Below are 284,623 nucleotides of genomic sequence, written 5' to 3'. Positions count from 1 at the left end.
AACACTGCTCAGCAAAAGGAACAAACTATGATACAGGAAATGACATGGATGAATCTCAAAGGCCTTGTGCTGAGTGAAAGAAGCTAGCGTTGGAAGGTTACATATTGTTCAAGTCAATTTATATGGCATTGTGGAAAAGGCAAAACTATACGGATGGAGAACAGATCAGTGACTGCCAGGGGCTAGTGGTTGGATAGACAGTTCAACTACAAAGGGCGAGCATGAGGGAATCTTGCAGAGTGATGGAGCTGTTCTGTACCTTGATTGTGGTGATGGTTACATGAATCTATATATAAGTTAAAACTCAGAAGTGTACACACACACCCTGTGAAAAAGGTCAATTTTTACTGTATGTAAATTCAAAAAATAAAATTATGCTTTTCAACAAATGGTGCTGAAACAACAGGACATCCACATGCAAAAAAGTGAATGTGAGATGTGGCACGTATATACAATGGAATATTACTCAGCTATAAAAAGAAACGAAACTGAGTTATTTGTAGTAAGGTGGATGGACCTAGAGTCTGGCATACAGAGTGAAGTAAGTCAGAAAGAGAAAAACAAATACAGTATGCTAACACATATATATGGAATCTAAAAAAAAAAAATAATGGTACTGATGAACGTAGTTGCAGGGCAGGAATAAAGAGGTAGATGTAGATAAAGGACTTGATGACATGGGGTGGGAGGGAGAAGCTGGGGCGAAGTGAGAATAACATCGACATATATACACTACGGAATGTAAAATAGTTGGCTGGTGGGAAGCAGAAGCATAGCACAGGGAGATCAGCTCAGTGTTTGCGATAACCTAGGGGGTGGGATAGGGAGGGTGGGAGGGAGGTGCAAGAGGGAGGGGATATGGGGACATGTGTATGCATACGGCTGATCCACTTTGTTGTGCAACAGAAACTAACACAGTATTGTGAAGCAATTATACTCCAATAAAGATCTATTTTTTAAAAAAAGGGAATATGGATACAGACCTTATACCCTTCACAGAAACTACCTCTAACTGGATCACAGACCTAAGTATAAAAGGTAAAACTATAAAACTCCTAGAAGATAACATTGGAGAAAATCTAGGTGAACTTGGGTATGGTGATAGCTTTTCAGGTACAATACCCGACACTGGTTTGTCCCGTGGAATGGCACGTGAGAGGCTGGGCTCAAGCAGGTTCAGAAGACACAAGGAGGTTGTGTGTGCATGTGGCTCAGATGCCTGTAACAGAGACTCTTTCTTCATCGCCTGTCTTCCCTTAATCCCAGGACTTCATAGAAAGTTCCTTGTGATCAGTTGGCTGAGAAGTAAAAAATTCAGGTCTGGTTTACAGAAGGTTCTACACGATCTGCTGGCACCAACAGAAAGTGGACAGCCATAACCCTACAGTCCCACGCCAGGGTGGCTCTGAAGGACAATAAAAGAAAATCCTCCTAGTGGGCAGGACTTCAAGAGGCACTTTGCCCACTTTGTCTGGGCTGAGAGACGGCCAGAAGTATGGGTCTATATGGGTTCATTGGCAGGGATGTGGAAGGAATATGATTGGAAGGTTGGTGACAAGGAGGTCTGGGGAAGAAGTATGTGGATGTGTCTCTCCAAACGGGCATGGAATGCCAGGATATTTGTGTCCCATGTAACTGCTCACTAAAGGGTATTCACTGCAAAGCAGGCTCTTGCCAATCAGGTGAACAAAGCATGTTCTAAGGATGTCAGTCAGCCTCTTTGCACAGCTACCCCAGTGCTTGCTCAATGGGCCCATGGAACCAAGTGGCCATGGCGGCAGGGTTTGAGTCCAAGTCTATGCACAGGCTTCCCCTCACCAATGCTGACTTGGCCGACAACTGTCTCATCAGCTAGAAGCAGATACCGACACTGAGCCATACTGGGGGGCCCAGCCAGCCACCTAGTGGCAGGTTGATTACATTGGACCCTTTCCATAATGGAAGAGGCAGAGATTTGTGCCCAATGGACTATACACACATTCTGGATATGGACGTGCCTTTCCTGCTCATAGCGTTTCTGCAAGCAACCCATGCATGGATTTGCGGAGTGCCTCGCTCACGGCCCTGTTGCTTCACACAACACTGCTCTGGATCAAAGAAGTCACCTCATGTCAGAAGAAGAGCAGCAAAGGGCTGATGCCTGTGGAATTAACCAGTTTAATCACATACCCTATCACTCAGAAGCAACTGACCTAATAGAAAGGTGGGATGACCGACTGATGACCTAGTTATGGTGCCTGTTGGGAGTCACCACTCTGAAGGGATGGGGTTCTGTCTCACAGGTTACAGTGGATGCTTTGAGTCAGAGACCATCACGTGGCGCTGTTTGTCCCACAGCCATGACAGCTGGGCCTGGGAATCAGGGCGAGAGTGGCTCCTCTTGCTTTTTTTTTTTTTTTTTGCGGTACGCGGGCCTCTCACTGTTGTGACCTCTCCCGTTGCAGAGCACAGGCTCCGGACGCGCAGGCTCAGCGGCCATGGCTCACGGGCCCAGCCGCTCCGCGGCATGTGGGATCTTCCCGGACCGGGGCACGAACCCGCGTCCCATGCATCGGCAGGCAGACTCTCAACCACTGCGCCACCAGGGAAGCTCTCCTCTTGCTTTTATCACACCTAACACTCCACTCGTGGTCCCAATTTCTGTATCAGTCAAGGGCCAGTCAGGAGACGGAAGCCACAGTAGTTTTTTTTAACAGAGAAAATTTAATATAAAGAACTGTTCATTAACACGACATTGTAAATCAACTCTACTTCAACAAAATAAAATTTTAAAAAAGGAACTGTTAAGTAGGTAAACATTTAACTAGTAAGTGAAAGAGTAAAAAGAAAGCTTTAAGGTATCACAAAGGGAGTAACTGCAGGAAGCAGCCACCACTCTAGAGCTGGGAGAATCAAAGTGGTCAGAATGATGAAAACAGAAACTCACACGAGAGGCCCGGAGCTGAGACACGGACCTCAGAGAAGGGGGTACTGCTCAGCTGGTGCTAGCATCTCTGAGCTGGGAAGAAGGGCCCTGTGGGTCTGGAATCCAATCTTCTGAGGAGGGGGTGTTGTCCAAATAGTGCTGAGATCTCCGGTAGGTGAGGGGGGCAGGGGGTTGCGGTGGTACATGATGAGGAGAAACTCTGCAAACTGGGTTGAGCCGCTGCCACAGGAAAGAACTGCTATTGCTGGGCTGAAGAACTGAGACCGGGGTGATGCCCCCACAAACTGGAAGCAGATGGAAAGCCCACAGGAAGCCTCCGGGAAGAAGTCAGTCCCCTTTGCCCCCTCTAGGCTGGCAGTCTCCTGCCCTGCTCCCCGGTGCGGTCTACAGGCGAGCCAGTGGGAAAGCAGAGGTGCTGCCCCGCACTGCAAAATGGAAATGGCACAGGGCAACCCAAGGGGTTGGGGTGTGTTGGTCATTCCCGTTTGGAAGACCCTGCTTACTAAACCTGTGGCTGGGTCCATGTTTGTCCTTATATGCTTCCCAAAACCTAACAAAGGTTTCATCCATTTCTTAATTATCTAAATTTCTCCTACCAAGATTGAAGTCAAGACCTGTCTTATAATTCTGATTCTGCCCCTCAATAGCTGTGTGATTGATGCCCGTCATTTCATAACTCTGAGCTTCAGTTTCCATATCTCTAAAATAGGGAAAACAGGGCTTCCCTGGTGGCGCAGTGGTTGAGAGTCCGCCTGCCGATGCAGGGGACACGGGTTAGTGCCCCAGTCCGGGAAGATCCCACATGCCGCGGAGCGGCTGGGCCCGTGAGCCATGGCCGCTGAGCCTGCGCATCCGGAGCCTGCGCATCCGGAGCCTGTGCTCCGCAACGGGAGAGGCCACAATAGTGAGAAACCCGCGAACCGCAAAAAAAAAAAAAAAAAAAAAAGATTAAAATCGGGAAAACAATACTTATTCCTCAGGGTTGCTCTGACGACGTGAGAATGAAAGCTTAGCATGGTACTTGGCTCATGGTGAAGAAGATATTCAAGAACATCTCTTCATCCTGAATATGAAACCAAATATCTCCCTTTAAATTGTTTGTCAACCATTTTCAACATTAAGTTCCGGGGTCCTAGAACTCTTGGGTTAATCCATCGTTCTTTATCTCCCAAGAGCAGGCTACTGGGAGACTTCCACAGTGTCCCCACCACTCAACCAGCAGATGGAAGGGAGGGAGGCTCTGGGGAGATCCCAGGTGGCACCTACCTGAAATCCCCAGGAGTGGAGGTGGCATCCTCTCTCTGGGTGTGCCCTTTCCTTAGAAAATTATTCCCCTGCTGTGCTGAGGACTCTTTTATTTTATTTTTTATTTATTTATTTATTTTTGGCTGTGTTGGGTCTTCGTTTCTGTGCGAGGGCTTTCTCTAGTTGCGCCAAGCGGGGGCCACTCTTCATCGCGGTGCGCGGGTCTCTCACTGTCGCGGCCTCTCTTGTTGCGGAGCACGGGCTCCAGACGCGCAGGGCTCAGTAGTTGTGGCTCACGGACCTAGTTGCTCCGCGGCACGTGGGATCTTCCCAGACCAGGGCTCGAACCCGTGTCCCCTGCATTGGCAGGCAGATTCTCAACCACTGTGCCACCAGGGAAGCCCCTGAGGACTGTTTTGACTGCACTTTCTCTCAGACTCATTGCCAAGTGCTTGATTCTGTGAGGAGGGAGGAAATAGTCCTGTTAAAACCTCTGGGCAGGGGCTGGGGTGGTACAGAGGCAAAGCTCTGTTGAAGTGGTATTCGTGCTGGGGTCCCCTCCCCAGGTCGCCCCAGGCCTCCTCCCCAGCAAGTGGGAGAAGCTGAGCTGGGCCATTAAGGCACCCTTGGGAGACAGCCCCCATCCCAGGACCCTTCTACATTTGGTGTCCCCAAGATGACTCCTCCAGGACTTAGGATTCCCTCTCACCCAGGGGCAGCTCCTCAGGCCTTGCCCCGACTTCATAACTGATCACTTTGCGATAATCCCACATGACTGATTCCTAAGTAAAATCCCATCCTAAAGCCTCCCCGGTTGCCTCTCCTGACCTGTATAAATCTTGCTTATCCTCGAGGGCACGGGGAACGCTAACCTGGACGACCGCCGCCCCGCCGCTTCCCTCAGCACTGGCTCCCCTCTCCTGAGTGTCCCGTAAGGACTCGCTTTCTCCGGACTGGGAACCGCCTGGTCATCCTTTATCCTAGCTCCCAGCGGGGCGGCTGAATAAAAGACCGAAGCTCCGGGTAAAAAAAACTTAATCCGGAGCACTGGGAATCGGGCCGGTCCGGGCGAGCCAGGAAAGCGGCCTCCTCCTCCACAGGGGAGGCTGGGGCGCAGTGACTGCGCCTCGGAAGCCTGCGGCATCCTGGTGTTTTCTCCGACAGCCCTGCTTCCTGATCAGTTTCAGTCAGGTCCAGGTGGGTTAAAGGCTGAAGCCCACCTTCGAGGGGCAGAAGGAGGCGGCTGCCAGAGACAACCGCGGACGCGGCGGGATCAGCAACTCCTGCTCCCCGGGAGCCGCGGCAAGAATAAACGCAGTTTACATGCTCATGGCTTCTCCGTTCATAAATGTTACATTTTCATCCACAGTTTTCATCTGAGGCAGCTGAGCACTAACCAGCTTTGTTTTTCCAAAACTCCAAGTGTAACCCCTCGGCGGGACGCGCGGCGTCTTCGGGGCCGCAGCTGCAGCTCGCGGGCCTCCAGATGGCCACGGGGGCGGGCCGGGGGCGGGGAGGCCCTGAGCTCGGAGCCGTGCGGGCCGCCGGCCCCTCGTCGGGGGAAGGGGCCCCAAACCTGAGGGTCGGGAGAAGCTGCGGGGACAGCGAGCCCGGGCCCTGACCCCCGGGGAGGCTGAGGTCTGGGAAGTAGGCCTCATCGTGGGCGCGTGTGGCCCTCGCAGGGACGGCAGGGGGCGTCCAGGATCTTCCCTCCTGGGGGTGCGGGCGGGGAGTGCGCTGCAAAGCCGTGACTCCCAGCGCTAGCTCACCTTCCGGAGCTCCAGAAGAGCATCAGGGGCGGAGGGGCGCGGTCTAGGAGGGGCGTGGACTTGGCGGGGGCGTGTCGGGATTCCGAGGGGCGTGGTCTGGATGGGGCAGCCTCCAGTGACAGCGGACGAAGGCGGCGGTGCTGCCCGCCGGCCTGGCGTTAGTTTGGAAAGAGCTGGAAAGATCAGCTTGCGTCGTAGGAAGGTCCCTCAGGCGCTGGACAGTGGGTGGGGAGGGAGAGATCGCAGGGAGAGAGCCCAGGTCAGGAGGCGATTTCAGAAAAGTGCGGAAAAGGAAAAGCCCTCAGTAGGGCAGCAACAGGGCAAGGAGCGAAAGGGGTGGGCTCGAGAGGCGAAAGGCGTGGAGGACTGGCCTCCCAACCTGAGGTAGACGGGGTGTGGGCGGCGAGGGGCAGGGAGGAGTCTGAGCGCTCGATTCTCGAGGCCCCGTCCGTGCCCCGTCCCCCGCTGGCTGCTTCCGAGGGCGGGCTGGCAGCGGCAGCCTTTTCCGCACCCGATTCCCCGAGACTAGGCAGCGCTCCTTCGGAATCCGTCCTTGACAGCCGCCGCTTCGGGCGCTGAGAGCCGCGAGTCGCGCAGGAAGTGCAGGAAGGACCCCTATGCGCGGCCCTCTGCTGACCAGTCTGGAGCCAGCGCGGTCGCCTCGGCTCAGCTGGCCGTGAAGCCACCAACACGCTGTCGGACCCCACCGGGGCTAAGCCCGGGCCTGGGACGTCTTGAGGGTGCTCGAGGCTGGTGACAGGAGTCCTGGCCACCTCTCTCTCTCCCCACTCCGTCTCGCTCCCCTACACTTGGAATCAGAGCTGCTTATTTCAAGTCCAAATGTGATGATGATAACCAATTAAATCTGTGCATTGATCACTCACTGTGTGTGCGTTCTGGCTCTGTGCTAAGCATTTTTTCATGCTTTTTCTCATAAATTCCCCTCCTCTCCTACCCCTTTCGTCATTTTGGCCAGCACCACTTGTACTATTATTTACTTATTATAATTTTTTTTTTTTTTTTTTTTTTTGCGTTATGCGGGCCTCTCACTGTTGTGGCCTCTCCCATTGCGGAGCACAGGTTCCGGACGCGCAGGCTCAGCGGCCATGGCTCACGGACCTAGCCGCTCCGCGGCATGTGGGATCTTCCCGGACCGGGGCACGAACCCGTGTCCCCTGCATCGGCAGGCGGACTCTCAACAACTGCGCCACCAGGGAAGCCCACTTATTATAATTTTTAATCCACTCAAAATGTAAAGAGGTGCTATCTGAAATCCCAGGTTTGATGTACAATGTTTATTTTACTAGTTCATAAACTATATATATATATATATATATATATTTATTTATTTATTTATTTATTTAAAATGTTCACTCATGGGAGTTCCCCAGCGGTCCAGTGGTTAAGACTCTGCGCTAAGAACTGCACGGGGTGGAAGTTCGATCCCTGGTCTGGGAAATAAGACCCCACATGCCCCGCGGCACGGCCAAAAAAAAAAAAATCTCTCATAAGCCACATGAAATCACCTCATGTCCCACCAGTGGTCCCTGTTTTTTGGACTGGTAAACTGAGGCTCATAGAGGTTAAGTGCCCCGCCCACGGTTGTGGCATTGGCCAAGCTACTGCCCTACTTAACTCCTGAAACTGCCCTCAAACCAGATACAGGCGACTACAAAAGGATACAACCTGGAGCAGTCCAAACAGAAGGATTCTCGCAAAGGGGTACCACAAACACAGGGATGTGTCCAAGACACTAGGGCTGGGCAGGGATGGGAAGTTGGGGATACTCAGCCTCACTTCTCCCATCTCTGAAATGGAGGTAGTAACAGTCTCCTTCCTGAGGTTCTTGTGGGAACTGAGATAAAGCAGAGCGTTTAGTACAGTGCTTGGCTTGGCACATAGCAAGCCCTCAATAAATCCCTCCTGTTGCTATAAAAAGTTGGGTAAGGAGCTCTGAAGCCATGTTTGTGAGTGAGTGGCTCCTCTGCCAGAATATCTAAGATTCCACAAACTCTGCTCCCCTTAGGCTACCACTGTTAGCGGTTTGGTGCATATCTTTCCAGACCTTTCCTATGCATATGCATGTAGTCTCTGGTTATATATAATGTGTACATACACACACGATTTACAAGTGATTTGTGGTTTTGTTGCTGTTTTTGTTGTTAGACTCATAGAAAGAAAAATGCTATGCTTGTTGCCCAGCTTTCTTTTTTATTTAACAGTATAGCTTGGAAACCTTTCCACATCAGCATGTATAGGTCTCTCTGCCTCATTCTTTTCAATGGCCATATAGTATTTCTTTCTTTTTTTAAAATATGTGTTTATTTATGTGGTTGCATCAGGTCTTAGTTGCAGCAGGCGGGCTCCTTAGTTGTGGCATGTGAATTTTTTTAGTTGCGACATGCATGTGGGATCTAGTTCCCTGACCAGGGATCGAACCTGGGCCCCAATGCATTGGGAGCACAGAGTATTATCCACTGCACCACCAGGGAAGTCCCGGCTACATAGGATTTTTTTTTTTTTTTGCTATACGCAGGCCTCTCACTGTTGTGGCCTCCCCCGTTGCAGAGCACAGGCTCCGGACGTGCAGGCTCAGCGGCCATGGCTCATGGGCCCAGCCGCTCTGCAGCATGTGGGATCTTCCCAGACTGGGGCACGAACCCGTGTCCCCTGCATCAGCAGGTGGACTCTCAACCACTGCGCCACCAGGGAAGCCCTCATTATAAATTTTAACTAATTATTAATGTATAGAAATTATATTGACTTTTTAAAAATTGGAGTATAATTGACTTACCACATTACATTAGTTTCAGGTGTGCAACATAGTGACTCAATGTTTTTATACATTACAAAATGATCACCACTATCGACTTTTGTATATTTTATTACCTACCATCTTATTGAGATCTCATTAAAACCAATAATTTTGTAATTGAGACTCTTGGGCTTCCAAGATAAATATTATTTGTTAATAATAACAATTTTATAATAAACATATCAGTGAATATTTATTGAGCATTTACTATGTGCCAGGAACGTTCCAAGCAGTTGACTTGTTTTAATTCATATAATCCTCACAACCCCAATAGCACAAACATACAAAACACACAACAGCAAACAAATATTCTATCTCTCCCATCTTACAGGAAACAAAAACAAAAACACTGAGCTACACTTTCCTCTTCATTTACTTTCCATTTCTCTTTATTTTAAGCAAAATTCCTGTAGTTACCAATTCATTTCTCCTAATTCTTTTTAAAAACATTTCCAACTGATTGTTTTGAAAATTTTAAGCCTATAGAAAAGTTGAAAGAATGGCACAATGTAAATTTACCAATTGTTATTTTACCATATTTGTTTTATCTTTTTCTCTATATATGTTTTCTTCTTTTAATTGAAGTATAGCTGATTTACAATGCTGTGTTAATTTCTGCTGTACGGCAGACTCAGTTATACATATATATACTTTTTAAAAATTCTTTTCCATTATGGTTTATCCCACGACATTGAATATAGTTTCCTGTGCTATACAGTAGGACATCGTTGTCTATCCATTCTATATGTAATAGTTTGCATCTACTAACCCCAAACTCCCAGTCTATCCCTCCCCCACCTTCCCCTCTATATATTTTGGATTAAGCTGCAGCTGTTATGACTCTTCACTCCTTCAGCATGAGTGAAGAACAAGTACATTCTCCTCTATAACCTTAATACCATTATCATACACCAAAGAAATTTGAAATTGATGTATTATTTAACATATATTCCATACTGAAATTTGACCAACTGTCCCCAAAGTTTCTTTTTAACCTTTTTTTTTAATCCAGGATCCAATGAAGGATTGATTAACATGTAATTAATTGTCATGTCTCTTAAGTCACCTTTAACCTGAAACAGTTCCCCGGCCTTGTTTTGGTTTGTGAAATTGACATTTTTGAAGAGTCTAGGCCAGTTGTTTTGTAGTATGTCTCACGCTTTGGATTTAACTGGTTGTTTCCTCATGATTATATACAGATTAAACATTTGGGGTAAACGTTTGGGTAATGTTGTGTCCTTAGTGTTTTACATCAGGGGTTTATAATGTCAGTTTGTCTCATTATTGAAAATGTGAAGTGTGATTATTTTGCTTAAAGCCCCGGTCACTCTTGAATCCACTCTAATCAGGTTTTGTTCCCTCGATTTCGCCAACATGGTTCTTATCAAGATCACCAATTACCTCCACGTTGCCAAATCCAATGGTCAACTCTCAGACCTCCCTCTTCCTGACACGGCAGTAGTATTTGTCACAGAGACCACTCCTCTTCCTTGGAGTACTTGCTTCTTCGGGCTTACAGACATCACGGACGCCTTGCTTTCTCCTATCTGCCCGCTCGTCTCAGCCTCCTTCGGAGTGCTCCCTTGCTCCCTAAACTCTGAATGTTGAGTCCCTGAGTGCTTGGACCTCTTCTCTAATTTCTATCTACACCCACTCCCTTGGTGATCTCATCCAGCTTCTTGGCTTTTAGACCATACATTTACTGATGACTTCTGAATTTCTGTCTCCAGCCCAAACTTCTCTCTTAAACCACAGGCTCGTATCCAATAATCTACTTGAAATCTCCACTAAAGTCTAATAAGCGTCTCAATCTTAACATGTCCATAACTAAGGTCCTTATATTCCCCTCCAACCTGCCCCGACAGGTTCCCCTGTCTCAAGCAAGAGCAACTTCATTGGTGCAGTTGCTCAGGCCAAAAACCTTGGCACTGGACTTCACTCGTGGCGCAGTGGTTGAGAGTCCGCCTGCCGATGCAGGGGACGCGGGTTCGTGCCCCGGTCCGGGAAGATCCCACATGCCGCGGAGCGGCTGGGCCCGTGAGACATGGCCGCTGAGCCTGCGCGTCTGGAGCCTGTGCTCCACTACGGGAGAGGCCACAAAAGTGAAAGGCCCGCGTACCGCAAAAAACAAAAACAAAAAACCTTGGCACCATTAACTCCTCTCTTTCTCATGCCCACACCCATTAGCAAGTCCCAGCCATCCTACCTTTCAAAAATAGCCAGCATGCCACTTCTCACCACCTCCACTGCCATCACTCAAGTCCAAGCCACAGTATCATGATACATTTAGGTGCTGCCAGTAGCTTCCTAAGGGGTTTTCCTTCCTGCTCTACCTTTATTCTCCTCATTTTCCACACAGCAGTTGGAGTGATTTTGTTAAAACTTAAGTCACACCATATTAGTCTTCTGCTTAAAACTTTCCCGAGGCATCTCCTCTCACTCAGCGTCCTTATTAGGACCTCTAAGTCCTGCAGGATCTGGTCCCCATTGCATCTCTGATTTCTCTCCTACTCTGCTCACTTCTTCCACTGCACCCATTCCTGTCTCCCTGTGGTTCCTGAACACACCAGGCTTGCCCCCAGCAGGACCCCCAGTAGGGCCTGGAATATTCTTCTCTCACATCTGTGTGGCTTGCTCTCTTATTTTCTTTAGGGCTTTACTCCAAAGACACCTCAGTGATGCCTGCCTGGCCTAACTCCCAACACCCACTTCCCTTGTATCACAACACTTTTTACCCATGTTACTTTTTCTCTTTAGCACGTACCGCTATCTAATAAACGATGTACAGTCGTCCCTCCGTGTCTGTGGGGGATTGGTTCTGGGACCCGCCTCACATACCAAAATCTGCCAACGCTCAAGTCCCATAGTGGGCGCTCCGTATTTGCAGATGCGGAACCCGGGGAAATCGAGGGCTCACTGCATATTTATTGAAAAAAAATCCACCTATAAGTGGACCTGCACAGTTCAAGCCTGTGTTGTTGAAGGGCACGAGCTTGAACTCTGTGGGTCCAAGGCTACGCGCATTTTTTCCACTAAATACATCCTACAGTACCACACGATCAGTGGTGGTTGATTCCCTGGATGTGGAACCACGGCCGTGGAGGGACCAACTATGGGACTTGAGCATCCGAGATTTTGGTATCTGCGGTGGGTCCTGGATCCAATCCCAGGGGATTCGGGGGAACAACTGTATTTTACTTCTTTATCCTTTAAGGATTATCCTTGTCTATTTCCCTCACTAGAATGTAGCTCCATGAGGACAGAGAACGTTAACTTTGTTTTGTTCACTTCAGTATTCCTTCAACAGTGCCTGGCACGTGGAAGGTGCTCCATAAATACTGAATGAACAAGGCATCGGGTGGACCTGAACTACCCCGCGCACTGCTGGTCTTGCGGGGTCTTATTTCCCTGACCAAGGATCAAACCAAGGCCACGGCAGTGAAAGCCCGGAGTCCTAACCACTGGACAGCCAGGAAAGTCCCAGAGCTGGAACTCAGCTATGAAGCTATACTGCAAATAATTATTTCCTTTAAAAAAATACATTTTCTCGTTGACTAGAACTTTCCAAAAAATGTTTAGTGATAATGGTGAAAAAAGTACTCATAATGACTTTAAGAGAATGCCTCTTAACCTATGGTTTCACCACTAGTTATGTACTTACTGATTCAACTGACTTTGTCGTGATAAGGGTGTTACCTAAATCCTATTTCACTTAGACACCTATGCTTAATGGCATAAGAATGATAACTATTCAGCAGGGTTTTAATAGAAAATGCGTACTACTTAGAAAGATAGGAAGTTGGAGGCATTTTTCTCTACAGCTTTGCAAGAAACAATATGTATGCTGACTTGATTTACCGGAATTTAAAATTCTAGCCCAGCATTTATTGAATATTATGTGCCAAGCCTCACGTTTTCACGTTTTCACTTAATCTTCAAAACAATAAATCAGTTACTATATTTTAAGGTTATACAAGCTTAATGTTAAAATCTGAAGGACAGCAAGAACATTCATTCTAGCATGAATGCAACTGATTTTTATTTAGGTTTACTATGTACCAGCACTGGGGCTACAATGGAGGAGACAATGAACCCCTGTTTTGTAGCACATTCTAGTAGGGATAGAGTCAGGAAAAATGTAATGTAATTTCAGATTTTGATAAATAAGGAAATAAAGCCAAGGGATGTGACAAAGGGCATGTGGGCAGAGGGTTTGGCTACAGCTTAATAAGCAAGTGGTGGAAAGAGAAGATTGACAGGGCCAGATCACGCAGGGCCTGCCTCATGAGCCAGTTTAAATGTTACTCTGTGAGCAATGGGAAGTCACTAGATATTTTTAAGTGCGGAAATGATCTGAAATGATTTATGTTTTAGAAACATTCTCTGGGGGCTGTGTGAAGAGGCCGGAGGGAATGAGTGGATGAATGCAGACTGATTTAAGTTATGGCAATAGTCCATAACTTAGCTGCTGATAGCAGCTCGGACTAGGACGGTAGAAGGAGTAAGTAAGTGCAAAGTTTTGGATGCACTTTTGGAGAAACTCAACAGGATTTAATGGAGGTGAGGAAGAGGGAGGAATCAAGGAGGTAGCTCAAGACTGAGCAGGTGCTGAGCAGCATGTTTTCAAATGAAGAGTTCTCTTGTAATTTCTATAATCTGTCCCTCTCATTCCCAATTTTGTCTCCTCTGGCCCCCATTTGTTTCTACTGTCAAGACTTTCCTTAACTTCTAGTGCCCCCGACAAACTAACTGCTCTTATTTGTATGTCTCACACTTAGAGCATGGGAATTAGAGAGCAAGGCCTTGGATTTAGTCTATCGGGAAACAAATTCCATCCCCTCTATTTACGGTGTGATCTTGGGCAAGTTTAACCTGTAAAATAGGGTATATAATAGTACCCACCTTACAGAGTTGTTGAGAATTTAAATTGGAGCAGCTTTATACCTTTACATACTCAGCATCTAGCAGATCCTCGATATATTCAAATGTGCAAAGTTGATTTCCTCTCAGATTCTAGGCTGTCAAGATGAGAAGGGCAAGAGCTTGGACATTGTTCAAGCACTAACCCACCTGATGGTATTTAGCCAAGAGAATATTTCCTCCCCTCGTTTGCCTAAGAGAATGACATTTCCAAATTCCTTCCTAGAAGTTCTTCCAGCATTCCCTGATTTCCCTAAAACCTTATCTAAAGTTTTTTATCTTACCACATGAGTTCATAGGGTTTTTCATCTGTAAATTTGTCTTAGACTTTAGGAATATTTTCTGGAAACTTTTACGTATTAATCAGCTATTTTCATAAGATACTTCATATTCAAAAGCTGGTTACCACCTTGTTACAGATGTTAAAAACTGAACTTAATAACGAGTGGTGAGTTTAGCTATGGTTCCCACATATCACTTTGGGCCCAACTCTAATTCACTATAGATTTTTCCTAGGTAAATTCTCATGTAGCCAACTCCAAAGCATAGCAGGTAAGAGGATTTTCAGCCCAGGAGGTTAATAAGCATCAATGGGAGTGGCAGATCACACTCATATCTAAGTCAAAGAATAACCCTGACCTCAAAATTATGAATATTGTTTAGACCCTAGTCAAATAAGAATAATCCTCCCAAATTTCATTGCCTCTTTAGTTAAGTAGGAAAGATTTACCTACCTTATAGGAGCAAGAGAATACATGTCAAGTATTAACAGACCATGGTATACTGAGACAAGCTCAGTACATTGATCAGACATCTGTGTACCTGCTTTGAGTGCCAAGTTCATCTATTTTGTATCAAACATACTTCAATTGGCTCTTAGTAGCTTATACTGCAGTGAACATATGCTCCTGCCAATACTCCAAGTAATACTAGTGCCTGCCTGTAGAAGCCTATACAAACGATCACACTAAAACTAGGATACCATGTCAACAAATTAGAAACAGGCTCTCAAAAAATCTTATATTTCTCACAGTGATTTTATAATGACCTAAAATCTAAAAATGAAGTTACTGCTAAAAAGGAGCTTAACACCAATGTTTATGTTTATAAGCCCAATGTTATATCTTATTGACATGAATCTGTTCTTAGCCCATTGATTAATACATCTCAGTTCACTTCCAGAGCAGCTTCACTCATATGCTACAACTAATGTCAGAGTTCCCTGTGCTATACTGTAGGTTATTAGTTATCTATTTTATACAGAGTATCAATAGTGTATATATGTCAATCCCAATCTCCCAGTTCATCCCACCCCCCTCCCCCCTTGGTATCCATACATTTGTTCTCTACATCTGTGTCTCTATTTCTGCTTTGTAAATAAGATCGTCTATACCATTTTTTTCAGATTCCACAGATATGCATTAGTATACTTGTTTTTCTCTTTCTGACTTACTTCACTTTGTATGACGGCCTCTAGGTCCATCCACGTCTCTACAAATGCCCCAATTTCGTTCCTTTTTATGGCTAATATTCCACTGAATATATGTGCCACATCTGCTTTATCCATTCCTGTTAGTGGACATTTAGGTTGTTTCCATGTCCTGGCTGTTGTAAACGGTGCTGCAAGGAACACTGGGGGAGCATGTGTCTGTTTTTGTTTTGAATTTTTTTTTAATTAATAAATTTTCAGCTGCATTGGGTCTTTGTTGCTGCGCATGGGCTTTTCTCTAGTTGCAGCAAGCAGGGACTACTCTTTGTTGCGGTGCGCGGGCTTCTCATTGCAGCGGCTTCTCTTGTGGAGCACGGGCTCTAGGCACACAGGCTTCAGTAGTTGTAGCACACAGGCTCTAGAGCGCAGGCTTAGTAGTTGTGGCGCACGGGCTTCATTGCTCCGCGGCATGTGTGATCTTCCCCAACCAGGGCTCGAACCAATGTCCCAGTCAGGTGGATTCTTAGCCACTGCGCCACCAGGGAAGCCCCCTTGTTTTGAACTTTTTTACACAGCAAGTTCTTGATAGTTATCTGGTTTATACCTATTAGTGTATATATGTCAATCCCAATCTCCCATTCATCACACCACCACCCCCTCCCCGCCTGCTTTCCCCCCTTGGTGTCCATACTTGTTCTCTACATGTGTCTCTATTTCTACCTTGCAAACCAGTTCATCTGTACCATTTTTCTAGATTCCACATATATGTGTTAATATATGGTTTTCCTCTTTCTGACTTACTCTGTATGACAGTCTTTAGGTCTATCCATGTCTCTACAAATGACCCAATTTTGTTCCTTTTTGTGGCTGAGTAATATTCTGTTGTGCATATGTACATCTTATTTATCCATTTGTCTGTCCATGGGCATTTAGGTTGTTTCCATGACCCGGCTATTGTAAACAGTGCTGCAATGAACATTGTGGTACATGGCTTTGAATTACAGTTTTCTCAGGGTATGTGTCCAGTAGTGGGATTGCTGGGCCATATGGTAATTCTACTTTTAGTTTTTTTAAGGCACCTCCACAGTGTTCTCCATAGTGGCTGTATCAATTTACATTCCCACCAACAGTGCAAGAGGGTTCCCTTTTCTCCACACCCTCTCCAGCACTTATTGTTTGTAGACAATTTTTTAATGATGGCCATTCTGACTGGTGTGATACCTCATTGTAGTTTTGATTTGCATTTCTCTAATAAGAAATGTTGTAAGTCTTAAAAGGTTCACCATCCTCATTTCACATTAATCACCCCAATGCTAAATAAAACACAGTGCTAAGAATGAACTATAGGTGCTTGATTAATAACTTCAGGGTTAATATACAATATCTTAAAATAGCCAGCTCTCTGATGCACTAATTTTTGAACTGAAGACTGTTACATTTGCAGTTAAATTACCATTAAATATTCAAAGTTTAATAACAGAGATTATGTTTATAAATGTACTTTCACTACTTATACAGATTTAACTATTTTCATGTGATTCTGCTGGCCAGCTAGGTTTGGGAATTGCTGGTTAAAAGTACACATATCCATAGTCAAACTCTGGTTTTGGAAAACAGAAATACCATCTTTAAATTTTTAAAAATTTGAGGAAAGCCAGTAGCTCCAGTTTCCTTCCCATACAAAGCTTACACTTTCCTCCTCTCTCAACAGTTTCAGATAAAAAGTGACAAAACACCTGATACTAAAATTATTCTGAATATGGAAATTTCAAGTAAGTTAATTGTACAGATAAGGTTGATAGTAAAGACCAAAAGCAGGTATAGTTTAATGTATTTTAATAGCAAACTTACAGGAACAGCACAGAAGACAGACAACATTAAAAACATGTACTTGCATATAGGACAACTCAGTTAGAAAAGTATAGTGAATGGATGGAATCTACTGTATGATAAAAATGCTACAAACACCATTTAGTTGCAGTCAATAAGAAATTTACTTGTTTTAAAAAAATCCAAATGCTGGCATTGTCCAGAAAAATTTAACAGGTTTATTTATAATTGTTATAAAGTTGAACTGCTGAAACTTGTTCACTGAAACATTTTGACTTGCATTAATGCTTTATGTCCCCGCATTTATATTAAAAATTCACACACAAATGAAAATGGAAAAACTGCCAATACCTGATTTCTGTCCCCCATTTTTCCACCTGCAATCATATACTTAGGTACCTTTTGACCCCACGGGGAAAAAAAAAAAAAAAAATCTAACGTTCAGAACTACCAATAACAGGAAGAGATTTTTTTTTTTTTTTTTTTTTTTAAAGAATGAAATGTTTCCCATCATAGTGGATTCTTAAGCACGTTCTCCACGTATGCGGCGTGCTAGCTGGATGTCTTTTGGCATAATCGTTACACGTTTGGCATGGATAGCACACAGGTTGGTGTCTTCAAAAAGGCCAACCAGATAGGCCTCACTTGCCTCCTACAACAGGAATAAAGAAAAAAATATTAATATTATCAATAGTTAAGTTACATCTGTATCAGTTAAAAAGATGAGGTTTTTGAGGCCTTTAAAAACCTACTTCAGAAGATGTTGACTATTTTACCAAATGCTTACATTTTAAAATCTGTGCGACGAGGCTGAAAGGCAGCTTATGAAAGTGAAAACTCAAGTCTTTATCAAATAATACAAGTCAAATAATTTCACTACTAAAAAAGTTTAATTTTTTAATGTTATATGTGATTTGTAGTAAACTGAAATGTGTCTTGAGTAAAGCAAAAAATCCAACTTAAATTCTAACATTCATTCTCATCCTAAGATAAATGGAATCATGTATCTAATCCAAAGTAATACACTCTCCTACCCTGCTGTGTCCTCCTTTTTCTGAATCTTACTCACACTTCATTATATCTGTTTGACCACTGGTTTCCATCATATGGTCCTCATCCACCTTTCTTTTAACACCTCAGTTTTACCACTAGAGTGCTATTGGGTCCCAGAACACACCAGATTTGTGTCTTACTTACATACATTGACCTACTTTGCTGATATGCCCCCCACTAACTGTACCTTCCTCTATGCACCCTTATCTGTAATGGCATTTTTGCTACCTCCCAGCATTAACATTGATCCCTCTGGTTTTTCTCATTATATTCTTAAGACTTTTCTGAAGGCATCTTCTTATCCCTACTTTCACTCAAAAACTGGTAGCTACATGAATCATTCACCAACACTTGGCATGTAAAGAGGAAAAAACGGGAGCTTCTACTTATAATTAACTCTTAAATTGTGAGTACATCTTACAGCTGTCTGAAAAGCTGAAGAATCCTTTAGTCTAGGTTAAAACATCTGCTTACTCATTTTGAAATGAACCTACTGTTTTACCAGTCATCAGTCCAACTGTTTCAGCGGATTAGGAACACACTAAATGAAAGACGATATTTGGCTTCTCTATAAGCAAGTTATTTCTCTGTTTGAGATATATTTAGGGGAAAAAAACCAGATTTTTGTAATTGCTATTTTTGTCCTAATTAAAAAAATTATTTCCATTTTGGAAACTCTAGGTAATAAAACTAAAAGGGAAATACACAGAATACTTGAGCAATTCAAGCCCCACAATACTACATAACACACAAGATACAGAGATGGGAAGAACCAGTTTTGCTTTTTACAAACATTTTGACTTTGCCAATAAAACTTGAGATTCTGCTTTTAAAAGAACACGGCAACAATTAATTCAAATGGTTTACGTTATTACATCTTATGAAAAAAATTATTTCCTACATTTATATCTTCATTCTTTTTATCCTAATCTCTCTCTTCTATAAAAATCTCTTTTACCTAAAGTTTACTATCCCTACATGTCTTTCTGCAGCATTTGTTATCAAGAGCTAAGTCTTATTTACCTACCCTTTATGGACTACCTAAGATTATTCCATGAAGGAGAAAGCAAACACTCCTCCTGCCCCTGGTTCCCAGGTGCAGGTAACTTTGAACTCCTAATTCCTTGGCAATCATAATGGCCTTGTACACTAGCCATCTTTTAATGCCCTTAAATTACTTAACAGAGATCTCTAACCCTAAATGAAATTTGCATCTTTTCCTTTTTTCTTCTTGGCCAGGATATGTGGCTGCGGGACAGTTCCCTGACCAGGGATTGAATGCGGCTCCTCAGCTGTGAAAGCGTGGAATCCTAACCGCTGGACCACAAGGGAATTCCCGAAATTTGCATCTTTTCTATGCAATTAGTTCCGTGTATCTTACCTATTCCAAAGAATATATTAAAAGCAAAAGTCCTTAATGTTCGGGGATTAATTCTTGGGATACTCTAGAAATAGGTAAAAAATTTAGGAAACACAGCATACTGTAGCCTACCTAGTCTTACGGGTCTGCAACACACATCAGATACTAGGACTGAAGTTCCTCAAGAAAGAAACTAGTTTCTTTTTTGTTTCACCCAGCGTATCTCAGGATTATGCAAATCTAGAAGGCTTCTGCAAAACAACAGCACTATGAGCTGCTATATGGAAAAGCCAACAGGTCCTGCAATTCTGAGACCATTTAAGAGTGGAACAATGATCTACTGGCTCCCCTAGTACTACTCAAATGTGGCATGTAGCAGCTGGGCCTCTCACTGCCATCTTACAACCTGGCTATAGGTTTTATAGAGTTGTGTCTGGTCAGCTCTGGGAGAAGAGTCAATACTCATAGGGAATTTAACCATGACTCATATATTTCTAATTCTATTGCTAGTGTCCCAAAGTCTCCTAAACATTAAGGCTATGATAGGAATTAAAGACTGACACATTAATTTATAGCCCAGTGAACGTAATTTTGATAACAGCAAAAGAAAAAGTATCTTATAACTGGAAGAAAATGTTAATTTACAACATTTTGAGTATATTCAATATCTGACTCTTCCACCACTTCAAACCACCAATGTCCATTTTTAACATGATACCTTAGTTCAAACTCTCAGATATTAGGGGCAAAGGCTAAATTTCAAGTTAGCTAATTCTTGATTATCTATGGCAAACCTAGACTAAATTCTCTCCCATCCTCACTGGACTACCTCCCCTCCTCATTTAGTTGTATTAGAAAAGTTGTAAACTGTGTAATTCTAAAGGCAAAAATAGTGACTTTTGGAATTCTATTTCAACTGCTCTCTTCTATTGCCCTATTTCCATTAGCAAATTCTCCATCTCTGTATCTTTAAGAGAACTGATGTATAAAAAAAGCAACACAAAACAAAATAAACTTCTAACAAAGATTACTCTTCCAATAAAGAGCTACCTAATGCAAGAGTACTACAGGCAGAATTGAACATTTTGCTCAAAACCAATACAACCACATTTACTGACAAATATAAAACACACACCTTAATAACAGCAATGTGGAAGTTTAGACATGAATTTTAAAAACCAATAGTCTTTTACTCAGACTGTTTAGTAATCAATTTACAAAGCTCTATCATTGACACTTAAGCTCAACAATGTTGGACTTTCAAGTAGTGCGTTCTTCAAGCAGAGCCCTGCTAACTCTAACCACAAAACAAAATTGGCAGCTTTAGATCAATGCTTGAGAATATCAATAATATTTCTATATTTAAAATTAGTAGGGAAAATGTGATTAGCAATTATAGTAATAAACAAAATGGGATCTAAAGATAGTCAATGATTAAAACAGAAGATAAGGGTTTTAAATAACAGCACTGGAAGATTTCAGTAGTTTGAAATTTCAGTAATTTCAATTCATTGAGAATTTAATGGATGCCTACTCCTGGAATTTACCAATCAAATGAAGTTCAGACTAACCATAGAAACAGCTCAACCAATTACACTTCAGGGTAGAATCCACCTATCAAATCTTCCTCACACATAAAGGAAAAGCTTGGCAACAGCAGCCTTGAAAAATCCTCCAATGGAGTGTATGTAGATTCTGGACCCTCCCCCAAAAGAGATTCCGATTCAGGTCTGTGGAGGTGCCTAGCAATCTGCAATTTTAATCACCTCTAACCCCACGCTCTGAAGGAGGTGGCAGTCTTACCATACTTTGAGTTACAACGAATGCCAAACTCGTTAACATTATAGGTTACTTAAGTGATTGATGTTAATTATACCCACATACCTAATCAAATATCTTACTTGTGGGCATTTCAAGTTTTAATCTTGGCACAAACCACCAGTATTTCAAATAGACAACCACAGCTAAAACAGTACTTCTCAAAGTTCTGACACACTGGAGCTAAGAATAAATTCACTATGTTTCCCATTTAAGTGGAAATCCATATATAATCCCCTTTAGCAAACTACAAGTCTTCCAATTTCTCTTTACAAGCCTAGTATCTTTTTCTCCTTATCGTCAACCTAATCCTAACTACCACTCATGCTTCTTTTACCTCAATGCACAGTTCTTTTATGCTGCCTGTTCCCATCCCAGATATTATGTTCTCTCCACTTGCAACTGCCTCTTCAGGCCCAGGAAGCCATTTATTCTAACAGTCCTTTTATATCAGTCACTGTTTGAAACTAATTACCAATTACCTTTAGCCCCATGACTTCTTGATGTCCTGCAGCAACTGTAAGCCAAACCAGAAGGTTCTTTTTCCCTTTAAACACTGCAACGTCTAAAATTTTAAAATCCTATGTCTGCTTGTATGACCTTGAGCAACTTAACCTTTCTGACATCTTAACAGTGAAATAGATAAGACCTACCTCATCCGCTTGTGATGATTAAATTTAACAAGCATATGCAAAGATTTAGAATTGTTCTTGGTACAAAGCAGGAACGGCCAACTCTTAGAGCCTTTCCCACCCGCCATTTTACCTGCAAAGCACCAATAGCTGCACTCTGGAAGCGCAGATCTGTTTTGAAGTCCTGAGCAATTTCCCGCACCAGACGCTGGAAGGGAAGTTTGCGAATCAGAAGTTCAGTGGACTTCTGATAACGTCTAATTTCACGGAGTGCCACGGTACCAGGCCTTTAAAAACAAAACACAATAAAGACATGGTTACCAAATACATAAAAAACATAAAAGAGTGGTCATCAGCTTTAAAAAGACGCAGTCACTTTTCAAAAAATAAATCACCCAACTATTCTTCAGCTTCTGTATCTAATTTCACTTATTAATTTATGACCCGAATATTCAAGTCTGTTAAGAGTAACACAACAATCCTTTAAAGCAAAAAGCATGATATTAAAGTAGATTCCTGGCAGGGGGGTTTAATCGAAGTCCCCTTTATTTTCTTCCTCTTTAACATATATATCACTAACTTGTTATAATTACAACTTGGGAAAGTACTAGGCCACAAATAAAGAGGTCAAAATTGTTCAGACTCTTCTCAATTTGGCAGCACTCTCCTTCTTCCCACTGGCACCCCCAATTCTTCTAAAAGACCTACCAGCACAACCCAATGAGTTTCCTTTAAAAAATACACTTATGGCATTTAAGTTTGATTTCCCAGAATACCTTTGAACACTGCACATCCCTCATGAATGATTAAATGTGAATACTCTTTTATGGTGTATCTTCTATATGGAAGTTTTCTTTCTTTCTTTCTTTCTTTTTAAAACTAATTTTAAGCAAGAAATTTACCTCAATTCTGACTTATTTCTTCCACTTTTATTTTAGGCTAACTGTAAAATCATTTGCAGAAGGCACCTAAATACAGACAACTTCTGCCCTCTAATGGCAGATGCCCTTAACAACACTGCTCAGGGTAGTTCAAAACTGTGCTAACAGAAGGAAATAAACCAATTCAAGTAAATGAAGGACTTACCTAAAACAAAATGACCCCCAATCTTGATTAAATTACTTTACCAAGAGAAAGAGTATCCTCAAAAATGTATTTAAAAACAACACTTTACTATTTAAAAAATATACATTACACCTAACAGCTAAATAAAATGTTACCCTATCCCATTAACGTTATTAGTGATACAACCTCTCCTCTGGGCTATGGGCAGGATCATGGCTTCAAAATTAAACATGTTCCCAATAAAACCTAACACTAAATTATATATATATATATTTTAAAGTATTACTAAATATTCAAAAGGAAAAATTATTAGTTTCTCTAAAGCAAAAAGTATAATTATACATCTTTTTATTAAATTATATAGATACTGCTTCGGGAGATAGGCTTTGTCCCATTTTTTCCCTCCTCTTGTTTTAATACCTGTAACGATGAGGTTTCTTCACCCCTCCAGTAGAGGGCGCACTCTTGCGAGCGGCTTTCGTAGCCAGTTGCTTCCTCGGTGCTTTACCACCGGTCGATTTGCGGGCAGTCTGCTTTGTACGAGCCATGGTATAAAGACCTCCTTACTTACCTACCAGCATCAAAACACAAAAATCACCATATGCAACTAACAAACACACAAGTTTTCCTGCCATTACCACCGCCCCCCCCCCCAAAAAATCTGGAAATTATGATCAGTATAAAAAATAATGTCTGTAATGTTACATAATTTTAAAGTGTGCAGATTACGTCTACCACCCAAATATGACTTCCTGAAACAAACTGTAGTACTAGAAAATTGTTAGCGTTAACACCAATCATCTCTCAAAAATGCCAAATCTGAGCGATAAACGGCAAAACAAAAAGACCCCTGACAGCCTTCACTTCAGTTTCTTTAATTAAAGTAGAAATTAGAAATGTCTGTAAATATTCGATCCACTAACAAGTCAAAAGAACGAAGCCACAAACCACGGAAAGGTCGAGTCAAATTACAGCAAAAAAGGTTTTGGTCACCCCCCCGCCCCCCCCTTTACGTCTGGCAGTTGATAGACTGCTGTAAATATCTGAAAACATTCCTGCTTCTGCATCTCTACAGTTCTGTTGACAAAAAAGCGTCTCAAAAAACAAGAGAGGAACAACAGCTACCACCAGCGAGCATTCTACAAAGCACCGTCCTGGCGTCCAGTCCTCAGAAGCTTCGCAGTGAAATTAAAAAAAAAAAGTGCCCCGCACCCAGGCTTTAATTAACGCACGGGACCGGCCGACCAGTCCACCCCAAGCACCACATAAACTTTTGGTTTCGCCTCCTCCGGCCCCTCGGCACAGGGTCCCCCAGCCTGCCCGCCTCGCTCCCAGCGTCTCGCGCAGGCACAAACTCGGCTCCCAGACCAGAACAAAATGGAAACAATCGCAAAACGTATCCGATTCCCTACCAAAGAGACGAAACACCAAATCGCTCGAAAATAGCCCGATCCCCTGCCACGTGCCGCCCTCCAAAATGCAAAAGTTTTTTTTGTGCATTTCAAATGCATCAAGTTTCCGCTTCTCTAAAAAAGGAGAAAAAAATGTTTCTCTTTAAAAAATTTTCCTCCTTTTTCAAATGGGGAAGAGAGAAACGGGGGAAAAAATATGGTCGGTGACCAGAGAAGAGAGACAAGATGGTGAAGCTTAGCAACAACTGTGGGGAGGCAGCAAAAAGCGAGTTACCCCAGGGTGGGAAGCAGCGGCGATTTCCACCCTTTTCCCGCTCGAAAACTGGGGTCCGGGGTCCGGGGGCGGTAGTTAAGAGGCCCGCGCGGGTCGTGGTGAAGGTCTGGGGTCCCGGGAAGGGGCGGCGGGCGGGATTTCACCGAAGAAAGAGGAGCCAGGGGCGCGGGGAGGGAGAGCAGGCTCGGCGACGCGGCGGTTGCTGCTGTTGGGCTGAGGCGGCGAGAGACTGGGGAGCCGCCGTCGCCGCCGTCGCCTGAGGGGTGAGGGAAACTCGCTCCTCACCTCCATTTCTGGGCCAAAAAGTTTGTGGGCCAAGCCGGAGGGACCGTGGGTCCCCTCACCGCACCGCCGGGGCCCGGCCCGGGGTTGACGGCAAGCGGGGCTCGGTTCCGGGGAAGCGGGCAGACGGGGAAACTTACCCCCCTTCTCCTTCGGCTGGAGCTCAGCGAGCTAGAGGCGGCGCTGGCGTCGGAGAGCGACAGCGGCGCGGCGGCGGCAGCGAACACAATTGAAAGATGGCTGACACCGAGGCTATCCCCCAACACACGCCGCCCCGCCCCCGCGCCGCGCGCCAACCAATCACACACAATGGAGGGAAGGCTCGGCCCCGCCCCCGCCCCTCGCTCGCGCCCCGCCTCCGCCCCTCCCCCCGCGCGCCCGTTCGCTGGCGCGCGCTCGCCCCTCCCCCGCGCGCCGCCCGCTCCCTCCTCCCGGCCGCCTCGCGCAGTGTGTGTACAAACACAAAAGACACGCCGAAGGGCCGCCGGCTCCGGCCGAGACGGCCGCCCGCCGCCCCCGTTTTAACTCCGGCTCTCCGGCCCCGCACTCCCACCCTGCTCCGTGCGCACACGTCTTGGCACTCGGGAAGCCCGGGTTTGGGGCGCCGAGGGGGAAGTGAGGGGGGAGGGGCGGGCGGGAGGAGGCGCGGTCGGTGAACACCCGGCTTGCGGGCGTCTCAGGCCGCGGCGGGGAGGGCGAGGGAGGGGGCGCCCCGCTCCGGCGCGGGCCCAGGCGCGCGTCCCCGAGGCGCCCCGGGCGGCGTGGGGGCGGGGAGGAGGGCACCGCCGGTCGGGTCGGTGCACCCCAGTTGAAAACACTACCCAACCGGAAGCTTGCAAATAGCAGCCTAGCGTCCCGCGTCCACTTTCAGATGGGGCTGCTCTAGCCGCTGGCAGGGTTGCCGGACTGCAGTCTTCACGCTCTCTCTCCGGGCCAGGTGCGGCCGGCCCGCCCGTAGACAACTTTAGTCGCTCAACACACCGGCCCGGGCCGTGGCGGGCCCCGCGGTGCGGGCTGTAGGCAGTCCGCAAGGGCTCTGCCACCTAGGACGCCCGGCCCCGCGCAGGTGGCATCTCCAGGGCCGAGGGGCCGGGGCTCGCCTTCTTCCTGGGCCGGGATGCCTGATGCAAGATGGCTGTATTTTGTAAGCCTCTAAAACAATGTGTGGAATACACAGTTAACTGCACCAGAGCCTCACTACCAGTCCTGGCAGCTTGTCCTACTAGCAAGTTCGGCCTTTTAACCTTTTCAGTATTCGGTAGAATTGCCAAATACTGGATAGTCAAGTGTTGTCAGCAGCTTCTGCATAGTTTAGATGCGGCGGAAAACGGCAGAAATAAGGAAAACGTGGTTTGGGGATTATCACATTTATCCATTTTCCAATTCTCAGTAGCATAGGAAACAGACTTCAGGTTCAAGTCATCCACGTTGTCAGCTCTTTGGCCTTAGACTATCTGTACTGTCCCTAGATGGTTTTGACAGCACTCGCAACTATGTGTGAGGGTTTTCAATAGAAGTGTCATGAAGACATCCCATAGGATAGTGAAGGAGATAAATTTCATAGATGGAGGGCATAACTACTACTGGTAGTCTGAAGATCTTATAAAGCATCTTAGTCATAAACATTATCCTGAAACGGATATATGGAAATCAGATATGAGAGAGGGAGTAGATTTGTCCAAGGACACTTGAGTGATGAAGAGACCCAGGAGAAACCAAAAAAAAAATCCAGGCCTCCTGTTTCATTATTATTTAATGAATGTTAAGTGTGTGTGGTGGCTCTGCAGAATACATGCAATCTGCAAGCCTCTCCTAAAAGCACGTATGCAAAAGAGCTTAGGCTGAGCTGCCAGCGAAGACTTCCTATAATTCGGGGCAAGAAGAGGTTTCTTTGCTTGTTTTTTGTTTTGTTTTGAGGAAACCAAAATATTTGTTGGTTTTTTTTCCAGGAGTTTTCCAGGAAGGCTGTTGTACATCAATTAAACTCATCATATCTTCAAGAAATGTTAAATGACACTGGTAACGTTCTCTTTATATGCTAGATTTTTCCATAGCTTCTATTTTTTGTCTTCAAAATATTTTTAAGGACAGGAAAGACTATTTTAGGTGAAATAGTTCTGATCTTGGATTATCTGAACCTACTCAGCTGTCCATATGTAAAATAGGAGTGATATTTATCTGTGTGAAGATAGGCCACAAGTTTTTTCTAGTTGTAGGATCAAGTACGTTTAGCACCTAGGTAGGTGCCTGGTTACCTACCTAGTGGCTTCTGGAAGTTTTCTCACTGAGTGAATATTTATTGGGTGCCAGCTGTGCCTGGCACAGTTCTGGGTGCTGGAAGACAGCAGTGAACAACACAAGCCCTCATGGGGCTTATAATCTCTGGAAGCATTGCTTTGCACAGGGAAGTAGCACTTGGAAGAGGGAAGGAAAGATGTCCTTTGGAGTCCTAAGATTGGCAAAAACTGTAGCTGAGGGGAGAAGAGCACTTTAGAGTCAGATGATGGGGGAAGGAAAGCTGTCAGGGCAAAAAGGGATTCTAAAGGGGGTACCAGGGTCAGTCCTGAATTGGCTTTACTTCTAGAACTCTTGGGCTAATAATGGCTTCAAAATTTGGAGTTTAAAAAACAATGGAGGGACTTCCCTGGTGGTCCAGTGGTTAAGGCTCCATTCTCCCAATGCAGGGGGCCCGGGTTCGATCCCTGGTCAGGGAACTAGATCCTGCATGCTGCAACTAAAGATCCCGCATGCTGCAACTAAGACCCAGTGCAGCCAAATGAATTTAAAAAAAAAAAGAGAGGAAAAAAAAAAAAAAAAACAGTGGAGAGGAGGGGAGCAAAAGCTTTTAAGTTAAAACATTTTCCCTAGAGTAGAAATCCTATGGTCACTAATTCAGATTTGTTTATGAGTAAACGTTTAAAAAGTAGAATGGGAAGGACTTTAAAAACACCACTATTGATATCTGTTTAGCTTGTGAATCAGTCCAGTGCAAAGATTACTGCCTCAAGGAGCTGTTGCTTCTGGCCACTCAGTTGCTGTACCCATGCACACTTTATCACATCACCCTTCCTCTTTATCACGTTGATTTAAATCTGTCATATTTGTTTACTTGCTTGTTATGTCTCTTCCCCAGAGAATGTCAACTGTAGGACAGCAGTGGTCTTATCTCTTTCTTTCCACTGCACTAGCACTGCCACCTCTACTCCACTCCCCCCACCCCTGCCAGTGTGGGGCTGTCCCCGTTTGTTGAATATTAGGTGATCTCGTCCAGTCCCATGGAATTGTCAAACATACACAAAAGGAGAGTAATATGATGAACCTCTAGGTACCCATCAGCTAGCTTCAAAGATGATCTACTCGTGCCCAATCTTGTGTTTCATCTACGCCTGTACTCATTCTTCCTACCTCCCCCCACTCAAATGATTTTGAAGCAAATTGCAGGCTTTACATCATTTTACCTGTAGATATTTCAGTATGTATTGTAATCATTGATTAATGATTCATATGCCCATTAAATCTCTTATCGTCTATGATTCTATTTGCCCTTTGTTGAAAACTATGTCCTGAGACTTTGGATCCCAGTGTCCTCTTTCCATAACTGTCCCTCCTTCAGTGTTGCCCGGTAAATGGCATTATGATTTACTTAACTGCTTAAACCGAAAAGTGTAGGCATCCTACTTAAGCCTCCCTTTCTTTCATTCCCATAGTCCTATTGGTCCTACCTATGAAAAGCTTCTCAGAATGACCTACTCCTTTCCTCCTCTCCTCACCTCTCACCTGGCCCCCAGTTACTTCCTATATGACCTTTCTCTTTCCACTCTTGCACCTCTGTATTCCATTCTCTACACTTCATGCAGAGATTAGATTTATAGAATGTAAATCAGATTAAGTCATACCCTTGTGTAAATGCATTCAGAGGCCTCCCACTGCTTTTGGTTAAATGCAAGGCCTAGCATCACTTCTGCCCTCTCCAGTGGTATTCTGCTCCAGCCCTGCTACCTTACCTTTCAAGCTCTTCCCTCCTGAGGGTCATTTCACTGTGTTTCGCAGCTTGAATGCTCTCCCCAAGCTTTTCACAGGGCTGGCTCCCTCATCTTCTAAGGCAGCTTTTCCACTTTTCCATGTCTCTTAGAAAAAGATCCTCTTTGTACGGTACACTGAGGAAAAGTGAAGGGGATTTGGAGCGATTCAAATAGAACTTGATTAAAACTTTCGTTATACATTTTTATATTACATAATCACTATGAAAGAAAATAATTACATTTTAAAGAAGATAATACATATCAAACTTGTGTAAGACTCCCAAATAAAACGTTTTCAAAGTTTTTAATGGGAAATGTTGAGCTTACATCCATGAGCATAATTTTTTATATCAGGTTTTATACTTGAAATGGCCACGTGCCATTCCTGATCAAGATTTTAGGATGAAGAGCTCTTAAAACTCTTGATGATCTTACTGAAAAACTTCAAAATAATTGTTTTCAGTCATTCAAAAAAGTGTAACTGTTGAAGTTATATATTTAAAATTCTTGCCTTTCTTTCATTGACAAATGTAAACTTGGAATTTCTTGTGAATGGATTTTGAATCTAATTAAACTTTTTAAAGGTCAAGTATTTTAAAATTATGATACAGCTCAAATTTGCAAAATGCACATGTTGCTAAGCAGTCACCCTGTAGGTGCCTTGGTCACCACCAAAAAGAGTCTAAAATAGTGAGAAGTACCTGGTAGGAGAACAGAAGTTCAAATCTGCACCAGCAGCCCTGTTCAGCCTCCTTGTCCCCAGCCCCGACTGGCTGCATTTTGGGCTACAGCAACACTCCCTGGGCACCTGGCATGGTATTCCTCTGTCTCCTTGTCCATGATGGGCAGTGTTCCCTGCCACAGAACTAAAGCAAGCATGAGGGGCTAGAGCACCTCCTGGGCTGTGCTCAGCATATCACATGGAACAGTGGGTCGTGGGCACCACTTATCTGCTCAGCTCTGTGCCAACCATGGGGCACAGGTCAGACCCATGCCTCTTAGGCTGCCCTCCAAGGAGCCTCGGAAGGGGCTGCTCACAGCCAGGAGCCCTGGGCCATAGGGCTGAGAGGACCTATCTCCTGGTACCTACGTAGCCCAAAGTGAAGACCACTGCATGACTCTGAGGTCTCAGTTCAATGTCACCCCTCAGAGAGCCACCCTGTCTTCCTTGCCCCCCACCCCTCATGTTACACTCGGTCACATTTCCATGCTTATTTCCATCAGCAGTTCTCACAACCTGATGTTTTGATTCACTTGCTGATCAGTGGTCTCCCCAACTAGACTGTAAACTTGATGAGAGCAAGGACCTTGATATTTTATACACTGTTCTGTCCCTGTCAACTTGCATAGTACCCAGTCCATGCTGGACACTTAATAACTGTTTGATGGATAAATAAACAAAAAGTGACCATAGTTTATAGAGTTTTATAGCCAATTTTTAAATGTATTTTGTTTGCAGGATATTCACATCTGAGAAAATGAACCTCTTAGAGTTAATGAGCTATGATATCTTTCTCCGTATTCTCGTCAGTATAAGGAAGGTAAATCTTTTTCTCATGGTGAAGTTGTGAGGATGAATGTGCTTTTGACCAGGGCTAACCGTCACTATTAATGTTTTATAAATTTCGAACACTCATTAAGTGACTAATGGCATCTATTATCATTATTTTCTGCTCACCAAGCAGCCTTGGGATCGTAGTTGGGCTCCTTATGTAGATTGGAGGTGCCCTCCCCAGGATCCTGGAGATTGTCACATTTCTTTGTAAATGAATAAACGGGTGTCCCAGTTCTACATCAGTCTTGGTGAAGTGAGTTGGTGTAGGTCTGCCCTGAAGAAGGGCGGCCAAGAGGTTAAGTGGTTTCTAAGACCACAAGGCCCAGAGCCAGGCCTTTGAATCATTGTGAATTCATACATATAAATGGCACCTGGTGAAGCTTGTTGGACATTAGACAGCCTTTGAGACACTCCCCGACCCCTTCCTTCAAACTCCAACATTCTAATATAATGATCTTGACACTTGCTAAGTATTAATAAACAGGTGAGAAAATTCTATTTCATAAAAAAGCCTTTAGGGCTTCCCTGGTGGCGCAGTGGTTGAGAGTCCGCCTGCCGACGCAGGGGACACGGGTTCGTGCCCCGGTCCGGGAGGATCCCACATGCCGCGGAGCGGCTGGGCCCGTGAGCCATGGCCGCTGAGCCTGCGTGTCTGGAGCCTGTGCTCTGCAACGGGAGAGGCCACAGCAGTGAGAGGCCCGCGTACCACAAAAAAAAAAAAGCCTTTAAAAAAAGGAGGATTCTCTCTTTTTAAAAAAATACCCCCTTTTCCAAGAACTGGATTAATTGTCCAAGTTCAAAGAAAAGTAAGGTTCAAGAGGTATACTGCCTTTGGGACCTCCCCAGTGACGCAGTGGTTAAAAATCTGCCTGCTAATGCAGGGGACACAGGTTTGATCCCTGGTCCGGGAAGATCCCACATGCCACAGAGCAACTAAGCCCATGCGCCACAACTCCTGAAGCCCACGCGCCTAGAGCCCGTGCTCCTCAACAAGAGAAGCCACCGCAATGAGAAGCCCGTGCATCACAATGAAGAGTAGCCCCTGCTCGCTGCAACTAGAGAAAGCCCATGTGCAGCAACAAAGACCCAACGCAGCCAAAAAAAAAAAAAAAAAAGTACTACCTTCTCCTCTGGGAAAAAGAGGAGTTATGCTTCCTTTGACAGACAGAATATTCTACTCTGCAGAGCTTGCCTGTCAGAAGAACAAGGACTTGAATTACCAGGGAGCCCTGAACTGCCTGGTACCATTTTTTAATGGTTCAAGCAGTGGTGTTCCCCTTTTCTAGTATCAAAAAAAGAGTAAATTCTTTCTTCTATAATCCCCTTTCTCACTCCTAGCATTTATAAGAATACCTCAAATACCAGACAAGTTAACTTATCCCTAGTATATTAAGATTTTTTTTCTTTTTAATAGACTATTTTTCCCAATTATATTAAAATTTAAATTATGGAACACATGGGGACTTCCCTGGTGATCCAGTGGCTGAGACTTCATGCTCCCAATGCAGGGGGTTCGGCTCTATCCCTGGTCAGGAAACTAGATCCCATATGCCGCAACTAAGTGCACACTGCAACTAAAGATCCTGCGTACCACGACTAAAAAGATCCTACACGTGGCAACGAAGATCCCACATGGCACAACTAAGACCCAGCACAGCCAAATAAATAAAGAAATATTTTTTAAAAATTATGGAACATATGTTATCAAACCTTAAGTATGAAGTCTTTACCTGGAAAGGAAAATTTCTAAGTCACCTCAGCCTAGAAATCCATGCACCGCCGCTATATTCTTAGATGGCTTGTCCTACCCTAGGCTGGAATGAAAGAGCTTAGGGCTCATATGGCTCCCTGTTGAGACAGTAAGTTTCCCTAACACCACTTTCAACACTGACATCCACCAACAGCAAGACCCATCCTGGACACACTGTCCCCTTATAGAGGGAATTCTTTCTACTCAAGCTCAGCTCGGCTAGGGTTTCCAGATAAAATGGTGCCTGGGACATATTTATACTAAACAATATTTTGTTGTTTTTCTGAAATTCAAATTTAACTGGGCATCCTGTATTTTTATTTCCTAAGTCTAACAGCCCTTACGCATGCTAAGGGGATATTCCTCTCAACTTTCCATGACCCCAGCTCCCATTGCTCAAGCTTCCCTAAGCTTCTTTAGCAACTGAATCTGGCTTCCTTTCATGGGCTGGCAGGGCTGGTGTCTGCCGGCACTCTTGCCACACCCATCTTACCCTTTCTAGAAAGCAAAGTGTTCCATGTAAGATCTCCACACTCGAGGAGTTTCCAGGCCCTCTCAGGTCTCTTCTGGGGCCTTTAGAACCCTCCACCGTCATGGCGAAGTGCCGTAATAGCTGAGGTTATTACTCTGTTCTCCCTCCTAAATATTCTGCCGAGAAACTACCCCAGGAAGCAGTCTGGAGTCCTTGTCACATCCTGCCAGCGCTGTGAGGTTTGACAGTGCTATCTGAGTTCAATTCCTACTTAGTCCTTCCCCCAGCAGAACCTACCCAATGATGACTGACACCCATGGCACAGCCAGGATCAAAGGAGACCAAGTAGGAAGGGAGGGGACTTTGGAGGCAAACAGGACTGAGTTTGAATCCTAGCTCTGCCACTAATCAACGGAGCGTTAACCTTTCTGGGTCTTAGTTTCCTCGTCTGTAAAATGAGCAAAATTACCTTAAAGTGTAATAATAATCCTACTTTGCCAGGTCACTAAGGATCAGAAAGAATAAATACAGAGCACCTGACACAGAGTACGGGCTCCACAAATGACCATCATTGTGTCAAACCTGTCTTTACTGCTTTCAAAAGGTATGATCTACTATGTATCATTGCAATTTAAAGTAGCTGTGTTAATAGTTCCCAAACACGTGGGCAAACTGTAACCTTTTTTGAAGCATGAAGGTGCAGGTTAGCTTGAGAGAATTTGTCATGCTTTGTTTAGCTTCAGTCGCCTGCTAGGTAGCTAGTCAGCGCCCCCCCAGGACATAGTATGGGCCCAGTACTTCTACATAAGGTTTAGGAAGAAGCTTAATTAAACAATAACCACATTATTAGAAGCCCCACAATGTCCCCCAGTCTCTGAGGTGGAACAGTAATTGCAGAATCAGGAGGGAGGAAGATCTTTCTATGCTGGATCCATAGGAGTGTTAACATCTCAGAGAGAGAGACAGGGAGAGAGAGAGACTGACTCTGCCTAGGTGATGTTTTGGCCTGTGAGTAGTGTCCTTCCCTGGATATTCTCTCTGATGACCCTTGGGGGTCAAGAAGGACACCTTGCTGCTACTCCCCTTATTCTATGGAGGAGGCTCTCCCTCCATATGACTCAGTTATCTTGGAATGATATGTTTATGTTTCCTGCAAGAGTGATCAGGTTTTCCTTGCCTCTGGGTTATCTTGAACACCAAAAGTAGCTTCTTCACACCTAGTTACCAGGATTCACAGATGAGAGATCTGTTGTCATTTCAGAGGCAAAGTTTCTCTCCCTAGGTGCCTTAAACTTATTAGGAGATGAAGAAACCCCAACACATTAAACATGGTTTATACAAAGATTATTAAAAATCTTTTATATGCACTATTGCCCCCTACAAATTTTCATGCGTGGGCATAGACTCCCTCCATTTCCTAATCGGACCAGTGCTGGGAAAATTTAGAAGTTATATATGTGCCAGGAAATGGGAAAAGAAAATTGAAAAACATTGATTTAAATAATTCTGGTTAAAAAATAGTAGGTATTTGGACTGAATAGATGTTTTTTTTTCTTACTTTATTGCAGTATATGCTTTCCAAATTTTTATTTTTATAGTGAGACTGTATTACTTCTATAGTTAGAAAAAATGGAAGTGCAAAAACTGGGAAAAGGCACCCACGGCTCCTGACAGAGTGACTGGGAATGGCAGACACGGAAAAATGGCTCTGCTCCGGGGTTTGCCTCTTACAAATGTGTGGCCAGGCTCTGCCCACAGATCTGAACAGGATCTGCTAACTGCTCACTAGGTGTGAACAAGGGCAATTCGGGTCGGTTCAACAAGCATCTATGGAGTGCCCACCGTGTGCCTGGCACTATGCTAGGCACTTGCTACAAGGGCAAAAAGATAGCCCTCGTCCTATTGAGAAAGGGATCATCTCAACATGGTGTGATGTGTTCGCCATTCGAGGCATTTCAGGAGTTCTGTGGGAGCACCAAGGAAACCTCAGGGTCAGGGGACATTTGGGAAGTGGCGACACCTAAACTTTCTTTAAAATATTTTCAACATTTTAAAATATTTTCTTATAAGGAAGAAAATTATTACAGATAACTACTTCTAACAGTTTGTATTTTCAAATATTTTGACTTCTTTCTATACATCAACATGCATAAACATGATATTCATATGCAAACTTTTCTTTTGGCATTTTTTTTACAAAAAATAGGAATTAGCCCTGAAGGATGAGTAGGAATAGAGCAGGTGAAGAAGAGATGGAAGGGTGTTCCAAGCAGAGGGAATAGCATGAGTAAAGGTAGTGAGGCAAGCATTTTCATAAAACCAGGACACATATATCAAGACAGGAAGTCTCAGGAGAGGAGGCTGGAAAATGACCAGAGACTTGGTCCTAGATGGCCTTGTCTGTCAGCCCAAGACACTTGGGCTGTGGGGAGGGTTAGGGAAGAGACATGATCAGGTTTTCTTGTATGAATATCACGTTGGCAGCAGGGTGAGTGGTGAGTTTGAGAGGGTTAAGACTGAAGGCAAAGAATTTGCAACAATGTGGATGGACTTTGAGGGTGTTAGGCTAAGTGAGGTAAATCAGACAGAGGAAAACCAATACTGTATGATCTCACATATGTGGAATCTAAAAAGAAAACCCCCAAACCCCAAACCCCCAAACCAAGCTACTATGTACAGAGGACAGACTGGTGGTTGTCAGAGGTGAGGCATGGGTTGTTGGAGGCATGGTGTGTGTGTGGGGTGGGTGAAATGGGTGAAGGGGGTCACAGTTTCCAGTTATAAAGTAAATAAGTTATGGGGATATAATGTATAACATGGTGGCTGTAGTTAAACGTACTGTACTGCACATTTGAAGTTGCTAAGAGAGTACATCTTGAAAGCTCTCATCACAAGAAACAAAGTTTTGTAACTATGTGTGGTGACAGGTATTAAGTAGACTTATTGTGGTGATCAATTTGCACTATGCTGCTTCTCCTTGAATTACACGGGGTTGGACTGTGCGGGTCTACTTATAGGCGGAATTTTTCAATAGTAAATACTACAGTACTAAAACAACCTCAGTTGGTTGAATCCGCGAATGTGCAGTTGTGGATACGGAGGGCCGATTGTAAAGTTCTACACCGATCTTTGAATGCCGGGGTGTGTTACCCCTAACCCCTGAGTTGTTCAAGGATCGACAGGATATAAATATCGAATCATTATGTTATACACCTAAAAGTAATACAATGTAGTATGTCAATTATACCCCAATTAAAAAAATTTATCTCTATTCAACAAGTATAATTGAGCATCTACGAAGTAGGAGACACTTAAAAAAAAAAAAAAGACTGAAGGTAAAGAAACTCATGAGGAGACCTCAGGAATGCATATTTATTATTATTATCATCTTTGGCCGCGCCACATGGCTTGCAGGATCTTAGTTCCCCGACCCGGGATTGAACCCAAGCCCTTAGCAGTGAAAGTGTGGAGTCCTAACCACTGGACTGCCAGGAAATTCCCAGGAATGTATATTTTTTATACTTAAAGATATAGTCAGTTTCACCTCCCTAATCTAGAGGAATTTAGCTTTTTAGCAAAAATAGTTTAATGATTTGCTTGTATCAGAGTCTAAGGGATTAAACATCCCTGCTTCTCCTGTGCTTTCATCTGATGGGCTCCATCAACATCATCGTCATGTAAAACAATAATAATAAACATAGATAATATTTATTGAGCATTTATGGTATGTCAGGCACTGTGCTGAGTACATTAGGTATGTTTTCTTAAATAATAGTAAGTATATATTATTCTGCCCCATTTACAGATGAGGAAACAGGCTAAGGAAGGCAGGACTAGCAAGTTGCAGATCTGGGAGCCCAGGCTCTCCTGCCCACATGATTTGCAAACTTTTATTTGTCTAAGATTAGTCACAGTTATCAGAAATTTACCTTGAAAATCTTTCCAATGGCCACATTTCATAATATTTTTACCTACTAAGAACTGGTCAGTTTTTCTAGGGTGTCATGCAGATATACTAAGAACCTCACAATAAGTTGCTAAAATCCAGAATGTAAACCATAATGCTTACTATTAAAAGCTGCAGTAATTTTCAGAGAGATTAGCATCTAAGTGCAAGAGTCATCCAGTAAAGAGGGTGAACATCAACCATTGGCCATGTATCGGCAGTTAGCCTATTAGCCTAGTACTTAGTAAATACCCTTCTATCATTTTAGAGGTGCAGTGCCTGAGCCTGGGGAGCCCCAGCCAAGAAGCCCCAGCTCAGTCACTCTGCACCCCTGGAATATGGTTTTCAGAGCTGCCAAGTGAGGCTGAAGGGCCGGCACATTGGATCCAAGCCCATTAAATGGACAAAACCAATGTGAAGGGCCTGGCTCTTTGTAGGTACCCTGTAAATACTATTTTCCCCTTCCCTTTGTCAATGAATTGCTGTTTCGTTGTATCTAGCCACTATTTATTGTTGTATTAGAAAATAATAGAGTCGTTCCCATATGTTACATCCATAAGTAGCGTTGAAAAGACCAGTGTGTGGCAACAATGCTTTCCAAGGTATTTACATAGAAATCAGACCCTTCGTATGAGGCAGTGTGCCTGGAGCTGTTTGGAGTTTGGCTTCAGACTCAAATCCACCAAAAGACTTTTATTCTGAAAAAGCTCCCCTAATTGGGATTGCTGCATGCTGTTTATTTGCCTGCCATAGTTTTATTTCCTAGCAGTCCTCAGACACATCATTGGAAATTGTGGTTTAGAGCATCATTTAAGTGCTTTTTATTTTTTCCTGCTCATCTGGCTTAAAAGATAACCTTTGTCAGTTTACCATCGTCAGTATATCATCTGTTTATAATCCATTTTGTACCTGTACTTTCCCTTCTAAAACAGGGGGCCGTTACTCAATGAAACTATCATGAGAATCGTTCCAAAACTTCACCTCAACACATCGGTTTGTTGGTGGTGATGACATGGAACAGACACCCTCATGCATTGCTGATGGTTGTGTATGTTAGCTCAACTCTTTTGGGAAGCAATTTGCAGTATGTATTGAGAGTCATTAGCATATTCATACTCTGAGCCTGGAATTCAACTTGTAAAAACTAAACTAAAGAAAAATTAAAAATATAGAAAATGTATTACAATGGTATATATTGTGGATTTATTAACATTAGCGAAATTATAAACAAATATAAATATGATTAATGTATTTTAGTAACCTTCTGAATGAAATATTACCCTTTCATTAAAATACATGCTTTAAAAATGTTTATTAGCAATGTTTTTTTAAAAAATGTAATGTTGGTTGGAGAAATCAGAATATAAAATTGTGTATTTATTTTGGTAATATGCTGGGAAATTATACACTGGTATATATAACTATACAGCAGGATGGTGGTATTATGGGTGCTATGTTTTTCTTCCTAGTTTTGCAGAATTTTAATACTATGATTATATTATTTTTATAGTGGAAAGGTTTTTAATAAAAAACTCTTATAAGTACAATTAGAACCATATGACATTATGATGAGAATTTTTAGAACTAAAAGCCCCAGGATACATGGACTGACTTATGGTCTGGCAACAGGACACAGGATTTGAAATTGGAATATTCCTGCAGATCCAGGACACGTATGTACATGTAAACTGGCAGTGATGACTGTAAGCCAAAAGTGAATCAGGTGACAGGGCTTTTGGAGGGAAGCCCTCCAGGCACTATATTGTCAGTGACTCAAGGCCACCCATGGTGCCTTAGTCCCAGGGTGGTGCAAGCTGTCAGGGGACCAAATAAAATCCATACCCTCCTGTGGCTAAAACAATGAATCTTTTGAGCAATTGTCCTGTTCCAGAAACTTCTCTGTTGGTGGCGGCATCATTCTATACAAAGGCAAGTCCTAACTAACATAAACACTGGTACAGAAGCATTACAATGCCTTACCCATAATTTAGAAGCTTTTTGGCGGAATTCAGATAATGACGTTCTGCTACTTTTCCCCTCTCCCAGCGCATTCACCGAGTTTGTCCTGGACAAGAGCCTTCCTTCTAGCCCCTGCGTTAAGCAGCGCATCCAGGATGGTGCCTGGAGACTACACCAGATGCTCATTGCCATTGCTGCTCCCCCCCGCCCCACCCCTCTCTTTCTCTCTCTTTCTCTGTCTCTCTCTCGCTCTCTCTCTCTCACTACTGTTACATACACTCCAAATTAAGTTTTCATAAAAAGGGATTGCTGAATGTCCTGAAGACTGATTCAGTCATTTGTTCATTTATTAAGGGATTAATTTAAACGGGCATAATTTATTACATACTGGAATTAAAGACTACAGAAAAACATCCCTTCCCCTCCCCCTCAGTTTATAGGTTAAATCAGAGTCACAGAAACTGCTGGGGAAAGGGGGGCAGGGTAGGGGTGTCTGTGTGCTTAGGACCCTGATCCCACGAGCCCTGTAGGAAGGGCTCAGACGGGGAGCTGCCTGCAGAGAGTGGGCCTCAGGGTTGTGCCTGAGGAAGGCCTTCGGAGGGCTGGTGACTTACTCTTAGTGCTGAGATTAGCTGGAAATTTAGAGGGAGATTCAGAAAGGGGAAGGAGAAGACGCTGAGGACAAATGTCACATACTAGACAATATTGTTTGCTAAGTGAGGGAACGGTAGGACTTTTGCTTTTTCTTCCTTGATCCGCCTCTGGTTTTCTCCTTAGGGTGGTTCTGCTAATAGAAAAGTGTTCATGGCCACCTGCCTAGGAGGCTTTCTAGGAATTTATTGACCAGAGTTATTTGATGCCTGAGATTTGATGCTTACCAAGAGTCAGTCTGAACAAATTCCTAAATATTAGACCTGAAGACAACATTCACAGGGGCAGTAGATGATGCTAATCGCTTCTTTCCCTACCAGAGACTGGCAATAGCACAGGCTACCTCTAACTTGTGGGATCCTAGCTCCCCGACCAGCGATCAAACCCACCTCCCCTGCATTGGAAGGCAGATTCTTAACCACTGGACCACCAGGGAAGTCCCTAAAAAAAGCACTATGCTGAGTGCTTTCCATGTGTTAAGTCCTTTAATCCTCCTGAAACCTAGGAGGCAAATCCTGTTATTAGCATCCCCATTTTACAGATGAGAAAGCTAAGGCATGGAGACTAATTTACTTGTCCAATGTCACAGAACAGTGATAATGAGAATTCGAACTAGGCAGCCTGGTTCCAGAGTCGAGGTCCTTAACCCCTTATTAGTTTTGGGATAATAAAGCCCAGCTGTGCTCAGCAGCCTGAATAAAGAGCAGAGAAAATGCTTTATCCTTCAGAGAAGAACAAGACTAACTTTTTCTGGAAGCATGGCTGTGAAAAGGAGTGATCAGTCTCTAGCGCTAGTGCCTGCACAGTCACTGCCTCCTAGTTGACCAAGAAAACTGAGGGAATTGGGTGTGAATTCCCCTGGCTCCCACCTGCAGACATCTCCATTGGACCACCCTCACCTGCCTCCTCGGGCTCAGAGAGTTGGGTGTCCCCTCGCTTTAGCGGATCTGGGTCCCTCTGGCATGCTCCGGAGGCTGGCCTCATCGGATGCGTGAGCCAGGGTCCTGGCAGAGGGAGCTGACCCCTGAGCACCACTAGGGCTTGATGGAGAGACCGTCCCCAGGGATGTGGGCAGGGTAGGAGGGGGCACCTGGGCCCAAGCAACAGCAGGGAGCCGTGGCTTACTCTAGGCAGAGGGGTGAGGGGCGTGGGGAGAGGTGACACCGTGAGGAGAGGCTGCCTGAGAGAAGGGGGGCCTTAAAGTCAGGCGGAGCAGAGCTGTGTTTGGGGGCACAGAGGAGAGAGGAGGGAGGGTCTTGGATAAATGGAGGAGATATTCCTTCACTCCTGTATTATCAGCCTCTCCCCTTTCTTCTTCTTCTTCTTTTTTTTAAATTTATTTTTGGTTGTGTTGGGTCTTCGTTGCTGCGCTGGTGATTTTTCTAGTTGCAGCGAGCGGGGGCTACTCTTCGTGGCGGTGCACGGGCTTCTCATGGCGGTGGCTTCTCTTGTTGTGGAGCACGGGGCTCTAGGGTGGCACAGCCTCTCCCCTTTCCACTGGTTTCTTTCATCAACTATATTAAAGAGAAAGTTCCCTCAACACTATTTTCCCCTCTACTGCCCACCTGTCCGCTTCCTTGCATGGACAAACTCCTCTATAGAAGAGTTTATAATACTTGTCTTCATTGTCTTACTATCTGTTAACTCTTAAAAAAAAATCCCTATTGAGTTTTAGATTCCAAACACATATTACATTATGCAAAATTTGAACACTACAAAAATATGTAACATAGACAGTAAAAGTCCTCCTTAATATGAGCCCCCCTCCACCCCGCCCTGCACATACACACCAGAAATAACCATTGTTAAAAGTTTTGGTGCATATTTGTCTAACTTTTAAAAACTACATGCATAATCAGAATGGCTAAAATTAAAAATTGTGACAACACTAAATGCTGGCGAGGATACAGAGAAATTGGATCTTTAGACCTTGCTGGTGGGAATGTAAAATGGTACAGCCACTCTAGAAGAGAGTATGGCTGTTTCTTAAATCATTAAACATGCACGTACTGTATGACTCAGCAATTGCACTCCTGGACATCTAGCTTAGAGAAATGAAAACTTACGTTTACACAAAACCTGTGCATGAATGTTCATAATACCTCTATTTGTGGTTGCCAAAAACTGGAAACAACCCAAACATCCAGACAGCTGAAAGGTTAAATAAACTGTGGTACAATCCATACCATAGAATACTACTCAGCAACAAAAAGGAAGGAACTATTTATACACAAAACCTGGATGGATCTCCAGAGAATTCTGCTGAGTGAAAAAAAATCTCAAAAGGTTACATAGTGTGTGATTCCATTTATATAACATTCTTGAAATGACAAAATTATAGAGATGGAAAACAGATTAGCAGTTGCCAGGGGTCAGGTAGATGGGAGGAGGGGGGTATGACTGTGGCCATAACGGGGTGGCACAAGGCGTGTATGTGATGCAACTGTTCTTTTTTTTTTTCTCTCTTATTTATTTTATTTATTTACTTTTGGCTGTGTTGGGTCTTCGTTCCTGTGCGCGGGCTTTCTCTAGTTGCGGCGAGTGGGGGCTACACTTCGTTGCGGTGCGCGTGCTTCTCATTGCGGTGGCTTCTCTTGTTGCGGAGCACGGGCTCTAGGTGCGTGGGCTTCAGCAGTTGCAGCACACAGCCTCAGTAGTTGTGGCGCACGGACTTAGTTGTTTCGTGGCATGTGGGATCTTCCTGGACCAGGGATTGAACCCGTTTCCCCTGCATTGGCAGGCAGATTCTTAACTACTGCACCACCAGGGAGTTCCCTCATATGAGTTTTTGTGTTTGCAGTTCTTTTAGGTACATACCTAAGGAGTGGAATTGCTGAGTCATATGGTAACTCTATATTTGACTTTCTGAGGAACTGCCAAGCTGTTTTTCAAAGGGTCTGCTCCATTTTACATTCTCACCGCCATATGAAGCTTCTGATTTTGTCACATCCTTACCAACATTTGCCAGTGTCCATCTTTTTTATTATGACCATCCTGCGTGTGAAGTGGTATCTCATTGTGGTTCTGTATTATCTGGCCTTCTATCTTCCACTGTCATTCTTTTCCCCAACCCCTATCACCTGTCCTTTGGCCCCCACAGTCCCATGTGCATGTAGGCAGCTATTAGAGCGCTCAGGACACCGTGTGTCACCTGTGCACGCACTGGACTCCCCTACTAGGTCCACGCTCCTGGAGCATAGGCTGCCTCTTGCCCACGTGCTTGGTCATCCATCACATTGCTCAGCACACAGCAGTCACTTTAGGACAGTTTGTTGGATGAATGCATGGGCAAACCTCCCCAGAAAGGAACTCCAGTGGGGTAGGAAGATAAGGAGGCTCACCTAATGGCAGGTGGCCTCATGGAGGCTACATGGAGGTGGAATGGAAAGTGCTTTGTGAGCACCAGAAAGAGGGACAGTTGGAAAAGAAGAGGGAAGAGAGGAAATGCCTTGGGGCTACCACCTGGGGACTGAGAGCCTCAGAGCCTGCAGGAGAGTCTTCCTCCACTGCTGTCCCAGGTGAAGAAGGAAAAAAGTGGAAAAGTAAGGGAAGATACAGAGAGCTCAGTCTGCCTCTGCAGTTCCTCCTTTGCTAAACTCAGCACCTAATTTCTAAATTTGGAAGCCCTTTATTAACTGAAAAGATGTTCGGGAAGAACGGCCTCAAACACTTGGCACTTCTTTTCTCCTTGGATGGAAGGAGAATCCCTCTGAGCAAAGGTTGGACAATGGCTTTGCTGTGTCCATGGAAACCTTTCCCTCTGGGAATAATGCGTCTTCCCGATTACATGGGTATTTTGAGTGTTCTCCTTTTCAGAATAGTTTAAGAACAATTCATATAAATGCAGCCTTTTCTAATTATAAATTTATATTTGGGTAAAAGTTCATTCATAGTAGGGCTGAAAAAGAACAAACTATAGGACTCAAAGACAGAGAAAACTCCCTGCAAGAAAGTTTGAACTTACTTAAAAATAGTTGAGTGAAATTCATTAGTTTTCTTTTTTCTTATATCTATTTTATAAATGTTTTAGAATGAAAATGTCTTATTTTTGTAATAAGAAGAAAAAAAACCCAGTACTTCTTTTTAACTAAAAGAATTACTGATCAGTGAACAAGGAGTAAAGATTATAAGTAAAGCAGAGGAGCTGAGGCCACCTTACCCAGATTGGGGGCTTATAGGATAAGGGAGTGTGTGTTTTCTATGCTTCATAACAAATGACCACAAACTTATAGTGGCTTAAAACAACTCCCATTTATTATCTCACACCCTGTGGGTTAGGAGTCTGGGTGGGCACGATATAGACTTGACCCCCTGCAAGGCTGTCATCATGGTGCCAACCAGGTGTTGGTTCCTCTGGAGGATTAACTGGCAATGGATCTACTTTCAAGCTCACTCACCATTAGCAGAATTTAGCTCCTTGTCGCTGTAAGTCTGAGGACCCAGCTTTTTGCTGACTGTAGGCTGGAGGCCATGCTCATCTCCAAGAGGCTGCTCACAGCTCCTTGTCACGTGGGCCTCTCCACAGGGCCTCTTACAACATGGCAACTCACGTCTGCAAAGCCAGGAAGGGAAACAGCTAACAAGAATGGAATCTTACATAACATAACCTGATCACAGACTAACATCCCATCACCATCATATTCTAGTGGTTAGAAGCATCCCACTCAGGAAAGGGGATTGTACCAGGAAGTGGGAATCATGGGGATGATCTCAGAGTCTGTTACACAAAGCTCAAAAATTTTTGTGGGAAACACATCCCCTTGTCACTCAGCATTCTGGTACATTCCAAAGGCTGCTACTGCAAGCATCCATGATTCTCCGCCTGACAACTTTCCTTCCATACCACCGACAGACATCCTGGGGAATTAATGTCGCTAGAAGCCGGCCTCAGCCAATGACGGATGGTAAGTGGTGGCTCCCCCGCTTCTTAACCCCTTGGGTAGGAAAACTCAGAGGCGTGTTCAGTACTGTCTCCCAGAGTCCCCAGCAGGACTGAGCCCCAGTTCCAGTCACCACAGAGCTAACATGCTTGATAATGTTCTCTCCTTGGCTTCCCTCTCTTCCCTGCCTCCCTTCCCCACTCTCAGTCTTCCTCAGATCACCTCTTTTTTTTTTTTGAGGACGTGGGCCTCTCACTGTTGTGGCCTCTCCTGTTGCGGAGCACAGGCTCTGGACACGCGGGCTCAGCGGCCATGGCTCACGGGCCCAGCCGCTCCGCGGCATGTGGGATCTTCCCAGACCGGGGCACGAACCCGTGTCCCCTGCATCAGCAGGCGGACTCTCAACCACTGTGCCTCCAGGGAAGCCCCAGATCACCTCTTAAGTAAACGAGTTGCACTCAAATCCTGCGTCAGTGTCCCATTCTGGGACAACCCAACCCAAGACAGTGGGAGTCAATACTAGACTGGGTGGCAGAGGAAAAGAATCAGTTACAAGTTGAATTTAGTATTATACCTGGAGTGTGTCGTAGTTCATTTGGATGGCTGTAACAAAATACCACAGACAGGGTAGCTTATAAACAACAGAAATTTATCTCTCACAGTTCTGGAGGCCAGGAAGTCCAAGATCATGCTGTGCAGAGTTTTGGTATCTGGTGGAGACCCACTTCTGGGTTGCAGATTGCTGACTTCTTGCTGCGTCCTCACGTGGTGGAAGGGGTGAGCTGGCCCCCTGGAGTCTCTTTTATAAGAAAACTAATCCCATTCATGAGGACTCTATCTTCACAACCTAATGACCTCCCAAAGGTCCCACCTCCTAATACCATCACCTTGGGTATTGGGTGTGAACATGTGAATTTGGGGGGAGGGACACAAACATTCAGGCCATGGCAGAGTCCAACAAAAGGGACCTGAAATCAACAAGGACTTGGAATTGGAGAAAGAGCCTAGCGGGCCTGGGGGTAGAAAGGAGGAAACTGAAAAATTGGACACAATCCTCAATAAGTTAGTGCAAACGTAACTAAGCTGGGCATGGTTACCTTTCCCATCTAGAGACAGACAATATTCTAAGATTCATCACAGTGTAATAAAGCAGGTTTTTGCACCCTAAACCGCTGCCCCTGAATGGGGCAACTGGATACATCACAGAGGAAGCGCACGGAAGAGACAGCCAGGTTTTGGTCCTCTGACAATTAGCAAAGTATGGCCACTTCCTTGTTAACTGTACCCTGATTTTCCTTGCAAGTCTTAAAGATACCTCAAAATCAATATGTCACAAACCAAATCCATGATTCTCTTTGCTGCACTCCTGCTTTTTTTTTTTTTTTTTTGGCTTGTGGAATTCCAGTTCCCCGACCAGGGATCTAACCCCAGCCCTCGGCCCTGAGGGCTCAGAATCCTAACCACTGGAGCGCCAGGGAATTCTCACCTGCTTCTGTTAGTATTCCATATCACGACCCACCCTGTTGCGTGGGCTAAGCACTCAGGCGTTGGTCTGGTTTCCTCTTCTCAGAATCCATCACCAAATCCTGCCCTTCTACCTTCTCGATTTCTGTTGAGTCCGTCCATTTCTCTCCATGCCTACCACTCTGACTGCCTCAGTCCAGCCCTGCCATCTCTGGACTCCCAAATTGTGTCACTTGCTAATGGGCAATCCCTCTGGGAGGAAGGCCCCTCCTGCAGCCTCAGCTCCCTTCCTTAGGCCCCCATTCCACGCACCCAACCCCAAGATGCACACACTGTCAGTCCCACAGACCATGTTAACTTTCTGCCATGCTTATTTCAAATCTTTTCCTTCCCCTTTAAAATAAATCAAACAGAAAACAGATGTGGTTGAAATTCTTTTGAACTTTTCCCCTCCCCCTCCCCCCTATTCGCCTTCCCTTGTCAGAGGCACTACTATCAAGAATTTCATTGTGTTTCTTTCCCATTCATGATTTTATGCTTTTAATATATAATGTGTGTTAAAAAAAATCAGTGGTTATGTTCCTTTTGTTTTTTGAAATTATGTAAATGACACCGTATTGAGGCTAGAGGCAGGAGAACATGTGAAGCTTTGGGAGCAGAGGATCAACGTGTCCCTGAGTTGTTACCACAGAAGTAACTGGGTGCCCAAATGCCTGAGGCCTTCTCTGGGACATTTTCCCCCTGCTTCCACCTTCAGCCTGTTATAGAGGAGAGGATACGGCTAAATCAACCTCAGATTTGTTGCCTCCAGATACTGAGGGAGGGCATAAAAAGGACGCAAACTCTCTTCCAGGTTGTAATGCCAGCCAATCTATACATTCCAGGTTGAGGATTATACCTTGCCATGATAAAGGTTCCAAAGAACATTGTCAACTCAGTGTCTTTGGCCAGGAGTGAAGTTACTGAATCTTAAGGGGCAAGCGATCTTATGGCCTCATGTTGTCAACATACTTGTCACCTCTACCTAGAACTGATCTGGTTCAATGAGCTCCATCACAGTGAAATTTAGAACCTGCTAATACCACAGTGGGATGGACAACATAGAATTGTTGTTTGTTTATCTATAGAATCTATATTTTTTGGGGGTGAGGGAGGCGTGGAAAATGAGGAAGTGGAAAGGACGCGACCTTTGAAGTCAGACAGACCTGGGTTCCCTTCCTGGTGCTGCCTCTTCCTGTGTGTTGCTTAAGCTTTAGTTTTCTCTTCCGTAGCACAAGGAGGAAAATCCCATTATACGAAGCAGTAGAGAGAATTCAGTGAAAGCACTGAGCGCTCTGGGACATGATCGGATCTCCTTTATCTGAATTTGGGGAGAGTGAAAGTTCTGGCTCTGGGTTGTGCCTGCGAAAGGCAACATACAATGTGAAGATCAAATTTGGGCGACCGTTCATCAACATGGTCAGCTGGCCTCCGCCATCATCTCATGGCCTGCCAACGGAGGGAGCTGGCTTTGTTTTGATCCTATGGAGTAACCACAGTGATGGTTCAGCGTTTGCAAGTGGCCTCCTTTAGTCCTTCACTGTATCACCTTACCAATCCCAGACCCACAGGCTATCATTCACATGTGGAAGGAGAGCAGTTTTCTGTTTTCAGAGAACCATGAATGCCATAGCCTCCAGGTGACTATTCAGCTCTGAAGTGTCTAAGGTAGCCTGTTAAACCCTGTCCTGAGTGAAAGAGGCTTCAGACACTGCTATCAGACGTGTCAGGGATCTCTTTCTCCATTTGAACTAGATTTGAGAATCAGAATCTCTTCTCCTTCTCCACAGCTGAAAGAGCAGTTCTGTCTACTGGCCTTCAGAGCCTGTCATCAGGCTACAATTTGGCCTTTCATCTTAGGAAGGTCAGAATGGGTAGAACAGCTGGGTTCTGTAATTCCACCCCCTGCTCCATCTTCACTCATGTGTAACTTTAGGCTGGATAAACATTGCCAAAGGAAACATACATTATTCAGGGAATGTGAGCTTGTAGGTCTCACGCCCACAGCATGTATCTGTATCACACACTCACCGAAGAGGTGTGTTGCTGATGGTGAGTCGGCCATCTTGTTTCAAACAGTAAGTAGCTAACAATAATTGGAGGGAGATGCCCAAGTCAATTCTGTGGATTACTCTCCTCCTAGGAAAACACAAAGACATTCTGGTGGACAGAGTTCAAGGTGATCACTTCTCCACCTAACCTATTCTTTAAGTCCTTTCAAGCTGGTTTCAGAAGGCTTTCAGTAAGTCACCCAGTTGTGGGTGGGACCTTATCTCCTGGGAACTACTCCCAGGTACCTGAAATACCATTTGAGAGCAAGCAAGACATGTTCCCAAGCCCCAAGGGCTTCTTTGAGGCTACAGTTACACTTCACTATGTGCTGATCACACATGGATTTTGGGTTTGACATATAAACCTTAGCAGGTTGTTGGTTAGTGATTCAAAAATGTGAAATCCTAAACTGTGCGATATTTATCTTTTCCTTTTTGGTTATAGCACTGTTGCCCTGGAGCTAAGGTGGCAGATATCAGACATGTTTTACATATAGTCCATGTCTTGTATTGTTTGCTCATTCTCAGATTCAAGCTTTGGTACAGGTTTGCTAAACACGCAGATGCCAATTAGGAAACTAAAATCCAGTCATTACTCAGAGATTAAATATTTCAACAGTGCCTCGAACTATAATTAAAGGCAGTGAGCTTCGTTATTGGGAGAACAAAAAACACAGAGAGGCAGACAACTATTTTTGGAGTTGTTCTTATCTTCAATACAATTGACACTTTATCAACTTGTTTACAGTGTTTCCAACCTTACAAATGAGTCTGAATAAAGTGCAGTAAAATGACACATTTGTGAAATGGCCTAGAGAGAAGCAGGGAAGAAGCAGGCAGAAGAGGTGATGAGAACAAGACAGGGATAGAATTCTCCCCCAGAAGAAGGTTAAGAAAGAAAATGAAATAATTAAAATCTGTCATCTGTGTTGAATTTTAAGGGATGGTACAGTTCAATTTTGACCCAGATTTACTCTTTGTATTTTGTTGCATCATCCAGTTTATTATTTTTTATTTATTTTATTTTATTTTTTAAAAAACATTTTTTTGGAGTATAGTTGCTTTACAATGTTGTGTTAGTTTCTACTCTACAGCAAAGTGAGTCAGCTATATGTATACATATGTCCCCTCTTTTTTGGATTTCCTTCCCATTTAGGTCACCACAGGGCACTGAGTAGAGTTCCCTGTGCCATACAGTAGGTTCTCATTAGTTATCTATTTTATACAGAGTATCAATAGTTTTTATATGTCAATACCAATCTCCCAGTTCATTCTACCCCTCCCTTTCCCTCTTGGTATCCATATGTTTGTTCTCTACGTCTTTGTCTCTATTGCATCATCCAATTTAAATTATAGTTGCAAGGGTATAAAGTACACATACAGTATGTGCATGTCTTGAGCATATGCTAATTAAATTAATTACTTTATAAATATCAAGATTGTATAAATGATGGGCCATATATAACAGAATATATATATAATCAGAAAAAACTGACAAGAGAATTAAAGTTAAAAATTCCATTTCTCATTACCTAAACATTTGGTCAACTATCTTCTTATGATTTCATTTGTCTCCTTCGTATCCTGTTGTTTTGGCATCATTTGAGCACTTCCTTAATGGCTTTTTTAAAAAATTAAGAGTTAATATAGGTAAAGTGCTTAAAAGCACTGTGTAAGTGTGCACAATTATTATTACTTCTAACTCTAGAAATTAAGAGAACTAAGAATATTTTGAAGGTACTGAGAATATTTTACTATATATTTTAATACTCATACAGCACAGGTATTTCCAAAGCAGTGTCAGGAAACACCACACATTTCAATAACATTTCATACTTCTGACTCTACAGAGAGTGGAACAGATAGATGTATGGCAGGAAACTGTACTTAAGCTGACTGAGATTCATCTTGGTTAATTACATTTTCTGACAGCTAGTGTGATGTCACAGCATCCAAAGTCGAAACTCATTTCACAGGTACTGTAATAATATCCAATCCACAGATACTAAGGAACTCCCCTCTAGTACTTACAAACATCTGTATCTAAAAGAAATATGCATTCTTAGAGATATTTTACAAAGAAAGATGTCTAAAGTATTTTCCCTCTTAGTCAGTTTCCCTCTAAAATTTATTGTGGTAGGTGGGTATCATAATACAGAAGATAGCCAGTTACAACAGAATTAAATAGACTCTATTTCAACAACCAGAGAAATCTGATTATAGTCTAGGTATTAGGAGAAACCAAAGAAGTACTGTTCTTTCTGTTAGGTGTCATATTGACATTATGGTCATGTGAGAATATACATATATTTAAGAGAGGCACACTGAAATATGTAGCAGTGAGTTGAAATAATTTCTAGGATTAAAAAAATAATTCAGAGAAAAAGAAAGAAGGGATAGTACAGCAAAATCTTGCTGATTGTTGAATCTGAGTGATGGAAATATGAAGGTTTATTGTTCTACTCTGTCCACTTTTGTGTGAGTTAAAAAGTTTACATAATAAAACTTATTTTAAAGAACATTAAAATATTTGGTTTAACAGTTTATTTTTTGCATATGCAGAGCATGAATTAGATGGAGAGAGTTCTGCCATATTTGAGACTGTTAAAGGATTTTTTCTAGTTTACTAGCTCTCAAACGAGTATGCATCAGAGTCCCCTGGAAGGCTGGTTACAACTCACATTGCTGGGTCCCCCCGCCCCAGAGTTTCTGATTCAATAGGTCTTTGCAGGGGCCTAAGAATTTGCATTTCTAAAAAACTCCCATTTGATACTGATGCAGCTGGTCCACGGACCACACTTTGAGAACCACAACTCTAGCTAAACCATCTCTTCTAAACTAACTTGCTTCTTTTTATTTACTTATTTATTTATTTGGCTGCACCGAGTCTTCATTGCGACACGTGGGATCTTCATGTGGCATGTGGGATCTAGTTCTCTGCTCCGCGAGCGCAGAGCCTTAGCCACTAGACCGCCAGGGAAGTCCCCTGCTTCATTTTTTCTGTCACCAATTCCATTCCTTTTCTTTTTCATGTCAAGTATGAGCTTTAACTATTCACTTCGGCCAGTTTCTGATCCTATTTAATTTATTGTAGAATATGCTGAGTGTCAAAATCTGAAGAATTTAGTATTAAGATTTTCACTATTTGATCTCAATCTACTTAGCTTTCTAATCTTATCTTTCACTCTTCTCCCGATTCCAAAAATACCAGGCTACCTGACTTCTAAACAAATCAGTCATATTCCTACCTCAGTAGGAATTCTTACCTATCATCCCCTTCTGGGATGCACTTGTGCACTCACACACATACACTTACACACTGGGTTCTGTCCAAATACCTCCTCCTCCATGAAGCTCTCCTGGGCTACCAGCATCCATGTTGATCTCTCCTGCTGAAAACCTCTCATTTTAGTCTAATCATATCCTGTCTTGTAATAATTTTAAAATTATTATTGGTTATATGCATGCATCTTATCTCCAATAGACTGTAAACTCCACAAGGGCAGGGGCTGTGTTTTATACAGAACTTTTTTTTTTTTTTTTTTGGCTGTGTTGGGTCTTCCTCGCTGCGCAGGAGCTTTCTCTAGTTGTGGCGAGCAGGGGCTACTCTTCGTTGCGGTGCATGGGCTTCTCATTGTGGTGGCTTCTTTGTTGCAGAGCATGGGCTCTAGGCGTGCGGGCTTCGGTAGCTGCAGCACACGGGCTCGGTAGTTGTGGCGCACAGGCTTAGTTGCTCCGCGGCATGTAGGATCTTCCCGGAACAGGGCTCGAATCCGTGTCCACCGCATTTGCAGGTGGATTCTCAACCACTGCGCCACCAGGGAGGTCCCTATACAGAAATTCTTTGTACAGCTTACAGACTTTGGCAAGTTCATTTACCCTAAAAAATGGGGGAGGGGGATACTTACTTTTTGCTAAAGTAAATAATGGAATGGAACCTGAAGTCTACAGATGTAGAAGCATCAGTGAAAGGCAATTGAATTCTATTATCTGTTTACCTCCGAGCAGTGTTATGAGAATAATTAATGTTTACACAGGACTTTGAGATGTTCAGCTGAAAGGGGCTTTAAAAGAGCTGAAATGATGATGGTGACCCCTGGGACTCTTTCAAAGCCTCGTACCAAATTTCATAGCACCCCTCAGGTTTTCTCAGGCTGGGAAGAGGGTCGAGGGCTACTCCTCTGATAGCAGCTAAGAGGTGACTTCCCAACAGCGCTTGGGGTTTTCAAGGAACACAAACTTTAAGACTGGATGTGTTGAAAATCTCAACATAACAAACTCTTGGCTTCCTGAGCAAAACTGAAACTGGAATGCTCCTTTTCACACTCCCACAGGGATGTTGGACTCTAGAGCTTGTTCTATGCTTCACTTCTGATATCATCCCCTTTGTTGTTATCGCTCTGTGATGACAGGATTGTGCCTGCAGGTACCTGGATTAGAACCTCCATATTTGTGTTATTACAGTTCAAAGGCATTTTTGGTCTGAGTATATATATATATATATATATATATATATATATATATATATATATATGTCTGAGTTCTGCTCTTCCGCAAGCATCCTCTCTCTCTCTCTCTCTCTCATAGAATATCCCAAGAGGTCTCTTGTTTACCAACTGAAAATCTGTTTGTGACCCAAGCTAGAGAATGTTGCATCAACATCTCAACTCAGGTTTTCTCTAGCCCTCATTTTCCTTGATAAGAACTTTCCTCTCTCTTTTTTCTTTGCTTTATTCCTGCATCCTTGTTTAGGCTGACTTAGCTTGGTACCACTTCGGTTTATGGTTAATAATTCATTCACCATAAAAAAATATTTTCTCTGAATCCGTAACTATGACTGCCTATTATAGATGAAAAGAAAAGAGCTCCAGTTCTTTTACAGGCCCAGGCAGATGTGGATACAGTTATAATTAAACAGTAAATCAAAACAAGATACTGTCAGAGCATGCCTCAGATGTGTTGGGAGAAGTCAAATGTCCTCACCTGCCAGCAGGAAAGAAAGAAAGAAGGAAAAAAAAAAAAAAGAATAGCCCAGTCACGCTTGACCAGACAGGGTTTATACCTGGTATGATCATAAAGCCACTCCTGGCCTGTATTTCCAGGAATAAAAAATCCAGTGTACAAAGAGCCAGGGTCATGTCCCACACCAGATGCTTATTCCTTTCTTAGCAGCAAGATCAGGTCAAACCATTTCCTGGTTGGCAAGGGGCAACTTTGGTTAAATTAATGCATGAGATTAGAGGTCCTCAGACTGCTATGACTCGTGTGCCAAGAAAGTCTGCAATTTAATTAAAACAACAATAACAAAAATCACATAAAAAGACTCCACTCCAGACCCTAAATTAGAAGGTGTTGGTTCTGAACCTGGATCTGCCATCAGGTAACCAAGATCTCAGGGCTACTTCCTCTGGCCTCGAAGGCTCATTGTTGACATCTGCCCTTGCACAAGGACATCAATGTGGGTGGCCCTTGATTCCTGACTCAGACTTTAGGAAAACAAACAAATAAGCAGTGGAGGAGGGCTGGATTCTCAGTCTCTTAACTGCCCTTTGAGCCCAATTCAGGATATACTTCTGTGAAAGAAGCATCTCTCTCATGGTCTAATGTAAACGAATGATAACTTAATGATGCTTCCTCCCTACATTACTGTTATAGGAAAATGTTTCCTGAGGTGTACACAACCGACTTATTACCTTTGGTACACAAATCTCCCAGTAAGTTGATGACTGTCTGTCCTCATCATAGGATCTGATTCTGGAAGAAAACTTACAGGTAATATAGTCCAAACTCTAATTTTTCTATGCCTTCTTTTAGACTGCTCCAAGGTAAAGGGATCAAAGGATTTGCCACAGTTACAGAGCCACAGTCTGTAACGTGTCCTCTAAGTGTGGTTCCCAACAATCTGGCAGCCACAGCATCGCCTGGGAACTTACTAGAAATGCAAATTCTCAGGCCTCACCCCAGACCTACAGAATGGGAAACCCTAGGGATGGGGCCCAGCAATCTGTTTTAACAACCTGACCTGACGGTGCTGAAGTATGAGAACCACTGGTCTATAGGAAAAACATATATTTATAGAGGCAGAAAATTGGGGTGGGGAGGGACGCTTTATTGTCCGCCTTGAGAGTGCTTAATATTTGTATAAATAGCCATTTTTCTCCGTCCTTTGCAACTCAGTTTCTTCATGTGAAAATTTAAGATTACCTTATTTTGCTCTATTAACCAAGAGAGGGCTGACTACGTAGTGGAAGAGCATTCTCTTTCTACCCGTCTTTCATCTCATGATGGAGCCAAGATTCTGCTCAGAGAGAGGTGCTCCTGCCAGTACCAGCCCAGGAGGCTGCTAGGCAAAGAGCTTTCCTGTATGATTCAGAAGCAGCCTGGGAAAGTTGAGGGAAGAAATCTGCAGGAGGACCGCCTGGTTAGGAAACACCTGGTAGAGAATTCCACATATGACCAGAGGGGCTGAGGGCCTGGGGCCTCGCAAAGAAAGGACAAACGTCCCCAGTAACCTTCCATGGGCTGTTATCAGAATAAGTGATGGTAAGGTGGGGTGTGCCCAAAGGGCTCTGAGTTATCAAAGAAAGGCATAGTATAAGGACTATTCATAGCGACCTGTATTTATTACATGTGGGTGACATTTTCCTGTTTATCTTTCTGCCTTGACAAATCCATCTGAGAATTCTTTTTTTTTTGGCTGCGCCACGTGGCTTACAGGATCTTAGTTCCCCGACCAGGGATTGAACCCGGGCCCCCAGCAGTGGAAGCGGAGAGTCCTAACCACTGGACTACCAGCGAATTCCCCAACTGGGACTTCTTGAGGAAGTCCATTACTTGGACTTCATAACCCTGCCACCGGGTACCTAGTGAAGTCATTCAACACTGACCGTGTGTGGAGACAAGTTAATTGCTTATTGAAATTGCGGCAGTATAGGCTAATGGTTTGGCATGGGAATCAGACTGCTTGTCTTCTGCGTTAACTAGAGAGGTGGAGAGTTGTTTAACCTCTTTGTCGGGGGACTTCCCTGGTGGTCCAGTGGTTAAGAATCCGCCTTCCAATGAAGGGGACGCTGGTTCGATCCCTAGTCGGGGAACTAAGATCCCACATGCCTCGGGACAACTAAGCCCGCGTGCTGCAACTACTGAGCTCACGTGTCACAACTAGGGAGAAGCCCGTGTGCCGCAACGAAGAGCCTGCGCGCTGCAACAAAAGATCCCGCATGCCGCATGGAAGATCCCGCGTGCCACACCTAAGACCGGATGCAGCCAAATAAATAAATATTAAACAAAACAAAACACTTCTTTGTGCCCCAGGATTTCTGCTGAAAAAAAGAAATCAGTAACAATAGCATCTACCTAGTGAAACTTAAAAGAGATAATCCATATTAGTGCCTGGTATGAAAGCATGAGTAAAATCAAAGTCCTCTGCTTGCGCCTGCGTCTTTGGTTCTGCCATTCTGCTCTTCGGAGCCTCCCTGGGCCTCGCCCCCATCCGTCGCAGAGGTTGCCTGCTCCTCCTCCTTCTCCAGAGTGCGCCTCAAACGCCGCTCCTCCCAGAGCCCCTCTCGATCCCCCATCAGGCACACAGCACTGCGTTTTTATACTTTTATTGTATTCATCACATTTTCCCTCAGATTTTATAATGTACCAGGGACCTCAGCTTACTTGTTCTGTTTCATTTTCTATATCCCTCTGACGTGCCGAGTGAGAGGTGTCCTAGACTGAGCATATTGGTGTTACGAGGTTTTCCTGTCACAAGGACTCAAAACCCCAGTTCAGGTTGGCTTACAAAGTAGGACTTTCTTGCTCATGAAACTGCAGATTCCTAAGGAAATACATTCAGGCTTCATGGGTGGTTCCATCAGGGCTCGGGCTCTGTGTCCTGGGATTCCCTCAGCTCTGGTTTCTGAGGTGTCATCTCTGTTCTCAGTACAGCCAGTAGCAACAGGTTGGGCTACAGACTTCTCAGTTCAAGTCTAGAGGGGAGAATGCATTTCCCTAAACAGCAGATGGAAGTCTTTAACTTCATTCTGGCGAGGCCAGTTTACATCAGATACTCATCCCTCAACCCGTAAGGGATAACTGAGGTAAGGGGGTGGGATCACCCTGGTTAGTCAGAGCCTGGCCGGGAATGAGGGGGTGTCCAACTCCTCCCAAACTCCCGCAGCTCCACAGTGGGGATGCTGAAGACAAGTTTGGGGCTGTTGATGAAGGGAAGGATGCTGGGAAGGAAACCCTTTATTACCCACTGGAGTACACAATCCATAGAGATTAAATAAAAGAGCGTGGAATAAATAGCAGTGTAATTTTTTATGACACTCATCTGCTAGTCTTTACAACATTTTTGTCAGGCAGTTTCTGAGTAGCTCTTTTTTTTTAAAATAAATTTTAATTAATTAATTAATTTATTTATTTATGGCTGTGTTGGGTCTTTGTTGCTGTGCACGGGCTTTCTCTAGTTGCGGTGAGCGGGGGCTACTCTTCATTGCAGTGTGCCGGCTTCTCACTGTGGTGGCTTCTCTTGTTGCGGAGCACAAGCTCTAGGCGTGTGGGCTTCAGTAGCTGCGGCACACAGGCTCAGTAGTTGTGGCTCATGGGCTCTAGAGCGCAGGCTCAGTAGTTGTGGCGCACGGGCTTAGTTGCTCCGTGGCATGTGGGATCTTCCCGGACCAGGGCTCGAACCCGTGTCCCCTGCATTGGCAGGCGGATTCTTAACCACTGTGCCATCAGGGAAGCCCCTGAGTAGCTCTTTAGATTTACATTGAAGTGCAGCAACAAAAATCTTTGGCCTTGGAACATTTAGAACTCAACATACCTTCTCAAAGCCCATTTCTATATCTTTTATTTATTCAACTTATTTATTTATTTTTGGCTACTTTGGGTCTTCGTTGCTGTGCGCGGGCTTTCTCTAGTTGCGGGGCTGCTCTTCGTTGCGGTGCACGGGCTTCTCCTTCCAGTGGCTTCTCTTGTTGCGGAGCACGGGCTCTAGGAACTTGGGCTTCAGTAGTTGCAGCACGTGGGCTCAGGAGTTGTGGCACATGGGCTCAGTAGTTGTGGCTCCTGGGCTCTAGAGCGCAGGTCCAGTAGTTGTGGTGCACAGGCTTAGTTGCTCCACGGCATGTGGGATCTTCCCAGACCAGGGCTCGAACCTGTGTCCCCTGCATTGGCAGGCAGATTCTTAACCACTGCACCACCAGGGAAGCTCCTATATCTTTTATTTCATTTCATCTTTTAAACCTCAGAATTGGATTAAACATATCCTCATTATTCAAGCAAGTCTCTCTTTTATTTAGTTATGTTTATTCATGTAACACGTACCCATAAACCCACCCCCAAGAGACACATGCCTTCCTGTACCTCAAGGAACCTGTCATCCTGAATCCTGTGTTCTCATTTATTTGCTTGTCTTTTCATATCATTTTATTTCATCTCTATGTATTCCTACAAAGTACATTTTTATTCTGGTCTTTTCTGGCTATATAAAAAGGGTCATAATAAATGTAATTTTTTGGAATTTACTTTTTTCACTTCATATATTGCTGAGATTCAACCATATTGTTACATGAAGCTGTAGTTCATTTGTTGTAACTGCTGAATCACATTCCACTGTGGGAATAAAATAGAGCTTATCCATCTATTCTCCTTTTGATTGGCATTTGAGTTGCTATGGAGTTTTTTGTTACTGAAGAGCAGATAGGATACTTGTGAAAGAAGATCAGCAAGGAGAAACTTATGCTGTAGATAGCAAAAACTATTGTGAAGCTATAGTAATGAAAGCAGTGTAGTGCTGGCCCAGGGATAGAAAAATTGACCAACGGAATAGAATGGGATGGTATGAAATTCTTCTGTGTCAGAGGTGGCATTTAAGACTAGTGGCGAAAGGAGAGACTACTCAATAAATGGAGTTGGATAAAATTATTATCCATATGAAAAAGGATGAAGTCGAATCCCTACCTCAGACTATAAGTAAAAATTAACATTAAATGGATTAAAATCCTACGTATAAAAAAACACATAAAAACTCTAATTAGAAAATGCAGGTGAATCTTTTAGAACTTGGAGTTGGAAAAGACTTCTTAAGACACAAAAAGCATTTAACGAAAAAGGAAAAACTGATAAATTTGACTACATTCAAAGTAAGAACATTTGTTTGCCTATAGATTTTAGGCAAACAATCTCCAGGACTAAAGATTATTCTGCTGTTTTAAACCCCACCCCCATGATAAACATTTTATAATTTGAGATTAGATGTGAATATAAATAAAATTGCAGCTGACTTCACAATCTTAAAGAGACCCATTGTTTCCTCCAAATTGCAATAGTCTTACTGTAGCCAAATCACCCTCTTCACTGGATGTGGCTCTACTTAACCAGGTGTTCGCCTCTTGCTTCCTGATCGCTCTCTCACTCCCACTTGGAATATAAACATCAGAGTCTTTACAGGCTGGAAATAGTGTTGGGAGAAAAAGGTTAAAATCTTCTGTATTAAAACAAATGGGAGGGCTTCCCTGGTGGTGCAGTGGTTGAGAGTCTGCCTGCCGATGCAGGGGACATAGGTTCGTGCCCTGGTCTGGGAAGGTCCCACATGCTGCGGAGTGGCTGGGCCCGTGAGCCATGGCCACTGAGCCTGCACATCCGGAGCCTGTGCTCCGCAACGGGAGAGGCCACAACAGTGAGAGGCCCGCATGCTGCAAAAACAAAACAAAACAAAACAAAACAAAGAAACAAATGGGATATTATGCCTACCCCAATGTAAAAATTTGAAATTCCTAAAAATAAAGTTTCCAAAGAAGGTAATAAAAATTAATAAACATTCCTTCCTCAAGAAATTAAAGATGATACAAACAGATGGAGAGATATACCATGTTCTTGGATTGGAAGAATCAGCACTGTGAAAATGACTATACTACCCAAAGCAATCTACAGATTCAATGCAATCCCTATCAAACTACCACTGGCATTTTTCACAGAACTAGAACAAAAAATTTCACAATTTGTATAGAAACAAAAAAGACCCCGAGTAGCCAAAGGAATCTTGCGAAAGAAAAACAGAACTGGAGGAATCAGGCTCCCTGACTTCAGACTATACTACAAAGCTACAGTAATCAAGACAGTATGATACTGGCACAAAAACAGAAATATAGATCAATGGAACAGGATAGAAAGCCCAGAGATAAACCCACGCACATATGGTCACCTTATCTTTGATAAAGGAGGCAAGAATATACAGTGGAGAAAAGACAGCCTCTTCAATAAGTGGTGCTGGGAAAACTGGACAGCTACATGTAAAAGAATGAAATTAGAACACTCCCTAACACCATACACAAAAATAAACTCAAAATGGGTTACAGACCTAAATGTAAGGCCAGACACTTTTAAACTCTTAGAGGAAAACATAGGCAGAACACTGACATAAATCACAGCAAGATCCTTTTTGACCCACCTCCTAGAGCAATGGAAATAAAAACAAAAATAAACAAATGGGACCTAATGAAACTTAAAAGCTTTTGCACAGCAAAGGAAACCATAAACAAGACTAAAAGACAACCCTCAGACTGGGAGAAAATATTTGCAAATGAAGCAACTGACAAAGGATTAATCTCCAAAATTTACAAGCAGCTTATGCAGCTCAATATCAAAAAAACAAACAACCCAATTCAGAAATGTGCAGAAGACCTAAATAGACATTTCTCCAAAGAAGATATACAGATTGCCAACAAACACATGAAAGAATGCTCAACATCATTAATCATTAGAGAAATGCAAATCAAAACTACAATGTGATATCATCTCACACCGGTCAGAATGGCCATCATCGAAAAATCTACAAACAATAAATGCTGGAGAGGGTGTGGAGAAAAGGGAACCCTCTTGCACTGTTGGTGGGAATGTAAATTGATACAGCCACTATGGAGAACAGTATGGAGGTTCCTTAAAAAACTAAAAATAGAACTACCATATGACCCAGCAATCCCACTACTGGGCATATACCCTGAGAAAACCATAATTCAAAAAGAGTCATGTACCACAATGTTCATTGCAGCTGTATTTACAATAGCCAGGACATGGAAGCAACCTAAGTGTCCATCAACAGATGAATGGATAAAGAAGATGTGGTACATATATACAATGGAATATTTTTCAGCCATAAAAAGAAACGAAACTGAGTTATTTGTGGTGAGGTGGATGGACCTAGAGTCTGTCATACAGAGTGAAGTAAGTCAGAAAGAGAAAAACAAATACCATATGCTAACACTTACATATGGAATCTAAAAAACAAACAAAATAAATGGTCATGAAGAACCTAGGGGTGAGACAGGAATAAAGACGCAGACCTACTAGAGAATGGGCTTGAGGATACGGGGAGGGGAAAGGGTAAGCTGGGACAAAGTGAGAGAGTGGCATGGACATATATGCACTACCAAACGTAAAATAGCTAGCTAGTGGGAAGCAACCTAGCACAGTGAGATCAGCTCGGTGCTTTGTGACCGCCTGGAGGGGTGGGATAGGAAGTGCGGGAGGGAGGGAGACGCAGGGTGGAGGAGACATGGGGATGTATGTATATGTATGGCTGATTCACTTTGTTATAAAGCAGAAACTAACACACCATTGTAAAGCAATTATACTCCAATAAAGATGTTACAACAAAAACAAAAACATTCCTTCCTCAAATATTTGTTGAGCACCAACTATCTTTCAGACACTGTGCTAGAAGCTACAAGTACAAAAGTAAATAAGATGCAGCCCTGTTCTTAGGGAGACTACAGTGTGTCAGGGAAGACAAGGAGTTGATAGGGCAACAAGAGTCCTTGGCGCTGTTAGAATTGTCGTAGGGTCCAGTAGGGCACCAGGGAAGAGATGGTCCATCCCACCAGAAAAGGCAGGGAATGTTGAGGAAAGGTAGGCATAGGAGAAGCTTGAAAGATGCAATTGAACAAAAACGTGTAGGTGTGAATAATAAGGTAAATATAGAGAAACATAAGTAGCCAGCATGGCTGAAGCATAGAGTCCAGTGGGGAAGGTTAGATGAGATCGTGATGCAGCATTAGGCAGAGGCCAGTGGGTGCTTGAAATTTTGCCTAGAAGCCCCAGGGTGCCACTGAAGAGTTTTGAACAGGGAGTGACATCATTAAATTTGGTTTCAGGGAGATCACTCTGGAGTGTGGGTGGAGGGGCTGAGGATGGTGGCTGAGAGCCCACCCAGGCCAGAGACCATGACAGCTGAAACAAGGTGTTAGCATCAGGGGAAGAGGGGCTGGGAGAGGTGTGAAGGATTTGGACATTGATTTGATTTCAAAGAAAAGGTAGTGGTATTTCCAGGAAGCCACTTTTACCCTGAAATAAGTCCCAGATAGTGTCAAAATTATAGCACCTCTTGCCTCACGGACAGCAAACAACAATTTCAATGCACAGACAAGGTATATATCCAACATTAGAACAATCACACAAAGGAATGTAACTCAGGGTAACAGGTTCAGGCCTGACGTCTTTATGTATATCTGTATTCCATGAATATGCTAGGCATCCAGCCCTTTTCATTGGGGTTTTCTATTTACGCAGATGTATTCAGTTGGCCAAAACTTTCCTTCGTTTTTTGTTTATTTATTTATTTATTTTTGGCTGCGTTGCGTTCTCGTTGCTGCGTGCGGGATTTCTCTAGTTGTGGCTAGTGAGGGCTACTCTTCGTTGCAGTGCGCGGGCTTCTCATTGCAGTGGCTTCTCTTGTTGCGGAGCACGGGCTCAGTAGTTGTGGTGCACGGGCTTAGTTGCTCTGCGGCATGTGGGATCTTCCTGGACCAAGGCTTGAACCCGTGTGCCCTGCATTGGCAGGCAGATTCTTAACCACTGCGCAACCAGGGAAGTCCCTCCTTCAGTTTTTAAGTAAAAATAAAAGACATATTTTTCATTTCACCAACAACTTTATTGAACAACGTATTCACCCTTTTGTTCCACTACCTCTGCCATTTTTCAGGCAACTTCATAATTCCATCTTCCCAAAACTTTTTATCTTTTTGAGCAAAGAACTGTTCCAGGTGCCTTTTCAATATTCCAGGGAATTGAAATTTTTTCCATTAAGTGAATTCTGTAAAGACTGAAATAAATGGAAATCCGAAGGTGCAATGTCTGGTGAATACAGTGGATGAATCAGAACTTCCCAGCCAAGCTGTAACAGTTTTTTCGTGGTCAGCAAAAAAACATGCGGTCTTGCGTTATCCTGATGGAAGATTATGTTTTCTGTTGAGTAATTCTGGACGCTTTTTGTCGAGTGCTGCTTTCAGTTGGTCTAATTGGGAGCAGTACTTGTTGGAATTAATAGATTGGTTTTCCAGAAGGAGCTCATAGTAGAGGACTCCCTTCCAATCCCACCATATATACAACATCACTTTCTTTAGATGAAGACCGGCCTTTGGTGTGATTGGTGGTGGTTCATTTCACTTGCCCCACTATCTCTTCCGTTCCGCATTATTGTACAGTATCCACTTTTCATCCCCCATCACAATTTGTTTTAAAAATGGAACGTTTTCATTATGTTTCAGTAGAGAATTGCATGCGGAAATATGGTCAAGAAGGTTTTTTTTCCTCTTAACTTATGTGGAACCCAAACATCAAAGCAATAAACATAGCCAAGTGCGTGCAAATGTTTTTCAACGGTTGATTTGGATATTTTACGTATGTCGGCTATCTCCCATGTGGTATAACATTGATTGTTCTCAATTTGATCGCTATCAACTTCAACTGGTCTACCTGACCGTGGAACATTGTCCAGCCAGAAATCTCTAGCACGAAACTTCACACACCGCTTTTGACACGTTCAATCAGTCACAGCACCTTCTCTGTACACTGCACAAATCTTTTTTTGCGTTTCGGTTGCATTTTTGTTCTTGAAATAATAAAGCATAATCCAAAAATGTTGCTTTTTTCCTTCCACCTTCAATATTAAAATGGCTACACAAAAATTCACCAATTTTGATTTTTTTTTTAAATGCAAAAATTGTCTTGAATGAAGACAACTAACTGCTACTAGAGCCATCTTACGGAGAAAAAAACAAACGAAATTTTTGGTCAACACAATATGATGCAAACACACAAGCATTTTCCAGATTCATGCAGATACTAACAGAATATCATTATGAATTCATAACACAGACATTGACAGGCTGCACACGGAGCCCAGATATGTAAAACGAAAGGCAAAGAAAAGGGATCTGGCAAGAAGTGCATTGAAGATAAAGACACAACAGAAACGAGTCCCTGAGTTTCCCTGCTCAGCACTCAACAACCATCTTGAGGCAGGAAGAAGGCGCTCAAGATTCACCAAATGTCCTCCTGTTTCTTCCCCCATGATCGTCTCTCTTCTAGACGGTGGTTTCTCTATGACTTCTCTGTGAGGATGCCACGTCATAGTGAATAGGCAGGGAACAAGCTAGCCATTCTGCTTCCTCAGTGTCTCCCACCTGTTCTCTTCTTTTCGCTGTCACTGCCTGCAGGCCTCTTTGACCTTGGCAACAGCCTAATGTAGGACCTGCTAGTAGGTCTTGATGCTGTGGAATCAGCTATCAGTAGGGAGAGCTACTCAATAAAGTGTGATTGCTTATGCCTCTGATCTCTCCCCAGATTTATTTTTCTGAAATATAGATCTGATCATGTTTCTTCTGTTCGAAACCTGCTGTGGTCTCTCCCTTCCTTGAAGATTGAGGTCTGGATGTCTCAGCCTGGAGTTAAAAGCCCTATCCACCCCTCCAGCCATTCTCTTCTATGGTTTCCACCCTCTTCCCACACTTTGCATGCTCTTGCGGTAACTCAGACTTCTTGCACTCCTGAACCCTGTGCTCTCTTCTTCTGTGCCTTTCTATCGTGTGCATGTGCGTGTGTGTGTGTGTGTGTGTGTGTGTGTGTTTACCTAACCAGCCTATACAATGCATAGCCATTCAAAACTCAAATTCTTTGCCTTTCTCTCTCTCTTCCCTATATGCCTATAGGATGTAGTTCGTGTTTGTCTGTTAGAATGCCTATTATAGCATCTATTGGTCTGAGCTGTTTTAAGAACGTTTTTTCATTTATTACGGTTTTAGAGCGTCAGGAGAGTGGGCCCTTAACTTTCTTATTTTGGTATCTCTCTGTCCAGTCCCCTCTCTCTCCCTTCTCTTCTCCTGCACTTAGGTAAGAAATAAGCGTTTGTTAAATTGACTTGAACAATTCACTCACACTGCAGGTCTCTAAATCTCCAGTATGAACTATGAAGGTAATGGAGGTTCATCTTGACACAGTAAATTCCTTTGTGTTTATTGACTCTGCATGTGGGCATGAAGAGGACAAGGAATGTCATTGTGTTCACTTATTACCTTATCCCCCAAGAGGCAGAAAGAAGCCTTAGCTCACCAGCATAGGTCCTAACAATTTAGAAAAAATATATATGGTAAAGTGGATTTTGACAGTGTGTGGAGGGAAAAAATGTGTTTGTTTTTATGAATTAAAATGAACTGAGCTCTATAATACCCTGAGGAATTGCCTTTGTGGTCAGCGTCTCTGTTTTTTTTTGTTTGTTTTTTTTTGCAGTATGCCGGCCTCTCACTGCTGTGGTCTCTCCCGTTGCGGAACACAGGCTCTGGACACGCAGGCTCAGTGGCCATGGCTCACGGGCCCAGCCACTCCGCGGCATGTGGGATCTTCCCGGACCGGGGCATGAACCCGTGTCTCCCGCATCGGCAGACGGACTCTCAACCACTGCGCCACTAGGGAAGCCCCTCTGGCTTTTTAAATTTAGAATCCCCATAAGTTAATATCTAAGAACTCATACAGCTCAATAGCAAAAAAAAAAAAATCCCAAATAATCTAATTCAGAAATGGGCAAAGGATGTGAACAGACATTTTTCCAAAGAAGATATATGAATGGCCAACAGGTACATGAGAAGGGCTCAACATCACTAATCATAAGGGAAATGCAAATCAAAACCACAATGAGATATCACCTCACACCTATTATAAAGGCTATAATCAAAAAGACAAGGGAAAACAAATGCGGGTGAGGATGTGGGGAAAAGGGAAATTTTGTGCACTGTTGGTGGGATTGTAAATTGGTACAGCCAACATGGAAAACAGTATGGAGGTTCCTCAAAAAATTAAAAATAGAAGTACCACATGATCCAGCAATTCCACTCCTGGGAATATATCTGAAGGAAATGGAAACACTATGTTGAAGAGTAACTGCACCCCCATGTTCATAGCAGCATTATTTACAACAGCCAAGACATGGGAACAACCTAAATGTCCATCAGCGGATAAATGGATAAAGAAGTTGTGGAATACATACAATGGAATATCATTCAGCCATGAAAGAGAAGGAAATCACGCCATTTGCAACAACATGGATGGATCTTGAGGGAATTATGCTAAGTGAAATAAGTCAGACAGAGAAAGATAAATACTGTATGATCTCACTTACATGTGGAATCTAAAAAACAAAACAAAAAAAGTACTCACGGCAAAAGAGATCAGATTTGTGGTCAGCAGAGGTCAGGGGGGTGGGGTGGAAGAATTAGATGAAGGTGGTCAACTGTACAAATTTCTACTTATAAGGTAAATAAGCACTAGGGATGTAATTTACAGCCTGATAGCTGTAGTTAGCACTGCTGTGTGGTATATCTGAAAGTTGTTAAGAGAGTAGATCCTAACTAAGAGTTCTCATCACAAGGGAAAAAACTTTTTTTTGGTACCTCTAGGAGTTGATGCATGGTAACTAAACTTATTGTGGTAATTGTTTCACAATATATGTGAGACAAAACATCCTGTACACCTTAAGCTTATACAGTGCTGTAGGTCAATTATATCTTAATAAAACTGGGGGGGGAACCCACAGTTAACCATACTTCAGCCTCACCTTTCTAAAATACTAATCCTAGGGCAAACTAATAGGTGTATCTAGAAAAGAAGTTCCATAGTCAAATATGTTTGTGAAATATTGGATTAAACAAAGATAACAGAATTTCTCAGGGCTTTTATCATGTTAATGAACTTTGTGAATCTCTAGGGGCCAGCATACGGTATGTGAGTGTTCCCAAATTTATTTGAAAATGGAATTCTTTCATAATAGTGCATTGTAAGAACCTAGCGCTTCATGGAACACACTTTGGGAAACACTGCTCTAATTTAACACTAATACCTGAAGACTGTATATGAGTTGTTTGCATCTCCTAACAGCAGCACATAATATGCATTACTCCTCTCCTTCTTCCAAGGTCCAGAGGATTTCAACAGTGATTACAGGAGAAATATGCATTTCATATCCTTTATGAATCCTTTAGCCCAGATACCTGGGTTGTAGATTTTTAGCAAATATTCAAAAGAAAGCCCTCTACTAATGTATGGAAAATGAGAGAATTTTTGTGTCATTTCCAACCTTATCTTCTTACCCAGAGTGGCACAGATTGTCTTTCAAGGCACTGGGTAATTAAAAGAGAAGTTATGTGTTGAAATCACCATCATATTATAGTAACAAGGAGAAAGTTGTTTATTTGTACACAAAGCAGTCTGTCTTACCCTCTATTTGAAATATGTTAGAAGACGAAAGTTATTTGTGGGGAGAGCCTAAACAGCTAAGACTTTCACATCTGGAGCTTTCGGGAAACATGCTGTTCTGGAGAGCTGAGTTTTCTTTATTGCTAGAGTTTAACCTATATTCTCATGAGTTTTCAAAATTATACCTTTTGGGTAGATCTTTTCTAAAATGTGTATCATGCCCCCTTGTCATCTTAACTAGGGTACACTCCACATAACTGAGTCTTTCCTTCAAGGCTTTCACTCTGCTGTGATATAGGAAGATCTCCAGGGTCTATAGTGGTGTGTCACGCTGTTTGACCCATCACAAAATCTTCTCCAAATCTTCCCTGGCATTAGTTTTGTCTTTTATATCACTCTGGCCAGCAACTATTACTTCTCATTCTTGTTCCCACACCAGACTCTTGCAGCCCCCATTTTGCTCTTCATTCTTGCCTCCCCATTTCATAGAATTTACTTCATATTAATTTACTAATTTTCTGTAGCAGACCACCACCCTTCTTAGAATCCTTTTTATTTTTATTTTTTTTAATTTTTGGTCACGCCACGTGGCTCGCTGGATCTTAATTCCCTGACCAGGGATTGAACCCAGGCCCACAGCAGTGAAAGTGCCGAGCCCTAACCACTGGACAGTCAGGGAATTCCCTTAGAATCCTTTTTAAAACAAAAAGAGTCTAGGGTTCTGTTGTTATAAATTATGCTGAAAATCTCTTCATGTTTATTGACTATTTGGCTTTCTTTTTCTATATCATTTGCTTATTCTTCTATTGGGTTGTCTGTCTTTTTCTTTTTGATTAGGAAGTGTTTCTATATATTCCAGATACTAATCCTTTTTGGTTATGTGCATTGCGAGTATCTTCTCCTAGCGTTGTCATTTTGCTGGTGACATCTTTTGTCCTTTAGAAGCATTTCCATTTTCATGTAATTAAATGTATTATTCTCTGCCTCTATGGTCCCACTAGAATCTAAGTTCTCTGGGATGAAGAATTGTCTATCTTATCCTCTTCTTGTTCTCAGTGCCTGGCATCTAGTAGATTCTCAGTAAATTTCTGTTAAATGAATGAATAAATTAATTAATGGATAAAAAAAGGAGTCTAGGATTTTATGAGATAAATTCACAGATGTTAGCTGTGTAGAGACTTTTGGGCTTATTTTATTTTTTACTTTTAAAAAATGTGTTCTTAGGTAGGTGAGTTAGGCAGACAGCTGAGTTATTAAAATAAATTTAGTTAATTTATTTAACCTAGAATCCTAATTCAGTTGCCCAATGACCCCTGACATTTTAATTAATAAGGTACAACACCTTTCATTCAAAAAATCTCAAAGGATTTCGCCACTTGAAGTTTGACCACACCCTGCGGTACAAAGATAAATTCTAACAACAGCTGTAGTGTAGTTCTTCAGCTATTCAGAAGCAGGTACACAGAGCAGTCAGATGAGTTTCCTGAGTTCATACAGTGAAACCTCTGGGGAGTAAGAAACATCTAATTTTTTCTCAGTCTCTCTATTCACCACATAACATTTCCTCTTCAGGTGCAAAGTAAAATTAAATAGTTAAGGTTATTTCTTTACTAAAGATAACTCCAGTTAGTGGACATGATGGTTAATTTTTTTTTTTTTTTTTTTTTTTTGCGGTACGCGGGCCTCTCACTGTTGTGGCCTCTCCCGTTGTGGAGCACAGGCTTCGGACGTGCAGGCTCAGCGGCCATGGCTCACGGGCCCAGCCGCTCCACGGCATTTGGGATCCTCCCGGATCGGGGCACGAACTCGCGTCCCCCGCATCGGCAGGCGGACTCTCAACCACTGCACCACCAGGGAAGCCCCTTATTTTTACTTTTTATTTTTTTAACATCTTTAAAAAATTTTTTAAATTTATTTTATTTTTTGCTGTGTTGGGTCTTTGTTGCTGCGTGTGGGCTTTTCTCTGGTTGCGGCGAGCAGGGGCTACTCTTCATTGTGGTGTGCAGGCTTCTCATTGCGGTGGCTTCTCTTGTTGCAGAGCATGGGCTCTTAGGCGCGCGGGCTTCAGTAGTTGTGGCATGTGGGCTCAGTAGTTGTGGCTCACAGGCTCTAGAGTGCAGGCTTAGTAGTTGTGGCACATGGGCTTAGTTGCTCCTCGGAATGTGGGACCCTCCCAGACCAGGGCTCAAACCTGTGTCCCGTGCATTGGCAGGCGGATTCCTAACCACTGTGCCACCAGGGAAGCCCCATTTTTTTAACATCTTTATTGGAGTATAATTGCTTTACAATGGTGTGTTCGTTTCTGCTGTATAACAAAGTGAATCAGCTATACATAAACATATAGCCCCATATCTCCTCCCTCTTGCGTCTCCCTCCCAGATGGTTAATTTTATATGTCAACTTGACTGGGTCACGAGGTGCCCAAATATTTGGTCTAACGTTATTCTGGGTGTTTCTGGATGAGATATTAACATTTGAACCAGTAGACCGAGCAAAGCAGATTGCCCTCCCTAATGTGGGTGGGTCCCGTCCAATCAGTTGAAGGCCTGGATAGAGCAAAAAGCCCAACCCTCCTCCCAGTCAGGGAGAATTCCTTCTACCTGACTGCTTTCAAACTGGAACATCAGCTTTTTCCTGCCTTCAAACTCAAACTGAAACATTGGCTCTTTCTGAGTCTTGAGCCTGCTGACCTTCAGACTAGAACTACACAATCAGCTTTCCTGGGTCTCCAACTTGCCCACTTGCCCTGCAGGTCTTGTGACTTGTCAGCCTTCATAATTGCATGAGGTGTGAGCCAATTCTTTATAATAAGTGTCTCTCTCTCTCTCTCTGTATACACACACACACACGCACACACACATATCTCCTATTGACTCTGTTTCTCTGGAGAACACTGACTAATGTAGTGGACATACTCTAATGTCAAATAATTAAAGGAAAAAATACTCCCAAAGACTTATCACTTCTCCAGCAGGAAAATCCCCTTTTGAAAGGCTTAGCTATGCAGAACTCATAAAGGATTGTGGATATCTATTGACTAGAGAGAAATTAAATTTCAGTGTTGAAAAAATTCCAGTGCTGAGATAGTAAATTTCTGAAAGATAGGTGCTTTGCCAGTTTTGTTTTATAGTTCTAGTACACTGAACAGCACGGCAGAAATTTTTAATGTAATGACATTATTTGATGGTGATGTAAGAATGATGATACCAAATAAGCCTTTGGAAACTACTATTGGCATGATGATGCAAACAAGGTAATATCTAGGGCAATCAGGAGTGACAGAATGTATTGATGTAAGTCTACCCTAAGTGAAGATGCTTTCTTCTTGCTGATACTACAAAGAGGTGGGCTTCTACATTCAGCACTGACTGTGGGTCCAGCTTTTTATCTCTGCTCTGCGCTTCTACCCTACTCTCCTCTTCTGCCGTCTCCAGATCCTTTCCAGCATCAGAGCTAAACACAAACCTCTTCTACCTCTCAACTCCATCTCACCCTTGACGGGTCCTGTTTTCTTCCATCCAGTAAAGGAAGGAGGGTGGAGCTGTGCCTTCATTGGCAGCCAAACATCTTGGGTGCTTGCTTCAGGCTCCACCTCCTACACCAACCACCACCCAGTGTGGATTACACAGCTCTTACCCAGAAGCTGTTTTTCCATCCTAGGAGCTGACCTCATTGTTCCTGGGTCGGGAGCCATCTACAAGGTGACACTTACCAATTGGGGAGTCTAGAGCAGTTTTGCGTTTGTGGCACTGGAGGAGTCATCCTGTCCCATTGTCTTTTGTCGTAAAGACGGCATTGACAACCTCCTTTCGTCTTCTCTGAGCACGAACATGGCTGAAAACGCGGAAGTGCGACTTGCATGTCACACATGGATATAGTCTGTGAATTCAGTAGTTCAGGAGCCTTGCTGTCATTTATGAAAACTGCCAGAGCTGTACGGCTCTGCCTCCTGTTCTTACAGACCAGCAGGACATTCTGGCTCAGTTGAGCCCCTGTCATGGGCTGCCACACAAACGTTGTCTGGTGCTGTCATTTACTGGCAATGAACAATATTCCCCATTGCCTCGGGATGCTCTCACAGTGTCCTTCTTGTGGCGGTTGAACCAGTCTTCAAAAAGCAACTGTATAGCTAGAGTCAATCTTTTGGAGAAGATGGGCAGAAACAAGGTCAGTGTGGTTTATTGGAAAGAACACCAAATACAGCTCTAAGAGCACAGCTACACTCTTTTGATAGTAGAGGAACTAGGCCCCCACCCCCTCACCACTTAGTGTCACAACCCTACATGTGTCTTCCTGTCCCTTCCCTACCTAACTAACACCGTGAGGTGGGAGACGTGGCAGCAGTTATCTCTGTTTTATCATAACCACTGACCAGTCTGGCCACACAACACCGTCTACTGGACACCACCACACACTCTCAGCCATCCAGCCAGTCAGCTGTGTTTCTAGGTTTTTTTCCACTGATGTGCACTGTTTTCTTGGCCACAGCCCTAACTTTAGGTACATCAATTTCCTCATTATTTAAATGTATTCAGTAATGATAACCCAAGTTGAATCTGCATCCTTAGGAGAGAAAGCGTTCTGTTGGTGCAAGTTATGTCTCTTCAGATGTGTATTGGGAATAATTAGACTTAATACCTTAGTAATTCATCAAATATCCAGCTAATATGGATTTAATGTCTACTTTGTGTGTGTCATAGTGCTAAGTGCTTATTGTGAAGATTTAACAACCTTATATACTGCTCAGGAGATTTTTGTCTTTGAAAAGTTAATAATAGTTATTTCATATATTATATGACAAACGCCTTTTCAATACTTGGGATTTTTTTTAACAATAGGAATTTAAATGCAACAAAGGGATAAAGAGTGAACAATTTCATTCAGACTTCAGGTTTTGGAAGGACTAGATATGATGCTAGTTAGTAATAAACAATGTGGACTTCCCTTATTAGAAAGATACATACTTAGTGAGACATTTACTGACTCCAGGGTCACCATGTCACCCTCTTTGCAAAACACTGGTCTCTAGCACCGCACCTTTGTTATTTTGTGTAATTTTTATTTCCTGGCACCCCCATGGAGGCACTTTCTCATTTTTCCTCCTGTGTAAGTGAAATAAAGGTAACAGAGTCTATAACTTCAGAGGCCTTGAAATTTTACTGTTGTTCATACCGCCACAGTTAAAATGATTTCTGAATTTTTTGTTGCTTTCCCTTCAGCAGAGTTTCATTTGCCAAGTACCTGAGCGTCAGAGAATTCGATTCTGCGGGCGGATATATTTGTGTTTAACAGGCGCAGATATCTCCTAAGAACCCTCCTATCTTCACACTCGTCGCCTTTATATTTTTCAGGATTTTAGAAACACCATAATCTCAGCATATTAAATATGAAGGGACTCCTTCGGATTCCCAGAGCCTTAAAGTTAGGCTATGCAAATGTGTGCGAGTGTGTTTCCATGGTGCGGAATGAAAGTTACGGCAGGGTTTTTCGAAGCAGCATTTCTATAAGCGTCACTCCTGCCACTGCCTTTCACAAGGGCCCACTTGCTATGAAATATTTTGAAAACAGAGCTGAAGTGAAGCTAACGCAGAGCGCAAACAGGCGGAAGTACGAATAAACTAAGCGTGGCAGGCAGAAACCGAGAGGTTGGCAGTTTCCGCAAAGGAAGAGAATGCTTGGTAAACCGGGAGGAAAAAAACGCCCAGGGGTGTTGTTTAGAAACCTCCTGACCTCCATTTCCCTTGCCCCTAGGGTTGGGGGAGCTCCCCAGAGCCGAGGAAGCAGCCCCCCAAAACCGCTTCCGGGACTGAAGCTTCCCTCCTCACGCCCCCAGGGAGCAGCTCCTTCTCAGGCCACGATTCCCTGCGACCCAAAAATAACTACACAGACGTGAGGAAAAGGGCCAAAGCCTGCGGCACAGGGAGGTGCTTAGTTACCAACTTATCGCTTACAGCCAGAACGCTCGAAACCTAACCCAGCGCTAGCCTTTTATAGAGAGTCCCTGGAGCCCCGCCCTAGCAACTTCTCCTAGCAACGCCTCGCCCGGGTGCTCCGCGGTCTTATCTGCCTCTGCCAGGCTCTTCCTGTTCCCCTCCCCCAGGCAGCAGGCTCCGCCGCCCCAAGTCACGTGACTATCCCCAGGGGAGGAACGGGACAAGCGGAAGATGTGAGGGGCGGGGCGCTGGAGGGCGAGCTCAACGTCATCAAGATACGCCGAGCTGGTTGTGGCGCTTAGCGCTTCTGGGAGTCTTGAGATTCGGCGACTGGGTGAAATGGCGGAGCCTGCGGCCGTGGTGTGGCTTCGGGGCCCCAGCTTCGGGTGCAAGGCGGTGTGGTGTACCTCGGCCACGCGCTCCGTACGCGATTTTATCCACCGACACTGCCAGGATCAGGTCAGGTTTGTGGTTCCTGGAAGGAATGGGAAAGCAGGACAGGGGCAGGATTAGGTGCGGTGAGGGTCTGTCGGGGGCACGTCTATTCTTTGGGGTTCTCAGTTTTTGAGGCTGAGGGTTAGGGTTTTAAGGTGCTTCAAACTGATGCTGAGGCCTGCCTTTGCTTTTGTTTTGTGGTGGTTTTGTCTCACAGAAGGGAGAAAAACCCCTCCGCTCACGGGCGTTTAGTCCGGCCCTCAGTCTGGACTAACAGAATACACTTTGGTATTCTCTTCATTCGTAAATGAGGCAGTTGAACCAGATGATTTTTAAGGCTCATTTCCTTACTTTCGCTCTGTGCTTATGTGACGTGCATTTTTTGTCCACTGATAACACAGCCCTCTTAGCTCCAACCTAGAGAAGTATGTCATTCATATCCAAACCCAGGCCAAAGGATGGTTGGGAAGGAAATGGATTTATCTGGTCACTGGTCGGGGCCAAGCACTCACATAGGTCATGTCGAGGGCATGATTCTTAGGGCCTGTCATGTAGATGTTTTCACTAATCATTATGAAGCTCTGATTTGCCCAGGCATATTTTTGAAAACCTGTCATTGACTTCTAAAGTTACATGTGTGGTTTACTTAATTATCAAGTAAGCAAGCTTTTACCATCTATAAGATATTAAACCTATTCAGTTATTTAAAGAATATGCTGGTCTCAATGAATCTAATTTTAATTTTGACATTTGATCTCCTATTAACACGTTAACACTGCAGTCTAAACCAAATCTTTACTTGGATTGGTTCCATGAAGAAGCAATGTCTGTTTGCAAATAATGTGGTTTTTCAGTTTCCCCATTTTTCTTCCTAGACTTCAGTCCAGTTTAAAAACTGTCAGAAATGTTTTTACCATCTGAATGGGGAAATATTTTCCAAAATAGTTGGATTTTAATATCTCTGAAAATAACTTTTATCTGATGACCAGTTTTCAAACTTACTGACAGTTGATCCAAAGTGAGACCAGAAAAAAATAAGATCTTAATTATGAGGGGTCTTGGAAAAAATAATTTAAAATAAGCAAGAAATATAAACGAATGGATTCATTCATATACTTAAGACACATGGCCATAACAAGTATGAACAAAACTTATAAAAGGGCATTTGATGAGATACTGGAACGAATAAAAATAGCTCAAGTTCATGCTTATGCCTTTTAAAACAGAACTATTCTGACACGTGATAAAGTTAGTGTTAGCTCTCCCTGAGAAAGTAAAAGTCAGCCTGGCTCTTCATCAGACTGGGATAATACACAGATAAAGCTAGCTGCAAAGTTAATAGGAAACAGTGTTTCTCCCAAGGACATGGTACAGTGATGAAATGTCATAATGACTTCCTTGAAAGTCTGCTGCTTTTTTAGTCTTTGTGAAACCTTACCTCAAAAATCATAGACTATAAGAATAAACTGCTGTTGGAAGTTATATCAGTAAGAAGCATCCCACTCTTACCTTGAGAATCTAAGTCACTTTGACGTAGAGAAGCACTCTTGATTTCCCAGGTGCAGAGCTTCAGATTAGGGGTTTCCGGACACAACATTCCACATTTATCTTAACTTTGTAGTTTCCGAGGAAAGAGGAGCCTGGATCTCCTTCACAGTCTAGACCTGATGTTGACCCTTATACACACAGCCCTGCTTTATTGTGAGCCTCTCAAAACATTGTTTCATTTAAATTTTACCTAAATTCCATCCACCCCAAATCCTATAATAACTATATCTTTTTATTTGTTGGTGAGACACCTCATGATTCCTCTTGTATGCAGTCCCTCTCTTGTTGTAGTGAGTCAAGAAATTTGAGTTGTTGAACTATATGTTGTCTCTGGTGGCCTTCGGCTGATTGGCCTAAGACACACGTAATACTTTCTGCTTGAAATGCTCTATAATGGTTAAAAACAGTTGAATTGATTGTAAATTTTCTTTGTTATTTTTTTCTACTAGTGATTATTAACTGACAAGAATCTTAACAAGTAGAAAATGCCATTTTGTTAATCAGTTGTCTCGTTAAATAAGCAGTTTTGTTTGGAAATGAAGTATGATGCATGATGTATAATCTTTCAGCCTTCATGTTAAAGTCTTTTAAAGTTATTTAGGATTTTAGAAATACCATACCCATTGGATATATAAGATATTAAAAGAAACTAAAGTAGCTCTTAATTTATAAACATTAAACATATAGGAGGTATATTATATGTCTCATTTAATTTTTAGAACTCTTTAAAGTGGACAGTATTTTATAGGCAAGAATAGTCCTTCATGTTAACCACATCATTGCATATAGCCTGAGCTCCCTTGCTCCTCTCTCCTGGTATCATATTTGCCTGGGAAAACTCCAGTCAGCTTAAATCCAACTCTCCACCTGTTTTACCTGGCATCTGGGCAGTGACTGTGGTAGGGGAACTAATCACGCAAACAAGTCTCACTACAAATTCATAAACACCAAACTTAGTGGTGCTTGGCATTTCTACTGTATTTCTCTAACCCAGAGCATGCTTCCACTGGGTTGCAGGACTGCTGAGAATATTGATCTAAGTAGTCCTTGGGCAGCTGGACAGAACCCAGGATCTCAACACATCTTTAATAGCTTGGCTCATTTTCCCTAGAGTGTCATCCAAATATTATTTGTGTATACCATGGTGTGAAAAGGGTTGAGAGGCACTGCTCAGTTCATCACTCTTTCACTCTCCTAGATTACTTTTTCACATCTCTCTTTAAATCTCCAAGACTTCTTCCATCCCAAGGACCATACTTTGTACTCAAGCAGTAAGGAGAGAATTTCTGCATCGTCACACCAGTGCCTCTGGTAGGTACCTGCTGTATATTCAGCCTTCTTGTCTGTTACTGTGGAGGCACTGTCATTATTTTACAAATAATTTGCAATTATCTTCTACTTTGTACAGTAACCCTTCCCCCTCACCTACTGAAAGACTTATTTGGGCATTAGTTCTTTCTCCCCTGTATTTTCCAGTGTTTTCCCTTTTTACAGCATCATTCCTACCAGTGCGCAAACGTGAGCCCACATCCATTCTAGCTATCACCTTATTTTCTCTGATTTTCTTTATAAAAAAATATTCTTGAACATAAAACTTTTCTCCTTTAGAACCCACTCTAGCTCGGCTTTTTTGTTCCCATCACTCCAACAGAACAGCTCTTTGTCATACTGGTCAGTATCTTCTATGTTGCCATATCCAGTGATCAGTTTGCAATTTTCATCTTGCTTTGTCTGTCAGTGCCAGTTTGCACAATTGACCATTCCCCGCCGGAGTACACTTTTCTCACTTGTCCAGATATCACTCTCAGTTCTCGTCCACCTCACTGGCCTCTCCTTTCCAGTCTTTTACAGTTTCCTCCTCATCACCCTGAACTCTAATCTTGGAGGGACCCCTCCCTCATCCCAGTGATTTCATCCATACTCATGGCTTTAACTACCATCAGTATGCCGACAACTTTCAAATGTAAATCCCCAGTGCAGACCTCTTCCCCACACTCCAGACTTGTATAGCCACCAGTCTACTTGGCATCTCCATCTGGCTGTGCAATAAACATCTCAAAGTAAAATATCTGAGATGAGACTAATTTTCTCCCTCAAACTTCCTTTTCCCTCTTAATGAATGACAACTCCATTTTCCCATTTATCAAACTGGATTTTTGCAATCATCTCTAATTCCTCTATTGATCTCACTCCCTTCACCCAGAGCATTAGCAAATCCTGTTGCCTTTACCTTCAGAGTATCCTCAGAATCTCACATTTCTCATCATCTCTGCCACTACTGCCCTGGTACAAATAGCCTTCATTTCTTACCTGGATTATCACAATAGCTTCTCAATGATCTCTCTGCTTCTGTAGTCTTACTTTCAGTTTAACAGCTAGAGTGATACTTTAAGAGCATGACTCAGATCGCACTTTGTTCAAAACTCTACAATAGTTTTATTCAGAGTAACATCTAGAGTCCTTACAGTGGTTTTGAAGGCCTTATCATTCCCCTTTTGTGTACTTCGTTCTAGCCTCATTGGCTGTGTTGTCATTCCTTGAATAAGTTCATTCCTGTTGCGTTTGCTCTTGTCTCTGTCTGGAATACTGTTCCCCCAGGTAGTCACATGGCTCATTCTCTCACTTTCTTTAATTCTCCGCTCAAATGTCACTTGATCAGAGAGGCTTTCCTTGACTATATATATTAAATAGATTACCACCACACCCATCCACATACACATATCTTATCCCCTTTACCCTGCATATCACCACTTGGCATGATATATAATTTGTTCATTATTTGTCTTCCCCCACTAGAATGTTAGCTTCATGAGACAGGATCTGTATTCACTGTAGTATTCATGGTAGTATTCCAACACTTGAAAAGTACCTGGCAAATAGTAGGTACTTAATATTTGCTGAATGAATGAATGGGTCCCATTGAAATAGCTGTATGATGTGGTTCAGAATGAATGTTCATAGTTTCCACTTCAGGAAGATGACGGCAATGCATTTTTCCTTTCTATTCCTATTTAGATCTCTCTTTTCTTCATGTTGCAGAGTTAATTGTCAGCCTCCTAAGTTCCATATAACTTTGGTGGATACTCCTCTCTTGTCTCATTTTATGGCATTAGAAACTTGTTTAGAAAGACTTACAGTTTTTATATTTTCTTTTCATCATTTGATCTGAGAATTATTTTGAAATACATAGAGTGGGTTTGGGGGAGTGTACTTGGGCTTCTGCAGTGATTGGCTGGAACTCAGGGGGATGCTGGCAGAAGAGATGAGGCACCAACTGCCAGCTGGTCCTAAAGCTGTTAAAGCTTATATAGGTAGTATATTAAAAATCAGGGCTTCCCTGGTGGCGCAGTGGTTGAGAGCCCGCCTGCCGATGCAGGGGACACGGGTTCGTGCCCCAGTCCAGGAAGATCCCACGTGCCGCGGAGCGGCTGGGCCTGTGAGCCATGGCTGCTGAGCCTGCGCGTCCGGAGCCTGTGCTCCGCAACGAGAGAGGCCACAACAGTGAAAGGCCCGCGTACCACACACACACAAAAAAAATCATACTTTTTCTCCTCCTCTCCTCTCTTCTTATCCCTATCTACGCTTTTCAAGATGTCACTTTTAAACTTGGGGCCACTCAGTGTTCAACCTGATACTACCTGTTTTAAAAAGTCAGAGGAAGTGGGACCTTCAGAGTTACTAGATCTGAGCACTGAATATTCTACCTTGACCCCTATTTCCTATTAGAGAAGGAGAAAGAGCAGGTTTTTTGTTTCTGTTGTTTTTTTTTTTTTTAACATTTATTTATTTGTTTGGCTGTGCCTGTCTTAGTTGCGGCACGTGGGATCTTCATTGCTGCATGCGGGCTCTTGCAGCATTCGGGATCTTTTTTTAAGTTGCATCGTGCAGTATCTTTAGTTGTGGTATGCAAACTCTTAGTTGTGGCGTGTGGGATCTAGTTCCCTAACCAGAGATCGAACTTGGGCCCCCTGCACTGGGAGTGTGGAGTCTTAGCTACTGGGCCACCAGGGAAGTCCTGAGAGCAGTTTTAATTTTCACCCAAAAGACAGAAAGTTCTTCTATATATCATGATTAAGTATTAGGAAGAAATTGTACCTAGAATACATCATACAAAATGAGTTTTTTCTTTTAGTAGTTTCCATTTTTGCAATTCAACAAATATTAATTGAACACATACTGTCTCCTTATAACTGAAGTAATAAAAAGATAAGCTAGGTCCCTTTCTGCAAGAAACTTGTATTGTCTCATAAACAGCATTGAAAGAACCCCCAAACTTGTCTCTAGGATATTCCAGTGGAATGCTACTTTGTGAAATGCAATGGATTACTCGTTAACACCAGTGACACAGTGCAGCATGGAGCTGTTTATAGTTTGGAACCCAGACTTCGTGGTGGAAAAGGAGGTAGGACATGAATGTTGATGGCTTAGTTGTAACACATCTGTGTTCTGTAGCCATATGTATTAAATTAACAAACTCCTTGGTGTCTGTAATGTACCAGCCTCGATTTGCCTTGTGAAATCCTTTGTTTGCTTATCTGATTTTGCATATTTTCTCTTTTATTCTTTTTGAGGTAGATACCGTATGATAAAATTCCCACCTTCTCCAGCTGGATCACTCTTAGGCACCCTAGGCTCTCAAACTCTAGGGAGGATTAGATGAAGAGGGGTGATTGTTATTCTGTCCAGTTTGCAGACGAGTGTCAAAACAATCAAATCTCCTTGTGCTTTTCTCAAGATTTTTGCCTAGTTATTGTAGTTCCAAGGGAGGTCTAAAGTCACTTTATGAAATACAACCATTTACAGATTGAGGTAGATTAAGGTCCTGGTTGTAGTAACTCATCTTAGAAGAGAAAAAAGAAACTAAAAGAGCAAAAACTGAATATGAACAGTTCTTGGTATTTCTCCTGATGCACTAACATGTAATCCTTAGGCTTTCTCAAAATCTGTGGTGATTCGGTTTGGTTTTCAAAGAGCTAACATTTCAGATTATAATCATCCTGCTGTTCGAAATTGTGTCAATAAGAATGAAGCTTGTCGTATCAGCCAGTGACAGCTTAAAATTGCCTCCTTGCAAAATCTCACCATATAATTTTTAAAATTCTTAATCGTGGAATCTTGGGATTTCTGGCACTAGGTAAAGCCCTCTAAAATAGCCCAGTGATGTGGGTATTGATACAATATTGCAGGAGTATAAGAGGAAGTGTAAAAAGCATGAGATTGAACCAAGTTTATCAGTACTCTTATCTTTGCCACCTGGGTTAGAATCTTGATGTACATTTCCTTTAAAACTGAAAAGAAAGTAGAGATCACCTGTAGTCTTGTGATATAATACTGTTTTCACAAATTTGGCTTTTGTCCATCCTTGAACACTTTTTTAACCTGCTTTCTCCAAACATATTTGCTCAGGTTTTGGCTCTATGCTCCGAGCACTTGGTGCTCAGATTGAGAAGACAACCAATCGAGAAGCTTGCCGGGATCTCAGTGGAAGGAGACTGCGAGATGTCAATCACGAAAAAGCGTAAGATGCCCACCTGTTTTTATTTTTTTTTAAGAAACATACTTTTCTAGCATTAGTGATTGTACGCATGCCATGCATATCAGAAATGTAAACTTGAAATACTTATGCTCTAATTTGTTGTTATCAGATTTAACTTTTTCTGTAATTTAATAATTATCTTTAGGTTTTAGTCAAGTCCATAACAGTATGCTAAGTAGTAAGCATGGCACACCTTTCTGAGGGAATATCACAGTATGAACAAGAGTGCATTAATTTGTCTGGGTGGGGTGTTTTATGTATAAAAACACATGTGTATAATATGGCCATTCAGTTACATCTCTTCTCTCCCATCCCCAGAATGGCTGAATGGGTAAAACAACAAGCCGAGCGAGAAGCTGAAAAGGAGCAAAAGCGCCTGGAACGACTGCAGCGGAAGCTTGCAGAACCCAGGCACTTCTTCACCAGCCCCGACTACCAGCAGCAGTGCCATGAGATGGCCGAGCGTCTGGAGGATTCCGTCCTCCGAGGTGAGAATGAGGATTCCTTAGTGCCATCAGCAGGCGTCCCTGAAGCCAGCTGTTCCACACAGAGGGCAGTTCTTAAGCCTTTTTGGGTTACAGACTTCTGAGAAACTGATGAAGCTGTGGAATTTCTCCCCTCAGTAATGAATACAGTATATCTTATACAACCCAGGGAAAAAACCCATACACTCTCACAACATTTGACATACTTGACCCCTGAACTCTGTGGGCTCATGGGCCCCAGGTAAGAATACTTTTTGTGCTTCATGGGAATAAGCTAAGTCTTCAGGAGGTGCCTAGACCCCAACATTTTGCTTCCAGTTTTAGGTCCCTTTTTTAAAACACGGTTTTTAATGAGAATGATTTTCATTAACTTTTATGTTTTTAGCATCCAAAGCATTATGCTAGGGCTATTGTGCATTCAATTGAATAAGAAGGAGTCTTTTCCATCAAAAGAGTTATGGCATAACAGGGGAAAGACAGTTGTATGCAAATAACAAGCACAAGGGGATGAATCGTTAGGTTTGAGGAGAGATAGGTATGAATCTGTCAGCCTCAAAATTACAAATTGGACATGGTGCTTTAAAAATCCGGTTCAAGAGCCAGAATGCTTACCTTAAATCTGTATAAATTTGAGATTAGTCTCCTTTTAACTGGATTAAATTTTGGTATGTTAAGAAATTTAAATCTAGAGCTTTAGATTGCAGCTGTTTTTGCAATTCAGGTTATTTATAAATTCTTTAATTGAACTTAGTCCTGATAGTAGAAACTGAGTTGTTAAAATGTCTGGTTAGGTATGCAGGCTGCCTCCAGCAAGACGGTATCGGCAGAAGTCGGTGAGAGTCGGAAACGGCCTAACAAATCAAAAACAGACAGAGCAGCCAGTGCAGAGAAAAGGAAATGCTTTTGGTAAGTGTGTTCATTTTCATTTCAAATAGATCTTTGAGAACTGAAGAAAAAATAATTTTTTTTTCCTTCTATTTATCCCTCTGGAATATCTTGTTCTGAAACTTACCTACTATATTTTTTTCTTATCTACCTGGAATAAACATACTTTTAAGTAAAGTCTGACGGAAGCTCAGAAATTTTCCAGAGTGCTTCAGTTCAGGTTTCGGTGATTCTCACATTGTATACATTAGTAATGGTTTCTGCCATAAGTGCCATTCATAGAATCTAAAGGATAATTCTTTTCCTTACAGTGGAAAGTCACATAAAAATAGCTTTATACTTGAATTACTGTTAGGTGTTGAAAGAGTTAACTTTCAGAAATTCCAGGTGGAAGCCATGGCTTTACTTTCCAGGTGGTTCTGTTTTCTCTGTGGTTTTTCGTCGTCATCACTGAGGTCTTTGGTCACTTTGCCAGACCTCTCTTCACCACTTTTGTACCTGCAGGTGAAAAGCACAACAGTACTTTTTCTTATCCATTCTTCTTACAGTTCTCCCACCCTTCCCAGTTGGTCCTCTGGTTACCAGCTCAGTTCCCTTGGGCCGAGTTCTAGAATATGATAAGTGCAAATGGATCTTGGTTTCCTTGTTGGCCTCCCCTTTGGGGATAGAAAGATAATTATTAACTAAACACCATGTAACTCTGTGAGTCCAGCATAGAATTTTTTGTGTTCTTTCTGAAATGTGAATTAAATGTTCCTGAGAGAAAAGATAGTAGTATTTCCTGTGGGTTTCTTTTTTTTAAGCCAGGTTTATTGTGGTATAATTTATATATGGTAAAATTCACCCTTTTTTTTTTTTTGCGGTACGCGGGCCTCTCACTGTTGTGGCCTCTCCCGTTGCGGAGCACAGGCTCCGGACGCGCAGGCTCAGTGGCTGTGGCTCACGGGCCCAGCCGCTCCGCGGCATGTGGGATCTTCCCGGACCAGGGCACAAACCCGTGTCCCCTGCATCGGCAGGCGGACTCTCAACCACTACGCCACCAGGGAAGCCCAAAATTCACCCTTTTTGAACAGTTCTACAAGTTTTGAAAATTTTATAATATACAGTCATGTAACCATCACCAAAATCAAGCTATGGAATATTTTTATCACCCTAAGACGTTCTCACGTGTCCCTTTGCAGTTAATTTTCTTCCCCCACCTCCATTCCTGGCAACCGCTGATCACTGGTGTGATGTTTGTTCATATGGTTTTGTCTTTTCCAGAATGTCATTATGTCTGCTGCTTTCACTTACAATAATGCTTTCAAGATCCACAGATGGTATTATATTGTATCAGTAGTTCATTCCTTTCTATTGCCAAGTATTGTTGCCTGGTATGTCTGTACCACAATTTGTTTATCAACCATTCTCTAGCTGTTAGAGGTTTGGGTAGTTTCCAGTCTTGGGCAATTATGAATAAAACAGGATTTTCTTTCTTTTTTTTTTGGCCGTGCCATGTGGCATGCGGGATCTTAGTTCCTTGACCAAGGATTGAACCTGTGCCCCCTGCAGTGGAAACTCGGAGTCCTAACCACTGGACTGCCAGGGAGTTCCCAGGATTTTCTTTTAATTGTTTATTATTTTATCTAATTTCCAACAGTTAAAATTCATACAGTATTGGGGAAAAAAGTTTTAAGCAAAACCAGTTTGTTTTAAGAGAGTCACAGCTTTTAAAAAGAGATCCTGTTGGATCTTTGGCATGTTGCTTCCAGTCTCACTGAAGTTTTTTTTCCTTTTATACCTCTGGAGTATCTTGTTCTGAAACTCACCTACTCTCCATCTCAAGCTAGCCGATACCTTTATTCAGAGTCTGTTTCCTGGACAAACTGCAACTCTTTTTTTTTTTTTTAAGTAGAAGCTGTAAATGGTGTTAAACCTTTTTGTTGCTTCTAATAGGTTGGGCATGGAAGGACTAGAGACTGCAGAAGGGTCTGGCTCTGAGAGCTCCGATGATGGCAGTGCAGAAGCACCTAGTACTTCAGGAATGAGCTTTCACGTTCCCCAAAATGGCAGTGATGTTGTTGAGATGGCAGCCGAATTTCCTAGTAGCTCTCAGCAGGCAAGAGTTTTGAGTGCAGACTCTAGATCACGAGAAAAACTACAGACCCCTGTGACGGACTCTGGGAATGGTATTTCAGAAGACTTGTATGCTGAGCTGGGAGAGGCATCTACCCAGGAGTACATGGAAAGGAAGATGGCTTTAGAAACAGAGAAAACCCAGGAGAAAAATGAGGCAGAGAGTAAAGAACCCTTAGAAAAGGAAGCAGCTGGAGTTGGACTGAATAAGGAGCAGGAGACCAAAGAAATGACTGATGGGGAAAGAGGTGCCAAGGGAGCCCCTGGAGGAGACAGGGAAAACATACCTGTTGCCAAGCTGGAGGAAAGCCAGTCAGGAAACACAGTAAGTAAATTTGGGGGGGTGATGTCTGAAGCCAAATCAGTTTAATCTCTGTAGTAAGTCGTTAAAATGAAAAGATGTGCTTTTTCCCATCGGCTGCTTAGTGGAAAAGCTTGTTTAATAATCAGAAGTACAGATGATGGTGAAGCTTGCCATGTCCCCCCCCAAATCCTTAGTTTTTTGTTTTTTGTTTTTTTTGTGGTACGTGGACCTCTCACCGTTGTGGCCTCTCCCGTCGCGGAGCACAGGCTCCGGACGCGCAGGCTCAGCGGCCATGGCTCACGGGCCCAGCCGCTCCGCGGCATGTGGGATCTTCCCGGACCGGGGCACAAACCCATGTCCCCTGCATTGGCAGGTGGACTCTCAACCACTGCACCACCAGGGAAGCCCAGTTTTTGTTTTTTTTAAAGCTCTGGAATTGGTATTATTTTGCCACTAGGTGGTGTCCTTGGTTCCATATTTCATCAATTCTAAGATGCACGTTTTTCACGTTTTAATACCTCTGAATTTGAATATATATCACGTTATAGTTTAATTGGTATTATTATTCTTTCTTAATAACACATGCACTAATAAGGCATATTATGATAGATGGCATTTTTAGCTTTGATAAAATGTGCTTATTTTCCTATCACTAAATTTCTAGTTACTTAGTTTTTCTTTCTCATGTGAGTTACTGTTTGAACACAGTTGTCAGTTGGATGTGAAGATCTTTCCTGTAGAAGAGGAGCAGCTCCTTTTTAATTTATCATTAAATCTTAAGCCCCACACTCAACCTTTTTAAAATTTATTTTCATTGTGCATGCTTTTCCTTAAATAGTTATTTGCCGCCTTTAGTGGACTTACTTCCAGCAAAAACCTTTAACGTTTACTCTTCAGCCTAATGATTTGCTTTTTAGGATAGATGAAACCTGAACTACTTGGCTTCTTTGGTAAACACAAAGCTTATCATTATTTATTTAACCAGCACCTTCCCTACTGGTGCTGGTTAAATAAGCAAAAATGCACATATTGCCCTTTCTAGGGAAGATAGTGAAATTTTTTATGCTAAGGGCTTTAAATTGACCCTTACACCATCTCTGGAGTTACAAGCATGTAGCTTTTATGTTACTCATATATGCTAGGAGTTTATCCTAGTCTTGGAAAAATGAAGAAAGGAAAATAGAATAAAACCTGATTTGACTTTCAATCTTTGAGCTTTTAACTGTGGAAATTTTGTTCTTGATGTAGTTGTAGCTGTTGTATTCATAATAATCATGTACAACCATGTGTGATTCTCCAAAGACACATAAGTGGTGGTTTAGGATTTGGCCATATATAAAGAAGCCAGGATTCACTCCAGAAATCTTAACAAAATGGACTTTTTTTTAAAAAAAAATAAAGATCACCTAGAAAGATAGTTTGTCCCTAGAGCTCTTCAATATTTTTAAAAAACAACTTACTGTGAGAGAAAATTACTGACCTTTGAATATGTTTTTTAAAAAAAAACCCTAGGGCTTCCCTGGTAGCGCAGTGGTTGAGAGTCCGCCTGCCGACGCAGGGGACATGGGTTCATGCCCCGGTACGGGAAGATACCACGTGCCGCGGAGCGGCTGGGCCCGTGAGCCATGGCCGCTGGGCCTGCGCGTCCGGAGCCTGTGCTCCGCAACGGGATAGGCTACAACAGTGAGAGGCCTGCGTACCACAAAAAAAAAAAAAAAAAAACCTAGGTGGTGAATGTTTTCATTCTTTGCAGAGCACCCGTCATTAGAAGTATTTAATTAAAATAAAAAAAGTATTTAATTTTGTCTTAAAGTCTATAAAGGTACTTGGTGGATAGAACAGTTGCAAGTCTTTTGAACAGCATTTAAATTTGTCAAGTTATATAAGTGAGAACTTTGATAATCACAGTTATTTGATTAAAATAGAAAGCTTAGGATTATGGGGTTAGTAGATTCACAGGCATAGGAATCTCATTAAAATGAGGCTTTATAGGGTGCTGCTCTTTTCTCTGGTCATAGTATGGGGGTAGGTGAGGTACATTTTGCTGTTTGAATTTTTACTGGAAAAATCAAAAAAGAAAAGTGATATTAAGAATCTGTTCAAGAATTCTATAACTTGTTACTCTTCTGAATACTTGTTTCTAACTATATAGATAAAAAATTAATATTTATTAATTATATGTATTGACAATGTGTAGAGAATAGCATGATTATTAAAATTCAGTAGTAAGATATGGCATATTAAATGAAGATTTCTTGAAAAACAGAAGGTCGATGACAATTGAAGAAAGTTTTATTCAGAGGAATGGACCTATTTAAAATTTTTCTTTCTTTTTCTTCTCAGGATATTGGTCAGGAAACTGTAGATTTACTGGCGTTCAGCTCTGTTGCAGAAGTGGAGTTGCTGGGTTTGGAGAAGCTCAAGTGTGAACTCACGGCCCGGGGACTGAAGTGCGGGGGCACTCTCCAGGAGCGGGCGGCGAGGCTCTTCTCTGTCAGAGGACTGGCAAAGGAGCAGATAGATCCAGCTTTATTTGCCAAGCCTTCGAAAGGGAAGAAGAAGTGAATTTCATCGGAGCTGATTTCCTGTTTCTTTACAGGCTAGCGCTTACAACCTGTATAATGTTGACTCTTGGACATTATTCTTGTTGCTATTAAAGGTGACTTTTTAATAACCAAATTCTAACTATCCTCTTTTTCATTATTAGATTTATAGAATTAATTTGTGAAACCCTCTGGGCCTGAAGTTTTTTTTGTGGGAAGGTTTCTTATAACTTATTTCTTTAATAAATATAGGGCTATTCAGAGTTTGGGTTTCATCTTCTGTTGTTTAGGTAAATTATAATTTCAAAGAATTTATCCATTTGACCCCAGTTGTCAGATTTGTGGACATAAAGTTATTCATAATAGTCTTTTCTATCCTTTTAACATCTTGTAGGAGCTGTAGTGGTAATTTCTTTTTCATTCTGGTACTGATAATTTCTGTTTTCTCCTTGATCAGTCTAGCTAGGAGTTTATTGTTTTGTTTGTTTTCAGAGCCAACTTTTGCCTTTGTTGATTTTTAATTGTTTTTAATTTCATTGATTTTTGCTCTTTATCATTTCCTTTCTTCTACTTAGGTTGGGTTTACTTTGCTCTTTTTTCTTTATCTTCTTAAGGTAAGTCCTATGTCATTGATTTTAGACTTTTTTTCTAGTATAAATATTTAAAGCTGTAAGTTTTTCTTTAAGCACTGTTTTAGCTGCATCTCAAAAATTTTAATATGTTGTATTTTCATTTTCACTCAGTTCCAAGTATTTTCTAGCTTCCTTGTGAATTCTTTTTTTTTTTTTTTGCGGTACGTGGGCCTCTCACTATTGTGGCCGTTCCTGTTGCGGAGCACAGGCTCCGGACGTGCAGGCTCAGTGGCCATGGCTCACGGGCCTAGCCGCTCCGCGGCATGTGGGGTCCTCCCGGACCAGGGCACGAACCCGTGTCCCCTGCATTGGCAGGCGGACTCTCAACCACTGCGCCACCAGGCAAGCCCCCTTGTGAATTCTTTGACCCATGGATTACCTAGAAGTATGTTGTCTAATTAGCAAATGTTAAACTTTCAGTTTATTTAAACTAAAAAAAAAGTTCACCCATTTCTCCCACCCTGTACCCCGCTGCCTCTGACAACCACCAATCAGTTCTTTGTATCTATCAGCTTGAGGGGTTTTTTTAATTAAAAAAATTTTTTTTTAATTCCACGCTTAAGAGAGGTCATACAGTATTTGTCTTTATCTGACTTATTTCACTGAGCATAGTGCCCTCAAGTTCCATTCATGTTGTTGCAAATGGCAAGATTTACTTCTTTGTTACAGCTGAATAATATTCCATTGTATGTATTTACCACATCTTCATTCATCTGTCATCCATCGATGGACACTTAGGTTGTTTTCATATCTTGGCTATTATAAATAATGCTGCAGTGAATATGGGGGTGCGTATAGCTTTTCAAGTTAGTGTTTTCATTTTCCTCAGATAAATACCTAGAAGTGGAATTGCTATATTGTATAGTAGTTCTAGTTTTATTTATTTATTAATTTCATTTTTTTTTTTTGCGGTACGCGGGCCTCTCACTGTTGTGGCCTCTCCCGTTGCGGAGCACAGGCTCCGGATGCGCAGCCTTACTGGCCATGGCTCACCGGCCCAGCCGCTCTGCGGCATGTGGGATCCTCCCGGATCGGGGCACAAACCCGCGTCCCCTGCATCGGCAGGCGGACCCTCAACCACTGCGCCACCGGGGAAGCCCAAGCCGCAGGAGGGTTCCCTTCTCTCCACGTCCCTGCCAACACTTGTTACTTCTAGTCTTTTTGATAACAGCCATTCTAATAGGTATGAGGTGATATCTCACTCCGGTTTTGATTTGTATTTCCCTGATCATTAATGATGTAGAGCAGCTTTTCATGTACCTGTTTCCCATCTGTATGTCTTCTTTGGAAAAAAGTATTCAGATCTTCTGCCCATTTTTATTATCAGATTGTTTTTTTGCTGTTGAGTTATATGAGCTCTTTATGTATTTTGGATATTAGCGCCTTATCAGATACATGATTAGCAAATATTTTCTCCCATTCAGTAGACTGCCTTTTCATTTTGTTGATGGTTTCCTTTGCTATGCAGAAGCTTTTTAGTTTGATATATTTCCATTTGTTTATTTTTGCTTTTGTTGCTTATACTTTTGGTGTCAGATTGAAAAAAATCATTGCCAAGACCTATGTCAAGGAGCTTACCGCTATGTTTTCCTCTAGGAGTTTTATGGTTTCAGGTCTTAAGTTCAAGTCTTTAATCCATTTGAGTTAATTTTTATGGATGGCGTAACATAGAACAAATGTTTGTTTTTTCTCCTAAGTATTTTATTGTTACTGGTTTCTGCTTTTAATTCCACTGTGGTCAGAAAATAGCCTGTTTATGATTTCGATCCTTTCAGTTTTATTGAGACTTGTATTATGACACAGTGTATGGTCTGTCTAGATGAATGTTCCACATAAACTTGAAAAAGCTGCCTTAGAATCCTTGTCTGCTTGTTCTGACACTTGGATCATCTCAGGCTCAGTCTTTGTTGATTTTCTTGAAAATGGATCTCAGTTTCCTGATTGTTCACATGTCAAGTAGTTTTAGGTTGTATCTTGGATACGGTGAATGATTTTACAGAGATTCTGGATTCTGTTATATGCCTTCAAGAGTATAGCTCTTTGTTTCCTATTAGGCATTTAACTTGGCTGGACTCAAACCCTAAACTCTTTTTCTAGGTGGGCAGCACCTCATATCTCAGTTGCTGCTTAGAGTCTGCCCTGTGCCTGTGTGGTTCAGGGGGCAGAGTTAAAGTAGACAGAATTTTTGGCTTACCTTCTCTGGCTCTGCCTTGCAGGACCTCCTCCCTCACTTTCCTGCAGCTGTGATTTCCCTGAATTCTTATCAACAATACTCTGCAATTTTTCCATCAGAGTTCTGGCTGCCTGGCAAGGTATAGAATAGGGACTAAAAACTGTAAAAGTGGGAGACTTCCGCAGTGCTATTCTTTTCTTTGAAGTGTGAACTCTGCCTGCTTCTGGTCATTCTCCAGTGTATTCAGTTAGTTGTTTTTTTGTATTTTGTCCAGAGTTTATACCTATTAACAACAGGAGGTTGGTCCAAAAGAAGCTGCTCAGCCATATTAGGAGCAGAACCTCTAGTACTGCATTACAGATGTGTGTGTATCTATATCTTTATAAACTGAATTGCAAGAGTCCATATGTTTTGAGTTATGAAGGGATGATTTTACGTGGTGAAATTGTTCATACACACGTATTAATGGTTCCTAACAACTCAGTAGGGTTGTCTGTAAAACTACTAGTAAAATTATAGGCACAATTTTGTGTGCAAGTGCTTTTATTCTGGAGAAAATGAAGCATTTTAGTGTAGTGATGGAGAACTTGGATTTGGAGATATTTCCAGTCCTAGCTCATACACTTCACAAGCTATGTGGCTTTGGAAAAATTATTTAACCTCTCTGGGAATCAGTCTGTTCAGCTGTAAAAGGAATAATGGTAGGGTTGTGAAGATTACATAAGGCATAAATGTAATGGGCTAAACTCTGCACAGCATTCATTAGACGTGCTTAGCTATTGATTTTGTCTGATTTTTCAAACGGTGTTCCTGTAAAGGAGAAAGCCACTGCCAAAATTCCCTTCACGGTATTACCAGGGGCTCTCTGTTTATATAGAAGTATGGTTATTACACAGAAAACAGCTGTTCAATGAAATGCCTTGGGCAAAGCTGGACAGTAAATAGTTACCTAAGGAATCAAAAAGAAGTACATTTTTTTCTTTATTATCTTCTTTGAGGAATATTTTGGACATTACCTTGTTTCATGATGATAGAAACAACCTTACGGAGACACCGCTCTGTTTTTCCTGGTTTCTCTTAATTGCTTTTTTTTTTCACTGTATCTTCACTCCACTCCCTTCCCTTCCCTTTGTAATGTCTCAGTTTTTATTTGGGCCCAAATTAATGTTCCAGTATCATACTACATAGTCTGGCCAGTTCTTCGTTTTTTTGTTTTTGTTTTTGCGGTACGCGGGCCTCTCACACTTGTGGCCTCTCCCGTTGCGGAGCACAGGCTCCGGACGCGCAGGCTCAGCGGCCATGGCTCACGGGCCCTGCCGCTCCGCGGCCTGTGGGATCTTCCCGGACCGGGGCATGAAACCATGTCCCCTGCATCGGCAGGCGGACTCTCAACCACTGCGCCACCAGGGAAGCCCCAGTTCTTTAATTATTACTATTTTTTTTGTCTTCTGCTGGTATTCTTAATTTCTTTCTTTTCTTTCTTTAAATAAAGAGTATATGGGTGGTGCACTTTCTGAACCGTCACATACCTGGCAGTGTTTTTCTGTTACCTTTGCATATGTGATACCGTGACTGGATATCAAATCCTTAGCTTACAATCTTCTCCTTTAAAAACAATAGATACTTGCTTTTGTTTTCTGGGATAGAGTATTGCAGAAGAGAGGCTTTCTGTCTGATTTTGAGTTTCTTTTGTATTGTGTACAATGTGAATTTTTCTCCTTAGATAGATACCTCTATATCCTTTAGATTTAAAAATGTCACCATGTTATTTCTAGGTATGGTCTCTTCCTTAATATTTCTTAGTGTTGGGTAACCTTTTTGAGGTCTGAAGACTAGCCTTTTAATTTTAGACCATTATTCTCCTATTATTTGATTCTTGCCTTTATTCTCTGCTCTGTTTCCATGGAACCTGATATTTCGCCACATCCAATCTGCTGTTTACCATTCCTCCTGAGGTTGTCAACAATTAGGTTTTTCCCTTAGAGAATCTTTCTCACTCTCAGATTAGTCCCTCTTCATGCTTACTTGCTTCTGTTTTTAGATGTGTTCTCTTGAAACTCGGTATGCATGTGCTTTAGGGTCTTCTATGTTTACTGTTTCTCTTTCATAAGGGCACCTTTCCTCTAATCCCTCAAATTGATTTCTTTACAATTTTTCGATTTTTTAGTATGTCTGCATGTGCGTGCATTTAGGTCTGCTAGGATGGGATTAGATATACAAGAGATTCATTGGGGGCTGGGGCTGGGGGCTGGTGCCAGAGAAGGTAGGGAGAGGCTTTAGATCTAGGTTTGACACCCATGGAAGGAGAGGGAAGAAAGGAGATGGGAAGAATCTCGGACTACAGTTCCAAGAAAGATTCAGCCAGGCGGATGGAGACTCAAGCCAAAGTCATCTGTTGGAATCCAGCATGTCGCTGAATGGGCCTGCCTTAGTACCCCACCATGCTCATTGGCTAGAAAGAGTCCCTGGGAAGTGTAGGCTGGGGTGAACCTGGTGGATCCAGGGGCAGCCGATGGGACCATCAGTCAATGATGCTCTCCACCAGGGCATCTGAAGGGTATTTATTCATGGTTGCCACAGTATGTTCTTCTGTTGCTTGGGATTATTTTTCTGGTTCAGGTAGTTGAAATCCATTTTCTTCAAATTATGTGGGTACCTGTGCAAATCTTAAAAAGCACACTCAAAGGGGGAAGGGGAGAGTTTAGATTTAGTGGAGGTTTACTTTGTCAGATTAGAGGTTCTTTCACGTGTGAGAGATTTGGGCAGCCGTGTCCAAAGAATTTTGCTGTTGTGGCAGCATGAAGTTGGCTGGGCCAGTGCCCCTTTCCCAAGTGGCGTGGTTATGCCCTTCAGTTGCCAGCTCGAGCTGTGCCCTGCTTCACTGAGTGTGGAAGTGTGAGCAGCCCTCACCCTGCTCCCCAAAGCAAAATGACCTTGACTGGCAAAGTAAGAAGATCATAATTCTGAAATTGCCCCTTGTAGCATTAAAGACCGGAAGTAAGGAGGTTCACGGTGAACCGAGACTGACCATCTTGACCTCATCATATGTGGCTGTAGTTTGTCCAGCTCTCACTGGTCCACGGGTGGGGATGTTAATGAGCTTCTGCTGGGGTCCATTCCAATGGCTCACGCTTTTTTTTTTTTTTTTTTTTTTTTTTGCGGTACGCGGGCCTCTCACTGTTGTGGGCTCCGGACGCGCAGGCTCAGCAGACATGGCTCACGGGCCCAGCCGCTCCGCGGCATGTGGGATCCTCCCGGACCAGGGCACGAACCCATGTCCCCCGCATCGGCAGGCGGACTCCCAATCACTGCGCCACCAGGAAAGCCCTGGCTCATACTTCTATTTTTCCCGCTTTATTGAGAAATAGTTGACATACATCACTGTATAAGTTGTAGACATACAGCATGATGATTTGATTTACATATATTGTGAAATGATTACCACAGTAGGTTCAACTAACATCCATCTTCCCAAATATATACAATAAAAGGAAAAGAAAAAAGGAAAAAAAATTCTTGTGATGGGAACTCTTAGGATTTACTTGTAACAACTTTCCTACATGCCAGGCAGCAGTGTTGGCTATAGTCCTGTCATACGTTACATCCCTAGTACTTAAAAAAAATTTTTTTTTTTTAATTTTACTGGAATATAGTTGATTTACAATGTTGTATTACTTTCGGGTGTACAGCAAAGTGATTCGGTTATACGTATACATTTATTCATTCTTTTTTAGATTCTTATATAGGTTATCACAGCCTAGTACTTTTTAATCTTATACATTTGTACCTTTTAACTATCTTCCTCCAGTTCCCCCTCTCCCACCCTCCACCTCTGGTAACCACAAGTCTGATCTCTCTCTCTGTTTTTTTGTTTTTTATGAGCTTGATTTTTTTTCCTTATATATAAGTCAGATTGTGAATTTGTCTTCCTCTGTCTGACTCATTTCCCTTACTTGCTCACACTTTGATTTGAAGGTAGCACCCTTTCTCTCTCCTCCATTTCTAGTACTAATACAGAGTTTTCTTGTTATAGTCCTTTGGTCACTTAAGTGGGAGTTTGCAAGAAGGAGTTAAATGTATGTTCTCAGATTACCAACCTGAACCAGCCCCTGTTAGTGGTTTTTCTAAATTAAAAGGGCCTCCCAGAAAGTCCAGTATTTTAATAGCAGGTATTAACAAGTCTAGGCTGGCTCTGATCAAAATCGGGAAGGTACCAACTGTTAAACTTCATGACACTCCTTGTGTGTCTGATCTAGAACACGGGGAATCCAGGTGTCACTGTGACACACAGGCCCTCTAAGCCATCTGTCTGTCGACTTGTTTCTGGGGAGAAGTCTGATTCAGGTAAGGAATCAGGACTAGTAAGGAAGAGAGTGAGGAATTAGGAGTGTAGACAAGTACTCAATGAAAATGGGCATTCAGTACGGAGAAGGCCCCCAGTGCTGGATACCTCAGGTTACCAACTAGATTACTTGCTGCACTTAGAGGTTTAGCATAGGAATGACGATTAGTCTCGGAAGGCCTGTCACATCTGCTTGTTGAAGTTCTCATCTTTCAAGACAGCTCACGTTTCCTCCTCCAATGTGGGTCTCAGTGAAAGGAAACAGTGGGCTGATTTTAGAGTTCATTCTGCAGACCTCTAGTTTCCAAACATTAATTGTGCACGTCTATCAGTAAAACACTTGGGGGTGTGTACCCCAGATCATGTCACTTATCTGTTTAGAGCCCCATCTGCCTCTGAATAAAAAGCCCAAGTGCTTGGGCTTCCCCGGTGGCGCAGTGGTTGAGAATCTGCCTGCTAATGCAGGGGACATGGGTTCGAGCCCTGGTCTGGGAAGATCCCACATGCCGCGGAGCAACTAGGCCCGTGAGCCACAACTACTGAACCTGCGCGTCTGGAGCCTGTGCTCCGCAGCAAGAGAGGCCGCGGTAGTGAGAGGCCCGTGCACCGCGATGAAGAGTGGCCCCCGCTTGCCACAACTAGAGAAAGCCCTCATACAGAAATGAAGACCCAACACAGCCAAAAATTAAAAAAAAAAAAAAAAGCAAAAGCCAAGCATTTGAAGCCCTTTAAAAAAAAAAAAAAAAAAAGCCCAAGTGCTTGCTTACAATCCCCGGCAACCCCTTCACAGTCTATGCCCTCACCCCTCTCTGACCTCATCTCCTCCCTGCCTCACTCCACCTCAGCCAAGGCGGCCTCCTTGCTGCTTCTTGGACAAACCCAACACACCAAAGACACTCTGCTTCCAGAGCTTTGCACCAACTTCCCTCTGCCCAGAACATTCTATCTCCAGATATCCTCACTAATTTAAAAAGGCAGTTACCCCTCCCCCATACACATCTGTACCTTTCTTTCCTGCGTATTCTTTATTGTACCACCAATTTCATACTATTTATTTTACTTGTTTATTAAATGTCCCTCTCCCCCCCCCCCACCCCATAGAGATAAGCTCCATCAGGGCAGAAATATTTGTCTGTTTTCTAGTACCTGGTACATAGAAGCTGCTCAAAAAATATGAACGAATGAATGTACTACTGCCCTAATATGATGTATTTTATAAAAACAATAAGCATAGAATTCCAAATATATTCATCATCCATCATATGGCATATCCCACGAAGTGCCTTTGAAACCTTTGCTTGTAAACGTAGGTGCCTTTGAAGGTCTTTGTGGAAAATGACTGGAACTTAATATTTTATCAAAATAAAATCTGACAGCAATCTCAAGTTGGGCAGGAAGGGCAACCCTACAGAAAGGGATTCTGTTGCTCACCACCTGCCAAGTGACAAAACTGCCAATTTCTGGAGGAAGAAAGACTTTTCTTGTTGCCAGTAGAGGGTGCTGGGCACCAACAAATGTGAACAGGAGCAGGGCAGGGTGGGAGCCTGCTCCGAGGTGAGGTGACAGACAGAGGGTCAGGGGCAGCTGGCCTGGATTTGACCAGGCTCTATCCATTCTGATTCTTAGATTCCCGTATTGCATTTCAGCTTCCACTCTACCAGGTGTTAATAACTCATTTACAGGCTTGCTGAATATCCCAGAGCTACTTCTCAACAAACAACTCTCTCCTGATCATTTGCTGTTGTTTTCTGCCAGAGGAATTGGAGTATCCTTGTGTAACAATTGCTTTATTTTTGTGTTATAAAACAAATTATGGGAGGTGGGTACAGCTGTATTTTGTACACCTCTGACATATTTATTTCTGCCCGGTGTCCTCAGGTCACTTTAGTGGGAACTGTGTGCACTGATGCTCCAGCTTGTACTACTGCCCCTCACTGCCCTCACTCCAGCCGGCAGAAGAGGCCTCTGACCAGAGCTAGCTTCCTGTCCCGAAACGCAGAGACACAAGAAAATATACCGTCTTCTCTTCCTTCTCTTTCATCTCTTCAGAAAGGCTGTTGGAAGGTTCAACCACAGATTTTTTTTTTTAATTATTTTTTTTGTTGTTGTGTTGGGTCTTCGTTGCTGTGTGCAGGCTTTCTCTAGTTGCAGCGAGTGGGGGCTACTCTTTGTTGCGATGCGCAGGCTTCTCATTGCAGTGGCTTCTCTTGTTGTGGAGCACGGGCTCCAGGCACGTGGGCTTCAGTAGTTGTGGCACGTGGGCTCAGTAGTTGTGGTGCACGGGCTTAGTTGCTCCGCGGCACATGGGATCTTCCCGGACCAGGGCTCTAACCCGTGTCCCCTGCATTGGCAGGCAGATTCCTAACCACTGCACCACCAGGGAAGCCCTTGACCACAGATTGAGTGAGAGGGGACTGCAGGAGAGGGGCAGAAGGGAGAAATCAGGCTGGGGGTGGGGAGGACAAAATCCCAGCCTCTGCCCTGGAAAATCAGAGATAAGTGGCTGCTTTGTTTAAAGGCAATCCCCCAAGTCACCCTATGTGAGTGTCGAGGTAGATGGGGTTCCTCAGAGATGCTTCTTCCTCTCCTCCGTTCACTTGGCGGAATTAGGGAGGCTTCTGGAACTGCCTGGAAGTCTTGACTGGTCACAGCCTGGCATGGGGAGGGAAACCCATCTGCCAGGCTCCTGGGGAGCTGGCAGGTCTGTCCCCTTCTCTGTGGAGCTGCCACAGAATCCCAGGGTGTTCAAGGTGCCGTGATTCTGTGGGTGTGGCTCCTCAGAGGCTGTAATATATCCCCAGGCTCCAATTTTGTCTTCATCTAAATAGCCTTAGTGTGCGAATTGACTGATGTTGCCACAGGCAAATACCAGGCTTTTGACTTAGAAAATGATTTTATTTGAATAAAGTATTATCTCCTTGTATATTGGAGTTCTATATAAGATTCAATTTATAAAAACAGGGTTTATTGATAAAGCAATTTTGAAAGCTTCGAGACATTAATTCTTTATATTGTTATTTTAGAAACATGATTTTTGGAAAAATGGATAATCCAGATCAAAGAGGGAAAAAAGAATGAAAACTGACCTTGAGATTTAAGAATGAAATATTGTAACAGTTATAATGTTAAAAGAGGCCAGATTTAAAAATTGCACATATAAATTACAAAATCATTATGTAAAAACAGAGCACATCTAGGAAAAAATGACTGGAAAGAAATACAGGTTGGGACTTCCCTGGTGGTCCAGCAGTTAAGACTCCGCCCTCTCAATGCAGGGGGCCTGGGTTCGATCACTGGTCAGGGAACTAGAACCCACATGCCACAACTAGAGATCCCGCATGCTGCAACTAAAGATCTCGCATGCCAAAACTAAAGATCCTCCACACCACAACAAAGATCCTGCATGCCACAGCTAAGACCCGGTGCAGCCAAATAAATAAAAATAAAATAAATAAATATATATAAAAAAAAGAAATACGGGTTAATGTTTACCAAAATTATCACTGGGGGATGTGAAAATGGATTACTCCCCCTTCTTTCTAATCTCATATATTCCCTAAATATTCTATGACCTATGATCAAGTTACTTTTTTTTTTTTTGGCAACTACTAATCTGTTCTTTGTATCTACAAGTCATTGTTTTATTTTGTTTTAGATTCCATGTATGTGGGAGATCATACAGTATTTGTCTTTGTCTGTCTGACTTATTTCACTTAGCATAATGCCCTCCTTGTCCATCCATGTTGTCAAAAATGGCAGGATTTCCTTCTTTTTATGGCTGTATAATATTCCATTATGTATATATGTGTATATGTATATAATTTTTATTTATCTACTTTTGGCTGTGTTGGGTCTTCGTTGCGGTGCGCAGCCTTCTCATTGCGGTGGCTTGTCCTGTTGTGGAGCGCAGGCTGTAGGCATGTGGGCTTCAGTAGTTGCGGCACGTGGTCTCAGTAGTTGTGGCTCCCGTGCTCTAGAGCGCAGGTTCAGTGGTTGTGGCGCATGGGCTTAGTTGCTCTGCAGCATGTGGGATCTTCCCGGACCAGGGCTCGAACCCATGTCCCCTGCATTGGCAGGAGGATTCTTAACCACTGCGCCACCAGGGAAGTCCCATGTATATAATTTTTATAACAATGAAACATGTTATGGCTCCTTTGCTGGAACGTCACTTTGGTTTATTTCAATTTTATTTTAACAAATACTCGTTGAGCACCTGCCCTGTTCTCTACTCTCCCCCCCCCGGGGATGCCTTTCTCACAGAGCTCAAATCCAGCAGCCAAAGTAGGTGTCTAGAACGTGGTTATAGTAGTTTTTTATCAATACATAGAAGGTGCAATAATGAAGCGTATTCATAGGCGACACAGCACGAAGAAAGAGGACTCATTCCATCTGGTGGAGTGACGTCAGGTCACTTGGGAGACGACTGGGGGCCTGGGTTTTAAAAGATCTTCCACCCCAGACAAAAAATGGGTATAAAATGACAGCGTTCTTACTAAGAAGTAGCACGTACATGCCACACAATGATTCATAAAATCCTTCCCTGTCCAGCCGTAGTGACAAAGGCTGGCTGAGGTGGGGAAGCTTAGCTGCTGTTCTTTGCCCCCATAACCTCCAGCAGACCCTCCCAGGCCTTGCCAAAGAAAGAGACAATCTGAGTTGAAAACACTGTTCAAATACTTTAATTTGCTCCTCACCGCAACCCTTCAAAGGATATTTTTATCCTTGTTTTACAGACAGGAAACTAACGCTTACAAATAGGAAATGCTCAGCCCCAGGGCACACAGCTTTGAGGATGCCGAGCTGTCTCCAGGATTCAACGAGATCATTTCCCTAAAGCACCCGTCTCGGTGCCTCGTGTTTTCTAGTGTTGGGACTGCACTTGCTCCCCTCTGCTGTCAGACAAAAGCCGGGAGTCAGGAGGATGCTGAGCTCCTGAAGCAGACCCCACTGGAACACGACCCTATGGACGGGGGTCTGATGCAGTGTCCTGCATGCTGAGACAGGCCGGGTTTGGAGACTGTAAATGGCCTTATGTGTGGGTTTTAAAATCTTGTTGGAAAAAAGATACATCGTTTTTTTTTTTGTTTGTTTTTGTTTTGGCGGTACGCGGGCTTCTCACTGTTGTGGCCTCTCCCGTTGCGGAGCACAGGCTCCGGACGCGCAGGCTCAGCGGCCATGGCTCACGGGCCCAGCTGGTCCACAGCATGTGGATCTTCCCGGACCGAGGCACGAGCCCGTGTCCCCTGCATCGGCAGGCGGACTCCCAACCACTGCGCCACTAGGGAAGCCCAGATACATCATTTTTAAATACAACAATGTTAAAGACAATTCTGAAAATGAAAACATGAAATCCTACGCTAGCACAACTTATTTGGGAACGCTTTCTTGTTACTGCATTTTGTATTCTGTTATTGTCATTTGTTGTTAGGTCACAGACATACTGACCTCTCCCTCCCCTTCTCCCCAGTCCAGTCCGTGGCCAAGTCCGGAATGACCTGGACGGCACATCTGCCCTCTCCTCTCACCCCCATGGCCACTGCCTAGTCAGGCCTCCACCCCTCCGACAGGCTGCCCTCAGCACTTTAGTCTTCGAAGGTCTCTCAGCTTCATCTCTGAAGCCCCAACCCTGCTGTTCATCCTCTACACAGCACGTAGAATTACCTTTAAAATGTTTTTCTTTTATTGTGGTAAAATATACATAACATACAATTTACTATTTTAAGTATTTTTAAGCGTACACTTCACTGGCATTAATTACATGCACATTGTTGTGCAACTGTCACCACGGTCCGCCTCCAGAACTTCTTCATCTTCCCAAACTGAAACTCTGAACGCTTTGAACGGTAACTCCCCATCCCCCCTGCTTCCAGCCCCTGGCAACCACCATCCTACTTTCTGTCTTTATTAACTTGATGACTCTAGGTACGTCGCGTAAGTGGAATCACACAGTGTTGGTCCTTTTGTGACCAGCTTATTTTACTCGGCGTAATATCCTCAAGGTTGTAGCATGTGTCAGAATGTCTACCTTTTTCAAGGCTGAATAATATCCCATTGTATGTGTGTACCACACTTTGTTTATCCATGAGAATGATCTTTTAACATGCAAATCAGATCATGTCCGTTTTTTGCTTAAGACTCCTCAGTGGCTTCCCATGGCTCTCAGTCAGAGGCTTCCCATGGCTGGGATGCCCTCCTCCAGCTTCCGCCCCTCGGCCTCTGTTCTCTGGCCACGCGGGCCGCTTCCTGATCCTGGAACAAGCCAAGCCCTTTCCCAGCCCCACACTCACGTTGCCCTCTGCCTGGAACCATCTTCCCTGCTCCCTTGGCGCTGGTTCATTCTCACTCCAGATGTTGCCTCCTTGGTGAGGCCTCCCCAGTCACTCTCTCTTTCAGCACCCTGTTTACTTCCTTCACATTATCTGGCTTCTTTGGTGGTTTGTTTATTGTCTGTCTCCTCTCCTTGGAATGGGAGCTTCACAAGATGCAGACCTGGCCGTCTGGGTCGCTGCCGTGGGCTCGGTAAAGATGCTCTGATGAGCGCCTGGCTGAATGGGCGCTGTCGGGCTGTCTGCAGGGGGCGTGACCTGCCGTGATTTAGTGTCACTTGCTCACTTGTCCTAAATGCGCTTTTATAAAAGTACTGATATTAGAAGGTGGTTGTGACCTTGCAAGGGGCTGCACTTGACTGTTAGGAACCCAGGTTTTCTCCCTCTCTTCCTTGTATCCACAGCCTCCTGATCAGGTAGCTGGACTGAAGGTCTCAGTTTCTCCTTCCGTCAAATCAAGGTGGGGCATGCTGACAGCGTGTGTCTCCTCCTGACTTCCTAGCGCTTTATGATGATGTAGGGAGGGAGAGAAACTGAGAATATTGGGTAAAGAGCTTTAAAAAGAAATATATCAAATCTTTTAACTAGAGGAAGAAAGAAACCAAGAAGAACATAACAAAATTATTTGAAAAATTTCCCCAGAGAAAGAGCAGAATTTCCACTCATCTGCATTTAAAAGTTTGTAATGAGGGAAAATCTGTTCAATAAACACAAAGAATAATTTATTTTCAAATCACACATATCTATAGAAACACATAAAAATGCATAGTTAGAGAAGGATGAAGAGATCTTAGAAGGAAAAGCCCTTAATTTAACACGCTGGCAAAGAGCTAAGTGATATATGTACCGGCATACTTTTTCTGTGTTGCAAATATCTCCTCCTACTTTCGGCTTGCCTTTTCGTTAATGGGGTCTTAAAATAAACATATTATTGAATATAACATACATACATACATACAGAACAGTGACTACATCATGCAGTCCAATGTGAATTTTTTACAAATGAACTGTGTGACCAGCATCCAGATTGAGAATCAATATCACCAGCGTCCCCAAAGCCCCTTTTATGCCTCCTCTGGTCACCACCCCTCCAAGGTAACCACTATCCTGACTTACGTACATGGGAGATGAGGAAAGTTCTCTTTGGTGCGTGCTTGCGTGTGGGATTCAGTGCATTGATTTGGGCAGTTGTTTTTTTCGTTTGTTTTTTTGCGGTACGCAGGCCTCTCACTGTTGTGGCCTCTCCCGTTGCAGAGCACAGGCTCCGGACGCGCAGGCTCAGCGGCCGTTGCTCACGGGCCCAGCCGCTCCATGGCATGTGGGATCCTCCCGGACCGGGGCACGAACCCGCGTCCCCCGCAACGGCAGGCGGACTCTCAACCACTGCGCCACCAGGAAAGCCCCAACTTGATGTTTTGATGTACTTATATATTGTGAAATGATCACCACAATCCAGCTAATTAATGTATCTATCACGTCTCTGTACTTACCATTTGTATGTGTGTGTGTTGAGAAGATTTAAGCTACATCCTCTTAGCAGATATCAGTTATACGATACAGTATTATTAGCTATAGTCACCATGCAGTACCTTAGGTCTCCAGAACCTATTCATCTTGCATAACTGAAACGCTGTACTTTTGACCAACATCACCCCACTTCCCCCTCCCCCCATCCCGGCAACCACCATCCTTCTCTCTGATTCTAGGAGTTTGACTGTTCTTTAAATTCCACATAAAGTGAGATCATGTGGTATTTCTCTTTCTGTGTCTTGCTTATTTTGCTTAGCATAATGTCCTTCAGCTCCATCCCACTTATTCAAATGGCAGGATTTTCTTTTTTGTGGCTGAAAAATATTCCAATGTGTCACACAATTCTTACCAACAACAATCCCCAACCCTTGAACAGCTCTTGACAACTTTTGTCTGCAAGACCGTTTTACGAACGCTCTTTCAATTGAATGCTTGGAAGGAAATTTCTTTGTGTGGGTTAATGGATACAGCTTATGCAGCCAAGAAGCACGTTCCTTCTGAATGTTTTTCAAAATTGTAAGGGCAGCAAAGCCAGTCTGTAAACTCTCAGAAGGTCTCTTCTGACATCCCAAGGGAGGATGGGACTCTTCCCCAATGGCATCTTCCCTGGCCTAAGGTGTGGTGGACGGAACCGTCAGGTGCTGGCTTTACTTCATTTTCTCATCCTCCAGTCTTCATGAAGTAGGCATTCTTTCCCCCATTTTGTGGTGGATCAAACCGAGTTATCAAGAGTGCTTAAATAACTTGCCCAAGCTCCTAAGCAGGCAGGTTATTGTCAGAATTTATCTGTTTTAACTGCAGAGATTGTGCATTAAAAACAAAGCAAAGCAAAACAAAAATCTCATTTTTCTGATTACTAAAAAAGGCCTTCAGAAATTCTGGAAAATACAGAAGAAATATAAAGATGATACTAAAAATCACCCAGATTTCTTCAACTCAGTAGTAATCATTGTTAACACATTAGTAGATTTCTTTTTTTTTTCTCCTGTGTGCGTTGACTGAAATCATACATTTTTTTCATATTCTTTTCCATTATGGTTTATTACAGGATATTGAATATAGTTCCCTGTGCTATACGGTAGGGCCTTATTGTTTATCCATTCTATAAATAATAGTTTGCATCTGCTAGTCCCAAACTCCTAACCCAACCCTCTCCTGTACCCCCTCCCCCTTGGCAACCACAAGTCTGTTCTCTATGTCTGTGAGTATGTTTCTGTTTCTGTTTCGTAGATAAGTTCATTTGTGTTATCTTTTAGATTCTACATATAAGTGATATCATATGGTATTTGTCTTTCTCTGTCTGACTTACTTCACTCAGTATGATAATGGCATTATTTCATTCTTTTTTTATGGCTGAGTAATATTCCACTGTATATATGTACCACATCTCCTTTATCCATTCATCTGTTGTTGGACATTTAGGTTGTTTCCACATCTTGGCTATTGTAAATAGTGCTACTTTCAACATCGGGGCACATGCATCTTTTCAAATTATAGTTTTGTCTGGATATATGCCCAGAAGGGGGATTGCTGGCTCATATGATAACTCTATTTTTAGTTTTTTAAGGACCCTCCGTACTGTTTTCTATAGTGGCTCCACCAATTTACATTCCCATCAACAGTGTAGGAGGGTTCCCTTTTCTCCACACCCTTTCCAGCATGAAATCATACATTTTAATGATGATACATATTCCTTTTTAACTGACATTGCATAGTGTGAGCTTTCTTTATGCCATTTAAAATTCTTCTGAACATGGTTTTTAATGACTATTTAACAATTTATTTTGTGTATTTATCTTTCTTTTGTTGGGCATTTTCTTAATATTTTTGGTAATTGTATGAAATGCTGTAGAAAATCTTTGTGTTTCAACTGTTGTCTAAATCTCAAATTATCTCTGTGGGACAGATTCATTTAAAAGGAGACTTACTGGGGCAAGTTTATGAATATTTTTAAGGCCCTTGATATATATGACCAAATTACTGCAGCAAAGGTGGCACCTGTAAATGCACCTGGCACCTTCTCACTGCTCTCTCTGCAACACTGACTATTAACTTCTCAAAAGAAGTCTTTACTAATTTGGTGCCTGAATAATGCTACCTTCCTGTTTTTTGGTTTTGTTTTTGTTTATTGAAGTTAGTTGATTTACAATGCTGTGTTAGTTTCAGGTATACAGCAAAGTGATTCAGATATATATTCTTTTTCAGATTCTTCTCCATTATAGTTTATTACAAGATATTGAATATAGTTCCCTGTGCTATTCCGTAGGTCCTTGTTGTTTATCTATTTTGTATATAGTAGTTTGTATCTGCTAATTACAAACTCCTAATTTATCCTCCCACCTTTCCCCTTTGGTAACCATAAGTTTATTTTCTATGTCTGTGAGTCTGTTTCTGTTTTGTAAATAAGTTCATTTGTATCATTTTTTAGATTCCACATGTAAGTGATATCATATGGTATTTATCTTTCTCTGACTTCCTTCACTTAGTATGATAATCTCTAGGTCTTTCCATGTTGCTGCAAATGGCATTATTTCATTCTTTTTTATGGCTGAGTAATATTCCATTGTGTATATATATACACAATGGAATATTATATATACATATACACAGTATATATATATATATATATATATATATATATATATATATATATATACCACATCTTCTTTATCCATTCATCTGTTGATGGACAGTTAGGTTGCTTCCATGTCTTGGCTATTGTGAATAGTGCTGCTATGAATATTGGGTTGCATGTATCTTTTCGAATTATAGTTTTCTCTGGATATATACCCAGGAGTGGGATTTCAGGACCATACGGTAGCTCTATTTTTGTTTTTTGAGGAACCTCTATACTGTTTTCTACAGTGGCTGCACCAATTTACATTCCACCAACAGTGCTACCTTCCTGTTGATTAAGCCTGTCCTCTTTCGACTTCTCCATGCTCCATGGAGGGGATCCTGGCTGAAGGTAACGGGGCCACTGCCTCTTGGATCCCTTCTTTTATTTTTTTAAAAAGCCCTTCCATAGTGTTTTCCATGTCCTGGGAACTCTTTAAGTGCTTAACAAATACTAATTCAAATAACCCTACAATGGAGGCTCTATTGTCATCCCCCTTATTCAATAGATGTGGAAACTAAGGCACGGAGCGCAGCTCCAGGCCACCTGACTTGCGACAAGGTAGAGCTGGGCTCGGTCTGGGGAGCGGGCGCTGGGGCCACTCAGAAGCAGGGAAGGGTTCCTGCTGCACAAAGAAGCCAGCACCTCTGATTTGGGTCTCAGCCACGCATTCCCTGACTCATCACCCTTCTTTCTTTTAGGCCCTGTCTTATTTCTTCAGGTGCTTTGAGCACCAGTTCATGGACACTGTTGCCAAGCCTGGTCACATTAACAGGCCTACAGGCAGCCTGGCCAGTGTCCTTGGGGTGTCAAGAATGACACTTGCTTTGTAGTCAAGGCTGTGGCACAGACAGGTCATAAGGAATCACAGCCGTGAGTCACTGTGCCAGGGCCTTTTCCAACCCCAAAGCTCAGTGGATGGCAGGGCTACCTCTGCCAGTCAGCGTGGAAGTGTCCCAAACCCAAGAGGAAGGGAAATCTGACATCGACTGCTCACTGGGGAGCTAGGGAGAATCCACATTAGCCTCACGTCAGCCCAGCCACACTTATCACCCCGTGCAGCTGTCTGTTTACTAAGGGTGGACTTCCTACTGCTGGGACCCTGTCTTTGTCTCCCCAGCCCTGAGGTGTCTGGTGATTGATAGGTGCTCAGTGAATGCTGATTGAATGAATGAACTGCAGATGGGATGAGCTGGCTGACCAGAAGTGGCCCACCTACTGAGATTAAGAGATTGTTTACCCACGAGATTAAGGTGCTGCGGGCGTGGTCTACCCTGGTCAGGGGGCCTGCGTTCAAATCCCAGTGGTGTCCCTGACATTCAGGCTCATGGCCTTGGGTGATATAATTTGTGTGTTTTGGCCTCAGTTTTCCTTCTCAAAGGCCCCCATTGTTGTGAGGGTAGAAATGGAATGTGTGTGATGACAAGGAGACCCAGGTAGATGTAAGCGATGGGCGCTGAGCCTTTGGACGGGGATCTCGGAGCCACAGGGTCTGCTCTGTCTCGCTCCTTTGGAGCAAAGGCGGCACCATTAGGGGTTCCAGGGTTGACCTCCCTGCCCTACTCATAAATGCTTTTCCTGAAGGGGGCTCTGTCCTCTTGACAGGGCTTCAGCCTCTGGGAGGCAGGAAGCTGATTTGCCAAGACCTCTGGGGTCTGGCTGGACAAGTTTCACATCGGCTGAGGCTGGATTCCAGGAAGTTCTAAACTTCCCTCCCACTGTTAACAAATTAAGAAGCGGCCACAGCGATGTGGTGAAGGCAAAGGAAGGAATAGGGTACCACAGAAGCAAGGGCCCATCTCTGCTGCATCCTTTGTGAAACTCCTCCCTCCACCCTTCCCCGTTTTCTCCTTCCTGGCATTCTCCTACATAGGCCCAAAGGGGTGGCAAGGGCTCAGCCTCCCTCAGCCTCCCTCCTCTGGCCTCCCTCAGAGGGAGATGGCTTCTCATTCCGGGACAAGGCAAACAAGTCCTCAGGACTGAGAGACCCGCCTTAGGGCTTTGGCCTCAGGGTTCTGTAGCCAGACCGCCTGGCAGAGGTCATCCCATCCACTCCAGCTGGAGCCTTCCTTCTTGCAAGGACTCTGAAGGCTTTAAAAAAAAAAAAAAAGTATTATTCTGTTTATAGACACCCAGTAACAGGCCGTGTTAACATAGGGCAATAGCAACATCTTCCTCTGAGAGGCTGCCCGCTGTAAGTGGTCGCGAGCAGGTTAAGGGGCAAGGGCTGCGCTGTGCTCTTTTGCAAACAGCATGTCAGCTTCAGCCCCGAGTCTCATTCGCAATCTCACTGCCTCTTCAGGCTTCTGTGGGGCACACCAGTTGCTTTCCTTCTGCAGGATTTTGGGCAAAGTGTTGGGCTCCTACATCCCAGTCCTTCAGTTTGTCCACCTCAGAGGCTTCTCCAGGCTCTGGGGAAAGTTGGGGAGGGGAACCCTTTTCTTAGAGAAATCTTCCTCAGGAAAGAGTCAAGGGGCTGCACAGTTCTGTGGTTAGTGCCCCTGGGGGAGCCTAGAAGCTGCCCTTGGACAAGGGACTTGGGTGATGTCCAGGGATGTCTCTTTTGCTCACAGAGCGCTAGTCAGCCTCTCACTGAAGATGAGGCTGAAATGCATGCATCCTCGTACAAGAAGCACGCTGACCTAAATTCACAATGAGGAGACATGGCCTCAGGTCTTTGCCAAAGACCAAATTTTGATAGTGAAGACCCACAGCCCTACTTTCTCCAAAGTAATAGGCGATTCCTTAGGTTGGTCCCCTTTGAAGGACTGACTCTAGAGCAAACAAATATTATTTGGGAACATAAAATGCTCAAAAATTATAATTAGTATTCTCAGAATGATTTTTAATTGAATATATAGTTGATTTCCAATATTGTGGTAGTTTCAGGTGTACAGCAAAGTGATTCAGTTATACATATACATATATGTATTCTTTTCATATTCTTTTCTATTATGGTTTATCACCGGATATTGAATATAGTTTCCTGTGCTATACAGTAGGACCTTGTTGTTTATCCATCCTATATATAATAGTTTGCATCTGCTAATCTTAAACTCCCAGTCCAACCCTCTCCCACACCCCCTCCCCCTTGGCAACCACAAGTCTGTTCTCTATGTCTGTAAGTCTGTTTCATAGATAAGTTCATTTGTGTCATATTTTAGATTCCACATATAAGTGATATCATATGGTATTTGTCCTTCTCTTTCTAACTTACTTCGCTTAGAATGAGTGGCCCAGGGTTTATTTTGGACCCATAGCTTTTTTTTTTTTGGCTCTACAATAAAGAATATTTACATAATAATGGTAACATAAATGTCACTTACTTGTTTTCAGCATTTAAAATCAACTTATAAACAAAGGACTAAACAGAATGTTAAGGTTACCAGTCTTGACATCGCAAATGCCAAGGTGTAGCTAGTACAGGGTTGGGAGACCAGGCTGGGTGAGGAGGTGCAAGACATGGTCGCTTCATAGTCTAGTTTTACATGATGCAAAAATAAGACACTGTCTGCAGCTCAGGGAGCAAGAAATAAAGGTTTTCGTATATTGTTTAAATTTGCAAAAGTGATGAAAATAACTAAAATTACCAATGCGTTTATTAAAAATTTGAGAGGAGGATGGAATCCAGAATGAGGGGGGGAAAAGAGCTAAACCCTTGTTTTTCGTAGCAGGGAGTCAACAGATACGTCTAAGGTAAGAAATCGAGCATACTGTTTCTGGTTTGGGAGGTAAACTGTCAGAAGTGACGTTTGAAGAGTGGGGAAGGATGGAGTGGGAGACTATTACTTTTCATTATAAATCTTTCTTTGCTATTTGATTTAGTACCATAGATACGTCCTTGAACACACACACACACACACGGCTCTTTAGAAAACTCATCAGCTCCCACCAGGAAACTCTCAGAGCTCCAAGAGCAAGCGGCAGGCCAAATGCTCAAAGGACAGCTTAGAGCTGCATTGCAGAGGAAGCAAAAAGTGTTTCCAGGAGGTGTCAGGGCTGCTTGGTGGCTGGAGTGTCACATTCCCTAATGAACATGCAGGAAGCGGGTAAAACACACCAGTAGCTTCTCACCAGAGTGGATGGCAAAAGCTCGTTTCCTTTCCATGATAGTTGCAGTGCTGAGCTATTAACAAAATGCTGAAGTATCTGGGAAAAGGATCTGGCTCAGCAGGACAGAGCTAATCCTAGGGATTCCCAAATGACTCCACACTCGTTATTATGTATTTTGTTTACTCAGGCCACCTTTCCAATTACCCGTCAGAATGTGCAAAGGCTTCCTCCCTGCTTTATCAGGTACGAGAGGTAGAGAATCAGGTAGAGAATTGGATAATGATATCAGTACCATAATAATGATTATGATAGCAAATATCAATTAATGATGTCAAATATCAATACCACCGCCCTCCATTAACACTCTCCCCCGGACTGGTTAGAACTCTGGCTCCACTAGGATGAACTTAGTACTGACAGCCTAGAAAATATGATCTGATCCAGGCCTTAAAGAAATTTCCATCTAGAACAGGTGATCCTAAGGAAAAGGCCAAGGGAGTCCGCCTGTGCCCCTCGGCCTCGCCACCCATCTCTGACTGTCCCCGCTCGTCCGCCTGTGCCCAGTCAAGCCGGGCAGCGGGCACGAGCAGGCCTAACAGCAGCCCCTGCTCCTCCTAAAGCCCCTCTGCGGGAACCCTGACTGCCGCCATCCTGAGGCTGCAAATCCTGAGACTCCAAACTCAACTGCCTCCAGAGAGGCCAGCACCCAGCCTTCATCAACTACGCCCAGCCAAGGCTATGTTTTACCAGAAGGCAAAATCATGCCAAAAACCTTTTTTTTTTTTTTTTTGGTTGTGGAATTGATGTTAGGATGGATGAAACCGAAATTACAAGTTTCTTTGCTAGGTATGGTTCAGTAAAAGAAGTGAAGATAATCATGGACTGAACTGGTGTATCCAGAGGCTATGGATTTGTTTCATTTTATAATGACATGGATGTGCAGAAGATAGTACAATCACAGATAAATTTGCATGGTAAAAAGCTGAAACTGAGCCCTGCAATCAGGAAACAAAATTTAAGTGCTTATCATGTACAGCCACGTCCTTCGGGGTTTTTTTTGCGGAGCACAGGCTCCGGAGGCACAGGCCCAGTGGTCATGGCTCACGGGCCCAGCCATTCCGCGGCACGTGGGATCCCCCCGGACCGGGGAACGAACCCGCTTCCCCTGCATCGGCAGGCGGACTCCCCACCACTGCACCACTAGGGAAGCGCCGTCCTTTTGTTTTTGTTTTTGCAGTACGCGGGCCTCTCACTGTTGTGGCCTCTCCCGTTGCGGAGCACAGGCTCCGGACGCGCAGGCTCAGCGGCCATGGCCCACAGGCCCAGCCGCTCCGCGGCACGTGGGATCCCCCCGGACCGGGAAACGAACCCGCTGTCCCCTGCATGGGCAGGCGGACTCCCAACCACTGTGCCACCAGGGAAGCCCCGTCCTTTGGTACTTAATCCTCCTCTTCTACCACAGTTTCAGTGTAATCCAGACACTGGAGTAATCCCAACACTGAAACTTACATGCAGCCTCCAGCCACCATGAATCAGTATGTTCAGGCTTATCCTCCGTATCCAAATTCACCAGTTCAGGTTATGACCGGATATCAGCTGTGGGTTTATAATTATCAGATGCCACCTCAGTGGCCTACTGGGGAACAAAGGAGTTACGTTATTCCTCTGGATTATACAGCTGTTAACTACCACTGTAATGAAGTTGATCCAGGAGCTGAAGTTTTGCCAAGTGATTGCTCAATTCGTGAAGCTACTCCATCCTCTGGAAATGGCCCACAAAAGAAATCTGTGGGCTGAAGCATACAGACGGTGGAATCGTGTCTACTTAATCCAGAGAACAGACTGAGAAACTCCCTTGTTACTCAAGATGACTACTTCAAGGTTAAGAGTTCATCACTTTATTTATTTACTTACTTACTTACTTATTTATTTTTTACTTAATCCAGAGAACAGACTGAGAAACTCCCTTGTTACTCAAGATGACTACTTCAAGGTTAAGAGTTCATCACTTTATTTATTTACTTACTTACTTACTTATTTATTTTTTACTTAATCCAGAGAACAGACTGAGAAACTCCCTTGTTACTCAAGATGACTACTTCAAGGTTAAGAGTTCATCACTTTATTTATTTACTTACTTACTTACTTACTTATTTTTTGCGGTACGCGGGCCTCTCACTGTCGTGGCCTCTCCCGTTGCGGAGCACAGGCTCCGGACGCGCGGGCTCAGCGGCCATGGCTCACGGGCGTAGCCGCTCCGCAGCATGCGGGATCCTCCCGGACCGGGGCACGAACCCGTGTCCCCTGCATCGGCAGGCAGACTCCCAACCACTGCACCACCAGGGAAGCCCGAGTTCATCACTTTAGAAGACGTTGGGCAATGCTTAAGTCTGTTTGATCTTCTCTGCTGACTTTCTAGTCTCATAGGAAGTTGCAGGTTTTGAATAGTAAGAAGAGACTGAAAGTTTTTCAACTATTATAGAAATTTAATTCTGAATTTTGATAAACCGCACCCAGACTTTTCTATACAAGTTATATTAGATTGCCTAGTTTTATTTTACAGTGAAACTGTTTTTCATTAGACATGTACTTAGAAACTGATGCTGTGTTCAATATATAGTTAAAAGGAAAAAAATAATTGAGACTGAAAGGAATAACTTTAAGATTTATCTGTAAGAATTTTTTTAATTGACATTTTAAGAGTTTAAAAGCAAATGCTGATTTGCAAAAAAAATTGTTTTAGAAAACCTATTTTGAAAGGTTAGAATTTTGATAGTTTAAATACAAGCACTTCACTTCTGCAACAAGTACCTGTGAACAGTACAATATCTATGATGTTGTGCTTTGATGATTTGTCCAGAAATTTACCACAAAAGCAGAGTTGTGTTTTTGGTTTTTTTTATAGAAGATGTTGGGGGTAGGAGTTTATTAATTAATTTATTTATTTTTGGCTGTGTTGGGTCTTCGTTTCTGCACGAGGGCTTTCTCTAGTTGCGGCAAGCGGGGGCCACTCTTCATCGCCGTGCGCGGGCCTCTCACTATGGCAGCCTCTTCCATTGCGGAGCACAGGCTCCAGACGCGCAGGCTCAGTAGTTGTGGCTCACGGGCCCAGATGCTCCGCGGCATGTGGGATCCTCCCAGACCAGGGCTCGAACCGTGTCCCCTGCATTAGCAGGCAGATTCTCAACCACTGCACCACCAGGGAAGCCCGAAAGCAGAGTTTTTAAAACTGCATTTTTAATCAGTGGAACTCAGTATATAGTTAGCTTTATTGAAGTTTTCCTTATCTAAACCCAGTAAAACAGATTCCAAACAAACAGTCCAATCAGTGGGTCTTACATTTATTAGTTCAAAATATTTTATCTTATCTAGAATCCACACATAGAGATATCCGATTGGGATGGTAATTAGGATAATTAAATTCTGGGCCTAATTTTTTTTAAAGACTCCAAAATAAACTAAACTTTATTAATTACATAAGCTTCTCGATAAGTTACCATTCTCCTTTTTCTCTTTACTTTTTTTCCCTTGAAATGCTAAACTCAATGGCTATGTCTTAAATTGTGCAAAATATTGGTATTAAAGAAGGCTGAACCTTTTTTTGTATTTTTAAAATTTATTTACTTTTGGCTGTGTTGGGTCTTCGTTGCTGTGCACGGGCTTTCTCTAGTTGAGGTGAGCAGAGGCTACTCTTTGTTGCAGTGCACGGGCTTCTCATTGTGGTGGCTTCTTGTTGCGGAGCACGGGCTCTAGGCACACAGTAGCTGTGGCTCACAGCCTCAGTAGTTGTGGCGCACGGGCTTAGCTGCTCCGCGGCATGTGAGATCTTCCCGGACCAGGGCTCGAACCTGTTTCTCCTGCATTGGCAGGCGGATTCTTAACCACTGTGTCACCAGGCAAGCCCTGAAACTTTTTTTAATGTCACTTAAAGGTTACTCAGAGCACCTGAAAGGAATTGTTTCTATAAAAACATTAAACATTTGTTAAAGAACAGATAGATTTTTATTTTTTAGCCTATTATATTTCCGTTTTAAAGTAATATATGTCCAGGAGAGTCAAGGAAGTTTTGGCATTTCTAAACCAAAAAAGTTGTTTAGCAATAAGCATATCCCAAAAGTATACTAGATTTAGAGTTAACAGTCCATTTTTACATCAGCTAGATTCCTCGTTAGACAGTGTAAACCGTGACAAATAACTAGAGATCCAGAGCCCCTTTGCTATACCCACAGTCTTGTTTTTCCAGTCTGCAGCACCGTTCTTCCAGGAGGTTTGCTCCTAGAACAGGTGATGTGAAGAAGAGAAGTATCAGTATAAAAAATTTGAGGACTAAGCCTTGGAAAGGTAGCAATGGGATAATACCTTTCTAAGGGAAACACTTTTATCAGCATCATTTGACCTGCCATAGACATGAGTTTAAAGTGGCTTCCTGGGTTTTCTTTCATTGGCCAGCCCCTTCACTAAAACATGGAAACTCCATTTTTCCCTAGCCTAATGAATCTTCCATCGGCCATATCATCAGTGCCCATTGTCTTACAGTTCCTAACAATCTTCATTCTGAATCTGAAGGGAAGAGTCTTTTAACTTAAGGATCCCCAAGAGTGCTTTCTTATGCCTCAGAATTTGAAAGTGCCCTGAAATTTGTTCTTTTTAAAATTCTCTGTACTTTTGTGTGTGTGTGCTATAACATTTTACATGTATTATTCTATGATTAAATCTCCAGTTTACTATAAATGATACCTAAATTCTAAAGAGCCAATTCTAATTATCCCAATATGACCTTAAGAAAAGTAAAGGAATAAACTTTTTATTTGTGTGCTATTTTGTTGGACCGAAGTATTTAAAAAGGTAGAAAGAAGAGACAAAATTCTGAACCTTTCAAAATGGAAAATTAAACTTAAAAGTGTGTTCCTATTACCTATGTTGATACTGTCTTTGCATAAATGAATAAATAGAAATAAAGAAAAAAAATTTTTTTTCAAAAGCGTTTTGACCTACTTATTCATGTCATATTATCTAAAAAGATGGTGGGGATTTGGGTGGGGAGTATGTGACAAGATTTAGATCCTTGAAGTTCAGAAGTGTAAGTATTGTTCAGTCTCTTAATCTGGCCAAGTTAGTTTATAAAAGCAAATCTTGACACACTGAAAAAAATATAAAGAAAAGGCCAAGGGAATCACGTGAGAGCCGGAGAACCAGGACCCAGCTCCGGCCCTGATGCCTCCTGGCTGTGTCTCCAAGGGCAGGGAGGCGGCGGAGGATGTGTTGTCAGGTGAAAACAGGAGAACATGTTACCACACGGGTGTTGTCACACACCTGGGCTTGTGCAGGTCCAGACGTTCTGGGAGCTCATACAAGATTTAGTGTTGCTTTGGGGAAGCAGAGCAGAGGTTAGAGGTGAGCACAGGAGACGCTTCTCATTGTCTGTCCATCTGCGAAGTTTGTCAACTTTAACGTTGTATGCGTTGGCTATTAGTTTCCTGAATCAATAGTGGCCTTAATCTGGAGTAAGATCTCGCGTGTCTAATTTCCATTCATCTACTCTTCTCTTTTCCCCTGCTGCCCACCCCCTGCCTCTCTCTGTTTTCAGCAAGTGCAGTTCGAGCACGAACTATCTTATCTGTCGGGCACCATGTTAGACATGATGACACCTAGAGGGTGTCCGTCCCTCGCGGAGCACGTGCTCTGTCGGGAGAGCTGCACCCCAGCATCTCTTTCCAGAATGTCACAGGGAGTGTCATCCCCCTGTTTTCACGAGAGACCAAGGGCATCCAGAGAACATAGTGATGAACTGGGCAGGGAGAGATGGGGGTGCTCAGAACATTAGGAAGGGTTTTCATAAAGGAAGTGAAATGTATGCTGAGACTTGCCAGATGAGAACATTTCAAAGATAAAAGAGAGATGAAGAATGAGCCACTAGATGACCCTCCAGGGGGTGTTCTGTGAGAGGCCTGAATGCTGAGTGGAGGGCGATGTGAGGGGCAGGACGCGGGGGTGGGAAAGCGGGCTGGGCCTCGGGGGAGGAATCTCTGTCTGTGCTCCGTGTGGCCAAGAGAGTGACAAGTTAAGCGTCACCTGGGCAGAGAGGCACGGTTCAGAATCAGCACCCTGGGCTCCTGTGTCCTATGTAACGGTCCTTGAATGTGAAAATATTCAGAAATACTGAAGCTGTGGGGAAAGACACAAAAGGGCTTTTTACCAGAGGGAGAAAAATAAAACCTTTCTGATTGTCTGCTCTGACTCTCAAATGTTTAGGAAAAGCCCAGAAAAGACCTCAGGGAAAAAATTCGTTTCCTTTTTTTTTCTGGTCACTTTATTTCCTCTCATCTCAGGCAATCAGGAAGCTGAGGAACCCTCTGGAAAGGGCTGGGTTACGGTTCTCCTTAATGGTAGGATGGGATGCTTTTCTCCCACAGGACTGCTATCGCACTGCCACCCAACCCTGCTCTGTGCATGCGCAGAAGCTCTAACATTCAGATTCCTGGCCCCGGACCCCCATCCGAGCCCTTAAGGAGGTCTGGGCTGGGGTCCAGGAATCCAGAGTTACACTAGCTCCTCAGATGATTTGCCCCCAAGAGTCTCCTGTGGAAAAACACCCAGACCTGGCGGAAGGTGGGAGGTGCCCAAACAGGGGTTGTAGAGAAGCTGTCTGGGGCTGAAGGGAGGGGAGGCATGGGGGGGGGGCCACTCCTGACACTCAGGGGCTGCGGGCTTTGTGGCTCCATGATGGCCAAGCTGTGCTGGGTGGCCGGGCCGGGTGACGCCAGGTCAGGGAAAGCGGCTGCAGGAACCGTGGACTCTGGTCTGGGGAAGACAGAGCAAGGCTGCCAGTCTAGGTTATCTAAAGGCCACCGGGGGTGGGGAGGAGACTGGTCGTAAATGTCCCCAGTCCTAACGCATGTGCATGCCAACAACATGCCAACAAAACAGACGAGAGGAGGAGTAATTGCATGCTTGTACAGAATTCACACGATTACACATAGGGCATTCACAACATACTATCTCTGGGAAAAAAAGTCTTCACAAACTTTTCAAACCCCTAACAGCACAGGTTCGTAAACAGTATGCACTCCTTCTACCTTAGAAATCAGACAGCTTTGTAAGTAGTCTCCCCTCCCACAAGGTCAGTGGAAGCTATTTTACAATTTTTCCACTTTTCAAGCCCAACCCGACCCCACAGACTGCCTGACCAGACTCTCCCCCCAGATCCACAGTCGGAGGGGAGGCCTGGTTCCCAGCTCTGCATGACAAAGGGCAGCTGCCCTTCCTCCCTGCAACTAATAGGTCCCTTGAAAAAAGTCTCCCAATCCACATTCACCACTAGCTAATTGCTCAATTATTTTATTTCCCCAACAAAACTTTTCAGTCCACCTGGAATCCACATTGCAGGACTAGGAGGCTGTGTCCAGAAAGCCTCAGGAGTCTGGGAGACTTGCCCTCTGTCTGTCTGCCTCCCCTGCATCCCCTGCCCAGCCCAGACTCGACCCTGGATTGACTGAGTCCCCAGCTTGCCTGGGGCTTATGGATGCTCCCAGCCAGCTTCAGGGGGTCCTGCAGGACCATGTGCTGGAAATAGTTTGAAGGTGTGGAAAGATTTGGGGCTGGGAATCGGAACACCTGGCTTTATGCAGGCATCCATCATTACCTGTGTGAGCTTGGAGATGCTGTCACCTCTCTGGGCCTCAGTTTTCTTAGCTCTAAAAACCAGGGGGCAAGAGAATGGATGGGATGGTCCACTTCAGCCTTAAGCCCTCTGATTCTACAAAGTAGCCAGGAAAAGGCCGGGGATGGGGCACCTTGCTGGACAAATCCTCTGAGGGTGACAAATGCTCCCAGGCTCTCACGCCTTAAGGGAGATTGGGAAGGATTCTCAGTTTCCAAACCGTGGACCATCTACCCAGGCACCAGTGGCCCTAGGAGCTCCCTGAGCACCGGACCCCAGAAGCCCATCCACAAAGGCAGGACTGGTCCTGGTCAGTTCCAGTTCCCATGAAGGACTCAGTCTAGAGTTGGCTCCGTGCTGGGAGGCCAACCCAGGAGCCCAGTGAGACACCTGGGAAAGGCAGAGAATCCAGCAAAGGAGGGTGCTTCCACTTTACTTTCTTATCTGAAAAACTAAGTTTCAGTTTAACTTGTCAGTTACCCCAGGTGCAGAAGCGGCTTCTGACCAGGGGGACTCCCAGAGGTCCTCAGCCCTGAGGCATCTCCTCGGCGCACTGGCTGGTCAGGGAGCTGCAGCACAGGGGCCCCGCAAGGCCTCATCATGAGCTTCCAGCCCTGGGGAGCTCCGGGGGGTCTAGATGTTGGGGGCCTGGAGAGGGGGCCTCGGCTTGCAAGGGCAGCTTCGGTGTTATATCCTTGGCACCACCCTGGCCAGTGATAAGCCACATCTCTTCCTCTCACCCAGCAGCAAGGGTGGTGGACTACTGCATATTTATGGAACAACTTCCAGGGACTGAGGGCCACAAGTCCTGGGTCTCCTGTAAATGTGACACTTCTGCACCTTTTGGCCTGACTTAAGGCCCAAATGTTTGCATCAAGTAAGTCCTTTCCTTGCTAATCACTTGCAAAGAAAGGCAACAGCTCTCCTTTTGAAGAAGGCTACACTTTTCACAGGGAGAGCAGAAGGGCCCCCACAGGCCGGACCCAGACGTGGCGCCTTATATTTCAGGGGGTGTCGGAACAACGTGATATATGAACTCCAAGATGGGATTTGAATTCTGCCTTGTGAATTACACAAATGCTGAGGAAACAGAGGTGCAAGAGAAGGAAAGGGGAGCAGAGAAGCAGTAAAGGTCATGATTGTGTTGCCCGCTGAGAGGCTCCCAGCTCTCCCCCATCCATTACCCCTCCCACCCCGTTCAACTATCAGGATTTCTGTATTTCCTCTTACCTTGTCCTGTGAGCATGTTTGACAGAATCCTTGTTTCCTTCCCTTCAAATAACCCGCGCTCTGCCACTTACTAGCTGTATGACCTTGGGCAAGTCAGGTACCCAGTTTTATGCCTCAGTTTCTTCATCTATAAAATGGGAACAATCATGGCAAATTGTGAGGATAAAGAGTTAATGTATATAAAGCACTCAGAACAGCGTGCAGCCCATAAACAATATTAGCCATTATGATTATTATCAGCGTTATTATTATTTCTCCCCTTCCTCGAAGTCAAAGCCCCCCCCCCACCTTACTACTAAAACCCAAGCAAATGCACACGCGCAGGTATATGCGTACATCTATCTATCTATCTATCTATATGTACGCACATAGGCGTATGGTGCAATTTGTGCTCTCATCCATGGGGAATTCCGCCCTCGAGCACCAGAAGGTTCTCTCTTCCTCTGCCTGGGACATGTGAGGAGCACAGAGGCAGGGGGATGTCATGAGAGACCTGTCAGTGACACAGTATACCCACAGAGGAGGCCAGAGTGCCCCCTGCTGGGAAAGGGCCCAGGGGTTCTCCCTGCGCACTGGGCCCCTCGGCCCCCAACCACCGTCCTCTTCCACCGTCGTTGCTCACCTCCCACGTGACAGGACAGGGGGAGGTGAGGCTGTCTCCTTTTGGGAGAGGCTTCCTCCTGCGCATGCTCAAATCCCCCGTGCCAGGAGGGGCGTCGGGGACTCACTGAGCGAGCGCAGGCAGGTCCCTTCGCCACGCAGTGTTCTGACTTCACGTCTGGAAGACCTGCAGGTGCTGACACCTGCCTCCTAGGGCTGTTATGAATACACGGCCAGGACCCAGAACACTGCCCGGCACAGAGCGCCACTCAGGAAATGACTGTTCTTCTTGTCATCGTCATTTTTAGAAAGGTGCCCCCGAGACTGCAAGAGCAGGCAGATGTAACCAGAGCAAACCCTCTAGGGTGCTCACTACACCAGGCGCTGCACCCAGCGTCTTACGCGTGTAATCCACTCAATCTTCACACTAGCCCGTGAAGTAGATCTGTCATCGCCCCCTCCTTCAGAGGAGAAACTGAGACACTGAGAAGTTAGGGGACTTGTTAGCAGCTCAAATAGCCAGCGAGCAGCAGGCCCCCTACTTGAGCCCAGCCAGCCTCAGATGTGTGTTCGAGGAGGCACTGGGGGCTCCCACCCACGTGACTCTGGGCAGCTCCGTTGTTCTGAATCCGGGCATGACCTGGGCTTAGACTGCGCTGCTGCTGTGAGCCCGCAGCTGGCTCACCGTGCAGAGGGCTGGCTCTCCAGAAGGATGCTGCACCTGAGGGCTCCCTCACTGCAGTCCTGTGGTTGCAAAGACATTTGCAGAAATCGCTTCTCCTGGGACTGGCAGAGAGCCGAGCTGCCAGCTTCCCTGTCCTGATAGCGTCTAGCTTCCTTCTGTCACGGGGAGGACAGGGTCATCTGAGGGACTGTGGAGATGAGCGGGAGGGGGCTTGCAGGGACTGGAGAATGGAGGGAGGCGACTCAAGGGGCTTCTGTGAAAGTGCCCTGAACGGGGCCTGGACCGGAGCAGGCAGGAGTGCAGAACACTTTCCCTCCTTCCTCTCAGTGAGCAAACCTAGACCCAGACTGGCCTGCAGGAAAGAGATTTAAGCAGTCGGCTAATGGGACACTCGTTTCCACAGAATAGGCTCACTTTTTCATAGACTAGGACTGAGGTGGGGTCAGGCAAATTCAATAGGCACTAAAATTATTATTGAGCTGCCAGACAGCAGTGGTCAGAGGCCCCAGGCCTGTGTGGCATCCGGAGAGCCCTTTGTGCCCTTTCTAGACAGCCCCCTCCTCGGGGCTCAGGGACCTGTCTGGCCGCTGAACTCCCAGGAGGTCCGAGGGGTGTGACCTCCCTCCCTCCCGGGCTCCCTCCCTCCCACCACCCAGGCCCAGCCCAGGCCTGGCTATAAAGCTGGCCCAGCCTGGCCCTCAGCACACCCAGCTGGGACCCTCCCGGAGCCTCGTCCAGGGACACGTCCGCTCTGCCCCTCCGGCTCCCGAGCAGCACCATGCGGCCCCTCTGGCTCTGCTGGGCGCTCTGGGCGCTGCCCCTGGCCGGCCCCGGGGCGGCCCTGACCGAGGAGCGGGTCCTGGGCAGCCTGCTGCGGCAGCTGCGCCTCAGCGAGGCTCCCGTCCTGGACGAGGCCGATGTGGAGAGGCTGATCATCCCTGCCCACGTGAGGGCCCAGTATGTGGCCCTGCTGCAGCGCAGCCACGGGGCCCGCTCCCGGGGGAAGAGGTTCAGCCAGAACTTCCGAGGTGAGGCCCTCCCTCCCTACTGCAGCCTGGTCCTCGCGGGGTGGGGGTGGGGGGGCTGCTCTGGGGAGGCGATCTGGGGGCGCAGGGTCCACAGGGCGATGAGGAGGGACCATGGACTGTGAGGAAGGCTGGGCCCGGGCCCCTGGTCTCTGTCTGCACTGAGGGCCCCACCCCTCCGGGCCAGGAGGAGCTGGACCAAAGCTAAGGCATCAGAGAAGATGAGGATGGAGACGAGAAAGCAGAACCAATGGGAGCGTGCGGGTGTGGCGAGAACCCTGGCACAGTCTTAGGGAGAGGCATAGAATCAGGGCTTCCGGGTACCGTTTTCACATTGCCACCAGTAGCCTGACCTTGAGCAAATGGTTTTTCTTGTTTGTTTGTTTGTTTTTGCGGTACGCGGGCCTCTCACTGTTGTGGCCTCTCCCGTTGCGGGGCACAGGCTCCGGACGCGCAGGCTCAGCAGCCATGGCTCACGGGCCCAGCCGCTCCGCGGCATGTGGGATCTTCCCGGACCGGGGCACGAACCCGTGTCCCCTGCATCGGCAGGTGGACTCTCAACCACTGCGCCACCAGGGAAGCCCGAGCAAATGGTTTTAGAATCATCTTTTTGCTTCTCTGTTTGTTCCTCCGGAGCACTGGTGTGACTCTAGCTGACCCATCTCCCAGCGCTGTGAATACTAAAGTGCGTTACTGTGGATGAAAAGGTGTCAGGACAACACTGTAGCGTAACGCCGAGCTATTCAGCTGTCAGGGAGGCAGCCATCCTGAGTCCTATTCAGCCTCTTACCTCCCTGGGCCTGGACTCTCCTCCTCAGTGCCCAGAGCTAGACCCAAGGCCAGGTGCCCCCAGGGGAGGATTCTGATCTTCAGCATCTCAGCTGAGGTAGCCCTGTCAGCCCTGCCAGCCTTCCCGCTGGGCGGAGATTGTTACAAACAAGGCCCAGACACATAGGGGGATTTTTAGGTAACTGAGCTTGGCCCAGGGAGACAGAACAGGGGCTGGTCTCTCCCTGCCTGGCCGCCGCCTCAGTGGCCCTGCCACCCTCAGAGCTCCCCTGGTGCCAGGAGGGGTCCCGCTGACCCCGCTCGTGTCCCCAGAGGTGGCCGGCAGGTTCCTGGTGTCCGAGGTCTCCTCGCACCTGCTGGTGTTCGACATGGAGCAGCGGCTGCCGCCCCACAGCGAGCTGGTGCAGGCCGTGCTGCGCCTCTTCCAGGAGCCGGTCCCCAAGGCCGCGCTCCGCAGCCACGAGCGGCTCTTCCCGCGCAGCGACCGCGCCCGGATCACCGTCCAGTGGCTGCACGTCCGCGACGACGGTTCCAACCGCACCTCCCTCATCGACTCCAGGTGGGGAGGTGGCGGCTGGGGTGTGGGGCGGGGATGAGGAGGGGGACTGGGCCCGGCGCGGGAGGAGGGGTGCCCTGGGGGAGGAGGGGCGGCGCGGGGGGCCCCTGGGGGGGAGGGGAGGAGAGGGGAGGGGAGGGAGAGGCCCCCCCCCCCGGGGCCACTCCAGCCGCCCCAGTCCCCACCCCTCAGCGCGGGCCCGTGTCTCCGTGTGGTGTCGCAGGCTGGTGTCCATCCACGAGAGCGGCTGGAAGGCCTTGGACGTGACGGACGCCGTGAACTTCTGGCAGCAGCTGCGCCGGCCCCGGCAGTCGCTGCTGCTGCAGGTGTCGGTGCAGCGGGAGCACCTGGGCCCGCTGGCCTCCAGCGCCCACACGCTGGTCCGCTTCGCCTCGCAGGGGCCGTCGGGCGCCGGGCAGCGGGAGCCCCAGCTGGAGCTGCACACCCTGGACCTCAGGGATTACGGGTAGGTGCAGGGCCAGGACTCTAGTAGACTGGGTGGTCCAGGCCCACGGCGGCGGGGACCAGCCGGGGGGCAGATGCAGATAGCCCCAGGATGCAACTGATTCCCCACTACATGTTAAGAGTTTCTAATGGTAGGAATTTTTATTATCCAAATATTTTATTGAAAATATCTTCAGGGAATTCCCTGGAACCCCAGTGGTTAGAACTCCTCGCTTTCACTGTGGGCGGGGGGTGAGGGGGGTGCAGGTTTAGTCCCTGGTCGGGGAGCTAAGATCCCGTAAGCCAACCAACAGGCAAAAAGAAAACAAACAAAACCAAAAACTGAAAACCAAAAACCAAAAAACTTCAGGTATTTTCAACAAGCTTTATGTTGTCATTGATACGTATACATTATTGTAATCATCTATTTTCACTCTACCCTCTTCCCTGATTAATTCTTTGAAAAATATTAGCATTAGCGGTTACTAGGGTTAAACAGCTTTCCTCTGGCATTGGTGAATTCTTTCTTCTTGGGACGAGTTAGCTCTTTGGAGTGGATGGAGCTGTGTAGTAGGGTGATTAATAACAGGGCTTTGGAATCGTACAGCCTGGGTGCATGTACCTTTGCCTTCTACTGCTGCAGGAACTCTGGCATGTCACTTAACACCTTTGGGTCTCTGTGTCCTCGTGTGTAATGGGAATGATACTGGAACCTCTTCAAGGTTCATCTGAGGATGAAATGCAAGTATCATCTGAGATAATATATGTAAAGTACTTAGTTCAGTGCCTAGCATAATAGGAAACCTTTAGTGAACAGTAACTGATTTATAATTTATGTTTTGGATATGTTTATTCATTCACCACTTATCACAAATAGCCAGCATTTTGAACATAACAAGAGATGGACCATAAATCTCCCTCCAGATGCCCCACTAAGCCCCGCCCTGGGCTCCCTGACCTCTGCCCTCCCAGCTGACCTCTGCCCTCCCAGCTGACCTCTGCCCTCCCAGCTGACCTCTGACTCTGCCTCTCCTTGCCCCCCACAGAGCTCAGGGAAACTGTGATCCTAAGGCACCAGCGACCGAGGGCACCCGCTGCTGCCGCCGGGAGGTGTACATTGACCTGCAGGGGATGAAGTGGGCTGAGAACTGGGTCCTGGAGCCCCCAGGCTTCCTGGCCTATGAGTGTGTGGGCACCTGCCAGCAGCCCCCAGAGTCCCTGACCTTCAAGTGGCCATTTCTGGGGCCGAGACAGTGCATCGCCTCAGAGACGACCTCGCTGCCCATGATTGTCAGCATCCCAGAGGGAGGCAAGCCCAGGCCCCAGGTGGTCAGCTTGCCCAACATGAGGGTGCAGAAGTGCAGCTGTGCCTCGGATGGGGCGCCTGTACCAAGGAAGCTGGAGCCGTAGGTGTGGGGTGCAGCCATGGAGGCTCTGACTAGACACGTGCACAAAGCAGGTCTTAACATAGGTCTTAATTTTCTACTTAGCAAGTTACCCCTGCCCCAATTGAGTGCCCCTATTTTACCTGTCTCATGTGTTCTTCCATTTCTTGCTCTCCTGTCTGTCACCCACCCTAAGCACTTACATGAGTAATTAATGCAACCCGATTGCAGAGCTGTAGAGGGAAATCCCAGCCTACTTGATAAAGGATATAGCTGAGCAGGGACAGATTGTCAGCTAGGAGCTTCTGTTCTCTAGCAGATTCTCAACCGAGTATGGGACAACAGACCCTACAATGAGAAGTGCGAAAATAGACTGATTTACTCTATTATATGAGGAATTAAAACAAAACAAAAAATCCCTCTGTTGCCCCTAGGTAGGGAGGAGGTCTAAAAAGAAGCCCCATTCACCAAAATGTTGATCCACTCTGGGCTTTTGTACATATACTTGGGTCCCCAGTCCCCTGAGAGAGTGCTAGAAGGGAGAATGAAGGGCTTTAGGCTAGGTGCAGTGGACAGGGTATCAGGATACCTGGTTTCTGGATCTAATAGGGCCATAAACTGTGACCTCAGACAAATGCAGAAGCCTTTGGGCCACCATTTCCTTTTAAAAAGGAGGATTTGGGATTCAGCTCTAGGACTTCATCGCCCTGGGGATCAGACAGCCCTAAACTCACCCACTCCTCTGCTCCTCCAGAGACAGAGCATTGCCTGTGCATATGTAGGTTATTTCCCCCACTATTTTAGAGAACTTATCACCAGAACCCACATGTATTTACGTGTGTTTTTTTTTAACTTAGCAAAAAGAAAACAATCGAATGTAGATAATCTGCTGAAATAAAAGTGATGTTTCACTCTGTGTCTCTGTATTTAATTTGTAGTGTCCTTGACGTAGGAGAGAGGGAGCAATAATGGGGAATGAGAGCGACATAAGGATCTGAAGAATGGGCGTGACCAAGATCCCCCAACCCCTAGGTGGCGCTGAAGACTGTAATAACGGTTTAGATTCTCCTTTTATTTGTTTGGCTTTTTTTTTTTTTGCGGTACGCGAGCCTCTCTCCGTTGTGGCCTCTCCTGTTGCAGAGCACAGGCTCCGGACGCGCAGGCTCAGTGGCCACGGCTCACGGGCCCAGCTGCTCCGCGGCATGTGGGATCTTCCCAGACCGGGGCACGAACCCGTGTCCCCTGCATCGGCAGGCGGACTCTCAACCACTGCGCCACCAGGGAAGCCCTCTCCTTTTATTTGTAATATTTATATCCCTCCAACTCTCATTCCAAAAATAGTATTGTAAACAATTATTGTATTAGTGGTTCTGGGGACAGGGAAGGCAAGCGAATGTTTACTGAGCATTCACTCTGAACCTGGGACCTATGCTAGGCAACCTCATATACATTATACGACTTAATTCTTGCAACTACTCCTTGAGGTAGGTATTATTATTCCCATTTTTCAGATGAAGAAATCAAGGCTGAGGCAATGCAAATCTATGGGGTAGAGATCAGCATGCCCCATGCTCTGCTGATGACACAGGCATTAGTTAACTTGTCATTTGGAAGCTGCCACATCTGGCAACTCCCCTACATTTACCTTTCCCGCTCAACGGGGTTTCCTTATGCCTGACTTATTGAAGTTCATGGATTTTCTATTTTGGCGTACAAAGCTAATTAATAGCAACTGAATAGCAAAGGGGAAAAGGAGCTAGTCTATGGACAGGCAGGACTTGAGGACTTGGCAAGAATATTGTTGGAGATGGGGAGAGAAGATTTGTCTCTGACTTGTAAATGGCTATCTTACCTCTGTAAGACATCAAAATGGAGAACTGCCACTTGGCATGTTGTGAGTACCAGGGCATACAGTCGCTTTCTCTACAAGAAGGATATCAAAATCATCTAAAGAATTCTACCAGCTTCTCAGTGATGTATCTGTGGTTCTAAAAGGTCTGTGGACTCCTAACCAGTCACATGCAATCAGTGGCAAGGATGGGCCTGCTCACATCATCCCATGCGAGCTAAAAATACCTAGGAAATCGCCTTCATTTCAAAAAGTAAGGATGTGCCCATCAGCGCAGGGAGACAATGTGGTAGACAAAATGTTCTCCCCAAATACGTCCATGCCCCCCAATCCTTAGAAACTATGACTGTGTTCTGTTACATGGTAAAGGGACTTCGCAAATGTAATTAAGTTTACAGACCTTAAAATAGAGAGATTGGTTTGGATTATGCCGATGCACCCGATCTAATCACATGAAAGCAGAGCTCTCTCCAGCTGGAGGCAGGAGAGATGAGGCAGAAGGGGAGGTCAAAGAGATTCAAAGCTTGAGAAGGACTCAATCTGCCATTGCCGGTTTGTAGATGAAAAGGACCATGAGCCAGGGAATGTGAGTAACTTCTAGAAGGTGAGAATGACTCCCAGCTGACAGCCAGCAAGGAAAAGGGACCTCAGTCCTACAGCCACATGGAACCAAATTCTTCCAACAACTTGAATGAGACTGGACGCCGATTTCCCCCCAGAACCTCCAGATAAGAACCCAGATCAGTTGACACCTTGATTTGGCGCACAGAAGCCAGTTGGGCCCACTCAGATTTCTGACCCACAGAATGTGAGATAACTAATCCGTTTTGTTTTAAGCTGCTAACTTTGTGGTGAATTCTTACGGCAGCAGCAGAAAACTATTACAGACAGTGAACCAAATCCCATTAGAAGTGAGCTGTAATTACAATTTTTTTCCACTGAGTAAAGTAACAACATTACAGATAATTTTGAATGAATTGAAAACTACCCATAATCCCACCATCCTAAAACAAAATTGTTTCGGTTTTTGAATCTCCTGTTCATACACAACCTGACCTGTTTACATACAACAGGAGTACATACCTGTTTTAAAAAATCAAGGTTAAGGGAATTCCCTGGTGGTCCAGTGGTTAGGACTCAGCGCTCTCACTGCCAAGGGCTCCAGGTTCGATCCCTGGTCGGGGAAAAAGCCTGATCCCACAAGCCGCGTGGCATGGTCAAAAAAAAAAGAAAAATCAAGGTTAAGGTGGGCCTTACCGCATATGAAAAAGAGGTGTAGAGTCATATTCCAAAAGAGTCACATTGATTCTCTTTAGGTGGTGGGATTAAAGGCAGTGTTCATTTTTCCATTTGATCTAATTTCTAATTGTTCTACAGTAAACATGGATTATTGGTATAAGAACAACAACAGCAAGGCAAGTATGCCTGCAAAGTGTGACTCCCTGGAGATTCCTATATCGGAAAGGAGTCAAGGGGACCTGCCATTTGACTGGCTGGGAGCAGCTCAGGATTCGCCCTCATTCCCTGAATCATCTCCATTCTTAGGAAGATGAGCCTGCTATCCAGAGACAGACCAGGAAGGATGTCCTGAAGCCTTGAGAGTGAAGACCCTGGACAAGTGAAAGCAGAAATGAAGCACTGTCCACTTTGTTGGGACAGCTGGAGGTGAAGAGGGGGCAGGACCGTGGGGTGGGGGGTGAGAAGGGAGGAAGGGCAGGAACAGCTCAACCCATCTGACTGGTGGATGCGAGGATCAGAGGAGAGGAGTGAGGTGGGCAGTCCTGGAAGCTTAGTGAACTCCCCGTTTCCTTTCTGGACTTCTCTGTCTGTTCAGATGGAATAAAGTGATAGAGTAGGCACCCAAGAAGACAGGTGCCAGAGAAGGAGAGTATATGTCCATGGCAGAATGGCAGCACCAGGCTTCCTGATGGTATGTCCTAAGTGGCTGGGTGGGGAGGACGGGTCTTTTCTCATCTCATCTCATCTCATCCATCCAACACTTGTACCCAAAGGAACTTCACAGGCATCAAACGTTATGGCCATGGGAGCCACAGCAGGGGCCGCTGCGCAGACAAAATGAGCCTTTAGAGTCAGCAAGGTCATTATAAGAAAATGAAATGGGATTGCCTACAATTAAAATATATATTTAAAACTTTGTATGCATAAACTTTAAACTCTGGGGGTAAAAAAAAAAAAAGATCACAAAGTACCACTAAAAATAGCCAGTTTCTGGTCAGGAGTTCACATGTTCAGGCTTAGTCAGGAGGACCAAGTGCTTTGGCTGCTCCCTGTCTTACGTGGCCTGCCCTGGCTGGGAATCAAGCCAGCACTGGGGGCCACCAACTCGGCCTCCTTTCCCAGGCTCTCCAGTCCTCCTCATATTTCACCTCCACTCCTGGAAGCTGAGGCAGGAGTTACCAAGGCAACCAGGTAAGGGATGGATGTGTGTAAGGGGACTGCAGGTGTGAGATACTGGTGTCTCCTACACCTCACCCCACTCCAACACACACACACTCACGCACACACACACACTCGGCGCACAACCTTTTTTTTTTTTTTTTTGCGGTATGCGGGCCTCTCACTGTTGTGGCCTCTCCCGTTGCCGGACGCGCAGACTCAGTGGCCATGGTTCACGGGCCCAGCCGCTCCGCGGCACGTGGGATCCTCCCAGACCGGGGCACGAACCCGCGTCCCCTGCATCGGCAGGCGGACTCTCAACCACTGCGCCACCAGGGAAGCCCGTGCACAACCTTTTGTACTGCAGCCCAGAGCCAGACGGCCAGGGGGCCCTGCAGCCTCCCAGTGGACCGTGGGGAACCCGAGCATCCCTCAGAAGCACAGGCACCGTTAGGAAGTTCTGGTTCCAGTCCCCAAGGTCCTCGTGATGTAGGTGTTCCTTCTGGTTAGTGAGCTCCTCGGCACCTTTCCTAAGGGCTGTGTCATAAGTCCCCCTCTTCCTTCAGCTAGTGTGAGCTGTAGGGTTTCTGGTGTCAGAGCCCACGCTGGTGACAACTAGGCTGGGCTGCAACATGGCCACTATGGGAAGCATTTAAGGCTTCTACACACAGAACCACGAGATCTCACTTTCAGGGATCCAAGCTAAGGAAATAGTCAAAGAGTTAGGCAAAGACTTTCTCACAGTAGTATGAACAATAATTTAAAAAATTGATATAGGTTTTATGAAGATAAGGACTTTTGTCTGTTTTGTTCGTGGCTGGATCCCCAGAAACTGGCTCAATAAATATATATTGAATGAATTAATAAACCTAATGCTGATCTTTGAGAGCATGGCTAAATTAGTACAGTGCATCCATTTAATGGAACGCTAAGTAGTCACTAAAATCTTGTTTTAAGTAACTTTTCAGTGACATTGGAAAATATTTATTGTATATCTAGTATAGAAATTTCAAAACTACATGTATATCATTTATTTCCAACGATGGAAAAGGTATGTATGCATACAAAATAATGTGTAAGGAAAAAAAATGTCTGCAGAAAATGATCCTTAGGAAGTATGGCTATGGGTGATTTTGACTTTTACTTTTTTTGTATTTTCTAAATTTTTTCTCAATATACATGTATTACTTTCCTAATCAGAGAAAGTTATAGAAATGTAATTTTGCTTCACAGTAAATATTTGGTCCTCACTTTTTAAAAATTAATTAATTTTTGGCTGCGTTGGGTTTTCTTTGCTGCCAAAGGAAGGGGGGTGCTACTCTTCACTGCAGTGCACGAGCTTCTCATTGCTGTGGCTTCAGTAGTTGTGACACGCGGGCTCAGTAGTTGTGACACGCGGGCTCAGTAGTTGTGACACGCGGGCTCAGCAGTCGTGGCCCGCGGGCTCTAGGCGCGCGGCTTCAATAGTTGTGGCACACCAGCTTAGTTACTCCGCGGCATGTGGGCATGTGGGATCTTCCAGGACCAGGGATCCAACCGGCGTCCCCTGCATTGTCAGGTGGATTCTTAACTACTGCAACACCAGGTAAGTCCCTGGTCCTCACTTTTAAGGGTCCAGAAACTCAAGAACCAGGGACGTGTCCTCCTGGACGTGATCAACTGGAGGAACATTGCAGGAAGCCTGGGGGTGGGGTGTGGATTATACGGAAAGGCCTGTAGAAAGACTGAGAGAGGCGGTGGTGAACCAACTGTCTCTCCTGCTGTTCTGAGACGCCTCCCTCTTGAGATGCCATCTCCTTCCTCTGTCACCTGTCCCCCGTAGTACTTATATTTACTACTGATGAAAACGTAAACATCACATTTGTGGAGCGTTTTAAAGCAGGTGGCGGTGGTCGGGGTTACTTTAGTCAGGCTCTAAGGAGCCCATCATTTCCTAAACAGAGGAACTGACCCTATTCGCAATCTAGTTAATAAGACCAATCGCGTGAACCACGCAAGTTCAAGTGAGTAACCGCGGCTCCCCCGCTGCCTCCCCGCGCGGGCCGGGAGGGAGCGGGCGGCAGCCGGGGGCCTCCCAGCTCCAACGCGGGCGCACCGAGGCGCCTGGCTCGGAGCCCACAGGTCCCCAAGCTCCTGTCTGAAGCCCCGCCAAGAGCGTCACATTCGTCCCCTCAAATCAGCAACCTGGAGAGCTCCTCTTGCCCTCGAGGTGCGGCTCATGGCCAGCACCAAGAATAACATTAGCCAGACCTCTGCCCGGCCTCAGCGCTGAGCCCCACGCGGCTTCCAATGGCTGGGCTCTCCGGCCCCCAGGGGTGGGGCCCACATGAGGCGGAAATCCCGGCTTCACGCGCCGCGTCCGAGATTCCACCCGCCAATCCCGTGCGCAGGAGGCGGGCACACGGCCTCGTCCCGGCCTAGGATTGGTCGTCCTGGAGGGGCGGGGACACTTGGGCTCCTGCGGCGCAGTCGGTGAGTGTGAATGAGGAGGGGTGGCGGGATCCGGCCCGGAAGCTGCGGGCAGCTCCCGGGATTCGGGTCCGGGGCTCTGCGCCCGCTGTGCCCTCCGTTCTCCACTCTTCTTTTAGGGCACCTTTGAGCCGAATTCTGCGGCGGCCCGGCAGACGCAGACCCTGGAACCATGAGCGTGGGCTTCATCGGCGCTGGCCAGCTGGCCTGTGCCCTGGCGCGGGGCTTCACGGCCGCAGGTAAGCGCCTGGAGGCGGGAGGCGGATGTGCGGACGGTTCCTAGCCTACCCTGTGAACCGCCCTCCACCCCACGAACGTGAATGAATGAAGAAAGGGGAATTTGTGTCTGCTGGGGGAGAGGAAACTCCTCTTAAGCAGCAAGAGAGTCATGCCCGCGTAAGGGATTGAGCGGGGAGAAAGACACTAGCAGCCGTCTCCACAACGGTCAGAACGTCGTGGGTTTTGACTCTGCTTTCCCGGGGAAAGCATGGGAACCGGGTGGGCCATGATCCCCAGTTGAAAAGCCCTGTCTTCTCCAGGCATCCTGTCGGCTCACAAGATAATAGCCAGCTCCCCGGACATGGACCTGCCCACAGTGTCCGCGCTCAGGGTAGGTGGGGCAGGGGGGTAACTGGGGAAGAGGGTGAAGGCCCAGGAGAAGGATGGCCTGATGAGCTGAGCCCCTGTGCTGGTCCATGGTCGGCGCTGACCTACCCACCAGGAGCATAATCCTCCACCTTCCATGGGGCAGCTCAGGGTGGTGGGAGCACCCAGGCAGACAGACTTGGGTTCTAATCCAGATACTGGGGTGGTTAGAAGGTTAGTTGAGGTTTTATGTATGGAAAGCACCTGGCGCATAGTAGGTATCCAATAAAATACTCACTTTTCTTCATCCACTGGCTAAGTGGCCTTACGGTCCTCGGCTACTCTGACGCTCAGTTTCCTCATTTATAAAATGGAGACCACAATAGCCACTTAGCTGAATTATTCTGAGGCATAAAAGAGCGTGTTGGGAAAGAACCTGGCAGGTTAGTTGTTCCTCTGTCTAAAAAAAGAATATCCCAAGTCTTCACCCCAAACCTGAGCAGTGTGGGAGAGGATGTCTAATGAGGCGGGCGACAGGCAGTGTCTGTGCCTGGGATGGCTGATGTTACCAGCACTGGAGGGCCCTGCTTCTCCGTATGGAGTCTTAGAGAGATGGGTGTCCTCCAGCCCACCCCTGGACCACACAGAGACTGCACTCTGATGAACAAGTGTCTGGAGTTGGAATACGGCCTCGCTTCCGACCATTGGGCACTACTAGCATTTCACCTTTCCCTTTGCCACTTTCCAGCCATGGAGACTTCTTACCTGGCAGAGGGGTGCCTTGGGTGCCAGAGAAGTGGGGATGGGGGACAGCTATTTCCTGGTTGCCATGGGGAAGCTTGTCCGCGTCCAGCACCTATGCTCACTTGCCCGGTAGCAACATCGGAAAACTTTGTGCCGGTGGCGGTAGGGGCAGACAGACCCTGAGGGGCTGGGGCAGGGAATTCCAGGCTTGTTGGGGGATTCAGCTGCTCCTTGGGAGTTCCTGGGCCTAGTGAGGCTGCTGCACACCGTGAGCCCAGTGGTCTCCTCCCGCAGAAGATGGGTGTGAGCCTGACCCGGAGTAATAAGGAGACAGTGAGGCACAGTGACGTCCTGTTCCTAGCCGTGAAGCCACACATCATCCCCTTCATCCTGGACGAGATCGGGGCCGATGTCCAGGCCAGGCACATTGTGGTCTCCTGCGCGGCAGGCGTCACCATCAGCTCTGTCGAGAAGGTGCCCACCTCGGCCCTGGCAGTCCTGTGTGAGGGGAGGAGGGGTGGGTGCTAGTGGGACTGGCCACTCACTCGGCCCTCTGCCTTAACCCCAGAAGCTGATGGCATTCCAACCGGCCCCCAAGGTGATCCGCTGCATGACCAACACGCCCGTGTTGGTGCGAGAGGGCGCGACAGTGTACGCCACGGGCACCCACGCCCTGGTGGAAGATGGGCAGCTACTGGAGCAGCTCATGAGCAGCGTAGGCTTCTGCACTGAGGTGGAGGAGGACCTGATTGACGCCGTCACAGGGCTCAGTGGCAGCGGGCCTGCCTATGTGAGGCCCTCATATACTTACGCAGCCTTCTGGGGACCTAGGGGCACAAGATGGGCTGGGAGGCAGGCCTGGGCTGGGGGTGTCACCCACCTCTTGGGCAAGGCAGGCTGGTGGAGGCGGTCAACCCTTGGAGCTAGTTCCAGTCATCAGGAAAAGTAGACTCTAGGGCGGGCCCCTGAGCGCCTGCTGCCCCAGGGCTCAGTGAGTGTCTCCACAGGCGTTCATGGCCCTGGACGCATTGGCCGACGGTGGGGTGAAGATGGGCCTGCCGAGGCGCCTGGCTGTCCGACTGGGGGCCCAGGCCTTGTTGGTCAGTATCTTCTGCCTGCGTGTTCTGGACCACAGTGTGGGGATGGGGTTCTTAGGGGTCACTGGGCCGGGGCAGGGCTTGGTTGGGAAGCTGGGATAAGGATTGGGGAGGAGCAGTGGGTGTGGAGAAGCTCATCTCAAGGGGCACCAGCTGTTTTCTGCTCTAATGCTTCCTTCCTGCCCTAGGGGGCTGCCAAGATGCTGCTGGACTCAGAGCAGCATCCGGGCCAGCTCAAGGACAATGTCTGCTCCCCTGGGGGGGCCACCATCCACGCCCTGCACGTCCTAGAGAGCGGGGGCTTCCGCTCCCTGCTCATCAACGCAGTTGAGGCCTCCTGCATCCAAACACGGTGGGTCTCTCTCCTCCTCTGCCCAGGCCCTCTACTCCCAGCCAGCCCCAGTATGGGCTGCACACCGTCTTGCAGAATCTGCCATCTTTGGTCCCATTACCAATGCTGGAGTCTGTGCTCTGTTTTGTTTTGTTTTGTTTTTAATTTATTATTATTTTTTTAATTTTTAAAATTTATTTATTTTTATGTGCTCTGTTAATAACCACGATTTATTAGACTTTGTTAGGTAAGGGTTTGTAGGCCCTCATTTAATTCTCACACAGTTCTGATAGCTGGGGTTAGCTTGATTTACAGATGAGGAAGTCGAGGCTTAGAGATACAGCTCTCCCAAGGTCAAACAGCTAGTAAGTGATGGAGGCAGGATTTGACCTCAAGTCTTTGACCTCCAGTCCTGTGATTTTTCCACACTCTCTCTCCCCATCTGATCACAGATAACACTTAAAGCTCTGCATCTATGTAGTAACCCCTACTTAGTTAAATAGCACTTCTAGGAAGCTTAGGGGAGTTTTTGGTTTGGGGTTCTAAGTTTGGCTGGTACCAGGTCAACAAGGGTTGGGGGTTAAGTGGATGGGGAAGCCTCGTGCAGCTCTGGCTCCTCCTTCAACCTCTTGGGGCTTTGTCTGCAGAGAGCTGCAGTCCATGGCCGACCAAGAAAAGATCTCCCCAGCTGCCCTCAAGAAGACCCTCCTGGACAGAGTGAAGCTGGACTCCCGCACAGTGACCTCACTGACCCCCTCCAGCTCAGGGAAGCTCCTCACAAGAAGCCCAGTCCCAGGAGGCAAAAGAGACTAAGGCAGCCTCGGTCTGCCCTTCTCTCTGTGACCGGAGCCCTCGGATGAGGGACGCTGTGCAGTGCAGGGGTAGGCTCAGTCAGTCTTCAGGTCCTTGTGATAAAACCTCCTCAAGTCTGTTCAGACCAAGCAGCACTAGTTTCCCCTCCTGTCTCCAGTTAGAAGGTGCTCTGAAGGGGTGGTGGATGCTGGAAACGAGATGCAGCCCTGCACACCTCACACGGTTACAGGAGAGAGAGGTTGGGACTCCAGTCAGAGCCCCAGCTCCATAGGGAGATCTGGAGACCTTCAGCTCATGATCCCCTCACCTGGGGTCCTCCGGCTGGAGCCCAAGGCAGGGTCAGTCTGTTGCCAAGTCAAGGAGGTAAGAGGTACAAAACATGACAAGAGCTTTTCTCTTTGAATCGGTAAATGGAAAAGAAGAGAGTGACTTAGAATGATCATAGTTAATCAGAAATGCACCTATTAGACTTCTATTTAACTCTTGCTTCCGAGGTATACCATTGAAATGTGTTATTCAGTGCTGCTAAGCTTAGCTGCTTTAACAAAGCTTTATTTTTTATTACCCTGCTTTTCTTATGCTTTATCTTAAGTCATCATTCTAGAGAACTCGAGGCCCTCTCCAGGTGCTCCAGCTTTGGGAGAGTACTGCCTAAAGGCAAGAAGCAGGGATGAGAGGAAATAAGGGGCCAGGCCCTGAGAGCTGTAATGACACCCTGCTCCAGCCCGGCCCCTAGGGTCAGGGTCAGGGTCAGGAGATTGTGTTCTAGGATGGGCCAAAGCTCAGGGCAAAGAAGAGCCAAGTGGCCTTGGTGGGGGGCTGGCCGCAGCCCAGACACAAAGGAGGAAGCTGCCTGCTTGTAGTGGGCCGGGCGCTACATCGGATCCAGACAGGTGCCCTCCGAGGGAGGAACTATTCTTTTTCTGACTTTATAGAGGATGCCGAGGCCTGAAGGGGATAAGCAGCTTACTCCAGTTGAGTTGTTGATCAGTTGTGGGGCCGTCCACACAGCCAGACTGAGCCTGGAGGTTCCCCCTGCAGGCCGTGTCTCTGGTGCTTGTCCCCACCAGCTCCTGCCTGTGGCACTGGCTTCAACATCAGCTCTGAGTTCACATCTTAGTTCCCACCGCTTTCAACTAGGCGACCTTGGAGAAGGTACTGAATATCTTGGACCTTAAGGTTTCATCCCTAGAAATATGGAGGTCACGCTTCATCAAAAGGTTCTGGTGGGTATGAAATGAGATCGTGTGGAGTTGCTCAGCAGAACATCTAGAACATGTGGACCCTTGTGCCAGTGGAGCTCATCCTTCACCCTCCCCTGAGGAGGGAGGGCAGCTGGGCCCCAACTCCAGCGTATTCCTAGGGGGCCAAAGTGACAACGAGTACGACAATACTAAAAGCTGTCATCTTTAAGCCCTCATTATATGGCAGCCCCTTTGCAAACCCTCTACATAAAGTCTCATGGCCTTAGGAGCTGGGTATAATTAAGAGTAAGAGGTTAAGTAAGTGGTCCAAAAAGATGACAGACCTTTCACCAAAGAAGATTTACAAATGGCAAATGAGATGCTCGACATCATTAGTAATGAGGGAAATGCAAACCAAAACCCAGTGAGATACCACTTCACACCCACTAGTGTGACTTCTAGTTAAAATAAAAAGGATAATAACGAATGTTGCAAGGATGTGGAGAAGTTAGAACCCTTGTGTATTGCTGGTAGGGGTGTAAAATGGTGCAGCAACTCTGGAAAACAGTCTGGTAGTTCTTCAAAAGGTTAAACAGAGTTGCCGTATGACCAGGCAATTCTACTTGTAGATACCTACCCGAGAGAGATAAGAACAGATGTCCACACAAAAACTTGCTCATGATTCTTTGTGGCAGCCTTTCTGAAAATAGCCAAGAAGTGAAAACAACCCAAATGCTGAAAAACTGGTGAAGGGATAAAATGTGTTATACCCACACGATGGATATCATTCAGTAATAAAAAGGAAGTAGTGACACATGGTACAACATACGAACCCCAGAAACATCATGTTAAGGAAGTTGCTTGCAGAAGGCCACACATTATATGATTTCATTTACATGAAATGTCCAGAAAATGCAACTCTACAGAGATAGACTGGTTGCCTAGGGCTGGGGTGGGAATGGGACGAGGACAGGGTTTCTTCTGGAGTGATGAAGTGATTTAAAATCAGATTATGGCAATGATTGCACAACTCTGGACATAGTCATTGAATCGTAAACTTAAAGTGCATGAATTTTACGGTGTATAAGTTACACTTCATAAAACTTAAAAAAAAGGAAATAGGCAGTTCCCTTGTGGCACAGGGGTTAGGATTCTGGGCTTTCACTGCTGTGGCCCGAGTTCAGTCCCTGGTTTAATTAGCTAGGAAGTGGTACCAGGGCTCAAATCCAAGTCTGATACCAAATTCTGTCCTTTCTGCACATATCCTGCTGGCAAGCTGTCTTAGGTGACAGGAGACTGCCCTTCATCTCCTCTCCTCTGCCCCCCTGCAAGGCCACCTCCTTCCCAGGCCTAAATCCACCAACACACATTTACTGAGGACCTACTAACTGCTAGGCCCTGGCTCATGCTTTGGTGTGTAGGGTCCACCTGGCTCAGGTGGGTCCTCACCTGCTCAGGGCCCCCTGCCCTTTGCTTCTGAGCTTCGACCCGGTGTGGGCAGGACTAGATTTCACCCAAGGTGGCTGCGGCCCCAGGCCTCCAGGGCGTAGACGAAGAGGGCCACCCCTTGGAAACCAGTTCCGGTCGCCTTTCTGCGGGGCCTCAGGCCGGCCCCTCTCAGCTGCCCGCCTCCTCACAGGGCTGATGGGTGCGGGGGCTGGAGCTGCAGAGGACACCCTGGACAGAGGGTCTAGAGGCTGGGGCCCGAGCCACCAGGAAAGCCCGTGAATGCCTCCTGACGCCTTGTAGGAGTAAAAGCTGGTGTGAGAGGCTAGGGCAGCCTTCCCAAGAAACACGTGCGCAGCACTCCCTCTGTGCCAAGCGCCCTGTGAAGCCTGGGCATGCCGCAGTCAGGAAGACTTGTCCTTGTTCTGAGTTGCACAAGGGCCGAGGAAAGATGTGGACACAGGGAGTAGAAGTGGAAAACACAGGAAGGCAGAGGAAAAGGAAGCACGGATATGGGTAAGAGTGAGGAAGGGCGCCAGCTAACCCCCTGCCTGCCCTCCCCCACTCTCTGCTTCTCCACCTGGACCCTGGGGGCAGCCGGGCCTAGAGCAGGCACAGCCCTCGTTTCATAACTGACTTCTCTCAGGACCCCCCAAACACTCCCTCATCTATTGCCTCAGTTTTGCTCTCCTGTGAAATGGGGGCACAGACCTCCCGCCCAAAAGTTAGCAATAGTTACTTTGGGGAAGTGGGATTGAGGTTGACTTCTCAGTTGATTTCTTTCTCTGTTTATTTTGCTTTAGATTGTTGCTTGCAATAAGCAGGCATGATCTCCATAGTTAAAAGATTTTAAAATGTTTCCCCTGATCCCCACCGGCAGGCCGCATGGGGCACAAACACACCCTTCTTCATCCTTGTCCGCACGTGACCATTACTAAGCAACGCTCTGGGGAGGGACACCAGAGAGCCTGACTGTGCTTCTTCCCTCACCGTTCGCGATGGTGTAGACAGGCCTTTCTGCATATCTAGTCAAATACTTAAAGCCTTGACCTGTGCTGTCCTTTTACCAATAAACCAGAACGTAGGCAGAATGGATATCGTGTCTACTTGAGATCAGTAGTGTTTTGAAAATGAAATGCACCTCTTTTCAAGGTCCAAGCCAGTGTGGATAGCTTGCTACCTTTATGTAAGAAAAGGAGGAAATACGAAATTGGATGAAGAAACTCTAGAAGGATACACAAGACACCAAGAAGGGGTACTTGTGGGGGGACAGAGGGAAGGAGGCTGACGGGAACAGGGACAGGAGTAACATCTCATTATAAACCTTTTTGCAGTGTACTGATTTAGGAATCATACGAGGGTGTTACCTAGTCACCAAATACATTCTGTAGACCTTCAGGGGGCTGCCGGGCTGCCCTGGCTGTGCAGTGCTCTAGCAGGACGCATTGCCCCAAGGCTGGAGCGACCCGAGTGCCCTACTCTGGTCTTGCGCTGCATCCAGGAACACTCTGGGCATGAGTGTGTCCTCCTTGGCAAAGGTGGACAGATGGGTGCTCTGGGCCCAGCCTCTTCCTTCCACCCGGGCCCACCTTCTGTGTCACTGTGGGCAGGAGCCCAGCTCTGGGCTCCTGTGGAACCTGGGACTCCTCCCCAGTGACACTGACCACGTGGTGTGGTAATCACCTGTTTTCCTGTCTGTTTCCACCACCAACTTGGGTGCTTCCAGGTATGGGGAACAGGCTGGGTTGTAGGCCATCCCTCCTGGTCCTAATGCTTGACACCCAGTAAACACAGCTGAATGAATGCATACAGTCATGAATGAATGAATGACAACTCTTCTGCTTAAATGTCAGTTTGGGCTCTTACTTGCTGTGCCTCGAGAAGCTTCTGGTTTACTGGGGTGAAAGCCCTGTTCAGCTCCCAGCCTGACCCTCAACTGTTGAGTTCTGACTCTTTTATTCAATCAGCCAGTGTTTGCTGAGCACTTCTGAGATGCTGTGCTCGTGCTAGATTGGCTGGGTTGTGGGGAACTCTTAGTGAATTTCTATCCTGGCCACTCTGTCTCGGGGGCACCTCTATTAGTGCACCCTGTTCCTCCCTCAGGGCTGCCTGAGAGCTTTTTCAGCATGTGGACACCTCAAAGCCATCTGTAATTTCATACAGCTCTGGGGTGCCTTAGGTAAGAGGGAAGCACCTCAGGAATGTTTAGGTAAAATGGGATTGGGATGGAAATCAATTTCATAACAGCTTTCAATTTTAGAAAGGGTTACATGGATAAGTGTTCTCTCTTCCTTGAAGATAAAAACAACCAGGAATGCACTCGGTGGGCTGCAGCAGCAATATATTTGGTTAGACATCAGAGACTTCTCCTGTCAATCAAGATACGTTGATAGTGGTGACCTGGAGAAGCTGAGAAACCCCAGCACCTCTCGGGTACTGGTCACCCTGAATTGTAAGACCTGAATATTGAACTGGAATTTCATTTGTAGTATGTTTTCAATTACATCACAGTAAAGATTGTTTTCCTTCTGCCAGCTTGGTTAATGCATTTCTGGTAACAGAAAGAACAAAGGTCTGGGTTCTAATCTTCACTGGCCAGGTGACCTCGTGCAAGTCATTCGTCTGCTTTGGTTTCAATTTATTATTATTACATTAAAATGGAAAAATAATAATAATTGCATGTGCTTCTCCCAGGCTGGTCTTTGCTTTGGGTTAAGCCTTAGTGAAGGCTGAGTCACCGCGCAGCCAGGTGGCACCTCGGCAGATGACAGTGTTGCCCGGACACAGTGGTGTGTCTCCCACCCCTCCCCCCTCCCCTCCCTCCTGTCTCCCTCCCATCACCCCCCACCCCACCCCCAACGCTTTCTGCAATCCCACACCGCAAGATTTCCTCTTTCTTGAGATGGGAAGCCTGGCTGACATTCCTTGTCAAGCAGCTTCTCATTTATAACCTAAAACATAGAAACTTCCTGAATAAACTAACATGTATTTTCTTCCTAAGTGCCAGGCACAATATTATATATGCAATCATGATCTCATTGAATCTTAATTGAGTAATTATGACATAGTTATTATTTCCCCATTTTACTGATGGGAATACTGAGGTTTGGAGATGTTAGGAACAAAGCCAATGAAGGGAAAAGCCTGGGTGCTAGAAACCAAGGCTCTTTTTCTGAAGCACTGAATGTCCTGCCTCAGGCGGGCATGGCCGCCCTCCTCATTGCTCTAACTGAGGGGCCCTCCTGCCGGAACACAAGGAACGACCGGAAAACTAAGCTGAGGGGGGATGCAAACGGGGGATAATGTGCAGGGGTCCCTGGTGGGTGCCCGGGAAGGGGATCCGGAGCACAGGCGGGGTCAGGACTGGCCTCATTACAGCCTTCAGCGGGGGTAGGGACCTTTTTTTTGAGGGTACCAAGCCACGGGAAAGCAACTCAGAGAAGTAGATATTTTAATTTTTTCATTTTAGTATGGAAGCAAATATAACCATCATTTTGAATGAAGAGAAAGGAATGAGAAATGAGTATTTACACATCTCCTTTTCCAACGCCATTGCCCACATCTCCCCCAAAAGTCTCCCCTTGCCCTGCACACATGGGCCTGTCTCTGCTGAACCCCGTGCCCCCCACCATCTTGCTCACTCCATCCCTCTACTGCCTCCCCTCTCCTCAGCCCTCTGCCACAGCCCTTCACTGGTCCTTAGCATCCTGGACCTCACTCTGTTGGTAATTTTCTTATGAACGCAGTAATTTGCTGTCACCCATCACATCCCATAGGATTCTCACAAGATCTTGGGAAGCAGGTGGGGAGGGTATGAGCATCCCCATCTCACACAGGAAGAGCTAAAGCAACCGGGGGCCTTAGGTCCCAGCTTTCGGATTCCAAGTCCTCTTTCCGGTTTCCCCCACTCATTTCACAGATGGGTTCTCAGGGACAGTGGGTGGCTCCTAAAAATACCCTTTACACAGTAGGCCCTGAGGAAAGCTTTTCCTGACTGCCCGGGGCCCCCACGGCTCAGCTGCGGAGGAAAGGCTCCCTCGCGCCACTAGAGGGCGCCAGGCGCCAGCCGCTGAGCACCCAGGCCGCCTGATTCCAGCTGCAAAACGCGGAACGCCTGTGCCCTGGGGAGAAACTCGGTCAGAAACACGGATCCAGCTCGGTGCCCCGCGTGCCAGCTGCAGCAGGTGATTTCATGTATTCACATAACAAAGCAGCTTAGTGTTGGTTACAGAGGGAAGCGCTTGAATCATCTTCCTCTGAGCAGCCTTTGCCCTCTTCCCCTCAGCATCATCATCCCTGGTGGGAAAAGCGGGACACCTGACTGCCCACACCGGGGTCCCTCCCCTGGGCATCCCGGGCTGAGGGAGAGGAGCCTTCTCGAGGGCCCCTGTGTCCAGGCTTCTCATAGATCATCTCAGTCAATACACACCAGCCTTGCTCAAGAAGAAGCCTTAAATAAATAAGTACTAGAGATATAATGTACAACGTGATAAAGGTAACACTGCTGTACGTTATAAATGAAAGTTAAGAGAGACCTAAGAGTTATCGTCACACGGAAGAATTTTTTTCCTATTTCTTTAATATATTTAATATTTATATGAGGTGATGGATGTTCACTAAGCCTATTGTAGTAATCATTTCATGATGTATGTAAGTCAAATCATTACACTGTACACCTTAAACTTCCACAGTGCTATATGCCAATTATACCTCAATAAAACTGGGGAGAAAAACAAGCGGCCTTGAGAGTCAGATCATTTAGCGGTCCTGTGACCCTGGGCAAGTTACTTACCCTCCAGGCACTTATCTGCTGCATAAGGATGATAACAGTCCCCAGCTTGAAGGGTTGAGATGAGGATTAAATGAGATAAAGGGCTGGGTTTGGTGTCTGGCAGGAGGTGAGTGCTAATGACTGGAGGTGCTGTCGTTTTTACTATAATTGTTCAGGAACCTGAAGCTCAGAGAAGTTAAGCATGAGAACTGGCCCAAGAGCCAGGGCCTGGCGGAGCCAGAGTCAGGCTCAGGTCTGGGTGTGCGCATGGCCCCTGTTCCCTGGGCACCACTGACTCCAGACCTCGTTCTCAAACCAGTTGGTCACCTGCCCTTTTCTTTTTGCGGTACGCAGGCCTCTCACTGCTGTGGCCTCTCCCATTGCGGAGCACAGGCTCCGGACGCTCAGGCTCAGCGGCCATGGCTCACGGGCCCAGCCGCTCCGCGGCATGTGGGATCTTCCCGGACCGGGGCACGAACCCGTGTCCCCTGCATCGGCAGGCGGACTCTCAGCCACTGCGCCACCAGGGAAGCTCCCTCACCTGCCTTTTTAACTAAGGGAAATGTAGAGGAAACTAGCATTTTCTAATTTCCATTTCCAATTTTATTACTTTTTTTTTTTTTTCAATTTTATTACTCTTGACTCTCCAAAATCTGGAGCCCAGACTTACCCTTACCCATATGCCCTCCACTGCTTTTGCTCATCCCCTTTCCTGCACTGGAAATGCCTTCTCCCTCTCTTTTCTCTTCTCTAAATGTGGCAGATCCTCATCTCCCACTAAAACCTCAGAATCAGAGATTCCAAGCCTCAGCCAGTGTGGGAGCCACAGCCAAATGGTTGTTGAATTGAGCTGATTGTGGCCACAGCCAACGTTCTCGGGTATCCATGGAGATAGACCAGAAAAAAAGATGACGACCAGAGAAGAATAGCTGCATGATCACCAGTCAACACGTATTCACTTAGAGCTTATTATGGGCACATGAAATGCAAATCATTCAGGTACCAGGACTCTCCATGGTTTGGTGTCAGTATCCTGAGCCATTCAGGGCAGAGAGGGAAGCTGGCTCTCCTGTAATCTTGTACTTCCTCAGCTGTGTGGGGATTAAATGGGAGGAGGTGTAAGGAGCATCTGGCTCAGTCTGACTCGCCCGCCTTTGTCGGTCATTTATTCACTCTGCACACGTGGAGCGCCCCTGTGTGGCGGGCACTGGAGCAGCAAATGTAACCAGACCTGATCTCTTCCTCCCCTGATGGGGTTCCTGATCTAGTGGAGAAAACAGATATGAAAGAAATCGCTGCAAGCTCCACACTACAAGGTGATAAATGCTGTGATGGACACAGTAAAGCCTTGGGAGCCGAGAGGAGGTGTTTGGGAAGATCTGGTGAAGGAAGTGATGTTGGAGCTGGTCCTTGAAAGATAAGGGGAGTTTTTCAGATAGAAAGAGGTGACTAAGAGCAAAGGTGCGCTAAGGAGTGACACCCAGGTGATGGGCACTGCCTGTGCCCAGGTCTAGAGGTGGACAGAGGCCAGTGTCTCTCACCTGGCAAGAGTGAAGGATGTGGGACTTCCCTGGTGGTACAGTGGTTAAGACTCCGCGCTCCCAGTGCAGGGGGCCCGGGTTCCCTCCCTGGCCAGGGAACTAGATCCCACATCCATGCCACAACTAAGAGTTTGCATGCCACAACTAAGGAGCTGGCGAGCCACAACTAAGGAGCCCACGAGCTGCAACTAAGACCCAGTGCAACCAAATAAATAAATAAATATTTTTAAAAAAGAATGAAGGATGTGCTGGAGGAGATAGGTGGGAAGACAGGTGAGGTTGCACCATGTAGAGGAGGGCCCACTGAAGGCAGGTGCAGCCAGGGAGGACTTTAAGCAGGGAAGGATCGGGTCTATTTTTGCTTAAGAAAGGAAATTCTGGAAGCCTTTGGGAACAGTTAACTTGAGTCTTGCAGCCATCAGGGTAAAAGACAAGCCAGCCAAAGAAGGTGATTCACTGGCTTAAGGACCCTTCCCCCTCTTCCCCCAGCATAGCTCCCTCCATAGTAATTGATTGTTTAAAACTCAATTTGTTTATTAATGTGCAGATAAGCTGAAGCTCCTCCCTGCCCACAGGCTTCATTCAGGCCCCGGTGCTCAGCAGAGCACAATGGCTGTTGTTTAGTAGGGGCTGGATGAGGACTGTTGAGTTAATGAAGCAAACACAGGTCAGATCCAGGAGGCGGGGGCAGGTAGGGGGCTGCAGGTGTGGAGGTCCCTCGAGGCTCCCAGCTTGGTGGCTCCAGGAGCTGACCTGGGAAATACTGGGTCAGGTTTGAGAGAAATAATAAAAATAACAGTTGCCATTCGTTGAGTCCCAAGTAAGGGTCAGACCCAGGCCTGGGCCTTTGCACCATCTTCCCAAATCCTTACAAGCAACCCTGCTGAGTGGGTGTTTTGATCCCCGCTCTTACAAAGAGGGAATTGAGGCTCACCCATTTGCCCTGGGGCTGTGACAGGCAGCAGTGGAGGCCAGAGACTGTGCTCACCCCACTCTGCTGTCGGGGGTTCCGCTTGGGGTGAAGTGAGGGTTAGGTGGAGACCCCTGAGGTGCAGCCTCAGAAGAAGCTTTTAGAGCCAGGTGTGGATTCGCGACCCAGCACCATGCTTTAGAGCTGAGCAGAGTTGGAGCGTTGTGGGCATCTGTGTGGGAAAAGCAGAATAATAGTTTGCTAGGGCCGCTCTAACTAAACACTGCAGACTGGGCGGCTTAGAAACAGACATTTATTGTCCCCTAATTTTGGAGGCTGGAAGCCCCAGATCCAGGTGTCTGCGGGGTGGGTTTCTTCCTAGGCTGGTAGACGGCTGCCTTCTCACTGTGTCCTCACAGGGTCTTCCCTGTGTCTGTGTTCTACTTTCCCTTCTTATAAGGACACCAGCCAGATTGGATTAGGGCTCATGCTAATGGCCCCATTTTACCTTAATTCCCTGTTTAAAGGCCCTGTCTTGGGACTTCCCTGGTGGCCCAGCGGTTAAGACTCCGCGCCCCCAATGCAGGGGGCCTGGGTTCGATCCCTGGTCAGGGAACTAGATCCCGCGTGCTGCAACTGAAAGATCCCACACGCGGCAGCGAAGATCCCGCGTGCTGCAACTAAGACCCGGTGCAGCCAAATAAATAAATAAATATTTAAATAATAATAATAATAAATAAATAAAAGCCCTGTCTCCAAACACAGTCACATTCTGAGGCACTGGGGGTTAGGGTTTCAACATGTGAATTTGGGGGTACAATTCAGCCCATAGCAAGCACAGTCTGGGGATCATGAAGTTTCAAAGGCTGAGGGGAGAAAGACCAGAGACAGCCTGGGAGGAGGGAGAGGACATCCTGGGAGTGTAGTGGCAGCTCGTAGGAAGGGGTGGAACAGAAGCCCTGAGGCTGGCAAATGACGGAGGCCCCGGGTGATCCAGGAAGAGGGGACCAGGGTGACCGGGGCTGTGTTCCTGAACCCAGAACTTTGAGAAATGGGAGGCTTCTCGGGAGGAGGAGGAAGTGGCTGGAGTGGCCACACCTCCAGCTAAAGCATCAGTCAGACCTGCTTCAGACAAAGGTCAACACAGTTGCGGAGGCACCTCTGGTCAATTGCCATTGCGGACTGTGGTGTCTTCATCGGGGATGAAGACCACTCCCCAGAGCTGGGGGCCGGGGGCGCCTGCTGCACTGACCACACCCCTGCTGGCGTGACCAGCTGCAAAGCCAGGCCACAGGGAAGCAGGCTCTCTCCAGGTGTGTCCACTCCCATCAGCGCGCAGTCTGCTTCAAGCACAGCCCAAGCCTGGGACAAAGGCGGTCCAAGCATCACTGAGCCGCTGAGCTACTGACTACAGGACCCAGAACGCCAGCCCAACCCAGGTGTGTTAACCATTTCCGAAGGGGCCAGTTTGGTTCCTTTTCTTTCCGCATCCTGTCCATGTCTAGAATCTACCTATAGCCGCTCCCATGTGGAGACCAAGGGACCCTGGCCTTCTTATTAGACGCATTCTGGGGGCCTCAGGGGTACCTGCTGGGAGCAATCGGCCTCCCACTAAAACACAAACAAAACATTTCCTGGGACCACCAGGAGCTCCTCTGTGGTCATCGTGCAGTTACAGAGCCCGAGGTCCTGCCCTTGGTCAGCTTGTAGTCAGGGAGGGGTTTGCACACCCATGCACACACACACACTCACACACACACACACGTGCACACCCAGAGGATGCTTCTCTTTTCCCCAATTGCTGCTGACGCTGAACTAACACATCTCAGGATCTTCTTGTGAAAAACAGCAACAGTAAAACTGGAGTGGAAATAAAACAGACACATCTTGGATGATTCCTGACTAGAGGACACCGCCATGGTCAAGAGCCAGTGTCTGGAGGGATGTGAAGATTATGTAGGTCAAATGCCTCTTGGTCCAGAGAGGGTCCTGGGCTGCCCAAGGTCACACAGCTGGAAGGCTTGTCCTGCGTCCACTCCCTCTTTCAGGCCCTCTTGGTTTGAGTTCAAGCCACGAAGACCAGCCCCAAGTCTACCTTTGTCAACGCTGACCCACAAACAGTTGCTGGGGTGCTCCCGCCTGGTTCTTTGATTCGAGGTGGGGACTCCAGCCTCCCACACAGCCTCCATCCTCTTTCTGGAGGCCCCGAGACCCCGGGAGGGAGTTTCCCCTGCAGGAAATGAGAGGCTGTTCTCCCAGCAGCCCTGGGGACAGGCTCCCTCCTCACTTCGCATGTTCTTTCTTTTTTTTTTTGCAGTACATGGGCCTCTCACTGTTGTGGCCTCTCCAGTTACGGAGCACAGGCTCCGGACGCGCAGGCTCAGCGGCCATGGCTCACGGGCCCAGCCGCTCCGCGGCATGTGGGATCTTCCCGGACTGGGACACGAACCCGTGTCCCCTGCATCAGCAGGTGGACTCTCAACCACTGCGCCACCAGGGAAGCCCTGTTCTTTCATTTTTAATTACAGAGCCAGGCAGCAAAGCCTCCGAGGCTGAGCCAGAAATAGTAAGCTTTCTAATTTGACTTTTGTTCTCCTGATGGAAAGCCTTGCGGGTCCACTGCATGGAACACGGAGTGAGGGGCTCAGTGCAGCCTGCAGCTTGGAGATGGGGATTCTGTGACCTAGATGTTGGACTCCAGCCTGGCTCCGCCTTGGCGGGCCTCGGTTTCCTCATCTGTGAAGTAAGGCATTGGGTCAAAGCTTCCCCTCAGGTCCCTTCCAGCACTAGAAATTGGTAAATCCTGAACAGGCCTTCACTCCGCACGTGTGCAGCTTTGCAGGGCCTCTGACCTGTCTTCCATTTCTGGGTCTTCCTCTTTCCTGGAAATGGTCAAAGTGTTCTCCTTCCCTCCCTGCCCACGCCTCCAGCACCAGCCTGGGGCTCTCTGGAGTGGGATGGGGTAGGGGATGTCTCCTGCTTCTCTAACAGCTCCTTTTGTCCCATCTGGCTTCCTCCCTCTCCTCCACCCACAGCCGCTAGTTATTTCCCACAGTTTGCCCTTGGCCCCTGCGCTCAGCCCAGCCCTTGTCCTTCTGCGCAGGTGCCTGACCATCTCTCCTGCTCTCACCTCCGGCTGCCAAGGGCCTACACCTGACCTCCAGCAGGTTCCTGGGTGTGGCCGCCGGACTTGCCCCTGGCTTCTCAGACTGCCTCTGTCCACTCTCTGCCCCCCCGCCCCGTACGCCCCACCTGCGTGTCCCTATTCCGTCCCTGCCTCAGTTAATGGAGCCACCCCCTGCCTGGTCTGTGCCCTGGGGCCCAGGGGAGTGCAGGAGGATGGGGCTTTGCCGCAGGGTGGGAAGGACCCTCCTCCCCGCTCTCCCCACGGGAGCTTGACCCTCCTCCTTTCTCTGTGCCCGGTGCAGCTTTCTTGCTCCAAAAGATGGGAACAGATACTTACTTTTGAAATTCCAGGATGTCTATCCCTCAGGCCCAGAGTGCAGAAGTGTCTTCATTATGAGCTGGTGAAGAGTCAGGTCAAAGCCAGGTCTCCAGACTCCTGCCCCTGGGGTGTCCAGGGCTGCTCTGCAAGCCATGTCATGCCCTGTCCCCAGCCTCTCACCGCCTCAGGCCCAGGGAGCTCTCTGTGGCTGTAGCACAGACGGATTTCAGCAGGACCTGCCACCCTGGGGCTGAGGGAGGCCAGGCCCCTGAAGCTGTCTCCCTCACCAAGCGAGGCCTCCACAAATAGCACAGGGTACCCTCCTGTCAGGAGATGCCTCGGTGGAGGGTGACTCTGGGAGGTCCCGGGTGGCCAGAGTCCTTCCTGGACCCAGGGAGACCAACCACTTAAATGAAGAGCTTATTTTCCTGAGGAGATGAAGTTGAGCCCACCTCCTCACCAGACACATCCTGCAGGCTGTGGGTCAGCCTTACAGCACAGAGCCAACTGGGGCCACTGTGTGTAGCTGAGCTCCATTCCTTGCTGGAACTGAGCCCTGGGCAGGTGCAGAAACTTCCCCGTCGGCAGCGGGACTCGCTGGAAGAGTCAAGGAAGAGTCCTGCCCGCAGGCACGGGCCTGACACTCAGAGGGCTGCCGTGTAGGAAGCCCACAGCTGGGACACGGTCAGCCCTTCCTGGTCCTGGGGAGACCAGCCTTGGCAGGAGTCTGGCAGTATCTTACACTGGTGGCTGTTTGTCCGGGAAGACGCCCAATCCACCCTTCTTCTCTCTTCCAGTGCTTTGGAGCTGGAAGGAAAATCTAGTTTATCTCCCTCATTTTACAAAGAAATTAAGATCCAGAGACATTCACAAAGCTTGCACAGGGACTTCCCTGGTGGCGCAGTGGTTAAGAATCTGCCTGCCAATGCAGGGGACACGGGTTCCAGCCCTGGTCCAGGAAGATCCCACATGCCGTGAAGCAACTAAGCCCATGTGCCACAACTACTGAGCCTGCACTCTAGAGCACACACGCCACAACTACTGAGCCCCCAAGCCACAACTACTGAGCCTGCGACCACAACTGAGCCCGAGCACGTAGAGCCCACGCTCTGCAACAAGACAAGCCACCGCAATGAGAAGCCTGCACACCACAACGAAGAGTAGCCCCCGCTCGCTGCAACTAGAGAAAGCCTGCGCACAGCAAAGAAGGCCCAACGTAGTCAAAAGTAAAATAAATAAATAAATTTATTAAAAAACAACAAACAAAAAACAAAGCTTGCACAGCTAAAACTCCCACTTCCAACAAGTATCGGAGTACCCACCACAAGGGCTGGACATTGTTCTCGGCACAGGGACAAAGAAGTAAACAGGTAGACCAAGTCACCGAGCTCCTGGAATCTACATTCTAAAGTGGAAGCAGTCAACAAACAGTTAAACAAATGGATGAAGAAAGTAACTTTAGATAGTACTAAGTTCCATGAAGAAAATAAACCAGGGTGAAAGGAGAGATAGTGACTAGAAGAGATAGGAAGGGTTGCACAGGTATCCATGAATGGGCAAGAGAGGGCCTTCCGAGGAGGTGACAGTTGCTCTAAGTCCTGAATGATAAGAGCTAGCTAACCCTGCAAAGGTCTGCGTGCAGAGCCTTGCAGGCAGAGGGAACAGCTAGTGCAAAGGCCCTGAGGTGGGACCAGCATGGCATGTTTGGGGACAGTAAGAAGGCCAGTGTGGTTGGCTCTTGGGGAGCACGTGAGGAGTGGTGGGACCTGAGGTGGGAAGATGAACCCGGCCCAGGTCAGCCTGGACTTTGGTGACATGGTAAGAAATTTGAATTTTATTCAAAGGGTAGTAAGAACTCATTGGAGGTTTTTTGTTTGCTTACTTGTTTTTTGTTGTTTGAAATAGACTTTATTTTAGAGCAAAATTGAGTGGAAAACACAATAGAATTCCCTTATAATCCCCTCCCCCTGCCCCAATATGCACAGCTTCCCCCTTTATCAACATCCCCCACCAGAGTGATGAACCTACACTGGTACATCATAATCACCTAAAGCCCATGGTTTGCATTAGGGTTTGCTCTTGGTGTTGTATATTCAGTGGGTTTAGACAAATGAGGAATGACATGTATCCACCATTACAATATCATTCAAAGTAGTTTCACTGCCCTAGAAGTCCTCTGTGCTCCCCCATTCATTCCCCCACCAACCCCTGGCAACCTCTGATCTTTATATTATTCCCATAGTTTTGCCTTTTCCAGAATGTCATACAGTGGAATCATACAGCATGTAGCCTTTTCAGGTTGGCTTCTTTCATTTGGTAAAATATGCATTTAAGTTTCCTTCACGTCTTTAATGGCTTGATAGCTCATTTCTTCTGAGCGCTGAATAATATTCCATTGTCTGGAGGCACCACAGTTTATTTATTCATTCACCTATTGAAGGACATCTTGGTTGCTTCCAAATTTTGGTGATTATGAATAAGGCTGCTGTAAACATCCATGTGCAAGTTCTGTGTGGACATAAGTTTTCACCTCCTTCGGGTAAATACCAAGGAGCACCACTGCTGGATCATGCGGCAAGGGAGTATGTTTAGTTTTGAAAGAAGCTGCCAAAGGGTCTTCCAAAGTGGCTGTACCGTTTTGCATTCCCACCAGCAATGAAGGACCGTTCCTATTGTTCCACATCCTCGCCAGCATTTGGTGCTCAAGATTTTGGCCCTTCTAATAGGTGAGTGGTGGTACTTCATTGTGGTTTGATTTACATTTCCCTGATGACATACTATGTTGAGCGTCTTTTCATATACTTATTTGCCTTCTGTATATCTTCTTTGGTGAGATGTCTGTTTGGACCTTCTGCCTATTTTTTAATTAATTTGTGCATTTTCTTATTGAGTTTTAAGGGATTTTTGTATAGTTTGAATAATAGTTTTTTAAAAAATTATTTATTTATTTATTTGGGGCTGTGTTGGGTCTTTGTTGCTGCGCCCGGCTTTCTCTAGTTGCAGCGAGCGGGGGCTACTCTTCGTGGCGGTGCTCGGGCTTCTCGCTGTGGGGGCTTCTCTTGTTGTGGAGCACGGGCTCTAGGCTCACGGGCTTCAGTAGTTGTGGCTCACAGGCTTAGCTGCTCTGCGGCATGCGGGACCTTCCCAGACCTAGGGCTCGAACCTGTGTCCCCTGTACTGGCAGGTGGATTCTTAACCACTGAGCCACCAGGGAAGTCCCTGAATAATAGTCTTTAATTAGATGTGTCTTTGCAAATGTTTTCTCCTAGTCTGTGGCTTGTGCTGCTGTTCTTTCTCTCTCTCTTTTTTAAAAAAATATTTATTTACTTATTTTGGCTGCACCGGGTCTTGTAGCATGCGGACTCTTAGTTGCGGCATGCATGCCAGATCTAGTTCCCTGGCCAGGGGTTGAACCTGGGCCCCCTGCATTGGGAGTGTGGAATCTCACCCACAGGACCACCAGGGAAGTCCCCTGTTACTGTTCTCTTGACAGTGTCTTTTGCAGAGCCAAAGTTTTTAATTTTATTGAAGTCCAACTTATCAATTCTTTCTTTTATGGATCTTGCCTTTGGTGTTGTGTCCAAAACATCATTGCCGAACCCAAGTTCATCTAGATTTTCTTTTATGTTATCTTCTAGGAGCTTTATAGTTTAGGGCTTTATATTTAGGTCTATGGTGCATTTTGAGTTAATTTTTGGAGGATTTTAATGGATAGAGTTCATCTGATTAAAGTTTGCCTAAGGTTACTATTGACTGGGGGCTGGGGAATGGGAGCAGGGAGATGGCAGTGACAGTCGCTCAGGTAAGTGATGGAAGGTCATGAACAAATACAAGACTTATTTTGCAGGTGAGACCAACGGGGCTTCCTGGGAATTGACTCTGAAGGATGTGGGATAGGAATCAAGAATCACCCTTAGGTCTGGAGGTCTAGCTGGGTGTAGGGTGGAGCCATTTACTGAGATGGGAACAGGTCAGGGTGGAAGGGCAGCTGGATATGTGGTTCTGGTACCCAGTGAAGTGGGCAGGCTGAAGGTGTGAGCCTAGAGCCATCAGCGATTGGATGGCGAGGGAAGCCCGGAGACTGGACCGCCTCACTTCGGAAGCAAGAGCAGCAGGTTCTTTCCATGACCTCAGGCTGTTTGTAATAGCAGGTCAGCCCCAGGGGCCCTTCTGGCCTGAGGTCAGAGAGATGGTGAGACACCATTAATACAGGGGACTGATTGAGTGCAGACCTGGGAAGCGGATCAGTAGAACCAGACAATGAGCAAATCCCCCAGACCTATTATCCCTCTGCAAACACAGGCCCCTTTCCTGAATGTGGATTTCACATGGGTTCAAGAGTTTTGCTGGGGAAGTAAGATAATTGGGCGATCAGCCAGAAGAAGGTCAGTGTGGATTGGGACGCTTCTTACCAGGGACTGGTTAGCCCTCTGGGGTAATCTTTGTCATGCGGAGGAAGGAGCCTGGCTTCCGGCTGTGGGTCTGGGGGAGAGTCTGGCCCTCTGCAGACTGGCTTTGTCCTAAAAGGCCCAGAGGTGGTGAACTCATCCCAAAGCCAGATCTGCTGTCCCAGAGGACAGGAGGTGGGAGGGAGTCGGGAGGAAGGGGGAGAGCTCAACACCCCTGACTACGGGCCTGGCCGTGGGCCTGAGGTTGGGAACGCTGTGGGGAGATAGATGGTGGGAGCCCTGACCACCCTCCTGCCCCTGGAGGCCCGGATTTGACTCCAGCTAGAGTCCCGGCTGCCAGTTGAGGCCTCATGAGAAAAGATGAGGGTCAGAGGTCATCCCATGGGCTCCATCGGTGGGGATGAGCTGGACCTGGGCCTGGGCTCAGAACCAAAGAGGACTCAGGTCAGTGAAGGCTGGAGCCCAGGAGCAGGTTCCCTTCTAGATTAGAGCCCAGCATCTGGGGGCTCCAGGGGGGTCCTGTTCCCTTACAGCCGGGGGCAGACACCACTCTGGGAACCCCAGAGACACCCCGAGGCCCAGCCCCAGGTGCCCTGTGCCTGCCACAACCCTGTACCCTTCGGCCTCCCCGACCCCAGACATGGGGGCCCGTGTGGCTTTTTGGGGCCTCTGGATACACCCCTGCCCACAGGGTGGGCTGTGGGCCCTCCCTGCCCCCCCAGAGCAGCTGGGTCTCAGCATCAGCAGGGCCGCCCTTCCCCGGGGCTCCCTGGGCTGAAGGGGGTGTGGGGGAGGCCCGCGCTTCCTTTCATCCACACCTTCCCGGCAAGGCTGGGTCCTGGGTTCAGTCCTTGCTGGGCGGCTGTGTGGCCTCAGGAGGATCATTGAGCCTCCCTCTGACAGCTGTCTGCTGGTCAGTTGGGTGAGGCAAGGAGAGGCCTGGCTTCTGGAAAGAGGGCCAGGAAGGACACCTTTGCAGCCAGATAACAATGGCTGGTCTGGATGGAGTGTTTACTCTGGGCCTGTACCTCATTGAACTCTCACCGTGAGCTCGTGGAATACATATTAGTGCTCCCACCTCACAGACAAGGAAACCAAGGCGCAGGCACGGTGATGAACTTGTCCAAGGTCACTGGCCAGGATTGGCCCCCCTCCGTGCTCTCATTAAGGATCTATGACCTTGGACCAGGGTCTTAACTGCTCTGAGCCTCCTTCCTGCAATGTCAACAATGTCTTCCTCCCACGGGTGTGAGGGGGAGCGAGGGGGAAATGGGAGGCGAGTGAGGCAAAGGGAGAGCCCAACCCGGGCAGGGGTGAGGCTGTGGAACCACCCAAAGCCTGGCATTTAGGGTGCCCTTGGCCCATGGTCTCCAGCCCCACTGAACTCAAGCTTCCTCTTGTATCAGCTGCCCCTTTGTCTTCTCAGCTGCCCCCAGGTTACAGAGAAGAGGCAAAATCACCAATATACATTTGCTTAATTAATTGAAGAGAAAGAGAGGCAGGAAGAGGAGCATATGGAGACGTAGGGCTTCTAGAAGGTCCTTCCTCAGGGCAAGATTTGAGGATAGTCTATGTGGGTGATTTTCTTTCCGGATTTTTTTTTTTTTTTGCGGTACGCGGCCTCTCACTGTTGTGGCCTCTCCCATTGCGGAGCACAGGCTCTGGACGCGCAGGCTCAGCGGCCATGGCTCATGGGCCCAGCCTCTCCGCGGCATGTGGGATCTTCCCGGACCGGGGCACGAACCCGTGTCCCCTGCATCGGCAGGCAGACTCTCAACCACTGCGCCACCAGGGAAGCCCTGGATGTTTTTTATTTGGGGGGCAAATCAGAGACTAATACTGCTAACGACTCCCTCAGGGCAGGTTGGTGGAGGTTGGGGCAGGGGAGAAAAGAAAAGAAAAGAGAGGGAGAGGGGAAGGAAGGAAACAACCTGTATTACAATCACAATTGTGATTTTCTGAATCCGGGAATGTCTTGGCTTTAAAAACGCAGAGGCGTGAGAGCTCTCCCAGTAAGGCCCCCAAGAAAGAAAGGAAAAGATGAACTCTTGAGAGACACGTTTCGTGCTGGGGAAAAACAACACAACTGCTCCCTGCACGTGGGAGAAGCAGCCGGCAGTGAAGGAGATGCCATTGCTTTAATCTGGGTCTGGACGTCTCCCTGTGACACAGTCACCCGCCTCCTCCAGCTGCCCAGCCTACCCAGCCCTACTGGAAGACCTGGCCCTGGAAAATGGGTGCCCAGATGACCACACAACTGCGTCTCCATGGTGCCCCTGACTCGCTTAGCCTGATGTGGGTCCTGCCTTCCGGCTGGAGTGAGCTTCCACCCACTGCCCCTGTAGCCGTTGAGACTCCCAAGGTCAGGGCACAGCATCTCACTCAGCGAGGGCCTGGGTCCTGTGGCCTGGATGCTCTCCCTCCAGGCCTCCATGGTTGCCTTCTGGTGAGAGGGCTGCGGAAAGGTGGTTGCCAGGCCAAGGCTACAAGGTCACAGAGGGGCTTTGTTCTGGGCCTGTGGCTGGGGCAGTGTTCTACCGGGTGGACTCCCACACCGCTGACGTCGGCCTGCGCTGGAAACTGCAGGAGAGCCTCTTCCTGCAGGGTCCCTCCAGCACCCTCTCTCAATGAGCTGAATATCATGCTCGCTTTCAAGGAAATGCTTAATGAAATTCCTTTGTTCATCACAGAGTATCTGTTGAAGATTGCACCCAGAGCTGAGGCGATAAACATGACTCACACAATCCACCCCTTGTAACTCAGCCTCCATGTGCTCCCTTCTACACATGGGAACCGCCTGACAACAAGAACACGACTGTATGTTTCTCCCTAACAGGATCCACCTGTCTTTCCTACCCGTGAAGCAATTCTCTCTCAGCTCCAAAATGAGAAGACCCACCATCCCAATAGTTATTGTATCCATCACGGGCTATATTAGTTCCTCCTCAAATTTGGTGATGGTCTCACTAATATTCTGTTTCCTACTAAATTGTAAAATTGACCTTCAATAACTCATGTATACAATTTTTTGAAAAGGGAAGAAGGAGAGAGGAGAATGATTACTTTTTACAGATCAGTACATGCACGAAACAAGCATAGAGAGACAAAGCTACCATGCTCATTCCTTTAACAGTCACCAGGTCATAGTCGGTATCTATGGTTTCCGTCTTCACCGACTCATGCCGTGTTTCCCTAGCCCTCAGCCAGAACTTCAGCTGCTTTGGGTTCTGGAGTGACCCAAACCTTCATTCCCCAAAGGTCTGAGTCCTCAGTTATCCTGCCTTTTGGGGGTTGCTGTAGTTTTCAACTCACCTCTACTGTTGGGAAGCAAGTACCAAGTGGGTCCCCAGAGAATTCCCTGGAGCTCAGATAGTCTTTTTTTTTTTTAATGTCATATTTCTTTTTTTTTTTTTTTTTTAATTTATTTTATTTTTGGCTGCATTGGGTCTTTGTTGCTGCACGTGGGCTTTCTCTAGTTGCAGCGAGCGGGGGCTACTCTTTGTTGCAGTGCACAGGCTTCTCATTGCGGTGGCTGCTCTTGTTGCGGAGCACGGGCTCTAGGCGCATGGGCTTCAGTAGTTGTAGCGTGCAGGCTCAGTTGTTGTGGCGTACGGGCTTAGTTGCTCCGCAGCATGTGGGATCTTCCCAGACCAGGCCTCGAACCCATGTCCCTGCATTGGCAGGCAGATTCTTAACCACTGTGCCACCAGGGAAGCCCTCAGACACAGTCTTCTTTGCCATCACTGTGTGACAGTCCCCTATTCCCCTTGGTAGTCGGGATCAGTCATACCAGCCAGGGGAGTAGCTCCGTTTTTGACCTGGTGGTTCAGTGATAAGGAGCCTAAAATGGCCAAGTAGATGTCACATCTGAGGATTCAGTGGAACCATTGATGTGTCCCCTGGTAGAAGCATGTCCTGCTCCATGCAGGACAGTGGGATTTCAGTTGGAAGATGTACAGTTTTTAAATTGCAGGCCCATATGACTCACACAGTCCATGGTAGCATGACTCACAGAGAATGGTAGCATATGTTTGGAGGCAGGAGAGGGCAGGACATGTTTTCACTCAATATTGATGGAGCCCCTACTGCTGCCTGCCACCATGCCAGGTCCTGGGGATCTATCAGTGAACAATTCAAGGTTGTTCCTTCAAGAGCTTGCTTTCCATGGGGAATTGTGGGAGCATATTGGAGAAGTGGAGCAGAGAGGGAGGGTAGCCTGGGGTTTTCAGTAGAAGGTCTTAGGTGCCATGTGAAGGGCGCTCACCACCCCTCTTGCCAAGTGCCAGGGTAAAACCCTCTGTGTCTGGGAGCTCAGAGGGAGAGCTTAGGATAAAGGCTCTCCACCAGGGCAGGACCAGTGTCACTCACCATCCAGGAGCCAGGCCTGCCCTCAGCCGGGCCCCAGGAGGACAGTGGCGTACGAGGAATGGGGCCCCGCCACAACTGCTAACAGCTTGGTTCTTAGTAGACCATGGACAGAAGATGGGTCTGGGGTTCAGGGCTTTCATAGGGCTGACTCCCCTCTTCTCTCCAGGCCACTGGTGGGTAGAGGGTAAGAGAACAGTGGTACAGTATGTGTATCATAGAATTATAGTATAAAGTATGAAGAAGGAAATTGATAAGTCAAAAATCACTGCTAGCCTGAAGGTATTTCCTAAAAAGTTTGTACACAATGACTGCAAATACTCAAGTGAGCGACTGTAGAGAGAAATCAGAGGTAAATATTAGAAACAAGGAGAAAAATTATCCTTCTTAGCAAATAACTCTTTTTCTCTTTCCTAAGAAAGCAAAGGAATACATCTCTAAACACTACGGTATTGCCTGGTTTGAATTTAAATAAATGGTATCCTGTGTCTTTCGGGTCTGGCGTCTTCCGCTCAGTTTTCTGTTTGTGATCAGCACCGATATTGTCTATAGCTTGGTTCATTTTCTTTGCTGCAGTATATTCCATTACAGGACTATACTACATTCTATTTATCCATTACACTGTTGATGGATGTTTTTGGTGGGTTGCTTCAGTTTGGGCTTTTATAAGCAATGCTGTTATAATCATCCATACACGTGCATTTCTGTCCAACTGAGTGGACTTTCTAGGTCTTTGGGTAATGTGATTTTTTTTTTTTTTTTTGGTGTCTTGAACTGTAGTAAATACTGGGAAAGAATTCTCCAGTGTGGCTGTAGAACTTCACACTCTCACTAGCAACATCGGAGAGTTCTTGCTTCTCCAGATCTTCACCAATCTTCCGCAAGATCCATTCTTGATTTTTAAAAACTCCTACTACGGATACTTCCTTAATATGACAGAATGTGTTCATCTCAACTGTAAAGCTCATACTTAATGGGGAAAGAGTAACGTAGTCCTGTTAAAACAAGGGACAAGACAATGATATTTATTATCATCAATTTTATTTAGCATTGTTCTGAAGATACTAGCTAAGGAAATAAGACAATAAAAAGAAACCAGAGGAATACATTTTTTTAACATCTTTATTGGAGTATAATTGCTTTAGAGTGTTGTGTTAGTTTCTGCCGTATAACAAAGTGAATCAGCTATATGTATTCGTATATCCCCATATCCCCTCCCTCTTGTGTCTCCCTCCCACCCTCCTTATCCCACCCCTCTAGGTGGTCGCAAAGCACCGAGCTGATCTCCATGTGCCATGCGGCTGTTCCCCACTAGCTATCTATTATACATTTGGTAGTGTATATATGTCCATGCCACTCTCTCACTTCGTCCCAGCTTACCCTTCCCCCTCCCCGTGTCCTCAAGTCCATTCTCTACGTCTGCGTCTTTATTCCTGTCCTGCCCCTAGGTTCATCAGAACCTTTTTTTTTTTTAAGATTCCATATATATGTGTTAGCATACAGTATTTGTTTTTCTCTTTCTGACTTATTTCACTCTGTATGACAGACTCTAGGTCCATCCACCTCACTGCAAATAACTCAGTTTCATTTCTTTTTATGGCTGAGTAATATTCCATTGTATATATGTGCCACATCTTCTTTATCCATTAATCTGTCGATGGACACTTAGGTTGCTTCCATGTCCTGGCTATTGTAAATAGAGCTGCAGTGAACATTGTGGTACATGACTCTTTTTGAATTATGGTTTTCTCAGTGTATATGCCCAGTAGTGGGATTGGTGAGTCATATGGTAGTTCTATTTTTAGTTTTTTAAGGAAACTCCATGCTGTTCTCCATAGTGGCTGTACCAGTTTACGTTCCCACCAGTAATGCAAGAGGGTTTCCTTTTCTCCACACCCTCTCCAGCATCTATTATTTGCAGATTTTTTTGATGATGGCCATTCTGACTGGTGTGAGGTGATACCTCATTGTAGTTTTGATTTGCATTTCTCAGAGGAATACATTTTTAAAAAGAAGAATTTAATTATCATTATTAAAAAACATTGAGATTTTGTACCAAGGGACTTCCCTGGCGGTCCAGTGGTTAAGACTCTGAGCTTCCAATGCAGGGAGTGTGGGTTCGATCCCTGGTTGGGGAACTAAGCTCCATGCTGTGGGCGGCGTGGACAAAAAAAAAAAAAAAATTGTACTAGAACATATATACAATGGAATATTACTCACCCATAAAAAGGAATGAAAGAGTGCCATTTGCAGAAACGTGGATGGACCTAGAGAGGATCACAGAGTGAAGTAAGTCAGAAAGAGGAGGACAAATATCGAATAATACCGCTTATGTGTGGAATCTAGAAAAATGGTACAGATGAACTTATTTGCAAAGCAGAAATAGAGTCACAGATGCAGAGAACAAACTTATGGTTACCAAGGGGGGTGGGGTGGGATGAATTGGGAAATTGGGATTGACATGTATACACTACTATGTATAAAATAGATAACTAATGAGAACCTACTGTATAGCACAGGGAATTCCACTCAGTGCTCTGTGGTGACCTAAATGGGAAGGAAATCTAAAAAAGAGTGGAGATATATATATATATATATATATATATATAAAACTGATCCACTTTGCTGCACAGCAGAAACTAACACAACATTGTACAGCAACTATGCTCCAATAAAAATTAATTTAAAAAAAAGATTTTGTACCTAGACAACGCAAGAGAATCAATTAAGAACTACTACAAATGATAAGACTATTCAGTATGGAGGCTGGGTTCAAAATTGGTACATAGAAATCAACATTCTTCAGTGATACAAACAATAATTGGCAGTGCTGTGGAATAAAAGATCCCATTTTCAAAAACAAAAAAATATAAGCTAAAACTACTACTATAAACTACCATAAAAAATATAAACTATCAGTAACTGATTTAACTATCTATCAAAATGAAAACTACACATACACTGTAACCCAGTGTATCAACTTGTAGACATTTATCCAAAAGATACATTCTTATATGTATAAAGTGTCATTTATACTAGGCGATTTATTGCAACATTATTTGTAATAGCAAAGGATTGAAATGGAAGTTGAATATTCACTCAAAAGATTCTGGTTATATAAATTATGGTACATCTATATAAAAAATTTATGTAACAGTAAAATAAAATAAAAGAATGTGGTAGTACTATATAGAAGATTCTACAAGGTATATTGTTAAGTGAAAGAAGAAAACTGTAGGAAATGTGTGTAGTATGCTAATCTTCGAGTTAAAAAAGGAAAGAAAGAAATGTATCTGCATATATTTGCATAGAATATCTCTGAAGGATACCTAAGAAATTATGGTATTTCCTCAAACCTAAGAGTTTTTGATGCTGGAGCTTCCTTCATCTGACCAGGGCTGAACTGTGTCACAAATTCATATGTTGAAGTTCTAACTCCCAGTACCTCAGAGCGTGACTGTAGCTGGAGATGGTGGTGCAGGGGGCTTTTAGGGGTGATTAAATTAAATGAGGCCCTTAGGGTGGGCTCTAAACCAATCTGACTGGTGTCCTAAGAAGAGGAAATTTAGACACATGGAGAGACACCAGGGATGTGTGTGCACAGAGGAAGGACCATGTGAGGACACAGCAAGAAGGTGGCCATCTGCAAGCCAAGGAGAGAGGCCTTAGAAGAAATCAAATTTGCTGGCATCTTGATCTTGGACTTCCAGCCTCCACACTGTGAGGAAATAAATTTCTGCTGTTTAAGACCGCCCCCTCCCCTCTCCCCACTAACATTTTGTTACGGCCGCCAGAGCAGCCTGAGACACCAAATGTCATCATAAGGTTGTTGCACAAGAGTGTCCTAACTGCCACCTGTCTGTCAGTGATTATGAGACAAATTCTGATTTCAAAGATGCAGCATGTCAGAGACAGCAATAAGCCCCTTTGAATCAATTGAACTAACAACACTGGTGCCTCTGGGGTGGGGGGTGGTGGATAGAGAGACTGGGGCCAGGGATGGGAGAGACTTTTTACTGTACCATTTACAGAATAAAATTATAATTTTGAAAAGGGGGTATGGATCACGATGATAGATTAGTAAGATTCCTACGGTGGGAAAAATATCTGAGTTTCTTTGTTAGCAGACTGTCTCTGGGGAGGAGAAGTGGGAGGTGAGTAGCAAAGGCAGGGAGGCTGACTTTTAAAAAATATATATTTATTTATTTAGGCTGCACCAGGTCTTAGTTGTGGCATGTGGGATCTTTTAGTTGCAGCATGTGGACTTCTTAGTTGTGGCATGGTAACTCTTAGTTGTGGCATGCATGCGGGATCTAGTTCCCGCACCGGGGCTCAGACCCGGGCCCTCTGCATTGGGAGCGTGGAATCTTACCCACTGGACCACCAGGGAACTCCCGAGGCTGATATTTTTCATGAACATCTTTTGCACCTTTTGACTTTTGTACTATGTGTATTAACTAGAAAATAATTAAGAAACATTGTTAACTTAAAAAATTAAAAAGTTAAACATGGCAAGTTAGTATCAGTTGAAAGATCCCTACCATTTATTGAGCACCTATTGTGTGTGTGGGGGGGGAGTTTGTGAGAGGCACTTTGCTGACATCTCCACTAATACTGACAAGTTCTTTGCAAAAAAAAGTACATTATCCCCATTTTGTAGGAGGAAACTTACCCTCAAGGGGATAGAAAACCCATCTAAGGCCACACAGCAGATTAATGGCACAGCAAGGACTGAACCCAGGGCTCACCCTTGCCAGAAAGGTGTGGATAAACGGAAACATGGGTCCTTAGTTCTCTCCTGTTTCCCACCCTTCTCAGCCCAGGGAGCCCCAGGGAAGGGTTGGCCCTGCTAACGCGGAGGCCAAATTGCTCTGGGAGGACAGGGAAGGCCCACTGCCCACCCAGAGGCGTGTCTGGAGACCCCAAGGAGCCACATGGGCCCCCAGGTCTGGGGTTGGGGAGGTTAATGGGTGCAGGGCTGGGGCGGCCCAAGGCACCTGGGGCTGGGCCTCGGGGAATTTCAGAAGCACCACAGCAGTGCCTGCCCTGCTCAGGAAGGGGACAGGTGTCCCTATTCCCCCAAGGACCCCCAGATGCTCTAATCCACAGGTGAACTGGCTCCCAGCCTCCAGTCTTCATCAACCTCACAGCTCACTTTAGTTCCAAGCCCAGGCTCTGGTCCAGTTTGTCTCCATCCGCAGAGTCCGCAGGATGACCTCTGACCTCACATTTTCTCACGGCCCTCAGCTGGCAGTCTGGACTCGGGCTGGGGTCAAATCCCACCCTATTAGGGGCAGGAGGGTGGAAGTGGGCACCTGGCCCCGCTCCTCACCTGCCCTCCTGCCTCAGTCCCTATCATCCATCTCTCCTGGACCCTCTGGGGCCAGGTCTGCTGCCCACACCCCAAGACGGCCGGCCCACTGCCCTCCGGGGTACCCTCGGCTGTGGGCCAGGTCCAGATTGGCCCGTAATCAGGGGTAGTGATGCCCTGTTCCCTTGGCCCTTCTCCTCCCTTCAAGATCTGGCTAAGGGGCCACTTAACCATCTCCAGCCGTCCTGACCTGGCAGGGTGTTAGGCCAGACACAGGTTGGGGTGGAAGTGGGGGAGGCCTGGCTCCTTCTTCTGCATGACAAAGGATGGGGGCTGCCCTCCCGCCCGACCGCTAATCAGCCCATTGTCAAAAGTCTCCCAATCCACATTCGATTTCTTCTTTTGGCCTCTGGCTAGGGTTGCCAGATTTAGCAACTAAAAATATAGGACTCCCGGTGAAAGGTGAAATTTCAATTTCAGATAAACAACAAATAATTTGTTAAAGTACATCCCAAATTGTGTTGGGTATTTCATCTGGCAGCCCGATCCCTGGCTGATTGCCCAACTGTTTTATTTCCCCAGTGAAACTCTTCAACCAGGCAAATCCACGTTCACGTGGGGAAGTCTCAGGAAACTGGGGGACATGTCCCCTGCCCCTGTCCAGCCCTGATCACCTGGATTGAGTCCACGTGGCTAGCTTCAGGGGGTTGAGCAGGACTCTGTCTGGAAATAGCTGAGGCTGTGGAAGGAACTCTGGGCTGGGAATCAGCAGACCTGACTTTACGCAGGCGTCCATCGAGAACAGTTGTGAGCCTGGGGATGTTTTGCCTCTCTGAGCCTTGGTTTTCTTGGCTCAAAAACTGGAGGACGGGATGGACTGGATGGTCTTTTCGACTCTGACCTCTGAATCCATGAACAGCCAGGAAGAGGGAGAGGATGGGCTTCCTTATTGGACAAAACCCCATTGGAACTAAATTATCCCAGGCTCCCTTGCCTAGGAAGACCCCCCAGAACACCAGGGAAAATCATGGGTTTTCCAACCGCGGACAGCCCAGGAGCTCAACAGCTCCTGGGAGCCCTTTGAACGCCAGGCTCAGACGCTCATCCCGGCAGGCAGGATTGGTCCTTAGGCAGAGAGTCCTGGTGTTGAATTGGCAGTTTAGCTGCAGCAAGGAACAGGCCTCTACGTCTACACTCCAGAGACGGGAGTTTGCTCTTTGACTTGCGGGACAGGGGATCTAGCACAGAATGAGATCTCTGCCTCTGCTTCAGGAAACAAGCTTTTAAATTTAACTGGTGAGGGACCCCAAGCCAAGGTAGAGGCTTCTGACCCACAACAATAGCCATCTGTTCACAGTCCAGACAGCCCCCTCCTCGGGGCTCAGGGACCTGTCTGGCCGCTGAACTCCCAGGAGGTCCGAGGGGTGTGACCTCCCTCCCTCCCGGGCTCCCTCCCTCCCACCACCCAGGCCCAGCCCAGGCCTGGCTATAAAGCTGGCCCAGCCTGGCCCTCAGCACACCCAGCTGGGACCCTCCCGGAGCCTCGTCCGGGGACACATCCGCTCTGCCCCTCTGTCTCCCGAGCAGCACCATGCGGCCCCTCTGGCTCTGCTGGGCGCTCTGGGCGCTGCCCCTGGCCGGCCCCGGGGCGGCCCTGACCGAGGAGCGGGTCCTGGGCAGCCTGCTGCGGCAGCTGCGCCTCAGCGAGGCTCCCGTCCTGGACGAGGCCGATGTGGAGAGGCTGATCATCCCTGCCCACGTGAGGGCCCAGTACGTGGCCCTGCTGCAGCGCAGCCACGGGGCCCGCTCCCGGGGGAAGAGGTTCAGCCAGAACTTCCGAGGTGAGGCCCTCCCTCCCTACTGCAGCCTGGTCCTCGCGGGGTGGGGGTGGGGGGGCTGCTCTGGGGAGGCGATCTGGGGGCGCAGGGTCCACAGGGTGATGAGGAGGGACCATGGACTGTGAGGAAGGCTGGGCACGGGCCCCTGGTCTCTGTCTGCACTGAGGGCCCCACCCCTCGGGGCCAGCAGGAGCTGGGCCAGGCTGGACCCGCTGCCAAGGCCAAGGCAAGACCAGATATCATGGGGTAGGGAAGCAAAGTGGAAAGAGGGGAGAATAGAGAAGAGAAGACAGACTGTCAAGGGGACTTTGTGCTGGTGGACAAAAAGGCTGGCCTCAGCAGAGACTGTTGCCTCAGAGAGAAAGGACCTCTGAGTTCAGTTCTCAGTTGTGATATTTGTTTTACTTTGTACAAGTCACCGAACAACTCTAGCCTATTTGCGTTTCTGGAAGTGAGATTAAAGTAGCTCTGACTACTTCCCAGAGTTGTGGGCATTCTATGAGATGGGAGGTACCAGGTCTGGATCCTGTTGCAGCCTGTCACCTCCCTGGGGCTGGGGCTCACCTCCTCAGTGCCCAGAGATAGACCCGGCCAGGTGTCTGGGGAGATGAGGAGACCTGGACACCTGGGGGGCGGGGGTGACTGCTTGTGGTCACGGGGCTGGCTGGTCAGGGGATCATGCTGCCCACCCGGAGCCTCAGGTGTTGGGGACATGCTGCTGGTGCCTCTGAGGAGGCTGTTGTACCTATCCTCACTATTTCCCTCAGGGCTCAGCAGTCCCACAAAAGTTGTTTACAGGCCCCTGGCTACTCTTCCTCCTTTGGGGGACATTTCACTGGGCATAAGCAGGGAAATGAGAGTAAATTCTGGGCTCTTCCTCTGGCTCTTAGGAAAAGCCAGTCTCAGCCGGTGACCATAGATTTTCACTAGCTGGGTCTTCTGCCTCCCGCGCTCCATTCCCCCTCCTGCCCCTTGGCCTAAAGAAGGCTGTGGGTTTGTAGTCCTCACTGGAAGCACCAGTCTTGGCAGGGCGTTTCAAAGCTGCCCCTACCAGGTGAGGGCAGACGCCACTAGTAAACAAGCCCCAACCTCAGATGGTGGGGGAGAGCCTGCTTGGCTCTAACAGTTTTTCTAGGAGTGGAGGTGCTCTCTTTCTGGCCTGGCCCATCAGTTTCCCAGCCCCCAAACTCTCCCTAGGGATTACTGGGGAAACCCTGTCCACTGGCCCTGGGCCCTGCCACCCTCAGAGCTCCCCTGGTGCCAGGAGGGGCCCCGCTGACCCCGCTCGTGTCCCCAGAGGTGGCCGGCAGGTTCCTGGTGTCCGAGGTCTCCTCGCACCTGCTGGTGTTCGACATGGAGCAGCGGCTGCCGCCCCACAGCGAGCTGGTGCAGGCCGTGCTGCGCCTCTTCCAGGAGCCGGTCCCCAAGGCCGCGCTCCGCAGCCACGAGCGGCTCTTCCCGCGCAGCGACCGCGCCCGGATCACCGTCCAGTGGCTGCACGTCCGCGACGACGGTTCCAACCGCACCTCCCTCATCGACTCCAGGTGGGGAGGTGGCGGCTGGGGTGTGGGGCGGGGATGAGGAGGGGGACTGGGCCCGGCGCGGGAGGAGGGGTGCCCTGGGGGAGGAGGGGCGGCGCGGGGGGCCCCTGGGGGGGAGGGGAGGGGAGGAGAGGGGTGGGAGAGGGCCCCCCCCCCGGGGCCACCCCAGCCGCCCCAGTCCCCACCCCTCAGCGCGGGCCCGTGTCTCCGTGTGGTGTCGCAGGCTGGTGTCCATCCACGAGAGCGGCTGGAAGGCCTTGGACGTGACGGACGCCGTGAACTTCTGGCAGCAGCTGCGCCGGCCCCGGCAGTCGCTGCTGCTGCAGGTGTCGGTGCAGCGGGAGCACCTGGGCCCGCTGGCCTCCAGCGCCCACACGCTGGTCCGCTTCGCCTCGCAGGGGCCGTCGGGCGCCGGGCAGCGGGAGCCCCAGCTGGAGCTGCACACCCTGGACCTCAGGGATTACGGGTAGGTGCTGTGGGTCAGATGGGTGAACCCGAATAATGAGGCAAATGGCAGAATTAAACTTATATTGAAATGGGCAACTTTACAGGGTGCTATGGGAATGGATGAATATATAAAATTTCTCCTAACAGTCTTAGGAGTAATATCAGGTCGAATTATTTATTTGGGGGTTATTTCTAGTTATCCATCCTTACACAAATATCCAGCATTTTGAACATAACAAGAGATGGACCATAAGTCTCCCTCCAGATGCCCCACTAAGCCCCGCCCTGGGCTCCCTGACCTCTGCCCTCCCAGCTGACCTCTGCCCTCCCAGCTGACCTCTGCCCTCCCAGCTGACCTCTGACTCTGCCTCTCCTTGCCCCCCACAGAGCTCAGGGAAACTGTGATCCTAAGGCACCAGCGACCGAGGGCACCCGCTGCTGCCGCCGGGAGGTGTACATTGACCTGCAGGGGATGAAGTGGGCTGAGAACTGGGTCCTGGAGCCCCCAGGCTTCCTGGCCTATGAGTGTGTGGGCACCTGCCAGCAGCCCCCAGAGCCCCTGACCTTCAAGTGGCCATTTCTGGGGCCAAGACAGTGCATCGCCTCAGAGACGACCTCACTGCCCATGATTGTCAGCATCCCAGAGGGAGGCAAGCCCAGGCCCCAGGTGGTCAGCTTGCCCAACATGAGGGTGCAGAAGTGCAGCTGTGCCTCAGATGGGGCGCCTGTACCAAGGAAGCTGGAGCCGTAGGTGTGGGGTGCAGCCATCGAGGGACTTGGCTTGTGTGTGTGTCAGAAGTGTTCCAGGGTACCAGGAGAGAGGGGGATTACTGAACCGTGGATGGCACATGCTCTGTGCTCTCTCCTGAGTTCTTCTGACCAGTCAGCTCACCTTCTGATTTTTGTTTCCCAGGAACAAGTCTGCCTGGCCACTGGGTAACCCCTGCCCAGTCTACCTTTTCTTGACATTATTCACTGCACTGTATCCTAAGCACTTATCTGTGTAGATTTTGTAACCTAAGAGGAGAAACCACAATTTGTCATTGTTTCCTTGTCCTGTCACTGGATCTGGGCTGAGCTCTGTGGTATGGGTGGGAGATGCAGCTGCCACTCTGGGCTTAAAACCTAGGGTCAAGTATGGGTTGTGCATTCCCAACTCAGATAATAAGGGTATTCTGCAAGAAACAAATAAAACAGATTTTATTCGGTATTGCTATGTTTTACCCAGAATCCTGCAAATTGTGAGGGAACAGAAAGTTCTATAGGGATTAGGTCAACCAGGTTAGAAAACTAAGGGAAAAGCTTCAAAAGACTTTTCGAGGTCTCAGTTAAGGGTGATACAGAGTGCTAGGATCAAAATGCATTGATTCTAAGGTGCCTGTCCTTTTAGGATTAAGGCAGGATTTATTTTGGTCATTGTTGTTGACATTTTTACTTTTCTGGGCACAGGGAGTGGGCTTTATTTCAATTCTACTTGATACAAAATTTTTAAAAATCTGTGATCAAAATCATCATCAATATTACAAGAATGTGGGTCACTTCTTTAGATTTGGGGGCAGATAAAGGGAGCAAATGATAAAATGGTGAATATAAGATTTTTGAATGCCAAGATTACACTGGCTTTTAAACTGAGTTTGATGTAGGATCTGGGCCTGGGGCATGGATGTCTTGGATTCCTTGCCAGCCAGGCTGCACAGCTCTTATTAGCTATAAATTCTATATCCTCTAAATTTTCATTTTCTTGTCTATCAGATAGGGACAGTCCCTGACTCCTGTACTTTTACTGGAGATTTAAGGAAATAGTGTTTTGTTTTGTTTGTTTTTTAAATATTTATTTAGTTGTGCCAGGTCTTAGTTGCAGCAGGTGGGCTCCTCAGTTGTGGCATGCTTGTGGGATCTAGTTCCCTGACCAGGGATCAAACCCGGGCCTCCTACATTGGGAGAACAGAGTCTTAACCACTGCGCCTAAAGGGAAGTCCCAGAAATAGTGTTTTTATAAGCACTCTCCATACTGCCTGACACGTAATGGGGGCTATGGTTATTTCAGCTCACATTCTGATCTATCTTGGCCTTCTCTTGATTTTGAAATAACCAACTGAAAGTCAAATTTAGAAATCCCTTCCCTCTCTGAAATCAAGGATCCTAACTTTTCTCTTTGTCAGTGGCTCCACTAGGTTAGGGGTTAGAACTTTGCACTTCCCTGGGCCCCAGGGCACAGACCAGGCAGGGGGTGGCTCCATTAACTGAGGCAGGGACAGAATAGGGACACGCAGGTGGGGCGTATGGGGGGGCAGAGAGTGGACAGAGGCAGTCTGAGAAGATAGGGGCAAGTCCGGCGGCCACACCCAGGAACCTGCTGGAGGTCAGGTGTAGGCCCTTGGCAGCCGGAGGTGAGAGCAGGAGAGATGGTCAGGCACCTGCGCAGAAGGACAAGGGCTGGGCTGAGCGCAGGGGCCAAGGGCAAACTGTGAGAAATAACTAGCGGCTGTGGGTGGAGGAGAGGGAGGAAGCCAGATGGGACAAAAGGAGCTGTTAGAGAAGCAGGAGACATCCCCTACCCCATCCCACTCCAGAGAGCCCCAGGCTGGTGCTGGAGGCGTGGGCAGGGAGGGAAGGAACACACTTTGACCATTTCCAGGAAAGAGGAAGACCCAGAAATGGAAGACGGGTCAGAGGCCCTGCAAAGCTGCACACGTGCGGAGTGAAGGCCTGTTCAGGATTTACTAATTTCTAGTGCTGGAAGGGACCTGAGTGGAAGCTTCGGTCCCACCCCCTCGTGTTGCAGACGAGGAAACTGAGGCCTGCAGAAGAGGGCAGTTTGGTGCCGCAGGCAGGCGGTGGTCTTCGGTTTCACAGGGTGCGGAGTCCTCACTGAACCCTGTCCTGCGTGTGGCCCAGCGCACACCCCGGCGCCCCCGGGGAGCTTACAGTCCAGTTGCGGAGGCCGCTGGCTCATAGGAAACAGCTGGGCTAGATGGGTGGCACCCGGCGGCCTGGTCCTGGCAGTACCCGCTTTGGCTCCAGGGGACCGCTGAAAATACTGCGACCTCCGTTTGGGGCCAAACGTAGGACGCACCCACCCACCCCCCACAAGGCGTTCCCTGTCCGGCTGCCCAGAGCGGTGGGGGAGCCGCGGCCTTTCACACTGGGAGCCGGGTGACCGCGGACTGCGTGGAGCCGAGGTGCGGGCTGAGCCCAGCCGAGCTTCCCATCCTCCCACTCTCCCTGGCGGGCCGAGGAGCCGGTCGCGGAAATTCAGTGCAATACAGGACAATCAAGAACGTTTGCTGATGCTCTCCCCGCGCAGCCCCCGGACGCGACCACCCTGTGCTAGGCCCGGGGCTCCCCGAGGTGCCGGGGCAAGGGGGACGCGCCGGGGGCTGGGGAGAGGAATTAGCCGTGGCGGCGCCCTCCTCGGTCCCAGGATGCGAGCCGGCCCGGCCGGGGCCTGCAGAACATTAGGAGGAGCTGCGCGGGCTGAGCAGCCGCCCCGGGGCCAAGCCAAGGCGGAGGATCGCCGAGGGGCGCACGGTCCGGGGAGCGGGAGCCGGCGGCAGCGCAGACGCCTGCCCCGCCGAAGCTGCAAATTGAGCAAGCAGTGGTCGCGGGTCTGCGCATGTGCACGAGTGCCGGAGTTTCACTTTGTAACTTTTAAGTAGTCTGGACGCCGCCCCGCCTGGCCAGGTGGAGCCAGACAACCTCCCCGGGCCGCGCCGGGCCGCAGCGCCGCCGCCGCAGGTAAAGGGGAAGAAGCGTTGGGAGGGGGGAATGTCGCCCTCCGCCTTTGCCGGGACGTGCAGGACCTGGGGTCTACGTCAGAGTGCCATGTCTAGTGTCCGGTTCCGGGATGCGGCCCTCCGGCCTCCGCAGCCCCGACTCCGGAGCAGGGGGTGACCGGGTGGGTGGGAGGAGAAGGTCCGTCCCTGGGCCCCGCAGACCCCGCGCCCCTCTTCCAGCGCCGCGCCTCTCCACTTCCTAACGACTTTTCGGGATTTCCCCCTCCAAGGCTCCAACTTTTCGCTTTTATGGCTGATCCCTTTCTCTTCCCATCCCTCTCTTTGGGGGTTTGTCAGCTGGTGTCGACCTCCCAGCCTAACCCGGAGCGCAGGCTGGGGGCCCTTCCTTCTCCGACTCTGCGAGGTGGGCTTGGGAAGGGGCCAGGCATCTGAGTCACCTGCTGCTGGGAGGGTAGAAAGCACCTTGGGGCTGCTCCCCGTGACCGCTCCCTGCAGCCCTGGTGGAGTCCTGAGGAGGGAAGCTGGGGGTTTGGGGAGGGGTGGGGAGGGCGAGGAGAGCTCTGCCAGGAAACCCAAAACGCAGCGGTGCCAGTACCTGATAAGCCCGGCCACCTGAGACTCTGGCGTGGCCTCTGTCTTTCAGCTCAGGCGGTGTCCTGAAGGGCAGCAGGCCACAGTGGTACACAGAATGACCCGCCAGCTTCCTTCCACGCTGAAGTTGTGTGGCTGTGTCCCAGCCCCACAGCATGCGGGGTTTGAGGTTAAGCTAGCGGGCTCACCACTCCAGGCCCAGTGCGTACAAGGCGGCATCCTGGGGTCCTGCTCAGGCCCTGGCTCCTGCAGGGCTGTGGACAGTCGTTGGCAGGAAGGAAAGACTCCAGGTCGTTGCTTGTTGGAGAAACGACCCATATTTCCCTTTTCCCTTCTGCACGCCCCTTGTCTTTCTACCTTCTCCCCTCCTCTGACAGCTGTCAGGTAGTACTGAGTCTGCTTCTGCATTGAGGTGGATGTGTACAGAAGCAGAGGCCTCCTTTTGCCTTCGTTCACCTCTTGTTTGTTTAGTTTGGGGGCAAAGGTCTCCCTTGGCTGTTCACTGGGCTGTGACAGGAAAAATATCAGATGGGGTCCTGCTGCTCCTAATGTTGTCTTTCCCGCTGTCTGGAGAGGTGACAAAATAAGAGGAGGTGTTGAGTGCCCACGAAGGCTCGGTGCTTTATGGACATTGCCCCTCACCAGCCCTGCAGGGGAGACGTCATTGTGCCCATTTGATGGAGAAGGAAGCCAGACCGCAGTGCTTAAGCCACTTGTCTAAAGGCACCCGGTGCGGAGACCCTAACTCCAGAGCCTGCCCAGGTGACCGCCGGCTGCCCCCGCCTCCCACTGCAGCCAGACCCTGTGCCGTTTCCTTGGCGCTCCAGGGCTTGTGTCTGTGGAGGTAAATGGTTGTCCAGGTTCCTGGGCCCTGTTTGGTGGGGCTTTAAGGAGAGGTTTGCAACCTGCCATCTAGAACATCAGAGTCACCTCCTGTGGCAGAAGGCCTGGAGCTGCCTGTCATCCTAACAAGGTCGGAAAATTTGGTGATGATAAAAATACCCTGAATTTGCAAGAGCTGACGAGGCTCACACGCTTCCCGCAGCGTTGTGTTGCCACTCCTGGCAGGGCAGGCGTAGAGATCTTCAGGTGTGCTACAGGGGCCAGCAGCTACCAGCTCAGGTGGGCGGGGGTTAGCATTGGTGGCTGACTTCTTTGGCAATTTTGGGACCAGCCATGGCATTGAGCTCTCAGTCTCACTGGCCACAACCAGACTGTATGGTGTATGTGGGCTGAACTTTGCGTTGGGGCCTGAGTCACCTGCTGCTCACCTGCCGCCTGGGCCTCAGAAGTATATCTTGCCTTTCCTGAATGAGGCGATGAGCAGAGAGCTCTCTGGAAGGCATGGATAAGACTAGGCATTCACACATGCATATCTGACAAATATGGGATGAGTGAACATTGCCAGGCAGGGCGCCTTTGGCCACAGGGCCTACTTGGTGGTTTGGCCCCTGCCCAGCACTACCAGTCTTTTGCCCACTGAGCTAGCTCTCTCCTGGTCACCACCAGCTGAGTTGCCTTCTCTCCCCGTCCTGTTCCTTCTGAGCCTGGCGGGGCCACCCTGTGGTGCGTGTGTTTCCAGCTGCCCTCTCAGAGCGTGCCCGTTTGGGAGGATGCAGGGGGCTGGCCCTGGAGGGACCGTCATGGTTCAGGAGCATCTGGACTTTCCATGGGTAACAGACTACAACTAAGCAGAAAGTTCTGAGAGAGAATGCGGGCCCCCAAAGCTGTGCCCTCACCTGGAGGGGGAAGGCAAGACAGGCCACCTCTGGGGAGCCCTGAGGTTCCATCCCAGGCTGGTGGGACTTGATGGCTGACCTCACTGAGTCCTTCTTATCTAACCTTGTCAAACCACCCAGGGGAGCCTGTTTGACTTAGAGGCGTGACTGGGGCTGAAGGGGGGAGAGGAGCCTAGGTACCTGCTTCCCACGGGGCCTCTGCTCTCCCAGAGCTCAACACAAAGCAGCATTGGTGAGGCTCATCCTGCCCCAGCACCACTGCAGTAGCTGCCCCTTTCCAGGGACAATGCTCCCTCTGTGACCATTTTATGGGGGTGGTTTTTTTCTTTCCACTTCACTTTTCAAGCCTTCCTTGTTTGTTCTGCTGCATTCCTTTTTCCTGATTCTAGCCTTTGGGGGCCCTGGGGAAGCCTCTTGGGGCCTATATGAGGTCCTGGACTCAGTCTTCCTGGAGCCTACAGCTGCCAGTACTTCTGTAGGGGGAGGTCCACTGCCCTGGCTTCAGTAGGGCCTTGAGCCGTTGGACAAGAGGGGGCAGGCTGGACCCTCAGGTGATGCTGGAGAAGAGAGAGGAGAGAGGAGCAGGACAGCACAGAGGAGTGTGGACCCTCCGTAGTGCTAGGAGTCTGGGGAGAGAGCCAGGGCTGGAGGGAGCACATTGGAAAGAACCACAGGCTCCGCACGAGCGTTTGAGTTCCGACACATTGGGGCACGTGTGAGTGCAGGGGAAGTGTGCTGCAGGGTTTCAGACCAGAAGCCCTGAACTGGAAGAGGGCAGCTCCCATGTGACTCTGACTGTCTGTGTTCCTTCAGGGAAGCCTGTAAAGGCTGGTGCCCCATGACCCCAGTCTGGAAAGCCCTGCAGGAAATGAGTGGCGGACCTGAGGCAGCTTGGGAGGGTGGCCAGGGCTGCCACTGCCTTTGCTAGAGCCTGCATCAACTGAGGTCCTCTCCAAGGCGTTCATCCACACTTCCTTCCCCTGGCATCTGGTAAGTGCGGGGGACAGGAAGGAGGGGCAGGCCTTTGCCAATCAGTGTCAGGCTGGGCGTTCCGCTGGGGTGGTGCCAGGGGGTGGGGTTTAAAGGAGGGAAGCTAAGACCATCTGTCTGCCCGAGGCAGCTTTTGTGGCTCTGCCATCACATCCTCCGGCCATTGCCCAGTCTCTTATAGGGATGAGAGAGTGACTTGGCCTTCTGAGGAGTCCTCCCATGCCCTTGACCTGCCACCTCCCCCCACCCACCCTGCACTTCCTGTCGTGTGTGTGTGTGTGTGTGTGTGTGTGTATGTGTGTGTGTGTGAGAGACTGTCCCCAACCCAGCCGTCCCAGGGGCCAGAATTGGGAATCACCTTCCCCCAACACACATCCTGCCAGTATTACCGCGTAGTTCAAATATCTGTCTGTTCTCTGTACCTCCTCTTCTTGTCCCCAAGATTTTTGTCCCTCTAACAGGTAGAAAGACCAGACTTAGCCGAAGTCCCCTGGGAATCTAGGTTAACCAGATTTAAGGAGGTGGGACCTTGAGAGGAAGGTGTTGCTGAGCATTTCTCCAGGCTCTTCAGCCACAGACAGTATGAAAAGCAGGCCAGAACTTGGCTGCTAACTCTGGGGCCTTTGGTGTTTGGAGATTTCCATTAGTTTCACCTGGGTTACCAGGCGCCTCGAAGGAAAAGTCAACAACCAGCCTGGAGCGATATTTGCTTTGGAAATGCTGGACCTTCCAGTAAGGCTAGGGGTGTAGGAATGAGAGGGCAGAGCCTGGGGAGTGCTCCAGCGGTGCACGGTGGGCGACTCAGGGGTCCCTGAGGAGGCCTGGGATCCCATCCTCCTCACCCTAGACCACCCCCTTTTGCCTCCTCTGTCTCCTCTCCGCTACCCCTTTGCTGGCTTTTAATCTCTCACTAAACTAACCCATGTGTGTAGCCGGCTGCAGAGGGAGTGTGGCGTAGTGGAAAGAGAGCTGGCGTCTGGGACCCAGGAGGCTGGGTCTGAGACCCAGTTCTGCCCCGACCAGCTCCTTAACCTTAATCTCTGAGCCTCGGTTTCCAAGTGTATGGAGTGGGCCTGTCTCTAAGGCCCCGGCCTGACATCCTATGAACTCTTGTCTGTGGCTCAGATGATCAAGAGTTGTTGGGCTTCCCTGGTGGCGCAGTGGCTGAGAGTCCACCTGCCGATGCAGGGGACATGGGTTCGTGCCCCGGTCCGGGAGGATCCCACATGCCGCGGAGCGGCTGGGCCTGTGAGCCATGGCCGCTGAGTCTGCGCATCCAGAGCCTGTGCTCCACAGCGGGAGAGGCCACAGCAGTGAGAGGCCCGCGTACCGCAAAAAAAAAAAAAGAGTTGTTGCACTTGGACACTCTTCCTCCTCCTCTGTTGATTCCTGTGCCCTGCCTGGTCTCCCCTGCCTGCCCTCCGGACCTCCCAGGGTCCCGCTGCAGGGATGACTTCCCGGCAGTCGTCCCTGAGGCTGGAGGAACTTGGCACCCCTTAGGCAGGCACCATAGCAGCTCCTGTCCTCCCCTGTCCTCCTGTTCACCCCCGCTGGGGAGGCGGCCAGCTGTGTCCTGGGTGAGCCATCCACCCGGTGCATCTGACCCTCCGGGCTGTTCCCACAATGGAGCTATTCTCTGTAGCCTCTGCCGGGTGCTCGGGGCCAGTGTCTGCCTCTCCCTGATCCCTGTGCCCCACCAGCCCCTGGAGGAGACACCCGCCCTTGGCTCTGCCGGCGCTGGCTGGGGAAACCACGGGAAAGTTGGAGCCCTGACCCTCTGCCGGGTCCCATTCTCCAGGGAGGACCAGCACGATGACTGACTCCCCATTCCTGGAGCTGTGGCAATCCAGGGCAGTGGCCATCCGCCAGCGGCTGGGCATCGGGGACCAGCCCAATGACTCCTACTGCTACAACTCGGCCAAAAACAGCACCGTGCTCCAGGGGGTCACCTTCGGTGGCATCCCCACTGTCCTCTTCATAGACGTCAGCTGCTTCCTGGTGAGACTCCTTGGGAATCGTGTCAGTTATTTGTTTGTTTAACCTCCATCCCCCAACTCCCCACCACCCCAGGGCTTTCTGGGAAACTCAGGTGAGGAGCCAGCAGACATCCCTGGGTTGAAGTCCTAGCTCCGCTACTTCGCAGCTCTGTAACCTTGGGCGTGTTACATAGCTTGTTTAGGCCTCAGGTTTTGCTCTATAAATGGAGGTAATAATTTTTACCTCGAAGATTCTGGGACAAGGTTAAATAAGGCAATGTATGTAAAGAATACACATTACGATTCTTCTGATTATTACCATTGTTACCGAGTTATCAGCCTGTCATGTGTCTAAGGCCCCTGGGAAGGGCCAGTCCACAGGGATGAGAGATGTGAATAGGCATTAGAGCAGCTGCAATTCCCAGTTTATAAATGTCGCACCCGTGTTCCCCGCTGGGGCCCCTGGGCCTTTAGAGGATCAGACGAGAAAGGGAGAAAACCGGGGAAAGGCGAGATCAGTGCCGACCCTCACAGGTGGCCTTTCTTTAGTTCAGACCTCCTTGTTCCCAAAGACAGCCCCCCCAACCCAATTTGAAATATGCCGTATTCTCCCCTAGACTGGCTCAGACATGCTAGGTGAGATTTACTGGGGCTCAGGGGCACCTTCTTTGGACAAGTGCCCATGGGATGGTTGGTCCCTCTTGTCACCTTCTCTTCCCATGTAGTGGAGCCCATCTGATTAAACAGGGTAAGAGGGGACGGAGGGAGTAGACCCCTTGGACTGCTTTGGGCCAGAGGTTAGGTGGGGGCCTGGGGGAGGGGGGTTAGGGTAGTCCGAGGGCCCCCGTCCCTGAAGGAGGCGAGTATCCAACCCAAGTTTGCTTGGGGGGAAAAATGTTCATAGGAAGAGGGAAAGGGAGTCCTAACTCCTCTTTGCATTTTCCTCCCAAGGATTAAAGTCTAAATTGTTGCCTTAGACTTTTGCTACATTTGTTGGTCCTCTAAGGGCAGATGTGGGAACCCGTGTGCTACTCATGTTGCTTTTACGAAAAAGGGCTCTTTAAGTGCCGAATAACCCACGTCTTGGAGCCAAAACCCATTTGTAGGTTGAGAACAGTCACATCTACCAGCCTTGGTTGGGAGGAGGGAGTAGACAGGAGAGTGGTGATGGATTTGAGGGTTGGTGGGATTCATGGAGGAGGGTGGCCCTAGAGCTGTGATCCATCCAGCGTCTCCAGGGAGGGGAGGGTCTGGGCCAAGGAGAGAAGTCCGGAGAGGCAGGCTGGGGTGGGTATGTCTTGGTTGAGAAGAGAGAGTAGCTCTCCAGTGGAGTGTGCTGGTGGGGGTGGATTTGTATTGCAGGAAGTTACGGGGATTGGGGGTGGGGTGGAGGAAGGGACCACCAAAGAGCCAGAGGGGCCTGGAGGAGAGAGATGTGTGGGAAATGTCCACACCGCTCGAGCCAAGGGAGCAGCAGCCAGGGCAGAGGGCAGGCACTTGCCAAGCTGCCTTCATGTTTATCCGACAGCAGGACTCACCTGCCTTTGAAAATATATCACCAACTTCCAGATTCACCTTGAGAAAATTCTGCTGGAACTCAGCCCCTCTAGGGTCCAAAACCCACATTTTTTTTTTTTTTTTTTTATATCTTGAGAAGCAGAGCAATTTTATTTGTGCTTAAGCATGAAGGAATACCAGAAAGAATATCATGACGTGAATAAAGGGAATGTCCAACACGGACAAACAGGACGGAGAAAATGCCAGTTTTCATGTTTCCTTTCTGCATGTGCAACTCAGTGTAGGAGACCCTGATTCACTACAGCTTTCGGTGCTCATTAACTTCAACAACGTTTCTTTCTTTTTCTTTCTTTCTTTCTTTCTTTTTCTTGCTTGCTTGCTTGCTTTCTTTTTTTTTAAATATACAATGTTCTTTATTATAAATTCCATTTAGCCAATTCATTCATTAATTTTTTAAACATCTTTATTGGAGTATAATAGCTTTACTATGGTGTGTTAGTTTCTGCTGTATAACAAAGTGAATCAGTTATACATATACATATGTTCCCATATCTCCTCCCTCTTGCGTCTCCCTCCCTCCCACCCTCCCTATCCCACCCCTCTAGGTGGCCACAAACCACCGAGCTGATCTCCCTGTGCTATGCGGCTGCTTCCCACTAGCTATCTATTTTACGCAAAACCCACATTTAAAACCACAGTTCCTGACTAGGGCAGGCAGGGATATACTGATTAAAACGCTGAGCCCTGAAGGGAGGGAGCCTGTCCAGGGAGGGGAGACAGGCAGGAGCAAGGCAGAGGACCTGCAAAGGTGGACACGGAGGGGGGAGCGAGGAGACAGTCTAGAATCGACAGACTTTTAGAGCGGAAAGGGGGTTAGTCTTGAGTCCAGCGCCTCGCGTTGCTGTTGGGCACACAGGCCTGCCGAGGGCCCTGCATGCTCTGCGCCAGGTGTCCCCAGGGCTTGCCTCCAGGAGAACCAAACTCAAGATAAAGATCTGACCACTTCTGGCTCAGCTTCCAGGGGCTCTGCTACCTCTATTCTGTAATGAAAAATGCAGCTCTATGTAAAGTGAAGGAGGGAGCTGGTCCCCAGGGCTGCTGTGAGGGCCTTCCTGCTCAGGAGACCCTGCAAGCAAACCAGGGCTGAGGAAGGCTGTGGCTGTCAGGGCTGCCTTGAGACTAAAAGAGCAGGACCTGAGTGCTTGACTAGGGGGCTGCCGGGGCAAGCTCCGTGTCAGTGTTGACAGCCTCTGTGGCTTGGGCACAGGGGACAGGAGCTGGTGAAGGGGGTGAGCACAGCATTGAGCCCTTGAGCTGTGTGGCCTTGGGCAGCTCCGTGCCTTCTCTGGCCCTTTTAGCCCTCCTGAGTCTGGGGACGGGGCGGCGGGGGGGTTGTTGGGGGAGGGGCGGGCTTTGCCCCTAAGACAATTGCCCCTAATTAGAAGCCATCCAATATGCTTTTACAAGACCTGATTTCTTTTCTACTTTTAGTTTTTAGTATTGGTATTTTCCATCATAAGAAGAAACTTCTGGGATTATGGCCGCATTGCCCTGGTGTCAGAAGCAAACAGGTAAAAAAGACTCATTACGTCAAGCATCTGTGTGTGTGTGTGTGTGTGTGTGTGTGTGTGTGTGTGTGTGTGTGTGAGAGACAGAGACAGAGACAGAGACAGAGACAGAGGCTGGGATGGGGCTGGGGGCTTGTGAAGCCCACCAGGCACAGCCCACACATGATGTTCGTGTTAGATTGTGTTCATTAGTGTGTCTGCCAGGCCTGTACCAGAAACTGTTCTCTCTGCTCTTCACCGCAGACCTGTGAGATTAGCCTTGGTACCTTCTTGGTGGCGGTAAGAAAACCATTGCCCACACACCCAGCTTTCCCCTGGGGCTTGGAGCTGGCTCACCGTGAGCCAGCTGCTTCGGGCTACGGAAGAAATCTAGTTGCCTTAGATACTGGAGGCTTTCGTCATCAGCTGAGGAGGATGCCAGCTTGCTTTCTCGCCTTGGACATTTTCAAGTGTATCTTCTTTGAGATTAATTAGTTCGGGGCTGGGGATGAGGCGAGCTGGATTGAGAAGGGCAGCAGGGCCGTAGGTGAGCTGCTCCTCTCCTCTGGGTCAGGGTCAGCCAGTGGCCCTAATCCGCCCGCTTCGGACGCTCTGTCACACAGCACAGACTGCCTTGGCCAGGACTCACGTCCTTCCGCCTCCACCCTGGGCTCTCTACGCATGTCACCTGCAGGGGGAGAATGAGTTTCAGGTCTGCACAACTGGAATTTCCAGCTCCAACTAGCTGTCCCTCACCCCAGGATCTTGTGCCAGATGCAGCGATAGGAAGCGACTGGGGAAACAGAGACTGGCCCGGGCTGCCCCGCCCAAGCCTCCCCGGGGGCTCCGCAGGCAGACCCCCACTCTTGTTCCTCAGGGGGTTCCCGTGTTGAAATGCGGTCTGTGCAGGAGGGCGATGGGGGTGTCTGTAAATGCACCTTCTTTCCCCACAGTCTCCACCCTGGTGTTTGTGGAAGCCCAAGGGTATTAACCTTGGGGTAAGGTGCTGGGGCCTCTGCCTCAGCTGTGTGCCAGCCTTGGACTGTTTGGGGGGAAACGTTTGAAACACCTGGTGCATTTTTGGCACATTCACTCCTAGGAGGGCTGAGTACTACAACAGACTAGAGCACCTGGAAATCAGGAGCCTCCACACTTCCGTGGCTGTGTCATCTTGGTCAGGACTCTGAGCTCGTTGGGTTGTTTCCTCTTGCCTCTTCTTGCCCATAGGGTTACCATGAAGGTCAATTGAGGCAGTTCTCTGGAAAGGCTTTGAAAGTTGAGCTTCACCAGGCCTTATGCCATGAGAAGTGGGATGGTGAAGCCAGGAGTAGGAAAACAGAGAGAAAAGCAAAACGTAGCATATTGCAAACACCTCAAATTCACAGCGCACGGGGTGTTTTTATGGGTAACTCAGAAGAAAGGATCTGCCCAAATTAGCAATGTAAAATGCCCCAGTTCATCAAGTCTAAAATGCACATCTTTGGCATTTTCTCATCTATGAAATTGAGTGCAACTTATTATCGATGGTGATCATGGTTAATTGACAGCATCCTTTACTCCTTAGTGGTTCAAAAACTAATTGTGCCCTTTACAACCAGTGGTGTCTTAGATTTGATAAAATACAGTATTTATTCCAAGTTTTATTTGCTATATTGGGAAATATATTGTAAACAGGCAACACTTTGAAGTCACTTTACGTAGACCAGTCACAGGGCTGAGGTTCAAGGGTGTGGAGCACAGGATGGTCCACTGATACCCTGACCCCCTGATATTCATCCCACGTAACACAGAGTTTGACATCTCACCAAACCTTGGAATGGTCGATGCCCTTGCCTATATTTTTCACACGGTGAGTTATATTTTGTCCCAGCCACCGAGCACTAGTAGCTTTGGTCCTGAGCTCTAAGAGGCAGCGAGATACTAGACATAAGTTTTTAGACCTTTTAAAAGGATTATCTGCCATTTTTCCCTTTTGTGTTTCTAGTGAGTCCAGATTCCAGAGACTGTCATCTTCCTCCTCAGGGCAGCAGGACTTTGAAAGCGAGCTGGTTGGTATTTAAGGGGCAGGTATGGTTGTGGCTGCGGGATGGGGGCTTGCAAGGATGGGCAGTAATGAATTGGCAGGGAGAGGGCAGTTGTACTCCTGCTGAGCCGCTAACTCTATGCCCTTGACCTTGAGTGGCACATGCTGGTGAGAGCTCTTCTCTGCTTTGACAAAGACACCTGAACTTGGGAAATACCACAGCAAAGATGGCAGCTGCGTGATCCAGGATCGTGAGACTTTGATTAATTCTCAGGCACCTGGCTACAGCTCTTGTCTGTGTTATCATACTTAACGGCTTTGTGTGACAGTTAATTATTGACTTGCTTGCTAGCTTATGAGCCAGCTGTGGGCAGGAACCAAATCTTATCCAGCCCTGTTCCCCACCTCCTGACACCCAGTAGGTGCTAAGTGACTGTCAAATGAATGACGAGCAAATATTTGTTTTTCCCAGCTGGTAGTCCAGCTTTAAGGGGTATCAAGTTGAAGAGATACGAAGGACACTAAAGCCCATGAAACCCTTTCCCTCTCTAAACCCCGCCCCAGGGAACTGTCCAGTTGAGTGGGCTTGGGTTCCTTGCTTTTGTCTTGCATCTCATTCAGTCATCTTGAAACAAACAGAAGCCCCCCGTCAGCTTCTCCAGAGCGGCCTTGAACTTTCATCAGCTCTCCATTCAAGTTGCACCATTTGACCCAGGAGCCCGTATAATTCCACAAATTGTCAAAACTTGAGAGACGTTCACAAGATCTCCAGGCACAAGATGCATGTGACAGAGGACTGGGAACACGCCGACTCTGTCGCGTTTGGACAAGAGGGTTGCTTTGCTGAATTTGGGACAAAAGCACTGCTTTTTTATAAAACGGGAGGTTAGGTGGTTGTTTAAAGTCAAAGATGATGATTATGTCTGCCTCCGAAAAACAGAGATTGTTGGGAGCTAATCCCTGTTCTCCGTTTCCAGGGATGCTGCCCCTGGCTGACTGCAGTCTTCCACCTGCGGTGAGTACAGCGCGGGCGGCTGGAGGTGTCTTTGTCTGGGTGGGTTTGTTTGGGTGTTCGGCCAGTCAGCAGGAGAGAGCCAAGGTGCCTGATCCTGAGCTGGAGTCTCTCAGATACTTTTCAGTTCAGACGCAAAGCTATACTTGGGGGCTGAGAATAAAGGTGGCCCAGGGCCCCCTGTGCAAGCTAATTAAAGCTAATTTTTTGCTTTAGGCAGGAATTATATCTACGTACTATTTAACATGGATATATTTGGACGGAAGCTCTTCCTGGCAGTGTCATGTCTTTGAATTAGTGAAAAGTGGAGAAATAATGTTTGCTTAATATATTCAGCTCATGTGGTTAGAAGTTTTCTTTTTTTCTTAAAACTTGGGCCCCTTGGAGAGAAATCCTGAAAGAGGCGCTTGGTGATTATAAGCCAGTTAGTCCCCTTGCATGTGGTGGCAGTGCCAAGCTGCGAGTCTCAGCTCTGCTGCCTGCGGCCGTGTTGCATCCTATCTGAGAAACCGCCGTTGTAAGACGCACAGCACTGAGAATGAGAAAATGCTTCCCGTTATGCTGTGATTGGCTATGATCCCAGGGTGCCCCCCATTTCAGAGGTGTTGAAATGTGGAAATGCCATCTTAGGAGTGATGAAATGTGACGGTTCTAGGACATTGGGTAAGTCCCTCTCTCTGGGCTTCAGTTTCCCCAACTGTGAAAGCAGGCTGAGAATAGCACCTGCTCTGTCTAGTTCAAATGCATTCACACGCGTGAGCGTGTTGTGAACGGCCCAGGCTGGTGACAGTTGTTCCCAGGGGAGCTGGCAGAAGGCATTTTGTGCAGAAGAAACCGGTGAACTCAGGTCTGGAGTAGGAGGGGAGGTTTCTGGGAGGGAGGAGGGGACAGAGGCGGGAGAGGTAGGTTTGCCTGCCTCGCCCTTCCCTGCCCACTCCAAAATCATGTCAGCGTTTCCTCCGGGTGTTGGAAGTCATGCATATTCTGTGCAAAAATCCATCACGTACTGAACAGAATTCATAGGAAGAAATTTTAAGTCACCCCTACCCCTACCTCTGAAAGATGCCCTCGGCATGTTTCCCTCTGCTCAGCCACTGCCCATGGCACCGCTGGTTGGGACTTAGGCCATTCATTCCCCCACCCGGGGCTGTGCCCCCGACTCTCTGCCTCGATCGGGTGGGGCAAAGCCAGCAGCTTTGAGTCATCATCTTCACGTTAACTAGCAAAGGCTGCTGACGGTTTGCACCGCAGCCCATACCCACTGTTTCTATCACTCCATGTCCCCTTCCTGCCCTCTCTGCGAGGACCTCACTTCTCGTTGAGTGAGGCCGTACCCATACAGTCGCGTATTCTGCTTTGTCATTTTAATGCTGTATCAGACATATTTTTCCATTTCAACTCCCACTGTTTTTTCTCTTCTGTTCCTGCCACAGAAAGGACTACCCTTTGACTGTTTTTAAGGCTGCAATTAATTTTTTTTTTTTTTTTTATTTCGCGGTACGCGGGCCTCTCACTGTTGTGGCCTCTCCCGTTGCGGAGCACAGGCTCCGGACGCGCAGGCTCAGCGGCCGTGGCTCACGGGCCCTGCCGCTCCGCGGCCTGTGGGATCTTCCGGGACCGGGCCACGAACCCGTGTCCCCTGCATCGGCAGGAGGACTCTCAACCACTGCGCCACCAGCGAAGCCCTGCAATTAAATTTTAACAGTTGCTCACGCCCAGCGTTACAACTGACATTTAAAGAGGCCTCTCAGTTTCCTTCCAAATTGCCTTTCCCAGCAAGATAGGGAAATTCGAGGTGTATCTCAAGAAAAAATTGTTGATGAAAATTACTCACTTATTGGTTTTTTAAAAAATATTTATTTATTTATTTATTTCTTAGTTGCGGCATGCGGGATCTTTTTAGTTGCGGCGTGCACGTGGGATCTAGTTCCCCGACCGGGGATCGAACCCCGGCCCCCTGCACTGGGAACATGGAGTCTTACCCACTGGCCCACCAGGGAAGTCCCACTTATGGGTTTTAATCTTCACCAGTGTTTGTTTAGTGAGCACGTACTGTGGCAAAGTATATGCATTTTGGTAGTGTATTTAGAAGTGAAAACAGTGTAGTCAGTGGTAGAGCTTTGTCCTCCAGGTAAGCAGTAAAAAAAGGGTAACATTAGCAAGCGTACTGCGAGCATCCACCCGGCACCAGGCACGGCGTTGGGCCTGGATCCTCACTGCCTCCTGTGCACCTGCTGAGTGACCAGCTAGCTAGCGGGTCGTAGCCTCCCTGCTTTAGGTCCCAGCCTCAGGTGGGTGCTGTGACCCTCTCTGGAGGCAGCTGAGCTGGAGTCCACCGTGGTCTGTCTGGCTGGCTGCAGAGCCCTCGCGCCACACCTTTCACACCTGCCTTTTGATGCTGTGGCCCTTGCTTCCCTGAGCTCTTTCTTCCCAGTGCAGGGCTTTCCCTGTCTTCTGGAAGCAGGATCCTCAGGGTAGCTCCCTGTCAGGAGAATAGGAAAACAGGAGACACCCCCCTCCCCTTCTCCCTCTGTAGCATGGAAGTCTGGCTGTCAGAACCCAGAATTTTCTGGGTCTCCAAATGATCTGGAGCCTCCAAATACAGCACTGAGGGTGGGAAAGGGTGGAGCAGGTCGCCCCCCGCCTCTGGGGCCACAGCAGGGACACAGGGAAGAGGCAGGGCCAGCGGGATGGACTGAGAATGTTTAAAGCAGTAGCTCCAGGGACTTCCCTGGTGGCCCAGTGGTTAAAACTCTGCGCTCCCAATGCAGGGGGCCCGGGTTCAATCCCTGGTCAGGGAACTAGATCCCGCGTGCCACAACTAAAAGATCCCACACACGGCAACCAAAGATCCCGCGTGCTGCAATGAAGGTCCGCACGCGGTAACGAAGATCCCACACGCCTCAACGAAGACCAGCACAGCCAAATAAATAGATAAATATTCAAAGATAAATAAAATAAAGCAGTGACTCCACCTCTGTCTCCCAGTTTCCCTGAGGAGGAGATGGGAGAAAGGGCGGGAGCCATGAGCCTGGAGACACACAGCTTTGCTCAGGAGATTCTCAGCAGCCCTCTTATCAGTGGCTTTGCTTGTCCACAGGTGCAGGAAAGGGATGAGGGATAATTTTATTTACACACAAACGTGGGCACAGATGTTTCTAGAGACCTAAAGTGGAGCAGTGGCAGGTTCCTTCATCCAGGAGTGTGGGGCGAGGGCTGAGAGCTCCAGGCTCTGGAGTTCATGTCATAGCTCTGCTGTTACAGGCTGGATGTTTGTAAAAGTTAATGTGCTTTTTCTGTACCTGTTTCCTTATATTTAAAAAAGTGGAGATCAAATTGGGACCTACCTCACGGACGGTCATGAGGGTTAAATGAGATCATCCATGCAAGGCCCAAAGGGCCCAGCCTCTTACCACTACTCACTAGGATTCCATGTGTGTCTTGGCCAGAGATGACCAGATCCTGGAGTGGTGTGGGGAGGACGCCATCCACTACCTGTCGTTCCAGAAACACATCATCTTCCTGCTGGTGGTGGTCAGCTTCTTGTCTCTGTGTGTCATCCTGCCCGTCAACCTCTCGGGGAGCTTGCTGGGTAAGGACTCCTCGTCTTGCCTGAGTTGGGCCCAGGCAGAGCAGCAGCCCTGGGGAAAGGGCCTCATTGTGGTGGATCAGAACCCCAGGATTCATGCTCAAATTCAGATGTGAGAAGGTCTCAGGGTGACTTTCTGAACTTTTCCATCTGCTTAAAGATCTGGAGAAGAATCCGCCCCAAACCTGGGCCAAGAGCTGGGGCCCCTAATAATCTAAGTAGGAGGAAGACGCCAAGACTGATCAGGGACTTTCAGAGTGTGTTTTGTAGTTTCCTGCCCCCACCCAAATCAGGAGGCCACAAGTAGTGGATCCAGAAGATGTCTGTGATGCTCAAAGTGAAAATCAGAGCGTGGCGTTCTATTTCCAAGCACCCACAGGAATCCAGCGTCCCCATCACGAATCCACTTCTTACGCGCAGTGATTCCCAGCCTTGGTTTTGGGAACAGCTTAGGGTGTTTCTAGATTTCTCAAGGAATGCCACAAGACTCTCAAAGCAAGATGAATTCAGATTTTGACTTTACCCACCTGGTAGGTTGAGAAGTTGCCAGAAGCATCTTGGAGTAAAGCAGAGGCCTTGGTTGGTGTAGCTCTGAAGAGACCGGATGCAGTCCTCTGACTTCTCGGACATCTCATGCTGCTGCTTCTCAGAGCTCCACAAACCAAGGCTGTGCTGTCCCCCTCCCACTTCCCTAGTGTGACCCTGCAACTGAGTATCTGTGCTTCTCTGCAGACAAAGACCCTTACAGCTTTGGGAGGACGACCATTGCAAACCTACAGACTGAGTGAGTTCGAAGTTGGGGGGTGTGAGAGTGCTGATGGGTGAGACCAAGGAGAGGGCGGATTCTGGAGCCCGGGATAGGCCAGAGGTCGTCCAAAGTGAGCGAGTTAATGTCTGAAAGCCTCTTTGCCGCTAGTGCCCGCTGCTGGGCTATGGGCATGGACACGCCCCAGGCCGCCGTTGTTTTGCAGCGGGTTTTAGGAAACACAGAGGGCCCCGTGGAGCTGGGGTTCATTAGTCAGGACAGTGCCCTCTCTAAAGGGCACTGGCCACTCAACCTCTGTTGGAGAAATCTGTTGTGATGAAGCCTTTGGCCCTCAGCTCAGTGCCATGAGGGTAACCAAGCCCAGCCCCGCACCCTCACTCCCTGCCTGGGAGCCCAGCCCTGATGGCAGGTGGTGTCCCTCCCCTCCCCCGCAGCAACGACCTCCTTTGGCTGCACACCATCTTCGCTATCCTTTACCTCATCCTCACTGTGGGCTTCATGCGGCACCACACCCAGTCCATCAAGTACAAAGAGGAGAACCTGGTGAGTGAGGGGCGGTGGGGGGCTGGGCACGTGCTGGGGAGGGTCTCAGGTGGGAGCTGGGGAGGGGTGGCACTAGGCTTATTCCCCAGCACCACGATGGCAGTGAGGGTAAGGAGGGGCCTCAGGCTTGCAAATGTGTGCTCAGAATCGGCATTAAAATTTTTTTCTGGTAGATTGTTTTAGGATTTGGCTATTTCCCCCCATTTTGCCAACTAGCCTTTAGATTTGTGGGGTTTGGGCGTGTAGTTACTGATTCTAAGTAACTTCCAAGAAGTTTGAATTGAGAGCAGCTCCCTCTCTCATTGCTGCCCATAACTTGATGGGGGGAGAGGGAGTTTCTGTTACTTGGTTCCAGGCCTGGGTCCTCCTCTGATCTGCTGTGTGACCTCATTTGAGTCACTTCCCCTTTCTGGGTTCTTTCTCAGTCTCTTGTCATGCAAAGGAGGCTCATCGAAATTGCTTTGGAAATGTTTTTTTTTTTTTTTTTGGCCACGCTGCGTGGCATGCGGGATCTTAGGTCCCTGGCCAGGGATCGAACCCGTGCCCCGTGCAGTGGAAGCGCAGAGCCCTAACCACTGGACCGCCAGGGAATTCCCTGGAAATTTATTCTTGACTGCCTAGAAGAAGATGCTATGTAAAGGAGAGACTTCAAGGCTCTGTCAGGCCAGGAAGGCAAGCACCTGAGCCTCTGAGTCCCCATCGTCTTCCTTGAGGAGGCTTGAACAGGGTGTCCCCCTGGCAGACTGGCTTGCCCTGGTGACTCTTCTCCCTGGTGTGTTTCTCCGGCAGGTGAGGCGGACCCTGTTCATCACAGGACTCTCCAGAGACGCGAAGAAGGAGACTGTGGAGAGCCACTTCCGGTGAGCAGGGCCGCTTCCACTGGGAGGGAAGGGGAGAGAGACCCTAGGAGGACCTGGCCCAGCCACAGAGCCGCGGATGCTGCTCTGGGCAGGCTCTCCTGGGGCTGTGAGGGCCTGGGCTGGGGTGGCACGTCCTCTGCCGGCAGCCACGGCTGCCCACGTGAACGCAGTAGCCAGAATACAGGCCAGGGTGTGGGGCAGATAAACATCTTGAGAGCTCAGGGGCAGAGAAAAAGATTCATAGATACAACACGCCCACACATTCCCTGCAAACAAAACAAAAAAAAAAGGATTCACCCTGGGCTTCTCGGCGTCAGCTTTGCAGAGTAAGAGATGCCCGAGAGACAGCAGTCTTGGAGGCGGGGAGGGACCTGGGCCCCGCTCTGCATTTCGTGGTTCATTCTTCTGCTCAGCACGTGTCTCTTGAGTGAGCACTCCGGGTCCGGAGCCCTGTCCTCACAGAGCTCTCTCACAGCTCTCCCAGCAGAACCTCCTTTCCAGCAGCCTCCTCTGAGCACCTGCACTGGGGATACCTGCAGGTGGAGGCTAGAGCAAGGGCCTTCCTGTGAGAAGGAAATTGTGTGTACGGCGCGATGAATGCAGGCATGGAGCTTCGGGAAAGGGGATGGTCGGGGGAGAGCAGGCCGGGAAGGCTCCCAGGACCCTGGGCTGGAGGACTTGAACCTGGGCTAGGGAGCTGAGGTTTCAGCCTGTATTCATTCCTCATCGGTAGTCATTAATTTGTAGTATGGATTAGGGGTTGGCTATGGCTTGGCTTTGCACTATTTATGAAGAACACTTGCTAAGCAAATTACTAGTATAAACAGAATTGCAAAATGAATGTTTAAAATTTATTGACTAACCTCTCTTTTAGAAACTCTAGGTATTTTAGAAATATTTTTCTATATATACACATTGGGTACTGGAATCATTTTTCTCTATTCCTTGAAACAGCTCCCCAAAGTTTCCTGTTAGGCAACATTTGGAAACAGTAGCTCCACTTAACATATTACCTTAAAGAGAAAAAAAAGTCCTCTCATTCCCATTACAAACGCTGAATCACACTTTCTCCTATTTCAGGCAGCCCTTTTAGTGACACTGCTGCAATCCACGGGGGTTGATGTGTGAATCTGCCTTGTAGGAGGGATGCTTACACTATTGTTCTCTTCGCAAAGCTCGTAAGGGGACCTGAAGTTGTCTGCCTGACAGGTCTATGGGCTGTGTCTCTCTCTCTCACTAAAATGTAGACTTATCCAGGCTCCATCCCAGTGCCTAGCAAGTAGTAGGTGGGGATTTACACGGTTCAGGAATGCCCAGGAGTTGCACATAGGATTTTGCGTATATGGTGAGGGAGCATCGTACGCCGGGCACAGTCATGGGCCCTGGAGCTGGGCCGCCTGGATTCACTTCCTGGCTCAGACACTCACTAGCTGTGTGATCTTGGGCACAAGTCATTTTACCTCTCCGACACATATTGTCCTCATCTGTAAAATGGGGACACAAACCTCACAGGTTATGGCGAGGATCAAATAAGTTAATGCATTTACTGGGCTGAGGGTCCTTTGCTTTCATGAGACCAAAAAGGTCTGTGATCTTCAAAAAGGTCACAAACTGAATAGGATTTCAGTGATGGTCCAGAGTAGAAATGACCTAGAGCAAACAATAAATTTACTCCTTTGCATGGGTAGAGGAGGTAATGAATAGTGTTATTTTTTTTCTTCAGGAGAAGTACTGACTGATTTAAAGCCAAGTGGGTATAAACTTGTCAGTTTCAGGCAGTTACTTTCATGCTATTTAAAAGGACCTCTTTGTATTACATTTCAAAATTTCCCCCTTTGGTAAAAGACAAAGAGGAAAGAGGTCCCCCCTGGCACAGAAATGAGCAGTGTAATTGCTCTGCCACCCCTGGAGTCTTGGGGGTCTCTGCTGCCTGGGGGGTTCTCTTTTCCAATGGCTATCTTTTGCTTCTGATCTGCCCTGGGCACAGGGACGCGTATCCCACGTGTGAAGTGGTGGAGGTCCAGCTGTGCTACAACGTGGCCAAGCTGATTTACCTGTGCAGGGAGAGGTAAGAGAGGGCTGGCAGGGTGGGCGGGCGTGGGCTGAGCTGGCCTGCACCTTTCTGACTCCTTCCCTCTGAGATGCCATCCTCCTTCCTTGCTGGCCTCGGATCCCCTAGGGAGGAAAGGAGGGGAGTGGCTCTGTGAGTCACACCACAGGATTGCGAGTCTGAAGTTTGTCCCTCCCACTGCAGAAAAAAGACAGAGAAGAGCCTGACCTATTACACAAACCTGCAGATGAAGACAGGCCAGCAGACCTTCATCAACCCCAAGCCCTGCGGCCAGTTCTGCTGCTGTGAAGTGAAGGGGTGTGAGTGGGTGAGGGCCCACACCCCCCGGGAACGTGGGCGCTGGGTCCCCCGAGACCTGCACAGGGCCATGTCATCACAAGGGGATGTGTCCTCTGCTAGGAGGACGCCATTGCCTACTACACGCGCATGAAGGACAGGCTGACGGAGAGGATCACAGAAGAGGAATGCAGGGTCCAGGACCAGCCCCTGGGAATGGCCTTCGTCACCTTCCAGGAAAAGTCCATGGCCACCTAGTGAGTGTGGGCATGTTCCTTGTCTGCCTCCAGCTAAATTGCTGTCCCTCTTGGATAGAGACGGTACTGCTGAACTGCCACTGCTGGGATTTGTTTGTAGCATTTCCATCTCCTTCTGCCGGTGTGGCTGGGATTGGGGGCAGCCATCCACACCCGCTCCCTTGGGGAGCCTGGCCGATGTTTGTGTGACAGCTGGGCGTGGGTGATTCCAGCTGAGCCCCTCTTGGGTTGATATGGCCTTACCCCACTGCCGGGCTCTCACCAGCTGCCCCAGGGATCCCATTGCCTCTATGAGCCAGCATTTCACCAGGTGGGGTGGATGCCACCCTCTTTCATGTACCCACTCTGGAACCACAGATCTTCCTTCTGTGCGTGACCTTCCCATCTCCCTACAAATGCACTGCTGTGGGGGAATACCTCTGGGCACTCCAGGATGCTCACTGCTGCTGAGAGCCTGGCCCAAGGGAGTGGGTTTTCATAGTGCACCTTGGCATGAGCTCTAGCTCCTAAAACGCTCTCATGCCTGGGATCTCCATGTCGTCTCGCCTCGGGGGCAGCAGGGGATGGGGTCGGTAGAGGGAGACGGAAAGGAGTTGGCCCAGCAAATGCTCCTTCCCCTGCCTTCCCTGCTTTGTGCATCGTGAACCCTGGGAACAGACTCCTGGCTGTGCCTTGCAGACTCTCAAGTGAGGCTGGGGTGGGGACGAGGCCAGTGGAAAGAGGAAGAGTGTTCTGAGACAGGAGTAGGGGTGCTGGTGGGTTCTTTGTGGGAGACTAAAGAGGGAAGGAGTGGAGAGGGTGGGGGTGGGAGTCCTAGGGAGGGGCATCTTGGAGTCGTAGGTGATGCAGTCTAATGCTGCTATGGGGCCTGGGAAGAGGTGAGGGAGTAGAAAAGTGAGGCCCCGGGCCTGGCAGCGGGATGTCCAGCTTCATGGGCAGGGCAGAGGGGGGCCGCAAGGAGGAACCCTATGTTGGGGCAATGCCAACAGCATGGGAGCTGGGGTCAGACAGACAGGGTGCAAAACCTAACTCTGAGAGCCTCAGTTTCCTCATCTGTAAAATAGGAATGGTAATCCCCGGCTTAGAGGGTTGTCCTGAGGATTCAGCAAAATTCTGCACATAATGTGCTAAGAATGGCATCTCTTTCATAGCACTAATTATAGCATAAGTATAATAAACTAATAATAAAGCAAAGGTCCTGTGCCATGGGGCTCCCACTCTCACACGGTCCTGTTTGCTGTGTGGGTACGTGGTACCCCGAGGGGTCTGGACCCTGGCCATTTCTACATTTCCTGGCAGCATCCTGAAGGACTTCAATGCCTGCAAGTGTCAGGGCCTTCAGTGCAAAAGTGACCCGCAGCCATCCTCCCACAGCAGAGAGCTCTGCATCTCCAAGTGGACGGTCAGCTTCGCCGCTTACCCCGAAGACATCTGCTGGTGAGCCCCCAGGCCAGCAAGGGGCGGGAATGGGGCCTGGGAGCCCTGCAGGGCTGCCCAAGTCACCTGGAAGCACAGGTGTGACCTGGCACTCAGAGAGACACTCATACTCTCCTGCACCCCTCTGGGCAGGGGGTGGGAGGTGTGATGGGGGTGGGTGGTGTGTCCACAGCCAGGACTTCACTCCATTGTTTCTCCCTGGTATCGGCAGTGTCTGGTAGGATTATAATGGGAGCAATGTATGTAATTTTAAGTTTCCTTTTAGCCACATTAAAAAAAGTAAAAGAAACTGGGGAGTTCCCTGGTTGCCTAGTGGTTAGGATTTCAGGCTTTCACGGCCATGGCCCAGGTTCAATCCCCGGTCAAGGAACTGAGATCCTGCAAGGTGCACGGTGAGGCCAAAAAACACCAAAAACACCACAACAAAAAAACAGGTCTTAAAAAAAAAGAAACTGTTAAAATTAACTTTAATAAGAGTTCTCCCTCTGTATCTAAAATATTATCATTTTAATATATAATCAGTTTTTTTTAATTGAAATGTTTTACAGTCTCCTTTTCATATGTAGCGTCTTTGAGATCCAGCGTGTATGTGCCACTTCTGGCCCACCTCTGTTTGGACCAGCCACACTTCAACACGCAGTAGCCTGCTGTGGCTCGAGGCTGCTGTAACAGACAGTGCAGCCCTGGGTTAGGTGCCAGCCGCCTCTCTAGCCTGGGCCACAAGCTGGTGAGCTGAGCTGTGTCCACAGGAGCCTTAAGCACGATGCCGAGGGTGAGGACAGCCCCGCAGAGGCCCCAGCATGGCTCGCCATCCGGCCTGGCCTCAGTTCCTGGTCCAGAGCAGGGTTTGGGCGCTCATCTCCACCGGGCTGTACTTCAGCCCCTGGCAGTTCTGCTCTTTGGTTCACTGAGCTTTCTAAACTTGGGACTGGTTTGTCGGTCTGCTCCTGGTGGGGTGAGAAGCCAGGGCGGGTTCCAGCTGCGCCTTTTGCTTTTGTCCCCCGCCTCCCTCCAGCTCACACCACAGCTCACGGCCCCGTGGGGAGTCACATGTCTTTAGTGTGTCTGAAAAATGCCATGTTGGAGCCTTGTTTGGTCTGCTGGGGGGCTCATGGCATCTCTTCGAATAGGTTCTGGCTCCCAGACCCTAGCTGCAGATAACCTGTTTTCCCTCTGAGCTCATAGGGACCCCAAATTCGACCTTCCTATAGCTGAAGGTCAGTGCAGGACACTTGCCTGTGCTCCCAAGGTCAAGATGGGCCCTCAGCCAGAGCCCTCAGTCTAGTCTCTTGCCTTGCCTAAATTTGACCTTCTGACTCACCCAAGCCGTGGGCACTGTAGGTGTCATAGGTGGCCAGAGCCTGAGAGATAAACCTCCAAGGCCTGTGTCTTCCCCTCTGCAGGAAGAACCTCTCTATCCAGGGCCTCCGCTGGTGGTTCCAATGGCTGGGCATCAACTTCACTCTCTTCTTGGGGCTGTTTTTCCTGACCACGCCCTCCATCATCCTGTCCACCATAGACAAGTTCAACGTCACCAAACCCATCCATGCGCTAAATGTGAGTGACCACTCTGCAGGGCCTCTGCCAAGAGGGCATGGCGGGTGCGGGAGGAATGAGACCAAGAGCCGTGGGGGCCACTGAAGCAAGAGGCCGTGTCACTCGGCTCATGTGCTTTGAAGCCCCTGAGCAGGCATGGCCACATTTATTACAATGTCTTTATAGTAACGTTATGTAGACATACATGTGTGTATATACTTTATGTATACATGTATGTGTATGTATATGTGTGTGTCTACGTGTTAACTATAGAGACAGAGATACAGTGGAATCAATCTAAATGTTCAACAGTAGGGGTAAAATTAGGAGTTGAATGAGGTATATTCAGTCTGACAGACTGTTAAGCATCCATTAAAAAATTGCATAGACTTTGTGGCAGACATGGGGTTTTACGATAAAAGCAGAATATGAAATTATCTCTCAGCGATGGTTATAGTGATGTGCCAGTGATGTGTGTGCAGGATGGCTGCTACGGGGAGTGGGTAGCAAAGGATGCAAAGCGCTTCTCTGATTGGGGTGGCAGGGTCATGAATCAATTTTTCTTTTTATATTTCAGTTTCTGATAATCCTGTTGTAAAGTTCCTTATTCTAGATAGGTAATGAATGATTTTTAAGGATCTTAGATGAATTGATAACAGCTGAACACTCCCTAAAATGGCGTCTGCTTGGTTTCCCATAATTGGCTTTGCTGAAATATCACTCCACATCCTTTTTTGTTTTTTCATTTCCACTTGGCATTTGGTTAATCACACTCTGGGAGAGCACAGTAGGCTGGGGGGCCTGAGGGCCTGGTCCTCGCTCTGCCATTCCCTAGCTGATGAATTCTGAGCCTTGGTTTTTCCTCTAAAAACTGGCTTTGTCCTCTATAACACTCTGCTATGTTATACCCATGGGGCCGTTGTGATGATCAAATGACTCAATAGATAATAAAAAATATGTAAGTTTTGTTTAGATTTAAAGCATCTACATGTTTATTCCTTTGCCAGTCTTTTGATGTATGGTCAAGGCCTGTTCTTTTGAGGAAGGATCTGCTGACTGGATTTCCCCTTTGTGTATTTTACATAAAACACACGCTTATTTCATTGTTTGTGATTCTAGTTTTGCTTTCTCACAGTCAAGCAAGAACTTAAAGATACTTGCAAAGCCGTTCAAAGTATAGAACCCTCCTAGATTTCATTTCCCTTGGTCTTTTACAGTTAATTCACTCCCATCTAATTCAGCAGCGTTTTTGAGAAATTGGCCTTTATCAAGTCTTTCCAATGTACCCAACTTAGGTTTCAAAGAGATCTCTCTATTGCTATGCTCATTTTATCAGGGAAGGTAATAAGTTAATCGAACCATGTAATTGCAATAACAAGTACAACAGGCATAGATGAGATTGGGAACAATCACGAAGCAGCTCTGGGAAGCTACGACTGGGCCAGGTGGCTGGGGAAGGGCCCTGGCCGTCAGTGCTCTGTCTTCCTTTGGCGTCCGTCATTGGCTTTCTATAGGGAATGGAGGAGGTTATCTCTCTGGTCAGTAAGACAAGTGGAGTTTAGTTGTATGTGAAGTTGCATTCTTCACTCTAAAGAGCATACAGGGACTTCCCTGGCGGTCCAGTGGTTAAGACTCTGTGCTTCCACTGCAGGGGGTACAGGTTCGATCCCTGGTGGGGGAACTAAAATCCCAAATGTCACATAGCGTGGCCAAAAATCGTTTTAAAATAAAAATAAGAAAAATAAAGCACTGGGGCTTCCCTGGTGGCGCAGTGGTTGAGAGTCCGCCTGCCGATGCAGGGGACGCGGGTTCGTGCCCCGGTACGGGAAGATCCCACGTGCCGTGGAGCGGCTGGGCCCGTGAGCCATGGCCGCTGGGCCTGCGTGTCCGGAGCCTGTGCTCCGCAACGGGAGAGGCCACAGCAGTAAGAGGCCCGTGTACCACAAAAAAAAAAAAAAAAAAGAAGAAAAAGAAAAAGGAAAAGAAAGCACTGTACAAATGTCAGGTGCTGTTATTGTCTGTTCAGCCAACATTATCTACCCTGTACCAGGTACAATGTTGCTTCTGGGGGACAAAAGTGACCAAAATCCCAGAGGTCACTGAGTCACCATGCCAACAGGTCATGGCCCAAAGCCCCCAGGGCTCACAGCTCTCTCTGCTGTGGACTGTTCTCTAGGACCCCATCATCAGCCAGTTCTTCCCAACCCTCCTCCTGTGGTCCTTCTCAGCCCTGCTGCCCACCGTCGTTTACTACTCTACACTGCTGGAGTCTCACTGGACCAAGTGAGTTCCCTGGGGCTCGCCCCTGAGGTGGGTGTCTCTGATGCCCCCTCCCCGCCAGCGCGATGGGCATATAGCCGGGGCCTTACTGGGGGCGCCCGGTGCATCTGAGGGACTGTGACGGCTCACCTCTGACTTCCTGCAGGTCAGGGGAAAACCGAATCATGATGACCAAGGTCTACATATTCTTGATCTTCATGGTGCTGATTCTGCCCTCCCTGGGCCTCACCAGGTACATATTACCACCTCCTGCTCTAAATTCAGAACCAGGGCCTCACAGAGAACACTGTCCTCAAGAAAATGCAGACGCTTCGGGAGTGGCTGCAAATTCCTGACGACATTTGAACCTGTCACACTCACTTGGCATACAATTGTGCTGGCCCACTGATTCTTCCAGAGATATGATCTTTCTGCCTAAAAAAAAAAAAAAAGCTTGAAAATGAAACTTACCATGGACCTTCCACTTAGGGAGAGGGTCTAATCATGGCTTTGGTTATTTCGAGGAAGGAAGTTTCTGTTAAAGCAGGCCCTGATGAGTTATGGTATAAGTAGCATCTTAGAGAACCAGGGTAGATCTTGAGATCTGGCCTTTTTTTAAAAAAAAAAAAAAAACAGAAGAAAATGAAAACATATGCAGTGATCACATGGACTGTTGGAAATAAGTTCTTATGGGATTCATTCTTCTTTCAGTTTGGATTTTTTCTTCCGGTGGCTCTTTGATAAAACTTCCTCGGAGGCCTCTGTCAGGTTGGAGTAAGTATCAGCCACGCTGAGTTTTGGAGCCACGTCCCCCAGGGGCTGGGGCTGGGGCTGCAGTGAGGGGAGGGTTGTCTGTCCTTCAGGGCCTGTGGACTCCCCGCACCACTACAGGTTCCTGGCGGGGCTGCACCGGGGGAACTGACCCGCTTTGTGCTACAAGTGCAGAAAAGTGGTTAACCTTTTAGGTTGAAACTCAATTAGTGACGTTCTCATTCATTCTCTGAAACTTACTTACCGAGAACCGAACGGCCTGGGGAGAAGGAACTGCTGGGTCTCAGTGGTGCCAGGGAAGGGGGAAGGAGAATAATAATTAACACTGCAACCAGAATGACTGTCTGGTCCAGGATTAGTTTTGCTAGGAGAGAGGAGGTGAACTTATTTCTAATGTGTGTCCTCGTTAGTATTTTCAACTTGTACCGAACCCACTTAATAGTAATAGCTGTTATTTAAGAAGATGCCATGCTAAATGCTTGATTCTTTCCTTCATTTAATCTTTAAACAAGCTATGAGTCAGAAATTTGACTATTTCCATTTTACAGATGAGACTGAGGCCCAGACATGCTGAAGAAAAAAAGGCTACCCAGCTAGTTAAGAGACAGAGCTGGGATTCATCCCCAGCCCCTACTGTACTATACTTTAAGTCCTAATGTAGGCCCGAATGTCCAAGATAGACTTTTCCAAAGGACTGTTCACAGGGAAGCCTGGCCGTGCCTATCTGAAAGGATAGAGTGAATTTTCTTAAATGGGTTCTCGCTGGGTAAACTGAGGACTTGGGAGCTGGCAGCCACAGACAGACACACCCATACCCAACCAGCTCGGGTCTAGGTTGACAGTGACTTCCAGATGGCCAAATCCGTGGTCAGTTCTGAGTCCCGTCTCTGCTCAGTCACGGGCCCCTCTCCCTCTCGGGGCGCTCAGCTCGCACACCCGGTGGTTCCCCAGGTGCGTCTTCCTGCCCGACCAGGGCGCCTTCTTTGTGAACTATGTCATCGCCTCGGCCTTCATTGGCAACGGCATGGAGCTGCTGCGGCTGCCCGGCCTCATCCTCTACACCTTCCGCATGGTCATGGCCAAGACTGCAGCCGACCGTAGGAACATCAAGCAGGTACAGAGGCTGGGGGTGGGCGCCGCCTTCGTCCCAGAGCCTCCCCGCCGCCCGCGTTCACCCAGCCGCCTGCTAAGTGCCGGGCATTCTGCTCAGGACCTCTCAACTGGGCCCAGGGCTGTGGGGGAAGGAGATGTAAGGAGCCTGGGTGAGAGCCTGGCTAGGTCATCCTCCACACTGACTCGGGCTGGAGGAGAGAGTGGGGATTTTTGCATTTTAACCGGGCTGATCACACACACACACACACACACACACACATTTCTTTCCCATGGACCTTCATTTGCATAAATTCTTAGATTACTACAGAGGTCAAGGCATTTTGGGCTGGTGGCATTTGTTCCAGGACTCTCTGAATTGGGTGTGTGGGGTTCTCTTTTATTCTCCTTTGCCACTGTGGGAACCATAAGAGGAGAAGCCCTGCATCCTGTCATTTAATCCTCAGAGCCCGCCGTGAGATGGGCGCTACTGGAGTTTGCTTTGCAGACGCACAGACTAAGCCACCGGGAGCTCAAGTGCTTGGCCCGGGACACACGGCTAGAAGGGGCGGAGTGATGTTGGGTCTGACAGAGTCTGTGGAGTATCATTCTACAGTCAGATGTAGCCCCTCTGCCCTTTGGGGGCTCACAGGCCTGTTGTGTAGACAGGATTAGAACAAGAGAAACACTACGAAAACACGAGTCATTGTGCCTTTCGAGGTCTGGGTGTGAGCCAGGTGAAGCTGGAGGAGGCTTGTGGAGGGAAAGAAGGGGCCTTGAGAGGTGAGGGGCGCGGTGAGGCTCCCGCTTCCAAAGTCCTCCCGCACTGTGTTCTCCCCGACCACTTGGAATGCACAGAGGCGGGTTGGTGTGGACCAAACCCCTAAGCCCCTCACCACCTCCCCCTCCCAGAACCAGGCCTTCGAGTACGAGTTTGGAGCCATGTATGCGTGGATGCTCTGTGTCTTCACCGTCATCATGGCCTACAGCATCACCTGCCCCATCATCGTGCCGTTCGGTGAGTGGCCCTGGGGCCGGTCCCAGGGTAGGTGGATGGCGGGCAGCCATCAGCAGGGCGTCATGGAGCCCCACAAACAGAGGGCCTCTTGTAGCCACAGGGGACACCAAATTTAATTTCATTTCTCATGGATTCCTTCCGCGGGCCTTCCAAACTGCGAGCTCTCTTAGTACCCCTCCTGGTCTGAGGGCCTCTGCCGGCTGACCGCTTCATTCCTGGGTGACCCTCCGGCAGCGGCTAGGACAGTGCCAGCAGCACTGGTGGAGGCGCTCGTGTTTGTGTCCTGGCTCCGGTGGCCACTGTCACTCTCCACGTGGATTGTCACACTTAATTCTCTCACGATCCTTCAAGGCAGGTCTTGTTTCTGTCCCCTTTTCACAGATGAAGCACTTAACGCTTTGTTAGTGAGGAGTAGAGCCCAGATATGAACTTAGGACTGTTTGACTTACAAGGTCGAGCTCTTGCAATTAAAATACACCATCAGGAGCTGGCAGACAAATGGAAGCGTCTGGAAGGAAACAGAACACCCAGGAGACTGTTGGCAGTGATAGCTGTGGTTTAGAGAAAGGAGGAAGTTTTAGTTTCCCCTGTATACTCTCTCGTACTTTTTTTTTTTTTTTTGCGGTACGCGGGCCTCTCACTGTTGTGGCCTCTCCAGTTGCGGAGCACAGGCTCCGGACGCACAGGCTCAGCAGCCATGGCTCACAGGCCCAGCCGCTCCACGGCATGTGGGATCTTTCCGGACCGGGGCACGAACCCATGTCCCCTGCATCGGCAGGCGGACTCTCAACCACTGCGCCACCAGGGAAGCCCTCGTACTATTTTTAAAGATCTATGATAGTATTACTCTTTCAAAACAACGACAAAAAATGTTTTTAAAGAACCTGACATGATAGAAGAGGCAGCACCCACCCACCTCCTGTGCCATCCCTGGGTTTAGACCCTTGGGCATCTGTTGGCAGTGACGGTACAGGGGGTCAGCTTGGGTGGGAGAAGGAAAGGAGCGTGGGAGCACTGAGGGATAAGAGGAGGGGGGCTCAGCGTGTGAGGAAGTTGAGGCCAGGCCTCTGGGTGTGAAATCGCCTCTTTCCCCAAAATGGTCCTAGAATTTCAATGTTCCGTGAGGACAGCAGCACAGACACCTCTACTCCCTGGGTCAGAAAGAGGCTGGGAGGGAGGGAGGGGAGGTGGGGAGAGGGGAGAGGGGGAGAGGTGGACAGGGCGGGGCGGGGCGGGGAGAGAGAGAGAAGGAGAAAAAGCAGTAGGAGCGAGGACGTGCACGTGTGCACGTAGCCCAGCCGCAGCCCCAGCCCAGCTCCCGGCACAAGTAGCCACCTCCAGGAGGAAGGGCGTCGAGTGGCCCCTGCGGCCCAGCCACCGTCCAGCTCACAGCCCTGGCCCTGCAGGCCTCATCTACATCCTGCTCAAGCACATGGTCGACCGGCACAACCTCTACTTCGCCTACCTCCCGGCAAAGCTGGAGAAGCGAATCCACTTCGCAGCCGTGAACCAGGCCTTGGCCGCTCCCATCCTGTGCCTCTTCTGGCTCTACTTCTTTTCCTTCCTGCGCCTGGGTGAGTGGCCCTTCTGACTGGGGCGGGGGTGGAGGGCAGGAGGCAACACCCAGCCTCCTATTCCCGCATCCACACCAGCCGGTCAAATCCCTTCCTGTTTTAAGAGCATCGACTCGCTGTCCAATCAGACGGTGGTACCCCAAGGGTGAGGGCTGATTGGGTACAGCGCCGACAACCCAGTTCCAAGCTATCCTGAGGTCAGGTGTAACCTGGTGAAGGCCAGGTCGATTGCCCCAGACAGCCTTACAGAGAAGATGGTCCCTTTACCAGCTATGAAGGGGCTGAACCAGAGAGGGGGAAGCTCGTCCGCGATGCTCTTTGCGGGTGTGGATGGGCCCAGGTCCTCACACTTCACGGTGTGGAGGCAGTGGGGACATGCAGGAGGGAGAACTGCCACTCTTGAGAAAAAGGAAGAGGCAGAAGAGATGTGTGACTCTGCCGAGGGCACTGGAGACTGGAGGGAACCTACCCGGCGAGGAAGCTGGCAACTTGCCTTTGACTCGGTGCCCCAGTACCTGAAATCTGACCAGGGATAACGCCAGCTGTTCAGTGGGTCACTCTTTGTGCCCCTGCCTGTGAAGATACCATCCCAGCTGCTGGAGATGGTGGGAAGGGGGTGGCTGATGCCTTCTCTTCGTCTTTGGCCTGAGGGAGAAGCCACACACAGTTCCTGCACCAGGTGTGACCTCCCCCCCGCCAAGGCTGGCATCTTTGTCCCCAGGTCTGAAGGCTCCCCTCACCGTGTTCACCTTCCTGGTGCTTCTGCTTACCATCCTGGTCTGCCTGGCCTACACCTGCTTTGGATGCTTCAGGCACCTCAGCCCTCTGAACTACAAGGTAAAGGGCCCCTCCCCCACTGCTGCCCAGGCAGGGTCTGGGAGGAGAAGATGGTGGCTTCATTCTCCATCTCTCCTCCACCTCTTCCCAGATCAACAGATCAACGGCCCTCTCCACATTTTATTTATCCACGGGGAAGGCGTGGGTAGCTGGGTGTGACGTGTAGCTTCCCTCCCTGCCCCCTTCCCTGCTCCCTGCACTGCCCACACCATCCTCTCTTGGGCTGCCGCTGGGAGCTTTGTGCCAGCTGGTACTATTATTCTGGGTGTTAATAGTCTGTTTGTTTAGAGGGTGTTAGTTCAGGAAGATCGGTTTTGTTTATCATCGCAAGTTTTTGCTGTTGTCTGCAGTCCGAAGAATCGGCAAGTGACAAAGGAAGTGAGGCGGGGGCCCACGTGCCATCACCGTTCACAGTAAGTGCGGTTCTTAGCCAAGCGTGAGCATCTACACCGGCCCCGACCAGATGGGCCCTGCAAACCCGCTTTGATCCTCTCCTGTTAAGACAGAAGTCCCTTGATCACGTGCCAGGCGGGTTTCTGAATTAACGTCATTTGAGAAGGGATCCCTGGTCCCTCCGGATGTTTTCTCTTGCATGTGTGAAGCCACACCCATCACCAGAAGATAATTAGTTTTGCCATGATGTATACCCATCTCCCTCGGTTTCAGTTGCCTGCTCACTTTCCTTCTCTGCATATTTAATGCTTGGTGAGCTTGGGCCTTTAGCGAAGCCATATGGCAAGGCCCTGCGGTTTGATGAAGCTTTATCAGAGCATTTCGCCAGCACCTGCCTGTGTGAGGTCCTTTGCTAGGCACCTAGAGGGTGTCACACTAACTCCCCTCTGAATTCAACAAATGAACATTTTACCTGCTGTGGAGGGGGGGCAACAGTGTTAGAAAGACACCAGGACTCCTTTCCTTCCTGGTTCTCCCTGCTTCCGGCCTCCAGGGTCCTGCTCCCAGGGTGGGGTTGGGAAAGGAAGGTGGAGCCACAGGCTCCCGGAGCCGTGACCGCCCGGCCTGACAGACAGGGCTGGGACAGCGCCGATCTAGATCAGCAGCAGCATTCTTTCCAGTGGCTCCCTCTCGGGTGTCAGGCACTCTTATCAGTGTCTGTCTCTGGACCAGCCCCAGAGGAGGTTTCAGGAAGATTCATTACCCAGAGGCACACCTGTGACTATGCCTGCCAGACAGGGCAGGTGGATGATGCAGATCCCTCGTTCTCAGCCTGGTTCAGGTCGGCAGCTGGAGTCTGGGATTGAGAGGAAACAGAACCTGCACAGAGTCGGTCAGCTGCTCAGAAGTCCCACTGACAGCATTCTAAACCTGCCCTGTGTAGATAGAGCTGTTTCCTACACAGAGTGAGAAGTTCTTCTAGAATCCAGTGCCAGGAAGAGTTTTGTTTCCTCTGAGAAATTGGTGTGTGTGCTCTCTTCTCTATGACCAGGAGAACTGTGACTGTGTGTTCTGATTTGCTCTGGCTGTTAGGAAAATCTGCAGTTGGCATAGTTTAGGTCCTGATGTCCTAGGTTGATGTTATTTCTTTATGTGTCCTTCACGAGCATTCTGTGTGTCTTCCGGCTGGAGGGAGGCGGGGCGGTAGGGGAGGAACGGGATAGGGACTCTCGTGCCCACCCCACCCAAGCACTAACACCCCCATTTGTTGGCAGTCCTACGTGCCCCGGATTCTGAACAGCTTGTCCTCGGAGAAAATAGCCCTGTCCCCGCAGCAGCAGCAGACCTACGGTGCCATCCACAACATCAGTGGGACTGTCCCACGGCAGTGCCTGGATCGGAGCCCTGCGGACAGCGTGGCGGCCGCCTGCCAGGAGGCCTGAGGGCCGGGGAGCTGCCGGGCTCGTCCAGACCCGGGGAGTTGGGAGGGGAAGAGACACAGGTGGAGAAGTGGCTTGACTCCAACCTCAACCAAGTCAGGACTTCTTTCCACCTGTTTTAAGCACAACAGCTCTAAAAAGATGGGAGAAGAAAGGGGCTCTGGCCCTTGGCTGAGGCGGAAGTGCGGGACTGCCATCAGGTGGTGGTCTTTTCTAGTCCTAGGAGTGGTAAGGGGAGGATGTGCAGCTCTGGACTCTCCCTTGCTTGCCCAAGGCTCTATTTCCAAGTCCCCCTTCTGCATAAGTGCTCAGCTCTGTGGCCGGGATGATGCCCCTGATGATTTTCAGCAGGATCATGTGTTGGCACTGTGTTCCTCCAACCCATTAGTGTGGTGACTGTATCAAGCAAGAGGGGGAGGTACCGTGTGGAAGACCTTCTCCCTCTGAGCATTCAGACACTGCCCCCCCTCCTCCGGGCACACACGCAACTGATAACCAAAGAGTCTGCAGCAACCGCAGGCCTGAGATGGGTGCCAGATGATGGTCCAGGTCCATCCCAGCTTCCCCTTCTGGCTATCAGGCCCTTCACACCCCTGCCCCCGGCCCCCAGGAGCGAGCCACAGGGCGCAGGACGGGAGCGGGCCGGTGCTGGGCCGCCCCAGTCTCCTCTACATCCCTGCCATGGTTCTGTGTTTTTCTGTCACGTTGCCAGTGACGCTGTGGCTGGGTCAGGGTCCCCTGCAGCTGGCAGAGACAATGAGGACCACTAATAAAATGCCCATTCAGCCAGACTGGTGAGATGCCGCCTCTTCGGGGCCCAGTGCGTGGGGCTCAGCCTGCAGCCCTTGATTCCATCTGTCTGTTCCCTCCAAAGGGAGCAGTGCTCAGGGCCTCCTTGAAGCCAAGGGAGAACTATGGCCACAGAAGGAGGGGCGCAGCCTCTTGCTTTTTCTCTCCCCACGGGATCCCGCGGCTTGGGACGCACCTTTGGGCACTTGCCGGAGAAGCTGCCTTCCTACTGCCAGAGGCACAAGCCGGTGTGGTGGGTGCCGGTGGGCAGAGCTGGGGGGCCGCTTCCATCCCCGCTGAGGCGAGGCGGGCAGGTCCCCGGCAGTCACTCGGCGTCACTGCCTCTGCTCAGAGCTGCCTCGGGCGGCACCTGGGAGGACAGAGTGGCCTCCCGCCGGCCCCAGCGGCCCGTCCTGCCTCTCCTGGCTAGGATGGAGCAAGGGCCCCAGTGCAGACCTGGCAGCTCTGCTGGAAGGGGCACCCCACGTGGGGTTGGGGCTCGATATGTCACTTGTTCCAGCCGCTCTTAGAAGGAAAATCATTTATCATCAAAGCCATGTTGCTTAACAAAGTGTGTGGGGAGTGTGTGTGGAGGGGTGAGCACGGGGTCCCAGCACGGGCAGGGGACGGAAGCAAGCACATTCCTGGGGAAAGGGGCAACTCCGCCAACAGAGGACTGGGAGGGGGCCTCCCTGCCAGCCTCACTTCTACTGGGAGCTGGGCTGGGAGACCGGGGGCTTCCGGGGAAAACGGCGGGTGTCGGGAGGAAGCCTGCCATGCCAGGGCAGGGGCTGCCTGCGAGGTGACAGCCGGTCCCCGCCGGGGTCACTGCCGCTCCAGCAGCCCCATGAACTTGTGGATGTCCTGGGCGAGCAGCTCTGGCTCCTCAAAGGCAGCAAAGTGGCCCCCACGGGGCATGTAGGAATAAGAGATGAGTTTCGGGTATTTGGATTTCACCCACTTTTCTGGGACGTGTATTAACTCACAAGGGAAGGCAGCAAAGCCCGTGGGCACGTGGACCTTTATCCTGGAAGAGACAGAGATCCCACTGAGGGGGAAGCTGTGTCCTGGCCCCCCTCTTCCCCAAAGCAGGGATTCAGGGGGCTGGGGGTTCAGTTCGCTCACCCATGTGGAACCATAGAAGGACAGACCCAGGGTTTTAACCGCCCACCTCAATTCCAGCCCTCTCTGGGGCCCTCTTTTCTGGAAGGGCTGCCCCAGCTGGACAGCGTCACTGAGGTGGGGTGGGACAGCCTCTAACTCCCACCTTTGTCCCCCCGCCGCTTCCCTTTGCTGCTGCCTGAGAGTTTCCCTGTGAGATCAGGAAAGGGTTCCGGGGAAGTCCCAGAGCCATCACCGCAACCCTAGGACAGCCTCCCGGCCCTGCGGGAGCCGCTTGGGATGCCTGGGGGGCAGGCCTGGTGTTCCCTCTGTGAGCTACTTCTAATAATAGGAATCTCTCCCAACACCCCTGACCTTTAAATTGTGTTCTCATCTTACACTCCCGGCGCGCACCCAAGGCTAGGCTGCACTTTACCGCATCAAACGTCCTCCCTCGAGTCCAAGGCCAGGCCATTCCCCTGCTCCCTGCCTCGGAGGCACCCTCCTCAGAAGCCCTGCTCCGGGCTCAGCCGGACTTACCCCTCATGCCTATTGTCCAGCCTCATGTTCTCTTTGTAGAAGCGCTGGGAGGAGGTGATGGTGCCTGTCGTCCAGTAGAGCATCACGCCCGTCAGCAGATCGTCCAGGGAGAACTTCCTGGGAAAGCAGACCGGAAGGCCCCTCTCAGTGCCAGGTGCAGTTGTATGACAAATAAGGGCCGCCACTTTCAAGCTGTACGCCAGGCGCTATGCCCTCCTGGCTTCCCTCCTCAGGCCTCACTGCCAGCTTGGCGATCTCATCCCCGTGCCACAGGCAGGCCTGGCCCAGCGTCACCATAACCATGACGACAGGTAATGCAGAGTAATGGCCATGTACAAGGCAGGCTGTCATCTTGGGTGGTGTCAACCACCCCCCTCCCTGACCTGCCTAACGGTTCAGGCCAGAAGGGATGAAGCAGGTGAGGTCAACTGAACCCAGAGGCTTTGGCTGGTCACCGCTGGGTAGCCAGGAGGTCGGTGGGTAGGATGCTGCAAACCCTGCTCAGAGGTGGTGCCCACTCCTGGGACCTCAGTTCAGGCCACCTTCAGACCATCCTCAGGGGGGCCCACCCTGCCAGGCCCTGAGCCAAACCTGATCTCCAGGCAGGCTTTAGAAGCCCCGATCCTGCCCTGACCGGACACCAGGAGAAGCAGGGCAGGGTCAGCAGCTCCTGGGGCATTTTTATTCACTAGCCCCCAGCTTGCCTCCCGCCAAACCTGTGTCACCCCAGGAGGGAGCCATGGGCTCCTGCAGAGACCCGCCACACCCACTCAGCACGGGACACCCCTTTTCTTCTCCAGCCTGGGAACTGCTGAGCAGGTGAACCCCACCCAGACTGCAGAGCCCCACACTCTGGAAGGAAATAACCATTTGGTACCTAATGTTGGAGCACGTGGCCTGTGGACTCTGGAAGCCCCACTTCCTCCTGGGCCCACCCGGCCCTCTCTCTCTCCTGCTGCTGGGCTCCCTCAGCCCGGCCTGCGTCCAGAGCCCCCGGAGCCCTCCATGTGGCCTCCCCTCTGCCCACTTCAGCTGCTGCTTTCCACTGGCTGTGCCTCCTGGGCCTCCATTTCCCCACTGTTCCCCAACTCATCTTCCACTCCCCAGCATCTGCCCTTCTTCCCTGGAATAACCGCCCACCGCACCTCAGACCCTCTCGCTCCCCTGCCATCACTCACCCCTTCAGTGCCCTCACCCTGGGGGCCTTCTGCCACCCTGAGCCCACCCGACAGTCCACAGACGTGAGGGGACTCCAGCACTACTGACGCCACGCTCTCCAACCTCAGCTGCCACCTCCTCAACAGGTCCTGACAGCCGTGTGCTCACCCACAGCCTCCCGCCTGCCCTGCCTGCCTCTTTGAGGAAATCCAAGTTCATGGGGCAGCAGCTCCCACCCCCCATACCCTTCCCTGCTTGAGTCCAGATTTGGGGCTTAGGAGAGCTGTCGCCGCTTGTCCTGGGCCCTAAATGCCTCCATCTGCCTCTTCAGGCCCAAACGTCAGTCACCCGCCCCCCCCCCCAACCCCGAATGCCCTCAGGCCTTACCCTTGCTCCATACTCCTGTCCCCTCTCTCCCGCCCCTGCCATCTCTCCCATGCCTCCTCACCCTGCACACCGGAACTGTCCCTGCTGCCCAGGCCTCGCGGGTAGGGCCCTCTCACTAGGTCTGTCCTCCCAGACTTTCTCACTTCTGGTCCTTCAGCAGCCAATAAGGCTCCTCCCAGCATCCCTGGATGCTGCCCTGTTGCACTCTGTCTGAGGAGATCTACCCTGTGGCTCCAGCTACTAATTCACCAAGAGGACAGTGGAAATAACTCCTTCCAATTCGACCCCTCACCTGAGCTCCAGATCTGTGAGCCCAGTTACCAAGTGGACACCTGCGCCCGGGCATCCTGCCAGCATCTCCCACTCGGCATGTCTGTGACGAAAATGAGCTCAGCCTGTCTGTGTCCCCGCCAAGCCCTGCTGCCCTCACTCCTGCATTCCCACCCCATCCTCGCTGCCTGGATTAAAGAACATTTGCGGGCTTCCCTGGTGGTGCAGTGGTTGAGAGTCCGCCTGCCGATGCAGGGGACACGGGTTTGTACCCCGGTCCGGGAGGATCCCACATGCCGTGAAGCGGCTGGGCCCGTGAGCCATGGCCGCTGAGCCTGTGCTCCGCAACGGGAGAGGCCACAACAGTGAGAGGCCCGTGTACTGCAAAAATAAATAAATAAATAAAATAAAATAAAATTAAAAAGAACATTTGCTGCTCCGCCTGCCAGGCTCCTCAGCTGTATGCAGTTAGCTTCGTTGATTCATCAGAAGCCAATTGGCCCAAGATGGTCAGTTTGCTTAATTTACTTGTTTGCTTCAGCTATTCGGATGCAGTTGGTCAATTACATTTTTATCCTTAGAACCACATTTTGCGCCACCAGGGAAGTCCTGAACATCTTTTTAAATGCAATTTTGATAACAAAGTGAAAACCAGTCAATGGAAACTGAACAGTTAAAAGAAGCATTTAAACTTGTGAACTGGGACTTCCCTGGTGGCGCAGTGGTTAAGAATCCACCTGCCAATGCAGGGGACATGGGTTCGAGCCCTGGTCCAGGAAGATCCCACATGCCGCAGAGCAACTAAGCCCGTGCGCCACAGCTACTGAGCCTGCGCTCTAGAGCCCGCGAGCTGCAATACTGAGTCCGTACGCCACAACTACTGCAGCCTGCGTGCCTAGAGCCCATGCTCCACAACAAGAGAAGCCACCGCAATGAGAAGCCCGTGCACCGCAATGAAGAGTAGCCTCCCCTCTCCACAACTAGAGGAAGCCCGCACGCAGCAACGAAGACCCAGCACAGCCAAAAATAAATATATAAATTTTAAAAAATAAATAAACTGGTGAACTGGCTTTTGGCAAGTTGGCCAAGTGCTTCCATCACCCCTACAGCTCTGACCACAGCTTGAAAACTACCACAGCAACCATTTCCACCCTCCTGCAAAAAGATCTGTGTCCCTTATAGAACACAGATCTGATCACGTCTGTCCCCTGCGCAAAGCTTTGGTGCTCCTGGTATGCAGCCAAGCAGAAGCTGAAGGGGGAAGCCCGCGGGCGGTCTGGCTGGCCTCACATCTGGCTCCAGGTACTTGTGTGCAAGGAGCAGGGCCGGACCCCTCGCCAAGGTGCTCCCGGTGGCACTGCATTGACCTTTGGGTGCTGCCCAGTGTGGGGCGGGGGAGACAGATCCCAGGGTGAGGCTCTTGGAGGACCCGCCTATAGGAATGAGTTTGTGGTCTGGCTCCACTGTGCCTGCTCTAGCCTCTGGACAAGTTACCCCTTCCAAGTACACCATGCATTTTAATCACTCCAACCTTTGCTTCTGCTCTTCTCTTTGCCTAAATTCCCTTCTTCGCCCTTTCCACCTGGCAAACTCCTACTCATCCTTTAAGGCCCAGATCAAACAGATTCTCCCAGTCATTTCCCCTCCCTGTCCCTTAAACAGAGTGAATCCTCCTTTCTCTGTGCCCCACAGTCCTTGGCATGTATCTTTAGAGCTCATTTCATCAGATAAGTATTTATTGAGCACCAACTATATGCCCAGTGCTGTTCCAGGTGCTGGGGCTAGGGCATGGCTTAGACAAAGTCCCTACTTCCAGGGCCAGATCCATTCACTCTTTTCCACATCTGAGCACTGTATCTGGCACTCTCTGTGTCTCTGAAGCAATAACAAAAGGGATGGGCCCTGGAGAAGGTGGGTCAAGACCGACCTTGATGAAGCTTAGGTCAGACCAGGGACCCAGGAGTCTTGCGCTGTCGAGGCTGCAGCCTCCAAGGCTTCGGGAGACAGGACGGCCTCCCCACTCTTTCTGCAGCCACCCTGCAGGACCGGCTTCCACAGGGCATGCATTCCTACGGCCATGAGGCCCGGCTCTTCCGGGGTTTGGGGGGAGGGGCCGTGGGCTGCTCCCACGTCTTGGCCAAAAAGAGGCTCTTGCTGCCCTCTGGACGCCCCGGTCCCAGGAGGAGGCTGTTTAGCAACCAGAACAGTCTTGAGCCCTGCATCCTATTCTTGACCCCTCCACTGTGAGGATAGACCCTTCTGGGCCTCAGCTTCCTCATCCAAAAATCAGGGTTAGGCTGGCCACAGGGTGAGGATCTGTGGGACATCCAGCAACAGATGGAACTTGCTGACCATCCCACCCAGATAAAGCAAGCAGAGATGAAGATGGCGAGAAGGGAGGTGGGTGAGGAAGGTGGTGCCAGCAGCAGGGGTGGATGGGGTCTCACCTCTCCAGGCCTCCATCCTCCAGGTCTCGGAACTCTGGATTGGTCCAGGTAGAAAACTTCTCTAGAATATAGGCAGCCAGTCCCACGGGAGAGTCATTCAGAGCACAGCCTGACATGGGAAGAAGCAAGCGAGCGGCTCAGGCCTGGGGCCAGGGAGCTGGCCAGCAGGACAGAGGTGCGGTGCCGGTCCCCCAGAGCGGCACCGTGGGCAGGAAGCCCACGTCAGAGCACAGCCCTGCCCTAACTCTAGGAGCACCTCACTTCCTTGACCCTTGGCCTTGGAATCCTTAATGGCAAAAGGGGTAACACCTCTCCCACTACCTCTTAGGGATCCGTACGCTACATGGGCAACTTCCTTCAAACTGAAGAGTCTACGACTCCAGGTTTTGTAGGATCCCAATGAGAAATACATATGAATGGTGTTTTTTAAAAGTGGGCTTTTTTTTGTTTCTATTCTATGATTAGTGAAAAATTAGAAACAACCTAAAAGTCCAAAATAGGGAATCAGTTACAGATAATATTGATCCACTCATAAGCTCAAAGACTGAGCAAGCATTAAAAATGGCATGGATGGATCTCAGAAACAAAATATTCAGCAAAAGAAGCCAGACTCAAAAGAGCACCTATTTGAGGATTCCAATGCATATAAAGTATAAAAACAGGCAAAAGCAATCTATCTGTCAGAGGTCAGGAGGCTGGCTGCCCTGGGCATGATGGGTAGTGCCCAGAAGAGGGTACAGGTGGCTTCCAGGCTGGTGGGTCATGCTTTGTTTCTTGAGTGTGTGCTGGTTATATGGACAGATCCCATTTGCGAAAATTCATCAACCAAAATGTTAGCAGGTTCTTCTGCAGGTCTGGGAGAGGAGAGGTAGGGAAGGCCGAGAGGTTTCAGGTGATTGTCTTTTCTATTTTGTGCTTTTCTGCATCTTTCAATTTTTTGACAATGAACATGGATTACTTTTATAATCAGAGGAAAAAAACTGGTTTTATAAAACACTGTTATTATTATCAGGAGCTGCCTAACATGTGTGAGCATGAGACTGTCATGGAAACTCTAAGACTTGGAAATGGGCAAAACAACTTCTGGGTATCCTCTGAGTGGAATTCGAAGAGTTTCTAGTGGACCCTTCTGGGGTCATGTGATTGCCAAGGGGACCCCTCTTCCCTTGTCTTAGAGCTATTTTTACAGCTCTGTAAATTGTTGAAAACTGATAGGAATGCAAATGACTCTTGTTCACAGAGAAGCAAAGTAGATCCTAAAGGTTCTCATCACATAGTAAACAACATTTTTTTTCTCTTTTTTTTGTATCTATGAGATGTTGGATGTTAACTAAACTTATCGTGCTAATCATTTTGCAACAGATGTAAGTCAAGTCATTATGCTGTACACCTTACATGTATACAGTGCTATATGTCAGTTATATCTCAAAAAAAACTAAAAGAAAAATAAATTTGTCCCGTGGAGATTTACTTGAGTTTTACCCTGTGGATTTTGACAAGTTTTGCATCTATTAGCAAATTTACTTTAGTGTTCCCAGTTGCCTTCGAACTGTTCTGTTTTACATTTTACTAGTTCCTTTATTAATTAATGAGTTAAATAAAATCTTTGACACGTGTTCATTTTTTATTTGTATGATTTTATCTTTTTAAATATTTGGGGGGTTTTAATTTACATTTGTAAATTACTTTATTGACAAAATATATAGTATACCCCCCCCCACACACAAAGTATAGCTGTGTGATTAATATCTTAAAAAAAATATTATTCCTGGGCTTCCCTGGTGGCGCAGTGGTTGAGAGTCCACCTGCCGACGCGGGGGACACAGGTTTGTGCCCCGCTCCGGGAAGATCCCACATGCCACGGAGCGGCTGGGCCCGTGAGCCATGGCCGCTGAGCCTGCGCGTCCGGAGCCTGTGCTCCGTAACGGAAGAGGCCACAACAGTGAGAGGCCCGTGTACCGCAAAAAAAAAAAAATATTATTCCTTAACAGGGCCCTGATGGCAGAAACGGTTGCTGGGCCCTCCTCAGTGTCTTGGGGACACTCCCCCCACGCCCTGGGGCACCCTCCTGCCCCCAAAGCCCCAGGCCTAAAGAGCCCTAGGCTTCGTCCTCCCCCCATCCCTGTCCATCCCTCTGCTTCTCACTGTAGGACTTGGGCTCAGGGGTGGAGGGACCAGGGGTCAAAGCCAACAGGAACACTGATGCCGCTCAGTGGAGTTGTTTGGGAATTTTATGACCACGCATCACTCATGTCTGTGGAGAAATGCCGTGTAAGGGTGGAAGGAGCTCTGAGTCTCTCACAAGAGGTTTTCACCCCATGAACCGTGTTCCTGGGGTGGGTGAGGCTTTCCCCCGGTTGGAAGCCTTGCTGAATGGAATGGATGTAAGCCCACCCGACCCGAACCACTGAGCCAGGCTTTCCTCCGCCTGCCCACTCACCTACGGTGTCCGGCTTGGTGCTCTGGATGTGCAGGTAGCCGCTCTCCCTCACTAAGTTGAAGAAGATCTTCTTTAAGGAGTACATCAGCTCCATATCCCTCTTGGTGTAGCCAAAAAGCCTCCCAAAACGCCATCCCAGGAGAAGGGTCAGGGTGTAGAAATTTCTTAAAATGAATGCCATGTTCAAGTGCAGGCCTTTCACGTGGCTGAGGGCAGAGAAGGGCCAGGGGAGGCTGGGTGGCATCAAGGATGGGGGAGCGACAGGGGCGGAGATGGAGGAGAAAGAGGCCACGGGGCTGAAGAGCACAGGGCCAGCCCTCTTCGGCCTCTGCCCCCTGGGGTGACCACATGGTGGAAGGGCAGGTCCCGGTCAGGCCTCTCCCGGGACTTGGTCCATCAGAAAGGTCTACTCCCCGACTTTCCCCTCCTTTAACTGGCCCTCTCTGCCTGGGAACCTGGCCCAGAGTCACCAATCCTGTGTGACATCAAGTGGAGGGAAGATCCACGTCGAAGTGCCCCAGGCAGAGCTGAATGACGGGGACCCTCCCTTGTCTCCCCTGGGCCCACACATATCCTGCCTGTGTAGCCCCTGCTCCAAGGCTCAGACACTACTCCCACGCAGGGCCTGGCGTGCATAACCCGCCTCCCTGCACATCCACCTCACATGGGCTGTGCACACACACCTGCACATGTACACACACGCCTGACAGCCACCCTCACCTGGGCACCAGCTGGGCCATGTTGGTGCAGATCAGGGCTCCCCAGTCTCCGCCTTGAATATAGAATTGCTGGAAGCCCAGCCGCAGCATCAGCTTATAAAAGATCCTGGCAGTGGCCACTGAGTTGAAGCCTGGTTGTAAAGGGGAAAGAAGAACCGTGTGGGGGTCACGCCTTGGGTCCTCCCAGGCCCTCTGAGATTCCTCAGCCCCCCTGCCCCAGGCTGAGGGGAGAGCAGCTCACAGGGGATGAGAAGGAATCCTGGAGCCCAAGGGTGGGGTGCCCAGTGCCCAGAAGGCAGTGCCCCTGGTGCTGGCCTTGGTGCAGGAGACAGTGAGGGCGTGTGATGGGCTCAGGCCGGTCCGGCTGAGCGTCCGTGGGCCCACGCTGCGTGCGGGGCTTAGTCGGCCTCGCTGGCCCGGAACAGTGCAGGGCCCACACGTGGACCTGCCCTGAGTGGGCAGCTCCTGAGGACACGAGAGTCCAGGCCCTGAGCCAGCTCTGGACAGTCGTGACTCGGCCCGGTCCCCCGCCTGCCACGCCCCTCACATCCTGAGAAGATGCACTGGCCCTCTGGCAATAAAATCGCCCCCATTGCTTCTCTTCCCTCTGGTCTCAGACCCCTCCTTCCTCAGCCTCCTTAGGCTCTGAAGGAAGCTGTCCCAGCCGACTCCCCACCCCTGGGGCAGTGACACAGCCTGCAGCAGCCCGTACCCTTCTTGGAAGATGCCTCTGAGAAGCCATAGCCAGGAATGGATGGACAGATGACTTCAAAAACATGCTCATCGCTCAGGCCATGGTTCTTGGGGTCAGTCAGGAACGGGGTGATCTTATAAAACTCGTAGAAGGAGCCAGGCCAGCCATGCACCATCAGCAAGGGCTTTGGGGTCTGGCCGGAGGGCAGCTGGGGGGGCTTCACGTGGATGAAGTGGATGTCCAGGCCTAGGGAGACAGAGCACAGTCAGGGTCAGGAGGAGAGGGCCCTGAGGCTGTGGACGCCACAGTCCCAGCTCTCAGGCTAGCCAATCAGGCTCTGCACCGCCACAGCAGGGCTGCCACCCTCGGCGCCCCCATGGTATTGACTACAGTAGCCACCGCTAGTGCTGGCTGAGTGCTTACACGGAGCTCCAGATACCCGAGTAGCTTGCTCAGCCTCACGGCCACCTGCAGCATGCCCCTCTCACGTGAGAACGTGAGTTCTGTCTGTAAGGCCGCAGCCAGGCTGCTCACGCACGGCTGGATTCCCAGAGGCCAGAATAGGTCCTGGCTCGTGGGAGCACTCAATGAATACTTGTTTAATAATTTACAAATTGCGGGGGGAAAAAGCCCTATATATCCAGCAGTAGAGAATGAAATAGATTATAGTTTAACAGTATACTGTAATATAACACAGTCATCTAAAATGACTTCCCTGGCGGTCAGGACTCCCCGGGTGGTCCAGTGCTTAGGACTCCGCACTTCCACTGCAGGGGGCACAAGTTCAATCCCTGGTTGGGGAACTAAGATTCCACATGCCGGGCGATGCAGCCAAAAAGTAAATAAATAAAATAAAATGATAGTGTCGACGTGTATTGAATATGGAAATCAGTTCCGTATACACTGCTAAGTGGTAAAAGCAAACTACCAAGCCATATCCATCGTATGACCAATTTTCGTAAACAGTCATATGTATGCATATGTTTACATCGTGTGCATAGGAATTTTAAAGTCTGAAGAGATAAACTACAAGAATATAAGAAGTAGTCCTCTCTGAGCAATAGAATTTCAAGTAAATTATTGTCTTTTTTGTGTTATAGGAACTACTAAATTTTTCTACAATGGACATATGCATAACTATTTTTTTTTTAAGTGGAGAAAATTTTTCTAAGGTAGAGTGCTGGGCACTGGAACACCATCCTGGCCAAGGGCAGGTGAATGGATTCCAGGCCCCACTAGAGTCCCTTTGATAGCAGCCCCTTCCCAGGCAAGTGGCCTGGATTGCGCCTGGGTGTTCAAGGCAAACACAGCCAGGGCTGCTGGCACACCTGGAACCCTCCACCATGAGGGCTGGCACTGATAGCAAGGTCTGTTGTTTATTCATTATACAAATAATGCATGTTTTCTATAGAAAACAGGAAACAAAGGTAAATCAAAAGGGGGGAAAATCACATAGTAACCCCATGATCTGAAGAGAACATTGTGTTGTCTGTCCAACTTTTTGCAACAAATTTTTTTGGGGAACAATTTTATATTTATAGAAAAATAGTGAAGCTTGTACAGGAAGTTCCCATATACCACTACTCAGTTTCCCCTACTATTAATATCTCATGTTAGGATGGTACATTTGTTACAATGCATGAACCAGTACTGATACATTAATAACTAAAGTCCATACTTTAAGTATGCAGATTTCCTTAGTTATTTTTTTTTAAGTTTTAATTTTTTAATTTTATGGTGGTAAGAACATCTAACATGAGACCTACTGTCTTGACAAAGTTTTAAGTGTATATATAGTTCAGTATCATTATCTACAGGCGCAATGTCCTTCAGCGGATCCTTAGAACTTACTTATCTGCTGTAACTGAAACTTTGTACCCAGTAATTAGCAACTCTCCAGTTTGCCCACCTCCCAGCCCCTGGCAACCACCATTCTTCTCTCTTTGACAATTTTAGATACCTCATATGAGTGGAATCACGCAGTATTTGTCCTTCGGTGATTGGCTTATAACACTGAGCATAATGTTCTCAAAGTTCATCCATGTTGTGACATATTGCAGGATTTCCTTCTTTTTAAAGGCTGAATAATATTGGTACATACAAACAATGGAATATTACTCAGATTTCCTTAGTTTTTACCCAATGTCCTTTTTCTGTTCCAGGATCCCATCCAGGACACATTACATTTATCTGTCATGTCTCCTTAGGCTCCTCTTTGGCCGTTCAGACAGTTCAGACTTTTTTAAAAAGAGAGAACATAACTTTCTTTTAACAAAAATAGAATCCTACATACATTCTATTTTGGAACCTCATTTTTTTCACTTAACAATATATCCTGGGTGTCCTTCTATGCTGCTAAATTTACTCCTAAAGTTTATTTTGGTAGGTAATTTTATCTCCTTTGGAACACAGAGCATGATGTGAGATTATTTTTGATTCGAATTCTATCAATCACATTATCATTTGAGTTTAAAGTTAGAAAAAACACACATATACATCCATTCTTGTGTATGCATGGGCTATCCCTGGAAGCATATGTTTTTGTTTAATAAATTTATTTATTTATTTATTCATTATTTATTTACTTATTTTTGGCTGCATTGGGTCTTCGTTGCTGCACACAGGCTTTCTCTAGTCACGGTGAGCGGGGGCTACTCTTCATTGCGGTGGCTTCTCTTGTTGCGGAGCATGGGCTCTAGGCGTGTGGGATTCAGTAGTTGTGGCATGTGGGCTCAGTAGTTGTGGCTCGCGGGCTCTAGAGCACAGGCTCGGTAGTTGTGGTGCACGGGCTTAGTTGCTTCGTGGCACGTGGGATCTTCCCTGACCAGGGCTCGAACCTGTGTCCCCTGCAGTGGCAGGCGGATGCTTAACCACTGCGTCACCAGGGAAACCCCTGGAAGCATATGTTTAACGGAAGCAGACACTGTCCCTGGGGAGGGACAAGAGGGAGACTTCCTTTTAGCTCTGTCTCCTTCTGTACTTTTTGAATTTTAAACACGTAAATTTTTAAAATTAAAAAAAATGTTAAAATATGCCCTATGGGCCCCCCTTCCCTTTGGGGAGGAAACACTCTCTCGGTTGCCTTACGTGGTACCGGTAGGTTCTCTGTGCCCAAGCTGCTGGGTCAGAATCGAGAAGCCAAACTGGGCTCAGAGGGTAGCACTGGGCCTGGCCAGGGGGTGAGGGGAGGCGGTGGTCACAGCCTAGGGCCCGAGCTGAAACTGCGGCCACAGGTGAAGGAAGAGTAGACAGGCTGGGAGGCGGAGAGCTGGGTTCTGGCCCTGAACCTCCACTTCCCTGCGACTCGGGCGATTCCCCCCTCCCGTCTGGAGGTGATGGGCTACATTCCCCGGAGGCCTCTGAAGCCCCTGAATGTCTCAGACTCTCTGAGAACAGAGGCTGATCTGTGGCAGGAGGCCCAGGACATGGGCTGGAGCCAGAAGCTCATCACAGAACAAGGAAGTGGCAGGAACAGGGAGGCCGAATAAGGAGGCTAGTGGAGATGAGGACAGAACATCGGGGAGGGGTCAGAGGTTGAGCCTTGAGCAGCCTGGAGCACAGGGGTCAGTGCGGAGACAGAAAGGACCCCAAAAAGGTCCAAAAGTGAGGGAGGAGGATAGCAGCAGGGAGAGTGACGAGGGAGCCTTCTTGGGCCAAGAAGGCTTTTCCTTGGGCTGGGGAGCCAGGAAAAGAGACACGTTGAAGGCGTGCTGGGCCCAGGGCTGGGAGGTGGCCAGCTCAGCACTGTGGCGGGGGGGTGGGGGAGGGGTGGGGGCAGATGGCACGTGAAGCCGGGTCCAGCAGGAGGACCCACACTGCAGGGCCCAGGGCCAAGGCCAAGCTGCAGGCCTAGGGAAGTGACTTAACTGCACACGAGTTCAGTCACAGTGGGCTGCTTCCGTGATAAACTCCACGCAAGAAACTACCCCCTTTGGAGCACTTGTACCCTGAGAAGGTTTTGTGCTATAAACACTTGGTATCCTGTGATGTCGTGAGGAGCCCTGAGACGGTCCAGTGGGGTAAGGCTTTCTCAAGTTTGCAAGCCTCCAGGAAGGAAACAGCCCTTTAATGCCTCTTGCCTCTGGGTTTTGGAACATGCTGTTCCCTCCTCTGGACAACCTTCCCCACACACACCTGGCAAACTCCCATCCATCCTTTAAGTTTCAGCCTAGATGCCTCCTCTTCCACGAAGCCTTCCCTTACACTCCCAGGTGGCATGTGGGGCTCACAAAGTTCCCGGAGCCTCTTCCCTCATAGCACCCCTTACCACATGCTATAATCACCCCCGAGAGCCTGTGAGCTGGGAAGGCAGGGACCTTGTCTTCTCCGACTGTGTGTCACAAGCAGAATGCTTGGGTACAGGAGGCGCCCTGTCAACATCTGCCGGATGGACATTGAAGAGCTGGGGTAACAGAAGGAGCCGAGTCAAACCCAAGGGAGCCAGGCATCTGGCACCAGGGATCCAAAAGGCAACCTTCGGGGCTTCCCTGGTGGCGCAGTGGTTGAGAGTCCGCCTGCTGATGCAGGGGACACGGGTTCGTGCCCCGGTCTGGGAAGATCCCACATGCCGCGGAGCGGCTGGGCCCGTGAGCCATGGCCGCTGAGCCTGCGCATCCAGAGCCTGTGCTCCGCAACGGGAGAGGCCACAACAGTGAGAGGCCGCATACCGCAAAAAAAACCCACAAAAAACAAAAGGCAACCTTCGTAAATTACATACAAGGACCTGTAGGTACTTTGGCTTAGATAAAATGGTTTAGATCCTCTTGTTAGGCTCATGACAGAAGGTATCAAAGTCCTCTAAAGTGCACAGCAACAACTGGTTTATATTTAGAATTATTCTCCTACTTATTGAAGTTACAGATTTAAAAATTATTCTTCAACTTTCTGAAGTTACAAATTTCAAATTTAAAGCTCTTCATTAAGCATTTGAGTTCAACTTACAGATATTATTCTATATATTTCTTAATCTAGCAAATGTTGACAGTTATTCCCCAGGAACCTTTGATTAATGGGGCTGCATGTCTATACTTGCTTTATGACACTCCCTTAAACACTGTATAATTTCAATTTCCTTTATGAGAACTTTACTTGATTTGACTAACCAGTATATCTTCCACAAACTTTAAGTAACTCTCAGAATTTTAATAAATTAAATTTATAAATATGGTAAGGCTTAAATCTTCCAATATTGCATATAAACACAGTAAGATTTTCATATAAAATCACAGGTCTAAATCCATGACTCAACTACCCACTTTAAATTAGTACTGAAAAGTCATATCTGTTACTTGCAAAGGCCAAATTCTCTTAAACATTACAAATATCTAAAATTTCAAACACGTGCAATTTCTTCAATATGAAAAATTATTGGTAGAGCAACCCACAGAATGGGAGAAAATATTTTCAAATCACATTATCTCATAGGGGATTAATATCCAGACTATATAGAGAACTCCTAAAACTCAACAACAACAACAAAAAACAAAGAACCCGATTCAAAAATGAACAAAGGACTTGAGTAGACATTTCTCCAAAGAAGAAAAACAAATGGCCAACAAGCACATGAAAACGTGCTCAACGTCATTAATCATTAGAGAAATGTAAATCAAACCCACAATGAGATACTACCACTTCACACCCGTTAGGCTGGCTATTACAAAAACAAAAACAGAAAATAACAAGTATTGGCAAGAATATGGAGAAACTGGGAATCTTGTACACTTCAAAAAATATTTACTCATTTTATTATTTTTCATCCCCAAATACATATAAATGAAAACCTACTCTTCAAATGCAGGGAGGTCCTTGCCTATAATGTAGTATTTATTACATTTACATTACAAAACATTCTCATATGAAAATCAGTATGCAGCTCTTTCACACGCAATTTTATACATACTCACACACAATATATGTAAGCAGTTAGGACTTTTCTACTTACATATTTCTCTGGTGGAAAATTAGGAAACTGGGCAATTCCCACACTTTTCAGCCTTGGGAAGGTAAATACAACCTCTCTGAACATTTTTTAAGAAGATGAATTTAAAATGGTGCAACTGCTAGGAAAAACAGTATTAAAGTTCCCCCCCAAAATCAGCATAGAATTACTATTTGACTCAGCAATTTCACTTCTGGGTATATACCGAAAGAACAGAAAGCAGAAACATAAACAGATATTTGTACACTCATAATCATAGCAATATTTTTCACAATAGCTAAAAGGCAGAAGCAACCCAGGTGTCCACTGACGGATGAATGGATAAGCAAAATGTGCCATATCTATACCACGGGGTATTATTCAGCCTTAGAAAGGAAATTCTGACACATGTTACAACATGGATGAACCTTGAGGACATTATGCTAAGTGCAATAAGCAAGTCAAAAGGACAAATACTGTTATGATTTCATTCATATGAGATACTTAGATTCAGAATCATATTTAAATTCATAGAGACAGAAAGCAGAATGGTGGTTTCCAGAGGCTAGGGAGAGGGAGGGAATGAGGAATTATTGCTTAATGAGTACAGAGTTTCAGTTTATTTATTTATTTATTATTTATTTATTTACTTTTGGCTGCGTTGGGCCTTCATTGCTGTGCTCGGGCTTTCTCTAGTTGCGGTGAATGAGGGCTACTCTTCGTTGCGGTGCACAGGCTTCTCACTGCAGAGGCTTCTCTTGTTGCGAAGCACAGGCTCTAGGCACGCGGGCTTCAGTAGTTGTGGCACGCAGGCTCAGTAGTTGTGGCACCCGGGCTTAGTTGCTCCGCGGCATGTGGGATCTTCCCGGACCAGGGCTCGAACCCGAGTCCCCTGCACTGGCAGGCGGATTCTTAACCACTGTGCCACCAGGGAAGTCCCCAGAGTTTCAGTTTTGCAAAATAAAAAAAGTTCTGAAGATAGATGGCTGTGCTGGCTGGATAACAATATAAAAGTACTTACTCCACTGTGGCGTTACACATAACAATGTACACTTAATGGTTTAAATGGTCAACTTTATGTTATGTGTATTTTACTATAATTAAAAACAGATAAATTTGTAAAAATTAACGGCATGAGTTTGATTTTCTTAAGCATTTCTATATTTGATTCTAAATCTTTCTGGGGCTAAAAAAATGTTTTTCCACTTAGGAAACTATTATCTCATCCCAAATGATCTTAGGTTACTTTCCCAAGAACATTTTGAGAGATACCTTCCCTTCCAGATGAAGTTGGGTGACAACCTGTGATACTGTTGGGACAGGAGATCTAGAGCTACAGAGACAGGACAGTTTTTATTCGGACCTTGACTGACAGGCTGCGCACCCTTGAACAGTCACAGCATCATGGACTCCAAAGCTTCAAGGAGGGGCTGACTGACCGAGGCCACGCCCAGATCTAAATCTTATCTCCACCCTCTCAGAGATTGTTCTATCACTGAAGTGGACTGTGCATTTCTTTGGTTTTTAATTTATTTATATGTTTTCCTGTTTAGCTCTAAAGACCATTGGATTTGTTGGGGTTCTGCATTATTTTTGCATCCTCATGGCGTTATACCTTCCAAATACATCTCAGTGACCAATAATTGAATTCTGGGTCTCCGGGCTTTATCTAAGTCATGTCCAGTATCTAAGGAAGGTGGTTCTTTTTTTTCCTGCCGCGCTGGGAGGCATGCGGGATCTTAGTTCCCTGACTACGGATGGAACCCATGCCCCTGCGGTGGAAGCGCAGAGTCTTAACCACTGGACCACCAGGGAAGTCCCTAAGTCACGTCCAGTACCTAAGAAGGCCGTTCCTGTGATATACATCCCCCTCCAGCTGGTGTTCTGGAAACATACCTTCAATCTTAGTCTTGAAGTGAGGATATCTGTTAAGACTCTCCACCTGCTTCCTCCAGTCAAATTCATTCCGCCAGTAGGAGATGACTTTCTTCAGATAGTTGGAGTTGAAACCGTAGTGGAAGCGGCTGTCCTCCAAAGGTGGGGTTAAACGGACCTTGTCAATCCTCTGGTGTAAATCCTGGAGCAAAATGCAGGACCCCAAGTAGAGAAGGTGAATGAGGCAGAGCACAAGAGAAAGTCTGTTTCCAGAAGACTGTTCCAAACCCTGCAGCCACAAGACCCAAATATTATATATTTTATAACATTATTATATTACATCAAATGTATAATATATATTTTATATTATTATATTTTATTTATATATTTATACTTTATATATATTTATATTTATTTTATATTATATACAGTATATTTTATATTATTATATCCTAGATATTATATGTAATATATTATATATTAATTATATATATTAATATAGTTAATATATATGATAATATATGATATATAATATGTATTATATATTATAATTATATTAATGTATATTACATATAATATGTATAGCAGAGGCAAAGCAAAGTTTCACCAGACAAGGTGAGGAGACTCCTGGTCTGCACACTTGTGCTCTGGGTTGTTAGGTTTATCCCAGAAGAAACCTCCTGGCTTCCCACAGTGGTGGCTGTTCCCCAAACGTATGTTCTTCACTTTCGACTTCAGGATGACTTCTCATCTTTCAGTTTTTAAATGTATGAACAATACAGATCTTTAATTTATCGAGGCTTATATACAGCAAGGGTTGGCAAACTTTTCTGTAAAGGGCCAGATCATAAATATCTTAGGCTTTTTGAGCTGCAGCTACTCCACTCTGCCCTTGTAGTGTGGAGACAGCCGTGGATGGTACACGGACAAATGGGCATGGCTGTGCTCCAAAAAAACTTTATTTATGGACACTGAAATTCGATGTCACGTAATTTCCACATGTCACAAAGTATTATTCTTCTTTTGATTTTTTTCCAACCATTTAAAGATGTAAAAACTATTCTTAGCATGGGAGCTGTACAAAAGCAGGTGGCAGACTACATATAAAACAGATAATCAACAAGGACCTACTGTATAGCACAGGGAACTCTACTCAATATTCTGCAATAACCTATATGGGAAAAAAATCTGAAAAAAAAATGGATATATGTCTATGTATAACTGAATCACTTTGCTGTACACCTGAAACTAACACAATCTTGTAAATCAACTATACTCCGATATAAAATAAAAATTAAATTAAAAAAAAAACAGGTGGGGCTTCCCTGGTGGCACAGTGGTTGAGAATCTGCCTGCTAATGCAGGGGACACGGGTTCGAGCCCTGGTCTGGGGGGATCCCACATGCCGCGGAGCAACTGGGCCCGTGAGCCACAGCTACTGAGCCTGCGCATCTGGAGCCTGTGCTCTGCAACAAGAGAGGCCGCGATAGTGAGAGGCCCGCGCACCGCGATGAAGAGTGGCCCCCGCTTGCCACAACTAGAGAAAGCCCTCGCACAGAAACGAAGACCCAACACAGCCATAAATAAATAAATTAATTAATTAATTAAAAAAAAAACAGGTGGCAGGATGGATTTGCTGACTCTGATACGCAGCACTGAACGATACAGTATATCCTAACTCAGTTAGGATAAAAATGACAGACCCGGAGAGAAGGTACAAGTCTCACGGTCAGGCGTGCATCAAGCTGAAAGAGCAGCTCCAGCTGGGGAAGTTCAAGTTGGTCCACGGAGCCTCTCAAGTGTTACCCTTCCCAGAGTGTCCTCCCAAGCACTGCAGTAACCTCCACACAGATTTTAGGAATGTCAGACGCTGAGCCTAGGAACCCACTAAAGGAGGTATCGACAGGGCTCAGCCTCTGTCCTCAATAGCGACACCTCGTCAAGTGCTACCAAGGGAGCCTCAGTCTGGCTTCTCTTGGGTACAGCTGTCTCCGCTCTTTAATCCCATCCTCCTGAGCGCTCCCATGACTTTTTATCGGCACCTCTTACCGCATTTATCTCTATTAATCATTAACGTTTCTCTGTCCACATTTCTCAACTGCTGGACTAGGAGCTCTTTGAGGGAAGGCTCTCCCTCTTCTAAGCACCCAGCACAGGGCCTGCACACAGTAGGTGCTCCCACACCCACAAAATGAAAAAAGGATGAGTAGGGACATAGTAGGTCCCACCCACCCTCCTGGCCCTGCTCAAGCCTTGCTCTCAGATCAGCCCACCCCACGATCATGTCCATCCATCCTGATTCCAGCCCCGTGCAGAGGACAGGCCTAGGCTTTGGAGTTAGACAGATCTGAGTTTAAACCCTCTGCTTATTATCTCGGTCGCCTTGGGTCAGTTGCTTTGCCTCTCTGAGCTTCACTTTCTGCATGGCCGCAGGGACTGCATGTGACTACAAGGCCCGGTGCCAGGTTCTCTGTGCAGCAGCATTTATGTCACCACGGCCTTGCTTCTCACTCACGATCTCCACCCAGGCCCTGAGCCGACAAGCTCACTCCCAGGGTTTCAGGTGGGGCACCAAGGAGGCAAAACCAGATGCTTTCTGTGACCCTTGGGTCCGGCTGGCACCCACTTGCCGGCCTGGGTACTGCTGGGGCCTTGGGAAGGGGAAGGCGGAAACAGGGGAGGGAAGGAGCTGAAGGGATGAGTGGGCAGAGCGGGAGAGCCCAGTGGGAGAAGAGTAGGCGAAAAAACACCCCCCCCAGAGGAGCACTTCCCAAGCCCCTCCCCATCCCAGCCCCAGCCTGAGGCGCAGCCCCAGAAGGGACCTCCCTGCCCTCCCCACTGCTCCCTCCTCTGGAAAGAGATGCCTTACATTGATCTCCTCGTCTGATGTTTCCACCTTGAATGGGCGGATGCTCTCGTCCTCCCCAGCTGTGGGCCTCACCCCGGGCCCCCACCATCCATCTTCAAGTGGCAAAGTTTCCTCCTTGTCCTTGGAGACGAACCAGTAGATGACAAAGCCCAGCACTGAGGCGAGGAGTATTTCCAGCCACATGACTCCTGCAAGGGGGATAGAATCCACCTTGACCTCTGGCCGGAAACGCCAGATCCCCAACTTCTTTCCCACCCAACCCTCGACTTTAGGTACTTTTGACCTGAAAAAAATAATATTATAAGCATAGTATGGAAAAATTGGAAAACAACAGAAAAAGACACAAAAATCACCCATAATCCTACTGAGCTATGAAATTCATGAGTCAAATTTGGAAAAGGTGAAGCTGTGTTGGCTTCCGCACAGCCCTGGGTGGTGGGCCTGCATTTCTGAGGCCTCATGGTTCTCTGAGGGGCCTCTGGCTCCAGACGCTTCGGAGAAGCTTCTCTCCACCCTCGTGACACCCTCCCCAACGGGAGGCGCAGGGACTTCTCTGAGTGGTGGGCTCAGGAGAGGAGATAGAGCCATGCTTGCCCCTTGCTGTCTCTCTCTGAGGGGGGGGTCTGTCCTCAGGGTACCCATAGGGGTAAGAGGGGAGGTGTGAAGAGCTGGGAAGTTAAGTTCATTCGGGGTGGGGGAGTGTTCAGTGGCCCAAACATGGCTACATATCTCAGTTGGTTGTCAACAGCTTTATTGAGATATAATTCATATACCATGTAATTCACTTGTTTAAGGTGTACAACCCGGTGGTCTTTAGTATATTCACAGATATGTGCAACCATGACCACAATTTTAGAACATTTTCACCACCACAAAGAGGAACCCTGTACCCTTTAGCTATCACCCTGCTTTGGCCCTCACACCACCCAAGGCCCCAAGCAACCACTAATCTACCTTCTGCCTCTATAGACTTGCCTATTACATTTCATATCAACTCAGCTCTTTTAACCCTCATTAGTCTGATTCCCCTGCTTTTTTCTCAGAAGGGGAAGAAAGAACTTAGTTCCTGCAAACCAATACCAGGCTGACACTGGTCCAGCATTATTATCTAGCTCCTCATCTTGCACATTCCCAGGGGAAGTAAACCCCCGAAGGTTCACATTCAGAGAAATGTGAGTGAATACGGGCACCGTCCTCGGGCCTGAGCCAGCAGAGGGTCTGCTGGATGCAGGGCAGTCAGGACCCAATCGGAGGAGAAAGCATGGATCTCAGGTGAGGCCTCAGCAGATCCACTTCCCAGGCCCATCCGGACTCTCCCTTGGAAAACTGGGGCAGGAGGAGGACGCTGCTAGCAAACCCACCCTAGGGTGCCCTCTATCTGCCACAGGACTCTGCTGGGGGCTTGCTGAGGCTCTGAGGTTTGCTCCTGCCAAGAAAAGAAAACATGCACAGGCTTCTCCCGCCTCCCACAGAGAGACGCTCTGTCCCTCCCAGGAAATCCTACCCTTTGAGAACAGGGAGAAAAGCCAGCTGCTAGTCTCTGTGGCATTCGAAGGCAGGACTAGGCTTAGGGATTGTGGGGCACTGGGGAGCATGTGGGAAAAGGCAGAAGGCAGAGAGCACAGCTGCCCCCAGCAGCAGGAGCAGATGGACACAGTTCACCCAGTGGGAGGGTCACGACACAATAGTCTGGAGCTGGGAAGGCAAGGACTGTGTCTATCCTGGTCCCTGCCCTGACCCCAGTGTCCAGCATAATGCCTGCCCAGAAAGGCACTTTGCCAATATCTGTGAAATCAGCATACACGGTAGAAGTAAATAAGATAAATTTTGCAGGATGTTGTCAAGCACAGAGAGGCCAAGAGCACAGTTGTCACTTGCTGCTGGGATATAAATGCCCAACTTTCCCTTTTCTGCATAGAATTATCCCAGTGCTTTCACTTGTCCACATGAGCTCTGAGTTCTCACCCTTTGATCAGCTCCTTGGGAAGCAGCCAGGGAAGCAGAGCTGTGGAGCTAGGGGCCTGCAGGAGAGGTGGGGCGGCTGCAGGCGCCACCCTCACTCCCCACTGCCTTTTTTTAATTTTTAATTTATTTGTTTTTTAGGGGTTCTTTTGGCTGCATTGGATCTTCGTTGCTGTGCGTGGGCTTTATCTAGTTGCAGTGAGCGGGGGCTACACTTTGTTGCGGTGTGTGGGCTTCTCATGGAGGTGGCTTCTCTTGATGTGGAGCACGGGCTCTAGGCGTGCGGGCTTCAGTAGTTGTGGCATGTGGGCTCAGTAGTTGTGGCTCGCGGGCTCTAGAGCACAGGCTCAGTAGTTGTGGCACATGGGCTTAGTTGCTCCGTGGCATGTGGGATCTTCCCGGACCAGGGATCGAACCCGTGTCCCCTGCATTGGCAGGCAGATTCTTAACCACTGCGCCACCAGGGAAGCCCCCCACCACTGCCTTTTAACAATTGCTGGGTCCTACCAACTTAGCAGATCTGATGTGTGTGCAGCGTAGTTATGTCCCCGGACTTCGACAGCAAACAGAACCACGAGAGAGAATGTTGAAATGATCAGTGTTCAAGCACTGCATCTAAATTCAGGAAACCAGGACAAGGGGCACCATGATGGGCCACAGCCCAGAGCAACATTAACAGATTCAAGGAGAAAGTTTAAAGCCCTTTCTCTTGCATCCTAATTAAGATAATAAGAATATTAGTCCTTGGCTCAAGGAGGGCGCTTTAGAGCCACTGATCTCAGATTACAAAGCGAGCTTTACTGCAGTGTGTTAATCTGCCACCTATTAACCGCCCTTTATTTAATAGCGGGCACTAAACGCACACGAAGTAAGGCGCTGTAGGTTAGCCAGGTGTAACAGGTATTGACTGTCTGCAGGTGGGTTTTCCAGGGATGTGATAAACCATGGCCCATACAAATCCACCCACTAAGGAGTCAAAATTCATTGAACTTGACTTTCCTTTTCACCTAAGGTAAGAGTCAGAGCAGGCAAGGAACTTGCCCCAAATCGCATCGCACTTGTGAGGATTAGAATTTGTAGTCAAAGCATTCATTCCCTGTCTGTCATTGGGCATGTTGCTCCTGCCAACCCCGCCCCCATCGCATCTTGTCTCCCTTCAGCATGTTTTCAGCCTCAAGCCTTCATACCTGCTCTTTGGGACCCTCAGAGCACAGGAGCCACGACTGCACGCGGGCCGCGGCCGTCTACCCGAGTGGGTCTCTCAGGCCTGCACATTTTTTTCCCGAAAAATTAAATAATAAACAAGACCTTGCTTGCCCTTGCTGGTGCTCAGGAGCTGCGGGTCCATGAGGAAGGAGGTCAGCGAGCTCCGAGAAGAGGCGGGGCCTCAGAGTCCGACCAATCAGAGTTCAGGGGCCCCCTGCGTCCTTAGGTTTAACTCCGCCCCCACGCTCCCTGGTAGGGAGGGAGAGCCGAGACGCCCACCCCCGGGGCGTGAAGAGTCTGGGCGTGCAGGGCGCCGGCGGGACGGCTACCCGGGTGCCGCGGCTGCCCTCAGGCCTCCGGCCCTCCTTGGCCAGGACTGCTCGTTTACTTAGAGTATGAGGAAAGTGGAAGTTTGAGGCTCAGGAGGGAAGGCGCCGCTCTGCCTGCCCAGCTCCCTGAACAGTGCAGGCCAGGGCGTGGAGCCAGCTGGTGACTCTCCTCCCCAGGGCGGGCTCCTTGGGGTTGGACTCCCCATCTCCCCCAGTGGGGAGAAGCACCGTTCACCGGGAAACCCAAGGCCAGCTGGACTCTGGCTGCCGCAGCCTGGGTTGCGGAGGCGGTAGCACTAGGCAGATGACACAGCCCTTACCTGCCTCCCCTCCCCCAAGGCCTCTCTAGGCCAGTTGGCACCTGAGATGAAGAGTAGGGCTGCATCAGCCCAACCTCCCTGGGTCGGCCAGTTGCTAGGTTGGAACTACTGAACCTCCAAGCTAAAGAGGAACTCAGCAACGTGAGTTCACCCCCCTCACTTCATAGCTGGGGAAACTGAGGCCAGGGGTGGCCGTGACTCACCCCAGGTCATGTGGCCAGGGAGCAACACATCTGGAACAAAGGGAGAAAAGGACCACTGCCCTCGCTGCCCTCTACTGTAACTGCTCTAGGGCAGGGCTTCTCAACCTCAGCACAACTGACATTTTGGACCAGATAGTTCTTTGTTATGAGGCCTGTCCTGTGCACTGTAGGGTGTTTAACAGCATCCCTGGCCTCTACCCAGTAATACCAGCTCCACCTCCTCCCCTACCCCCACCCCCACCCCACCACGCCCCGTGTGACAACCAAACATATCTCCAGATATGGCCGAATGTTCCCTGGGAGGGAAATTGCCCTCAGTGCAGAACCCATGCTGCAGATCAGCGGTTCCAACTTCAGGATGTGTTAGAATCACCTGAGAAGCTGTTAAACGATTCAAGGGATCTGGGGTATGGCCGGAGAATCTGCATTTCTAACTAGTTCCCAGGTAATGCTGCTGCTGGTGGTCCGGGGACCACACTCTGAGAACCTTTGCTCTAGACTGAATTATAAACTCTAAGAAGGCTGGCTATCTGTCTTGCTCCCCAAGGTATCCCAGTGAGCACAGAGCCCAGTTCTGGCAGATGCAGGAATCTCACCAACAGCTGTTGAATAAACACTTGGGCCTGACCGAGGTGGGAGGGACTGTGGCCCTTCTATAGGATCAAGAAGCAAAGAGAAAATGCCATCTCCAAGGTGAGCAGACAATCCCAGAGCCTCTCTCTGCACACAGACTGGTAAGTTGGTCCCGTGCAGAAAGCTGGATTCCCCAAGCTGCCCTCCTGGTTGTAACCCTCAGGGGGAAGGGTGGACCCATGACTCCACATCCATGGTGTCCAAGATCCCAGTTAGAAATTTGAAGAAAATGCTACAGTTCCAGGGGGGCCTGCTGCCCCCACAGCCAGGCCTGTGAAAGTCTCAGCAGCCTAACTATCACGTTTTACCAACCCTCTTTTCCCAGGGAGGAGAAATTCCATAATCTGTCCTCACAGCCTGCAAGCTACAGGCTAAACTCCTAGCCAGCCCCAGGAGGCACCCCGACTCTGGAGCCTGGAGCCATACAAGGCAGTTTCTCTGTCCCCCACAAACAGACCTCCAAATCCTGGGACAACCCTCCATTTCCCCCATCAGAACCCTGCTCTTCCTCCCTCAGGAGCCCGCAAAATCTCTTGTCCGTGAGCCGCCCTTGACCCCATCGCAGTGTGTATTTATGTTTGCCCCTGAACTCTTACCCCAGTGGGCTCAAGGCCTGAGGGTAACAGGCATCTTAGGGAGGGCTTCCTCGGACACTGCTGTGAGCACTTTGTATCATTTGACCCATTAATCCTCACAACAGTCCCACTTTACAGATGAGAAAACCAAGGTTGTGTAACTCGTCTGAGATCACAGCCAGTAAAGGGGGTGGGGTTGGAGGGGAAATGTGGCAGGATTCTAATAATGACAGCCAGACCCACAACCCCCCCTTCCCCAGACCACCTCTATTCCTTATGCTTTGTTACTTGGGGAGGATTTTTCTGTACGATGAAACTGTGTGCCCTTCCCCTTTCTTTTCATGCCTCCTGGGACTCAGACATGATGGCTGGACTCTGGTAGCCATTTTGGACCATGAAGTGATCTTGAGGATGGAAATCAGAGATGATGGAAGGATCTTGCATTCACCATGGAGCCACCAGCCCAGGCCTGGACTGCTTACTCCCAAACTTCCTTTGTATGACAGGAAAATAAACTTCTATATTGTTTAATCCATTGTTATTTTGAGTTTTCTATTATATAAAGCCTAACATAATCCCAACTAACTGAGAAAGTCAGGGCGGAAAGAAAATATATCAAGCTCCCCCAGGGCACACACTCTTAAGAACAAATGCCCAGTCTTCAAAATTTTCAGTGCTCTATTACTGTTCCATCTCTGGAACATTTAGATGATAAATAAACATTTTCCTGCTGCCCCAATCACATAAAGGTATGTTCTCAAAAGACAGCAGAGAGGAAACAAACTTTCACTGAATATGCTTTTGCATGTTGAAAAAAAAAATTCTTTTTACCAAATGCATGTACTATCTACCCCAAAACAAAATAATTATACATTTAAAATATATGGACAACCACAAGAGTGAGTCTTCCCTGTGATCCAGCTCCAACAGTGAGTCAGACACCTCGCAGCACCAGAGCTGGACAAATGCACTCAGCAGCTGAGCTGTGACTTCCCAGGGGCCAAGAAGCCCTGGAGACAAAGGGGAATCCGGAAACTCAGAAACCCATGGGCATCTGAGGGCCGGGGGCCTGGCGAACATGTGAAACAGGGTAAGGAAAGCTGGCTGGGCTGTGGGAGAAACACTGGCTGCCGAAGAACTGGTGTCCAAACGGGGCTGTCCTTTCTGTGCACATGGCTCCCACTGCCACCTCTGGACAGATGACAGACATGAGCATCTCTAACCCAGACCTCCTCTGAGCTCCAGACCCAGGCACCCACCGGCCAAGTCCATAGTTCCTCAATGTCTCAACACCTCCTCCAGTGCATCTGAAATTGCACTTGTCTCCCTAAACTTTGTCTTCCTCTGGGTTCCCTCTCACTGTAGCTGGCAGTAGCCACCTTCCATCTGCCAAGCCAAAAGCCCGGGCGATGTCCTTGAAAGCCCCCTCCTCTGTCTCATCCACATCCAATCTCTCGGCAAGTTCTGGCAGCTCTACCTCCCAACTTATATCCCCAATCCTTCTCCACCACCACCACCCCGCCCAGGTGCCCAGGTGCCCGTCTCTCCCTGGACTACAGCCGGTCCACTCACCCCTGCTCTGCCCCCCCCCCCCCCACCAATACACTCTGTAGCCAGAGCGATCTTTTGGCAATGCAAATCTGACCCTGTCGCACCACCTGCTAAAACTCTTCAATAGCTTCCTGCTACTTTGGGGACAAAGCAACGCTGGTTAAGGTGACCTTCAAGACCTGTGTGGTCTGACCTGCCCACACCCCTCCCAGGCTTCAGCCCTGACCTCCATGTCCTTTCAGGCGTGTGTGCTCACCTGCTCCCTCCGGCTGCAGGGCTTCGCGGAAATGCTGGTTCCCTCTGTCTGCAACGCTCTTCCCGTCCCTTCTCAGCTCCTTAACTTGCGTTCATCCTTCCGATTTCAGATCGTGTCCCTCCTCCAAGCCTATTTCAGCACCACACACCTCTCCTTCCTACCCCTCGTCACTGTCACGTTTGTCCATGACGTTATGTGACTGGTAGGGGTCTCCCCCACTGGAAGGAAGCTCTTTGAGGGTAGAGACTAGGGCTGCTTTGGCTCCCCTGTGTCCCCAGTGCCTGGCACTTATTGGATGCTCGGTAAATATTTGTTGAATGGCCTTTTCCCCTGGCTGGCAGCTCGCAGGCTGCACGATGCCTGGAGTTACTGTAAAAGACGTGAACCAGCGGGAGTTCGTCAGAGCCCTGGCAGCCTTCCTCAGAAAGTCCAGGAAGTTGAAAGCCCCTGAACGGGTGGACACTGTCAAGCCGGCCAAGCATAAAGAGCTCACTCCCTACGATAAGAACAGGTTCTACACACGAGCTGCTTCCACAGCAAGGCACCTGTATCTCTGGGGCAGCCCCGGGGCTGGGGCAGGGGCTCCGTGACCAAGATCTATGGTGGGTGTCAGGGAAACGGTGTCATGCCCAGCCACTTCGGCAGAGGCTCCAAGAGCATGGTCTGTCGGGTTCTCCAAGCCCTGGAGGGGCTGAAAAAGGTGGGAAAGGACCAAGATGGGGGCTACAAACTGACAGCTCAGGGACAGAGAGATCTGGACAGAATCGCTGGACAGGTAGCAGCTGCCAACAAGAAGCATTCGAACAAAATAAAGTGCTGTTGACGACTTGTGATAAAAAAAAAATTGTTGAATGAATGAATTTAAAAGTTCTTTGAATGACAGCGTTGAAAATGATCAGACCTTTTGAGCAAAAAGATGGCTGAATTCTCCTTGAGGAATTATAGACAACCTACTTCTGAGCCTAGTTTGTAGAGATGGGCCGGTATCCCAGGCGCACTGTAAATGTCAGGGTTTGGGATCTAGAAAGATGAGGCTCAGCCTCAGGATACTGCTGACCACGATGGGAGGAGGGGTGCGCCAGCCAGCCTGCCCTCGGAGAGTCTCCTCCCTCGGACCCAGGCAGGTGGTGAGAACCTCACAATCTGAAAATGCTCCCCAAGTCATAGAAAGCTACTAGCTAACTCCAACTCTTACCATGTACCTGGCCTTGGGCTGGATGCCCAAATGTCCTTCAAGAGAAGAGGCCGAGGGCTTCCCTGGTGGCGCAGTGGTTGAGAGTCCGCCTGCCGATGCAGGGGACGCGGGTTCGTGCCCCGGTCCGGGAAGATCCCACATGCCGCGGGGCGGCTGGGCCCGTGAGCCATGGCCGCTAAGCCTGCGCGTCCGGAGCCTGTGCTCCGCAACGGGAGAGGCCACAACAGTGAGAGGCCCGCATACAGCAAAAAAAAAAAAGAGAGAGAGAGAGAAGAGGCCGAGAGGGTGGACACAGACCTGAGCCCCAGGAGAAGGCCCAGCTGTGGCCTGCATGGGGGATTCCTCCCTCCAGCCTGTTGTCTGATGTCTTCCTGACAGGGATTCAGACTCAGGAGCATAATAACCTTGTGTTCCTTCTGGGGAAGTAGTCAGCCAGTGGTCCACAAGCGCGGGGCAGAGGGGTACACTGTGTGCCCCCAGACTCCAGGCCAGAGAAAGGCGGGGCTGGGGGTCTGTGTGCTTCCTCGGCCTCGGCCCCTCGCCGCCCTACCCAGCCTTGCTGCTCCTCTCTGGGGAGAGGCATATCCAGCAGAAAGGGGAAAACAGATGGCTTCCCTTCCACTCCAGGTGGGCATGTCAAGGAAGGCCACCCAGACCAGGAACGTCCCTCCAAGCAACGTGCACCGAAGGCTGGCCAAAGCCTGGGGCTCCCAGGGGCTCCCCAACAGCGATGCCCGAAACTCCCAGGCAAGCTCACTGTAGCGGAGACTGCTCTGGCCCAGGAGAGATGGGGGAATACCCGGGGTGAAGGGCCTCTCCCCAACTCTGCACAGCCCAGCACATGACCAGCCTCTCCACCCACAGGCTTTTCCCGGAACCCCAGTGGCCAACGGTGCTGGGGTGGGCCAGGCCCATGGGCAAGGTCAGCTGGGCTGGACAGATTAGAATGCTCCGCACTTGGGACAAGGGCCATGTTTATCTCCCTGAAAGATCTGGAACCAAGCCCCGGGAGAGCAGCCTGGCAGGAAAAGAAACACGTCGTTTGTAGGCAAAAACAAGGGGAAGTAAAAAAGTAAAAACAGCGTGGGGGGCAGCCTTATTATGGGGAACCCTGTTCTGGGGCCTGAGTGAAGGCACATCACTGTATGCTCTGGAGGGTCACCCCCGCCCCCTGCCCCCAACGAGATATATATATACGCACACACACACATATACACACCTGTATAGACAGACAGGAAGAATACAATTACTGACTGCTGATCTGATCTGATGAAAATCTTTATGGACTCAGGAGCCAGCTCGGCTGGTGGTCAGGCACTCAGGGCCTGCTTTGAATCCTGGCCCTATCCCTTACCAGCCATAGCCTAGGTAAACTTAGGCCAGTGTCTTCATTTCTCCAAGCCTCAGTCTCCACACCTGCAAAATGGGTGGAATAAAGTACATCCCTTACTGAATGAACTCAGGGAAAGTGGCCACACAGGGAACAGCTGTCACAGGCATTTGCTTTTTGTTTTTAAATCCTGAGGACACTAAAGGTCGGGGAGAGAGGCCTACCCTGAAGCTGAGGGAACCTTCCCTGAGGAAGTGTTATCTGAACAACAAGAAGGGAAGTTAGAAGCGATCCTTGAAAGAGAGAAAGGCAGAGGGTTCCAGGGCGGATAGGATGCCTGAAGGCCAGTGTGGCTGGAAGGCAGAAAGTGAGGGAAGCATGGCCTAGGATAAGGAGGGGGCTCTCGGCTCTGGGGCCTGAGTGAAGGCAGCCTCAGCACCTGCCAGGAGGGTCTGGATGGGTGAAGGGGGGGGAATCATATGGGTGGGCTGCCTGGCCCAGAGCACCTTCAGAGAGGGGATGCTGACCTCCACAGATTTTAAATGTCCCTGAGCTGGGGGAGCAGGGGCCACCACAAACTCATTTACACAAGCTGCCATGCAGACTTTTAGTTAAACAACACAAGTGGGGAGCAGACTCTCTCCACCCTGCAGGGTTCACACACTCATGCTCTGGGAGTTTCATTTGAATCCTTTCCATCTCGCATTCCGTCAAGTTGTCCACTGGTTTAAATTACCAGAGAAAAAACCCAAGTGGAACACAGTTCACTGCCTATGAGGAAAAAACATTACCTTCCTGGAATTTCAATACGTGACATTCTCTATTTGAGGAGAGAAAGACTCCTATTTCAGGAGATAATAGGCGTGGGCCTATTATATAGGTGTATAATACACCGATTTGATTTCCTTTCCACCACTAACCACACTCTCTCTCCTCCCTCCCCTCCCCAAGTCTGCTTTTCCTCAGCGACGTGCTCCCGGTCTGGAAGCTTCCTCAATAGTGTGTAACAGGATAGCACTGCGAGCTGGGCCACAGCACAGTCACTTGAGCTGGCTTTATTGTCTGAAACGCACTGAAAGGGTCCCTGTGCTTCACGTACTGCAGCCCTAAGGACTGGAGTCTGAGCTCAGAGGAATATTCTGGGTTGCTGGTGTCTTGGTGGGGTCAGTTTGCTTGTGGAAATGTCTAGGTTGCAAAAAGAAATAAAAAGTCAAAAAAGGCTAAAAATACTTCTGAAGTTCAACCAAAGGTCCAGGGGGCAACTCTGAAATTAAGGTGTTCCATCTTGACAGTATCACCGTGACCCTGAGACCCACCTGTGGGAAGGGGGCACAGACCCGGCCGAGGGCAGGGGGCCGCCTTCCCCCACCTGGTGGCCAGCCTGCCGGCTCCTGCCTCCTCACAGCGACAACTTGGTTCACAGGCAGAAAACCCGGAAAGCAGGAAAATACATCCATTTTCTCCCAAAGAGTTGGTAAGAGCGTCAGATTTCCCTGAGCCCTTGGCACTCAGGGGTTAATCATGGAGCTTGGTGCTGGAATCAGTGTTTCTCTTACTGTCCAAAAGGTCCAAGTCTCTCCAGTTCTAACGAGAAGGGTAGTACAACGGGAAAGTTGCACCCAGTATCGCAAAGGCCACTCATGCCACCTGGAAAGCCAAGTCGCAGGCTGAGCCGCCGGGGGACACCCTGAGGTGGTGGTCCTCGGGGAAGGCCCGCGCCCAGCCACTGAGAAGCACCACACGGGTCTCTGGCTCAGAGGCACCTGGACTCCCGCTGCTGGTCACTGGCTTCCTGCAGCCCTCAGAGCTCACAGCGCAGGCCACAGCCTGGCTACAGCCAGCCCGATAGGCCCACGGCGGGGACGCTCAGAACCCTTCCAGAACATGAGGACGTGTCTGGGCAGCACCACCTCCTCTGAGGAAGCCCAAAGAAGCCCTGGACTGGGACACGGTGATGGGAAGACTCCATAAGCACAGCATCTCCCGTGCTACGATAACCCTAAGAAGTAAGGCATAGTTGTTTTCTGTTTTAAAGAGATTTAAAAATGAAGCTCCAAGAGGCTAAACAGTTTGCCCAAGTTAACCCAGCTTGCAAGTGCCAAGAAGATATTTTAATTCAGTCTGTTTATCAATCTTCCCAAACGCTAAAGGTAGTAAAAACTCCTGCTCTTGACTCGGGACAAGACCCATGGTTCCCACTTGTGGGTTAGCTGTAGATTCCTCCAGAAAGTCCTTGAAATCCCCAAATAGAAGAGCTTTTTTTTTTTCCTACCGCAAGCACTTTCTGTTGAGCCTAACAGGTGTGGCTTAGCAGTAGTTGGACTGTGCACTCAAATGGCTCCTCATGAGAACGGTACCCGCTGCCTGACAGCAAAGCCAAGACAGACCATGGGGTCCAGTGGACAGGAAGACTCCACTCCAGGTCCTTGAGCCTGTCTAAAGGAATGTTCACAGGCTAGACTTCAGACAGTGAAAATAGCTGCTCTCTGGTGACAAAGGATGAACGATGACCTCCCTCAGGAAGTAAACATAGAGTCATTCCTCAGTATCCGTGGGGGATTGGTCCCAGCACCCTCCGGATACCAAAATCGGTGGATGCTCGGGTCCCTTATATAAACGGCAGAGTACAGCCTGCCCTCCGTGTGGCTGGGTTCCACATCCACGGCCTCAAAGCCTAGGCATACGGAGGGCCAACTGTAACCTTGATGGCAGAAGAGGCAGTTTCAGTTTGAACCTGGTTTGCACGATGGCGTGTTCACTTAGGCAACCAAGGGCAGGATCGTAGCGTTCTCTCCTTGACAAGAGAGCGTCCAGCACTCCCTCCTCAGGGAAGGGGGTGGGGGTGGGGGCTGGATCCTTGGCAAAGCTTTGGTTCCCTCTTGGGGGAAATGCTGGGGTGCCATCTCCCTGCTGCAACCTCCCCACCTGACCGTACGGCCCCTGGAGCCTCTGCTCCTAAACCACTAGGCTCAGGCCAAGAACCACCCACCAGCAGCCCACAGGTGACCCATGGGGCCAGCTGGCCTGGGTAGTGACGCTTCTGCCTCCACCCTGGGCCCTCGACCTCTGCCTGGGGTCTTGCCTCCTACACCCTGGCCAGGCCCTTCACTCTTATTTGACGCTGCCCGCAGCGAACCCGGCGTAGGCTGCAGGACCACCTAGGCCCCATCAAAACTGACAGCTGCCCAGTAACCTCTTTCCTTTTCTGAAGATCCCTTTGGATTCTTAACCACAGAATCATCACATATTAGATCTGTAAGAAGCCTTGCAGATTATATAGCCCAACCTCATTTCATGGATGAGGTTCCCAGAGCAGAACTTACTGGCAGAGCTGGGACACCAGCCAGATATTCTTCCTATGCCAATTCTCTTTCCACATCACTGTGGATCACCTCTCAAAGGAATGAATCACTATGATGGGATGTAGGGTCCTATCAGAGGTGGGTTTTGAGCATGGGATCCTAAAGACCCCTCAAGTCACCACAGGCCTGTTCTGTCTGTGTCCACTCCAGCATGAGTGGGTATGCTCTGGGCTCCTTCATCGGCAGTAGTGAGCAGCTCACACTGAGCCCTGCCTTATTTTGTAAGCCCAGCTGGGTTCCATGTCTTTGAGTATCTCAGCTCAAGGATGGAGAACTGGAATCTGGGCAGCCCCTGCCTTCCCATGTCTGGGCTAGGCCAGGATGCTGGAAGGAAAGTCAAGGTGCAAGTCAGCAATCACTAAGCCTGGGCATGTTAGGTTATGTCGATGGGAGGGTCACCGTGTATTGATAACATGGGGGCCCCCTGTGCCCTCCAGCTGGTGCTGGATTTAGACCTCAGACATGAACGAGGACACTACAGGAGGGGGCTGGGGGAGGCACTCCACTTCCTCCAGTGATCCAATGCCCTTTCTCTAAAGGTCCCTCTGCCCAAAGAGGCCCCATTCAGTCTCTTACCACGGACAGCCCACTCCCATAAGTCTGTACCAGCCCATGCACTTAAGGGATAGCCGGGAGGCAGGTGGGATTACACAGGGAGCATGTGGTTGGAGCAGGTGGTGTTGAAGTTCACCCTGGCGGCCTTGCTGAGCAGTTATTTCCCATGGAAGACTTTCCTTTCCTGGAACTGGAGGTGGGGGGGAGCCTCTTGTTCTCAGGCTGAGCCAGTTAAGTTTATCCAGTAGCCCACTCACACCAAAGGACCCTGGTGGCAGCTTGGCCCACACTCAGCAAACACAGATATAAAGTTCATCCATGCCAGCCACATGCCTGCCATGGGGCCTTTGCACTTGCTTGACCTGTGCACCATCACTCCAGATAGCAGTCTGCCACCCCCTTACTCCTCAGTATTATTCAAATATCCCCTCTCAGGGGGGCCTTCTTTTACCCGCCCCCCCCACTTCTCTTTTCAGTGCTGTATTTTGCTCCCACATCGCTTTCTAACATAGTTTATATTTTACACATCTATTGTGCGTATCGTCCATCTTTCCCCCAGCAGAACGGTAGACTCCGTGAAGGCATGCTCCCTGCTGAGCCCCGGTGCAGGGGCAGAGCCTACACACAGTGGTCAGTCCGCTCGCACTGCCCACGCCTAGGTGTGGACATGTGGGAAGGAAAAACTGCTTTTTGCTAAATCAGACCTGCTGGGGCTAGTGAAAGGCTACAATGTCCCCAAGCCCCCACTCCCTGAAGGAAGCAACCACCATACCAGAAGACAATGCTACTTCCCGGAGCGGTGCCTCTTCTTGCCAAAGTTTATTTTTAATGCTGAATTCAGAGGAGTCTGCGGAGCGGCACTGAGACAGGCATAAATCCCAATGCTCTCAGCAATTTCCCGCAACAGCTCGTAAATCCGATGTACTGGGTGCTGAGGTGCCGAATGCAGAGGTCCCCCCCTACTCCACGGCGGAGCCGGCACGGAGCTACAGCGTGGGGAGGTGGGGCAGGGCAGAGAGAAGGCTGTCTGCGCATCTGGGCGCCAGGGGCCCACCCAGGCTTTGTGGAGCCTGAAGTTTATATAGTGGAGGAGAGTGAAGAGGGTGGGGGACGAAGCTTCAAAATAAGTCAAAACTAGGATCACAACATTGTTAGAGTCTGACCGCGCCTCCACCCCGAAGGCGTCAGAAGGGCCGGGCAAGTGAGGGGCCGGAGGCTTAAATTCCCCAGCTTCCTGCGGGGAGGGAGGCTAAAGGAGTCTCGGGTCTCTGCTGCGCTTACACTGATCACATCCCTGGGCTCCTGCTACATGGTGAACTCTTAACCCCGGGCCCAGGTTTCCTCTCCCGTGCGCTGAGCTGAGCAGGTTGGCCTTCTCTCCCGAGAGAAGAGCAAGGGGAGGGAGAGAAAAACTGGAGCGGCGCACGGAGATGGCGAGAGAGCACGTCTCAGCTAAGAGACCTGAGATCGGTTTTAGGACTCCGGTGACAAACAAGTGCAGTTGCACTGCGTGACCCAGACGCACCCTGGAAGCGGTACTCTCCAGAAGAGCCAAGCAACGGGGCCCCGCTGCTCTCCCACGCTGGCCCGAGCCCGCTCGCAGGGCTCACGCGGGCCTCTCCCGGAGCCCGGAACGCTTGCGGGCCAGAGGGGGCGGGGGCCGAGCGGCGCGCTCGGAGCCTAGGTCTCGACGGAGCTGCGGGCTGCGGGGAAGCGGGCGGGAGCGGAGGCCTGTCTGGAAGTCTCCCTGCAGCCCTGGCCGGACGGCGCCGGCCGACAGCGTCCCCAAGCCCGCGGGATCGCGATCCGCCCCTGCACCCCGGGAGCGCGGTCACGGCCGCCCGGGCCCCGGAAACTGCGCACGACGCCCCCGGGCGCTTACGGTCGTCTGCTCCTGGCTCCCGGGCTCGGCGGCAGCAGGTACGCGGTCCCTCCGGCTCTGGCTCCCCTGGTTCCCCGGCTCCCTATCCGCGCGTCCCCTGCCAACCCCACGCTGACCCCGCCCCGGCTTGGCCTCCCAGAGGGGCGGGCCAGGGCCGGGCCCAGGGCGGCGGGGAGACCCGGGTTCAGTCGCGCTCCGCCCCTCTTACCTAAGCGACCCGGGCGAATCTCTGCACCTGCCTAAGCTCCGCCTCTGCTTTGGAAGAGGGCTCTCAAAGTGCTGCCCGCGGACCCGAGGACAGAAACGAAGCCAAAGTGTTTAGTAACTCAGGCAGTAACTTTGTCCACTGAATCAAAAAACAAACCCCAAGGTTGCACGTTGTATGACTTGTTTCATATTTCTAGCCGTTCATTGCTATTGTATTTTACACGTGTATTGGTCCAGGACAGATTGGGAAATTTAAAAACAAACAAATTTGTCTTTCAACACACAGAGTCTGAGAAGCATTAGTCTGGGTGAAAGTACGACCCATTCAAAGAGGTCTTCATCGCACTCGTAGAGAACGGACGTGAGGGCACGGATGGGGCGAAGGGTAAGCTGGGACGAAATGAGAGAGTAACATGAACATATATACACTACCAAATGTAAAACAGATAGCTAGTGGGAAGGAGCCGCATAGCACAGGGAGATCAGCTCGGTGCTCTGTGACCACCTAGAGGGTGGGATAGGGAGGGTGGGCGGGAGGTTCAAGAGGGAGGGGATATGGGGATACGTGTATACATATAGCTGATTCACTTTGTTATACAGCAGAAACTAACACAACATTGTAAAGCCATTATATTCCAATAAAGATGTAAAAACAAAACCAAAAACAAACAAAACCCAAAGAGGTCTTCGTGGTGAGGATGAGGTCTACAACCGGTAGTTCAACCCCTGGACAGTAGCACTTAATCAATCCGCTTCCGTTCAGAAGAAGCTGGGCACTCAGGCCAGTGGATGCTTGGTTCTTGACTTCTGCAACAAGCGTTAACCCCCAGACCTTCATCCTTAGAAAACCTACCCTGTCACCTCTGTCATCGCTCCTCGTCACCGCCTCACAACTCCTCCGACACCGTTTTTATGTGCTAACAGATGCAGTTTCAACACCCGGCATCCTCAAGATCACAGCCAGCAGACCAGAACCAGGGCCTGTTACAGGGATATTAAACTTCTGACTGTCACCCTGTATACAACGTCAGGATAAAGTTCACCCCCTTGGCCTCCAACCTTACTGCTCACCCTGGCCCAGGAACTCTCCATTTCAGTGAAGAGAGGCTGTTCCTGGCTAACAAACACACTCAATTCAATCACATCTCCAACCTTTGCTCGTGCAGCATGCCTGGAAAGGATGCTCTCCTGCATCCAAACATGAAATCCTACTGTTCTTTAATTCCACATCCTCCTACAAAAGCCTTCTCTCATCCCTGCAGTCTCTGGCATCTCTGTGCTCCTTGAAAACGTGCAGCCTGTGAGATTCCCTCCATCCCTCCCCCACATCTTTCAGACAGAAGCTGCTCTGCCTCTGGCCATTTTACCAAGGGATTCAAATTTGTTACTCTTCAAACTGCAGTGATGATGAAAACATTCTAAAATTAGATATTGGTGATGGTGTATCACCATAACTCTGTTAATATACTAAAAACTACTGAATTGTACACTTTAGTTTTTTATATAAATTTAAACATTTATTTTTGGCTGCGTTGGGTCTTCGTTGCTGCGCGCGGGCTTTCTCTAGTTGCGGAAGGCGAGGGCTACTCTTCCTTGCGGGGCGCGGGCTTCTCATTGCGGTGGCTTCTCTTGTTGCGGAGCACTGGCTCTAGGTGGGCAGACTTCAGTAGTTGTGGCTCGCGGGCTCATGGGCTTAGTTGCTCCGTGGCATGTGGGATCTTCCCAGGCTCGAACCCGTGTCCCCTTCATTGGCAGGCAGATTCTTAAGCACAGCGCCACTGGGGAAGCCCTGAACTGTTCACTTTAAAAGGATGAATTTTATGGTATGTGAATTATTGAATTTTATGGTATGTGAATTATATCTCAAGAAAACTGTTATTTTTATATAGAAAAACTGCACTGAGGTTGTAACCTCACTCCTCACTCCTGTATCCTAATATCCTCCTCCTTGGTTAGATATTCATCCAGTATTAGAATATGAAATCCAGGACAGTGCAAGATATTTCAAAGTACAGTCTATATATACACAGTTAGTAAATAAATAAGGCACTGAGTCCAACTCAGCAGGGCAAAATTTAGACAATCAGATTTCAGCTTTTGGTCAAAAGCTGTTGAAAGGTTTATGGAGTGAAAGAATGAGTATAAAGTGATCTCTAAAATAAATTATGTATTTTTAAAAGTCAGAACAAAGGTTGTTCTTCTGTACAAACTTCTGGAGAGTTTCCAGGTACATCAGGGAGAATGAAGAATAATGTGTTGGGGGGAACAATCTTGGCTAAAAATTGTAGATCAATTCCTGATTCCTGAAAGGAAACAACATCTTTTATGCCAAAAATGCATAATATAAATCTAATCATGAGGAAACATCAGGAAAAAAACCCCACCAGATTAAGTAACATTCTACAAAATAACTGGCCTGTACTTTTCAAAGATGTCAATGTCAGAAAAGTCAACGTCATGAAAGGAAAGGAAAGGCAGATAAAAACGTTCATGATGAAAGGAGACTAAAGAGTCACAAAAACAAATCGCAACGCTCTATCCTAGACTGGATCCTGGACCAGACACCATTTCTATGAAGAATATTATTGGGACTACTGGGGACATTTGAAGAAAGTCTATAAATTAAATAACAGTATTATATTAATGTTAAATATCTTGATTTTGAGAATGAATTCTAAGTGAATATCCTTGATCTCAGAAAATACACACTGAATTATTTAAGGAGTCATGGCTGAAATGTCCTTCCATTTCATACACTATATATACTCTACATATATATATATATATATATATATATATATATATGGAGAGAGAGAATTACAAAACAAATGCAACAAAATGTTAACAACTAGTAACTCTGGGTAAAGCATATATGGGAATTCCTTATACTATTCTTGCAACAACTTTGCTGTAAGTTTGAAATTATTTTGAAATTAAAAGTTTTAAAAAATGTGGGTTAAATAAACATGTACATTTATCTCAGTTCCCTACTGGAAACGCCGTGAAAATAACTACAGAGGGGTAGAAAAGCTATAAATTCCACCAGGAGAAAGTGATTGGGAGAAAAGATAACAGCAGCGGAGAAATGTCAACAGAGTTTTGTAAGATGAAACGTCAGATGATTGACTTAGCAGAACAGATAAAGCTAAAAAGCTTTCTACAACCAGAAGCAAGCAGATTCCTGCCCTAGTCTTGCAGAGATCATTCAGCTATAGCCCATGGGCCACATCGGACCCACAACTTATTTTTGTAAATTGTTTTTGTAAATAAAGTTTTATTGGAGTACAGTCATACTCATTTGTTTGCATACTGTCTATGGCTGATTTCATACAATAGCTGAGTTGAGTAGTTACCTGTAAAGCCTAAAATATTTATTATCTGACCCTTATACAGAAAACATTTGCCAATCCCTGCCTTAGAGCCCTGCAAAGTCTTAGGAGCTAGAGGTATGGGGAGTCTCTGAAGGCAGGGGTGTGATGGTGTGGGAAATGGTCATCTGCCACAGACCTTGAGTGTCCCTGCATGTTCCTGCTGGGTGTGCCAAGAACGCAAGGCAAAGACTCAATAGTGGAGCATTGCTGTTTAATGGGTATAGAAGTTCAGTTCTGCAAGATGAAAAGAGTTCTGGAAATGGGTAGTGGTGATGGTTGCATGACAATATAAATGAATGTACTTAATGCTACTTAACTGTACACTTAAAAATGGTTAAGATGATAAATTTCATATTATGTGTATTTTACCACACACACACACACACACACACACACACACACACACACATATTGGGGGGAAAAAAAACCCTAGGAGGATTAATTTAAAGTTTGTATAAGGAGAATTTACATCTCCTGTCCCTTGTTCATAGTCTAAGCCAGTGACCAGTCCTCCCTCACTGTGGCTGACCAGGGGTTTATTTTCTGGAAATTGAACTGAAAGGCTTCCACCCCAGGGGCACTAGGCCCAAGTAGAACAGGGATGAGGCACCCGACTGAAACCAGTAGAACCAAGTGAAAGTCTTCCCATTAACCTGTGAGGCCCTCCTCAGCCCCTTCCCACTCGGGTTCACAGAACACTGTCCCCAGGTAATAATCCTGAGGCAGGAAGCAGAGGATCTGCCTCTGAACTAAATGAGCCGTCCCGGAGAAAACAGCCGCAGATAGAAAGTGACATCTCGGGGCCTCATAACAAAACAGCTGGCTCCCCAGCTGACCACCCTCCATTGAGGTCAATCAGGCTGCTGCCCCCCACGCACACAGAACTTCCAAATGGTGTTTTAGTACCTCACTCCTAAACGTTAAAAGATCACCAGACACTGGCAAAAGTCTCCCACATAAAAGGCAGAGTCCAAACTAGAGAGAGAAAGTGCTCACAGGTAACAGAAGAAACTATAATATCCTCAAAGAGATAAAAAATGAATTGAAGCAGGAACAGGACACAATTAAAAAAGAAGCATGCAGAGAATTAGAATGCACTTTTTGAAATTAAAAGTTTAAGAGAAAGGTCAGAAGATAGAGTTGAGGAATTCTCCCAGAAAAATAGAACACAAATCAAAGAGATAGACAGTGGAAGAAAAAAAAAAAAAGGAAAAGAAAAATCAGAAGATCGATTCAGGAAGTCACCAGACTAATAAGAGCTCCGTAAGAGAGAAAAGAGAATATAGACAGAAGGAAATTATTAAAGAAATAATCCAAGAATATTTCCCAAACCAAAGCACAGGAGTCTCCAGATTAAAAAGACACAATAAAAAGCCAGAAGAACACACCAATGCAAGTCATTGTGAAATTTCAGAATACTAAAGAAAAAGAGAAGATCCTAAAAGCTTTGGTTGGGGGGGACCCAAAAAACCAAAAATAGTCAACACAAAGACTCAACAATCAGAATATCCTCAGACTTCTTAGCAATAACACTGGATGCCATAAAACAGTGAAGCCAGGCCTTCAAAAGTTGTGGGAAAATTATCTCCAAAGAAGAATTCTATAATAAAGTGTGAGGGAAAATTAAGAACATTCTCATACATATAAGGACTAAATATATTTTTACTTCTCATGCACCCATTTCTAGGGATATTACTAGAGGATGTGCTCCAGCAAAACAAGGGGGTAAAATATGAAAGGGGAAGACACGGTATTTGGGAAACAGGGCATCTAATAAAGGAGCAGCAATAGGAGTCCTGGCCTGACAACTGTGCAGCAGGCTTAGAAAGCAACCTGTCCAGATTGAAAGAGGAAGACAAATGGTTGGGAGGCAGGTCTCCAGGGAAGAAATGAAATTATATACTAACTGAGTTAACTTTTTGGGAAATAACATGAACAGATATTTGTCAGATCTGATGGCTTATTTAGGGAAAAAAAACTAAGGAAAGGAAGATAGAAAAATAAGTGAAGGAGGAAAATGATTAACAACAGGAAAAACAGGAAGTTGTTCAAGAAAGCAAATCTAATCATGGTACACTGCTTGGCTGTGTAGTGGGCATATTTACATAGTCATCATTAGGTAACCACTATTGATTTAACACAAAGTTATTGTTACTATCTTGGGAGGATGCAGTGGGAGCAGTAGGGGCGGGTGTATAATACTTATGTCTTTATTGTAAGAAAAAATCAATAGGTCATGTCTAAAATTGACAAACCAAGAAATATGCATTATAGGCATTTTATTTAGATATTCAGAGGTAAATGCCGAAAGACTTGAAAGTAGAATGAGAAAAATGAGGGAAGGGGATTGTTATATTTTATTCTAAGCCTTGATTATTTGATTTCTCAATAACCATGTACAGATAAAAATAGAAATTCATTTAAAAATATTATTTTCTAAGGCCATCGGACACTCCAGATTCGTTGCATTTCTCCCTAGATTTCTAAAGCATGACTTGCACTCTTCCCAATTCCAGGCTCATATCAGTTCCAATAAACTGCTGTTTACTTCTGCTTCCACTCAAACTTTTCCTTCACGTTTATTCACCATGGGGCTCCTGCCTTGCACTCTCTGCTCTCTGGATGCTTATCAGTAAGTTCCTTTTCAGATGCCAAGTGAAAGATTATTGATTGCATCAGAGACCCTGTATGTATTTTATTAGAGTTAGATTCTCATATCACCTGCTACTCATCACAAAAGTGTTATCTACCTCAAAATGAACAGATTACAGATCCCCTGGGACTTTAGACTGGAGGTGAGGATACCAAATGGCTATTTTACAAAATGCCCTAAAGAGAGAGCATTTTGTAAGAAAATCAATTACACAGAATTATTTCATACCTGTATTTCTCATCATTTTTATAATCAAGCGTATTTAACAGTCATCTGTTAGCATACGGTGCTACCCCAACTAATGGAAGAGATTTTCACATAGTGAGGTATAAGAACTTATTCTGGTTTATACATGATTTAACTTGAACTTTAGGCTAAGAACAGCTTGTTTGTGGCCTATGAAACATGCATTGTACATCTGCTTTAACCATTAACACAAAGAATGCCTTTTAAAAAATCAAAATGGAGTAACCGTGGTTCAAGCCTTCAAAATGGAGCTGAGTGGCCATTTTGGACACTGTTTCAGACACGTTCCTGGATTACTAAGAATTAAATTTTCTGAACTGTATCAGACTCAAGGACACAACCATCCGTTCTCAAAACAATATCTGATAGCTGCCAGCTGCAACCTCAGGGTCTCAAGGTCTCCCCTTGTAACTATGCAACCATTTGGGACTACAACCAATCCTTCCTTGGCAGGCAACCTTACTTCTTGCCAGCTCCAATTATAATTCTTGACAAACAGCTCCTGTAATTTTGCAGTCTTTGCCTTTATAAGCCTCCTCCATTTTGTAGTCTGGCAGAACACAATTCAAGCGCTACTTGAATCTGTGTCTCCTGGGCTGTAATCTTCAGTTTGGCTCAAATAAAACTCTTTTCTACTCCTATTGTAGATTGGTTTATTGATTTTTTCCGTCAACACAACAAAACAACCAATAAAGAAACACAAGTGGAACCCCCAGTTTCTAGAAACTTGCCCATGTACAATAGACAAGATAATTTACAAAGATATCTTTTGGGAGATTATCAAGAATGACAAAATAAAGTAATATGTCCTGAGTCACCACAAATAGAAAATAATTTTAGGGTTTTTTTTGCGGTACACGGGCCTCTCACTGTCGTGGCCTCTCCCGTTGCGGGGCACAGGCTCCGGACGCGCAGGCTCAGCGGCCATGGCTCACGAGCCCAGCCGCTCCACAGCATGTGGGATCTTCCTGGACTGGGGCACGAACCCGCGTCCTCTGCATCGGCAGGCGGACTCTCAACCACTGCGCCACCAGGGAAGCCCAAATTTTAGGTTTTAAATAGATTTCATAGTTTTACAAAAAGATGCAAACGAAGAGGAAAGATGCAAAATGTTGGATTTTTTAAAGCACTTTTCCTATGTCCACAGAAAGGCGGAAGGATACATTCTTACTCAACAATCTGAAATTTCTTTTAAATTACTTCACACTGACCACTTTCTCCCACGTTTCTTAAGATCACTGACTATACTATATTCCCAGGACTTCAAGGTCAACAATATTATCTCATGAAGATCAAAAGTCAACAGAAGAATTTAGTAAAGAAGCCAGTTGTAAACGCAGTTAATACACAAAGTTCAAAGGAAGTCAAGGCCCTCTTGAGCCCTCTAGGGGCCTGCATTGGACACTGCATTATGACGTTGCCCTATCTGAGTATGAGAATCATTTCGTTCTTGTTTTGCCCAGGATGGGGGAGATTGTTATTTAAACTCAGTATTTTAATCAGAGTCAATCATTTGAAGCCTCAGTTGGCTCTACATGGTTTTAAGACAACAGCAGTTTCAGCCCTTTTCCCCCACCTCCATCCCCTGTTCTCCTTGAAGAGCAAAAACCAGGTTTAACCCTTTTAACTGATTCTTTTTATGTTTGTATACTTAAGTGTTTTTCTTTTTTAACTTCATCTTAGGCACTACCTGTTGAAGACTTCAACAGATAAGGAAATTAGCTCTTCAACTGACTTCCCTAGGGAACTTCCAACCGCCCAGTATTCCTTCCCCCCAATTTTAGTTATATTTTAATATTCAGTGTTTTCATTATTTGAAGGCAACTCAGGGCCAAGCTACTATCACTATGATTTTCTTTTCCTGTGTAACATGATGTTTTCCCTAGAATTAATATTTTTAAAATTTGCTTGGTTTTCTGCGTACCGATCACTACTTCACCACCCACCTCTCTATCAGTTAAATACATCCCTTCATAGTAAATTCATTCACATCAGATTTTTTTCCTTTTCTTAAAGAAGTGCCTCAGGAGCCCTCTGACCTACCTCTGATCTGGTCTGGTGGCTCCATCCCTGCCGCACAGCTGTCATCTGAGTTCCCCCTTCACCACCATCCTGGGGATTCCTTCCTGCTGTCTCCTATGTTAGGTATCCACTTCCTATATCCCATGTCTTCGTCTTTCTTGATTCATTCCATTTTAGAGGAACACCTCCTTGAATGACTTCCTGAAAAAGGGTATGTGGGAGGTAAATTTCTGAGACATTGTAGAGTAGATTATTGCCCCCGGCGATTTGCTGAGGCGCCACAAACTGTCTGTAGTTTGAGCAAAAAATAAACTTTTTTCAAGATACTGAGATTGGAGGGCCACCTCAGTAAAACCTAATCTAAATGTGTCTGGGAAATGTCTTTATTCAATATTTCCCTTTAACTGTTTGGATGAATACAGTTAATCAGGATGGAAACAGTTTTCCTTCAGAATTTTGAAGGCATTGCTCCACCATATTCTAGTTTCTAGTATTGCCCTTGAGAAGTCCAAAGCCACTCTGATGCCTTTTAAAGGCATCTGATCCTTTTAAAAGTTCTGATCCTTTTAAAGAACCACCCCCCCCACCCCCGGGACTTCCCTGGTGGTGCAGTGGTTAAGAATCCACCTGCCGATGCAGGGGACACGGGTTCGATCCCTGGTCCGGGAAGATCCCACATGCCACGGAGCAACTAAGCCCGTGCGCCACAACTACTGAGCCTGCGCTCTAGAGCCCGCGAGCCACAACTACCGAGCCCGCGAGCCACAACTACTGAAGCCCGTGCACCTAGAGCCTCTGTTCCACAACAGAAGCCACCGCACTGAGAAGCCCACACACAGCAACGAAGAGTAGCAGTAAAAAATACATAAATTAATTAATTAAAAAAAAAAGACCTCTCCCCCTTTTTCCTCTGGAAGCTTATAGGAGCTGTTCTTTATCACCATTATACTGAACTTCTGAGATCACAGGTCCTGATATTTGGTCTACTTTCACCCTCATGCAAGGCACTAGGCAGGCCCCTTCAGCCTGGAAATTCATGTCCTTTAATTTTGCAAAAATTTCTTAAATAATCTTGTTGATGATTTCTTCCACTCCAGGTTCTTTTTTAGGAAATTCCTATATCCAAATCTTGAACTGTTTTTCCTATCTACTCTTGCCTTTTTTTCTGCCTCTTTTTTCTTTTTGGCTCCATTTTCTGAGGTATTTCTGCAATTTTTTCTTTTCCCACTTCTACTTTTTCACTTCAGCTGTCATGTTTTTAATTTCCAGGAGTCTTTTCTGTTCATTTAATCTAGGTTCCCCTGAAAGCAGAGCCTGAGACAAAGGCTTACTTATAGTAGCTTATTTGGGAAGTCATTCCAGGGATAGGAGTGAGGGCTGGGAGGTGAAAATGTAAAGGAGGAAAAGACAATACGAGGATGTTTTCAACTACACCACTGCCCTGGGTAACTGGTGCTTGATTCTATCGGACCTTCTGAGAAGATTTATAAAATGATTCTCAGAACTGTCCACACAGGGACAAAAAGTAGGAGTATTAGTGCCATCCCTCACTGGTCAAGGGTGAACCTCACAGGCTTAGAATTTCTGGGTTGCATTTCTGCATTTCTGGGTTGCATTTCTGGGTTGCATTTCTGCATTGCATGTACATGAATGCCAAGAAAAGTGGTGTCAGATTGAAACCATAAAGGAACGGACTAAGAGAGTAAGTGACTATATCAAAATCAGAAACTTTTGCATGGCAAAAGGTATCTGTGGTAGGCTGAACAGTGGTTCCCCCAAAGACATCCCTGAGCTAACCCCCAGAACCTGTGACAGTTACCTTAGATGGCAAAAGGGACTTTGAAGATGTCATTAAAATGTGAAGATTATCCTGGGTTATCTGGGTGGGAACTAAATGTAATCACCAGGGTCCTTATAAAAGGGAGTCAAGAAGGTCAAAGGAAGAAGGAGATGTGGTGACAGAGTACGGGTAGGAAAGGAGATGCAGCATGGAGCCATGAGCTCCATGAGAACAGCCTTGGGAGGCTGGGAAAGGCAAAAAATGGGTTCTCCACTGGAGCCCTCAGATGGAATGAATCCTGATTGCTTTTAGCCCTTTTTCAGTCACTTCAGACTTCTGTTCCTGTAAGAGAATAAATGTGTGGGTTTTTTAAGCCACTAAATTTATGATAATCTGTTATGGCAGCAATAACAAACAAATTAGTTTCCAAGGGATCGAAACAGTATCCGTACACAAAGATAAAATATGAATGACAGAATGGGCAAAATGCTTGGGACATATTTAACAAAAGACATTCTGAAAACATAGAGGATTCCTGTTTTTTTAATTTAATAAACACATAGAAATTACTATGTCCCAGGCCCCAGGTCCCAGTGCTTTACAAATGCTAATTCACTTAATCTTCATAATAACTCTATGAGGTTCTTATTATCTGCCATCCGAGAAAACTGAGGCACAGAGGTTAAAGAACCTGTCCAACGTTCCAAGAACACTTAAAGAAATAACAACCCAACAGAACATTAGCAAAAACACGTTTGAAGATACCGTTATCAACTCAAGTCCTCTGGAAAGCATATACCAAGATGGAATAAGTGTAAAGGTCTATTGGCAGAAATGCCTGTGAACAGAAGTGGAAGCAGGAGAGGGAAAGAGCCTCAGACCACAGTGCAGGTCTGACACCTGTGAAGGGAGAGCAGGGAGGAAGGAAGATTGGGTAGGAAGAGCCTCAGCCTGCAGTGCAGCTCTCGGTCTTGGCCAGGCTATACGGGGCAGGACTGGCCCAGTGCTAGTATCCCTGCCATGGTCAGTTACTGGCTGGGAACAGCCCAGGAAGAGTGACATATCAGTGTGAACCTGCAGCTAATCTCACAGATGTGGCAATTGGAGGCTGCCAGCTAACTAGTTTTTTTCAGGAGGTTCTCTCCTTTTCTTCAAAACACCATATTGAGGTATAACTGGTATACAATAAACTGCAAATATTCAGAATATACAATTTCGCAAATTTTTGTATATGTGTACACCCATGAAACTGTCACTATAATTAACATAGTGAATATATCCATCACCTCCAAAGGTTCCTCATGTCTCATTATAATCCCTTCCATCCACATCTCCCCTCTTCCCCGAGGAAACCACTGATCTGCAGTCACTACATACTAGTTTGCACTTTTTAGAATTTCATGTAAGTTAAGTCATTTAGTATGTACTCTTTCATGTCTGGCTTCTTTGACTCAGCATAATTATTTTGAGATTCATCTACCTTGTTGTGTGTATAAACAGTTCATTCCTTTTCATTGCTGAATAGTATTGCTATGTATGGATGTGTCACAATTTGTCTATCCAAAAACCTGTTGACGGACTTTTCAGTTGTGTCTATTGTAGTGTTTTGGCTATTAATAAAGCTGCTATGAACATTCAGGTACAAGTCCTTGAATGGATGATTAGACGTATGTATAACTTTTAAAGAAACTGCCTGTCTTCCAAATGGTTGTAACAGTTTACATTCCTACCAGCAGTATGAGAGATTTGGTTGTCCCACATCCTTGTCAGCAATTGGTATGGTCAGTCTTTTTAATTTTAGCCATCGTAATAGATCTGTAGTGGTATTTTGTGATTTTAATTTTCATTTCCTTAAAAACTGAAGATGTTGAACATCTTGTGCTTATTTGCCATCTTTCCAACTTTTTCAGTTAAGTGTCTGTTCAAATCTTTTGTGTACTTTTGTTGCGGGGCAAGGGGAGTTTTGACAGTTTTACTCGTTTTTTTGTTTGTTTTGGGTTTTTAAATTTTATTTATTTTTGGCTGTGTTAGGTCTTTGTTGCTGCGCGCAGGCTTTCTCTAGTTGCGGTGAACAGGGGCTACTCTTCGTTGTGGTGCGCGGGCTTCTTACTGCGGTGGCTTCTCTTGTTGCGGAGCAGGGGCTCTAGGCACACGGGCTTCAGTAGTTGTGGTATGTGGGCTCAGTAGTTGTGGCTCACAGGCTCAGTAGTTGTGGCTCGCGGGCTCTAGAGCGCAGGTTCAGTAGTTGTGGTGCATGGGCTTAGCTGCTCTGCAGCATGTGGGATCTTCCTGGACAAGGGCTCGAACCCGTGTGCCCTGTATTGGCAGGCAGATTCTTAACCGCTGTGCCACCAGGGAAGCCCAGTTTTACTGAGTTTTGATAGTTCTTTATATATTATGGATACAAGTCACTTATCAGATATATGCTTGCAAATAATGTTTTTCTGATATGTGGCTTGTCTTCTCGTTCTCTTAAGTCTTTGGAAGAACATAAGATTTCGATTTTGAAGTTTTATAAAGATTTTATAAAGTTTTATAAATTCTTTTATAATTCTTTTATAAAGAATCTTTTATAAATTTTATAAATTTATAAAAGAATCTTTTATAAATTCTTTATAGTTTTATAAATTTTATATAAATTTATATATATATATAAATTTTATATAAAGTTTTATAAATTCTTTTATAAATTGTATCTGCCTAGCCAAGGACCCAAAAGATTTTCTCCTGGGGGTTTTATGGTTCAGCAGGTTCAGTAGTTGTGGCGTGCAGGCTTAGTTGCTCAGCAGCATGTGGGATCTTCCCAGACTGGGGCTCAAACCCGTGTCCCCTGCATTGGCAGGCAGATTCCTAACCACTGCACCACCAGGGAAGTACCTAGCTTTTCACTTTAATTCTTCTTTTGCAGAATTGTTTTAGCTATCTTAGGTCCTTTGCTTTCCATATAAATTTTTAGAATCAGCATACCAATTTCTACAAAAAAAAAAAAAAGCCTGCTGGTATTTTAACTGACATTGCATTGAATCTATAAATCAACTTGGGGAAAAATGAGATCTTAATAATACCAATTCTTCTGACCCATGAATAAGATATATTATTCAATTTTTAACTCTTCTTAATTTCTCTCAGCAATCTTTTGTAGTTTCCAGTGCATATCTTGTGATGATTTAAATTTTTTTTAAGTAGGTTCTTATTATTTATCTATTTTATATATAGTAGTGTGTATATGTTATTCCCAAATTCCAGTTTATCCCTTCCCCCTACCTTTCCCTTTTGGTAACCATGTTTATTTTCTATGTCTGTTAGTCTGTTTCTGTTTTGTAAATAAGTTCATTTGTATCATTTTTTTTTTTAGATTCCACATATAAGTGATATCATATATTTGTCTTTCTCTGACTTTACTTAGTATGATAATCTCTAGGTCCATCCATGTTGCTGCAAATGGCACTATTTCATTCTTTTTTATGGCTGAGTAATTTTACATATATATATATATATATATATACCACATCTTCTCTATCCGTTCATGTCTTGGCTATTGTAAATAGTGCTGCTATGAACATCAGGGTGCATGTATCTTCAAATTACGGTTTTCTCTGTATATATGCCTACGAGTGGGATTGCAGGATCCTATGGTAGCTCTGTTTTTAGTTCTTTAAGGAACCTCCATACTGTTCTCCATAGTGGCTGTACCAATTTACATTACTACCAACAGTGTAGGAGGGTTCCCTTTTCTCCACACTGTCTCCAGCATTTATTATTTGTAGACTTTTTGATGATGGCCATTCTGGCTGGTGTGAGGTGATACCTCATAGTAGTTTCAATTCATATTTCTCTAATAATTAGCAATATTGGGCATCTTTTCATGAGTCTGTTGGCCATCTGTATGTCTTCTCTGGAGAAATGTCTCTTTGGATCTTCTGCTCATTTTTTGATTGAGTTATTTTTTTGATATTGAGCTTTGTGATATTAAAAATGTATTTGTCTTTTAAATTTCCATACCTGTTTGTTGCATACACTATACAGAAATAAAATTATATATGTTGATCTTGTAACCTGCAACCTTGATAAACTCACTTACTAGTTTCAGTAGCCTTTTTGTAGATTCCATAGAATTCTGTGTCCCGTCATGTTATCTATAAATATGGATAGTTACTTCTTCCTTTCCAATTTGGATGCCTTTATTTTTCTTGCCTTGTTGCACTGGCTAGAGTTTCCAGTATGACATTAATGAATGTCTCACATGCACTAGAAGTATTCTGCTGTTGAACTGAGTGTTCTATGTGTCAATTAGATCCAGCTGGTTGATGGTGGTGGTGTTCTTCTACATCCTTGCTAATTTTCTATTTACAAGTTTTATTACTGAGTAAATTGTTGTATAATAAAGAATTTATTTAGTCTTTGTCCCTGGTTCCTGGGAATTAACCTCTAAATCTTAGGAATTTCCTGAGTGATAGAAGAGTCTTTGTTATTCATGGTGGGCCCTAGAACCATGTCTTGAGTTTATACTAATGAGATAACTTGCAATGGGGCCTGGCCATGCCAGAAGGGCCAGTCATATGATTAGAGGGTTGGTGATCTTAGGCCAGATGTCTGGCCCATCCTTTGGGGAGATGCAGTGAGGTTGGAGATTGAGTTCTAGTACGTGGCCAATGATTCAATCATTCCTACATGATGAAACATAATGGACAGCCAAAGCTCAGGTGAGCTTCCCTGATTGGTAATCATATATGTATGTGCTGGGAGAGTAATTTGCCCCAAGAACATGGAAGCTTTGCATTTGGTACCCTCTCAGTTCTTACCCTATGTCTCTTCATTTGACTGGTCCTGACATACCTTTTATAATAAAACTGCTAAGTATAGTGCTTTGTTGAATTCTGTGAGTCACTCTAGCAAATTATGAAACCGGAGGGGATAGAGGGTACCCCTGAATTTGTAGCCAGTTGGTCAGAAGTGCAGGTGGCCTGGGAACCCCAGAGCTTGCAGCTTGTGTTTGAAGTGAGGGAGTCTCAAGGAGGACTTTGCTTTTAACCAGTGAAGTCTGTGCTAACTCTGGATATATGATGTCAGAGTTGCATTGTAGGTTTCAAGTATAATTGTGGATTTTTGTTTCTTCTTTCAGTTCAGTTCAGTTCAGGTTTTGCTTCATGCATTTTGAAGCTGTTTATGTGTAATCACATTTAGGATTATTATGTCTTGGTGAATTGACCCTTTTATCAATATATTGTCCCTCTTTATGCTTGGAAATATTCTTTGCCCTGAAATCTAATTTAAAAAAAATTTTATTTTATATTGGTGTATAGCTGATTAATGTTGTGTTAATTTCAGGTGTACAACAAAGTGATTCAGTTATACATATACATGTATCTATTCTTTTTCAAATTCGTTTCCCATTTCGGTTGTTACAGAACACTGAGCAGAGTTCCCTGTGCTATATGGTAGGTCCTTGGTGGTTATCTGTTTTAATATAGTAGTGTGTTTATGTCAATCCCAAACTCTCAATTTATCCCTACCCGCCCCCCACCTTTCCCCTTTGAAGTCTACTTTTTAATATTAACACAGTCCAGGTAGCTTTCTTTTGATTAGTGTTTGCATTGCATGTTTTTTCCATCCTCTTACTTGTAACCTACTTGTTACCTTCAAATACCATTATATTTGAAGTAAGCTTCTTGCAGAGAGTACAACTGGTTCTAGTATTTTGTGTTTTGATTCTGACAATCTCTGTGTGCTTTGACTATTTGCATTTGATGTAAGTGTTGATATGCTGCATTTAGGCCTACCACTTTGTTATTTGGTTTGTGTTTGTTTCCTGTATTTTGCTCCTGATGCCCTTTTCTTGCCCCCCACTTTTTAAAAATGTTTTTTAGTATTTCATTTTATCTACCGTGTTGTTATATTTCTTTGCACAGTTCTTTTAGTGACTGCTTGAGGGATGAGGCTATCCATACTTTCCAGTCTACTTAGAATAAAGATTTTTCCCTTTGAGTGGAATGCAGAAAGTTTACTATCATATGGGTCTCTTTACCCCCCTCCTTTATGCTACCGAGATCTTATGTATTACATCTACACAGTGAGAACACCATATACGCCATGTTTTATTTCTACTATCAAACATATTTTAAGAACTCAACAGAATATTCTTTTAACCTAGATAATTACCATTTCTATTGCTCTTCCTTCATTCCTGAAATGTTTCAGTTTCCCTTATGGTATCATTTCCCTTCTAACTGAAGAACTGCCTTTAGTAATGCTTTTTTACACCAAGTCTGCTGGCAATGGATTCTCTTCCTTTTCCTTCATCCAAGAATGGCTTTAGATCACTTTTGTTCCTGAAGGATATTTTCTGTGGATATAGAATTCTGGTTGACAATTCTTTCCTTTCAGCAATTTAGAAATATTGTGCCACTTCCTGCTGGCCTCCATGATTTCTGATGAGAAATCCAGTCATTCAAATAATTGTTTCCCTATAGATAATGCTTTTCACTGGCTGCTTTCCAGATCATTGTCCAGTTTCACTATGTTTGTGATTGGATTTCCATTATGATATGGATTTCTTTGGCCTTCTTAAATCTATAGGTTTTAAGTTTTTCACCAAATTTGGAGAGTTTTCTATGCCAGAAAATTTTTGATTGTATCCTTGACATTTTGAATATTGTTACCAACTCTGGGCCTTGTTTAAATCCTATGGAGAATACAGAGTTTTTGTTTGTTTCAGGAGGTAGTCAACCTGGTAAGGTTGCAGGCAAAGGCTTTTTTTGTTTCTTTTGGTTACTTTCAGGTGTTCAACACCAGTCAGTTTTTGAAAGGTGAACTGACGTTGGAATCATAGCCTACAGAAGACAGGTGCAGCTTTCAAAATTTTTGCAGTGCTTTTTGGACCTACTGCATGTGAATGCCTCCCAACTGCTGGTCTGGGATTTGGGTGGTGGTCTACCTATTCAGTTTCTAAGTCTTTAACATGCTGAAAAGAATCAGATCCATACACATTAGCAGATTGGGGGCAGACTCAGAACTACACAAACAGCTTTATAAGGTCACTTTTTTTAGTTCCTTCCTTTCTATGATCTCCCTGGTACTTTCTAATTCCTTCTATTGGTTCTCAGGCCAAAAGAAATCTGGCTTTAGTTACCCTGTGTACTTCTGCCACCATCTTTTGCATCCAGGGCCAAGCAGATAGAGAACAAAGAGAAAAAAATGAAGGTTGGTTCCACCCTCTTGGAAACACAGCCGTACTGGAAAGGTAGGGCTATCTCCCTGAGTTTGGGCTCCTGCAGGCTCCCATTGCCAGTAATTGACACTGTCACCACCATGGGATTGCTTGGGGGTGGGCTGTAATAGAATACAGAAAGGGGTGGGGGGGAAAGAAAAAGAAAAAGGATTTCTGCACTCTCTCCAAATATTAGAAGTTACCCTTTTACTTCTTGGGTCAGACCCGAAGGCTTCTGGTACTCCTGGTCTGCTCCCCAGTACTCACTTCTAGGTTTCCAACGTGTTGAATTCAGGCTGGGGGATACCAGAGGGAGGAAAATGATAAGACTCATTCATCACTGGTTCAGTGGTACTTCAAATTCTAGTCTTCTTGCCCAACCCACCTGCTATTTTCTTTTCAGAGTCCTCAAACAGCTGCTCTGTGCATTCATAGCTGTGCTCAGTGGAAGAGCCATGGTGGAGTGTGCTTCTTCATCTTTATCTGGAACCAGCCCAATCACTACTTTTAATGTAAGAAAGAAGAATGAAATATTTTGACTTTCTTCTCATGCTATCATAAATTTTAACTGTAGAACTAGAGGAATATTTTCTGTTTTAAAAAGAAATAATACTGGGCTTCCCTGGTGGCGCAGTGGTTGAGAGTCCGCCTGCCGATGCAGGGGACACGGGTTCATGTCCCGGTGCGGGAAGATCCCACATGCCGCGGAGCTGCTGGGCCCGTGAGTCATGGCCGCTGAGCCTGCGCGTCCGGAGCCTGTGCTCCGCAACCGGAGAGGCCACAGCAGTGAGAGGCCCGCATACCGCAAAAAAAAAAAAACAGAAAAAAAACAGAAATACTACTAAATACTATGATATTGCCATTACCACAACAAGGTATTTTTACTAAAAGGGGAACAATAAATATTAACTAGGGATTTGGTTTTGTTTCATTTTTAGTAGGCAGAAAGGAGTACCTCTTACTGTCCTTGGGCAATTAATTTCACATTTCACTCATTTTGAATTAGTTTTAGCATTCAGCTGACCCTTGAACAACGCAGGGGTTAGGAGTGCTGACGCTCTATGCAGTAGAAAATCCACATTTAACTTTATAGCCGGCCCTCCATAACTGTAATTCCAACCAACTGCAGATTGTGTATTACTGTATTATGCATTTTTGGAAAAAACTGGCATATAAGTGGATCTGTGCAGTTCAAACCCATGTTGTTCAAGGGTCAACTGTACTTTCAAGACGATTACCATCATAGTGTTGTTAGATTTTTCTAAGGCTAACAGAAGATATCAACTATAAAATGCTGCCAAAACTGCCTCTAATCACTGACTTAGAGCTGTGACTAAGAGATTTTATATTTTTAAGACACAAAGTTGGCAGGCTAGGGAGAAAGGAGAAGCCAGCCCTTTCAACAGAGAACATATGTAGCCAACAACGCTTAATGGGCTCTGTGCTCCAAGGAGAGTGGGTCTTTCTAAGAGAAGAACAAAACCGCTAGCTGTACCTAGAATCTTAATTACTATGATGACTTCATTTGGATTACCTTAGAATAAGCAGCATTTGATCAAATACATCACAAAACAGTTTGCTAAAAATTAGTTTATGGGGAAATCCGTGGTGGTCCAGTGGTTAGGACTTGGGGCTCTCACTGCTGGGGCCCGGGGCTCGATCCCTCGTTGGGGCACTAAGATCTCGCAAGCCAGACATGCAGCACCCCCACCAAAAAAAGTCCATGAAAGTGTGATTATAGTATCCAGAAATACTTCCTAATAAAAGAAAAAAATCAGAGTATACAGCATTGTGATTTTCAGAATACATAATTTGGTGTTTTATTATTTATATGGTCTTTAAGAGATTCAATACTTTCACCACCAATTAGTTCTCTTAATAATTTTATTTTGTGTAGATACAAATAAACATGTTTTAGATTTAAGGATTTCAGTTTCCCCCACCACATAAGAACACTCCCCATGGGGACAATCTTGTTTTACCTCACCTGCCAAAAATGGCATTTGATAATAGACATAGCTCGGTAGAAAAGGCAAACGTTACTTATAAGTAACTATTCAATTACAATTATGAGAAAACTTAAGAGCTGGCTACTTATACCCAGTCCCCCGAAAAATCACAATCATAACAATAATAGTAATAATAGCTACCGTTTATTGAGCTTTACTGTGTTCCAGGTACTGTGCTAAGGGCTTAAAGGGGATTATGCCATTTAATCCTCAAAGCCCTATGAATACTACTGTCAGACCAATTTCCAGAGAAGAAAATGGAGGCTTAGAGAAGTACTGTCTCAAAAGCCACAGAATTGGGGAACAGTGGAGCCAAGATTGCAATGCAGGCAGTCTGCCTTGGAACCCCTGCTCTTAATCACTGCTGCAAGCTACAGGGACTCAAAGAACTCAAACAGAAGTCCCCCCATTCCCGGTTATCTTCATAAAATAGTGTTAAAAAGTGAAAGATGTAAATGAAAAAGAAAAAGGCCAAAAAAACCTCTGGTTATCCTACTACGGGGGGAAAATACCAAAACCCAAAAAACCCTATACTATTTGATGTTACTTTTCTTTCTTTTTTTTTTTTTTTGCGGTACGCAGGCCTCTCACTGTTGTGGCCTCTCCGGTTGCGGAGCACAGGCTCCGGACACGCAGGCTCAGCGGCCATGGCTCATGGGCCTAGCTGCTCCACGGCATGTGAGATCTTCCCAGACCGGGGCACGAACCCACGTCCCCTGCATCGGCAGGCGGACTCTCAACCACTGCGCCACCAGGGAAGCCCTAATGTTACTTTTCTTAATCAAGAAAACAAAATGCCATAGCATACAGCTCAGAGAAAGTCATATAATAAAAGTACCAAGAAACAAAATAAATAAAAATGTATATATAGCATCATTAGGCTCACTTTAGTCTAAATAAATATAGAATATCCCAGTCAAGAAATAAGTAATTCTTGAGAAGTTAAAAACTTAAAGAGAAACAATATATCTTCATGTAATATTTTATTTACTGATCTCTCTGAAACACGCCAAAATTCATATGGCTAATGGAACTTTCCATGTTAAAATGCTGGTCAACACAACAAATTCCTAACAAAAAATATTTTAATGTAAGAATCAACATGTGAACATTATATTCAGGTGGTAAAACTCAGGTTACAAATATAAGATAAATATCAAATAATATCATACTTCTGATTTAATGGAGAACAGTTGTGAGAGTCATGCTTAACACCTTGGTTAAGTAATGAGAGAAATGGGTTGGGGTGTCAGAGAGGTATGCAAAACTTTAACAGTTCAAATAATCCTTAGCCCTTCTGAGAAAATATAGATGGCAAATATGTGGCAAATATTCCTGTAATATGGTGGTTTCGATCCATTAGTGAGCATTCTGTTCATGCATTTAAAGTAACAGCAGATGTTTCTGGGCATGAAAATTAGATTCAAAGTTAGTCTTTGCTCAACAAGTTAATGATACTATGAATCCCTTATATTTAAAAATATAGTTTAAATTTGTAAAGTTTAAGGTAAAGCATACTTGTTTTCATAGTTATCTTTAGATATAATTGAGACTACACTACCATATATAATCAGCTATACTGCTGTGCAGTTAATTCCAGTTACCGTATTTTATATTTGCTGGTCATCAACAGCACAAAATTTATGCTCCAAAAGAAATATATCAATCCAGCAAAATGGTTCCATTTAATTTTTCTTTTAAAGACAGATTAACTAAATTTAAGGAAGAATTGGCTTTTCTTGATATCTCATTTTCAAATTACTGATACAAACTTACCAGAGAGTAATTATTTATTTTGCCTAACATCAAACAATCTGCAAAAAGTTTCCAAGATAGAGCCATTCCTTGTTCTATTTCCAAAAATAAATAAAAGTTTTCTAACTGAAAGCATTTACAGTCCTAGCTCTCTAAAGTAAACATTAAAAAACAAAGTACAAAAAATGATCTCTTGGCTTCTGAATAGCCCACTTAGTTACATGAAGTATTTTCTGTCCCAACACTTTCTCAAATTCAAAAGATATTTACTTCCTAGGAACATGACAGTCTTCATTTCAAACCATTCAGTCTGTTTCCATGGCAACACTGCGGGATTCCTTGGCCACCATAAGTCGCATTAGCTGACTGTGGAATTTCTCAATCTTCTTTACATCTTGAGCTTGGTCTGTTCTATACACCAAACACTGTCAGAAATTTTAAAAGCACACATTAACTATGTAAAACTAGATTATCAATGACGTAGCAAACGTATGCTTGGATAAAATTTTGAGTCTTTTCGTACCACTGTTTTGCTCTACTTCCTCTGGAGGTCATACTAAAGAAATTACATTCAAGTTTCCAAGTCCCCAACAATGACATTCCTTAAGTTTAGTATTTTATAATATTTCAAATGCCACTGCTGTGGTTAAAAAACAAACTGAACTCTATTAGAAGCTTCTCAAAAATGACCAGTTGAATAATGTATTCAAATTCTGCCATGGTCTGATGAGAAGACTTCAAGATTGGAATTAGATATTTTCTCCCTGGGATCTGGTCATAAATGATTGAGTTACAGTGGGAAAAGCATATAAATCTTAGGATCCCTTTCTCTATTTGTGAAATGGGAGGGGGGGAGGGTTAATGATAATTTTAAAAAATCTGGAATCCCTTGCTTACTGCTGGTTGCTAACTAAATCAAACGAGATAAATCTATTCAACCTTGATTTTCTGACATTACTTATAATTTTTAAACCAAACCAAATTCTTCCTTGCTATAAATTCAATTCTTCATTAGATACTTAAGATCTGTTTATCGTTGGCCATAAAACCATTTGTTCTAGAATCTTCAGAATTATCAGTTTAAGCTGGCAGTCTTTTTTTCATCTTGTAACACTGATCCATTTTTCTTTAGCCCATCTTAGATTCACGTGAGTTCTAAACAATGGGAACTTCATGATCCTACAGTAATATTTATCAACTTAAGTACTTTGGAGTTCAACCCCATCATGCCCAACTGATCTGAATTCATACAGCCTTTAAATCACTTACTTAAAAAAATTTTATCCACGCATTGTACAAATTTGTCTAACAATTTTGTAAAGCGGCCATAATCATCTCCACCGTTTCAATTTTAGTATATGTTCTGTAGAAGAAAAAAATACCTTCTCACTACACTTTAGTGAGAAGAACAAACACCTTCTCATTAAAATACACAGAAAGATTTTAGGTCCACAGAAGACAATATTATAAATCAGTCATGGCACTGGAAAAAAATGATGCATAAATGGGACTATAAAAAAGTCAAAGCTCCATGACGATAATAATGAAGTCTAAGATGAGTTTTGTGAAGGAATTATTGCCATTAAAATGAATTACTGAAGTATACAAACTTTTAAGAGTCATTAGAAAACAAATTTTTATGTTGGAGTTGATTGATATATTTACTGTTTAGGAGGATGGGTTTGATTGTATCTTTGGTCCCTTCTAGACATGGACTAGTTCTCAGTAGTTTTAAGAAAGGGAACAAAAAGTATTTTTCATATTTAGATCTTGTCACAGGAATCATCAATTTTAAATAAAGTTCTTTCCAATACTGCTTACCATGAATCCTTTAACAATATTTAATCATTACCAGAGGCAAAAAGTCATCATCTGGAGATAAAGCCCCTTGTATTGAATTCAATTCTGCATTTTCCTCTATTTTTAAAGCAGGATATACCAATTTCTCTTCAGTAGATATATCTATTCACTCTGCGACAATCATTAAGTAAAATTTTTCTCAATGTGAATGCTCGAGATTCAAGTATACATTTACTGAATCTACTAAGTGCAGGCACTAGTGCTAGGCACTTCCACATATTTCATTTACACTCCACAACAACCCAACTGGGTAAGCAGACTATCACTGTGGCACTTCATAGACAAGAAAATTATGGCCCCCAAAGCCAAAACTTTTGGCCTGAACTTTCCCCAGGATGAAATGCTGGTAGATGGCTAAGCTAGGATTCAGATCTCTTGAATCTAGGTTTAGCACAATAGAGCTCAATTTATTCTTCCTTTTTCACATTTTCAGTTACTTCACCAAACTCAATTGGTTCTTGGAAGACATGGTAATCATTAAAAGATCTGACTTCACACAACCTCACAATGGAATCCTGAACACAAATATAGTAAAATATATGACCAAAAAGTCATTTTTAAAGTCACTATTAAATTTTTTAAAGAATTAATCCATTAAAAAAAAGTGTTTGCTAAGTACCCTCTGGGTCAGGACACCATGCTAGTCACTACAAATACTGGTAAGAATATTACTGATCTATCTTTATTTTGAAGCTCACAATCTGTTAAAAGTCCAATGTGATAAGACAATTGTGACACAGCACAAAAAGAGGCAGAAATAAAAGTAAGAGATGAAGCAATCCTTTTGAGCTGGGTTTTGAAAGATAAGCAGCAGGTTTGTCACACTGGGGCAGGGGTAGGATTCAATACTGCAGAGATGGAAACAGACTGTTCAAAAGCGCAGAGGCCGGGCTTCCCTGGTGGCGCAGTGGTTGAGAATCCGCCTGCCGATGCAGGGGACACGGGTTCATGCCCCGGTCCGGGAAGATCCCACGTGCCACGGAGCGGCTGGGCCCGTGAGCCATGGCCGCTGAGCCTGCGCGTCCGGAGCCTGTGCTCCACAGCAGGAGAGGCCACAACAGTGAGAGGCCCGCGTACCGCAAAAAAAAAAAAAAAAAAAAAAAAAGTGCAGAGGCCTAAGACATCATGGCATATGAAAGGAGCCCTTAAGTAACACTGAAAAACGAAGATTAGACAGGATATGAGGGTGGAATTTACATTATGAGTGATGAGAAGCCACTAAAAGATTTTTTTTTGGCCACTAAAGATTTTTAAGCAGGGTAGTAACAACCAAATTTGCATTTTTAGAAATCACTCCGGCAGGGCAGCATAGGACGACTAAAGGATGAACTGGAAGCAGGGACACAGTTAGAGCCTATTCTACTAGTCCAGGTAAGTGACGTTGAGCCCTTAAAGTTAAGAGGTTAGCAGTCAAGATGGAGAGTTCATGGCAGAAAATAAGACGAGGGAGCTTGAATCAATAATTCACAAATGCCCAGCAAAATGTATGGAACTTATCAGAGGATCAAAATACAAGTTTTTCAAATGAAGGAATAGTTAATGTGAGAATGAGGGAAAGGAAGGGACCAAAGATGATCCCCAGGTTTCTGAGCAAGTAACAGAGAAAAAACAGGAAGAGCCAGTTTGATAAGATATGATGAGTTCCATTCTAGACAGGCTAATGTTAACGAGTAGAGGAGGCAGGATGCTCAACTTAGAGCTAGTCAGGAAGCCAAAAGAAAAATATGACCTAAAGGTACAAAATTGGAAACAGACAGATACAGGCAGTACTGGACTTAATGGGTTGGTCCAGAAGTGGTATGAAAAGATCAAGAACAGAATCCTGGAGAAACCAATATTTATGGGGGCACATCAGTGAAATAATTAGCAAAGAAGAATGAAACAGAAAAACAAGATAAAATGGAGCACAGATGCCAAAATAATAATTTCTACAAGAAGTGGTTTTCTCAGAAGCAGCCAGGAAGTCACATAATATATGAACTGCTGAGGCTACTGGGTTTGAAAATAAAGGGGCTGCTGCTGAGCTCTCACCAAGAGCACTCTGAGTGGAAGACTTCATGCAGAAACCAGATGGCAGAGGGGTAAGGAATGAATGGGGTGTGAGGAACAGTGAGCAGACAGGGAAGGTCAGAAATATAATTATAGAGCCTATAACTTGTGTTCAAATACCATTATTTACTTCTCACACACGTATAAAGAAACCTTCACCCCTCATATCCACTTTTGGTCTCTACGTTCCTCTTGCTTAGGGTCCGAAGAGAGCAGTTATTAAACTACACTTAACATACTGCATTAATGAAGCAAGATGAACTATCTTTCCAAGTGCCTATAAAAATAGCTTCCAGGGGCTAATGGCAGACTATGGGAGGGCTCACGCCAAGGAGTACTTCCCAGAACTTCTGCTGCCAGTGTCCTTGTTCCCACGGTGAGCCACAGCCACCCCCCGCCTCTGCAGGAGACCCTCCAACACTAGCAGGTTGGGAAGCCCGACGTGGGGCTCAGAACCTTCACTCCAGTGGGTGGACTTATGTGAGGGAAGAACTGAATTGTTAAGATCCAAGGATGAAACAAAGAATTTGCTTCATGTCCGGACACTGAATGAAGTCTTGACTATGCACCAAGTCAACTCCCAAGCTTTGTTCTGTGAAGCACTGTGGTTCAAAAAGATAGTAATAGAGCTGTGTGGATGAAAAGGCTCTTGTGTTCCAGCCAGGAGGTGGGAGAGCTGGTCCACAAGAGACCTCCCAGCTCCAAGTAATATCAAACGGCAAAAATCTCCCAGAGATCTCCATCTCAACACCAACACCCAGCTTCACTCAACGACCAGCAAGCTACAGTGCTGGACACCCTATGCCAAACAACTAGGAAAACAGGAACACAACCCCACCCATTAGCAGAGAGGCTGCCTGAAATCATAATAAGTCCACAGACACCCCAAAACACACCACCAGACGTGGACCTGCCCACCAGAAAGAAAAGATCCGGCCTCATCCACCAGAACACAGGCACTAGTCCCCTCCACCAGGAAGCCTACACAACCACTGAACCAACTTTAGCCACTGGGGACAGACACCAAAAACAACGGGAACTACGAACCTGCAGCCTGCAAAAAGGAGACCCCAAACACAGTAAGATAAGCAAAATGAGAAGGCAGAAAAACACACAGCAGATGAAGGAGCAAGATAAAAACCCACCAGACCTAACAAATGAACAGGGAATAGGCAGTCTACCTGAAAAAGAATTCAGAATAATGACAGTAAAGATGATCCAAAATTTTGGAAATAGAATAGAGAAAATGCAAGAAACATTTAATAAGGACCTAGAAGAACTAAAGATGAAACAAGCAACGAAGAACAACACAATAAATGAAATTTAAAATACTCCAGAAGGGATCAATAGCAGAATAACTGAGGCAGAAGAATGGATAAGTGACCTGGAAGATAAAATAGTGAAAATAACTATTGCAGAGGAGAATAAAGAAAAAGAATGAAAAGAACTGAGGACAGTCTCAGAGACCTCTGGGACAACATTAAACACACCAACATTCGAATTATAGGGGTTCCAGAAGAAGAAGAGAGAAAGGGACTGAGAAAATATTTAAAGACATTATAGTTGAAAACTTCCCTAATATGGGAAAGGAAATAGTTAATCAAGTCCAGGAAGCACAGAGAGTCCCATACAGAATAAATCCAAGGAGAAACACACCAAGACACATATTAATCAAACTGTCAAATATTAAATACAAAGAAGACATATTGAAAGCAGCAAGGGAAAAACAACAAATAACACACAAGGGAATCCCCATAAGGTTAACAGCTGATCTTTCAGCAGAAACTCTGCAAGCCAGAAGGGAGTGGCAGGACATATTTAAAGTGAAGAAGGAGAAAAACCTACAACCAAGATTACTCTACCCAGTAAGGATCTCATTCAGATTTGATGGAGAAATTAAAACCTTTACAGACAAGCAAAAGCTGAGAGAGTTCAGCACCACCAAACCAGCTTTACAACAAATGTTAAAGGAAGGAACTTCTCTAGGAAAGAAACACAAGAGAAGGAAAAGACCTACAATAACAAACCCAAAACAATTAAGAAAACGGGAATAGGAACATACATATCAATAATTACCTTAAATGTAAATGCATTAAATGCTCCCACCAAAAGACACAGACTGGCTGAATGGATACAAAAACAAGACCCATATATATGCCGTCTACAAGAGACCCACTTCAGACCTAGGGACACATACGGACTGAAAGTGAGGGGATGGAAAAAGATATTCCATGCAAATGGAAACCAAAAGAAAGCTGGAGTAGCAATTCTCATATCAGACAAAATAGACTTTAAAATAAATATTATTAGAAGAGACAAAAGAAGGACACTACATAATGATCAAGGGATCAATCCAAGAAGAAGATATAACAGTTGTAAATATTTACGCACCCAACATAGGAGCACCTCAATACATAAGGCAAATACTAACAGCCATAAAAGGGGAAATCGACAGTAACACATTCATAGTAGGGGACTTTAACACCCCACTTTCACCAATGGACAGATCATCCAAAATGAAGATAAATAAGGAAACACAAGCTTTAAATGATACATTAAACAAGATGGACTTAATTGATATTTATAGGACATTCCATCCAAAAACAACAGAATACACATTTTTCTCAAGTGCTCATGGAACATTCTCCAGGATAGATCATATCTTGGGTCACAAATCAAGCCTTGGTAAATTTAAGAAAATTGAAATTGTATCAAGTATCTTTTCCGATCACAACGCTATGAGACTAGATATCAATTACAGGAAAAGATCTGTAAAAAATACAAACACATGGAAGCTAAACAATACACTACTTAATAATGAAGTGATCACTGAAGAAATCAAAGAGGAAATCAAAAAATACCTAGAAACAAATGACAATGGAGACACGATGACCCAAAACCTATGGGATGCAGCAAAAGCACTTCTAAGAAGGAAGTTTATAGCAATACAATCCTACCTTAAGAAACAGAAAACATCTTGAATAAACAACCTAACCTTGCACCTAAAGCAATTAGAGAAAGAAGAATAAAAAAACCCCAAAGTTAGCAGAAGGAAAGAAATCATAAAGATCAGATCAGAAATAAATGAAAAAGAAATGAAGGAAATGATAGCAAAGATCAATAAAACTAAAAGCTGGTTCTTTGAGAAGACAAATAAAATTGATAAACCATTAGCCAGACTCATCAAGGAAAAAAAGGAAGAAGACTCAAATCAATAGAATTAGAAATGAAAAAGGAGAAGTAATAACTGACACTGCAGACATACAAAGGATCACGAGAGATTACTACAAGCAACTCTATGATGATAAAATGGACAACCTGGAAGAAATGGACAAATTCTTAGAAATGCACAACCTGCCAAGACTGAATCAGGAAGAAATAGAAAATATGAACAGACCAATCACAAGCACTGAAATTGAAACTGTGATTAAAAATCTTCCAACAAACAAAAGCCCAGGACCAGATGGCTTCACAGGCGAATTCTATCAAACATTTAGAGAAGAGCTAACACCTAACCTTCTCAAACTCTTCCAAAATATAGCAGAGGGGGGAACACTCCCAAACTCATTCTACGAGGCCACCATCACCCTGATACCAAAACCAGACAAGGATGTCACAAAGAAAGAAAACTACAGGCCAATATCACTGATGAACATAGATGCAAAAATCCTCAACAAAATACTAGCAAACAGAATCCAACAGCACATTAAAAGGATCATACACCATGATCAAGTGGGGTTTATTCCAGCAATGCAAGGATTCTTTAGTATACACAAATCAACGTGATACACCATATTAAGAAACTGAAGGAGAAAAACCATATGATCATCTCAGTAGATGCAGAGAAAGCTTTTGACGAAATCCAGCACCCATTTATGATAAAAATCCTACAGAAAGTAGGCACAGAGGGAACTTTCCTCAACATAATAAAGGCCATATATGACAAACCCACAGCTAACATCGTCCTCAATGGTGAAAAACTGAAAGCATTTCCACTAAGATCAGAAACAAGACAAGGTTGCCCACTCTCACCACTCTTATTTAACATAGTTTTGGAAGTTTTAGCCACAGCAATCAGAGAAGAAAAGGAAATAAAAGGAATCCAAATCGGAAAAGAAGAAGTAAAGCTGTCACTGTTTGAAGATGACATGACACTATACAAGATAATCCTAAAGATGCTACCAGAAAACTACTAGAGCTAATCAATGAATTTAGTAAAGTAGCAGGATACAAAATTAATGCACAGAAATCTCTGGCATTCCTATACACTAATGATGAAAAATCTGAAAGTGAAATCAAAAAAACACTCCCATTTACCATTGCAACAAAAAGAATAAAATATCTAGGACTAAACCTACCTAAGGAGACAAAAGACCTGTATGCAGAAAATTATAAGACACTGATGAAAGAAATTAAAGATGATACCAACAGATGGAGAGATATACCATGTTCTTGGACTGGAAGAATCAACATTGTGAAAATGGCTCTACTACCCAAAGCAATCTACAGATTCAATGCAGTCTCTATCAAACTACCACTGGTATTTTTCACAGAACTACAACAAAAAACATCACAATTTGTATGGAAACACAAAAGACCCCGAATAGCCAAAGCAATCTTGAGAACGAAAAACAGAGCTGGAGGAATCAGGCTCCCTGACTTCAGACTATACTACAAAGCTACAGTAATCAAGAAAGTATGTTACTGGCACAAAAACAGAAATATAGATCAATGGAACAGGATAGAAAGCCCAGAGATAAACCCACACACATATGGTCACCTTATTTTTGATAAAGGAGGCAGGAATGTACAGTGGAGAAAGGACAGCCTCTTCAATAAGTGGTGCTGGGAAAACTGGACAGGTACATGTAAAAGTATGAGAATAGAACACTCCCTAACACCATACACAAAAATAAATTCAAAATGGATTAAAGACCTAAATGTAAGGCTAGACACTTTCAAACTCTTAGAGGAAAACATAGGCAGAACACTCTGACATAAATCACAGCAAGATCCTTTTTGACCCACCTCCTAGAGAAATGGAAATAAAAACAAAAATAAACAAATGGGACCTAATGAAACTTAAAAGCTTTTGCACAGCAAAGGAAACCATAAACAAGACCAAAAGCAACCCTCAGAATGGGAGAAAATTTTTGCAAATGAAGCAACTGACAAAGCATTAATCTCTAAAATTTACAAGCAGCTCATGCAGCTCAATAACAAAAAAACAAACAACCCAATCCAAAAATGGGCAGAAGACCTAAATAGACATTTCTCCAAAGAAGATATACAGATTGCCAACAAACACATGAAAGAATGCTCAACATCATTAATCATTAGAGAAATGCAAATCAAAACTACAATGAGATATCATCTCACACCGGTCAGAATGGCCATCATCAAAAAATCTAGAAACAATAAATGCTGGAGAGGATGTGGAGAAAAGGGAACACTCTTGCACTGCTGGTGGAAATGTGAATTGGTACAGCCACTATGGAGAACAGTATGGTGGTTCCTTAGAAAACTACAAATAGAACTACCAAAAAAAAAAAAAAAAAAAAAAAAAGAACTACCATATGACCCAGCAATCCCACTACTGGGCATATACCCTAAGAAAACCATAATTCAAAAAGAGTCATGTACCAAAATGTTCATTGCAGCTCTATTTACAATAGTCAGGAGATGGAAACAACCTAAGTGTCCATCATCGGATGAATGGATAAAGAAGATGTGGTACATATATACAATGGAATATTACTCAGCCATAAAAAGAAACGAAATTGAGTTATTTGTAGTGAGGTGGATGGACCTAGAGTCTGTCATACAGAGTGAAGTAAGTCAGAAAGAGAAAGACAAATACCATATGCTAACATATATATATTGAATCTGAGAAAAAAAAAATGTCATGAAGAACCTAGGGGTATGATGGGAATAAAGACACAGACCTACTAGAGAATGGACTTGGGGATATGGGGGGGGAGGGGTGAGCTGTGATAGGGTGAGGGAGTGGCATGGACATGTATACACTACCAAACGTAAAATAGATAGCCTGTGGGAAGCAGCTGCATAGCACAGGGAGATCAGCTCGGTGCTTCGTAACCACCTAGAGGGGTGGGATGGGGTGGGTGGGAGGGAGGGAGATGCAAGAGGGAAGAGATATGGGAACATACATATATGTATAACTGATTCACTTTGTTATAAAGCAGAAACTAACACACCATTGTAAAGCAATTATACTCCAGTAAAGATGTTAAAAAAAAAAAGCTTCCAGACCAAGGTTCTTGACTTGGGAATGAAATGTGAAATAAGCATCCTAATGGGTGACCTGCATAAATTCTATGTAAATAATTTCAAATAAATGGTTAACTCAAACAAATCTGAAAGTATGCAACAAATAAAAATGTATACTTACAACTAAATCATCTGTTACTTTAATACACAAACTCCCATCAGAATGCCTATATTTGAGAACCACACGTGCCTGAAATAAAAATACATATTTAGAAACAGTGAAGTCAGAAGACATTTCTCATAAATAATTTAGTCTTCAGGTGGGCTAAAATGGATCCTTTTAGAATTAACAGCCAAAACATCTAAAGGCACCTTTACTGTAAACTTACTATTGAAATGCGGGAAAACAGCATTTTGTTCATTTCTATTGCTGCAATTTTTTTAAGCCTTAAAATAGTCAGGTATTTTATTTTCAGCCACTTTGAAGAGATGTACTGAAAATTCCCATGACACATCTTCAGAGAGCCTGTGAGACTCTTAAGGTGGTTTGGCATTTCTTGCCAGTAAGAATAATATACTGAAGGGTAGTCACAGCTTGCCACCTCAAAGTATACCACTTGGGCATAAGGAATGTTTTGAGCTGAAGGTGATTAGCTCTCTGCCCTTTCTGGCCAAAAGCAGGACATAAATTAACCTTTGTAAAGGTGACATAAGTTTCCAGTTGTAAAGGTGTTTCCCTCTCCCTGGGAAAAGAGAACAAGTTTGTTCCCTAACAAACCTTACTAAACAACTCTTATTTCCCATACATTTCCTAGTCACCTTCTCACAACTTACCCCCTCCCAGAAGCCCCAAACCTCTTTTCCTTTGTCCAGCCTCTTTCCCACCCTTTGTTAAGATGGCATATAGGTCCCAAATTCCTCAGGTCAATTTCTTTGTGAACTTCTGTGCTATGTATGCTTCTACCTGTTAATTTGCAGAGCCCCAGTCATAACACCCAAGAGAGTAAAGGAGAAAGTTTTTTCTCCCCTACAATACCAACACACCTAGCCACAGATGAATGATAGGCAAAGAAGGGGAAAAAAATAGCAGAAATGGCTAGTTCAGTTCAAATCCGTTCCCCGGGAAAGAGCACTGCAGTCGCAATTCATACCTTCCATTTTCCCATGGCTCTCAGGAGGTGGGCTCAGGCTAAGCTACTCAGCAAAATCACATCTTTATCACGATGGCACAACATGATGTCTCCATCAACAACTTTCTAAATCCAGAATAACTCCTCTACTGAGTGCCATGCTACACAGCACTTTTTGTTGTTTGGTATTCTACAGCTAGGAAGCCAAGAAAATGATTTAGGTATTACGATATTCCAATAAAAGAAGACATCTCCCAATAGAGTTTACAACTTCCATGAACATTATTTTTACTACTTTAAATAATGGATTCAAAAGTGTGCTGCAGCAAAGTTTCTTGTTAACCAAAATAAATAACTCTTGTTTAGTTTTAGCTAGCTGTTTTAAAAAGTGCTAAGTATCTATAAGCCAAAACAGGAACATAATTTTTAAATGGTTACAATGTAGCACAGGACCCTCAAGACAATTCTGGAAACTAGATAAAAAGGGTTATTAGAGCTTTTCCTACAGCTTTTCCCATTATGCTCTCTGCTCTCCTGGGATTGCAAAAAAAAAAGTCATACCACCCTGAGATTTGTCTTGGTGAGGGAGGAAAGGGAACGCACCAAGCACTTAAGTAGGTATAAATAATGACAACTAGGTTAAGTACCTTTAGACTACCTGATTCTATTTATTGAGCTATTAAATTCAGTTTTACGTATTTAAAAAAATTCAGTCCTCCAGAAACAAAAGGAAACTGAAACTAAAAAATATACTAAGCACGACAACTACGTAAAGTTTTAACTCTCACTTAAAAGAATCCTCACTGGCGAGTAGGAGAAATGAGAGTTAAAAGGTCTGTGGTACTACAAGAGAGTCCATTTTGTAACTTAGGGAGCGCCTAAGTTACCATGTCAGATGCCACTAAAAGAGAAAAAGAAATCAAGGTTCTTGCTTTCTTAGGAACTTTGAATTCAACCAAGCAAAATAATCAAAACATACAACAACATAAATTAAGCCCTATAAAGGCATATACAGGTAAAATGTTAAAAGAGAACACAAGTAATTTAGATTGGGAGAAGGGGAAGTGTAAAAAGGCTTTATGGAGATGGCTTCAGAAATGCATTTGTTTTTCTTTTAGGGAAGAAATTAGGAGAAAAGCTGAAGTGGCAGTCTGAAGATATGATACATTATGTAGCTTCATGAGACTAGGGCTGAGTATGGCGGAAATGGTGGAAGACAAAGGCAGCAAGACTAGAGAGAGGGTCAGACTGGAGACTGGGAGTCCGGATGTCTACCAGCAATCAATGAAGAACCAGTTTTAAAGCAGGAAACTGAGAATTCAATTTTTGTGTTTTAGATAGCTGTGGTATGAGAGTGGTCCAGAAATACTGCCATCTTCAGTTAGAGCAGATGCAACAGAGAATGGTAAAAGGTGATGGATGTAATCAACAGGGAGAGAAGACAGAATTCTGTAAAACAGATCCCAAAGAGTTCTGGCAAAATTTCTTTTCTTTTTTAGTTCCAGCAGTATGGACCGGTAGAAATAGCATGAACATGGGGTTTAGAGACGTGGGTTCACATTTTAGCTTCATTTCTTAGAGACTAAGCAAATCATTTAGTGTATCTAAGATTGTTTATTCATCTACCTCAAGGGGCTGTCTTAATTGTTCACATAAATTATACAAATAAATATGTATATAAAATGTCTGTCACATACAAGGTACTCAATATAACTGTCAGCCTCTCCCCACTCATCCCCTCACCTTCCAATCAAAAAAATCACTAGTTTTTAACTAGTGCAAGGCTATCATAAGAAGGCACAAGTTTTTAGGCCACTGGAATTTTCTGATTGGGGAAAGAGCGCAAAGATTCTCGCTCTCTTGCCTATACTAGACATGCCTTGTTCACAGCAATGCTCTATAATTACCATTTTATTTTCATTTTCCCTAAGAATGACCACATTCTTAAAATATGATTACTCTTGATGTGAATTTGTATATTCTTTACTATCTTTTCAAATATTTTTAGTTTACACTGTGGGTACTTCTGGACAAAAATCCTGTATTGTCCTCATGGTGTACTGCTTAAAGAAACAGATGGCCCTACAAACAAAATCTACCAAATGGAGGAGCCAGAAATTGTGTCATAAACAAAGTACTCAATTTCAAAAATATCTAACTCATTTCATAACTCGTTATTATTACATCTTTGTATTGCAAAGAATGAAACTAAGAATGTTTTACAGCTTCTTGTTACTTATCTAGGTCTAAAAAGCTAGCAGGATTTTTTTTTTTTTTCTGGTTGCATTGGGTCTTCATTGCGGTGTGCGGGCTTCTCATTGCAGTGGCTTCTCATGTTGCGAAGCAGGGTTCTGGGCGCGCGGGCTTCAGTAGTTGCAGTACGTGGGCTCAGTAGTTGTGGCTCAGGGGCTTACTTGCTCCTAGGCATGTGGGATCTTCCCGGACCATGGATGGAACCCATGTCCCCTTCATTGGCAGGAAGATTCTTAATCACTGCGCCACCGGGGAAGTCCCGCTAGCAAAATTTCTAATTAACAGGGAGCTGCTTCAAATATTATTTAGATGACAATAAAATAAATAAAAACCTGAGAGGAAGAAAAGTCAAGACCCCAAATGCTATATTCTCATCCTTGCGACTTCTTTGCTTTTTAATAATAAGCTAACCTCTGACACTCACTTATTATAATTTTTGTGGGGGCCATGCATGAATTACAGGGATCCATGGGCCCTCTAAAATTGTTTACAAACTTCTACGTACAAGTGGATTTTTCTGAGAAAAGGGTGCAAGCATCTCATGTTCTCAAAAAGGCAATGACCTCCAAAAGATTAAGAACCACTACGCTAATGGCTGTAGATGCCTCCAAACTGGGGTCTTTCCAAAATTTCTCTGCGGTCGCAGAAAAACATAACCGTTTTATCTTACACGAGGTAGTACGGGAGGGACAAGGGCACCAAAACAGCTGAGGGACAGAAGGCCGAAATTGCAGGGGGAGGAGCCCTGCCCTCAGAGACACGTAAACCAACGACAGCCATAAGGGATGTTCGGGGATTGGGGGCGGAGGAAGGCTACCTAAGGGCCCTGAAATGACCCCGATCTTGCCCGTTTCAGGGCTTCATCGGGCCGTTAATAAGGGAGGAACAAGCGGACTTGGCGGGGTCCGTCTCTCCTCACTCACAGCACCTACTAGGATGCTGGAGAAGCTTCGGAGGCCGAGCGGACGGCAGAGAAGTTATCCTGACCGGGGGCTGGGACAGAGGCACTGGCCCCTCCAGTGATTTACCTTCATAGGGTCTGCGAGGTAGAGCTTCTCCGCTGCGCGACTGAACTCCTCCCAGGTCTGGTACTGCGGCATCGTGGGCCCGCGGCAGAACAGGAAAGGGAGGCAAAGCTACGGACCTGAGGCGGCGCGACGCGTCCCACCGACCTCCCTACCTCTCGCAGCCACCTACTGCGGCAGAGACCCAGCCGCTCAACGATGGTGGCGCCTCTTCGCACCAACGCCTCGTTCCATTGGACGGCCCGGACCGCCCTCGCCCAATGGAAAGGAGGGATGTTGCCAAGTAGGAGGTGGAGCCCCGAACGTGTGGGTCTGGGAGCTGGTCCAGAGAAGTGGAGAGCGAGGAAACGATGGAGGTTGCCACAGCGCCCCCTATAGGACTGGAGGAGAATCTGTCCCGCTGTTCTTTGGGCTGGACTCCAATGGTAAAGCCTAAGTTTCTTCAGCAAACATTGAGCGGCTTAGTGATAAGCGCTGGAGCTACAAGAATGGAGACATTAGGGTCCAGCTGTCACACCTACAGCTTAGTAAAAGAGAGAGGAGACATAAACACAAGAATGCAACCGAAAACTTTATGTGATGGATATTTATGTCGGGTTAGTAGAACACAAAGGAAGAGTGATCACGTGTGGGTGGGGGGATGCTATAGTGATGGCACAAGCCGAATCTAGATAAACATGGTGGATGTCCAACAGGTGGGCAAGGCGGGGCAGGATATCTAGGCCCACTTTAGATCTGTAGTGTATTTAATGTGATAGGTATTTGGGGGATGGGGGAAGAAAAGAATCAAGGGAAGAAATCATGTCATCACTTAAGCCAGGAGAAGACATTTGAACTTTGTTCTCCAGAAAATGGAGTGGTATAGAAGGGTATTTTTCTTTAATCAAGTTTATTGAAGAATATTTTTTTGTACAATGAAACACACCAGTTTTAAATGTACAGGTTGATGCATTTTGACACACACACACACATTTATATATTAAAACCATTGGGTATATGCCCATTTACCAGATACCACAATCAAGATAAGGAACATCTCTATCTCCAGAATAGTTCCCTTATGCTTCTTTATATTCAATCCCACCACCTGCACCCCTAACCCCGGACAATCACTGACCTGCTTTCTGCCACTCTAGTTTTCCTGCCCATGCAAGGGCTTTAAGCTGATTTGCATATTATAGGGCTCCAGCTTCACACAAAGACTGAAGTGAAGTGGCAAACCTGGAGATGGGGAGACCTCTTAAGATGCTCATGCAGTAATACAGGCATGTAGATAACTAAAAAGGACCTACTGTATAGCACAGGGAGCTCTACTCAGTACTGTGTAATGACCTATATGGGAAAAGAAATCTAAAAAAGAGTGGATATATTGTATGTGTACAACTGGTTCACTTCGCTGTGCACCTGAAACTAAGACTACATTGTAAAACAACTACACTCCAAAAAAAATTTTTTAAAGGATATATTGTACAGCACAAGGAATATAGCCAATATTTTGGCTATATGTTGGCTATATAATAGAGCCAACAACAACAACAAAAAAGCCATGGATCTGAATTAAGGCACTAGCTTAGGAATGGAGAGGAGGAAACAGTTTTGAGATTTCCTCAGTGAATGATGTGGGGTATGCAGGAGAGGAAAAAGTAGAATGATTCCTGGGCCAGTGGAGGTGGTGATGCCATTGACTGATGCAGGGGAAAGGGAAGAAGAAAAGGTCTGGGGGAGATTGGGGAAGACAACGAGTTCAGCTGTGACCTTGATGAGTTTGAAATATCTTTGGAACATGCAGGTGAAGATGTCTGGTAACTTAGCTGGGTATCTCCATCGGTAACTCCAGGAGCGGTATGAAATAGGAGTCATCAGCAGATAGGTCTTAGTTGAGCCTTCCTGGGGAGAGGACACAGCATAAGAAGAGAAGACTAAGGACAAAGCCTGTGAAACAGCCACATGTACAAAGGGTTAGAGAGAGCGAGTAGAGCTCACAAAGGAGGCGAAGCAGAAATTATCAGAGGGATAAAAGGAGACCAGGAGTGTCTGGGAAGTGGCGGGGAGAAGGTTTTGAGGAGGGAGCAGTCAGTGGTGTCAGATGGCGGGTAGGGAGCAAGTACAAAGAGAACAAAATGAGTCCACTGATTGTAGTCGTTGGGAGGCCATTGGCGACCCTCAACCAGAGAACCCTTAGTCAGACTGCGGTTCGAGTAGAACTGACTGAAAGAGGCTGAAGAGGTAGAAAAGTGAAGGCAGTTGCTTTATACTCTCCTTTATAAGAGCTTAACCACAAACAGAAGTGGAAGTAAATAAAAAGATATGAAATTGAGTTATTTGTAGTGAGGTGGATGGACCTAGAGTCTGTCATACAGAGTGAAGTAAGTCAGAAAGAGAAAAACAAATACTGTATGCTAACGCATATATATGGAATCTAAAGAAAAAAAAACAATGGTTCTGACGAACCTAGGGGCAGGACAGGGATAAAGATGCAGACGTAGAGAATGGACTTGAGGACACGGGGAGGGGGAAGGGTAAGCTGGGACGAAGTGAGAGAGTGGCATGGACATATATGTACTACCAAATGTAAAATAGATAGCTAGTGAGAAGCAGCCTCATAGCGCAGGGAGATCAGCTAGGTGCTTTGTGACCACCTAGAGGGGTGGGATAGGGAGGGTGGGAGGGAGACGCAAGAGGGAAGAGATATGGGGATATATGTATACGTATAGCTGATTCATTTTGTTATACAGCGGAAACTAACACAACATGTAACGCAATTATACTCCAATAAAGATGTTAAATAAATAAAAATTTAAAAAAGAAGAGGAGGTAAGAAGATGGCCCAAAGCCACCGGTAAAGAAAGTGTTATTGTTTAAGATGGAAAGATTTTGTGCCTCTTTATAACTTTCAGAGAAGGAATTGTAAGAGATGGAAAGATTAAAAAATACAAGAGAAAGAGGAAAGCAAGATTTCAGGGGAAACATGAAGGGGAGGACTAAAGGCACAGATGTATGAAAAGAGAAGATTCACCCTTGCCTTTGAGGTGCTGGGGAAGGAGGGTAAGATGGGTAAGGTTATAGGTGAATATGTAGATACGAGGACAAGAAGGTAAACTTTCTTTGCCACCTAAGAGGCAAGGCCATCTTCTAAGATAGGTGGGCAAGAGTGGGTTTGGAGCCTTGAGAAGATTTAGAAAAGCCATTGTGCGAAATGAGCAAGGAAGCAGACCAGAAGCTTAAAAAAAAGTATGTCAAACAGAGTTGAAGGCCCAGCTGAAACTGTAGATCATACCCTGGGAATTGCTCCAATCGGCACATCTGTCCCAATCTGGATGGTCTCCAGCACCATCCAGAAGCTTGGGTCTTAGAATGGAAAAGGCAGATAGTAGGGATTTGCAGGGTATGCAAGGCAGAAGGACAAGGGGACAAAAATGTTGAAGGTACAGGCAAGAGAGCAGTTGAAGTGATAAATCACGGGATAATTAATTGGGTCAAAAGAGAGAATTTAAGGGACCAGGTCTCTAGGAAATCTGAAGGTAATATAATAGGAAAGAGAAACTGAAGTTATGGTCAGATGAGATATTGGGGTTTAACATTTTGGAGGAGAATGGTTCCCGGGTTGTCCATACGAGGATCAAAGTCACATATGAGTAAGAAAGGGGATAGGATGTAGGAGAAGGCTGTGAGCCAGCGGCCCAAATCCTCAGTTAATGCGAACGGGGTTGGGGGAGCCATAAAGGACGAGGCAGAGAGGGCAGAGTCAGAAATAATGACCCTCCGGGAGGAGGGGTTTTTGCCTGAAGGTGAAAACAATGGGAGTGAAGACAATGCCAACTTTGCATTCATCACAATAAGGAACATAAGAGATCGATTCAATTCAGCAAAACATATATCAAGTGCCCATCCTGGGCATATCAAGCACCAGGAGCTGTGCTAGGCACTGGAGACCCGGCAGTGAATAAGAAAGACCTCGTCCCTGCCTCATCGAGATCACAGCTTAGAAGGCAGGGTGACAATAAAGAAGTGATTTCCATTGTGAGGTTTCCCATGATGAGTTCCCGTATCCCCCGAGCTTAGCCCAGCCCAGACCCTAAAGAGAGAGAGAAATCAAGATGAGGAAGAAGGGAGGAAGAAGGAGGCCCTTCTTCATTCAAATGTTCCCAGCCACACTTGGGTGCATTCTTTAAAGTAGGTTATTCTTTCCAGCTGTGGAGAAATAGCTTCCAAAGGGCTATCAAAGAGTGTCCTTTATAAACTGCTCACACTTGCACGTCACAAAAGAAAAATTCCTTTCATTCCCAGAGTCAGGAAGAGCAGGGCCTCTGCACCCTTTGTGGTTATCCTTTTGGCTTCATCTTCACACACGTATCTCATTTGAGCACTAAAACAACCCTGTGAGGGTGGTCCACGAGCCCTTATCATAATTCTGAAAACCTGAAAAGCTCTGAAAAACAGAAGTATCTTGATATCTTGGTGGAAAACTTGATCTGACCTCTCATAAGGCTATTTGTAGTCTTTATTTGTCCAAGTTGGTGTATTTGATTATAGGGTGGAGCCTAGTCTCTGCTGGAGGTATTATGTAATATATGGCATGTGTGCCATATTACCTTTCTAGAATCCAGCAAGCTGTGAATTCCGAAAGATAGGTGTCTGCAAGGATTTTGGATAAGGGATTATGGACCTGTGTGACCCTCCTTTACGAGTGATGAAGAAACCAAGTCTGAGAAATAAATTATACGAAACAGATTGGCACTGGACTTTTGCTCTCCATTGTTCAGCAACTGGCAAGCTAGCAGATGTTAATAACAACAGGAAGTGGTATGATTAATTTTGATTTTTAGAACATGTCACTAGTGGCAGTAGGGAAGCTGGATGGGTGGAGCCCTCTGCTGTATGTGACACATCTTCTGTCTTTAATTGTAGGCATTTGAGAATTGGCCTTATCATCTCTGCCCCTGACCTCACTAGCCTGGGTGCAAGGTCAAAACCAAAAGCCTTTGTTCTTTCGCCTGCATTGGTTGCCTCCTGTGATTGTTTTCTTGTCCTTGCCTCCCATTCGATTCCATTCCCACTACAGTGTCTTCCACTCTGTCCCCACCACGCCCCTCAACTGAAGTTGCTTTCACGAGGTCACCAACTGCTCTCAGGGTCACTAGTGACCTTCGTATTTCCCAATCCAGCAGACAGCTCTCACTCTTTTCTTGACCAGATTATTCAGCGGCATCTGAGGCCATGGACCACCCCGTAATCCTTACAATTTCCCAGCTGCTTGGCTTTTTTGACTCCATCCTTCTTTGCTCCTCCTTCGACCTTTCTGGCTTTTCCCACTCTGGCTCTGTCTTAGCCTCCTGTGCTCTTTTGGCCCTTCAGCACTTGAGCACTGGGCCCCAAGATACCAGACTTTGCACTCTCTGTAGTTCTTTCTGTCGTTCTTTGGGTTTCCACTTCCACCTCCATGCTGCTCAGTCCAGGCTTCCTCCCTGAGCTTCAGATTCATATATCCAAAAGCCTGTCAGACCCCGGGGCTAACCCCGGAGTTTAATTTTGGGAGGTGAAAACAATTTTTCAGCAAATGGAAGCAATTTATAAGCCATAAGTGTGATGCCTCCTTTTAAACTTATTTTACTATTGCCATTTGGCAAATTATTAGCCACTCGTATACTATATTTGACTGCCGGGAATTCAATACCTATGTATCGCAGACCTTTCAAGGGCCAGTGATTGTGTTGGGCAAAATATTTATAAGCTAGTGAGGTCAGGGGCAGAGATGATAAGGCCAATTCTCAAATGCCTACAATTAAAGACAGAAAATGTGTCACATACAGCAGAGGGCAGTCCATTCCACAAGATTTGGCGATACATGTGTTTACTCTTCTGTTCCTCTCTCTCTCCCCTAAGGAGGAAGGTCTGTTGTTGTTTTTAAGTTAGAAATGACTGATTGTTTTCAAATTCTTTCCTTGGAGCTTTTTGTTCTCCTCGTTGTCCTCTAAAACCTGTCAGCACCATAGTGGTTGTAGACTACGAATAGGAGTAGGTTCTTAAGTGGCTTCTTACTTAACAATCATAATGACAGTCCACAGTGCTGCTGGCACGCCAGGAACTGCGTGTTACTATGTTGATTTTCATGCAATAAGCATTTGTGGAACCCAGGATACACCGGAGTCAACGAAGCCGCTGTTTCTCTTGTGCCTTCCCAGGTCTCATGGATTCAAGGCAGAGCAGTCAGAGTGTAACAAACCTGGTAAGAGAAGGCAACTGAGAAACCGGTTTGCCCAGGAGTTGGATCCAGAACGGGGAGGGAAGGAAACCTGAGGACATCCTGACGCAGCTGCAGGTCGGGGGCAGCTTTGGCCCAGTGTCCAGCGGAGGGCAGTGGTGTGCAGACGGTCACGCGGAGACGGGTCCCTGACTGCTGACTTCAGCCTTTTCATGGTCCGCATGCAGCACATACCCCTAGTTTAGCTGAGGAGGTTACTGGTGTGCTTAATTACCTTTTGCTCAATCTCAACTTTTCCTTTCCAGAGAAAGCCTCAGCTCTTACTTAATTGCCAGCAACTTCCAACCCAGTTTAATCCATTCATTACTTATCGAGCACCTCTTCCCTGTCAGTCACGCTACCAGGTGTTCTACACTGAAAACAAAGATGTGCGTGAAAAGCTTACACGCTAATGAGAGCAGAGCAGGCTGCAGGGATAAGGCAAGTTTATAAATAATCAAAACTGGAGGCAGAAAAAAATACTGATGGGGATTCAAGCAGGTCTAAGCATCCCCTGCCCTCCCAGGTGTTTGGGGGGGAGGGGTGGTCAGGAGGTAAAGACAAAAGTGTGACTGTATGAAGCCCAGAGCTGACCTCCAGCACCCACATCCAGCACTCCCAGATTCTGTGATCAGAAGCCCCCCCGGAGCTGCATAGGAACAGTAAGGATCACCTTGAGGCTGCGGGCTCGGGGTAGGAAAGGGAGGGATGGAGGGAGGGACACAGGCCGAGATAGAAGTCACCCTAAGAAACAAAGCCCCATCCCAGAGCCATGCTCAGAGGGGTTTAGAGACCAAAGGTTGCGCTAGCACCCTCATGCCACCCTCACCAACAAAGCCGTCCCCCAGGCATGTGGCAGAGTTCATGGAGGCTGTCTCTCGCTGCCCCAGTTGAACCCCATGCCAAGGATGCTAACATTGCCATACTTTGGGCAGGTAATTCTCCCTTGAAGGTGAAACAGATTTCAAGCAGAATGAAAACACCTCAAAAAACAAGGGGGGAAAAGCCTTGTTTTGTCCAAGGGTGTTGAGAGAGAACAGGCTCCCATTGAGCCTTGGGGATCAGAAAGGCCACCCTCAGTATTGCCTCCTCTGGGGGAAGGTGGGTCAGGCCAGGTCAGATGCTGCCCAACCCTGGCCGCTGTGCTCTGGAGACGGGAGGCCAATGGCAGGGGGCACTGAGATTCCGAGGCTCCTGCCTTGTCAGTTTCCTCTGAAACTGATTAAAATGAAATGCAAACCCAAGTCGCTGGGGAAAAAAGGTCAGAATTTTACCCCCGCCTGCTCCCCTCCCTTCTCAGCACACTGCGCTCTGGCCTGGGTCCCATCACTGCTCAGATTTCCCCTTCACCCGGGCAGCCCCACACTGCCCAGAAACCCCAGAGAATGGCCCCATTGTAGATGAGACAAACCAAAATAGCAGCATCTTCTGTTCTCGGCCTTAGGGAGATTCACTTAAAACCCCAAAGTCCCAGCTGTGGACGACAATGGAAGTCATTGTTGCAAATTAGTGATCCTGGAACAGATGAGACGCAGGTAGTCAGAGGGCAGCCAGTGTGGTGGGCTGGGCTGCAGGGAGAGGACAATTACGCAGTCACTCCATTAACCCAATTAGCAATCACTGGCAGGAATTCTGTTCATCACCAAAGAAGCACGGTGGGGAAGGTGGGAAAAGGGGACAACCAACTGGTAGGGGGTTATGGGGGCTGCGGTTGGGGAGGGAGGGGATCACTGCTGGAACAAAAAAGGTCTAGAAATAGAACTTCAGTTATTCCTAGGCTGGTAAATGTTATTTTTATCGTGTTTTTAAAATGTTCTGGATTTCTTTTTAGACTGTGCCCTAGAGCATTTGGATGAACAGTGTTTGCGTTAATTAATAAATCAACATATAATTAATAATAAATTGAGGGAAGAGATATGGGAATATATGTATATGTATAACTGATTCACTTTGTTATAAAGCAGAAACTAACACACCATTATAAAGCAATTATACTCCAATAAAGATGTAAATAAATAAATAATAATAATAAATTGACATATATACACTAATATGTATAAAATGGATAACTAATAAGAAAAAAAGAAAATCCCTTTGGATTTGAAAGATAATAAGAAAATCAGAGAATAGTCTTAAGTATATAAACTCAGTAAAATTATGAAGTGGAAAACAAATCTCAGGACACTAACATACATATTACTTAAGAAGTTTTGCAATAAAATAAATCCAAGACAGTTAGGTGATCAAAGTTTTGTTTTGTTTTGTTTTGTTCCTAAGATAGAGAATTGTGCCTTTTTAAAATATTTTTATTGGAGTATCATTGCTTTACAATGGTGTGTTAGTTTCTGCTTTATAACAAAGTGATTCAGTTATACATATACATATGTTCCCATATCTCTTGCCTCTTGCGTCTCCCTCCCTCCCACCCTCCCTATGTGCCTTCTTAAGGAGGAGGAAAACGAGTCAGTTTGGCAGAGGGAAGGGAGGTGCAGTTGGCAAAGAATGCAGAATACTTGATCAAGGATGCTCTGCGAAATGACAAGAAAAGAATATCAATAATACTAACAATAAAATTAGCACTAATAACTGCATAAATAAATAAATCAATAACTCGGAGGACATCTCCACTCAGCAGCGGGCTCTGCTGTGGAAACTGTCCGGGTGGCCTGGGAAATGGTGACTGTGGACTCTTGATTGATCACAGCTGTCATGTCCTCAAGTCTAACAAGTCAATCAACACGTCCTAAGTGTCTACCTGGTACTCGCTGGAGTTTTGTGAGGGGGGATGGACACAGCATGAAGAAGGCTACAGCTGTAAGCACTACTGGCTTTCATAAGCAGTGTTTACATTCAAGTCACAAAACTCTGAGCAGAGAAGGGACAGGTTAATTGGGAATGGGAATCAGGAAAAGCTGCACAGAGGAGCTGGATTTAAGAAATAAAGGTCAGATTATGACAGATGGAACGGGCAGGCTTTAGGATACAGAGAAGGTGTAAGCGAAGGCACAGAGACAAACTTTTAAGGAGCGGGTGCAGCCCTTCTCCAGGGGGAGGCTGGGGTACTCAGAACACGGCGACCTTAGTGGCAGAGATGACCAGTTGCGAAAGAGGGCATTGGAGTGGCCACTGATGACTGGAGAGACGGTGAGGAAGGTCCTCCCACCCCCTCTGCCTGGATTTTATCTTTCTTAGAGGCCACAGGGTGAGGGACTGACCTGGGATCTTCGTGTGGCCGCCTGGGAGCAGGAACCAGGACATTGATAACTATACCCTTCATCACAGTAAGTAAAGGGAGAAAGGGAAACCTACCAAGTCCGGAGCCCCGGCTGACTGTGGGAGGACAGATGGAGAAGATAAGCCCAGCCCCAGGGGAAACAATGACTGATTGGGTGTCTGCCTGTCTCCTTCCCCACTCAGACCTGGGAGCCGCCCTCCCACAGCTCCCTCCCGGAGGCCCACTACCTCTCACTCTATTATCACTCTCTCCACACGCCATTGTGCTCTCACCCCATTTCTCTCCTGCTGTTATTCCCTTCTCACCTTTCCCAGCCTTCCAGCCACTGTGAAAGAGAAAAATGGTAAGACATGCAAAGCTTTGACTTCAGCACAGAGATGAGGTGTTCTGTGTCTCCTGTGTTTGACCAGTTGCAAGCCAGCTGTGTCTGGTTGCTCAAGATCTAGCTAAGCTTTGCTGCCCTTTACAGTCTGTCTTCAGGATGCAGGGGCTGGGAGGGCCCGCACTGACCTTTGACCACACAGACAGTAATTATTTGCTGATGGCCAGCATGATGACATGTGGAGAAACTAATCCCCACCAAAGGATTTTAGGAAAACATTCTTTGATCACTGACGGATGGAATTTCCGTATCCGCGGAGGTGTCTCAGGCATATGCTCTGAGATCTATGGAATTGTTGCGTGCGTTGGGGTGAGGGCTGGGAAGCATGTCCGTCTTGGCGTCTGGGCCTGCTTTCTTCTGGGTGTGGGTCACCACCCTCCTCATGGACACAGCCTTCCTTCTTCCATTCTTGTTGGAGATCACCCAGGCTCCTGGAAGGCCCTTGCTCCCTCCCCGCTCAAGGCTGGGATGGTGTTTGTATGTGAACTGATGGGTATTCTATACCCGCTCTGTACCCAACCACACAATACCTGCCTGTTCTCAAAGCACCAGCCCAAAGTCACTCCAGCTTCTTCTCAGGTTTCGTGAACTGCACCTGGTCCTTCTTCCCCTGAGGCTGCAATGTTGGAGGCTGAGTAGATGGCCTCCTGGTGGCTCCCACAAGGCCAGGCCCCCGAGGCGACTGGGGTTTTAGAGGCTGGCTCACTATGGCAAGAGTCAAAGAGAGGCTCGAAGCTCGGGGCATCCTTCAGGAGTGAGCTACCTCTGGCTCCAAGCAAGAGGAGACTAACAGGTCTCAGGCTGGGCAGAGACAGGACAGCTACTTCGGAAGTGCAAGGAGGTGTGCGCAGGCACTGGCATGGTGCCTGGAGGGCTTCCCAGTGTCCCCTTGAGAGCCCTTGGCCCACCTCCCAGCTAAGCTCAGCTGGGGGGCTCGGGCTCAGCTCTAAGCAAGCCTGGACAGAAATGGCCGTGGAGCTCAGCCTTACCTGGCAGCTCCCACTACCAGCACAAATGAGCCTTTAAACAGCTTCCTCACTTCCCGGGGTGGGTGGGCAGTCAGGGCAAGTGGCTGCTGGTGGCCACTGCCTCATTTTCTGGTGCAGTTCCAGGTGGCCGGCGCCACTACTTCTTTTCTGTCCACATGTGGAGGCCAAGGGGTCTCCTGGGAGAGAGTTGCTTTGAAGCTCCTGCGCTGAACTCCTGCACCCTGTCTTGGTGTTGGGAAGCCTTACAGCTGCTCTGCGCTGGCAAAACCTTCTCTCGCTAACTTGGGGCTTTTTGGATCAGGGTGTTGGTGAAGCAGAGTTTTGGCAAGAATCTTGGCAGCTGCTGCCAAGAGGAGAAAGAAGGGAGATAATTAGACCTGGTAATTGGTTTGCTTTTTACTTTTTTTTACAGGCAACAGTGACTATGGCTGGGAGAAGACACAGAAGAAAGTTGTCCTCCAGGATCAAGGCTGAGCTGTCTTGATTTTAGGGGAAAATGCTGGTCCCCGACCAGTCCAGTACTTCCCGTCACGTCTTGCCTGGCACATCTGTCTGGCTGTGAAATGATTCTCTGCACCGCATGCTGTCCCCAACACGGCAATGCAGGTTTATGGTACCCAGGTCCATGCTGAGCCCGGGACCAGGCATCTTAGAACCTTGAATCCAAAGGTACCCTTTAGATGGAGTTGCCCAACTCTGACGCCTCCAAGAAGAGATGCTGTGGGGCCTATTGCAAAGGGCTTTATGGGAGCCTTTTGTTTCTGGGCAGAGCTGACTCATCATTTCCCCCAGATAAGTTTGCTCTCTGGGAGGTTTCCAGGCCCCCATCCCTCCAGTTGGCCGTTTCTCCAGACCAGATGGCTCATGTTAGATCTCAATTTGCAACGTGCTACCCTTCACGGGCACATGTTCTGGATTCGTCCCAAACTGAGCAGCTGATTCACTGGGACATTCTGGGAAGTCCTCGCCATTTAATTCCAACTCAGCACATCAGCATAGAACCTGCGAGTAGGATTTCCAGTTTTTGTGGGGAGCCTATTGATTCTAAGCCCAGACCCAGAAGTGCAGTCCTGGGAGACTGAAGTTGGACCTCAGGCGGGGTGCCCCGGGAGCTCTGCATCCAGTCCTTGGGTTCTGCTGTTGCCCCCGGGAGGGCTGCTTCCTCAAAGTTCATCAGAAGTGGACTCAGTGGGATCAATGACCTGTTTTTGTGGCCATTTAATATCTTGGATAAAAGCAGAGGAAAGAATTCATGACCAATTTGAGCTCTGAGAGTTTAGGTTTAAACAGGATGGCCTTTCTTCAGCTTCCCTCCTTCCCAGTTACCGACCCGTTTATACAGCAGACACTTATTGAGCAAGTATTGTGTGCCAGACATTGTTCTTAGGGCTCGGGGATAAGGATAAAAAGATGATCTTTGCCCTCAAGGGACTTAATGACTAATGTCTGAGATAGGCAGGCACCGAGAACAAAGTGAGTGAGAGCTGACGTAACGCAGTGGTCAAGAGCCCAGGCTCAGGAGCCAGACCACCTGGCTCAGGTTCCTGCTCTGCCACTTAGAAGCATGTGACTTTGGACAAATTACTTCACCACTACGTGCACCAGTTTCCTCATCGGTAGAATGAGAATAATAACGATACCTACTTTAGTGTTTTATGAGGATAAATTAGTTACTAGATTTAAAGTGCTTAGAACTGTGCCAGGAATAGTGAGGGTGGTACACATCTGAGATAGGTTAAAGCTGTAGCATCAAGAGGACTAATTGGATGAAGGACTTAAGAGGAAGGAAGAGGTAAGGTATGTACCCCAGGATTCTGGGATCTGGACATGTGCAGCCAGGAAAGCTCTTTTGAGCCTAGGGGCCACTACCATATACATATATATATATATATACTTTATTTTAAATGTAAGTGTAGTTGATTTATAATATTGTGTTAGTTTCAGGTGTACAGCAAAGCGATTCAGTTATACATACATATATGTATATATATATTCTTTTTTCCCTTGATTCTTTTCCATTATATTTTCTTACAAGATATTGAATATAGTTCCCTGTGCTATACAGTAAATCCTTGTTGTTTATCTATTTTATATATACTCGTGTGC

At 46.8% G+C, this 284,623-nt stretch overlaps 8 protein-coding genes and 1 pseudogene across 18 annotated transcripts; 6 read left to right on the top strand and 3 right to left on the bottom strand.

The window, feature by feature from the left end:
• Positions 1–17,074: 17,074 nt before the first annotated feature.
• On the bottom strand, positions 17,075–25,087 carry H3-3A (H3.3 histone A). The gene is made up of 4 exons (XM_022579345.3): positions 24,971–25,087; positions 23,283–23,433; positions 21,931–22,084; positions 17,075–17,586 (listed from the first exon to the last, which is right to left on the bottom strand). The coding sequence occupies exons 2-4, from the start codon at positions 23,408–23,410 to the stop codon at positions 17,458–17,460; spliced, it is 411 nt and encodes a 136-aa protein (XP_022435053.1). The 5' UTR covers positions 23,411–23,433; positions 24,971–25,087; the 3' UTR covers positions 17,075–17,457.
• A 47,272-nt stretch (positions 25,088–72,359) lies between these two features.
• Positions 72,360–86,055, top strand: SDE2 (spliceosome associated SDE2). Of its 2 annotated transcripts, none has more exons than XM_022579343.2 (7): positions 72,360–72,527; positions 78,336–78,453; positions 79,458–79,569; positions 79,906–80,075; positions 80,864–80,978; positions 82,893–83,397; positions 85,720–86,055. In XM_022579343.2, the coding sequence occupies exons 1-7, from the start codon at positions 72,408–72,410 to the stop codon at positions 85,939–85,941; spliced, it is 1,362 nt and encodes a 453-aa protein (XP_022435051.1). In that variant the 5' UTR covers positions 72,360–72,407; the 3' UTR covers positions 85,942–86,055. The 2 variants fall into 2 exon arrangements, with proteins under 2 accessions (XP_022435051.1, XP_022435052.1); XM_022579344.3 differs by lacking the exon at positions 72,360–72,527 and adding an exon at positions 72,601–75,362.
• A 32,490-nt stretch (positions 86,056–118,545) lies between these two features.
• On the top strand, positions 118,546–122,168 carry LOC149750428 (left-right determination factor 2-like). Of its 2 annotated transcripts, XM_089895389.1 has the most exons (5): positions 118,546–118,795; positions 119,894–119,922; positions 120,025–120,140; positions 120,361–120,603; positions 121,628–122,168. In XM_089895389.1, the coding sequence occupies exons 1-5, from the start codon at positions 118,546–118,548 to the stop codon at positions 121,989–121,991; spliced, it is 1,002 nt and encodes a 333-aa protein (XP_089751515.1). In that variant the 3' UTR covers positions 121,992–122,168. The 2 variants fall into 2 exon arrangements, with proteins under 2 accessions (XP_089751515.1, XP_089751492.1); XM_089895366.1 differs by having other exon boundaries at positions 119,894–120,140.
• Positions 122,169–128,667: 6,499 nt separating this feature from the next.
• PYCR2 (pyrroline-5-carboxylate reductase 2) lies at positions 128,668–137,415 on the top strand. The gene is made up of 7 exons (XM_022579341.3): positions 128,668–128,920; positions 129,221–129,291; positions 130,305–130,484; positions 130,579–130,800; positions 131,018–131,110; positions 131,296–131,459; positions 132,086–137,415. Exons 1-7 carry the CDS (start codon positions 128,854–128,856, stop codon positions 132,249–132,251), a joined length of 963 nt encoding a protein of 320 aa, XP_022435049.1. The 5' UTR covers positions 128,668–128,853; the 3' UTR covers positions 132,252–137,415.
• Positions 137,416–161,224: 23,809 nt separating this feature from the next.
• On the top strand, positions 161,225–165,656 carry LOC111177522 (left-right determination factor 2-like). 2 transcript variants are annotated; one of them, XM_022579340.3, is made up of 5 exons: positions 161,225–161,474; positions 162,769–162,797; positions 162,900–163,015; positions 163,236–163,478; positions 163,847–165,656. In XM_022579340.3, exons 1-5 carry the CDS (start codon positions 161,225–161,227, stop codon positions 164,208–164,210), a joined length of 1,002 nt encoding a protein of 333 aa, XP_022435048.2. In that variant the 3' UTR covers positions 164,211–165,656. The 2 variants fall into 2 exon arrangements, with proteins under 2 accessions (XP_022435048.2, XP_022435045.2); XM_022579337.3 differs by having other exon boundaries at positions 162,769–163,015.
• Positions 165,657–167,031: 1,375 nt separating this feature from the next.
• Positions 167,032–200,098, top strand: TMEM63A (transmembrane protein 63A). Of its 4 annotated transcripts, none has more exons than XM_089907250.1 (24): positions 167,032–167,197; positions 170,340–170,516; positions 172,217–172,514; positions 175,502–175,581; positions 177,542–177,605; positions 178,558–178,595; positions 182,042–182,184; positions 182,914–182,965; positions 183,382–183,490; positions 184,280–184,350; positions 186,338–186,418; positions 186,605–186,728; positions 186,821–186,954; positions 188,254–188,391; positions 189,795–189,948; positions 192,104–192,210; positions 192,353–192,439; positions 192,898–192,960; positions 193,909–194,071; positions 194,959–195,064; positions 196,471–196,638; positions 197,360–197,475; positions 197,826–197,888; positions 199,143–200,098. In XM_089907250.1, exons 3-24 carry the CDS (start codon positions 172,329–172,331, stop codon positions 199,308–199,310), a joined length of 2,415 nt encoding a protein of 804 aa, XP_089763376.1. In that variant the 5' UTR covers positions 167,032–167,197; positions 170,340–170,516; positions 172,217–172,328; the 3' UTR covers positions 199,311–200,098. The 4 variants fall into 4 exon arrangements, with proteins under 4 accessions (XP_089763376.1, XP_022435037.2, XP_022435036.2 ...); XM_022579329.2 differs by having other exon boundaries at positions 167,033–167,197; positions 172,315–172,514; positions 197,764–197,888; positions 199,143–199,285; XM_022579328.2 differs by having other exon boundaries at positions 167,034–167,197; positions 172,315–172,514.
• A 524-nt stretch (positions 200,099–200,622) lies between these two features.
• EPHX1 (epoxide hydrolase 1) lies at positions 200,623–244,478 on the bottom strand. 3 transcript variants are annotated; one of them, XM_022579332.3, is made up of 9 exons: positions 244,393–244,478; positions 220,514–220,701; positions 217,666–217,846; positions 209,871–210,098; positions 209,160–209,289; positions 208,440–208,645; positions 206,000–206,108; positions 201,738–201,854; positions 200,623–201,123 (listed from the first exon to the last, which is right to left on the bottom strand). In XM_022579332.3, exons 1-9 carry the CDS (start codon positions 244,415–244,417, stop codon positions 200,922–200,924), a joined length of 1,386 nt encoding a protein of 461 aa, XP_022435040.1. In that variant the 5' UTR covers positions 244,418–244,478; the 3' UTR covers positions 200,623–200,921. The 3 variants fall into 3 exon arrangements, with proteins under 3 accessions (XP_022435040.1, XP_022435041.1, XP_022435042.1); XM_022579333.3 differs by lacking the exon at positions 244,393–244,478 and adding an exon at positions 235,873–236,199; XM_022579334.2 differs by lacking the exon at positions 244,393–244,478 and adding an exon at positions 223,663–223,906.
• On the top strand, positions 227,857–228,420 carry LOC149750427 (small ribosomal subunit protein eS19 pseudogene; annotated as a pseudogene).
• On the bottom strand, positions 239,823–271,886 carry SRP9 (signal recognition particle 9). Of its 3 annotated transcripts, XR_016392113.1 has the most exons (5): positions 271,674–271,886; positions 267,444–267,512; positions 257,393–257,547; positions 253,562–253,862; positions 239,823–244,572 (listed from the first exon to the last, which is right to left on the bottom strand). XR_016392113.1 is itself a non-coding variant. In XM_089907290.1 (4 exons), exons 1-3 carry the CDS (start codon positions 271,743–271,745, stop codon positions 257,428–257,430), a joined length of 261 nt encoding a protein of 86 aa, XP_089763416.1. In that variant the 5' UTR covers positions 271,746–271,886; the 3' UTR covers positions 256,334–256,771; positions 257,393–257,427. The 3 variants fall into 3 exon arrangements, 2 of the variants coding, with proteins under 2 accessions (XP_089763416.1, XP_022435035.1); XM_089907290.1 differs by lacking the exons at positions 239,823–244,572; positions 253,562–253,862 and adding an exon at positions 256,334–256,771; XM_022579327.2 differs by lacking the exons at positions 239,823–244,572; positions 253,562–253,862 and having other exon boundaries at positions 256,334–257,547; positions 271,674–271,884.
• Positions 271,887–284,623: the final 12,737 nt, after the last annotated feature.

This window comes from Delphinapterus leucas, chromosome 1, assembly GCF_059928025.1.
Source record: "Delphinapterus leucas isolate spDelLeu-1000000601 "Yukka" chromosome 1, BTC_Dleu_Yukka2, whole genome shotgun sequence".
In the NCBI taxonomy this organism is placed as follows: Eukaryota; Metazoa; Chordata; class Mammalia; order Artiodactyla; family Monodontidae; genus Delphinapterus; species Delphinapterus leucas.
Note: the sequence above shows the minus strand (reverse complement) of the source record. Positions and strands in the feature narration are given on the sequence as shown.

Excerpts from the sequence above, each read along its gene's own strand:
- H3-3A (XM_022579345.3), bottom strand. The coding sequence starts at position 23,410 with ATGGCTCGTACAAAGCAGACTGCCCGCAAATCGACCGGTGGTAAAGCA. Across the intron at positions 22,085-23,282 it reads AAGAAACCTCATCGTTACAG|GCCTGGTACCGTGGCACTCC; the intron begins GTATTAAAACAA and ends TTGTTTTTAAAG. Across the intron at positions 17,587-21,930 it reads CAGCTATTGGTGCTTTGCAG|GAGGCAAGTGAGGCCTATCT; the intron begins GTAAAATGGCGG and ends TTCCTGTTGTAG.
- SDE2 (XM_022579343.2), top strand. The coding sequence starts at position 72,408 with ATGGCGGAGCCTGCGGCCGTGGTGTGGCTTCGGGGCCCCAGCTTCGGG. Across the intron at positions 79,570-79,905 it reads GATGTCAATCACGAAAAAGC|AATGGCTGAATGGGTAAAAC; the intron begins GTAAGATGCCCA and ends TCCCATCCCCAG. Across the intron at positions 80,979-82,892 it reads GAGAAAAGGAAATGCTTTTG|GTTGGGCATGGAAGGACTAG; the intron begins GTAAGTGTGTTC and ends TGCTTCTAATAG.
- LOC149750428 (XM_089895366.1), top strand. The coding sequence starts at position 118,546 with ATGCGGCCCCTCTGGCTCTGCTGGGCGCTCTGGGCGCTGCCCCTGGCC. Across the intron at positions 118,796-119,893 it reads GTTCAGCCAGAACTTCCGAG|AGGTGGCCGGCAGGTTCCTG; the intron begins GTGAGGCCCTCC and ends TCGTGTCCCCAG. Across the intron at positions 120,604-121,627 it reads CTGGACCTCAGGGATTACGG|AGCTCAGGGAAACTGTGATC; the intron begins GTAGGTGCAGGG and ends TGCCCCCCACAG.
- PYCR2 (XM_022579341.3), top strand. The coding sequence starts at position 128,854 with ATGAGCGTGGGCTTCATCGGCGCTGGCCAGCTGGCCTGTGCCCTGGCG. Across the intron at positions 130,485-130,578 it reads CCATCAGCTCTGTCGAGAAG|AAGCTGATGGCATTCCAACC; the intron begins GTGCCCACCTCG and ends CCTTAACCCCAG. Across the intron at positions 130,801-131,017 it reads GTGGCAGCGGGCCTGCCTAT|GCGTTCATGGCCCTGGACGC; the intron begins GTGAGGCCCTCA and ends GTGTCTCCACAG.
- LOC111177522 (XM_022579337.3), top strand. The coding sequence starts at position 161,225 with ATGCGGCCCCTCTGGCTCTGCTGGGCGCTCTGGGCGCTGCCCCTGGCC. Across the intron at positions 163,016-163,235 it reads ACCTCCCTCATCGACTCCAG|GCTGGTGTCCATCCACGAGA; the intron begins GTGGGGAGGTGG and ends GTGGTGTCGCAG. Across the intron at positions 163,479-163,846 it reads CTGGACCTCAGGGATTACGG|AGCTCAGGGAAACTGTGATC; the intron begins GTAGGTGCTGTG and ends TGCCCCCCACAG.
- TMEM63A (XM_089907250.1), top strand. The coding sequence starts at position 172,329 with ATGACTGACTCCCCATTCCTGGAGCTGTGGCAATCCAGGGCAGTGGCC. Across the intron at positions 182,185-182,913 it reads CCTCTCGGGGAGCTTGCTGG|ACAAAGACCCTTACAGCTTT; the intron begins GTAAGGACTCCT and ends GCTTCTCTGCAG. Across the intron at positions 195,065-196,470 it reads CCCCATCATCGTGCCGTTCG|GCCTCATCTACATCCTGCTC; the intron begins GTGAGTGGCCCT and ends CTGGCCCTGCAG.
- EPHX1 (XM_022579332.3), bottom strand. The coding sequence starts at position 244,417 with ATGGAGCCACCAGACCAGATCAGAG. Across the intron at positions 201,855-205,999 it reads GAGGATGGAGGCCTGGAGAG|GAAGTTCTCCCTGGACGATC; the intron begins GTGAGACCCCAT and ends CTGCTTTCCCAG. Across the intron at positions 201,124-201,737 it reads CTGGACAATAGGCATGAGGG|GATAAAGGTCCACGTGCCCA; the intron begins GTAAGTCCGGCT and ends TGTCTCTTCCAG.
- SRP9 (XM_089907290.1), bottom strand. The coding sequence starts at position 271,745 with ATGCCGCAGTACCAGACCTGGGAGGAGTTCAGTCGCGCAGCGGAGAAG. Across the intron at positions 267,513-271,673 it reads ACCTCGCAGACCCTATGAAG|GCACGTGTGGTTCTCAAATA; the intron begins GTAAATCACTGG and ends TTTTTATTTCAG. Across the intron at positions 257,548-267,443 it reads AAGTAACAGATGATTTAGTT|TGTTTGGTGTATAGAACAGA; the intron begins GTAAGTATACAT and ends AATTTCTGACAG.